Raw genomic sequence first — 263,296 nt, 5'->3', positions numbered from 1 at the left:
CAGGGGATTTCAGGTATGAGAAGCACTATTAGACACAAAGAGGAGTGTAAAATTAGATCTCTCACTACACCAAAGAACTGTTGGGGCTAATCTAGCCAGCGACGCCTGCCTCCCATGAACAAATGAATAAAAAAAGGTCAATTGAAAATTTCAAAAATGAAATACGTCAATTTTGTTCGGCAAAAGTGCTAAGGTTATGAAACAAAACAGATAAGTGGAATTATTATCCATGATCTAATTGAATGAGTAAACAAGCTTGAGTTCCTGAATCCTGTTCCTAGGTATCTAAAGTAACCTTGACAGGTTTAAAAACTGTGTGATGGGTTTATTTACTTAATACTCCAGGGTTAATCTTTAGGCTCTGGACACATGGATGTGGGCGCAGAACTTCATGCCACTGGCCAGTATACCGGAGATGAGCTCCTATCGGCAGACCAAGGGACCAACACTCCTAGCAGGCTTAGAGGCCCTCTCTATCTGCTTGCCTACATCTGCAGCAGTCGTGGCCCACCCCATGAAGGATTCCCACAGTGGTTGCCTGGCTGCAAATGAGTTTTTGATGTAAAAATTTAAAAAGTTAGAGAGAGGGCACCTCCCCATCTTGAGGAACACTCTCTTTCACTTACCTTAAAAAGCTTCCTGCTGTTCTGAGCTGGAAAGCCTCCTATTGGCCCTCCAGCTTTGAGAGAGTGTACACTGTCCTTGATAGGATGGCAAGCCTATACTGGGCACTAATTGGCCAATTCAGGGAAAATCACAGATGAGTGACTGTTTCCGCACAGTATGGGCTTCTGACCCTATTTGAGCCCAAGGGCAGGATCCTGAAGCCTGCAAGAAAAACTCTGCTCTCCAAATCTATGCCAATATACTTGGATTATTTCAAAGTTGCATAGAGTCCTCTAATTTGTTGGCCATTAAAAGGTGACACTAATCTCATTCATTCTGTACTAACTAGTTCTTTTGGATCATAAAAAGATTTTATCAATTGAAATCACAAGTGATAATTATATAGTAAATAAATGAAGTCAACAAAAATAAAAACTGAATCACTGAATTAAGACACCAGAAATACATGAACAAAATTCAAATTTTGTTGTATCCAAAGTAGAAATATTTTAACATTGACCACAATTAAATATATCAATTTATGAATCTCAATTTTCAGCAACTATTAAATATCTATTGCTTTGAATATCGATTTTGCACTACTTTGCTATTGTCTATTGTTCAGTACTATAAAGGGTATATTACACTCTAACTGTCCTCCTTGTGTGCTAACTTGTATCCTTTGTAAAAAAAAAGCTTTTTCAGGTAAGAAAAAGTATATATATATTAGAGCTACATCAATTATAGATTAAGTTTTATTATGAGTTTACAATAGTGGCTTCCAATGACCACCGATTTGACTCCTCATTATAGCTTTTATCATTGATTTAGCTGGGTAAGCTTCATTAGGTAAAATCCAGTTTTGTGAACATTTAAGCAGTCCTCATTAACGGTTACAACTGTAGTCATTACCTTCAGTATCAGCGCCAGTGTGTAGTGCTGGGCCTTGGTAACCTCATTAGAATACGTGCAACATAGTGAAAAACCTAGTATCACACCACTAATAATAATCTTGACACACTGGTGTCTGTCATACGACACCTGATTTTAACACCTGCGTCCATCAATAACAGGGAATGGAAGAATTCGAAAATGTTTGTAGTGACCAACTCACCTGATCCTTGCGACATTTTAACAGGCCAGCCATTCAGGCAGTTGCACCAGGCACAGCGAGAGCCTCACTGCAATTCAAAAGATGGGGTCTGATGATGTTTAACCTTCAGCTGCCATGTTTGGCGTTTGATGCCAGCCTTGCTGGGAGCACCTGGCATGGAGCAGTAGGCAGCCAAAAAGACAAATACATTTTCTGAATAGGCTGGGCTTCCCTTCCAACCATGACCAACTATCCCCAACCAAACCATTAATATTTATCTACATGCTGTTCCCAAGGGGCCCCAGCTTCTTATCATGTTCATTCGACATCGGCCCATTGGCCATCACTGATGCTGGGTTCAGTTGAGAGTCAGGCCTGCTATAATTAAGTTGTCCCTTGCCCACAATTACAAATTAAGGGCTTCTGTGTTTTGTCATTTTAGTTAGTTATCACTATTTACTGCTTCATTTTTAAAAATCACTTGTTCAGTTCCACAGCCGTACAATTCAGTTTATCACTTAAAAGTCACCCAAGGGAGTTAGCAAAATAACCACAAAACTCAGTGAAGTTAGGTTTAATAGCACTGTCTTGTCAGAAGACAAAAATTGGAAACACCATGACTTTGAAATTACACGATGTGATATTAGTATACCAATGTTTAATACACTCACATGAAATTCTTTAGTATTGTAACAGACAGCAACAGATTTGTTTCAACTTCTCAGTTAAAATAACAGAAACAAAAATTTTACATGTCCGTTTTAAGCATTCATAAAGCAATATTGCAAGTCTAGTTCCAGGCCAGAGATATATGAAGTGACCTATTGCATAGCTTCAAACTGGAAACTCAGTCTCTCATCAGAGATTCAAACACTATCTAGCAGTTCTTACTGGAAGTGCACTTGTGTGCACATTATGTGATCAAGCTTGACTCTGATGCTCCTACAGTTGAAGTTTGTTGACATTGGGCTGAATAATATGATTCATGGCAGTGGGCAGGAGTCAGACCCGAAAGTAGGTGGGTCACCCCTCCCTCCTGCCATTCCGGGATCATGCGGCAATCCTCCGATTATCACCCACCGGCCGATGGAAAGAGAAGACCTCCCAGCATGACCAGGGCAGCCTGGATGGAGGTGGCCGCAGAGGCCAGCAGTGTTGGGGTCATCCCTAGAACATGGGGGCAATGCTGAAAGAGGCTCAATGATCTTTTAAGATCTGCAAGGGTGATTAAGTCTCCACTGTGGACATGAGTGTCCATAGAAAGTCATGGAAAGGCTCCATCTGGGTAATTCCTTGTGTAATGCTCAGAAATCAGAGGCAACATGATGCACAAATGACACTGTTCATGACCTTGAGGCCTATGTAGGGGTGGTGTTGGGGGTTGGGGTGGTGGTGTTAGGCATGAGGTTCAGAAGGCACACAGGCTATTGGTTGCTAATCATTGTGCAGCCTGTGGAATTCTCACAGGGAATAAGTGTGAAGGAATGAGTGTGCCTGAGAATCCAAATCATCAAACTTTCATACTTTATTGCAGGAGAAGAGGGCCCATAATGCCAGGGAGAGGAGCAGGACAGTAGGCACTGTGGCCGACCTGGCCATTCTCACATCCATGGAGGAGAAGGTTCTGGAGCTTTCAGCGAGTGATTAGAAACGTTCATTTGGCAGAGGCAAGATAGGAGGAAGGTCTCAGTGTGGTGAGATTGGAAGGGGCATTATCATCAGTTGAAAAAGAGAGGTGTTCAAGAGGGCTAAGGGGAGGGTGCATGATGCCTGGTATGCTGGTATGAATGACCCATTGATGGTTTTTGTGTTCAAAGTCTCTCATGGATCAGGAAGGAAAGAGTGTCTGCATTGTAGAAGTTGATAAATGCTAACAAAGTAATATCTCATTCCGCCTGTAGCATCACTGTAGTTGAAGGTTGTGTCTTTGCACACGTCACAAACGTAGAGAATGGCCATAACCGCCCTTCATTTTTATCTCCAGCGCAGGTGAACTATCGACAACACTGACCCCAAGCCCCAAGGGACCCACACTAGCTTTCAAGGAGGAAGAGGAAACCTTGGAGGGTTCAGCATCATATCCTCCTGCTGCACCAAGCACCAGTACAGATATTGGCACCTCGGCAGGGTTTCGAGCATCGGAGAAGGGGAAGCACAACCTAATGAGGGCACATCACGGTCATACGTGCAGCTGTTGGGGAGTGTGGTGGGCCAGGCACATGCAGTCGAAGGAATCGTTGAGGTGATCCGGAGACTGAGTCCCAGTCAGATGATGAGCCTCTGGAGTCGGCTGTAAGGCGGCAGATGGCGCATGGAGATTTGGCGGAGATACCAGAGGGTTTGCGTGTTCTGGCACAGACTCTGGAGGTGTCCTTCCAGGTCATGTGCACTGTGATAACCTGCTGTTCAGAACGCCATGCTCCCTCGATGAACAGAGATGGCTACTGCCTTGGAGGGTGAGACCCAGCAGATTACAGAAGTAATCATGGGTATGTGCACTGACCTGTACCCTATCGGTCTGGCTCTGTGCTTAGGGGCTCAGGGCCAGGGCGACAGGAGGACTAGGAACTTGGACACTGAGCCAGCTCCTGGTCCCTCTCAGGAAGGGGATCCAATCGGTCCTCATGGCAGAAGTCGAGCAGCAGCTGCTGCCATCTGGGAGCACCTCCCAGGGTACTTCTGATTGGGGCACCCTCTCCTCCACCCCTCTGCCCCTCCACCATTGGCACCCTCGAGGGTCTGCTGCCGCTCTGCAGACTTTTAACGTGCTCGGGTCAAGGCCTCACCCGCACAGAGGACATCCGAGAAAGTCCAGGGCAAGAGGGCATATGGATCAGCAGCCTCTCTCCACTGCAGCTGAATGTGAGGGGTGAGCAACACACTGCAGCACATGGAAGAGATTGAGAAAGACTCAACAATCGGCACATATTGGTTCACTTAGAACCATAGAACACTACAGCACAGAAAACAGGCCATTCAGCCCTTCTAGTCTGTGCAGAAATATTATTCCGCTAGTCCCATTGACCTGCACCTAGTCCATAACCCTCCAGACCTCTCCCATCCATGTATCTATCTAATTTATTCTTAAAACTTAAGAGTGAGCCCGCATTTACCACGTCAGATGGTAGCTCATTCCACACTCTCACCACTCTCTGAGTGAAGAAGTTCCCCCTAATGTTCCCCCTAAACCTTTCCCCTTTCACCCTAAAGCCATGTCCTCTCGTGTTTATTTCTCCTAATCTAAATGGAAAGAGCCTACTCGCATTTACTCTGTCTATACCCCTCACAATTTTGTAAACTTCTATCAAATCTCCCCTCATTCTTCTACGCTCCAAGGAATAAAGTCCTAACCTGTTTGATCTTTCCCTGTAACTCAACTCCTTAAGACCCGGCAACATCCTGGTAAATCTTCTCTGCACTCTCTCAATCTTACTGATATCCTTCCTGTAGTTAGGCGACCAGAACTGCACACAATACTCCAAAGTTGGCCTCACCAATGTCTTATACAACCTCACCATAACATCCCAACTCCTATACTCAATACTTTGATTTATGAAGGCCAGTATGCCAAAAGCTTTCTTTACAACCTTGTCTACCTGTGACGCCACTTTCAGGGAATTATGTATCTGAACTCCCAGATCCCTTTGTTCCTCCGCACTCCTCAGTGCCCTACCATTTACTGTGTATGTCCTACCTTGGTTTGACCTTCCAAAATGTAACACCTCACACTTTTCCGCATTAAATTCCATCTGCCATTTTCTGGCCCATTTTTCCAGTTGGTCCAGATCTCTCTGCAAGCTTTGAAAGCCTTCCTCGCTGTCCACAACGCCTCCAATCTTAGTGTCATCGGCAAACTTACTGATCCAATTCACCACATTATCATCCAAATCATTGATATAGACAACAAACAACAATGGTCCCAGTAGAGATCCCTGAGGCACACCACTAGTCACAGACCTTCAGTCTGAGAAGCAATCATCCACTACCACTCTCTGTCTTCTCCCACATAGCCAATTTCGAATCCAGTTTACAATCTCTCCATGGATACCTAGTGTCTGAACCTTCTGAACTAACCTCCCATGTGGGACTTGGGGGCGTGTAGATTTTGTTTCCATGATAAGGGCCCATTTGCCGTACGTAAATTAACTATGTGTTTTATATGCATCATGCAGAGGTTGAATGGACTATGTCTGGTTTCAGAAAGTGGCAGATGTGGTCCATGCAGATTCTTATGTGAAGGTGTGTCAAGCTGCAACAAGAGTTAATGGATTGCTACGGTGATTGTACTGAAGTGACTTTTGGAATGATTTTTTTGTGGAGATGGGATGAAAGAGATGCACCTGGTGTTTCGGCAGCTCAGAGGCGTTGACTGCATGACCTACTGGAACCTCTGCATTATTAAAGCTTCGTTTGTGTCACGGCCATCCATGCACTCCTGTGCAAGACCTTTGCACTTCTTTGTCTGGTGGTGCCTCCATGTCCTCACCAATCTCATCCTCAGAAGAACTTCTGCTTTCTTATGGTTCCCCTTCCTCCAGGGCATCCCTCCCTGAAATGCTAGGTTGTGCAAAGCGCCGCGCACAATGACCATCAGCGGCACTCTGGATCAGAACCTCATCTTTAGGACCCTAATTGCCTGCTTTGTGATGGCTCTGGTTGTGCCATGGCTGCTGTTATACCTCCTCACTCCATCTGTCCTCACTGGTGGCAAGAGCCATTTCTTCATACAGTAGCTCTTGTCATCCAGCAGCCATCCATCCAGGTCATCAGGTCCAGTAAACATGTCTGGTACCTGGGAGTTCCTGAGAAAGTAGGAGTTGTGGCGGCTGCCCAGTTACCTAGCAGAGCCCTGCATAATTTTCCGATGGCGGTCACTTACTAATTGCCCATTTACAGAGTGATAGCCCTTCCTGTTTATAGATGTGCAGGGCTGGCCTGCTGGAGACTTTATGGCGACATGTGTGCAATCTATCACCCACTGAGCCCTGGGGAAACCTACCATTGTCGCGAAACCTCTGGCTTGTTCAAATTGACTGTGGCAGTCTATGGAGAATACAATATACTCACCTGCCCTTTGGAACATTGCATCAGTGAAGTCACTAATGCACTGTGGACAGCAGGCTGCATTATTCTGCTGGGATCTCCACATGCAGCCTGAAAAGGATCCAGTGGCAAAAAAATTCAGCGCCACAGTAACCTTCACAGCAACTGGCATTGGATGACCCCGCCTCACGCAGTTGGAAGTGATGTCCCCAGCCAGCATCTCACATAGAGAGGTTACCGTGGCTCTTGACAGTCTGAGTCTCCTCCAACGCTGTGTCTCAGACATTTGAAGGCAACTCATTCTCACCCTGTACACTCGAGTGGGAGGATAAGGCCTTGTTCCATGCCTCCGTGGTTGCAAATTCCTGCCCTCAGCAGCCCCTTGCTCCTGTACAGATCGGGCACCCTCATGCACTTCCTGTGCCTCATGTCCCTGGCCATTTAGCCTGGTCCCTCTCCTTCTCAATCTCCTCCTCACTGGAGGATGTGTCTCCCATGGAGACCACTATTCCCATGTTGCTCAAACCACACAGGCTGAAGTGCAGATGAGGCACTAAGTGCACAAGTCTGCAGGCAATTTTTGGGATTAAAACGCCTATATACACACCTTCCAAGAATAGTGACACACACAACTCTCTGCAGGCTGGACTTCCAAAATCAAACACTGAACCCAACTGCAGCCTTTAAACCCACCCTAACAAGCAACCATGGAGAAAAATGAGATACCCACCTGGCGTTTTTCCCACACTCTGAAGGTATTTTTTAAAAAAAACTTTTTATATGGAATGCTTCACAAATTTGCGTGTCATCCTTGCGCAGGGGCCATGCTAATCTTCTCTGTATCGTTCCAATTTTAGTATATCACGTTCAGCCCATGTTATTGCAGTCGATTGGACTGCTAATGAGCTCAAGTACCCATTAATTGACTACTTGAATATGATGGGCGGGCTACCAGTTCCTAGGGCCACCCGTTGACTGTATCATTGCTTTCTGGCACAATGACGTGGGGAATGCGACCCGACACCATTGTACTGGATATCATGTCACTGTGGGCGCTGGGCAGTCCAGTTTTCGGAGTGTATTATACAGCCGTTATCAGAGTACGCACATGATAATTCTCGTTTGTACAAGATACTGAGGGTGATCGGTTTTAACAGAACTGTGCCACAGACATGCTTCAATATTTTCAGAAGAGGGTAGGGGGAAAAATCGATTTGAAAAAAATCCAGTCAATATAAGCCACCTTATCCTAGCAATGTTTCAAGGCAGCAGCATGGACTTGAGTTCAGAAGACTGCTTAAACCACTCTAAATTGAGGATGTCTTAATCCATCACCATTATCGGCATGTAAAATATTATGTGGCATCTGTACACCTGAAAATTTGACTAGACTCCTCTTTATGCATTTTTCAAATCATAATAAACATATCATAGTGCAGTTCTAAATAGCTCTCTTCAACACTAATTTCTAGGTGTACCAACTATCTTCCATTGGGAACAAATAAACTGCACAGGCTTGGATTATTTCACTTCAGAAACCAGCTTTGAATGAATCTCAAATTAAGAGATGTCAGTACCCTGACCTGTTCTTATCAGCACTAAGTCATTCAACAGCTCTGGTGTTATGTCATACTGAACTCTTTTATCAGCTTGCGATTGATGGTATGTCACAGCCCGAGGAGTGTGGGATGTTTAGGGTTTGCGTAGAGGTCAAGCCCAGTTATACATCAGAAACTAAGGTAACTATTTGTTTTTTAAGGACGAGTGAGCTGCAGAGGAGCACATTTTCTTGTACAGAGTTAAAATCAGACTGACTGTTGAATAGAGGATGTGAGACAGTCCATTTTTAATGATGACAGTGCGCTTCCAAAATTAATTTAAACTTAGAATTAATAGAGCAGATACAGGATGACAATCCTAATCTGTCTGTTTGCCTGTGTGTGCTTAGGCTCATGAATAGCAGACACAGATGATAGGAACTTTCAAAATTACAGTATAGGAAGATTTATTCTAAATTAGATTAGCACAAAATTTTACTGCATTCTGCACTTACTTGGGATCTAGCTTTTTATCAGTCAGGCAGTTTCTGTAATGGGCAGTTGAAATGCTAAACTAGCTTTATGTCTAGGCACAAATTTGAAAACGTACTCTTCCAACTGATGAACAAATCGTCTACCTGATAATTCCTCTCTCTATGCTTTTGGTATACATGCATTTAACTCTAATTCAAAAATCTTGCATCTTTGTACATTTGTTGCCAACTTTTCCATTATAAATTTCCACATTTATAATGGAATCTGCCAAGTTGGCTGTCACACTGTAATTACACTCATATCCCAGTTGGAGCACTGCAGTGTTACCACTGGTTTGATGGTGCAATTACAGTGTGACAATTTACGTTATAGACTGGGCACAGGATTTATGATAGGAAACAAAATAAAAATAAAAATACGGTCAGAATGTATGGCTTTAAAATGGGGACTGAATTACATTTGGCTAAATTATCCTCATCTCCTGGCCCCACTTTATGTCATAGAATGATATAGCACAGATCATTTAGCTACACTTGGTTCCGGATTTTCACTCCTGAAGCAGAAAGCATGAGTCAGGAAATTTCCTGGCTTGCTGCACCCATCTGGGAGAACTCCCTTGAATGGGCATTGTTCTCGGGGAACGGGTGTGGGATGGATTTGGGCCTACCACCTCCAGACACAGATTAAAGTTGGCCACAGTGGCTGCCGAGTGCGGAAGTGGGTTGTTTAAAAGGCCTGCCTCAGTTATCTGGGACTTTGCCCAAGTTTTTCCGTTAAATTTTAGGCCCTCTAGCCCGCACCTCTCACACCCCATCACCACCCCACCCACTCCCATGCCACTTCCATGCCCCCATGCCAACTTAATGCCAACCCATGCCCCCACCCACCTTTTACCCTTACATGCTCCTTGCCAACTTACTTTGTATCCACCATTAGCAGAAGTCAGAAGCCATGTTGTGGTGAGATAAAGGTGTAAATATCTTTGACAGCCTTTACTATTGTTAAAAACACTCCCATTCATGAAAATCCATTCAAAGCTTTAAATCACCTCAAGTACTTAACCCCTTATCAAAACAGACTTGTATTCATAACCCCATATCAAAGAACCCCATATAATAATCTCATTGAACTGTCAATCAAACAGTGAATTTAGAACCCCTACTGAGATAATTATAAGTTGTGGAAAGTAGCCAAGCATTCATAATGACATAATGGCAACCCATGGGTAATGTCAACAAGCTATTGTAACTGCTAGAACAGATTATTTTCAACTCTCACTGAAACAGGGCAAACTGCTTTTTAATTTTTAAAGGGCTGAGAACTGAAATAACTTCATAGCTTGACAATGCTACAGACCTTATTCACCCTTTAAGAGCATTTATGACTACTCTAAACATTCCTAACTCCTGCATTATGGATTAAGACACTTGCTGTATTGAAAATGAGGTCTATTTGAACTCAGCAGTGAATTCAAATGGCCCTGATGAGTTTGGGTTTCCCTCATAGGTGAGTCACCGCCTGCTCCCTTTTCCCCTACCAGTGAAAATGGAATCTATTGGAAATGAGGGCAGGACTTCCAGATCTGGGTTTTTCCAGCTCTTCTTAAAAGTCTGTAGCATCTCCACAACTCTGTGAAAATCTGAGCTGTGGTCTCAGCTTTCTGTGTGTAATAGCATGGCATATTGCTTAAATTAGTACAATGGACACATGCAGAACACACATACCCAAATCATGATAATTCCTGGCTCCACAAACTCGATCCAGGGGAAAGTGGCCCAGATGGTCTGATTTTCGTTGTGGTGGCAGGTGAAATGGCAGTCAGGTTTGCTGACCCAGAAAGAGTTCAGAGGCAGCCAGAGGGGCTGTTGGGTGCAGAGGTGGGCTGTGGAAAAGGCCAACCTATGCACCTCTACCTACACCCCATGACCCTCATACCCTCCTTGCCAACCTATGCCTCTCTACCCATCCCCATGGCCCTTTATGCACTGCATGCCAACCTATGTCCCTCTCCCCACCCCCATGGCTCTTCATAGCCCCTATCCCAACTTAGTGCCAACTCATGCCACTAATCCCCAACACTCTTTGGCCTTACACCCTCCAATGCCAGATCACCCAGTATCCACCGTGGACATTCCTCAAGATCCATGTTGTGATTACATAAAGCTGTTAAATGTCTATTGATGAATTCACTATTTAAAAAAAAGCTCTCATTGGTTAAAAAAACATTCACTACATTTAATTTCCTCCAATGCCTTATGAAAACAAGCATTTGTATTCATACTCTCACTTTAAAGACCTGATTTTTAAATTCATTCATGGGATGTGGGCGTCGCTGGATAGACCAGCATTTATTTCCCATCCCTAATTGCCCTTGAGAAGGTGGTGAGCATCCTTCTTGAACTGCTGCAGTCCATGTGGTGTAGGTACACCCACAGTGCTGTTAGGGAGGGAGTCCCAGGATGTTGACCCAACGAAGGTGAAGGAACTGTGATATATTTCCAAGTCAGGATGGTGAGTGAGTTGGAGGGAAACGTTCAGGTGGTGGTGTTCCCATGTGTTTGCTGCTCTTGTCCTTCTAGATGGTAGTGGTCGTGGGTTTGGAAGGTGTTGTCTAAGGAGGCTTGGTGAGTTCCTGCACTCCATCTTGTAGATGGTACACACTGCTGCTACTGTGCGTTGGTGGTGGAAGGAGTGAATGTTTATTCTGATGGATGGGGTGCCAATCAAGCGAGCTGCTTTGTCCTGTATGGTGTCAAACGTCTTGAGTGTTGTCGGAGCTGAACTCATCCAGGCAAAAGCACACAAAGCACAGGACTCCAGTGATAACTTTTAAAATTTGAAAAATTAAATGTTTATTAAAAGATAAAACTTAAACATGCACAAGATAGAAGATACACAGTTAGAAAAATCTTACCAAAATAACCCCCAAAATGCTTTATTACAGGTACACAATAAAACTATCTTCTTGGCAACAGCCCTTATAGATTTTTAACCATAAAATCCAGGACATATTACCAAAACAGAGAAATTGCTTTCATTTCAAACAGAAGTACAATCCACAACTTCCTAGAACAGCTCTATGCTGATATGGTTTTTCCAAAGGATGATCGACGACTAGTCTCCTGGCCGAAAACTGAGTTGCTTTTTCAATTTAAATTTTACAGCTTTTTCAGCACATACCAAGCACACAAGAATTGGCCTTCAGTGGGACTTCCCCCTACCCACCCCACCCAGCAACTCAATGCAGCTGAAACCCTGTTTTCATAAATACCCTTTTCACCCCTTTCACCTTAGTTCTCCATTGTCTTCAATATCCCTTTGTAAACTTAGGTTCCCAAACATTCAAAGCTTTAATGTTCCGATTTCCTCTCTATTTTGGGTCAATAAAATTTAAAACGCCTGCTCCTGTATATTCACAAATCTCCTGTAAAATGCAAATTTTTTTTTTACCTCTGAGGTAACCTTTGAAATGCCCAGCTGCACATCAATTTCAACTCTTAGCCCCAAATGCAAATTTCAGATCTACTCTGTTTACTTGTAAGTTAAGACCCAGCATAAGGACTCATTACAAAATGCAAAAAGATAACACCTTTAATCTTTCATGCCTTAAGATTTCACAATCTGACGCCAACAACCTCTCCTTTGATTAACCCTGGACACACACAGACACAGCTTTCCCCTTACCTGCACAGAATATATACAGGAACACAGAAATATAAAAATATACACAAAGCATCACAGGCGCTGAGCTGCCTGTGGTGTGGGTACACCCAGTGTTGTTAGGGAGAGAGTTCCAAGATTTTCACCCAGCGACAGTGAAGGAAAGGCGTTATATTTCCAAGTCAGGATGGTGAGTGGCTTGGAGGGAAACTTCCAGGTGGTGGTGTTTCCATGCTTCTGTTAGCTTTGTCCTTCTAGACGGTAGTGGTTGTGGGTTTGGGAGGTGCTGTCTAGGGGGCCGTGGTGAGTTCCTGCAGTGTATGTTGTAGATTTTACACACTGTTGCTACTGTGCATTGGGTGTGGAGGAAGAGAATGTTTGTGGATAGGGTGTTAATCAAGCGGGCTGCTTTTTCCTGGATGGTGTCAAGCTTTTTGAGTGTTGTCAGGGCTGCACACATCCAGGCAAGTGGGGAGTATTCCATTACACTCTTGGCTTGTGCCTAGTAGGTGGTGGACAGGCTTTGGGAGCCAGGAGGTGAGTTACTCCCCGCAGGATTCCTAGCCTCTGACCTAGTTTTGTAGCCACAATATTTATGTGGCTAGTCCAGTTCTGTTTCTGGTCAATGGTAACCCTCAGGATGTTGATAGTGGGGGATTCAGCGATGGTACTGCCATTGAATGTCAAGGGGGCGATGGCCAGATTCTCTCCTGTTGGAGATGGTCATTGCCTGGCACTTGTGTGGCGTGAATGTTACTTGCCACTTGTCAGCCCAAGCCTGGATATTGTCTAGGTCTTGATGCATTTGGACGTGGACTGCTTTAGTATCCGAGGAGTCGCGAATTGTGCAATCATCAGCGAACATCCCCACTTCTGACCTTATGATGGAAGGCAGGTCATTGATAAAGCAGCTGAAGATGGTTGGGCCGAGGACACCACCCTGAGGAACTCCTGCAGTGATGCCCTGGAGCTGAGGTGATTGACCTTCAACAATCACAACCATTTCTCTTTGTGCGCCAACCAGATAGTTTTTTCCCCTGATTCCCATTGATCCCAGTTTTGCCAGAGCTCCTTGATGCCACACTCAGTCAAATGCTGCCTTGATGTCAAGGGCAGTCACTCGCACCTCACCTCTGGAGTTCAGCTCTTTTGTCCATGTTTGAACCAAAGCTGTAATGAGGTTAGAAGCTGAGTGACTCTGGCAGAACCAAAACTGAGCGTTAGTGAGCAGGTCATTGCTAAGCAAGTGCCACTTGATAGTACTGTTTATGACCCCTTCCATTACTTTACTGATGATTGAGAGTAAACTCATGGGGTGGCAATTTGCCAGGTTGGATTTGTTTTGCTTTTTGTGTACAGGGCATACCTGGGCAATTTTCCAGGTAGATGCCAGTGTTGTAGCTGTACTGGAACAGCTTTGCTAAGGGCGCGCGGCAAGTTCTGGAGCACAAGTCTTCAGTCCCATTGCTGGAATATTGTCAGGGCCCATAGCCTTTGCAGTATCCAGTGCCTTCAGCATTTCCTGATATCACGTGGGGTGAATTAAGTTGCCTGAAGACTGGCATCTGTGATGCTGGGGACCTTTGGAGGAGGCCAAGATGGACCATCCACTCGGCACTTCTGGCTGAAGATTGTTGAAAATGCTTCAGCCTTATCTTTTACACTGACGTGCTGGGCTACCCCCATCATTGAGGATGGGGATATTTTGGAGCCTCCTCCTCTAGTAAGTTGTTTAATTGTCCAACACCATTTACGACTGGATGCAGCCAACTGTAGAGCTTAGATCTGATCCATTGGCTGTGGAATCACTTAGCCCTGTCACTTGCTGCTAATGCTGTTTGGCACGCAACTGGTCCTGTGCTATAGCTTCACCAGGTTGACAGCTCATTTTTAGGTATGGCTAATGTTGCTCCTGGCATGCCCTCCTGCACTCTTCATTGAACTAGAGTTGACCCCCTGGCTTGGTGGTAATGGTAGAATGGGGGATATGCCAGACTATGAGGTTACAGGTTGTGGTTGAGTATAATTCTGCTGATGGCCCACAGCACCACATGGTTGCTCAGTCTTGAGTTGCTAGACCTGTTCGAAATCTGTCCCATTTAGCATGGTGGTAGTGCCACACAACACAATAGAGGGTATCCGCAAAAATTCATGCCAAAAAGTTTCAAGCACAATTTTAGAGCATGTGAGAGAAATGAAAATACAATCACTGATGACACTAGCTGTCTCACATACTGTCTATAGTGATACAGATAATTTGTTTATTTCTGGGAACAAAGAGAAAAATAGCTAGTGGATGTTTTACACTGTACCATACTGATGTATTCATACTGAGTCATCCTCTCAAATATTTTTCAATTAAAAGCAAGGCATATTAAGAATATTTTCTTTTTATTTCAAAATTGTACACCATTTGTACACCAAAAGTTTTAATCTGTTAGTAAAAATGATACAAAAGTTAAAATAGTGTCCTCAACAAAATTAACCAAAATTCTGCAGAACAGCTATGAGTAGAGGTATTTTGATCCTCTGCATCCTGCGCTACATCAGCCTTTTTGGTTCATCTTCAGTTTAATGCAATTAAACTCTGATTTTTTTTAAAAGTCTTCTTCAAATTAAATTTTCACTTATGTGTTGTCAGAATACATTTTTAAAATTTTTAGAATTCACTGCGTCACATGAGTGTGACAAGAGTTTAAATCTCAGAGTACAAGCAAATTTTCCTGAAATTCCAAAATATGTGTGTGTTTTAGTTGTGTTATGATTAAAAAAATAATTAAATTGTAAATGTAACTTCTTGCCTTGCATTTCTGTTTAGAATCCTACTGATATCAGACAGTTTGGGTGTAGCCTTACTTCTGCTTCTGTGATGTGAAGTTGTTTTGAATGTGCATCAATACAAACATCGCGGTATAATCAACTTGAATCTGGAGTGTACTAAAAGCCAAAAGGTGTACTAACCTTCGGTACACTTTAACTCTAAACAATAAAACTCCCGAGCATTTTCAAAGCTTATTTCTGAATCTTTTTAATGTTAGGAGGAAGTGGATGGTCTATATTTCTACAATAAAAACTAATTACTGCCTGTATTTCACTTTAAATAGCATCAAACATATGATTTAAATACTGTGCATGAACATTTAAAAATATATTCGTAATGTATATAAATCTAATGAAAGTTTACAAAATTGTTTACTGCTTTGCTAAATACAGTGTGTGGAAATTCTTATATAAATGAAATGGTATTCTAAGGGGCATAAATTTGTTTTGTGCGTAGTCCATGGGAGAAATCAGAGCAGAATCAAAGCCTTGCTAAAAAAAGACATTTTGTCAAAGCTTTTCATCTTGCGCTCATCAGGACAATCGCAAGAACACCAATATCAGGGGAAGCAACAACTTTATACTGTATGAGAAGAGAGTGCTGATTGATTGGCAAGTGGATTGGCAAAAGTATTGCCATGGAGAGTGCACCAGTTAATGGTGACTGTCAGCTAACTGCCAAGCATTGTTGTTTCCCCTGGCATTGGTATTCTTGCGATTGTCCTGATGAGTGCAAGAAGAAAAGCTTTGACAAAATGTCACTTTTCAGCAATACTCAAGTTCTGCACTACCAAATGACTATTTGTATACAATCAACGTATTTTACAGTGTATATTAACAGCAGCCAGTAGACATCGAAATATTCTTTCAAGTTATAATCAGTGTGCCAAGAGTTGACATCTGTGTACAAAACAAATTTTCCTGAAGTTTCACAATATGATGTATGCGTTTAATTTGCATTATGATAAAAAAGCACTAAATTGTAAATTTATCTTATTGCCTTGCATTTCTGTTTCTAACACAACAATGTTTAACCAAATCACTACCTAGAAATTATGTAAGATGCGTCCCTACTTTTAAATGTTAACAGCTATGATAAATTGTAACATATGTAATTTGAAGATAATGGCACCATACACATTGAAAAATCCAAATGCAAATAAAACTAAAATGATCACTAATTAAAGAAATAACTGAAAACAGACATAAAGATGACTTTGGAAAACAGAAACCTGCATGCTGACATACACATATAATCAATTCAGTAAAGGAAAAGGCATGAAAATCTTTGATTTAATTTTTATTTCAAAGCACCTTATTTAATTAGAAGTGATTGGAAAACATTGGTAGTGGGTGGGAAATGTGGTGGTGAGTGGGGATGGTGGTGGCAGTGGGGAGACATGGGAGTTGGAGAAACATGGGCCCAGGTTCAATTTGCAGGCTGTGTTGATAAAGGCTATTTGAGCAGGTGTTTATTGGCATCTGCTATGACCACACATAAATGTGTGTGTGCCAAAAGAGAAAATAAACACAGATAGAATAAAGGGCTTCTCAATACCCCATCTTGTAGAACATGGATCTAGCACCTTCTCTAACTCAAATAATTCTGGTGGCTGTTATATGAACCTTAAGCTGTATTGCTTCAGGTCTCAGTTATTACTAGGTATTGAATAATATCCATCAAGCATTCAACCCACGTATATACACATCTGTCGTGACCATATGTAAACAATATTATGTACACAATGCTTCAATTCAAAATCAATTGTGTTGTTCAAAATACTTATACTTTGTGATACAGTCCTGCAGATTTTTCCCCCCATCCATTGAAGCAAAACTCATATTTTCACTAACAGGTTTTTCCACATCCTCATGGTCAGGACAATAATAAGCCACAATGACCACTGAAGAAAAGGATGCATCCACTGAGCAAGAAGTACTAGTAGGGCCTAGGTATGCATGGAAGTATTAGGGATGTTACACAATTCATGTGGGGAATGATGTTCAGGAGCATGGTCAGACAGCAGAAAACTCTCTCTAGTATAGAGATATTCTCCACAATATCAAAATCGATAAGTTAGAGTTTGTAAGTATTGAGCATGTCCACTCCATCATAATCCCATTATTCACTGGAGGGGGAGGCTTTGGCCTCCATGTCACAGTCTGTGCTATTTTGTGTATTGTGCTACATGAATTTAACCATTGCGTAGGGATATTAGAACAGTGCAAAATGTTTTTCAATATCAAGGTTGTGAGGTTAGGGGAGGAATGATTTTAACTTTTCCCGTTCTATGAAAATGGAGCAGAACAGTTAAAATGCAGTTGTTCCATTTTCTGCTGTTCCCACCAATCTCTGATTTTAACGTCACTGATTATAATGATGAATGAGCTATCTGATGGATTCAAGCAAAAGTCTCACCCATAAATAGTAATCAGGGCCCCATAATGTCAGCAAGACCCTGATGGAATTTTATGGGGGGCCTGAGTGGGGAAGCAGTTTTCACAGTAAGTGGACAGCTCCAGAAGGAAAGTTGTGATCTCCACTGTTGCAGACTCTGCCCCTTTCTTTCCACGAGATCCTCCTGAAACCATCTCGTTGCCTCATGCTTGCAAGTTGGTCTGTGCCAGAGTGTGAACTAATCTTCCTGTGCTGCCAGATTTTAAAGGAGTCTTGGAGATAAAATACTCCGGGCCTGAAACTTAGGCCAGTAGAAAACACTTACTGCCTCAATTCTTGTGCTAACAGCCACACAGGGGGTTAGGGAGGGTAAGCATTGTTGAGCGGATATGTCCCTATCTTCCCTTCGCTGCACTTGTGAATTCTTTGTGTTCACTAGTGTTTCTCCAACTTACAGGACATAGTTCACTGCTATTGGGTCAATGAGCACATATTTAATTTTTAAAAAATTAAATGAGGAATTGATTAGCCCGACTATCAGGGTAAAACCTGTGGCATGTCTGAAATGTGCCTGAACAAGTCGGTCTAAAGATCTTGAGCCCTGGACTTCATTTAATTATTGTGCCAAGCTGCAAGTGTCTGACAAGCCTCCAGACACAGTAAACTGGTCACTGTGAGACAAATTTAGGTCTCTGAAAAGTCTTTGGAAGGGTAGAAGAAAATATATAAACGAATGTTTAAAAAGATTAGCTTAACTTTTTGCTGCTGGTCTCCAGCAGACCCTTTAGGTTCCACTGGTTAGGTTACATTATGATATAAAAAGGTGAGTGGAACAGGCCTAGCCTTTGATTTACTGAATGCCCGACAGATTTCATGGAAAGGTTCATGAAATAGTCGTTGGGTGCCTCACTAGAACAGTCAAGGGGGCCTAACACTTATTAGTCCAACCCAATATCTCTTGTTCTCTTAGGGCGTGGAATGTTGTGCCCTAAAATCAGTCTTCTTTGCCTTCAATTTCCACTTGGATAACAGGACAAATTTCTCAGTTGGTGTGGCATCAAAATAATGTTTACTGATATAGGTCCAGATTTTGCTGATTTGACACTGGGCAAATCCATGTCAGGCGTCTGAATATAGATGCAAAAGGGGGACCTTAAATTCACATTTCTCACCCGATTCCCAAAGAGATTTCAGGTTCAGCCTTTTAATTGCCTGCTCAATTGTGAATTTCCCAGAGATTGACATCATTAGTGAGATGGGTAGGTTCATGAAGCATGTATGAAACACGTCAGGTCAATCAGTTCATTAGGCTTGGGAGAAGCCTGAGTTGAGAAGCTTTTGACAGGTAAGTTTAAAAGCTCTTGCCAACTTCAAATATAAGATAATGCTTTATGATAATGTAAGTATGTTTATAATGCAGTGGTTGATCATATGGTTCTATCCCTAAAAGGTAAGAGACCATTAAGGTGATCAGCATTTTGTAAGTGCTCACATGCATTAGAGTACTTTATCCAGTGGATAATGTGCTACTCTGCATTCAACAGTGTTGAAAATCTAATTTTAGTGTGTCATCTGGCCACTGCCCCTTGTTTTTTTACATTGATTTAAAATCCAGACATTGGGTGAGCCTTTGAAATAGTTGACAATATGCCAGATTTATTTTATTGAAATTTCATCTGTACAGCCTTTGAAAAAAATGAGCAGATGGCTATCTGGTCAGGTAACTTTAAAGACTCAATTGCATTGAGCTCTGGGGGGTTTGTTCATTCAGTTATGCAGTGGAATTTCATAATGAATGTATGGCTGAGTTCCAATCCTCACTAATGGATTTAGCTCAGCAGGTGTTGTTTACACTGCTGTGAAGAGGACTGACAGCTTTATTTGATTGACAGTTTTATAAACAGCTAATAGGATTGAAGTGGTTTAAGAGGTTTTGAATGCTTGTTTGTTTATTTTGACAGATTTATGAGCATTTCAAAGCAAAGGGTTTTTTTGAGGGGACCGTCAATGCCTGTGTTTGACTAACAGTTTTTATAAGATTACAACAGGAGAAATTCTTTCACGTGGAGTTTGAATGTATGTTTTTTTATTTCATGAGCATTTCAAAGACTTCCCAGTGTTATTATAAAATTTATGAGGTTTGTCAACGGTGGAAATGGAGGGGGCATGAGAGATATGAGATGGTATAGGTGGGGATAGAAAATATGAAGGGGGCATGGGGAATGGATAGTGAGGGGTGAGGGCTAGGGGGCCCAACAATCATCCACAGAACTGAGTTGATGTGCCAGTAAGCGGAAGTGGGCCTTCTAAAATGCCGGCCTCAGCATCCACCCGCCTCTGTTCCCACCCCAGGTCTACAACGGGATGCAGCAGCCCCAACTTCAGCCGGCCCCTGATTTCACAGGCTGAAAATAACATGTGTGTGCAGGTTCACTCAGACCTCGGGAATGCAACATCAGGAGGTGGCCCGACTTTCAATTCCTGAGCCAATAGTGAAAATCTGGCCCAAACAGTCAGAAAAATGTGACCGCCAGCAAACCTATTATTAAACCTGATGAAAAGTACAATTACTCATTATATTCGCATCAAAGCTAATCAAAGTTTTATTAAAGGAAAGTACAAGTATTTGCAGATTTGTAGATGGGCATATGAATAACATCAGTACGTTCTTCTTTGATAAGCTCTATTATGGGGTGAGAGAATAAGTCACTGGCAAAGCCTTTGATTGCAATATAAAGTATTTGAAGCCATTGGGTTTGAGTAATAGATGAGCAGTTGAATGGAAAATAAAAGTGGGTTGTATCAAATAAAAACTATATCTTCCAGACAGCATAATGCAAAAGACTTATCTACCAGAGACACTGCCCATAAAACATGAAAATCATTCATATGTTTTTGAGTTACTTTACATTTACCACTTTTGGCATAGACAGATAAAATTACTCTCCCTCTTCCCAAGCAGGATGGAGGATAAATGTTGTACTTTGATCCATTATTCTGTTTTGCATTAATCTCAATAGGTGAAATACAAAAGATTTTACAATTACTTTAGTTATCAAAATTTACACAAGATATAAAGATATGTTATATTTGAATAATTTACTAATATAATGCAACAATCAGATTGTTGTGAAGCACAATGGTCGAAGAAAAGATTTTGAGAAGGAAGATACAGAATTTCATGCATCTACTAAGTTCAACAGGAGTAAAGCTCAAACAGTGCAAAATAAAAGTCCTGCAGCATCAAGTTTTGTGCCTGCAGTCGCATCAACAACTGGAAATCTTGTTTTCCCTTTTGGCCAATACTGCATTTAGTGAGCAAGACTCACAAGCCTCCTCCACTGCGGTGCACAGGAATAGCATTTCCTCTAATCAGATTCTCTTCCGCAGATTTCATCAAAATAGCCAATCTGCTTCCAGATACTGAACCTTTTCGGATTGCACTCATCAACTAGAAAGAAAAGCAATTGAAGGAAACCTTTTTAAAGAAATTTGTATTGATCATATTGTTTGTTAACTTATCAATGGATAAATTATGCAATGTGGTTCTATTGTACACACATCATCTTGGCAAGAATACAATATTTCAAGCTGTATTGTTACCCTGCCCAATTAGTTCATAAGTTCATAAGAAATAGCAGTAGGAGTAGGCCATTTTGCCTATCAAGCTTCCTCCACCATCCAATAAGATCATGGCTGATCTGATTTTGGCCTTAACTCCACTTTCCTGCCTGCCCCCCATAACATTCAACTCCCTTGTAGATTAAAAATCTGTAACTCAGCCATGAATATATTCAATGACCCAGCTTACAGTGCTCTCTCTGGAGGAGTGTTCCAAAGACTAATGACCACCTCAGAGAAGGAATTCCTCCTCATCTCCGACTTAAATGAGAGATGTCTTATTTTTAAACAATGCCCCCTAGTTCTAGGTTTCTCGAACAGGGGAAAGATCCTGTCAGCGTCTACCCTGGCAAGCCCCCTCAAAATCATATATGTTTCAATGAGATCACCTCTTATTCTGCTCAACTCCAATGAGTGCAGACCTAACATGCTTAACCTTTCTTCATAAGACAACTCTGTCATCCAAGCAATCAGCCTAATGAACCTTCTCTGAATTGCTTCCAATGCAAGTATATCCCTCCTTAGGTAAAGAGACCAAAACTTTACACACTACTCCAGGTGCAGTCTCACCAATGCTCTGTACAGTTTTTGCATGACTTCCCGACTTTTATATTCCATCCCGATTACAATAAAGGCCAGAAAGGGCATTTGCAGTTGTGAAACTGAAGATGGCATGAAAGACCCACATCAAAATCAGCAGCATCATATAACAGAACATGCTGCTCACTTTCAACGAGGCAGCATGTTCTGTAACATGGCAACCATTGATACTGGGGTAATTTCCACTTTCACCAGGTGGCCAGTAATCTGATTCAGTGCATCAAGCTGGGCATTCACTCCGCCAGAATACCACCCAGATGATGAAGGTGAATATTACCCTCATTTTTTCACTGTTGTATAAAGATCTGGGTTCGAACAAACAGTGGTGTTTTAGTAAGAGCATTTTACTCTGGTTAAAGGACATGGACATGATTTCTACTTGTATGTTTGTAAATCTCCTAAAAACTGTTGCTGAAATAGTTGTTTGATCTTTTTCACAGAGAAATTCCCTACTCATACTTGCTGTCCTACTGAATGAGTCTTCAATTTCAAAAGAGGAGTCAAACGCTACCAAATATGGATTTACACTGATATGGTCCATTTCTTCCTCAAACCACACCAGGCGAATTTTATTTTCTCCCAGCATTGTAGAGTATTCAGTATTAGTTTGTTTAATAGAGCTGTACATAAGCAATTTAAACAAGTCATTTTCCCCCCTCAGAGTAAAAGCTCTGAATCACCAAAAAAGCATTTAAAGTTGCTAAATACAGTGAAGTTCCACAATGGGCATATCACTACATGGAAATATCTAGTCTTAGATGGCTTTCTGCATTGTTAGGCATGGTTTGTAATCAGTAGTTTTCTCACTGTAACTAATTCATATATTTCCATTATTTGTATAGTTTCTCTGTTCTGAATGTGGTTGTAGTATTTTTGTACAAAACAAGTATGTATTAAAATGACTATAATCATGGCATCACACCTTTTGTATTGCTGGAGGACATTCATTTAGTGAAATTAAATATCAACCGCTAAATCTCATCATCGACAAGGAGATACAAAGTCAAATATTCTAATTCTGCACTCCTGGTGTTGAGCACATGATTTTTTTTGGCCATTAAAATTAAATTAGTATTGGAATTGGAGATATAATTAATGCCTAATGTTTACACTGAGCATTAAAATTCCTCTGATTTTAACACATGGATATCATCACATGGCTATACACATCAATTTCTATTTATTGAAACTACAGTTTAATTATTACATTCTACAATCTGTATTACTGCCTGGCAGAGTAAATAAATTAAAACAGTTTATTTACACATTTGAGATCACTGTCATTACATTCAAATAAACATTTATTAAACAATAGTCATGGCAGACAAAGAATGTAAAAAAAATCTGCAATCTGCTACCACAATGCAGTTATCTACAGCTCATCTCAGGAAGGACAATTACCATTTCCTTTGCCTTGATCTTGTTTGTTTAACTTGACACAGCGAAGAAAGACCTGACATTGACCAAAATCCCTAGCATTAATTTATCTCATGTTCTGCATTCATCACTGTCACCATAGAGGAAAGACCTGGCAGTTATTTGAAATACCTACCCAGGACAAGATCTACAAAAACAAACTCAACTTTCAGGGGAAAAATAAACTCAAACGCTCTTGGGGACAAAGTTAAATAAGCAGATCAAGAACCTCAATTTTATCTTACACACAAATTAAATTACTGCCAACAGACTGAACAGTCCTCTTTATTCAAAGAAGGAATCTTAGTGAATAATCTAAACAATTTAAATTATTTCCAAATTACACCATCATTCCCTTTAAAGCTGATGGAAAAGATAGATACCGACCTGCAAGAACTCAATTAGTTCTACCTGCCCATTCTTGTTTACATCAACTTCGTGTAACATTTCATGGAGAGTCTGTTCATCCACCTGATAACCAATGCTCTATATGAAAGACAAACAAAAATCAAATAGTTTAGGATTTAGAAATTCATTATTATTACACACTCATAAAAGCTACTTTGCAGTAAATATAAAGGGTATATCTCATTGTTGTTTGGGCTTTTCTGCCAGTGGTAAGTGTTTCCACTGTGGCTAAGTATTTATTACAAGAGGTCTGTAATAACAGTTTGAAGGTTCACATAATTTTGTTATTTAACAAATAGAAAACTAAAAACACAGCAGTTAAAATTGTGCTGAAACAAATAATTAAATATGGACTGCTTCTACAGTCTCCTGTAAATAATTCTGTTTTTAAATAGTCAGACGAACTAAGGACACCTGTAGCAGTAAAGAACTATTTTACCTCTAACACACGCTGAACATCAATCATTGTGATAAAACCCTTCTGATCCTCATCAAATTTCTGAAACCTTTTTGTGTACCTGGAAAAGCAATTTTACCAATTTGAAGCAATAAAGGATTTGAAAAAATCTGGAAGAGGTAAAGAGAGAGGGTGTGGAGGAAAAACGGAAAAAGTAAAGAAAATGATTTTTTTCACCTATCCACATCTGAAGGTAACAGATTTATTTCTGTGTTTGTTAGTTGATCAGATCGAGTCTTGTAGCCCATTTCGTGGTACAGAAACTGCTGAACAGCCTTCAATTCATCCTAAATATATGCAATAAGAATCAGGCTCAGAGAGTTAGGAATTAAATATATAATAATGTTAATAAGACTTAAATTATGGCAAAAAGTTAGAAGTTATATTTATTACTTTACATTATTAACAATTCTAATAAAAGCAATCTACACAATGCAATCAAGCATCTGTTTAAAATCCACAGTGCAATTTAATGCGTAGTTAACAGTGATAAAAGCAGAGTAGCTGTTTAAAAATTACAGATAGAGAATAAACTGAATGAACTTAAACAAGGCCTATTTGATGAGCAATATTATGTGAGAGAATAGAACTACAAATGGTCATTAATTCACCAAGACATCTATATTTCCTTGGTTTGTTTTCCAATAAAAATCCTCCGGCTACAGGGTAATTTGTAAAGACACAAATCTATTAAAAAAAGCTTCTTCCTGCAAATCATGGAATTGTTATTTCCATATAAAATAATTCCACTTCAAAGAAAAAAACCTAGTCAGTAAATTCCTAATTGCTGCATTCCATACCGAAATCCCACTCAGATCATCTGATTCAATGGATTAGACACATTTTGAATAAAATAAAAACTGTTATTAGAAGTATATTGATATAAGCTATCTCATTATAATTCATTCAATAAAACAGGGTCTCCTTTAAAGCAAATACTAAGAAGGGCAGATGTTTGGTCTGTGCAGATGCATTTATTATATTCAGCTCGCAGTAAATAATGAAGGAACAGTGCAAAGGAATCCTGCAGGGTGTCACCTGAAATTATCAAAATTTCATTTAGCTACAGAGAGTCATCTATTAAAATGGAATTTATTTTAAAAAAAACCCAAGTAGATTACCTGCATTCGCTTCTCACTCCAGTTCAATTCTGCGGCCATTATTTCCACAATACGTGGAAGTGCCTCTTCAGCAGCCTGCACATTCACGAATGCGAGACGTGTACGGCGGGCGATGATGTCAATAGCTGTACATGCGTACTCATTCACAGCATACCTCACCTACAGAAGATGCACAGAATTTTTAAAATATATTTCAGCGGTAATAAAACCAAAATGTTTTTTTCTCAGCTTCATCTGTCAATCAGCTGAAGACTTCAAAATCTGGTGGGCGGGAGCCCCTGCAGTGCATTGCTGGGTGGATTGGAGGAATTAGTGTACGGGCTGGAATTCAGCTGCAAGTAGGGGATGAGGAGAGGAGGATTGGAACACACCTAGAGTTGTGGGCTGGGGTTTGGGGTGGGGGGGCAGTAGGGGGGGGGGGGGGTGAGGGTGAAAAATTTTCACTTAGACCTGGTGCAGTAACAGGCTATAAAGAGACAGTGGCTGAAGGAAGAAAATAACTTGGGTGAAAAGGATGGCAGTCAGATTGAAGAATCCAGCATCGAACTTGACAGAACCGGACTTACATGTCCTCGCAATTGAGGAACAGAGGGGGCGATGGTCTGTTTGGACTCAAATCTGCAAACTTGCCAAGAAAATAAACATTTTGTTGAGGGAGGTGACTGAGACTGCCACCACTGTGAGCCTCCAGTGAAGCAGGATGTTTAGCAATTGCACCAGAACAGCCAAGGCACACCAGCTGCTCTTTAAGAACACAAGGAATAGGAGAGGGAGAAGACCATACAGCCCATCAAGCCTGCTCTGCCATTCAATAGGATCATAGCTGATCATGGGCTTCAGTTCCACTTTCCCACCTGCTCTCCATATCCCTTGATTCCCTGAGAGACCAAAAAATCTATCTCAACCTTAAATATATTGAAATATAGTGCATCCATAACCCTCTGAGTAAGAGAATTCCAAAGATTCAAAACCCTCTGGCTGAATAAATTTCTCCTCATGTCAGTCCTAAATGATCGGTCCCTTATCCTGGAACTGTCTTCTAGATTCCCCAGCCAGGGGAAACAATGTCTCTGTATCTACCCTATCAAGCTCTTCATAATTAAGAATGTTTCAATGAGATCACTTCTCATTCCTCTAAACTGCAGTGAATACAGGCCCATTTTACTCAGCCTCTCATAGGCAACCCTCTCATCCCAGGGACCAATCTAGTAAACCTTCGCTGTTCTGCCTCCAATAGAAGTATATCCTTCCTTAAATATGAAGACCAAAATTGTACACAGTATTTCAGGTGGGGTCTCACCAAAGCCCTGTATAATTTTAGCAAGACTTCTTTATTCTTGTGCTCCAATCCTCTTGCAATAAAGGCCAATATGCCATTTGCTTTCCTATACTACAGATGATGGTGTATAAGTCAGCTTTTGAAGCTTTGAAAAATCTGTCTAAAAATGAGGATCGACTTATACAACAAATATAAAAATGAACCACCGGCGAGGGTGGGGTGGTCACCATCTTTGTTGTTCGCCAGGCAGGGTCTGCTCTGTGACAGTGTGTCTTAAGCTCCCGTGCATCTTGGCAACACAGCCCATATCACCTGCTTGACCCCTTGCACCCAGTTATAAGGTACTGGTAAGTAAAACATCCATTTGTGAGGTGAAAAATTGAGGCTGACTACGAATGCTGGTATAGCATGTTGTAGCTCAAAAGGTGGGGTCAACTTATAGGCCGATTATTTGCAAAGATATGAATTTTGGGGCCAAAAAATGGGTTTGTCTTATATGTCAGGTCAACTTATGTGCCGAGATCTATGGTCGTGGTTTTCTACACCTGCACTCTAATCTTTTGGTGTTCCTTGTACGAGTCACCCATGTCTCTCCAAACATCAACATTTACTAGTTTCATGCCTTTCAAAAAATATTCTATTTTTCTATTCTTGAATCTTGTAAATAACTTCACACTTACCCACATTATACTCTATCGGCCACCTTGTTGCTCACTCACTTAACCTGTCTTTATCCCTTCCCCACATCTTTGTGTCCTCCTCACAGCCTGCATTCCCACCTAGTTTTGTATCATCAGCAAACTTAGATACATTATTCTCTGTCCCCTTGTCTAAGTCATTAATATAGACTGTAAATAGCTGAGGCCTCAGCACTGATGCATGTGGCACTCCACTAGTGCAGTCTGTCAACTTGAAAATGCCCTATTTATCCCTACTCTCTGCTACGCGCCCTCTATCCATGCTAATATATCACCCCCAACAACATGAGCTCTTATCTTATGTATTAACCCTTTGTGCAGCACCTTATCAAATGCCTTTTGGAATCCAAGCATACTACATCTACTGGTTCCCCTGTATCCACTCTAATCGTTACACCTCCTCCGTGGATCGGCAGCTTGAAATGGTAGAGAGGATCTAGCTCTCTGACAATCCCTTGTGTGATGCTGTCGGGAGCATCTTGCTCCTGACAGGGCCACTTCTGGCAGCAGGTTATGAGGCATGGGGGGCTCTCAGACAAAGTGCGGTTTAAAAAGTCCCCAATGGCAAAACAGGCAAAGGAAGCCTGTTCGTCTCGCCAGCTGCAAAGGTGGAAGAAGGGTGTAGCAAGTAGCAAGATGGTCAAGGTCATCATGGTTCAACATGTTACCGAAATCAGACCATCAACCCGTTAAGATCATATGGACAACGACATTGTCCCAGGTCCCCATGTTAAACAAATTCACGTTCAGGCATCTACCAAGGTCCATTTGCCAAGTTCTGTGGCGATGGAGAATTGGTGAGCAGGACAGGGCTGTGATCTCTAATCAAGAATCTGCACACAGACGACAGATCCATGAAGATTGTTGGACACTTGTGTTGGGACAGAAGGTTCTTTGGCAGCAGCATCTGTGATTGAGAAATCCTCTACAGGGTACACTCTGCTCACCTCAAATAGGGAGGGGGCTAGAAAAGGTGCCCTAAAAATAAACTGTCCCACTTTGCCTGCAGAACCACACCCTGCAGGATCACCATTTTTGTGGTCAAAGGTAGAAAACTTTAAATTTTGTACTTAGAACACTCATTAATAATCTCAAGAGTGACCAGCCGTCTCACTCTAGTTATCATTATATGTACTGCTACCCTGCACTATTGCCTTGTCCTTTCTCTGTAACTTTCCAAATCTTTCCTCAGGTGAACACCCCCACCCCCACCCAACCCCTAACTATTTAGTTTAAAGCCCTCTCTACAACCCTAGTTATAGAACTCACCAGGACACTGGTCCCACCACAGTTCAGGTGAAGTCCATTCCAACGTTATAGCTCCCTCCTTCCCCAGTACTGCTACCAGTGTCTCATGAATCAAAACCCATTTCTTTCACACCAATCTCTGAGCCACCCATTCAACTCTTTGATCTTATTATTACCTTTGTGTTTCTGTCTTTTAATTCAGCTCCTAGCTACTCTGAATCTCTCAGTAGAGCCTTTCTTAGTCATTTCTTTATCATTGGTACACACAATCACCATGACTACTGGATCCTTCCCCTCCCACACCAAGTTCCTCTTCAGCTCAGAGGAGATGTCCTTAAACCTCTACCTAGCAGGCAATACAGCCTTCTCATCCTTCCTTGTAATCTCTTTATGTGTGTGGCCCTCCTTCAGTTAGTTCCTCAGGTGCTAGAGATCACAGTGGGATCAGACAACAGTGTAACAGTGTACGAGTTCAGAGCAGTGTTTGTTATATGGAAACCGGATTCTCAATAAAAGGGAGGAGGAGAGAGTGAGTTCCTTGTAGATGGTGTGGTAGAGGGGGTGAATGTTTGTGGATGGGGCGCCAATCAAGCGGGCTGCTTTGTCCTGGATGGTGTCAAGCTTCTTGAGTGGTGTTGGAGCTACACTCGTCCAGGCAAGTGGAGAGTATTCCATCACACTCCTGATTTGTCCCTTGTATATTGTGGATAAGGTTTGGGGAGTCAGGAGGTGAGTTACTCGCCGCAGGATTCCTAACCTCAGACCTGCTCTTGTAGCCACAGTGTTTATATGGCTAATCCAGTTCAGTTTCTGGTCAATAGTAGCTCCCAGGGTGTTGGTAGTGGGGGATTCAGTGATGGTAATGCCATTGAATGTCAAGGGGTGATGCTTGGATTCTTTTCTGTTGGAGATGGTCATTACCTGGCACTTGTGTGACATGAATGTTACTTGCCACTTGTCAGCCCAAGCCTGGATGTTGTCCAGGTCTTGCTGCATTTGAAATGGACTGCTTCAGTATCTGAGCGGTCGCAAATGGTGCTGAACATTGTGTAATCATCAGCGGACATCCCCACTTCTGACCTTATGGTGAAAGGAATGTCATTGATGAAGCAGCTGAAGATATTGGGCCGAGGACACTACCCTGAGGAACTCCTGCAGTGATGTCCTGAAGCTGAGATGACTGACCTCCAACAACCACAACCATCTTCCTTTCTGGTCCCCTAACTTCAGAACATCGCCACTTCAATACCAAAACTAATCGAGATTTTCAGCATTTCGGAATATCACATGCTTTAAATAAGAACTCTCTCTTAATTATTGTAAAGTTGACAAAGATTATTTCAACTCTATTCATCAACCAATAACATTAGCAGAACAATAATGCTGTTTCATACCTCTGCTTCAATATATGGGAACTCAGCCACCAAACGTTTGCCAACTATGGGCCACCTCTTTCCAGTAACTTGAGCCAACTTCGCAACCTGAAGAGCTTTGTCTCCATAAGTAGAAGCAAGGTGGAGAGCAACCTAAAGAACAATAGCATCATTAAAAATCAGTTAAAATGCACAGCTATTATTTTTGCATTAACTGTGTTGTGTTAGTAAAATTCCTTCACATTCACACTGCAAGCATCTGGGACATTCTACCCAATGAGTTGTGGTTCTGGAATTTCCTCCTCACTGGATATTCAAATGGAGCTGAGTCTAGATAAGTATCAACATGCACACTTGTAACCCATGTACCCTCTTTTTTGGGAGCGTAGTGGAGATTATTTAAGTGCATGACCCTCTCAATTTTTTTTGCACATGTCAAGCATGTGGTAATTTAAAGAGGCCGACTTATGCATGGCCTGCATACCTCAACACTGTAGGGGTGATTTTCCTGACCTTTGCTCCAAAGGTAGGCTCATTTCCCAGAAGCAGAAGTCAAAGGAAAAAAAGATAAGGCAATCATTTTGCCAGGTATCTGCCCCTCCATGGAGTGTCAAACAGCCATGGCAGTGCTGTGATTGGCGGGGATGCATTCCCTGCTGACATTTTTGATGGTGGGGTGGGAAAACCCTGCCATTCAAAAAATCCTGTCCATGGAGGAGACTTTGGTGTAGTTACTTGAGCAGTTTAATGTGAGACAAAGGAAGGTCAGTGTATAGGCATCATGTAACCTGAAGAAAGTTGATGAATGTAGAATTGAATCACCAGCATAAAAAGGGAGGAGGCTTGAATACGATCTGGAGGAGGTCAATGGTATGAAGAAGGAACAAAGCCCTGAAGCACCTCAGAGTTAACAGAAAAAATGTCTGAGGATGAGATGTCGACCAGAGCATAGGTAGTACAATGGGAGGTAATTAAAAAGACATGAATATAGTTTTTGTGTATGAATATTTTAGGTCATAATGCTCATTTGGAGAGCCAGTGCAGACATGGTGGGCTGAATGGTCTCCTTCTATGCTGTTAAGATTCTGTGAATATAACTTTTGTGTTGGATAGCATTTGATGGCAACTTGGCTAAAAGTATGTAGTGCCAGAGATGTCTAAATCAGCTAAAATAGATGAATAATCAAATTATTCAAGAATTCCAAATTAAGCTACTTAAGGAAAGCTTCAGTGTTACATAAAGATACTATAATTTCAAAATCAATAGCCCACTTCAAAAATCAAAGCAATGGATTCACATGCTTCACCATTCCAAATGCGGCTCCTTTGTTTAGAACAAAATAATTGTTGCTCCATCAAACATTTGACATTGCTTACCTCAGTCCCCAGACCATAATACTGCACCAATGTAATGTAAAGAGTAGGTGTCCACTCATGGGATCCTTCTAGTTGAAGTCCAACTGTCCTGCACGGTTTTGCTAAATTCAGGTTACAAACTTCAACTGCAGCATTTATTGTTTCTTCTGCCATTTTACGATAAGTGGTCCACTTGCCACCTATAAAATACATTTGTACACTTGTAAACTCCATTTTATCACAGACAGCAGGATTACTACTTTTCTCACCATGCAGGCCATCAGGTATTATCAGGCAGCATCCTCCTCATCTTAAAACCCTTTCTCTTAAGATAATTAAAAATTCATGCACTCGCCAATATTCATTCTACTTCTAGCCACTCTTCCTCTCTTCTCCACCTTTGTGAAGAATCTCCCTGCCCATGCTCCCAAAAACTCTACACCTTACTAATTCATTTCGCAGATCTCCCACTTATCACTTTCATCTTTCCTCTCAGTCAGCACCTCTGCATATTTCAGCTGTTTTGCTTTCTAAGTTCCTCTAACTTTGTTTTCGATAGAACCATCAATACCACCCTGTGCATATTTACCCTTTCCCCCAGAATGTATCAAGATTAACTATTTTGAGTTGCTATACTCTCAGACCAATATATAGCTTGGCGAAATAGCAGATTCTATACACTAGAATTCTGCATTTGCATTGGGTTATCAGGAGCATTCCTTTTATCTATAACTTTAAACATGTTTCAATCTATAAAAGAAAAATAAAATTTCTTTGTCCATAAAAAGAATTAAGCTAAAACAAAGTAGCCAATAGAGCAAAAAAAAAAGACCAATATGCTACGCATTAGATCATTTAAGGAGAAGCTAGATAAGTACAGGAGGGAGAAAGGAATAGAGAGATATGCTGTGCAGTTCACCAATGTTAATACAAGAATTCATATTTATCGGCTTCAAAGAATAATACCTGCAATAGTCACCAGTCTGCTGTCAGTCACAGTCACAACATGATTTCGGGAAATCGACTTGGTTTCTTTTGAATTGGGATCAGACACCAGTGGTCGAATGCCACTCCAGGCTGCAAGAACATCTCCTCTTCTCACTATGCATAGCAACAGATCATGACCAAAGGTTAATTGCAAAGTCTCCACACCGCCAGCTATCAAGGTTGTCTACAGGTCGAGTATCCTTTATCAGAAACCCTTGGGGCTGATTGCGTTTTGGTATTCAAACATTTTTGGATTTCGGATGTGATATAGCTACCGTACATACAGTAGGTCTAGGCCTACTTACATTACAACAGCCTGAGCCTAGGCTAGCTATAGTCTACAAATACTAGGTTGTTTCTCCATTTACCAACTCTCACACATTCTACTTCTTACCTGTTAATACTTATTACACCTGTAATATAATATTACATTGCAGTTAATTTGGATGTTAATAAAGCAAAGTCATCTCGGGTCATAGGTTTCCCACGCAAAAGGTTGGTGAGGTTCATGTTGGCTCACATTCGGGCCCGTTCAAAAAAAACATTCAGTTTTTGGATGTGATCAGTTTTCAGATGTATGGCTAAAGGATACTCAACCGCAGTAAGAAAACTGCTAGAACATTCAAAGAAGATAGACTAAACCAGTATATGATAGAATTCCATAGCTTAGAATAAAAATGTTTCTAAATTGTTTGATTTCAAAGTTATAAAGATTCATAACGTAATTTAGGGTCAGTTTGATGCCACTTCAATTTAAGATACTGATTTGTGCTATCATATATTTTGTGCTGGGGAATGAAATATTTTGATGACCATGATCAACTTTAAAGGGCTCAAGAAGCCATAGGGCAGAATCTTCCCAGATTTGCACTAAGTGTGGTAGCAGGCGGGTAAAATGACATTTTACCCGCCGGCCGCGATGGCAGGTTTTCACGCTGTATCATCCCAAACCCGCCATATTACTTATGCATTCCCAGGAAACATGCTGTTTCAATGGTGGGCAGGCTCTGATTCGCCTGCCACACCGTCACCTCGCCACTTCATTACGCCAGGCACCACATTTAAAATACAGCTGTGCTCAGTGCTTCCAGCCTAGGACTGCAGCAAAGAAGACAGGGCCTCGAAAGGCAAGAACGCTGCAGTCCGCAAGCGCCTTTTCGTCGCCATGGAGGCCCGCTGTGATGTCCTCCATCCCCGTTCAGGCTGCAGGAGGGGCAGCTACATTCTCACTCTGGCTTGGTAGGTGATGGCAGTGGTGATCAATGCCAATGTTGCACAGAGGAAGTTGGTCATCCATTGCAGATAGAGGATGAATATTCTCATCCGCGCAGCCAGGGTAAGGCAACCATCTCATCACTCTAAACTAACATACTCAAGCCCATCACACATTCCCTGACATCTCACTCACTGCCAGCTCAAGGGACATCACCACCCATTCTCACACACTTACCCTCACGTGTCCTTCTGGCCTCATGTACTCTGGAGATTGCCTCCTCAGGCATCACCATCTTGAGGCCACTTGCACAGATCAACATGTGCCCCAACACACACCCTGGGTTACCCTCTGTCCCCAGTACAGCTCTCGTCCTGCAGCCTCTTCCCTTGCCTGAGGCCACTTCTCCCCCTTCCCTAGGCAAAACTTTGCCCTGCAGCCGTTGAAAAACCACCCATATATGGCTGATCTGGTAGGTAGAGACTTACCCGTGAACTGCTCTAAAATCAATGTGGTGCTCTCTGTGAAGCCTGGACCTGATGACTGTGAGTGGTAACCGAAGCAAGGTAGGCAAACAAACCTTGAAGTCCCGAGCAAAGTGCAACCTGTCAAGTGCACGCCTTATATATGCTGTTGTGAAACACGTTGTGTGTTTTCCCGTTGATGTGGGCGGATGATCTGGTGGGGGGGTGGGGGGAGTATATGCTCCCGACATCCAATGGCGGGGAATGCGGCTCGCAATCGGCAGGCTGAACGGACAATCGCAAACTGGTTTCACGATATTGTGAAACCGATTTTTGGCCTTCTCGCCATATTGTCCATTCACGCCACTGAGCACGCCCAACACTAGTGGGCATGGAAGATCCTGGCAATAATGAATTTCTGTAATATCAGCCAGGGTGCATATGGCATGGATAGTGGTATCCATGAGAACTTATAGTTATGGAACTAGATCACTGTTAGGGGGAAGAAAGTAAATGAGAATTTATGGTAAGGGAGAATGAATTACTTAAATTAGAATCTACAGGCAGGCCAGCACAAACTAGTGAATCAACAATTAAACAGTTAAACCAGATGAACCTTACACACTCTCAAACTTTATACACCCTCAGGGTTTGCAATCTTGAGCAAGGTCCTGGGAGTTAGACTGGAGACTTAGGTTCGAAAACAACCAAGATAGGGAAGGTCTCTGCCTGGGTGAAAAATAGGGACAAACGATGCATGTAGCTGTTACCAGAGATGTCTGTTTAATGTAAACCTATATGTTGATGAGATCGGAATCTGGAAACTGTTCTTGTAAGTGACCAATAATGTATAAATATGTTGAACACTTGTAGTTTAGCAGAGTGCTAACTCAAGCTGCACTGAGATGGTTCTCCCCTTGCAATTGCTCGAATAAACAATCGTGACCTGTACCTGAGACTCTTGTGGTCTGTTTGTCAAAGTGACCACAACAATCACCCTCCCAGATGACAAGTGCTCACAAGTTGTGAAACTGAATTCAATAAATCTGGTAATTTGAATTAAACTCTGGGGAAACTGAGGCCACTGGCTTTATACCCTGTCATAAACTCCATTCTGATTTCTGGCTGAACTGGTTTGCAACCTCTGTATCCTATTTGACCCAGAGCTGAGCGCTGAGCTTCTAACCTCATATCCTATTCAACACAAAGACTGCCTACTTCCATCCTAGCAACATCACCTGATTCCATACCTACCTCAACTTATTTTCTGCTAAACCTTTCACCCATGCTTGTCACCTTCTACTCTAATGTTCTCCTGCCCAGTTTCCTTTCTTTCACCCTTCCACAGAGCTCATCCAAAACTTTCTTACCCATTTGTTAACCCACACGAAGTCCCATTCACCCATCACTTCTGTGCTTGCTGGCCAACACTGTTTCCTGGTTCAGGAACATCTTTGATTTTAAAATCATCCTGGAGTTCAAATTCCTCCATGGCTTTTTCTCTCCCTCTCTCTGTAACTTCCTCCAGCCATACAAACCTCGAATAACTCTGCCTTCCTCCAACACTGGCTCTTATGCATTCCCCGCTTCCTTCATTCCACTTTTGGTGCCATGCTATTAGCCATCTAGGGCCTAAGCTCTGGAATACCCTCTCTAAACCACTCTGCCATGCTCTCCACCTCCTCTTTAAGACACTACTTAAAACTTAACTAATTTACCAAGCTTTTAGTTGCTCACCCTAATGTCTCCTTCTTTGGCTTTGTGTTAATTTTTGTCTGATTATACTCAGTGCGGTGGGGCAGTTGCCTATGTGGAAAGTTTTGGACTGGTTTACAAATGTCCTTCATAGCAGGAATGTATAAACCTTACTTGCACTGGCCTACATTTGACTCCAGGCCCACATTAAACGGTTGATTCTTACTCCCCTTGGTGCAACCAGGAACAGGGCAATAAATACTTCCTACATTCCAAGAACAATCCCTTTTTTTAAAACAAGCATTAGTTAGGTGACCAACACACCTTGCAGGAGCTCATCCAGTTTGGCATTGCAATAAGGCAGCAACAAGGAAGCATTTTACAGAGTTGCTGGATCTCCCAAGGTTCCAAGGGTACAGTAGATAACATTTATGCTGCTTTGCAAGCTCCTAAAGTCAATCCCTTCAATTTCCTGAAAAGAAAGGGTTTCTGCTTGCTGCATGTATAGATTGCAAAGAATTCTGCATGCCAATGTGAGATTTGCTGAAAATGATCATAATGAATTCAGTCTTCAGAATATGACCTTCTCTGACCTTTTCAAGAAAGGAAATGATGCCAATGGATGGTCTGTAGGCGATGACACTGACCATCATCTCACATGGAGAAAGACACATGGTGCAAAATATAGATGGTTAGCACCCATCTTTTGGGTGTTACGTGGGCCTTAAATGTCCAATGATCTCATCCATGCCGCCAGGGTAAATAAACCATCAATCTCAACTCACCCACTCACAAGCGCATCACATATTCACTGGCATCTCACTCACTGCCAGCTCAAGGGGCATCACCAATCACTGCCAGCTCAAGGGACATCACCGCTCACTCGCTCACATATGCCCTCACATTTTCATCTGGCCTCATCTCTTCTGGAGGTCGCCGCCTCAGCCCGCCCATGGCTCCACTCAGCACACACACACGCCTGGCATCCTTCTCATTTGGCTGGGCATCCTTCTCATTTGGCCGGGCATGCTCTTTACTCACACTATCTCCATCTGTCTTTATGCAGGACAAGATCACGCACAACAAAAGGGAGTCGTCAAGGTCCTCATTCCCTTTGAAGACCACACATTACAGCTGGCTGGAGAGGACCATTCCTAAAGCGACAGCGAGGTCGGCGCCAAGCATCCAAGTGAGGGTCATGCATCAGATCATTCCTCTGGCAACTCAACTTGAGTCCACTGTTCTGTGTACTGTGGCAGCTACGCACTAATAAGCTCCACTTTCTCTCATAGGCACATCTGCCATATCGTCTTCAGACAACCTTGGCCCCGACTCCAGCGCCAACAGCATCTCGGGTGAAGAACCTGAGGACAGTGCCCTTGAAGACCCGTCATGGCACTCACATATATTCTCCAACAGCACAGCAACACACACCTCGTTGGGACCTACATGTACAGCAGGCTCATGTTCACTATCTGATGAGCACAGCACACAATCTGTTCCACGGCAGGCGGCGGTAGGGACATCCAAGGTCGCCGGCACCGGAAGACTGCTGGAGGCAAGGGGTCTGCTGAATCCGAGTCAGATGAGCCTCTGGACCTCAATCAGTTGTCGGAGTTGCAGCGACAATCACGGGAACAGCAGGAAGGGATGACAGCTGCACTCCTCAGATTGCAAGGCACAATGGAGGAATCTGTCCGCCTTCAGTCCAAGGTGATCACACAGACACGCCAAAGCATCGAGGTCAACATTGGTAGGATGGTGGCCGCCATGGAAACCTTGGTCCAGGACATATGTTCTGCACTGCTACGTGGGCTGAACTCCATCGTTGACACCATAGTTTGCTTCCAACAGTCTGAGCGCAAGAGGGATGCAGGGCAGCTCAATCTCACTCCACCTTCCCCTTCTCCTCAAGGAGTCAGCCAGGGGTCATCAGCGACCCATAGGGAGGGAGATCAGCACCTCACCACCCTGGGCCATCCACCCAGGTGACTCTGGGAATGTCTGGTCGATCCAACTTACCTCTCCCTGAGACCCCATCAGCTGCAATTTCGCAGGTTGAGGGGGGTGCACCTGCCCCACAGCAGGAGACTGAAAGCAGGCCGGGGCCCCCCACGTCTTGGCCTTCCAGAGGACGCCCACCAAAGTCATTACAGGCAGGGCGTAGCAGTCAGCAGGCTGTCTCCGCCTCCGCTGTGGATGTTGGGAGACCACCAAGACGTAGCAGCAGGGTTAGGAAGCTTAAGAAGCTATAGTTTAATTACATGGGCACGGGCGTTAATCACTTGTACATAATCTTGACTATTGTAAATAAACTGCCAACAATGTCACCTGTCTATGGCTCCTTGTTATGATGAGCAGTGTTTGTATTAGTCAGATGTGAAACCTTGGTCCCTCCACAAGATAAAGGCAGGTGTCTCAGTCCAGGGTCTCCTCCCTATGCTTTGTGCAACCTCCCCAGCACACTGATGATGCACCTTCACTGTCACTGGTCACATCAGTCGTGCCTGCACCTCGATGGGGCTCGTCATCACTGCTAGACTATCCTGGGCTGGCGGCACAGAGTTCCGTCATTCTCTCTGTGTGCTCCCAGCACCTTTGTGGTGTGGCTGGCCCCCCATCCCATCAGCATCTGTATCCAGTGACAGTGTTGTCCTGAAGGGTTCAGCTCATGGAGAATGCTTTGGATCTGGAGAAGTGAAAGTTTCTCCGCTGCATCTCCATGATATGACCCATTGATGAAGCGCGGGGGAGGGGCCATCAGCCAGACAAGAGTCAAACATTCACATAAGCTATGTGAGGATCTATGGGGTTTCCCCCTGCATGTTGTCTTCATCATCTCCGGGAATATAGGGACTATGGGCATCCGCTGCATCTCCATGATAGGAGGCTTATCACAGAAGGTATGTGCGCTGCCATTAGCCAGACAGGAGTCAAATGTTCACAGATGCAATCTGAGGATCTATGGAGATTCCTCACTGTTTGTCGTCGTCATCCTCCACGAAACTAGCGGCTATGAGGGCCTTCCAAGCACGCCTTCATCGTCTGGACAACACAGTGGCCTCATCGCCGTCATCCTCACTTTTGAGGACCTCATCACCCTTATCACCATCGTTGTCCTCCTCATCAGAGGAGACGTGCAGCTCCTCCAACTCCTCCTCAGGCAGCTCCTCCCCCTGTTGCAGTGCCAGGTTAAGTAGGGCTCAGCGGGCAACAACGATGTGTGACACCCTCTGTGGACTATATTGCAGTGCTCCACCAGACCAGTTCAGGCACTGGAATCTCACTTTCAACATCCCAATGGTTTGTTCCACCAATGTGCGAGTTGCAGCATGAGCCTCTTTGCACCTTCTCTCTGCTGCAGTCTGAGGCAGCCACATGGGTGTCATCAGCCACGTTGTCTGTGGGTAGCCTTTGTCCCCAAGAAACCAACCCTACAGACTCTGTGGACCCTGGAAGACATCAGGGATCTGAGACCTGTTGAGGACCTAGGAGTTGTGCACACTCCCTGGGAATCGTGCGCAGACCTGCAGGATGTGTTTGTTGTGGTCGCACACCAGCTGAACATTCAGCAAGTGGAAGCCCTTGCGGTCCACATACCGCACTGCTTGTTGCCACGGAGATCTAAAAGCCACGTGAGTGCAGTTGAGTGCATTTTCCACCCTGTACATGTGGAAAACCAGAGATCTGCGCATGTCTCTGTGCTTTTGCTTCCTGGCTTGTCTGATCTTGAGCGAAATGCATAAATGTGCGTGCCTTTCTGAATATGGCATCCGTGACCTCCTGGATACACTTGTGGGTGGAGGCTTTCAAGATCCCGCAGAGATCACCTCTGGAGCCCTGGAAGGAAACACTGGCATAAAAAGTGAGCGCCACAGTCACTTTCACGGCTGCTGGCAGTGGATGCCCTCCATGTCCCCGTGGCACCAGGTCCTACAGCAAGTGGCATATGTGACTGACCAGTTTCCTGGACATGCGCAGTCTTCGATGACACAGGTTCTCAGTCATCTGCAGAAATGACAGGTGCTGTCTGTAGACTCAGGGTCTAGCTGAGTACTGAGTACTGACCCGCGATAGCTCGCTGTCGCTCTTCAGTGGTGTACGCAGGAGCCCCAGCCGCCCCTTCTTCTAGAGGGTGCTGCTCCTCCCTCTGCCCAGCCAAGTACCTCCATTGCTCTCTTCTCCTTTATCTCCGCTCCCTGTAAACCATGCAGCATATAACTAGGTTGCCAGGCTCCATGCTCCTGATGTACTCCACCTGCAGGATGAGAAACGCATGGGTTAGCATTGGTCTCCTAGCAACCTCTCATGGTTACATGTGCAGCTCTTAGCGCATGCTGGAGAGTACTGGTCACCACTTGGATGGCCAGAGTTTAGTGCGCTGCATGGCTGCCCGAAACCCCAGCCACATCCACCCCATTCCACCTGACCAAATGGCGGCAGCTTCGGCCACTGGACTGCATGCTGTGCTCTCAGCTCAGGCGCAGGCATTCTCCTAACCTGCACTGCAAGGCTGTGCTATTAGCTTGAACCATAATGGTTGCTGGTCCAAACCTGAATGAAGACATTGCAAGGGTCTGTGAGCGCTTCCACCAGTGACTGCTCCATGGCCACCTTTCACAAGGAGATTGTACAACGTGCCCAATTGTTCAATTGTTCTGCAGTCTACTAAAACGCTCATTAATTTGCAGTCTGTGCCTGAGGGGTGAAAGCTCTGGAGCTTTTGGTGGCACTTTCTTACCTCTGCGTTGCTTGATTGGGCAGAGAAGCTAGAGGCCCGACTCCAAGCAAATCAATGTAGCTGCGCCTGAACTGTCTCAGCTGCAGAAGAATATTCACTTTACAAAAGATTTCCCCAGTGTGTGGCTGCTTCCCTCCCCCATGCCCCCCCACATGTGTTTGTGCACTATCATCAGGCTGTACTGCCTTGCTCCACTATCCTCAACCCAACCGCAGTGCAGCCTTTGCCCCAGCACCACAATGTTAGCCAGCCAGGAAAAAGCAACTTGCCTGTGCCCTCGCCTGAATGTGCGGTGCCTCTTCCTTGAAGTTGAATGGGTGACCCTCATGAGCGCTGCGCAACGTTAGTGTGGACTCACCTCTGAGCTCCCCTCAAAGTTCACCTCACCAGGTGCAAGTCTTTTAAATGCTGTTGTGAATCACGTTGTTCTGAAGTCATGCCGATGTGGGAGGTAAATTTGACATGGGGGGATGATTCCGGTAGGCAGGCAAGGCGATGAGATGCAAATGCATTGAAATTACATTCCTGATGTTGGACAGTGGGAAAGGCGGCCTGCCATTAATGGGCGGAGCAGATGATGGCTAACTGGTTTCATGACGACATGAACTGATTTTTGGCCTTCCCACCATATAGTTCCCCCCGCCTGCCATACGCAAGCAGCTAAAGAGCATGAGGAGCAGAGCAGGAGCCAACCTATACAGTCGCTTTTTGGTTGAGTAGTCAATGAGCAATTTATCTGGCTGTGATACCAGTAAGTCAACCCCAAATTCCCATTCACCAACAGTTCCACATCTTCCCTTCCTTCTGTTACTGACCATCATAGTAGTTGCTTGGCCACAATGCAAAAATAAAGGCAACACAGAATCAACAATCCAAACCAGGTATATAAATCACATTGGGCTCTAAGCATAACATCAACTAATCACCCTTGTGCATTTGCTTAGTGCCTGTGTTGTGTATCTTTTTCCCAACCAGTGCTCCTCGAGCTGCTACCCCAGTGGCTGGAACATAGGTAGTGGAAAGCTGCTGACTTTCAGTGGAGGAGACTGCAAATGGCCTTGGAGGGCAATCTCAAGCAGCTCTGGGCATAAAAGGCCTAGCTTTGGACTGCACCACCTTGGTATGGGTGGCAGCAGTCTGGACTGGCTTGCTGGGAGGCAACAGCAAAGGCACTAACAGAATGGCAGTGGTGAGAGGATGAACGCAGTTAGGTTCATGCTCCAGAGAACTACTCACCCATGGCATTGCCTAGGCAATCCTAGTAATCTGTTGGAGCACATATTGCTGGACTGTTTCACCATCCTGCAAGCACATTCAAACACTGGTATCCGCAGCCATGATGTTAGCTGCCTGAACTTGCATGAGACCAGCGTGAGCGTGCATGGTAGCACCCAGACACTGGTTGGCTCTGCTTCTGCTGCAATGGAAATTGAGACATCAGCCATCATATGCTGCATCATAGTTAGCTCAGGAAGTGTGTAATGGAGTTGGCCAGTGCTTTCACGTTGAAAAGGATGGGCTTCAAGCTCTGTTCAAAGCCCTGTGCAAAGCTGGTGGCAACTCCTCCATGCTCCTTTGCATGCAGGCTTTCTGACAGAACTTCACCTTACAAAAAAGTTGGCATAAGGACATTTCACAGGAGGAGGCCTTGGCTGTTTGGACGGCAGGATTACATGGAGCGGAGTTCTGGATGACCATGACTCTTCAACTGACATCAGAGCAAAAGTGATCACTTAATTCTCAACTTTAATAAAACCCACCTTTGTTACCATTTCCATAGCCCTTTCTCTCCATTTTCAAATAAATGATAAATCTTTCAATCTAATCTTCATCTTGAAACAAAACAACACATCAAGCCTCGTATTCTCTAATTCAATAATAACCAAAAAAATCAGCGCACTCTTTTCTGAACTTCTCCAATTCCCATGGACAGCTGAGTATTACGCACATTTTCCAACAATACAAACTCCAAAATAAGTACAAGCTAACATATTCTTTTCTGACATTGCACTTTCCCAGAATGCATGGAGCTTTACCTAGGTGAAACCTGAGAATTAACACTGCCAGACTGGTTGTTCATTATACAAAAGGCTCATAGGACTGAGGTACCCTATTCTCATGGCAGTTTCTCTAGGAGGCAGCTGCTGCTAGCTGCACATAAGACACTCGTGTCCAGGTAGCTTAGTATCATCTCCAATGCATGATTTGGAGGGGAACTTGCAGGTAGCAGCATTCCCATATGTTTGCTGCCCTTGTTTTTCTTGAAAGTAGAGATCATGGGTTTGAGAGATGTTGTTGAAGGAACCTTGGTGAGTAGCTGCAATACATCTTGTATGTGGTACACATTGCTGCCACTGTGTGCTAGCGGTGGAGGGATTGAATGTTTAAGGGGGTGGATGGGGTGCTGATAAAGTGGGCTGCTTCGTCTTGGATGGTAGCGAGCTTCTGCAATGTTGTTAGAGCCATACTCATCCAGGCAAGTAGAGAGTAATCCATCACTCCTCACTCGTGCCTTGAAGATAGTAGACAGACTTTGGGGAGTCAAGAAGTGAGTTACTTACTATAGAATTTCCAGTCTCTGACCTGTTCTTGTAGCCACAATATATAAAAGGCTGATCCAGTTCACTTTCTTGTCAATGGTAAGCCCCAGGATGTTGAAAGTGGGGGATTCAGCGATGGTAATGCCATTGAATGTCAAGGAAAGATGGTTAGATTCTCTTTTGCTGGTTATTGCCTGGCACTTCTGTAGCAAGTAATATCTATGCCACAACTCAGCCCAAGCCTGACATTGTCTGGGTCTTGCTGCATTTGGGAACAGACAGCTTCAGTGTCTGAGGCGTTGCGAATGATACCGAAAACTGTGCAATCATCAGTGAACATACCCACTTCTGACCTCATGATGGAGGGAAGGTCATTGATAAAGCAGCTGAAAATGGTTGGACCTAGGAGACTATCCTGAGAAATTTCTGCAGTGATGTCCTGGGGCTGAGATGATTGGCCTCCACAACTATCATCTTTTGTGGTAAGTATGACTCCAACCAACCAGAGGAGTGTTTTCTCCCTAAATACCATTGGCTGCAATTTTACCAGGGCTCCCTGATGCTATACTTGGTCAAATGCTGCCTTGATGTCAAAGGTAATCACTCCTACCTCTGGAATTCAGCTCTTTTGTCCATGTTTGGACTAAGGCTGTAATTAAGTCTGGACCTGATTGGCCCTGGCAGAATCCAAACTGATCATCAGTTAGAGGTTATTGCTGAGAAAGTGCTGTTTGACAGTACTGTCAACGATACCTTTCATCATTTATCATGGGATGTGGGCGTCGCTGGCTGGGCCAGCATTTATTGCCCATCCTTAGTTGCCCTTGGGAAGGTAGTGGTGAGCTGTTTTCTTAAACCGCTGCAGTCCATGTGGTATAGGTACATCCACAGTGCTGTTAGAGAGGGTATTCCAGGATTTTAACCCAGCAACAGTGAAGGAACGGAGATATATTTCCAAGTCAGGATGGTGAGTGGCTTGGAGGGGTACTTGCAGGCGGTGGTGTTCCCATAAGACATAGGAGCAGAAGTAGTCCATTCAGACCATCAAGTCTGCTCCGCCATTCAATGAGATCATGGCTGATCTGACAATCCTCAACTCCACTTTCCTGCCTTTTCCCCATAACCCTTGATTCCCTTACTGATTAAAAATCTTTCTCTCTCAGCCTTGAATATACTTAACGACCTAGCCTCGACAGCGCTCTGAGGTAAAGAATTCCACAGATTAACAACCCTCTGAGAGAAGAAATTCCTCCTCATCTCTGTCTTAAATGGGAGACCTAACACTCTGAGATTATGCCATCTGGTACTGGATTCACCCACAACCTCTCAGCATCTACCCTGTCAAGCCCCTAATAATCTTATAAGGTCGTCTCTCATTCTTCTAAACTCCAATGAGTAGAGGCCCAACCTACTCAACCTCTCCTCATAAGAAAATCCCTCCATACCTGGGATCAACCCAGTGAACCTTCTCTAGGCTGCCTCCAATGCCAGTATATCTTTCCTTAGATAAGGGGACCAAAACTGTTCACAGTATTCTAGGTGTGATCTAACTAGTGCTTTGTATAGTTTTAGCAAGACTTCCTGATTTTTATACTCCATCCCCTTTGAAATAAAGGCCAACATTCTATTTGCCTTCCCTATTACCTGCTGAACTTCTACGCTAACTTATTGGGATTCATGCACAAGGACCCCCAAATCCCTCTGTGCTGCAGCTTTCTTCAGTCTTTCTCCATTTAAGTAATATTCAGCTCCTTTATTCTTCCTGCCAAAGTGCATAACCTCATATTTTCCCACATTACATTCAATCTGCCATGTTTTTGCCCACTCACTTTAACCTGAATATATCCCTCTATAGACTCTTTGTGTCATCCTCACCACTTGCTTTCCCACCTATTTTTGTGTCATCCGCAAACTTGGTGATAGTAGATTCACTTCCCTCATCCAAGTAATTAATATATATTGTAAGTAATTGCGGCCCCAGCACTGATCCCTGTGGCACTCCATTAGTTACAGGTTGCCATCTATCTGCAGCCCATGTCCTTCTAGGTGGTAGTGATCGTGGGTTTGGAAGGTGCTGTCTAAGGAGCCTTGGTGAATTCCTGGGGTGCATCTTGTAGATGGTACACACTGCTGCTACTGTGTGTTGGTGGTGGAGGGAGTGAATGTCTTTGGATGGGTTGCCAATCAAGCAGGCTGCTTTGTCCTGGATGGTGTCGAGCTTCTTGTGGGGGCTGCATGCATCCAGGTAAGTGGTGAGTATTCCATCCCACTCCTGGCTTGTGCCTTGTAGATGGTGGGCAGGCTTTGGGGAATCAAGAGGTGGGTTACTCATCACAGAACCCCTAGCCTCTGACCTGCTAGTGTAGCCGCAGTATTTATATGGCTAGTCCAGTTCAGTTTCTGGTCAATGGTCAATGATAGTGGGGGATTCAGTGATGGTAATTCCATTGAACGACAAGGGGTGGTGTTTAGGTTCACTCTTGTTGGAGATGGTCATTGCTTGGCACTTGTGTGGCGCGAATGTTACTTGCCATTTGTCAGCCCAAGCCTGGATATTGTCCAGACTTTGCTGCATTTGGACATGGACTGCGAATGGTGCTGGACATTGTGCAATCATCAGCGAACATCCCCATTTCTGACCTTATGATGGAAGGAAGGTCATTGATGAAGCAGCTGAAGATGGTTGCGCTGAGGACACTATCCTGTGGAACTCCTGCAGTGATGTCCTGGAATTGAGATGACTGATCTCCAACAACCACAACCAGCTTCCCTTGTGCTAGGTATGACTCCAATCAATGGAGAGTTTTCCCCCTGATTCCAATTGACTCCAGATTTGCTAGGGCTCCTTGATGCCATACTCGGTCAAATGCGACCTTGATGTCAAGGGCAGTCGCTCTCACCTCGTCTAGGGAGTTCAGCTCTTTTATCCATGTTTGAACCAAGGCTGTACTGAGGTCAGAAGCTGAGTGGCCCTGGCGGAGCCCAAACTGGGCATCAGTGAGCAGGCTATTGCTAAGCAAGTGCCACTTAATAGCACTGTTGATGACCTCTTCCATTACTTTACTAATGATCAAGAATAGACTGATGGAGCAGTAATTGGCTAGGTTGGATTTGTCCTGCTTTTTGTGTACAGGACATACCTGGGCAATTTTCCACATAGCCGAGTAGATGCCAGTGCTGTAGCTGTACTGGAACAGCTTGGCTAGGGGTGCGGCAAGTTCTGGAGCACAAATCTTCAGTACTATTGCTGGAATATTGTCAGGACCCATAGCCTTTGCACTATCCAGTGCCTTCAGGCGTTTCTTGATATCAAATGGAGTGAACTGAATTGGCTGAAGACTGGCATCTGTGATGCTGGGGATCTCCGGAGGAGTCTAAATGGATCATCCATTCGGCACTTCTGGCTGAAGACTGTTGCAAATGCTTCAGCCTTACCTTTTGTACTGATGTGCTGGGCGCCCCCATCATTGGTGAAGGGGATATTTGTGGACCCTCCTCCTTCAGTGAGTTGTTTAATTGCCCATCACCATTCACGGCTGGATATGGCAGGACTGCAGAGTTTAGATCTGATCCGTTAGTTGTGGGATTGCTTAGCTCTGTCTACCACTTGCTGCTTATGCTGTTTGGCACGCAAGTAGTCCTGAGTTACAGCTTCATTAGGTTGACACCTCATTTTAGATATGGCTGGTGCTGCTCCTGGCATGCCCTCCTGCATTCTTCATTGAACCAGGGTTGATACCCTAGCTTGATGGTAATGGTAGAGTGGGGGATATGCCGGGCCTTAAGGTTACATATTGCGTTCGTGTACAATTCTGCAGCTGTTGATGACGCACAGTGCCTCATGGATACTAGGTCTGTTTGAAATCTATCCCATTTAGCACAGTGGTAGAGCCACAGAACACGATGGAGGATATCCTCAATGTGAAGGCGGGAATTTGTCTCCACAAGGACTGTGCAATGGTCACTCCTACTGATATGGTCATGGACAGATGCATCTGCAGCAGGTAGGTTGGTGAGGATGAGGTCAAGTATTTTTTTCCATCTTGTTGGTTCCCTCACCACCTGCCGCAGACCGAGTCTAGAAGCTATGTCCTTTAGGTCTCGACCAGCACGGTCAGTAATGGTGTTACCGAGCCAGTCTTGGTGAGGGACATTGAAGTCCCACACCCAGAGTACATTCTGCACTATTGCCACCCTCAGTGCTTCCTCCAAGTGGTGTTCAGCATGGAGGAGTACTGATTCATCAGCTGAGGGAGGGCAATACGTGGTAATCAGCAGGAGGTTTCCTTACCCATGTTTGACCTGATGCTATGAGACTTCATGGGATCCTGAGTTGATGTTGAGGACTCCCAGGGCAACTCCTTCCCGACTGTATACCACTGTGCAGCCACCTCTGCTGGGTCTGTCCTGCCGGTGGGACAGAATGTACCCAGGGCTGGTGATGGTGGTGTGTGGGACATTATCTGTAAGGTATGATTCCGTGAGGATGGTTATGTCAGGCTGTTGTTTGACTAGTCTGTGAGGCAGCTCTCGCAATTTTGGCACTAGCCCCCAGATGTTAGTAAGGAGGACTTAGCAGGATTGACAGGGCTGAGTTTGCCGTTGTCGTTTCTGGTGCCTAGGTTGATGCTGAGTGGTCCGTCCGGTTTCATGCCTTTTTTGAGGCTTTGTAGTGGTTTGATACAACTGAATAGCTTGCTAGGCCATTTCAGAGGGCAGTTAAGAGTCAACCATATTGCTGTGAGTCTGGAGTCATATGTAGGCTGGACCAGGTAAGGACAGCAGATTTCCATCAGTGAACCAAATGGGTTTTTACAACAATTGACAATGGTTATCATTAGACTTTGAATTCCAGATTTTTATTGAATTCTGCTATGGTGGGATTTGAAACCAGGTCCCCAGAGTATTCCCCTGGGACTCTGGATTACTAATCCAGTGACAATACCATTATGTCATCGCCTCTCCCTGCATTGTTGCTTGTCCTTGGAGATCAACATCAGAGTACCCGTGAGATCCAAGTCCCACTGCTCAGAAGTCTTCTCCATGGCCTTTGACTGGGAAAGTGGCACATGATCACTCACATTCCTCCATCTTTTAATCTCAATGAATCATACAGTGTCACTTTCTCATTAACATTATCCAATTCCCACTCGGTGGGAGAATCTGAGTGTATGTATGCAGTGAAAAAGCAAATAATGCAGGGGGTGCCATAAGGGGAGTCTGGGAGGGGCACAGTAACAGCAGGCATATTAAGCAGGAGTTTGATCCCAAATGGGCTTAACCTTAGCTTCTTTGTCCTAGTTATCCTCCTCCTGCTTTTCATCAACTATTTGTCAATGACAAAGAATTTCTTCTATGCCTGCTCCTCCTCCTCATCATCATCTGACTCCTTTTGCTATAAATCGATCTGCAGTAAAGGAAAGTAAAAGCTAAGAATGGGATCGCTGCCTTACAATCAAAGACACTGAAAGATGTGGATGCTTTTGCCTGTGTGCTGCCTCACAGGGATGCCGATGAGACAACTGTACTAAGAAAAGGGTTCTGATTGGTTGCCAAGTGGACTCTGATTGCTAGAGGTGTTGTCATGAAATGCACCAGGGAACAGTTAAATGCCAAGCTTTTGTTTAAATTCAAACCAGGCAAGTTGATTCTGATTGGTCAAGACATTTCCATAGGGAATGAACCAGGGAACGGCTGTCCCCCAACTTTTGTTTAGTTGAAAAAGGTGCAATGTATGGACATGTTCTTTTTGTTTGCAAAGGACAGGTCCGTGTGTGTAAATATATGTATGTGTGTGTGTATAATGTATATATTCACACAAAGTTTAACCTACTCTCAACAGCAATATACCAGAACACCCAACTGTAGAAGAATTTCCTTATTGCATTAGGGTAGTGTTTTCGCTTGTTACATCAGCCACCACAATGTATTATGGTTTATCTCAGGAATGGTGGCAAATTGGTTCCAAAATCTCAGTTTTTATACCTTGCATTAGTATCTACTAATAGTTGCTAAAAAAAAGATCCACAATATTATATTATCCAATTGCTCATGCAAACATTTCCTTTGAAAATAAACACAATAAAAAGAGTTTTTCATGGTATTAACTAACATCATAAAGAGATTTTATTCATTTCTCTACAGTCTCTGTAGATTAACTATTGCCTACTGCCCAAAGCACTGAATGAGAGAATAGGCTGGATTTCAATGATGGCTTAAAAAGCAACAGTGTTTGAAATTAATTAAATATTTATAGCTGTTGAATCTTTGCATTCTAAATCTGTTCTATTGAACATCAGTGTGAGTAACCAAAGTTCCTGTTATATTCTGAAAGGGAAAAAGAGGATATTGAGAGAAACAGAAACAGGCAGAAGAAAAATAAACCAAAGAATAAAAACACAGTAAGATGTCAAAAGAGAAACAAAGGATTATGTAAAGTATTACAATTCTTAATACAAAAAATGAAAAATTCCACCAAATATTTTGTCGTGTCATCAAAATTTGAATGTCTGAGTAAATTAACTGATGCTGCTGACTTTTATAGTATCGCCAGCAATAGAATTTCAGAAAGTGCTGATCTTTAAGGCACATAAATGCTGCAAAGCCAGTTCAATAAGAGTTTGAAATGAAAATGCAGATCCAACGGCATCTAACAAAATAGACACACAAAATATATTAGGTTGCAATATTTCTGCAACAAAATTCTTAATGGAAAATAGAAAGCATAAATTATGCAAAACTGTTTATCAACTGAAAAAAAAATCACACCTCATTATGTAGTTGGCTAGGTTACTAAACTGCTTCTGCATTCCAAATCAAATTTTAAAAGCTTTCTTGAGCAGCCAATATTTATATTCAGTTATATAAAGCAACTACCTAAAACTGTCAAATGTTTTTGTAAGGCTAGATTATAAAAATTTTGAACATTCTAGACAAATTTAAAATTTCATCCAAAGTTTTAAATAATTTTGATTTTAAACCACTTGGTTTCATATCCACAATAATATGTAAAGTCAGCTACACTTTTTTCCACTGCAATGAATGAAGGCCTTGCAGTACATACAATAACTGACAGATCCCTGGTGCCCCCTTGTACTCCAGAAGCTATTATTCCATTTGCCCAGAAATAAAAGTAAAATTTCCAAATACTGTGCCTCCAAATACCTTACATGGTTTAACTGTGAAATAGAGTTAAGCATCATTACCTACACTGAAAGCTTGTACAGCTGGATAAAACCCAAATAAAAGTGAGGTGCCACTCAACAACTGGCATATACATAACACCTTGATACAAGATAATGATCAACGTGGTTTCACAGTTGAGACTGAGATGTGAGCACAAAAAGGATGGCGTAGTGTTTCCAAAAAGGTAGGTTTAAAGGAGGCTTTTGAAAACTAGAAGTAGGTGTAAGTAAGGTTTAGAATTTAAAGGAGGGAGTTCCAGACTGTTGAAGGGGGTTGGGAGGGGGGTGGGTGGACAAGAGATGGCTGAAGGCCCTGTCCTGCCCTATTAGAGTGGAAGGGAGGGGTAGTATACAAGGACCAGAGTTAGAAGACTGCAGAGTGTGGGGTGGGTGTCTGCACAGGTAGGAAGAATTGCAGAGCATTGAATGATTTGGAGGCTAGGAAATCAATGCTCAACGTGGGGAACAAAGAGAAATAGGCAAAATTGTGATAACAGGTGGACAGGAATCAGTGTTGGACAAGAGGTGGGTAGTGGAGCTTATAGAGAGTGGAGTTTGAGAGCTTGGAAAGGAGGACAAAGGCATGGATGTTTCCAAAACAGTAGAAGTGAGTTGGGAATGGAGAAGATAAAGGGATACAGGTGATGCTGCTATGGAAGTGAAAGAAGACAGACCTGCTAATGAGCTGGATAGGTGATTCAATGCTTAAGTTCAAAGCAAGCATGACATGAGCTTAGCTGGATGACTTCTGTTTTGGCACCGTTGAACTGCAAGTATTTCTGGCTCAACTACTGCTTGATATTGGTGAGACAGTCAGGCAGCATGGCAAAAGTTGTTGAATCAACAATATGTAAGTTGTTCCTTTGTTTGTCGATATGTCTTTGAGGGGAAACATATTGAGGGTGGCATCTTCAGGCACACTGCAGATGGTCATCTATGAGGGGCTGGAGGAGAGATTATTCCAGAAGATGTGGTAACTACATTTGGACAGAAAGGACTGGAAATACTGAGAGGGTAATACCATAACGATGTTGAAGGAGCATGGTTTGCCCAACTGTGTTGAAAGTCACAGGAAGGTCAAGAAGGGATAATGTACTGTAACAATATTCACAACAAATGTCATTGGTAACTTTGACTAGTGCAATCTCTGTGTTGTGGGTCGGACAGAAGCGAAACTAAAACCGTAGAAGTGGAGCAAGCTGCTGGGTGGCAACAAAACATTGCAGAACCTTTGAGGAAAGGGAGATGGGATGTTGTTGGTTAGAATGAAAGGAAAAAGTGTAGTTTTTTTTTAAAGGAGCAGGGTTGTTTACAGCAACTTTGAAAAAGGAGGAGGAACATCATATTGTCATTTAGAAGGCTAATGTTAGAAAGGCATTGGACATTAATCGTTCTGTTATTGTTTGGAAAGTGAGGTGATTAATCAAAAATCTGGACTATTTTTAAGCATTAACAGGGAGTTGAAACTGATGCTATACTGACAGCAGCAACAATGCTGGTGAAAAAAAAATCATGGTCAAAGTGATGTCATTTAGAATTAAGCATAAAATAAAAAGAAAAAGGCATTTATATTCAGTTCATTAATGATTCAGCAGGTCATATTTTGGGTAGAATAATGCAGTAACATCCTTGTACACCCCCAATGTTTTTTTTGGATAATGCGACACATCAGATTACGGTAAATTTAATGTGACATGAAATGATCAGTCATTTTAAAAAAAAATTACAGTGTGACAGATGTAAGCAGGGTTGTGTTGTGAGATAATGGGATAAGAGGATTAATTCCACATGGAATGACATATTAGGCAACATTGACACATTTGCAGTAACAAGGTCTACGTGAGTTATTAACATCGACTAAGAAAATGATTTGCATAGGTGCAAATAAAAGATACACAAAAAGTATTTATCTGAACCTTTACTAACTCTTCAATATTTTCAGTTGTTGTGATTTTTAAAAATTTAATAGGAAAGCATTGCTACTAACTTATTTATATCATGAATCACTGATTTAGTGCAAAGTCAATAAATTGGATTGGGTGACATAAAACACATCAATATGCTTTTATATAGTGCCTTATCACATTAAAACATTTCAAAGTGTTCTTCACAATGAATTACTTTTGACATTGTCATGTAAGCACGCTTGATCCAGGAAATAAAATTATACAAACTAAAAACTGTCAAGCTAAGTATAATTTGCAGGATTGCTATTTCATATCTGGAGTCAATTCAGATTGCTAACTAAAGCAAAAAATGTTGACTTTGATTCTGTGAAGTGTCTCAACAAAGAATTGTTATGGTGCAAAAGGAGGCCATTCAGCCCACTGTGTCTGCACTGGCTCCATTATGATTCAGTGCCATTCTCTTGCCTTTTCCCTGTAATCCTGCACATTGTTTCTATTAAACAATCATCTAATACCCCCTTGAATGCCTCGATTGAACCTGCCTCCACCACAATTCCAGGCAGTGCATTCTAGACCCGATCAACTCGCTGTGTGAAAAAGTTTTTACTCACATCGCATTTGCTTCTTTTGCAAATCACTTTAAACTTGTGCCCTCTCATTTTCGATCCTTTTATGAGCGGGAACAGTTTCTCCCTACTCTGTCCAGCTCCCTCATGATTTTGAACACCTCTATCAAATCTCCTCTTAGCCTTCTCCTCTCCAAGGAGAACAGTCCCAACCTCTCCAATCTATTTTCATAACTGAAGTTTCCCATCCCTGCACACGCTTTAGAGTTGTACCTCTTATTTTATATTGTCTCTACATGTTTTTCCTACCTAAATGAATCACCTCACACTTCTCTGCATTGAACTTCATCTGCCTCCTATCTGCCCACTCCAACAGCTTGTCCATGTCCTTTAGAAGTTCTATACTGTGCTCCTCACAGTTTACAATGTTTCCAAGTCTTTTATCATCTGCAAACTTTGAAATAGTCCCTTGCACACTAAGATCTAGTTCATTAATATATATCAGAAAAAGCAAGGGTCCCAATACCAACCCCTGGAGAGCTCCATCTCAAACTTTCCTCCAGCCAAAAAATATCCATTAAGTATTACTCACTGTTTCCTATTACTCAGCCAATTTTTTATCCACCTTGCTACTGTCCTTTTTATTCTACGAGCTATAACTTTTCTCACAAGTCTGCTGTGCAGCACTGTATTGAATGCCTTTTGGAAGGTCACGTACACCACATCAACTGCATTACCCTCATCAACCATCTCTGTTACCTCTTCAAAAAACTCCAGCAAGTTAGTTGAACATGATTTTCCCTGAAGGAATCCATGCTGGTTCTTCCTAATCAACCCATATTTTTCCATGCGACTATTAATTTTATCCCAAATAATCGTTTCCAGAAGCTTCCCCACCATCAAAGTTAAACTGGCTAGTCTGTAATTGTTGGGCTTATCCTTACAGCTTTTTGTTGAACAAGGGCATAACGTTTGCAATTCTCCAGTCCTTTGGCACCTCCTCTGAGTCTGGGAAAGACCAAAAGATTATGGTCAGTGCCCCTGCAATTTCCACTCTCACTTCCTTCAATATCCTTGGATGTATCTCATCCAGTCCCAGTGGCTTGTCAACTTTAAGTATCAACAATTTATCCAATACCTCCTCTTTATCAATTTTTGAACCCTTCTAGTGACAAAGTTTCCTCTTCTGTCACCATGACCTGGGTAGCATCTGCTTCCTTGGTAAAGACAGATGCAAAGTATTCATTTAACACCTCCACCATGCCTCCTGTCTCTATGTGTAAATCCCCCTTTTGGTCCCTAATTGGCCCTACACCTCCTTTTACAACCTTTTTACTATTTATGTGCCTAATGAAGACTTTGGGATTCCTCTTTATGTTGGCTGCCAGTCTTATCTCATAATCCCTCTTCATTTCTCCTATTTGCTTCTTCTTAAATGCATTAAAAGTAATTTCTAATTCGAGAAAATAAGAGGGATACAGATTGGATGCTAATAAAGGATGAATTGTATATCCTTTACAAAGACCAAAATAAAAGGGATATCTTCATGATCTGAATAGCCTTTATGCATGCATACTTTCTTGCATTTGATATTACCCTGCTGTTGATTAAACTGATGAGTCACAACTCGTACTGCTTGCAGGTTTTTGGGTAGTCTTCTATCAAAAAGCAACTTTTGGTAAAAACTTTGGGTTGTATTTGAACTTACGTCTTAAGATAGTGGGCGGGTATAAATCGAGTTTTCACAGCATTGCATGTTTCCTTTTCTCAGCACCATTCTCTGGTACAAGTATGATTACAAGTACAATTTCCCTGCATGTTAGTTATAAATTGTGTTTAAGAGCATGAGAAATAGGAGCAAGAGTATACTATATAGCCCTTTGAGCCTGCTCCTCCATTCAATACGATCATGGCTGATCATTTGCCTCAACTCCACTTTCCCACCCGTTCCCTATTTCCACTTAATTTCCTGAGAGATCAAAAATCCATCTATCCCAACCCTCAATAGGCAACAATGGAACATCCACAACCCTCTGGGGTAGAGAATTCCAAGGATCCACAATCCTCTGAGTGAAGAAATTTCTCCTCATCTAGTTTCTAAATGATCGATCGCTTATTCTGAGGCAGTCCCCATACTCTAGATCCCCAGCCAGGGGAAACAACTTCTCAATGTCTACCCTGTTAAGCCCCTTCAGAATCTTACAAGTTCATTGCAATCACCAATCATTCTTCTAAACACCAGAGAGTATAAACCCAAATTACTCAGCATCTCATCCTAGCAATCAGCATTTGCTGTACCGCATTCCTAATTCTTTGAATATCAACATTTAAAAGTTTCACACCTTTTAAAAAATATTCTGCTTTCCTACTCTTGCTACCAAAGTACATGCTACCCTACATTCTACTTCATTTGTGCCATTTGGGCCTTGTTGCCCACTCACTTAGCCTGCCGTTATTGTGGCAGCCATTTTGAAGCATTATACAAGTTCCACTGCTACAGGAGGAGAAGCAGAGTCCTGGCACCCTAGGCATACTTCACGGGTGCAGGCCTTCAGTTGCTGCTAGAGGCTGTTACAGAAAAAAGATCCTATTTCCAGAAGGTGACAGAAGGAGGCCACCCAGACAAACAAAACAGACCAGGCTGGAGGTGACTGAAACTGTCAGCAGCAGAAGTGTAGCATGGAGGGACTGGGTGCAGTGCCACAAGAGGTTTAATTACACTCTTTGCTCTGGCAAAGATAGTGCAACATGAGACCCTAATGATAGTCCTCTCAGTTTGCAAGCTCCAGCAGACACTTCACTAGAAAAGCCTGAGGGTGTATGCTGTTCTTGAACATGGGACAAAAGTAAGCCCAGGGTACCTACTGGTCTCTCAGCAATGCCCAAAGCTCTAGCACTGTTGAGGACTTGGCAACACTGATATATGCAACTTATGCTAATGAGCTGCTGGCATTGATCAGAAAAGTCAGCATCTCTCTCTGTTTCATCGTAACTCTTTAGACAGGGCTCATACTGGGGGATTCTGTCATGGAGAAGGCAGTGATGCTTCGCCAGGGTAGCCCTGCAAGACCAGGTAGGGGACAGAGAGATGGGAATGCCTAGAGGACAGGATGAAAAGATGGTGAAATCTGTAGGTGAAGGGGCTGGAGTGTACTCCTCTGCATCCAAAAGCATGACAAATATTCAGCTGCATTGAGAAGCCAACATACTATAGAAGCTGCTGCTGTCACAGGCTGGTTCCCATGATCTTGTGTCGTGTGTGCCCCACAGGGTCAGTCATTGAGGGTAAGTGACAAAACACTGTTGCAACACCGGAGGCAGCTCAACAGTCCAACAAGGAACTGTCACATCATAAAGCACACTCGCCACCAGTGTAGATAAATTTACATCTTTGGGGCCTCATGTAGGCTTAGAAAGGGTGGCACTGGGTGAAGGGCAAGGCACTAGTGAGCAGGAGGAGGCGAGAGAGGCAGAAGCAGCTGTGGGAAGTACCCTTTGGAGAATGGGAGACAGCCCTGCTCAGCTGGATGAAAATGCAGGGCCCAGGAGTCACAAGAAAGGTGGTTCTACTTTGACCAACAGTGACAGATGTGTACAATGACAATGACAGAGGTGCCTGAGGCAGTGGGGTCTTGGACTGAGAATGGAGGAGTCCATTCAACTCATGTGCGCCACCATGGTTCAGAGCTTTGAACGCATGAGTTCTTCCATTGACAGAGTGGCAACATCATGGAGACCCATATGTGGCAGCAATGAGTCAATACAGGAGCAGCGCACTGACATGCACAGAGCTCATAGTATGTTCTGTAGGATTGACTGGTCAGTGGTGCTGATGGCATTAAAATGCATGAAGTGGATGCCAATTGCGCTCCAGCTGTTGGTCCCCTCTGGCGATCGGGAGCGTCATCCAAGTGCTGAGGCAGTCACCGATGAGGATGAGGGAGCCTCCCCCTACCGAACCTCTTCCTTGGAACTATGCTTCGAACCTCTGACCAAGGGTCCATTTATTCAGCAGGGATTTGTGGCAGAGACTGGCCAGAATTTTCCCTTCGGCGATTTGGGGGCGGGGCCCGCTCGCCGACAGGAAAATAACGCGGGATGATGTTGGGCGGAACCCCCGACGTCATCCAAGTCCATTTAAATTTTTAGGAAGGCGAGCGGACAGCGAAATCAGCTGTCCGCCCGCCAACCTGTCGATGGCCAATTGAGGCCATTGACAGGATAATTAAGGTCATTAAAGACCCTGCCCGTCCAACCTTAAGGCTGGCGGGCAGGCCAGGAGCCCCAGCGGGCTTCTGATAAAACATGAAATCTCATCCACTGGCGGGATGAGGTTTCATGTTCGTGTTTAAAAACTTTAATAAAGTTTCAGTGCTTCTTATTAACATTTCCCATCTCGTGTGATGTTGTCACATGAGGGGGACATGTTAATAATGTTTTTATTTTTCTATTTTTAGAGTTTTTTTACCTGTCACTAATCTCTCTGAGACAGCACGCGCAAAAGAGCGCATTTTGACAGTTGGGGATTCCCCCTCCCCCCTACACAGGAAGCGCATAGCACTTCCCGTTGGGCAGGCCGCTGGGCAGGCCTTAATTGGCCCGCCCACTCAAAATGGCGGTGGGCCCCGTTTCGGCGGCAGGGGTCGGCTGCCCGCCTGCCGCCAAGCCAGTGGGGCCTGACCGCCCACCAAGGGCAAAATTCTGCCCAGTGTTCCTGCAGCAGCCTCTTGCAGTGCCCCCACTGGCACCTCCATGATCAGCACACCTGCCACAGACATTACAACCACAAGCAAACACAAGAGAGCAAGCTGAGCACTGCGTAGATGTGGCCAAGAGGGAGGCTACCTTGTCAGTCACAGCATCATGTGGTTCACTGGGAATTATTTCACTTATTAATGTGCACTTTGTTACCTTTGCTAACGCCGTACATCTTCACACATGATTCCAACATGCGAGCTTCCGTTGTTTAAAGGCAAAACTCGAAAAGAAAGGTGAAGTGGTGAAGAAAAGCAAAGGCCTTCGAAGGTGGTCAATGAGACTGCTGAACAGATGTGCATCTTTCACTGACAGTAAGAGTGGATCTAGTCAATGTTGCGTCTTCAATGGAAGTATTCTCACAGGCAGCTCAAAGTGAGTTCCCGAGAACGCAGTCCTGTGGGGATAGAAGGACTCAGATGAAACGTGCCTGGATCAGATGTTCTCTGACGTTGATACATCCTGATGAGATCTTCAAGTCCTGCACTGGCCCCAACCACTTACAGGCACAACCTAGACAGCTCTCTGTTCTACGTCTTCTCCTTGGTCCTTCCACTTCCTCTTCAACCTCTTGCTTCTCCTCTTCCTCCAATGAGCTGTGCTGTTCCAGGGCCTCACCCTCTTCAACACCTCACCTCTCTGAAGGGTATGGAAAGTGCAGGTGTGTGAGATCCTTGCAGGAGTCCATTACAGGGTGCGACCCGACCAGTCCAGGTACTGGAACTGCATCTTCAGAGGCCTGATGGCTTACTCAATGGTAGCCCTTTTGAAGAGATGGCTTTGTTTGTAGCATCTCCGTGAATGTCTCGGGTCACGTAAAGGAGTGAGCACCCATCTCTTCAAGGAATATCGCCTATCCCTTGGATGCATAAATTTCTTGTTGTCGCAAACCAGCTGAATATTGAGGAAGTGGAAGCTCTTCCAGTTGATGAACCTCACTGGCCACTCACTCAGTGCCTTGATGATCACATGGGTGCAACAGATGATGCTCTGCCCATGCAGAAATGCAGCAATGGAGGTGCTCCCACTGCCCTTCCTGCCTGTGAGGTCCCATTTGTGTGAAATTTTATGCATTGCTTAGTTTACACAAATAAGGCATCAGTGACCCACAGGATGCAATGGTGTACTGAATCTTGTGAGACACCACCAAGGTGTACATTGCTGATCCAAGGGAGGAACCAGAAGTGAAGACATTCAAGGTCACAGCAATTTTGACAGCTATTGGCAGGGCATAGCATACAGTCCTGAAAACTGTGAGGTCTTCCACTACAAGGGTACAAATCTCAGGATTCAGCCACTGCCTCTAAAGATGCTGATCCTCGTCGCTACTCGAACCAATCTCTCAAAAGCATAACCCCATGTCCAGCTGTTGCCTTGCTCACCCCTCCACTCTTATGCCTCACAATAACTGGAGGGTTACAACCCTTTCCACAATCCAAGCATGTACAGGTCACTCGCTCTGCTGCCTCTGCTCACTCAATGGCACCTACGTGTCAATGGCTGAGTGCACCTTTCAGCTATGGTTCCCTTTTACAAGCCCATCATGGCTGCTTCTCCGCTGTGTTGCCATCTCCTTGCACCAGGACTATCCCTAGTCCATCGTATAAAATTTTTTTTTTTTCGAGTTATCAACAGTCACAGATTGCAACTCTTTTGAGTACAATCACAGTTCTTGGTTTCCAGGAGTGGGACATGAACCCAGAACCTTCTGATTCAAAGGTGAGGGTGCTATGGACTGAGCCACAGCTGACACCTCAAGTCCATCGTATAACCCGTATGCTATTATCAACATTTCAAATTGAGCCTTGATGAGTTGACAAGGTCGTTAACAAGATCAACTGGCCACTTATCCAAATGAGGCATACCCACTGGGTTCTGCCTTCCCATCCTGAGCAAAATCAGCAGCAGCAGGAACAGCATGCCAAACCTGCACACCGCCTAATGGCACTCATTTTCCCAACCACCTACCTCCACCTGCCCTCATCAGGGCCTAAATGACTTGCCTATGGTGTTCACCAGGGACTTGTACTGGGGTTCCTCAGGGATTTATACTGGGTTCCCCAAGGATTTATACTGGGGTCTCAGCTTTTCACCATATATATTAAAGGTATGGGTGATGGAGAGAGTCTTAAGAGAGAGTTGTATATCAAATTTTGCAGGTGATACAAAGATAGGAAGCCCAGTCAGTCGTTCAGATGAGAACAGAAAGTTACAAAAGGACATAGATTGAGTGGGCAAAACAATGGCAGGTGGAGCTCTATGTGGATAAGTAAGTGGTCATCAACTTATGACCACGAAGGACAAATTGGAACATTTTCTTTATGGTAACAGGTTAGGAATTGTGCAGGATCAAAGGGATTTATGTGACAAGCTACACAAATCATTAATTCTGGTACAAATGTATACAAAAAGACTAATACAATGTTTGCCTCTACCTAAAGGCAGTAGGAATTCAAAAATAAGAATTTGAGTTCAGCTCCACTCTCAGAACTTCCTGTTCTGGTGTGCTGTCGATTACAAACTGGAATCATTTGATTTGTGCACTAATAAATTTAGGCTCCGTTATCCTGTTGGTTCTCTCTGTCACAGATGTTGCCTGACCTGCTGATTAGAGGCTTGAATCTGAAGTCAAAAACATCCTGAATTTCACATTTGCTCCGTTAAGCTATGAAATTGAGCTACAAATTCTAACTTGTACATCAGAGAAGTAGAACATTAACTGTATATGCTATAGATGCATTTTTAATTAAAACTATTCATATCACTCCACCTTATATGAAATGGTCGTACAAGAACGAGAGTAGTTCATTCAACAAGCATTTACAACATATTGATTTATGTTTTTAATGTCCTGTTCAAAATAAGCACCACAGCATATATTGTTAGAAGAACTTGAACTATATTTCAAAAGCAACTGTTGTTGCCATACTGGTCAATCTACCTAAAATGAGGCATTTATCATATTATGAGAGTACTGAACTGCATTTATAAACCATGCTACCAGAAATAGCAGCTCTTGTCAGACTATAATTAAACTGCTGGAACGTGTCCAAGTCTCTAGGAGTGGGTATGCCTGGCAGAAACGTTTGCAGGATAACATGGGTCTGTAGCAGATTGATATGGCCAGCACAGTTTGTTTAAATAATATAAGCCTATTTATAAATATTGTTAATTACTGAAATTTAAACACTATTGACTGTGTGAAAAGGCTCCTACAATGCAAAACCTTTGACTCCATTATAGCCATAGCAAATTTAGATACAACCTCAATAATGTTTAAACAGTTCAAGTAGACTTCAGGACTGAAAACTCTGAAAAGCACCTTTCAGCAACAAATGATTGGCATGTTGATGGGGTTTCCCATCACTTACAACATGCCGTATCCAGGATACACCACCAACTATTATAGCCGCCAATACTTGCAATGCTCTTTCTATTGTGATTACACGCCAATGAATAACAATCAGTCCAGGATCTCATGGTATATGTGAAAGAACGGCACCTTCTCCATCTTCGCAGGGCAACTAGAGATAAGCAATAAATGCTGGCTGCTGGTAACATCCACATAAATATAATACATTTTTAAAAATTCCTCACTCAGTCTTTAAACACAAGAGGACAGACTGTGATGTGCTTAATTCCCAGCAGTGTCGAAGAGGAAATGTGGAGGAGATCCACTCTATCAGGTCTTGTTCTCCACAATAGTGCCCCAAAGATCAAGGGATTCACCTTAAGGGTACAGTGAGGCTTGCGTCTACAGTAAGTGCAGACCCAGAGTAAGCATAAGGCAGAAGGGACCTTTCCAACTTCCCTCTTCACTTTCCTTTCTTCATTTGGGATGTCCCAGTGGGACCTGATAGTGGAGCTTATCCTGTGATGCTTTGCAAAGCTGATGATCAATAGAGGTCCTCTGTTGATGTGCTGGAATGTTAATCTAATGCATAGCAGCAATACCCAACATGTTGGTACAAAATAAAACAGTAAAAGTACCATCCACTGCTAGAAATCCGCATTCTAATCTCTCTACAAATTTAGCTTTCGAATACATTACTATTGCTTCTGTTCTAAATCAATACTTTTTGTGTTTGGTTTGGAGAGTTTAAGATTACTTAAAATTCACCAATTTACCTTCAACTTCAGGGGTCAGGTAATTCCGTATTTCCTTGAGAATGAAGTTAATCTCCTCCTCATGGGGTACGGGCTTAGATGTAACCTCTGTTGGAGTGTCAGTGGTTCCTGCAATGACCACTTTCGCCCACGGTAAGAAAAATATAACTCGGCCATCACTAGTTGCAGGGTCAAGCAGTCCCATGGCTTCAGGGCTGTAAGGACAAATGCTAAAGTTATTTTAAAAATCTATTCTCTGCTTCAAAGTTACCCAATCTTTGTACCGCGAAAAATACTGGGTCTAATCAGCTCTTAAAATGTGCTCACCACTCCTTGCACTGATTCAGATCACGAACAGCACGATAACTACAGAAAGTACAGCTACATGGCAAGTTTTACCAATGTGTTCAGAAAATAATTAAAATCCATGATTAGCTGCCTCATGTATGGGCATTATCATTTACCCAAATAATTCCTTAAGCAGAACAATTAACACTTTTCTAGAACACAGTTTTTCCCTTTTGTTCCCATTTACCATGAAAACAAAAGCCCAAGTACTACAATTTGCTGCAACTCAACTGATTTATGCTAACCTACATTAAATAGCAAGCTGCTTCGAGTTCCAGTACTAAGGGAAAACAATATCACCTCCCTATTACAGCATTCAGCTGGTTCTTAAATTAGTCCATTTTCCTGCCTTTAACTGCCCTTCCTGCCACCATTCCACTTGTTATTCGCCTTCTGTATAAAGAAATATTTTCTGATTGTTGTCCTAAACTTGTCCTTCTCAATCTTAAACCTGTGCCTTTAATATTGTTCTCCTGATGTATCTGAAATGGTTGCGGAGGATTTATTTCTTCTAACCCTTTACGTACCTCTATAAGGGCAGGAATGTCTTTGAGGTAGGAAAGGTGAGTTTATCAAGTCTTTTCTCATAGCTCTTCACTTTAAAACTAGCAATCAGCTTCACAAAGTGGGATTTTCCAACCCCTCCCACCTCCTACCAGCACCTATATGGTCCACTTATATTGTGACAACTAGAGCTATGCACAATGCTCCAGATGCAGTCATCAAGATGACTAGAGATTTGAACTCAATTCAGCAAAATAACCCAGGATCTTGCTTGCTTTGTTTATTGTTACCTCACCTATCTCTTTCTCCAAATGCATCCTACATTCCACTTGCAACAGTTTGATTTAAATTAATTAATAAAAATAATTTTCAATAATCTGCAGCGGATGTCTGGAGATCTGACATTCCCACAATTCCATGATTGTAATGGAGAATTTGCAGACATACTCAGAACATCAATTCTAAGCTATGATGGGATTTGATTTGAATCCAAAATTACTCACACTTGTTTTCCATTATCGTAGTATAAACACGTACAGCACTCTGTTGCACATCTTATTATAGAAACTGAATGCTTAGCTATAAATTCCTATTTAATGACTAATTTTGTACAGATTGTGCTTTTCTTAATCTTTATAACAGAAATTATTCAGTTTTGCCTTATGCATCTTTGTTAATGTCTGAAGTTAATACCCAAAATTAAAATTAAAATAGTGTGAAATAATTATTTTTAAAAATCAGTTACTTTCAACTGAGTGGTAACTTGAGGTTTTGTTACTAAACGCTTTGTGTACTTCTATGCAAATTCCTAAAGTGAAATGAAACAAAAATGAAAAAATAATAAGTTGACTGTTGTGATTTAGGAAAAACATTTTTAGGGGATTTGCCTTATAGATTAGACCTGGAAATAAATTGAAGTTATGTACCTAAAAAAAACAGAAGCTAAAGGATCCTTTTCAGCTATGCAATAATTATCTTTATCCACATTTCTTTTTACTACGTTAAACAGTTATCTACCTTATAATTTGATGGAGGATCTCTTCACATCAGGGCACACAAACAGATACAGATTTTCAGTTGTAGTGTAGAGTGTGCTTCACCATTGCGTTGGCAGACAGTCAACATTTGGGTAATAGAACCACAAGTGAGCAAGATTTGTTTTGGGTTTTGAGAACACGATTTTTCTCTAGTAATATATTTAGTTACCTATAATAATCAGGCAAGACAATGTGCACACCAGAACTAGGCTGACACATGTTTTCCACCTTCTCATCATCCATTTGACGCAGTGCGTCTACGAAAGGTCCTGTAGCATTGATAACACATTTGGCTTTCACATCAAAAAATTCATCTGTAAAAGAAAAGAACGCTAATCAGGCAACCATCTGTCCCTTCAGAATGTACATCTGTGCATTATAATTAATATTTTATTGATCCTCAAACTTTAGGCTAGCAACGTGTATGCAGGCAACTAGGCATTTCTAATTTATTTGTCAGGCAGAGTTGTTCTATTCTGGTAGCTGGGTAAATAGGTAGACCTTCAGGTGACTTTCCACTCAAAGGCAATCTTGAATTTAATAAGTAGCCTGAGAATTCTCACAGGAAAGTGAATAAGTCACCAACATGTTAATTCAGGAAATTCACTTTGTGTGGTGTTACAATCTCCATAGAGACCAATAACTTTTAAGGAGAAATTCGAACTTCCAGCTAAAGGCTGAAAGAATGAACTTCCTGACCAAACTTTCACCTTTAATCATTTTCTTCTTTGTTCTTAAGATGTAGTCAATGCTGTCAAGGCCATGTCGAATGTCAACCCTTAGTAGCCCTGAAAGGATGGCTAGCTTTCACTTTCAACCAATGCAGTGCTTGTATGATGGGGTTCCCACAGTGCTGTTAGGTAGGGAGAAAATTCCATGAATGTATAAGTCAGGGTAGCTTACAGCCCGTGTCCAGGCTGTGCAACTAATTCTCCTTAACTGTCCTAAGCCTGCTGCGACATCTTGGTGCTCCCCGGACATCCACAGTGGAGGTGGAGGCAGCCTGCTGACTGTGGCGCCCTGTTCGTGATGACTTTGGCAGGTGTCCTCTGGAGGGTCAAGACTTGGAGGGCCCCTGCCTGCTTTCAGGATCCTGCTGTGTGGCAGTGGCACCTTCCTCGGCTTGTGGGGCTAGAGCTGCTGAGTTCACAGGAAGAGGGGAGTCGGATGGGCTGGACACTCTGCGAGTCATCTGGATGGTTGGGCCCGGAGTGTGCACCTGCAGATCCTCCTCCCTGTAGGTGCCTGGGGGCCCCAAGCTGACTCCTTGAGGAGCAAGGGTAATCGAACTGCCCAGCACCCGTCCTGTGTACAGACTATTGGAGGCCAACTACGGCATCAGCGATGGAGTTGAGCACACACGGCAATGCAGGAGCGAAGTCCTGGACCAAGGTCTCCATGGCGGTCGCCATCCTACCAGGGTTGACCTCGATGCGTTGGCATGCCGGCGCTATCACCTCAGACTGAAGGTGGACAGATTCATCCATCGTGCCTTGCAACCTGAGCAGTGCAGTGGACATCCCTTCCTGATGTTCTCGAGCTTGCCTTTGCAGCTCCAGCAACTGTGACATGACCGAGTCCAGAGGCTCGTCATCTGACTTGGACTCAGCAATGTTCTGGCCTCCAGCAGTCCTCTGAGTACCGGGGTCCTGAGAAGTCCCTGCCGTCGCCTGCAGTGCGATGTGCTCGCCAAACTGTGATCCTGGGGCTACTCTAAAGCTAGGTCCCACCGAGGTGTGTGTCTCTGTGCTGGTGGTGGGTGTGGGTGAGCGCTGTGATGGGACTTCAGGGAGGGTGCCTCCAGATTCCTCTCCAGAGGTCTCTTCAGAGCTGGATTGGAGGCTTTGGGTCATGGACTCTGTTGGCTGTTTGGCAGATGTGCCTGCGAAAGCAAGGGGAGGTAATTAGTGCATGGCAGTGGCCTGAAAAAGAGGACACATCATTCACAGCATGGTTTTCTGCTGGATGTTGCACTGCTAGATGCTCAATTGGTAGAGCAGCGCCAACCTCACCATCAGCACAGGACCAGTCCAGATCCTCGCCGGCCAGCTGGATGGCTTTGATTTCAAAGTCCGTGAGGGCCTTGATTTCGGGCATTCCGCCACCAGTCTGCCACCTCTCTCTCTTGTTCTGTGCCAGCTTGTCCTGCATGGATAGAGATGGAGAAAGTGTAAGCAGGATGTCTACCAGGCCAGATGATAAGTATGCCTGGCCTGTGTGGGTGGTGAATGGTCCCATGGAATGGGATGAGGGCAATGACAGTGTGTGAGAGAGTGAATGGTAATGTCCCTTGCACTGTCAGTAAGTACGGGCCCTGTGGATGTGTGATGGGTTTGTGAGTGTGTGAGTTGAGTGATGAGAAGAGTGACTTACCTTGGCAGAACGGAGGAGATCATTCATCCTCTTGTGGCACTGGGTGCTATCCTCTTTTGCAGGGCGTTGGCACTGACCATTGCTGCCACCGCCTCCCAAACTGGGTTAGTGCTGTTGCTGCCCATCCTGCGACCAGAGCGGGGGTAGAGGACGCCCTGGCGGGCCTCCACGGCATCCAAATGTCACTCGAGAGAAGCATCGCTGAACCTGGGGGCTGTAGTCTTCTTTAGTTTCAGGGCCATGTCTTCCGTGTAGCAGTGATGAGCTGGAAGCACTGAGATGTGTGCTTGCAGCTGGAATTTAAACATGGCGTCCGGCGTGATGCAGCAGCGGGGTGATGGCGGGCTGGCGAATGGGAACTAGCCCGCCATGGAAACAGCATGTTTCCCGGGAGTGCATAAATAATGAGGCGGGTTCAGGACAATACAGCATGAAAACCCACCAACGTTTTTTTATCTGCCCGCTACCACACAGTGCAAATTTGGGAAAATTCCACCCACTGTGTGGCAAAGGTTGTAGCCTTGATATTTACAGGGAACCCGGAAATTTGGTTAACTTGGATGTTGCACCAAGAACAAAGGCTCAATAACTTCCATCTTTGATGTCTATGACACATTCTTGGCATCACATGGAATGACAAATTTACCAATGAAGCAGTCCTTTTTAGGGCAAATATGCCAAGCTTTCTCATGCTATTCAAGCAAAGAGAGCTTTGTTGGTTTGGGCATGTCCACAGGATGGAAAATGGCCACATCCTCAAGGATATGCAATGCAGAGAGATGTCCTGTTCCAAGGGACTAGCCAGGTGCTCAGGGCTCCAATTCAAGGATGCTGTCAAAAGGGACATGAAAGCCCTCAACATCAATCACGACAAGTGGATAACTCTAGCTGACGATTGAAGCAAATGGATGGTGACATCAACTGTGGGCAGGAGTTCGCTATCATGATGACATGTAGCTTCAGAAGCTCCAAAGCAGATGTCAGAGACCATCCAGCACCACTGGCAAGGGACAACTTCACACGTGGCACTTGTAACAGACTTTACCTTTCCAGAATTGGCTTGTTAAGCCATCAAAAGAAGTGCCCATGATCTCATCTGACTTCATCAAAGTTCTGATTCTGCATTCCTATCATCTCTCGCAGATGAAAGGATGTCAGCTTGCTGAATGTAATGGCTGCTTCCCATTTATTTTTTTTACTTACGTTACCCAACCAGCTAAATTGATCAAATGAAATCGGAAAAGCTCGGGGAGGGGTGGTGGGTTGAGGAGAGGATATTGAGTTGGGGGTGTGTTGGCTGATTGCAGGAAAGGATGCAGGTTAGCTTAAGGGGCTGTGGGGACAAGGGAGGAGAACTACTCCTGGACCACAAGCAGTGCTGGAAAGGCACTTGCCTACTGGATCCAGCTGTTCTTGCCTCCTTTCAACTGCTGGGTTCCCAAGAGCTCTGGGAAATCCGGCCTACAGGCGCTAAATTTAAAAGCCTACTAAGATTTGAGGCAGCAGCCTCATTTATGTATTTAAATTATGGGTCCAACTCTTGAGAGCCAGTTATTCACCTGCCCTAAGACACCTCCATTAAAACTGGAACAAGTCCATTGGGTGCAATTTAGGATTCTCCCATCACCCCAACCCTCACAATAGTGTTAGAATTTCTCACTTTGCTTATGTAGTTTTAAAAAAATACAGCTGTTCAAAATAGAAAGAAGACATAATGGGGTGGATGGGTCGAAGATGCTGGACAAGGGAAATGGGTGGAACAGAATAAGATTAGTTCCTTACAGCACTGCAGAATTTCTGAATGACACCTGAAATAGCAGATTTATGTTTTTGCTACGACCATTTCTTGAAACAGGATTTTATTCATTTTACGCTCGCAATGAGGAGTCATAATTAGTTTCTGCTGACATCCATGTAATTAAAGTTAGAGATTATTGCTTTATGCTACTAGATTTTCTTCCTCCCCATCTTTCTTGAACCATCGATTTCTGGGTTATTGTTCCACAGGTGCTATGAACCTTTGGGTAGTTTGCCCACGTGCCCACTCTTTCTTGTGGGTCAAGGCAAAAACTGACAGCAGACTATTGTGGGGAACTTCATTGTCAAGCTGGTTTCTCACCTCAGTCAACAACCACTCATGCATGCTATCCAGACAAGGGTAGCAATCAGAAGCAGGAGCCTGGGTACCTTTGCCATCACCAAGTGTACAAGTTGAAACACTTGGGCATGGCAAACTTTAAGTCTCCCCATGAGGCAGGGACAGATTGGACAAGCAGTGAAAATGGAACAGTTCCATTTCCCCCTTGCTGCTGCCACTTTCCCATTCTACCACAACCAGTTTTGGGGACAGATAAGGAACACATTGGATTCAGCTGATAGCCTCATTCATAAATCCTAATTAGGGTATCAAAAGGGCCCTAGTGACATTTTAATAGGGTCCCATGTGTGAAAGCCGCCATGGTTTTCCTACCAGGCTGAGACAGGTTAGCAGCCTTTGGGAAGGATATAATGAGCCTTCAGGTAAGTGAAATAAATTTCCTTTGCTGGGTCAGGAGGAACAGCAACGTAATAATTTCTTGGTTGCAAAACACTTTGGGGCATATGTTTTCATATATAGTTATGTTTATTGTGCAATCCAAATTTGGCAGTTATTTTCCAAGAAGTAAAATCACACCTGGGTACAGCTCCAAACTTCAAGCAAAAATTTATGTCAGGGCGAGTTCAAAATTTCAATTACAATTTGAATATCAACACCTGCTTAGTGTCATTTACACATGTACCTCAATGCCTTCATCTATGGGATGCATTTGTGTTAAATAGACTGAATAAAAATTGAGTTCAATGCCCTTAAAATGACCCATCTATTTCAAAAAGTAAAATAATGGCACCGGTATTGAGGCAGTTAACATTCTTTAAGGTGACATGTACATACCTGTTTCAACATTCCTGCATTTGGCACCACATACATATTCTTTACCGGTGTCCGGATCTTTGTTTTTCAGTAGGCTCACCGCTTCAACGTAATTGGCTATGGCAGCACCATACCTGGCAGCAGTCAGAGCGATACTAAGGTTCATTCGTGCATCGTTGTGTTGTCCTGCAGCAGGGGACAGATTCCGAGGGAGGACATGAGTCACCTCAAGCCACTGACTTGTGGTATGGAAGTGTGTCAGAACAGATCTGTCACATCTGTCCCTGTCAGATTTAATATATCTCATTTTCAGCCAAGACTTAGAATACTAATTCTAAGACTAATTTACAGCACTCACCACTTTAAAGGCCCCAACAGTGTTAATTAACATTCCCTGTAAGCTACACAACATGAAAGGATTTTGGTAAGAAATATCTTGGTGCTCTGATTCATGTATAAACTCTTCAACTGTTTTAGAAAACCAGTGGTGATCTATCTCCCAAGTCAAAGGTCATAAGTTCTTCAATTTAAAGCAAAGGTTTTAAAAAGGTGAAAAATGAACAAAGCCTGATTTCATTAGCAAGTCATTCTTATGTATATCATTAAAGATTTATTACAGAAAAATCCCTGGTAAAAGAGGACGGACAGTAGAGATGATTAATCACATTTAATGTTGGTGTCTTGGGGGATTTCTCTATTTATTATTGCGACTAAAGTTAAAATCATGAATGTTGTGCTGTGAGCAAAATTGTTCTGCATTGCAGGGGCACAGACTCTGTGTGCCCTGAATTTATAATAACTAGGGGCTAGGTAACTGGTAGTAAGGTTAATGCTACCACAAGCTAATAGTAATTTTACCAACCGTCTCAAGAAAGATGAGGGACAGTTTTTGCAATCAAGTGCCAGCAATACTAACTGCTGCCATATTTGGTTAGCATGCGGGGCATAAAATCATTTCCACAGTTACTAATTCAGAACAGAAATAAATGTTTAATTGGACTATACATATTTAGCTTGACCCAGTTTTTCTGTTAAACCAGTTGTGATTTGTTATATAGCTTTTTAAAATTCACTCAAGTTTATTCATAATCCTTGCTGCTATGTAGTACACAAGGTATGTATGTGAACTAGAATTAAGACAACATATGCAAGATGTGCATGCTGTTAAATCCTCTTAACATTTGCTCCACAAATACAATAAAACAATGACTACAAAATCATTTTATTCTTCAATGCTGAAATTGTGAGTTTGTTCAGTAACTCATAAACAATTATCATGTATAGATTCAAACTAAAATCACAACTATTTCTTTTGTATTTTACACTACTATCCAATTAAAATAATAAACCTTGTAACCTACGAGTTTTGTTCTTTTCCAGAAAATGCAAATTGTTAACCTCTGGTCATACTTCAAGTGGCAACTATTCGAACAAGTAATCTTGTTAAATAAATAAAACTGAGGATATTTAAAGGTTCAGTAAACTAGATAGCCAAGATTTCTCATGCAGCTCTCTAACAAAATATATAGTGCAGCTACACACACAACCATCAAGTCAGTGAGCATAGCCAATTTAATCTGTGGCTCCCCCTGAGGTAAGCATAGTTCAGTGTCCTGCCCCCACCCCAACCCCAGCCATAATCCCCATTTCCTAAAGGAAGAGTGTGCATTGAAGTGAAGAAAATTCTCCACTGGGATAAAACGATCTAAAATGACAGGGACAATAATGACAGTGAATTTCATGTCTCCAAGTCATGAGTTTGCAATGCTTGACTGGGCTGACTTGTCCAATTAAATTGTTGCAGGTACAGCGGGAGACACAGTTATCATCTGCATGCTTGTGGGGATGGCTCCTCTGGGCTAGTGAACTGTTGTGGAATGCAAAGTGCTCCTGTTTTCTTACAAGGAGACAACCTAAAGGCTCCAATGCACATATCTAAGCACAGGAATATACTTCCTGACAAACACAAGAAGACTGTCTTGTAAGATTGCTTAAGCCCCACATCATACAGTGAATAAACAACTGATCTACCAAGAAAAGCGCATCCAAATACCAAGAAGCCTTGCCATGGCTTCCAAGTAATGTGTCTTCTTCAATATTCCTTCAGTTGCATGAATGAATCTGACAGATCACTGCTCAGATTTCAGTCACATTCCATAAAAAAAAATATGTTGCCTTTTTGCCTTCCAAGAGAATCCAGATATCAACAAATGTTAAATGAAGTCTGACAAGTACCCCTAAGAAACAAAGTAGTGAGTTTGCGGCTACAAAGGAAACCTTGAATAAATAGGACATGCTGTATACACCCAGGCTAACAACTAACATATGGTTTGCTTTTCTTATGCCAACATAGAGCACATCTACCCTGCAGTAGATTCTTGCATTAGTCTCTGGCCTGTGAATATTGTGGCTTGAATGTGAAGTTTTCTGTGAAAGCTTGAATTAATCCAGGTGCAATGGATTAGGTATTGGTCCTTCACCCATGGTACCAGAGTACAAATCCAATTGAGACAAAAATGGAAAGATTTCCTTGCACCAGGCACACTGGATCGCATGGGCACATTAAATAACTGGGCCACTGACAGCACACATCTAAAAAGGCATCTACGCAATTGGCTTCCTTTATTTTTACCCACAGCCCACTTGACTTCCTGTCAGTCATTGCTCCTGTGAAATTTTAGAACCAAAGTTACGGCACAGAAAGAGGCCATTAAATCTTGCGTGTGCTAGTCTCCTCAGTCGTAAAATGAGTTTGGGTAGTCTTGTTCTAGTTCTTAATGGACATTAGCTTATAGAAAAATGCTAATTCAGCACTTGGTGGCTTTCTTAAGGCCGCTGGGTAGATGTTGAAAGAAAGAGGGAAGAAATCCACATTGATCCAACGGGGGAATGTTTCTCTGAGGTTGGAGCAGAATGGAAAAACAATTACTCTGCATTTAAATGTGTTATACCTGACCTAGGAGTGTAACTATCTGCAGGTTGGGCCTGAATTTTCATCACAATAAAGAAGGTCTCCAGCTGAGCCAAAATAGCTCGAAGAAGCCCGAACCCTGAGTCCCGCCCCAAAACCAACATTTTCACAAGGGGGGAATCGTAATTCGCACATCCATGGTTCACTGAGGCAGCTGCACATATAAAATGCAGCTGCCTTCAGTCAGATTTGATTTTCAAAAGAAAGGAGTGGGAAATACAATTTGTGCACTTCAGGCTTAACAGGGGAAGGTGTAAACTCTGTGAAGTTATTTGGAGAGATAGGGTACCTTTTGGAGAGTTAAGGTGCCCTTTTGGATAGGTCTAAGGACACCTTTGGGGAGGGTAAGGTGTCCTTTGGGGTAGGCAAGGTGCCCTTTGGGAGAGGTCAAGTGTCCTTTGGGATTGTTAAAAGCAGATACGAATGTGCATGAAAAAGTGGATAAACTCATTGAAACTGTGAAGCTCATTGGAACTGTCAAGTTGTCAAGGGAACTGTCAAAGCTGATAAAGCATTTAAATCTCCCAGCCTTTAAATTAAAAAAAACAGGCTGCAGTTTTTTTTTAAAAATCAGTGCTTGCTATTTCACTCTGTTTGTTGACATAAGCCTGAGGGCTCTCATTATAGGATTTGTGCTATGCATGACTGATTTCACAGCCTATCATTATCACAGTGGGATGCCTGTCAGTTCAAAATGCTTATAAAGCCTTTGATGTGAAGGCTATGAATACAAATGCTTCTTATAAGGGATTACATAGTTGAAAGGATATAAATGTATTGAATGGGTTTTTATCAATGAGAGTGCTTTCTTAAAATAGTGAATTCATCGATAGACACTTAGAATTTCCTTATTTCATCTCATCATGGGTCCTGAGGTCTTCTCATGGTGGATACTGGGTCTGTTGGCATGGGGGACATAAGGGCAAAGGGTGATGGGGGCATTGTTGGCACTAAGTTTGCCTAGGGGCTATAAAGGGCCATGGGGAAGGGGAGAGGGGCATAAGTTGGCATGGAGGGCATTAGGGTCATGGGGGTGGGTAGAGCAGCATAGGTTGGCATGGAGGGTTTGAGGGGCCACAGGAGTGGGTGGGGCATGCATGGCATGAGTTGGCATGGATGGGGCATGAAGAGTGTGTGGAGGGGGTGAGAGGGTTTGATGGGTGTTTGGCTGGCTAGAAGGCTGTTTTTTGGGTTTTTTTACAGCTGGAACAAAATGCCAGAGCACCGAGGCTGGCCTTTCGTATAGCTCGCCTCTGCACCTGGCAGCCTGTGTGGCTGCCTCTGAACTCTTTCCATGAGCGGCAAGCATGACTCCTGTTAACACCCACCCCCTGGAACGAACATACAACTATCCAGGGCACTTTCTCCCGTGTTGGGTTTGTGGAACCAGTAATTTTCCTGACTCTGCGTTCCTGACCCGGGAGGGAAAATTCAGGCCTTGATGTCAGCTTCCACCTATATGGTAATGGCATCCAAGTCTACACCCACCACTTCTTCCAACCCTTTCATTGCGCCTGTGCTATCAGAGTGCCTTATCCTACATCCAGTCTTGGATGAATCATAATTTGCTGCAGTTAAACACTGGGGAGAGCAAAGCTACTGTCTTAAGTCACAAAATCCGTGCTCTTGCCACCAACTTTATCTCTCTACACGACCACTGAATCAAACAGTTCCCAACCTCAGTGTCCTGTTAAACAGAGTTTCTAGCTCAAATCTTCTCCATCACAATTATGACATGGTTTCACCTGTAAAACATCATACACTTCCACCCTTCTCAATCAATCCACACTAAAACCCTCAATCACATCGTTGCCACCAAGAGATTTGATTATTTCAGTGCTCTTCTGGCTGGATTCCCATTGTCTACACACCACAGCTCCTCGAAAAATCAGTTCCAGATTTCCTATCCCACACTAACTTCCACTCACCCATCATCCCTGTCTTCACTGACATACATTTCCTCCTGATTTCCCAATGCCTCAAATCAATTCATGGCCGCACTCCTGTCTATTCAGTCCTTCAACATTTGATGCCGATCCCTTGTGCATTTTGTTGCTCCACTGTTTATAGCTGCAATTGTCAGACTGCTTATCTGACATCCAGTACTAGATCAGCAGCAATTTCCTCCAATTAAATAGCGGCAAGGTTGAAGCCAAGGGGCCAAATCTTCAGGTCTTTGGATTGTCGGAGACCGGACGTATGGCTGAAGATGCATGTCAGGACCCTGTGGAAGTCCTGATGTGCGGACCTACGTGGGAGTTGTCTGGGAAATTTAAACCTCCGATGGGCGTCCCTGTTCCCTGGGACCCTGAGCGAATGTTTCCAACTGAGCTAGGTCAGAGACTTCAGCCAGTTCTATGGTACTTACCTGGGTAATTATCCGCGAAATGATAGGCAGATTAAAACCTAGTTTAACATCTGAGTAACTACACAACTGATAACCCCCATCACACCCTGACTGCACTCCCCGGCACCATTACCCCTTCCGGCTACCTGACTAACACCCTGACCCGACTACCACCTGACCCTACCCAATTACACCCCCACAGCCCAACTAGACCTCTGTTCCTGACCACCCGACTACCCCTTCCAACCATCCAACTACCAGACCCCCAACCCGACCTACCACCTCACCCACCACAGCACCTCACCCACCTGCCCACTTACCCTCCTCACCCACCCAACCCTTCAATCACTCAGCCACTCACCAAAATTAAGAATGGACCCTTAAACTTACCATATGGTAGCTAGTGTTATAGAAAGAGGGCATGTCCTGCCTTTCCCTGTCTCGACTCCATTCCAAACAAGCTCCCCGAGGGAAACTGCACTGCTTTTTCTGTGAAAGCCGGGATCGGAAGATCCCGGAAGAAACAACAGCAGCATTGAGTCAGGGGAATTTTCAAGGGCAGTGGAAATCCGACAATCATTGTCGCTTCTCGGAAGATTGGGGCCATTGTCTTCGGTTCCTGCCCCAAATTCAGTTTCTCCGTGACAGACTCCATCCCTCTTACTTGCACATGGCTGAGACTGAACTAAACAATTCAAAACCTTGGTGTCATTTCTCACCCCAAGATAAGTAACCGACCACATATCTGCACCATCACTAAGACCACATCGTTCCATCTCTGTAACATCACCTGACTTTGTCCCAGCTTCAGTTCACCTCCTGCTGCTGAAGCCCTTTGTTACCTCTAGACTTAACTATTCCAGCACACATGTGGCTAGTCTTTCACATTCTACCCTCCATAAACTTGAGGTCATCCAAAACTCTGCTGCCTGTGAACTTACTCGAACCAAGTCTCGTTTTCCATCACTTCTGTGCTTACCTACACTGGCTCCCAATCAACTAACACCCTGATTTTAAAATTCTCATCCTTGTTTTCAATTCCCTCCATGTCCTTGCCCCTCCCTATCTCTGTAATTTCTTCAGCCTCACAACCCTCCACGATATCTGCACTCATCTAATTCTGGCCCCTTGAGCATCCTGATTTTAATCGCTCAACCGTGCTGTGTCCTTCGTTGCCGAGGCACTAAGTTCTGGACTTTCCACCCTACACCTTTCCACCTTGCTTTCATCCTTTAAGATACTCCTTAAAGCCTACCTCTTTGACCAAGCATTTGGTGATGTTACCTAATAGCTCCTTATGTGGCTAGGTGTCAAATTTTGTTTTATAATGCTCATGGGACATTTTATTATGTTAAAAGCACAACATAAATTTAAGTTGTTATTGTTCCTGTGCCTTCAGCTACCTCAGCTTCATGCTCTGGAAGTCCCTCTTTAAATCTCTCCACTTCCCTTCTTTTCCTTTAAAGCCCTCTTTAACTCTCACCTCTTTGACTAAGTTTGTCTTACCCATCCTAACCTTCCTTTTTATTTTGTTCAACACTGATTTTTTTCTCATCTTGTGGTGTTTTTTCTGTTAAAGGTGCTATGCAAGTTGCTGCTAATGTTGGCTTTGGGTGCCCAAATGGAGAGTGCTCCATTCCTTAATGACTTGACAGTACTAAAAAAAGATTTATTTTTATGTAGTTACTACAGATACTGCAATGACAACATTGTTTAATAAGTTCAGTATGAATCTTTATCAACACAAAACTCTTTAAAAAATGGCAACTTACAACTATATACAAATACGAAATGCAGGTTTATATGGGAAAGCGGTAATAGGTATTCTGTCTTGGTACCAAATGATCAAAAAGGGAATGGATTCAGGACTGCTTGTTACTCAAATATACAAAACAGTTCAATTAACTTTCAGCAGGCTAGGGCCAGGCTCCTGGAGGGCTGCCTTGCACTGTGTCCTTCAGGAAGATGAAATCCTGGGAATGGTTCACTCATCCTGCTGGAGGCCCACCTCCGATTAGTGTATTCTGCAACTGTCACTTATTTGGCAAAAGTCCCAGGCTTGGACAACCTCCTGTCATATGTTTTGATAGGCAATTTTTTTTAAAAATGGAGATAGAAGAAAATATGAGCAGACACAATGGTGTGCTGTATTTTATTTGTTTGAGTGTGCAAGTACTGTTAAATTTCTACCTTTATGTATCTATTCTTATTTCTACTCAATTTGAAAATTGTTTCCTTGGGTCCTGCAACACCATTTTCTGGCCTGTAAACAGTCTTAGGAATATTCTGGTGAGAATTTATCTACCCTACTGGGGTAATGGATATGCTTTTCAGCACAGCAATGTTTAGTATCATCAGTTCAATTTGTACTGGCAGATATGACACTGTAGCTCATTATTTAGAACTTGCGTTCTAAACAGATTATCCAATTTTTCAGTAATATTCTTGGAAGAAGAAGGCACTAAAACTATAATTAAGTTAATAATTCATAACCTGCATTTAAAACAGTTTGCTAGACAACAGAAATGGGTTTTTATTACCCAAAATACTTTATCCAAATGGTAACATTCTGAAATTTTGTTCACAGTTCTGTTTTCTTATACTAGCCCCGCCTCATGACTGATAAGCCCACAACTGCATTAAAAGCTCTTTAGGAATCTGCTAATTACCATGGCACTTTTGCTTATGTTTTTATAATAGACTGGTTCTTCTCAGCTGTAGAGCCTAAGGCCTGGATTTTGACCGGGGGAAGGCAGGGGGTGGGTGGCGTGGGGGTGAGCTGTTTTAAGGTAGGGAAACCCTGAAGGATGCATTTTCCAAACGTTCTGTGGTTTTTAAGAGGAAGGTGCTTTTAAACGTTTTTCCTGTCGGTTTCCCACCTGCAGCCAGTCTGCTGGAGGCCTGTTGGGCAAGGAAACCTACAGCACAAGGCTACAGTCAAGGATGGGAGAGGGTCTGATGGTGGTCGGGGAGAGGGGTTTTAATTGGGTCAAGCAGGAACATTCCTGTTGCTTCTGGCCCACATGCAGTGTTGTAAAGACTTAGGATTCAGCCCTTCTCACTTCCTTAGTTTCACGGGACTGGGGAAACATAGCTGACTGAGTTTAAAATAGAATGACTTAAAATGAAAGCAGATAGTCAAGCCACCTCCTTTGAGTCAACTAGTATCCACCCCTTATACATTAAAACGTGAAGTGGGTGGGTTGAGTGCAGGTTGGCTTCCTGTTTCAGGAGTTTTGAATTTTAACCTTTGATCCATCCCAAACCAAGCCGTTTTTGGGAACTGAGATCCAGCCCTAAAAGTTTACATGCTGTTGGGTGTTTGTCCCTTTCATTTTCTGTACATGACAGAATGATGTTTTCAAATACTTTTGAGAACCAACAGATTTTAACATGGATTAACTGTAACATCTGAAAATAGTAACCTCAAGCATTTGAAAATGAATGGATTTTTTAAAAATCCCAGCTAATGTTAAGAAAGTGCAAACAGCAAGATTACTTCGCTGATTCTACTTTTACAATTTTTAAAGCCCTTCAGACACAAGAAAATTAAAATGGTTACCATCATAGTAAACAATAGCTCCTACAAGCCGATCTTTTTTCAGCATGGGGAACAGTTCCAGAGCTCTTGACTTGGTAAGGACATAACTGCTCCTCAAACACTGACTTCCAGCCACAAAATCGTACATCTTTATCCCTGCCCAGTAATAAGGGAGCTGCCACCACCTAATGGATAAAAATAAAGGATAGCGTGATGAACTGGAGTGTAAATGCTTTACAAGCATATAAATCTTAATGCACTTTGTGAACTGCGGCATTGTTTCAAAGATTCTGTGCCTGCTAGAACAGAACATATCCTTATTATCAAAACCACCATAGAGGTGTTAAATAATTTCTTAAATAATTTCTTTGTATCATTAAAAATCTGGGATGTTGCTATCCGTCTTAAGAATAAAAGTCTTTTGTAAAGGCAGACCTTTGTCAGTTTTTTAAAAAACGTATGGTTGGCCACCCAACAGATTTTCTCACCTGCCAATTTACAATGTGCTATTGAATTGGGTCTCTATGTGACCTTGGTGCTGGTATACCATAAATTGACAAGTTTTAATATACATAAAGTAGAAGCAAATTGATTTAATCTATGTATACAGCATAACTTGAATTCTTCCCCGTGGCTAAAAAATCCAGTTATTCAATTCTTTTGTATATATTCCATTTATAATCATATAAGTATATTGCATTTTAAACTTAAAATACATCCATATGACAATCCCTGCATGACACATGAATTCATGTATGACCTGAAGGTATTTGACCTCATCATCATGACTTCCAAGGCCTCAAATGAAATAAACAATAGTTTCCCAAAATCCAAAATAATAAAATTGCGTAAATATGTTCTAGATTACCAAATATATTGTCACCTCCAATTCAAATCTTCCTCTTATTGGCAGAATTTACGTTAAAAAATCTACAATAGACTTTCCGTAGCCCTGACCCCACCTACACAGTAAAAACACAAGTGTGTTTAAACCCTGTAACTTATGCATCAGAGCTTTCGGAGAAAGGCGAGAAAACCAGTTTCTGCCCTCACCTTCGCTGGTGATACCACCAAATAAAACTATTGAAAGATAAAGAATTGGGTGGTGGATCAGTACATTGTCGCTGCATTTATCAGTTTTGCCAACTTAACGTTCCTCATACACAACAAAAGCAAAAATAAAAATACCTGGAAAAACTCAGCAGGTCTGACAGCATCTGCTGAGAAGAATACAGTTAGTGTTGCGAGTCCGTATGACTCTTCAACAGAACTAAGGAAAAATGAGAGTTGAAATATAAGCTGGTTTGGGGGCGGGGGGGAGGGGTTGGTGGGACAGGTAGAGCTGGATAGAGGGCCAGTGATAGGTGGAGATAGCCAAAAGATGTCATAGACAAAAGGACAAAGAGGTGTTGACGGTGGTGATATTATCTAAGGAATGTGCTAATAGGTGACATTAAGGGTAGAAAGCAGGACACGCAAGGTACAGATGGCCCTAGTGGGGGTGGGGTGGGGGGAAGGGATCGAAATAGGCTAAAAGGTAGAGATAAAACAATGCATGGAAATACATTTAAAAATAATGGAAATGGTGGGAAAAGGAAAATATATATAAATTATTGGAAAAAAGGGGGATCGGAAAGAGGGTGGGGATGGAGGAGAGAGTTCATGATCTAAAGTTGTTGAACTCAATATTAAGTCTGGAAGGCTGAAAAGTGCCTAATCAGAAGATGAGGTGCTGTTCCTCCAGTTTTCTGGTACATTGCAGCAGGCCAAGGACGGACATGTGGGCATGAGAGCAGGGTGGAGTGTTGAAATAGCAAGCGACAGGGAGGTCTGGGTCATGCTTGCGGACAGACCGAAGGCATGCAAAATGACATGCAGTGACGTCAGGCGTACGTCCCAACGTCACCACGCGTCATTCCGATCTTTTGTTCGGCGGGCGCGCAGCCGACACTGAACTGTCAAAGGCCAGTTAAGGCCATTAATGAACCAATTTAAGCAATCGACAGGGCTGCCCGTCCAACCTTAAGGTTGGCGGGTAGGCAAAGAGCCAAAGCGGCCTTTGCGTTTTGCATGAAACCTCATCCACGAGCGGGATGAGGTTTCATGAAGGTTTTATTTATTAAATACATTTTCTTTTGACAATTCATAAACATGTCCCAGCTCATGTGTCACTGTCACATGAAGAGACATGCCTGAATAATTTTATTCTTTCTTCTTTTCAAACTTTAAAACTGAACTTAATTTCCCTGAGACAGCTCCACTCCTCAAGGAGATTTCTGCCCTCTTTCACGCACATGCACAAAAGAGCGCAGGCCCCGATTCTTCCTCCTCCCCCCGCCCGCACAGGTAGCCAATAGCGCTACCAGCCGCACGTCACGCTGGGCGGGCCTTAATTGGCCTGCCCACATAAAATGGTGGCCCGCAGCCGATCGCGGGCTCCCGACCGGCCCACCTGACAGGCAGAAGATTCTGCCCATAGGGCAGAATTTTTCAGTCAGCGTGCGGGGGCGGGCCCGATTCACCAACATATAGAATGACGCGTGATGACGTCGGGCGTGCAACCCAATATCATTGCGCTGTCTCGCGATGTTTCGTTTGGCGGGTGATTGCTGGAGTTGGCTGTGCACCCACCGATATGTGAACGGCCTATTAAGGCCATTAAAGAACTGATTAAGATAATTGTTAATGCTGCCCGTCCAACCTTAAGGTTGGCGGCAGGCGAAAATGCCAAGCCACCTTCGCGTTTTTTTAGGAAACCTCATCCATGAGCAGGATGAAGTTTCCTAAAGCTTTTATTAATTAAATTAAAAATTTTTCATAAGTATAAAAACATGTCCCATCTCATGTGACACAGTCACATGAGGGGACATGTTTAAATATATTTTTAAACCTTTTATTCACTATTTACAATAGCGATTCAATCTTCCTGAGGCAGCGCCACACCTCAGGGAGACTGAAGCGCACTTTCGTGTGAATGCGCGAAAGAGCGCTGGCCCGGACTCTCCCTCCTCCCCCCGCCCACACAGGTAGTACTAGCTACCGCTCGAGTCTTACGCTGGGCAGTCTTAATTGGCCCGTCCACGTAAAATGGCGGCATGAAGTCGATCGCGCACGGTGATTGGCTCCGCGACCTCCCCCGCTGAGTTTGCCCGCCGCCTGAAAAATTCAGGCCATACACTATGGGCAGGATTTCCAACACGTAAAGTGATGCAGAATGACATCGGGCGGAACTCCCGGCGTCACCCAACGTCGTTTCAATTTTCAGGTCAGCGGGGGCTCAGCCGAATGAGATCTGCGCCCGCCGACCTGTCAATAGCCTATTGAGGCCACTGACAAAGTACTTAACCTAATTAATCGACCTGGGCTGGGTTGGGAGCCCCGGCGGGCTTCAGAGAAAGTATGAAGCCTCATCCACGGGCGGGATAGGGTTTCATGTAGGTTTTTTAAAATTTAATAAAAGTGTAACTAAAAGCGATGGACATATCCCAACTCATGTGACAGTGTCACATGAGGGGAACATGTCAGGGAAATTTTGTTTCTGTATTTTTAACATTTTTTTAATGTGGAGCCGATCTCCCTGAGGCAGCACTTAGATTTTGGGAGATGAATGCATTCTTTCGCTCGCGTGCGTGACAGAGCACACTCTTGGCTCAGGGAATCCCCCCCACTCCGCCCGCACAGGGAGCGCACAGCCCTTCCTGGTGGACGTCACGTTGGGTGGGCCTTAATTGGCCCGCCCACGTAAAATGGCGGCACGCCCCCGATTGGGGGTGCCGATCGGAGGCATGCCTCCACACGCCCGCTCCTGAACTTCCCCCCCAATGGGGGGAAAATTCTGCCCTATGGGTCTACAATTTTCACCAAGTCCCTAGCAGAAGGCACTCAGCGATCATTCCACACAGAAAGAAAAGATTCAGCTCATCCAACTCAAGTTGCTGTGCTCTTACTGATGACTGCTCACAGAGTTCTTATGGGACTGAATTTATGCAAATGACTCAGTTAGGCTGAGCTTTTTATCACACAACAATCAGGGATCTAGATTTTCTGATCAGCATTATGGTAAAGCTGGTGTTAATCAGTTTCAAATAATTGAATTAATGCAGCTGCAAAGACATTGTAAACTATAATTTTAATGTTCCACAGCCTACATAAGTCTACCTTTATTAAATATAAATATATAATATATTATATATACATATATATATATGTATAATATAATATATATATTATATATATATAGTACAAATTAGGAATCACCTATTCTCTCAGCATGAGGAAACAAAGCCTGAGGAGCAGGCTTCATCACAGAATGATTCTGGAGATGGTACAGTACAGTAACACATTTTGAGGCCACATAGTAATACAACCTGTGTTAGTGAAGCCAGCACAGACATCAGAAGTGGACATGCTCCACTGAAACGTACATCAAGGCCAAACCTACTGACATAAGCTTGGGGACATGTTTACTGAACAGATTGGGCACTGGAAGTAGGCAAATCTTCGATATACTGAGCCAAACTGAGTTCCCACCCAGGAAGAAAAATTTTGCAAATAAATCACGTTCTAGTTTGCTTGTGCTTTATTATTGAACTGAAAAGGCTCAGTCACTACCTTACCATGGAAATATGTTTAGATATGTTTTCAAATAACAAATTAGTTACCATACAAATAGAACACATTTATTTAAGACAAATATTGCCATTTCCTTTTGCCATACTGTATTATAAAGATCACGTTTGAAATATTAAGCAGATCTAGCAGCATCTGTGGAGAGAGAGAGAAACAGAGTTAACGTTTCAGGTCGTGGCATTTCATCCACACAGTTCTGATGAAAAGTCATCGGCCTGAAACATTAACTCTGTTTCTTTCTCGACAGATGCTACCAGACTTGCTGAGTACTGCCAGTATTTTCTGTTTTTATTTCAGATTTCCAGCATCCGCAGCATTTTGCTTTTGAAATGTTGGGCAGAATTTTACATTCGGCGTGTGGCTGCGCACCTGCCAATAATTGAAAAGCCTATTAAGGACATTAACTAGGTGATTAAGTTTAATTTTATGCTGCCCGTCCAACCTTACGGTTGACGGGCAGGCGAAAAGGCCAAGCGGCCTTTACGTTTTTTAGGAAACCTCAGCCACGAGTGGGATGAGGTTTCCTAAAACTAATACTGATGAAATAAAAACTTTATTTGGAAATAAAAACATGTCCCATCTCATGTGACACAGTCACAAGACGGGACATATTTCATTAAATTTTTAATGTCCTTATATTTTTTTTTCAAAAGCGCTTCAAACTCCTTGAGGCAGCTCTGTGCCTCAGGGGGATTGAAGTGCTCTTTCACGCGCATGCGTGAAAGGGCACTGGACCTGACTCTCTCTCCTCCCCCCGCCCACACAGGTAGCGCTCATCGCTCGCGATCCATGCAGGGCAGGCCGTAATTGGCCCGCCCGCATGGAATTGCGGTGCAGAGCCGATCACGGGTGGTGGTCGGTTCCGCAACCACCCCGGCTGCTCTCGCCGAGCCTGCCTGACGACTGGAAAATCCTGGCCATTAAGTTTTACTTTGTCATGTTGTCCCATCTTAAACTTTCCTCTGCTTCAAAAATGGAAATTTAAAATATCCTCTGAAGCAGACATAATGTTTACAGTGGCTCATCACTGTGTTCCACTCGATGTAGCTTTGAGTCTACATAGGATTATCCATCCAAATTCCTTAAAGTCTTAGAGGATACTAGTGCCTAAGACATTTTCCCCGAGGCAGCAGTCATCCTATGCCGACTTGAGCCAGCTTTGGTGTCATTATTGGTTTTGAAATCCCATCCGGGCCAAAATGAAGGACGAGTAATTTCTCTCTTTCCTTGCAAGAAATAAATGTCATTGCTATTGAAGTCAGTTTGGCGCAGCAGCTGCCTGTTGTCTCTGCGGGCACCTCTCGGGGCACTCCGGATAAGGACGGCAGCTCCTCTGCCCCTCTCCCAGTGACCATTATATCCAGTGAGGCTGAGATGGAAAAGCATCTTGAGAAGGCCGATGGTTCTCTCCACCACAGCCGTTGTGGAGGCATGGCTCCTTTTGTACCGCTGCTCAGCTTCTGTTCTTGGATGGCGGTGTGGCGTCATGAGCCACCTTCTAAGGGGATAGCCCTTGTCACCCAGCAGCCAACCATCCAGCCGAGCAGGAGCACTGAAGAGCCCCAGCACCTGGGAGTGTCTGAGGACGTAGGCGTCATGGGAGCTGCCTGGGTACCTTGCACAGACTTGCAGAATCAGCATCCTGTGATCACACACTATTTCTATGTTCATGGAGTGGAAGCCCTTCCTGTTGACAAAGGCATTGGGCTCACCTGTTGGTGCCTTGATGGCCACATGTGTGCAGTCTATTGCACCCTGGACACGGGGGAAGCCAGCAATCACCGCAAAACCTCTGGCTCGCTGTGTCTGGCTTGCCTGGTCCCAACGGAAGTGGATGAAGGTCAATGCACGGCTGAACAGAGTGTCTGTAACCTGCTTGACACAAGTGTGGACAGCTGATTGGGAGACACCGCAAAGATCACCCACTGGCCCCTGGAAGGGGCCAGAGGCATAGAAGTTGAGGGCAGCTGTGACCTTCAGAGCCACTGGCATGGGGTTTCCACCCACACAGTTAGCGGAGATCTTAGGCCCAATCATCTGGCAGATATAGTTGACTGTCTCCCTTGAGAGACGAAGCCTCCTTCGGCACTGCACCTCAGACATATTGAGGTAGCTGCTTCACCGCTTGTATACCCTGGCAGCAGGATAGTGGCGTCTTCTGCAGCCCCTTTCGCCTTGGTCTACCTCTTGGCCCTGCACCCCTTGTGCCTGCGCCTGTCATCCCAAAGGTGGCTCCCCTGAAGGCTGTATGTGCATTCTTGGCCTCCTCCCCCTTCTAGCCCCCCCTTTCTCCTCAGAGGAGCTGCCTCCAGTGGACAGTTCAGCTCCCATTCCCAGGCTAAGGGAAGGCTTCCTAAAACCTGCAGGCCCAGAAAAGATTCCTCACTGTAGAGTGCTGACCTGAAGGTGAAGAGTCCAGGCAAAGCGTCTGGAATGCGTTTTGAGGTACTGCAGATCACACAGGCAAGTTTCAATAACTTTGAAAAATAAATACTTGACAGTGCACACTCGCGGCCCCAGTGAGGGGTCCCGCCCGTGGATGAGGTTTATACGAATGTCTCCTACTCGCCTGCCTGTTGCGCCCGTGCTTCGATCCAAAGATTGCACTGGTGCTGAAAAATCAATGTCAATTGGTGAGTCAAGGGCCTTAAGTGGTCCATTAATTAATGGCGGGTGAGCATCAGGCATCATCGCACGCCCGCCCAAAGAAATATCGCGATGGTGCGCAGTGTCGTCAGGACGCTTGCCCGATGTCACCGCACATCATTTGGACATGGGGCCAGCCCCCACACGCCAAAGGGAAAATTCTGCCCATACAGAATGTAGAAAGACTTTTGGCGTGATTGTGCAAAGATATGAATAAATCCTGTTACAAACACGTTTCATATTATTATAACTAATGTGACAAGTGCTTTAAGACAATATGGAACTTTATTAAGGAAAACCACCAAAAAATAGATTACAGCAAATTGAAAATATACTGACCTAGGTCTGAGGTTCTGCTCAACTGTGCTGGTTTTATCAGCGCAATTGCCCCAATATCATCCTAACTGGCACACAAGATTGCAGAATTTTAAGCACAGATGCATTCAGCGCAACTCGAGATTCTGTGACGTTTTCTGCTAGTTTTAAAGACATCAAGTTAGAAGCAGGCCCCTTCCACAAAACTAATCACAGCCCTGGGTGAGTTAATCACCATAGGTAATTTCCACTAGCTGCAATCTTCGTTAGGCCTTCAAAGATGCTCTAAAAATTAAGCTGGAATTTTTGAGTGCAATGGCATTAATGCAATGACATTATGTATCTAACTTGATGACAAAATTGCCCCTTTAAAGCCATGGGCTTTTATTCTGCTAACAAGGCTATTATGTCGTACTTTATCAAACACCTTTTCAAATCCCTATACATAACATCAATCACACTACTATCATCAGTGCTATCCTGTTACTTCGTCAGAGAACTCTATCAAGTCAGTCAAACATGATTTGCCTTTAACAAAGCTGTGCTGCTTTTAGTTTTTGATCCATTTTTTTCCAAATACCAATTAATTTTGTCCCAGGACGTTGCCTCCAAAAGTTTCCCCACCACTGTCGATAGTCTCTCTGGTCTGTAATTGCTGGTTGTATCCCACTCTCCTTTTTTTTGGAAACAGGGGTGTAAAATTTAAATCCTTAAACAACAATACTATAAACATGCCCATAAAGACTCAGGACAAAAAGCTAACCAACAAATTTCCCTGTACTGTTTTTGACTCTTGTTCAGAAATTAACAAAAAGCTTTGATGATAAAAAGCAAATTACGGTTAAGCGGGAATAAATGGGAGATTTCAATTACAAAATAAACATGTGTGTGCTTGGAAGAAAAGCATGAACAAATTGTGCCATTGTAGCCTGCAACATCAAATTCTCCATTACAATAGCTAGTTGCATTGAGTTGCGGTAAGTTTATAGCACAGAAATAGGCTATTCAGCCCAACCAGTCTATCCTGGTGCTTATGCTCTGCACAAGCTTCGTACCCACCCCTTTTTCAACTTATCCTATCAGTATATCTTTTATTCCTTTAACCCACATAAATTTATCTAGCTTTCCTTTAAATATAGCCATGCTATTTGCTTAAACTACTCCTTGTGGAGAGGAGCTCCACATTCTTACCACTTTTTAGACAAAAAGTTTTTCTGAATTCCCTACTGGATTTATGAGTAAATACTTTATGTTTCTGGTCCCTAGTTTTGGTCTCCAACACAAGTGGGAACATCTTCTCAAGCTGCTGTACTATTTTTGCCTGCAGAGCATCAATGACCTTCATTTTCTTAGCATCTTCCAGAGTAAGGTACCTTTCAGGATGAGGTATCTTTGTGTTGGTATCTTTGAATCATGTTGCAAAGATAAACCTGCTTCGCCTATCCAAATAGTCCAAGCATCGAAGCAATGAGCAAACACCAGATATTTGTTTAACAAGTGGTCTGCTCTGGCAGCATATCACTCTGGCATGGTATGAGGACTATTCAGCCACAAGCTGGGGATGCACTAAGTAAATAAGGTCCCTTAGCATTCATAAACATGCCATGTGCACAAGGGGTAATCTTTCAAAACGATCAAAAGAGCTTCAATTTTAACTTTAGGGGCTAAATTTTCCCCCCGTTGGGGGGGTTGTGCAGGGACGGGCACAAACCCGGTCGGCGCCCCCAATCGGGGATGTGCCACCATTTTATGTGGGCGGGCCAATTAAGGCCAGCCCTGCGTGATGTTTGCCCGGAAGCGCTGAGCATTCCCTGTTCAGGCAGGGGAGCAGGATTCCCTGAGTCGTTCCCTATGCTCTTTCGTGCATGCATGCACAGGTACAACGTTTTTTTGCCCGCCCACTACAGCACTTAGTGCAAATCTGGGGCGATTCCACCCTCAACCATGTTGTTTCATGCCTCCTAAAACAGAGGGCAATACCACAATATCATCAGCTCTTACAATATGCTATGCTGCACAGTCTGAGGCAATCTTGAATAACTCAGTGATTTAAAGGGGAACGAAGGTTGACTTTGGTGGATGCATTCCAAAGCTTTGATGTGGTGCCTGTAGCAGACCCAGGGTTCGGTGCCATAGAGCAGGGTGGTTAGCAAAGTTCTCTCTAATTTTCCTTCACTGCGCATGGCCTGTTTCTTGCACATCGTAAAGGGACCGCTGGTTGTGTGCAGCCTCATTGTCCCCTGCACAGCTCACTCAATTGCTGTGCAGCCATGCACCCATGTGTCCACGCAGCTTAGAGGAAATGTTGGTGGTAAGGACAATAGCTTAGAAGAATTCGATTTTGATCTTCAGCTTAATGCCATGCTCCGTTCAGAAATGACCATGGGATCAGCCATCAGCTGAACTTGCTTTCTGGATGCAAGCACTGATGTTTTCATAAATAGTGGCATCCCTAGAGAGTGCACCATCAAGATATGCAAGCCTGAGACTAGTGCCATCAACGATTATGTATAACAAAACAAAAACAGAATTACCTGGAAAAACTCAGCAAGTCTGGCAGCATCGGCGGAGAAGAAATCAGTTAACGTTTCGAGCCTCCATGGCCCTTCGGCAGAACTGCAGCATAGTTTCAACAAGGGAGAAATATAAATAAAATAATAAATATAAATATAAATATAAATATAAATATGTATGGTACTTCATAGCGTGTGCCTGGTGCTGACTGAAACATAACCTCAGCCTTGGAGGCACTGATTTGGAGGTCAAAGTTTTTGGCAGCACTCGAGAATTTGTTTGCCATAGTCTGGAAGTCTTCCTTGCTATGGGCAGCTAGGGTATAGCCATCTGCTGAAAGAAACTCTCTTGTTATTTCCTCTGTGGCTTTGATGGAAGCATGCAGTTGGAGAGATTGAAGAGCTTCCCTGAACAGAACCTCGTGTTGATGCCTGCAGGCCTGTCTCTGGCGGCTTCCTTAAGCATTGCAGCAAAGAAGACGTTGAAGAGCTGGGGAGCCATGACACATCCTTGCTTCAAGCTGCTGGTTACCCCAAAGGAATTGGGCATCTCGCCACAGGCACAACCATGCCATCAGGCAGTAATTCCACCTTTCCATTACTGTTGCCTTATCAGTGATTAGTTCATTTCCATCAGCTGTTAGGATAGGAACAAAGGTTGTGTTGGGTGGTCTGTATACAGTCTTCAGCACATTGTAAAAACACGGATCATGCCTCTCAGCTAGATGTTGCAGCTCATCAGATTTTGCATTCCACCAGTCCCTTAAAGCATGGTCTCAAGTGTAACATACCTGGGTTCCCAAATAAATGGTGAAGGTATCCACCAACACAGGAGAAGGTTGAGAGGATTTTGGAAGCAAACAGACCAGAGAACTCAGGAAATTAATTGGAATTGTTTTGTATTATTCTAAGTTCATTCCTGACTTAGTTAACATGTATCAACTGCTGAAAGATGAAATAGATTGGGAGTGGTCTGCAGAGTGCCAGAAGGCATTTGAAGAAGTGAAGAAAGTACTGACTAATGATGCTGTTTTGGCCCACTATGATCCCAGGAAACAACCGGTTTTAACATACAAACATACAAATTAGGAAAAGGAGTAGGCCCCTTGAGCCTGCACCACCATTCAATAAGCTCATGGCTAATCTGATTTTAGTGCGTGATGCCTCACCATAATGGCTAGGTCTTATCTCATATAATGGAAGATGGTGTGGAGAAGCCTGTAGCATTTGCTTCACGTACCTTAACAAAGTCAGAGCAAAATTACTCGAGTTGACAAAGAGGTGTTGGCGATCATATATGGTAGTACTAAATTCCACAAATGTCTGTATAGTAGGAAATTCACTTCGTTAACTGACCACCAAGGCCTTTTGATCTTATTTGGCTCAGTGAAGGGGATACCATCCTTAGTGGTAGCACAGCTTCAGAGATGAGTATTGATTTTGACGGCCCATCAGTACAATATTAAATATCATAAGTCAGCAGATCATGGTAATACGGACTTTCTTTCAAGTGCTCCCATAAAGACTGATTCATTCTTAGCCACTGAGTTACCTGTGAATTACTTTAAATACACAAATGACATGCCAGTGTCTGCCAGGGAAATTAGTGAAGAAATTCACAGGGATGTGGTGCTCAGTAAATTGTGGCATGCATGGTTGACCTAAAGAGTGTGATGATGAGAAGTTGCAGGGGTATTTCACAAGTAGAAATGACTGAGTCTAGATCCTGTGGGGTTTCACCAGAGTTTAGAAGATGAGAGGGGATCTGATTGAAATGTATAAAATCCTAACAGGGCTAGACAGATTGGATGCAGGGAGGATGTTTCCCCTGGTTGAGAAGTCTAGTACTAGGGGCCAGAGTCTCAGGACACAGGACAGGCCACTTTAGGTCTGAGATAAGGAAAAATTTATTCACTCAGAGGCTGGTCAACCTGTGGAATTCTCTACCGTAGAAAGCTGTGGAGGCCGGGTCACTGAGTATATTCAAGAAAGAAATTGATAAATTTTTGGATATTAGGGACATCAAGGGCTATGGAGAGAAAGCAGGAATATGGCGTTGAGATAGAGGATCAGCCATAATCAAATTGAATGGCAGAGCAGGCTCGGAGGGCCGAATGGCCTATTCCTGCTCCTATTTTCTATGTTTATGAGTCATTATTCTGTCAAAGTTTGGAGAGAGATTGTTAGAATTTCATCAAGAACACACAGGGTTAGTCCACATGAAAGTAGTAGCAAGAAGCCATTTTTGGTGTTCAAAGGCAGACAGAGATCTTGAAGAACTGGTGAAAAATTGTGAAGTGTGTCTTAGAATTAGATATGGTCCACTCAAAGTTCCCTTCATTCCATGGAAAAAACATGTTGATTTCTTTGAAGTGGAAGAGAAAGAGTACCTTGTTTTGGTCAATAGCTATACCAAGTGGATAAATGTTGAGTCTTTGCACAATACCACATGTGCCAAAACTACTGAGGTTTTGAGAAGTTGATTTGCAATTTTTGGGTTGCCAGAGGTATTGGTGTCAGATAATGGTCCATGGTTTATGTCAGAGGTGTTTGAAATATTTCTGAGTAAGAATGGAGTCAAGCAGCCTCTAAAACCACCGTATCACCCAGCATCGAATGGTGCTACAGAGAGAAGTGCACAGATTGTAAAGAGGTCTTTGCAAAAGTGTAGGCAGTCATTTCCACGTTTCCTTTTGACATAGGCTAGACAATGTTCTGTTCTCTTACAGAATAACCCCACAGTCTACATCAAGTTGCTCACCTTAAAGTTATTTTTTAAACGTGCTTCTAGAACAAGGTTTAGTTTGCTTAAGTCTGATGTCAGTTGCAAAGTAAGAGAAAAGTAAAACAAAATGAAGATGATTCATGATACACAAGGCATGGAACTTAAAGAGTTCAGTGCTGATCAGAAGGTCATAGTGAAAAACATCTGTGGTGATAGGAGAAGTAATGTGATTGGAGTTATATATGACTAGGTGCATTCACATATCTGGTGAAGATTGGAGAGGGACTCAGTCAGTGACACCAATATCTCATTGGCTTGAAAGAGGAAATGTGATGAAAGGAGAGCATGATAGCCTTCCTATAGTCCTTCCACAGTTCAAAGTGAAAATCACAAAGAAACCTGAAAGTTTTCTGATATCACAGAATCCACTGTTAGAGCAAACTGAGTTAGAGTCTTCAAGGCTAATCAGTTAATGTCACAATCCCAGCCAGTAAGTAGAATTGGTAGTCAAAGTCAAAGTTCAGGGTTGACAGTCAGATATTGACAAAGCAGAATCAAGCTCTTGGAAATGGACATAGGAGAAGATACCCAGACAGGTTAATTGAAAGTATGTAGGAAGGAAGGAGCAAGAAGGTAAACAAGAATTGGAAAGTTGAAAGTATAAGCCTACTTTTCATTCCAAGATAGTTAAATTTTTTTTTATTATTTTGCTTTGTTGAGAAAAGGGCCATTAAACTAAATGGGGTTTTGAAACACTTAAAGTGCAGTTAAATACTGTTTGACTGAAAATGATACACAAAATATAAGATACATATATATTTCAGTCTGAAATAATCATCATTTCATCTGAAAATAATTAGTCGAATTAGCTTGCACATTGCAGTGTTTATTTCATTAATGAAGTTGTCAAATGATTTCTTGTCAAATGATAGTTTTGTTAAACACATACTGGTGATAATGAAAAACATTTTTTTTACATGTAAATTACTCTGGTAATATCAATCATACATGTATTGGTTGTGATTACAGTAAAAATAAATACGCAACCCAATCTGTTAAATTTCAGGTATTGTTAATTTTGATTAGTCATATTGTATTCTGGGAAATTATGTACATGTACCATTGTACATTTTAATGTATAAGTTAACTTGATAAAATAAAAAAAAATCTTGTAGCTTTGAAAGATAATCACTGTTTGATTTATTTTTAAGTGGGGAGAGTGTGTAGTATATCATAAGGGCTGATCATATTTTGATACTACCTTCTCTGTTGGGAGGTTTGAAAAAAGTGTGTGACATGACTACAGTAGAGTCTCTGGGCGGAATTTTCCAGCCCTGACACCAGCGGACATCATCCATGGCTGGATGGGAAAATTTGGACAGCCTGTCCCGTCCTGCCTGCAACCATGTTCGCCGGTGTTGGGGCCGGAAAATCCCGCCCTGTGTGTGTTATTTCCAGTCCAAAACACCACATATACACTGTCATTACTGCCAGGCTGATGACATGTATGATCTTCAAGCACTGGTTGCATTTATCTGGATATTTACTGGTTATAGCCATTCTTGTTCAGACAGCGGTATTGCGTACAAGTGCACAGAGAGCTATGCTGATAGCCTGGTGTCAAGGCTCATTATCATTTGGCCATTTTCCCAAGGCGAAGGCTTGAACAAAAATGATTTTAAAATGTGTTATGAGCAAAAGTTGCCAATAAGATGGCTTTCTGGTACATCCCCATGCTGAGTTGTGATTCTGTAAATAATTAATATATGAAATGAGAAGTGGATTCTATAACAATAGACAATTCATTAACAATTTCAGGCCATTCAGGAAGATCAAGCATCTTGGTATTCATTGCCCTTTTTGACAGTGGTAATGGGTATAGTAAGAAACAAAAGGTGTGAGCCGATGAGACATGAGTGGTTACATTGCAGCTGTCTGAATGCAAGAAAGAAGCAAAACAAGACTGAACCAGTAAAAAAAAACACATAAACAAGATAGCGGTTATGATCTAAAATTGTTGAACTCAATGTTCAGTCCAGAAGGCCATAGAGTGTTGAGTGGAAAGATGAGGTGCTGTTCCGTGAACTTACATTGAGCTTCATTGGAACACTGTAGCAGGTCGTGGACAGAAAGGCCAGTTTGGGAACAAGGTGGAGAATTAAAATGGCAAGCAACAGGAAACTTTAAGTCATGCTTGCGATTGAATGGAGGCGTTCCGCAAAGTGGTCACCCAGTCAGTCTCCCCGAAGTAGACACGATCACGTCATGAGCAGCGAATACAGTACACTAAATTGAAAGAAGCACAAGCAAATCGCTGGGGTTTTACTACAAGGAGGGATTGAGTGGATTAAGCCTATGTTCCCTGGAGTTTAGAAGAACGAGTGATGATCTGATTGAAACATATAAAATTCTTTAGGGGCTTGTGGATCCTGCAAAAATGGGATCGCAGTCTCAGAATAAGGGGTTGGCTTAGAACTGAGAAGAGAAGAAATTTGTTCATTGAAAAGGGGTGAATCTTTGGAATTCCCTTCCCCAGAAAGCTTACGGATGTCCAATCATCGTGTGCACTCAAGACAGAGACTGATAGACTTTTAGGTACCAAGGGAAATAAATGGTTATGCAGATCATACAGGGAGATTGAGTTGAGGTACAAGATCAGCCATGATCTTGCTGAATGGCAGAGGAGACTCAAAGGACCAAATGGCCTCCTCCAACTCCTATTTCTTAAGTTCTCATGCAATTTGGGAGATGCACTAAATGCAAACAAATGGTTAGCTTGATAACTGTAACACTCGGAGGAATTTCTACTCATCACCAAGATTAACCTGGATATAACACAAGTAAAGTTAACTGTCATAGAATATTTGACTGTTAGCTACTGCAATATTCTGAATTATTTCAACAGTAAAGCATAGACAGAATCATGACATGGCATTTCCATTATATTAAGAAATGCTTACTTGTAAAGAGGGAGCATTATCGGCAATTGTTTTGCAATATGTGGGGCAACATCAAGTAAGTTGGCACGTTCCGTGAGTGCTTCTTTCACTAGTTTATACTATAAAAGGAAAATAATTGGAAGTTACAATCACGTAATTTATTGACTATTTAACTGGTCTGGAAAGAATGTAGACAGATTAGTAGTCCATAGCTGTGTTTAAAAGCAAATGTATTCAATGCATATTCATTTCAGGATACCATTAGCAAGAAATAATACATATTCTTGTAGAACTAATAATGCTAGAAATGTTCATTCTAACACAAGAATATTTATTATTTATACCTGTTCATAATCTAAATTCATGAATGCTTTCTGTAGATATCGTACTCCTCCATGGATAAGCTTGGTACTTTTGCTACTGGTCCCAGAAGCGAAGTCCTCTCTCTCTATTAGTGCAGTTTTGAGACCTAGGCAGAAGAAAAATGATTCTCTGTAGCTTGTTCTAAGTTATGTACTCAAGCAATATTTCACATATCATTTAAAATTATAACAATGATTTTTCTTCACTTGAAGGCTGCCTTTGTTAAATAAGAAATTAGCTAATAGAGTTGATTTTCCCCTTCCATGCATAGTCAATGGGTGCAGCACAAAGATTGGGGATCAATCCTTTTATCTGGCCTGGACCATTTATATGGCCCAGGTGCATTCCGAACACAGCCCCAATCTTTACGCAAAAAGTTTGATATCATTTGTGTTCAATAGCATTCATTTGCACTCATTTGACATCAGCTGAACTCAAAAGCAAACATTTAGTCATCATTTGACATCAATTGTGCTCAAAAGCAATCATTTAGCTGTCATTTACCACTGCAAGCAGACTAACTGACATTATTGTCATCAATTTCCCCAAACCACAATACTGAAACATTTGTGTATCACTTACCTTAAGCATTTGGACAACAAAAACGATCATAGAGTTTATTTTTCATTTTTCTGAATTTTGATAGCTTCAAACATCCCAAAACTGAGCTAACTTTAGAAAAAGCAGACTCTGTTATGACATATGTTTTAATAAGCTTATTTTATGTTTTTCTTCATAACCTATAGTGCAGGGGGAGGGGAGAGAGAATTTAGCCCTGAGACTAGGAGATACGGGGGAGAGTTTAGACCCTGAGACTGCAGTGTGGGGTGGAGTGGGAGGGGGGAAGAGAGAATTTAGACCCTGAGACTGGAGGAAGTGGAGGAGAGTTTAGACCCTGCGACTGGGTGGGGGGTGAGATGGGGGCAGGGTGGAGAGAGTTTAGATCCTGAGACGGAGAGGGGGTGGGGGGGGAAGAGAGAGTTTGGACCCTGAGACTGGAGGGTGGGGTGAGAGAGAATTTAGCCTCTGAGACTTGGGGAAGAGAGAATTTATCCCGAGACTGGGAGAGGTGGGATAAAGTTTACACCCTGATACTGGGGGTGGGAGACAGAGTTTAACCCTGAGACTGGGGGTTTTGGGGGAGGGAGAGTTTAACCCTGAGACTAGGGGTTTTGAAGGAGAGAGAGTTTAGACCCTGAGACTGGGGGTGGGGGGAGGGGCGGGGGGTGGTGTGGGGGGAGAGAGAGAGATAGCAAGCAAGTTTAGACCCTGAGTCCAGGGGAAGGGAGAGAGTTTAGACCTTGAAACTGGGCGGGGTGGGTAAGAGAGTTTAGACTCTGAGCCTGGGCGGGGTGGGGGTGGAAAGTGTAGTCCCTGAGATTAAAATGAATTAAGAATTGATGTGGATCTGGTGGTGCTCTCAAGTATGTACTGTAGATCGTGAGGATTTATTGGATTAAGTGAAAAACTGAGAAAATTCAGATGTTATTTAAATAATTAATTTCCTTGTATTTTTCAATACAGGTTGCTGCATGCACTTGATAGCTTTGTGTGCATTGGATAGGCTCAAGTGCACTGGATAGTTTTGAGTGCGCTCGATACTATCGAGCACCTTTTGCCATTTGATCGCATTTGATGTCAAAGATGGAAAAACACTGATAACTTCATGCAAAACTCAGTCCAAATTAGAATATTTGATGTCAAATGATTGCTGGTCATTTTTGAGCGTATTTGAATGCAAAAATGACGTCAACATTTTCGGGTAGGGGTGGGATCAGAAATGGGAAAGAGATGGCATCAGGGTCATCTGTCTGCAGCTGCCACAACAACCCAAGGTACAAAGATCATCCTGTAGGGAAATGGGTAATCCTGCTAAAACTGTAAATACCTTCTTTCTGTATCCATCTTTGTGTTGCCCTGGGAACCCTTACAGGTTTATGAAGGGTCTCAGCACAAGTCACAATTACAGGTTTCTTCATATATTCCCCTCTATAGCAGCATTAAATGGTGAGACATACTGATTAGAAAGGGAACAGTTCCTCTTGCCTCATTACCATGGTACCAAACCATCTTTAGGCACAGGTACAGGCACAGTGATGTGCTTGGGGAATCTCAGGAGATCTGGGGGTGAACAGTATTGCAGGGATGCAGAATTTTTTTGTTGCATTTTGGAATTGAACGTTGCCCAGGTGTAGTGAAGAAGAAAGTCCCCCAATATGTTTATAGTATGATTGTTTGTGTGGAGCATGATTTTTTCCCCTAAGTTAGATGATCTTGATTTGAACAAAACAACTATTTATTTCATTCACTGGTGTAACATTTCCAAACTTGGCTTTTTTTTATAAATCCCTAATCCAACCGTACACTTTTAAACTTCGGATAGTTAATGGATAGGTGCCTTATTAAAATGGGCGGGTCTCTTATTAAGAATGTTCACTTTTTATAATTAATTTTAAACCTTTTACAGTTCTGCTGCAAACAACAAATAGCAGCAATATTCCCTAAACTGGGGAGCATTTTAAAAAATTTATTCTCAGGATGTGCAACGCTTCTCAAGGCCAGCAATTATTGCTTATTCTAAATTGCCCAGAGAAGATGGTGTTGCAATTTGATACAATGGAGTGATTTGCAGGGCCTCTTCAGAAGGAAGCTTCGAGTCAACTACCAGGGTTGGAATGGAGTCACACATTGACCAAAACAGGCTTACAAAATTTTATTTCCTGACTTATTTAAAAATTGAATTAAAATTCTCAAACTACAATGGCAGGATTGCAATTCTCATTCTTTGGATTATTAGTTCAGTAACATAACTCTTACACTATTATACCCCTGTAAACTGCATGACTGAGAATCAGCAACTGGAAGCAAACAACATAATTTTGACACTGAAATAAAATAGATATTTAAGTCTTTAAATTAAAATAGTTAATTTATTTATGTAAACATTTACCATAGTAATTTATTGGGAATTAACATCAATCCACAGCGATGTTTGCTAATATTTATTAAGAGCTATTAATCCAAGTTTTCTGTACGCAAGGTTTATTGTACAATAGATCTCTCATGATTAATTTTTACTTTTTTCTTTGCATTTGAATTAAGCTTAATGAGAATTAAATTTGACTAAACTGCTCTGTGGATTTCCTATAAGAGAATGAAGAAATTCTAGCACGAAATTCATCCTTTGCAACTCTACTCCTCTTGGTAAATCACTTCATTTAAAGATGGGTTGACTATTGTACCAATAGAGAGGTTTTTTTTTTAAACTTACAGCAGTTGTTTGGGAGACTATAAACACTACTTGTATGAGGCATTTTCACAAAAATATTTTGTCCTATGTACAGTTTTTAATGTTTGCTACAGATTTTTTACAGAGTTTTTTTCCTGATTAGTATCAGATATCCCTCTGCTGAAACATCCAATCGCCTGACATAGAGGTACAAGATCCAATGCAAAAGATGTTCTTATGTGCCCGAAACATTACTGGAATAATAATAATCACAATTGTAACCTGTCAGAAATGTAAAAGTGCTAAAACAAATCAATTAATGTATAACAAGATGCCTCTATGATGGCAACAGCTCTTCTCCATGTTTGCTCTTTCAATGATAAGCAATAGAGGTATAGAGAATTAAGGATTGATTTTCAAAATATTTGTGCATTGCCAAGTAAATGAGGATTTTTTTTGTAAATTGTTGCACATGGATTTTTATTTACCACACATATTAGGGTACCTTTGTAACCTGCACCAATTTCCTTGGGGCTTTAAACATCCAGCCACACAATGAGGCACTGGAGTCACATGCAGGAGGGAAGCAGATTCCCTTCCCGGAAGGAAGGTTATTAGTGAGCCTGTTGGTTTTCTACAATAACCTGGCAGTTTTGATGACCATCTTTTCTTTGTGCTAGACCAAATATTTGTTGAATTTAGTTGCACAACTGGCCATGGATCTACCTCATAATCTCTGGGTTGCTAGAATTGTATCATAACCACTACTTTACCAAGCCCCTAATTAAGCAATCACACCACCTTTAAATTATGGAAATCTTCTGATATATTGTTACTTATGATTATTCTTTCGTGGGATGTGCATGTTGCCTGCAAGGCCAACATTTTGTTGCCCATCCCTTGAGAAGGTGGTGGTGAACTTTGCTGAAAGGAATGAAGGTTGCATTTTCCCTCCAGGGGTGGGGAACAAAGGCTGAGACTATTTCTGGCTTGGGGGTGAGGTGCTACAGAGAGGAGCACTCGTCTGTGATTTTACCAAAGGAAGCTGATTAATGGTCAGAGGGCAGATTCGCCATCTAATTAAGGGTAGCAGCCGGGCTCCCTGAGCTGGAGGGCTAAACAGAGGCCTTCTAGCTTGAAAGGAGTTTCAGGCTGTAATGGAAGGGAATTAAGGGAAGGTAAGTAAGGAAGAGGGTGCTTCCAGGTGGTGTGCACTCTCTCCAACTTTTTTAAATCTTTAATTAAAATAGTTTCAGCACCCAAGCCACCACTGTGGAGGGATCCCCTCTACAGAGCAGCCTATGACTGCTCCTTCACTTATTCAGACAGTGGGGGCCTTTAGGCCTGCCTCCAAATGCCTGTCTCTAGGCATCTAAACCTGTCCCCATCATTTTTTTTATTCTTTCACAGGATGTGAACACCAAAATGCTAACATTTGTGGCCCATGCCAAATTGCCCTTGAGAAGGTAGTGGTGAGCCACCTTCTTGAACCATTCAACTCCATGAGGTGTCCACCTACAGTGCTGTTCACCTCTAGGAACCTGGAGGCCAATTGAAAAATTCATTTCATTGTAGCCTCATTGGCTACCTGCCCCATCTGGGCATGTTGCTCTGCCAGCTCATCCAATCTTGCCTCCACTGCCCAGAGGCAGGATGGAGCCAGGAAACAGGCACGCCCACCAACAGGGCTATCTTTAGCTCATCCTGACCTCTGATCTCAGCCCCAATGGTGGCTGAAAATCCCACCAAGTTTTCACTTCTTACACTTTGACTCAAACGTCTCAAAAATCATTGGACAAAATAAGTAAATTCTTTATATGCCGATTTGGTCAAATAACTCTCATCAAAGCAATGTCTGAATTTGACCTATTCCAAATTATTAACTAACTGCTTCAAAAGGGAATTCAGATTGAGCATGATGCTAGCAAGGCCATAATTATTGCCCATCGCTAGCTGCCCGGAGACGATGGTAGTGGGCCTTCTCCTTGAGCCACCCGCAGCCATTGTTCAGATGCAGTTAGATTGGAATTCTGGGACTTTGGCCCAATGACATTGCAGGATTGTGCCCAAGTCAGAATCATTTGTGAATTGGAGGTGACGGTCTTCCCATGAACTTGCTACTCTTGTGAAATCCCCAACTTGAATGACACACATTTCCCTTTAGGGGCTACATTCTCAGGTCTATGGAAGTAGTAATGTCACTCATAACAAAAACAGAATTACCTGGAAAAACTCAGCAGGTCTGGCCTATGTCACTCATAAGTCTAACAAACATTACACATATTGTCAATACAAATATAGACAGCACACGCATTATACTGAAAGCTTTTGAAAGTGCCTAAGAAGTACATTGTTAATGACAGTTACTTCGCATGGTGATTTGATGATAAGAACAACAGCTGATCTGAAGGAAAATCTAATCTAGAACTGAATGGAATATTTTGCATTTGTGAATGGTGCTCCACAATATCGTTTCATAATTCTCGCTTGCTTTATTTCTTTACATAACTGTTTGACATCCATTCAACACAAACATAGCAGTGAACCACTGGGTGATCTCAGATAGAATACTTTGTCCACAAGCACATCTGAACTACAGTTAACGTTTAGGACCTCTGGATAGCAAAAAAAAAAAAATGGTGTTACTTAGTGGGGGGTAATAAGAAATGTAATTACAAAAAGGTGTGGAATTTTAATCAAGCCAAAAAAGTAGTTTTATTTGATCATGGCCATAAACTTCCCCCCATTCATGGGGGTTGTGCGGGGGTGGGCGCGAACCTGATCGGGTCCGCACTGCCATTTTACGTGGGCGGGGCAATTAAGGCCGACCCATCGTGATGCGCGCCCGGAAGCGCTGAGCACTCCCTGTGCGGGTGGGGGGGAGAGCACAGAGATCTCCCTGAGGCACCTCTGTGCCTCAAGGAGATTTGTTTCAGTGTTAAACTTTTAAATAAAGGATTTTTAAACTTTTGAAACATGTCCCCTCATGTGACAGTGTCACATGAGCTGGGGTTATGTTATTGAAATTTTGGAAGAACTTTTACTGATTTTTTAAACACTTCATTAAACCTCATCCTACCTGTGGATGAGATTCCATGAAATATGCGAAGACCACTTGGGTACTTCGCCGGCTCGCCAACCTTAAGGTTGGATGGGCCACCCACTTAAATGCTTTAACTGATTTGTAAATGGCCTTAATAGGCCTTTGACAGTTCAGCAGGTGCGCAGCCCGCCGAACTGAAAATCTAAATGACATGCGGTGACGTCGGGATGCCCACCCGACGTCACCGTGTGTCATTTTATGTGTCGGCGAGCGGGCCCCGACCCCGGCTCGCTGACGGGAAAATGCTGCCCCATGACTCTGAATCAATGCAGTGTAATTCAGAGTTATTCATTTGAAGGAAAGCATGACGTAAAATACATACACAATACACTGGTAGATGGGAACAAACAAATAAGATGGTGGACAGAAGCAAATTAAATTATGCCCATGTGCTTGTACTTATGTAAAGCACTTTGAACAAAAATTCTGGAATAACACGATAATAGTGACAAAACTAATGGGCACTTTGTATCTTTATCAGTACTTTCAGAATGAATTAATCTCAACAATAAATTAACAGGAGATGTTGTGTGTATGGAAACTTCACCCCTTGGTAGGTAAACAAAGGTCCCTCTTGATCTTCAAATTGTTAAGAGAAAGAACTAAATACGAACAAGAAAATAAAAGAATGAGTCTGAGAGAGAACAATGAGAGAGTAGCAAGAGGATAAGAGTAATCTTAAGCAGGAGCAAAGCACGGGAAGTGGGAAATTCAAAAAGTAAAACTGAGAGGGAGCAAAGCAAGATTGCCGAGCTGATAAAAGAGTGAGCCTGACAGAGAACAGTGCGAGAGGATAAAAGAGCGAGCCTGAGAGAGAGAGCAGTGCGAGAGAATAAAAGAGCGAGCCTGAGAGAGAGCAGTGCGAGAGAATAAAAGAGCGAGCCTGAGAGAGAGAACAGTGCGAGAGAATAAAAGAGTGAGCCTGAGAGAGAGCAGTGTGAGAGGATAAAAGAGCGAGTCTGAGAGAGAGCAGTGCGAGAGAATAAAAGAGCGAGCCTGAGAGAGAGCAGTGCGAGAGAATAAAAGAGCGAGCCTGAGAGAGCGCAGTGCTAGTGGATAAAAGAGCGAGCCTGAGAGAGAGAGCAGTGCGAGAGAATAAAAGAGCGAGCCTGAGAGAGAGCAGGGCGAGAGAATAAAAGAGTGAGCCTGAGAGAGAGAGCAGTGAGAGAGAATAAAAGAGCGAGCCTGAGAGAAAGCAGTGCGAGAGGATAAAAGAGCGAGCCTGAGAGAGAGAGCAGTGCGAGAGAATAAAAGAGCGAGTCTGAGAGAGAGCAGTGCGAGAGAATAAAAGAGTGAGTCTGAGAGAGAGCAGTGCGAGAGAATAAAAGAGCGAGTCTGAGAGAGAGCAGTGCGAGAGAATAAAAGAGCGAGCCTGAGAGAGGGAGCAGTGCGAGAGAATAAAAGAGCGAGTCTGAGAGAGAGCAGTGCGAGAGAATAAAAGAGCGAGTCTGAGAGAGAGCAGTGCGAGAGAATAAAAGAGCGAGCCTGAGAGAGAGCAGTGCGAGAGAATAAAAGAGCGAGCCTGAGAGAGAGCAGTGTGAGAGGATAAAAGAGTGAGCCTGAGAGAGAACAGTGCGAGAGGATAAAAGAGTGAGCCTGAGAGAGAGCAGTGCGAGAGAATAAAAGAGTGAGCCTGAGAGAGAGCAGTGTGAGAGGATAAAAGAGCGAGTCTGAGAGAGAGCAGTGCGAGAAAATTAAAGAGCGAGCCTGAGAGAGAGAGCAGTGCGAGAGAATAAAAGAGTGAGCCTGAGAGAGAGCAGTGTGAGAGAATAAAAGAGCGAGTCTGAGAGAGAGCAGTGCGAGAAGATTAAAGAGCGAGCCTGAGAGAGAGAGCAGTGCGAGAGAATAAAAGAGCGAGTCTGAGAGAGAACAGTGCGAGAGAATAAAAGAGTGAGCCTGAGAGAGAGAGCAGTGCGAGAGGATAAAAGAGCGAGTCTGAGAGAGAGAGCAGTGCGAGAGAATAAAAGAGTGAGCCTGAGAGAGAGAGCAGTGCAAGAGAATAAAAGAGCGAGTCTGAGAGAGAGCAGTGCGAGAGAATAAAAGAGCGAGCCTGAGAGAGAGAGCAGTGCGAGAGGATAAAAGAGCGAGTCTGAGAGAGAGAGCAGTGCGAGAGAATAAAAGAGCGAGCCTGAGAGAGAGCAGTGCGAGAGAATAAAAGAGCGAGTCTGAGAGAGAGCAGTGCGAGAGAATAAAAGAGCGAGTCTGAGAGAGAGCAGTGCGAGAGAATAAAAGAGCGAGCCTGAGAGAGAGAGCAGTGAGAGAGGATAAAAGAGCGAGCCTGAGAGAGAACAGTGCTAGTGGATAAAAGAGCGAGCCTGAGAGGGAGCAGTGCGAGAGAATAAAAGAGCGAGTCTGAGAGAGAGCAGTGCGAGAGAATAAAAGAGCGAGCCTGAGAGAGAGCAGTGCGAGAGAATAAAAGAGCGAGTCTGAGAGAAAGCAGTGCAAGAAGGTAAGAGTAAGTCTGAGAGGGAGCAGTGCGAGAGAATAAAAGAGCGAGTCTGAGAGAGAGCAGTGCGAGAGAATAAAAGAGCGAGCCTGAGAGAGAGAGCAGTGCGAGAGAATAAAAGAGCGAGCCTGAGAGAAAGCAGTGCAAGAAGGTAAGAGTAAGTCTGAGAGGGAGCAGTGCGAGAGAATAAAAGAGCGAGTCTGAGAGAGAGCAGTGCGAGAGAATAAAAGAGCGAGCCTGAGAGAGAGAGCAGTGAGAGAGGATAAAAGAGCGAGCCTGAGAGAGAACAGTGCTAGTGGATAAAAGAGCGAGCCTGAGAGGGAGCAGTGCGAGAGAATAAAAGAGCGAGTCTGAGAGAGAGCAGTGCAAGAAGGTAAGAGTAAGTCTGAGAGGGAGCAGTGCGAGAGAATAAAAGAGCGAGCCTGAGAGAGAGCAGTGCGAGAGAATAAAAGAGCGAGCCTGAGAGAGAACAGTGCTAGTGGATAAAAGAGTGAGCCTGAGAGAGAACAGCGCTAGTGGATAAAAGAGCGAGCCTGAGAGTGAACAGTGCTAGTGGATAAAAGAGCGAGCCTGAGAGACAGCAGTGCGAGAGAATAAAAGAGTGAGCCTGAGAGAGAGCAGTGCTAGTGGATAAAAGAGCGAGCCTGAGAGAAAGCAGTGCAAGAAGGTAAGAGTAAGTCTGAGAGGGAGCAGTGCGAGAGATAAAAGAGTGAGCCTGAGGGGGAGCAGTGCCTCCATCTTGTTCTATTTGCTTGTTTTTGCTTTTTTTTTTCTAGCTCACTTCTTTCTTTATCCCCTTATATGCATTCAGATGGCTGCTATATAGCCATTTGGACACAATATTTGTTTCTTTACCAAAGTCATTACCACTCTCTGTGGCTTTTGCTTCATGAAATCTTTGTTAATTCTTCTCTCCTGCCCTCAACCCTATCACAGACCTTCCCTTTATTCCTTCCTGCCCCTCCCCACTTCTAGTGGCGTAAAACCTATTACATTTCATCAGATTCTTCAGTTCTGATGAAAGGTCATGACCTGAAACATTAACTCTGTTTCTCCCCACAGATGATGCCTGACCTGCTGAATATTTTCATCATTTTTTGGTTTTAATGAAGATGTAGACCTAAACATTAAAATTCATAGTTTAAACAGGGTACTAACTGGAAACAGAGGTTTTTTAACATCATGGAGGGGCATCTGAGACCCGTTGTGTGCAATTCCTTTGCTATGTGGGTACTTCAGGACACTTTGCATGTCTTAGTGACCACATGTGTAGGAAATGTCTCCAGCTAGCTTAAGGTCAAGATTTCAGGTTTGAGGGGCAGCTGCAGTCACTGTGGAGCATCAGGAAGGATGAGAGTTTCCTGGATCATATGTTGCAGGAGGTGGTCACCCCACAGGCAGTGAGCAGTCAGGATAGTAGGTGGGTGACCATCCAGAAGAATAGAAAGAGGCAGGTAGAACAGGAGTCTTCAAGCTGTGTACCATTCTCAAACAGGCACTTAATATCAGAGACTGATGGGGGTGATGATACCCTGAAGAAGTATCAAACTCCTTCAAATACCTCCTTCAAGTACCAAACTCATGGCACCAATGGGCAAAGGCTTGTACAGGAGGGAACAACAAAGCATAGAAATGCAGTTGTTGTATAATAGTTAGGGGGGGCAGACAGGCAATTATACAACTGTCATCATGAGTTCTGCATGGTGTATTGCCTCCATGATGCCAGGGTACAGGGCATCATGTAGAAGGTACAGGTTATGCTGCAGGGGGAAGGGAGTGAGCCAGAAGCTATGGTACATGTTTGTACCAACGCTATTGAGAGGGCAAGTACTGGGATCCTAAGGTCAGATTTTCAGGAGCTATAGGAAGCTAAAAAATAGAACCTTAAAGGTAGTAATCTCAGGATTACTCCCAGTGCCATCCACTGGGCAAAGTAGAAATAATAAGATAGGGAGGATCAATGTGTGGCTTGAAGCTTGAAGGAAGGAGAGCTTCAGAATCTTGGGACATTGAGACCAGTTCTGTGTCAGAAGGCACCGATTCAAAAGGGATGGGTTGCACCTCAACAGAACTGGAACCAATATCCTCACAGGGAGGTTCACCCGTGTAGATGGGGAAGGTTTAAACCAAATTGGCAGCAAAATGGGCAGCAGCATATAGAAATAGGAATGAGGAATAAGCTGCATAAAATGACAGTGTTGGATAGGACTACAGAAGGAAGTAGTACCATATTAGATAGGAGCGGACTAAGAAGGACACGAGGAAAGTAGAGATAGGATTACAATTTATGTACATAAACACACAAAATGTGGTGAATAAGTTTGGTGAGCTACAAGCGCAAATAGAGTGTGAAAAGATGATGTAGCGGCTATAATAGAAAGATGCCTCAAAAATGGTGAGGACTGGATGTTTAATATACAAGGGGCAGAATTTTTCTGTCGGCATGCAGGGGACAGGATGTGCACACCGACACATAAAATGACGCACGGTGACGTTGGGTGCGCGTCCCGACGTCACCACGCGCCATTGTGATATTTCGCTGGGCGGGCACGTGACGATGTCCATTGCGCAGCCACAAGTCATTACTGGGCCAATGAAGGTAGTTATGGCTCCAATTGTCCTGGATTTTAAGGCGTCCATGCGATATTCAGCTCGTCGCACGGGCGCAACGGGTAGGCGGCTATCCGAAACTTTAATGATCCTCATCCACGGGAGGGAAAGAGGGATCATTGTTTTTGCGAATCCAGACATTTAAAAGTTAGCGCTCAGAAGTTATTGAAAGTTGCGTGTGTGAGGTGGAGAAGTCTCAAACGTGTAGCAGCTGCTTGCACTGCACTCATTACCTTCAGGTCAGCACTTCTCAGTGAGGATTTGTTTTGGGGTCTGTAGGTTTTTTCAAGCTTCCCTGAGCCTGGGAATGGGAGGTGATCTCTCCACTGGAGGCACCTCATCTGAGGAGGAAAGGAGGGCTAGAAGGGGGAGGAGGCCAGGAGTGCACATTCAGCCACCAGGGGAGCCACCTTTGGGAGAACAGGCGCAGGCACATGGGGCGCAGGGCCAAGAGGTAGTCCAAGGCGCAAGGGGCCGCAGAAGACGCCACTATCCTGCTGCCAGCTTATACAGAGCGTGAACCACCTACCTCAATATGTCTGAGGTGCAGTGCCGAAGGAGGCTTCGTCTGTCAAGGGAGACAGTCAACACTATCTGTCAGATGATTGTCCAGGGATATCAGCTGTGTGAGTGGACACCCCATGCCCGTCTCTCGAAAGGTCACAGCTGCCCTCAACTTCTATGCCTCTGGCTCTTTCCAGGGCTCAGTGGGTGATGTCTACGGTGTCTCCCAATTGGCTGTCCACTCTTGTGTCAGCCTGTTCAGGTGTGCACTGACCTTCATCCATTACCACTGGGACAAGGCCAGCCAGACAGAGCGAGCCAGAGGCTTCACGGCCATTGCTGGCTTCCCCCGCATCCAGGGTGCAATAGATAGGGGACCCCTGATCCTATCCCTGGAGCTGCCTCTCCATAAGAGTCGCCAATCTCTCCATGGAGGAAGCTTGGCGCTCAGCCATGATGTTCAATGCATCGGCCACGGCCCGTGTAGACTCCTCCACCACTGACACCAAGCCAAGCAGAGCCTCATGTATCTCCATCAGATATTCCCGAACACCCGGCCTCATGTCAACACTTGGCTGCATCACCCACGACTCCAGAGGCTCATCATCTGCCACGGACTGGACATGTGCCTGGGCCCGTTCAGTCCTCCAACTGCAGGCAACATCTGCACGCTCTCTGTCTCCACCAACTGCTCCAGCGACTGTGAAGTGCCCTCACCGCTGTGACCCGGGATACTAGCTGAAGATATGATGCCCACCAAGGTGCCAGTATCTGCGCTGGTGCCTGCCTGGCAGAGATGGTATGACGCTTGTAATGGTGAAACTTCATGCCTCTCAGGTGTCAGAGGGGGCCCCTGCTGCTCCGGGTCCCGGCCGTGCGCCGATGATGCTGAAAGGAAGAGTAAGGAAATTCAATCAGTTAGCCTGTGGGCAATGTCAATGTACATAATGTACATGCCTGTCCCCCGGCTCACCAAGCACTCATCATTCCACACACACTGGGCATGCCAATGTTGGTAACGTCACTCACTGAACAATCAGCAATGGCACGGATGTTGGGAGACTACTGGTGACGTGAGTGCTGGCCATACATACCTGCCCATGGAACCCCAACCTCTCTGGCTCCAGTGGACCTGGGTGCGTGCCGCCTCTCCAGGTCCAGTGCCTCCTGCTCATAGCGGCTGAGCATCAATATCTGGGCAGGCCCACTGCCAGTCCTCAGCCGCTCAACGCTGTTATGAGAATTCTTCTCCTGAAAATGAAAAAATTACATTGATAAGTGATACTTGTACCATCAATCTCCTCGCGGCAAGCCCACCCCAAGCCCAGTTGGCCACTGCAGGTCTGCAGTGCATCCTTCCCCCGTTGGTGGCTGGCACTCACACTAATATGACTGGTGTGTCCTTTCCTCCACCCCCACCACCTCCCCCCCTCCCCCACATGCTGCCTTCATCACAGTTGGGAACACGCAGTTGTACCAGCCGCTGCAAGAGGCACAATGACGTGGAGGGCTGAGGACAGCACATCTATATGTGCCACAGGACCTTGAAGATCCCCTCAAACCATGTCATCACCCTGACTTCCACATGTCGTGGAGTTCAACCAGTGCACCTGGGTGTGGCTCCCCCAGGTTGAACCCACCACAGTCATGTGGGTGTCACTGCACCACATGCTGTGGGTGCAGAACCCATCTCATCTCAACCCTCTCATGCTGACGAACGCACAGGCAATCTCTGCTGGGCCGCCCAGCTAAGGACACATGCCGTCACCAACACACTGCACTCAGGCCACTCAGACATGGATGGTCCGCCAGCGGGGTAGGAGGTTACATAATGGGTGCAGTGAATGATGCCAACATGCTACACACCCTTCCCATGCGCAGCAGGTCGTTGAAGCGCTTGTGGCATTGTGTCTATGAGCGCCGCACAACGTCGTGGGAGCTCACGACCTCCTCCCACACACGCTTGGTCAAGTGGGGTGGCCTCCTCCTCCCGTCCTCGGGGACAAGCACATCCCGCCGTGCTGCCACCTCCTCGAGGAGGGCAGCAAGGCACTCATCGGAGAACCTGGGTGCAAACTGGCCACCCGCCCTACCCTCCTGCATGGCTCTTTCAGATTTGCCTTGCCCCCAATCTCTGGCCATATACAGCAGCCCTGGTGCGGCTGCAGCTTGGCCTTTAAACAGGCCGCCGGGTTGCCATTGGACTCGGCGGCGATTGCTGTTCTGCCTGCGCTCCCCCCACTCCCGCCGTCCCCGGGTATCGCCAAACACGCTGGGTGGGCCTTAATTGGCCTGCCCACGCAAAGTGGCAGCACGGTCCCAATCGCCAGTGACGATCGGGACCGTGCCTGCCAGCACCAGCACTCCCTGCCCAATATGGGAAAAATTCTCTCCAAGTGTATAAGTGTTCAGAAAGATAGAGAAGGAAAATAGGGAGGTTGAGCATGGTTACTGATTAAGGAAGAGATTGTAATGTTGAAAAAAGGAGATGATCTTGAGGGGGCAAGGGCAGTGTTCTTTTGGTTAGAGCTGAGAAGTAAAAAAGTTATGATCATATTATTGCAGGTATTCTACAGGTCGACAAATAATGAGTCAGAGAGAGATAGAGGAGCAATTCTGCAGGGAAATCACAGATGTGCAAGAATTATAGAGTATTGATACTCGGTGACTTTATTTACCTAAATATCGACTGGGATAATGTTAAAAGGTAAGGAGGGAGAGGAATTTATGTAATGTGTTCAGGAAAAATTTCTTGATCAATATACTCTCGGGCCAACTAGAAAGGAGGGATTGCTGGATCTGGTGCTGGGAAATGACCAAGAGACTGTGAGGGAGCATTGGGTAACAGTGATCATCATATCATAAGGTTTAGATTAGTAATGGAGAAGGGCAAGGGGCAATTTAATATATAACTTTTGAATTGGAAGAAGGCTAATTTCAATGTGCTGAAAAGGGGCCTAGCCAGAGTAAAATAGAACCAGAGAGTGACAGAAAAAACTGTAACAGAAAAATGAGTGATCTTTAAGAGGAAGGTTGTGTCCAGATGAAGTAATCCTATGCTTCAGGTGCAGGCTACGTTTTCCAACACGAGTGAAAGGTAAGGGAGCCAAAAGCAAAGTTCCTTGGATGACGAGAGAAATAGAGATTATGATGAAACAAAAAGGAGGGTGTATGATGCGTGTCAGGTGAATTCTTCAAGTGAAAACCAGGTCAAATACAGTAGGTTGAGAGAGGAGGTGAAGAGGAAAATAAGACTGACAAAGGGAGAGTATGAGAATAGAACTGCAGTCAACATAAAAGGGAACCCAAAGATCTTCGACCAGCATGTAAATGCTAAGTAGGTAGTAAGAGGTTGAGTGGGTCCTATTAGGGAGGAAGAGTGTGATATATGCTGAAAGGTGCAGGGCAAGGCTAGAATACTTGACGAGTTCTTTATCAGTATTTATTAAGAGGAGTCTGACAAAATATTTGTAGAAGCAGAGAAAGAGGAGGTAATGGATAACGTGAAAATTGAAAGGGAAGTGAAACCGGAAAGGCTGGCTACACTTAGCATAGATAAGTCACCTGGTCCAGATGGCTTGCATCCAAGGTTGCTAAAGGAAGTGAGAGTGGAGATAGTGGAAGGGCATGCCTTAATCATTCAACTTTCCCTAGATATGGAGAGCATGCCAGGGGATTGGCAAGTGCCAAGTGTGGAAATCTTATTCAAGAAAATAGGTAAGGACTGTCCTAGCAACTACAGGGCAGTTAGTTTAACCTTAGTGGTGGGCAAGGTTTTGGAATCCATAATCATGAAAAAAATCAACAAGCACTTGGATAGATTTGAGTTAATTAAGGATAGCCAACATGGAATTTTAAAAGGCAGGTCGTGCTTGACTAATCTAATTGAATTTTTTGATGAAGTAACAGAACACTTTGAGAACTTCCCAAAGACACTTGAAAATCAAGAGTTGAAAGGGAGGGAGTAACTTAAAACGCTCACCATCACCAGGGAAATAGTATTTGGAAACTATTAGACCTAAAGGTTGAGAAGTATCCAGGACCTGATGGCCTATGTTTCATGCTCAAAAAGAAGTGGCTGCAGAAAGAGTAGAAGCATTGGTTATAATCTTCCAAAATTCCTGGAAGGGTCCCAGCAGATTAGAAAATAGAAAATGTAACACCTTTATTCAAGAAGGGAAGGAGGCAGAAAGCAGGGAACTATAGGCCAGTTAGCCTAACATCTGTCATAGGGAAATTATTCAAAACCATTATTAAGGAGGTTGTAGTAGGATACTTAGAAAATCATAATGGGATCAGAGAGTCAATATGGTTTTGTGAAAGGTAAATCGTGTTTAACTAATTTATTAGAGTTCCTTGAGGTTGTAAAAATCAACATGGATAAAGGGGAACCTGTAGATGTAGTGTATTTGGATTTCCAAAAAGCATTTGATAAGGTGCCACTCAAAGGTTACAACACAAAATAAAAATTCATGGTGTAAGGGGTAACATACTAGCAAGGTCAGAGGACTGATTAACCACAGGACTTTCGGGTTGGCAAGTTGTAACTAGTGGAGTGCTGGGGAATCAGTGTTGGGGGCCTCAATTATTTACAATCTATATCAAAGACTTGGGTGAGGGGATTGAATGTATGGTAGTTAAATTTGCCAATGACACCAAGATATGTAGGAAATTCAGTTGTCAAGGGGGGGTAAAGAGTTTACAAAGGGATATAGATAGGTTAAGTGAAGGGGCAAAAATTTAGCAGATTGAGAATAATGTGACAAAATGTGACCTTGTCAGCTTTGGCAGGAAGAATAGAAAAGCAGTATATTATTCAAATCGAGAGGGATTGAACAGCCTGGTGGTACAGAGGCATCTGGGTGTCCTAATACATGAATCACAAAAAGTTAGTACACAGGTACAGCAAGCTATTAGGAAGGCAAAGGGGATATTAGTGTTTATTACAAGGGGAATAGAATACAAAAGTAGGGATGTTATGCTACAGTTGTACAGAGCCTTGGTGAGGCTGCATCTGGAATACTGTGTACAGTTCTGGTTTTCTTATTTGAAAAAGGATAAAAATGCATTAGAAGCAGTGCAGAGCAGATTCTCTCGATTCATTCCTGGGCTGAAGGGCTTATTTTATGAAGAACCGTTGAACAGGTTGGGACTCCACACAATGGAGTTCAGAAAAATGAGAGGTAATCTAATTGAAACACTTGAGATTCTGAGGGGATTGATAGAGAGGATACCAGGAGAATGTTTTCTCTTGTTGGGGAGACTAGATCTAGGGGACACAGTTTAAAAATAAGAGGTCTCCTAAGACAGAGATGAGGGGTTTTTTTTTCTCTCAGAGGGTCATTAGACTGTGGAATTCTCTTCCCCAGAAAGCAATGGAGGCTGGGTCATTGAATTTATTCAAGGCAGAGCTAGTTAGATTTGTGATAGCAAGGGAGTCAAGGGTTATGGGAGGGCAGATGGGAACATGGAGTTGGGGCCACAGTCAGACCAGCCATGATCTTATGAAATGGCAGAGCAGGCATGAAGGGCCGAATGGCCTACTCCTGCTTCTAAGTTCTCTCTTCCTCTGTTCCTAATGCATTGGATGTTGCCTATATGGACTTCAAGACGGAATGTTGAGTTTAGCATATGACTATGAAGATGAAGAGAAGCTTGAGTTACTTTACAGACCCATCCAGAAGGATGAACTCAGGATTTGGGTAAATCGGTTGAAAAAGCGGTTTCTGCAGAGCTGAATAAAAAAGCTGAAAAGCCTTCTCCAGTCCCCAAACCGAACCAAGCGCCAGACCAACTGCAGCGCAGGAGGTTACCACAGCACCCCCAGTGGAGGTGATGCCAGAGCCAGAATGCCTTCCAACCGAGCTTCTGCCTCCACCAGCGACCACAATGCAGTCGGTTGAGATGACAACCTACACAAGGCCCCAGCCAGTGTGATGAGACCACGGAGTCCACTGGAACCAGAGAGCAGCCTGACGCAAACACTATTCAACAAAGGTGAGTTGCCACTACACTCTTCTTCTATCCACAGGATGGCTCCCTCTCAACCCCAGAAGGCTTCCAGATGCTGGAAAAGGTGGAAGAGGAAGAAGAGATGCAACCAACAGCTAGACGGATACCATTCCTGTCCTCCCAGAAAGAAATGATCACCATTCTTGGTACCAAACCACCGCCACAGCAGCCGGACCGACCAGGCATATTGCAACACCTCGCAATGGAAAAATCGCATGAAACTAGCCCTGAACCCAGCTCCAACTAATGATCCACCACCAAGAACAACAGTCCCTAGATCCTACCACTCTCCTGACCACTCAGCAACTAAGACATGGCAGTGGTACAAGACCTCTAGACCGCCTCAAATCCTGATCTCAAAGACTTGAAGGGGGATGATGGGACAGTATAAGCTCTGTTAATGCATGCTGCTAATGTAATGTTAATCACAAAGTAGGTTAGAGTAGTTATAGTTCCAACACTCAAGTTGAATACACAAGCCTAATGACAATGCAAGACTTGAATCAAACTGTAATTAACTATTGTCAGTCTATATCCAGGCAATAAAGTCTTCAGAGGATGTGTAGTAGAAAGATCTGGTCAATTAAGGGTCAATCTGGGACTAAGTGCAGTACTGCCCACCAGTAAGATGGATAGCAACATGTAAGGACATGCCTTGGGGTCCTCTCCATACCTGTACCCTCTACTGAACTATGTACATATGTACATATTTACAGTAATGTTAAGATGTCTTGGTAACTTCTACAACATTATGGATCCAATAAAACAATCTGTACTAACAAAAAAAAAATGTTTTAAATAAAAGGCTGGTTAACAAAGTTGAGGCTTATGGAATAGGAGAGTCAGTTATTTATCTAACTGGATAAATAAATTGGCTTAAGGACAGAAAGCAGCAAGTCACGGTAGATGATTGTTTTTCAGACTGAAGGGTAATAGACAGTGGTGTTTCTCAAGGGTCAGTACTAGGACCATTGCCTTTTTCTCTATATATAAATGACTTGGATATTGGAATATGGAGTAAAATATCAAAATTTGCCAATGATTGCAAATTTGGAGGAGTGGCAAACAGTGAAAAATGATAAGAATTGCCTGAAACAGGACATAGATAGGCAAGCAGACAAGTGACAGATGGAATTTAATACAGGGAAGTGTGAGGTGATGCATTTTAGCAGAGAGGATAGGGAGAAACAATGGGAGGAATTTCATGGCCCAACACTGGCGTTTTTGCAGGTGGAGTGCCATGTAAAATAGGATGGGTGGCTAGCCCACCGCCTTCTCGCCCACCCCCAAACTGTCGTCCATAAGTAAGGCGTCAGCCAGCCCACCACCCTTAGGCCAATTGAGGTACTTAACTGGACAATTAATGGCCAGGATAGGGCCTGTTTCCACCTTGGCTACAATAATACGTGCGGCTGTGGAAGGTGGAATGAAGGAGGCCATCCTCTCTTTCATGACTTTGGGCTAAAAGGCCAGAATGGGGTAACTCCTTTGGGGGATACATTCTGCCCGTCATGGGCACCACCCCAAAGATGGTATCCCCCACTTTGTGCCTCGCCCCCTGGCCTCCTGAACCTGACCCTCCCAAATTCCTCCCCCAGCCAGGGTCCCTGAGCCCTCCCCAACCTGTAAGTCTGGCATTCGTGGATCTTCTCCTTACACTGCTTGTAGTCCCAGTAGCAGCCACGACTGAGTTCTGGTGCTGCTGGGACTGCTCAGTTGTCAGCCAATCAGATTAAGAATTTTGCGTTTAAATAATAAGGCTTTATGAAATATAGTGTTAAGGTAGTAGTACTTCCTTTGTTTAATTCTTGAACAATAAAGCTTTTTGCTTAAAATGTCAAATCCTGTGGCATAGTTCTTTCAGGTATTAACTGGGAGTTCAAATTTCTCTTGAAATCGTAACTGAGATCGTAACAATAGTGAAAGAAAAACACCCTGTTGCACGATTTTTGATACTGTTCACTGATGCCCTACTGGTTGAGGAGCTCCTTAATAGGCTAGATTTTACAGCCCATGCGAGGCATGTATTTGGCGTTGAGGGGGCACATAAAATATGTTGGGTGGCTAGCCAGCCCCCCACCTTCTTGTCCATCCCTAAGCTGACCCCCATAACAGGGTAGGTGGATGTGTGCTGAAATCAGCAGCTCATCTGCCATATTTAAATGAATAACTAAAGGTCAATTAGACTTGTTAGCAAGCCTATTGACCAGGATAATATTCTGAACACACCATAATATGCTTGGCCAGGCAGGTGGGACTGGGAAGGCCATTTTTTGTGGTCTAGGTGAAAAGCGGCAAGAAGGAAGCGGGAGCACCTCTTTCGGGGGAGGGGAGGGGGGGATACCCTGTGTGCATCAAGGGCAACTTCCCCCCGCAAGATGTCACCTCCACCTTCCTCCCTTGTTGCCTACCCTCCAAAACCCGACCCCTATACCCAACCCCTTCTCTCTCCTCCCTGGGCTTTCATATCCCTTCCTGCCCTAAATCTGGGACTTACTTTTCTGGGCAGCCATCTCGCTCCTTCATGCTTCTTCTTGTAGTCCCGGCAGCACCCACTACTGAGCAGCGGCGCAGCCGGGAATGCTGGAGCTGCTGGCCAATTAGATTAGCCAGAAGCTCTTGAGGGCGGGACCTCCTCTCACCTAGGGGCAGAAGTCCCGCTCTCAGCTAGTTTAGCCCATCCCCAGCATGTTATGGGTGCAAGGCGGGCTTCTTTCCGGCATGTTGGCTGCTGGTCGACTTTCCTTCAGTGGGGGAGGAGCAGTCCACCCCCCCCCCCCATAAAATCCAGCGCATGAGTGTGAACACCTCTACAGTTGGAAGAGGCAGGAAGGAGGAAGCAAAACTATAATGAACCTTCAAATATCCTTTAATGGGGTTAAGATGTTTTTACATTTTATGTTAAAGGAGAGAAGTACATAAACCTTTATACATCGTAATATATACAAAGTAGGTCCAGTTATATTTTATTTAAATTTATATCACTTTAGGAAGTTGCTTTATTTCAACTGATTCTAAAAATGCATGATCCTGAATTACCACAACACTTCAGTCTACTAGGCCCATGGGAATTCCCATGGCCATTTAAATAACATGTATAACTGTAGAACCCAATGATTGGAGGTGGATGACAGCGCGTAAATCAGACCGCCCACTGACCAGGGTGGTCCACCCGAAGAAGCAGTTGAAAAGAATTGGCTCTTTCCAAGGAGTCCAGTTTGCTGGGCCCCATTTCCATTACACACTGTGTACAGGGGTATAGTGTGCTGGGAGCACCAATGGTCGAACTGGTGGAAATTCTGCAAAACTGCTTTAACTTGCCTTTCCTGCCTTCTTTTTTGATGTTAGGGAGCTGGTGCAAGAATTAATCCTTTTCCCTAAAATAAATACCATCATAACAAGAATGAATCAAACTTAAATTTCTGCTCCCATTTGTCCAATAAACATTAAAATAAAAGCAAAATACTGTGAATGCTGAAGATCTGAAATAAAAACAGGAAGTGCTGGAAAAACTCACCTGGTCTGGCAACATCCATGGACAGAGAAACTGAGCCCAATACAACTCATTTCCAGAACCAAAGAGAGGTAGGGATATGATGGGTTTTATGCTGTTGACAAAAGAGGTTGGGTCAAGTGGAGCGAAAGAAAAAGTCAGGGGTGGGTTAGAGGGCGGGGGACATTAAATGACAAAGATGTCATGGAACACAATGTAATGATAGTATTAAAGACACAAAGCATTGGTCCAGAGTAGGTGTTAATAGCAGAATAAAGGTCAGCACTGTCTGAAAGCAAAATAGCAGAATGTGTTAATGGCAGAATAAAGATTAGCGCTGTCTGAAAGCAAAAACCTGAGAACAAGATTTGGGCTGGCACTTGGGGGAAGAGAATTCAAAATGGAAAACAGATTCATGGTCTGAAATTGTTGAACTCAATGTTGAGTCCAGAAGGCTGTAAACTGCCTAATGAGAAGATGAGTTGCTGTTCCTTCAGCTTAAATCTGGGAAGAGTGTCCTCTGCAGTCACCATCGCTGTGAAGCAGTCTGGGGAGAGTGTCCTCTGCAGTCACCGTCGCCGTGAAGCAGTCTGGGGAGAGTGTCCTCTGCAGTCACCGTCGCCGGGAAGCAGTCTGAGAAGAGTGTCCTCTGCAGTCACTGTCGCCGAGTAAAAAAAAGAACTTGTTGGTCTTCCAGCACAAAGAGTTGTCCCCGACCGATTGTTGCGGACTGGCACAATCCAAAGTCCAGGACTACGTGCTGAGGGACGCACTAAAGCTTGGGGCAGCTGCCGCAAAGGCGCAATGGGGAAGGGTCGCTGTCTAAGACCTTTCTACCACAGCGCACCGAGAGACTGGGAACTGTTTAGAGCCCCTCGGGCTGTACAGATCAAAATGAAAGGCTGTAAATGACTGTAATATTGTTTGTACTGATGCACCTGGTGATACATTTTGTAAAAGTTTAACCTGGATTGTACCCTTGTAATGTTGTTTTTGAAATGGTTTGGAATGTGATTGAAGATATTTTATGAATAAAGTATATTTTTACCAAAAAAAAAAAAAAATCTGTTCTTATCAGTTTAATCCGGAGGCCGCTTTATCTGGAGGTCGAAAATGGATCGTGTCCGCAGGGACGTGATGTACAAGCCTCTAGATAAAGGGGGAAAAAACGTGCCCAACATCGCCCTCATACTGATGGCCACCTTTGTGGGTGGCTGCATCAAGCGGTGCGTAGACCCTCAGTACGCAAACACCAAGTGTCACTACGTGCTGAGGTTCTACCTGTCCCCGGTGTTGCGAAGGATGGGTCTGGCCACGCTGCCGCGGAACGCTCCAAGTAGTTGGACCGTGCCGTACCACCTGTCCCTGGTGGAAAAATTTATGCAGAAAAACACCTTTGACCACAAGTCCATCAGGCAGTGGTCAGCACGTAACGTCCTAGAGGCCCTGAGGGATAAGGAGAGGGCGGACCCTGTGGGATGGTTCCCCGAGCAGACTGTCAAAGTCATTTGGCAGAATGCCTCATCGCCAGAACTCTCCAACAAGCACCAAGACGTAGCTTGGCTGGTGGTGAGAAAGGCCCTCCCCGTCAGATCCTTCCTACACGCCAGGAAGCTCACCCCCTCTGCACGTTGCCCTCGAGGTGGCTGCGGTGGGGAAGAGACCGTTGTTCACCTCCTTGTGGATTGTGCCTTTGCAAAGAAAGTCTGGAGAGAGATGCAGTGGTTGCTGTCGAGGTTCATCCCGAGCAGTTCTGTGACACAGGACTCTGTGCTCTACGGGCTGTTCCCAGGGACACACACCGAGACAAACATCAACTGCAGCTGGAGGATCATCAACTCGGTGAAAGAGGCGCTTTGGTCTGCCCGAAACTTGTTGGTCTTCCAGCACAAAGAGTTGTCCCCGACCGATTGTTGCGGACTGGCACAATCCAAAGTCCAGGACTACGTGCTGAGGGACGCACTAAAGCTTGGGGCAGCTGCCGCAAAGGCGCAATGGGGAAGGGTCGCTGTCTAAGACCTTTCTACCACAGCGCACCGAGAGACTGGGAACTGTTTAGAGCCCCTCGGGCTGTACAGATCAAAATGAAAGGCTGTAAATGATTGTAATATTGTTTGTACTGATGCACCTGGTGATACATTTTGTAAAAGTTTAACCTGGATTGTACCCTTGTAATGTTGTTTTTGAAATGGTTTGGAATGTGATTGAAGATATTTTATGAATAAAGTATATTTTTACAAAAAAAAAAGTGACATCACAGGCAAACCGTAAGTTATTGGTTGGTAAGTAACTGCTAGTTTGAACTACCTGTTCTAAGTTGATTTCAGATTAAAGGTGACTACTGGGGCCCAGGATCGGAGGCCTAACATTTCAGCTTCAACTCAGCAGAGAGAGCGAGTTCCAGTTGATTTTCAAAAGTGTATTTTGAATATCTATTCTAACTTGCTTTCAGATTAAAGGTAAATAGAAGAAATATTTTATAGATTGATAAACTAAAGACCATTAGGAAATTTAAAAACAAATTGAAAAGCTAATTAAATAAAATAGAGAGGTAGGGCCAGGCGATGTGTTGTGGGTGCATGATGTGGGAGCTGGTAGGCTCCATTGTGGTTCCTAGTGACCACATCTGTAGCAAATGTTGGTTGCTCGAGGAACTCCGGCTCAGAGTTGATGAGCTGGAGTCTGAGCTTCGGACACTGCGACACATCAGGGAGGGGGAGAGTTACCTGGATGCTGTGTTTCAGGAGTCAGTCACACCCTTTAGATTAACTACCTTAAATTCGGCCAGTGGTCAGGGACAGGAGGGTGTGACTATGAGTGGGGCAGGTAGAGGGATCCAGGAAGTAGCACTGCAGGAGCCTCAGCCCTTGCCCTTATCCAACAGGTTCGAGATTCTTGCTCCCTGTGAGGACGAGAATGGGGACTGTAGGAAGAATGAGCAAACTGACCATAGCACCGTGGTACAGGGAGCCATTCAAGTGGGGGGAGAAAAGAGAAATGTAGTTGTAATCGGGGATAGTATAGTTAGGGGAATAGATACTGTTCTCTGTAGCCAGGATCGAGAGTCCCGAAGGCTGTGTTGCCTTATTGGTGCCAGAATTAAGGATATCTCATCTGGGCTGCAGAGGAACTTGGAATGGGAGGGGAAAGATCCAGTTGTCATGGTCCACGTAGGTACCAACGATATAGGTAGAATGAGGAAAGAGGTTCTGCTGAGGGAATACGAGCAGCTAGGGGCTAAATTAAAAAGCTGAACCAAAAAGGTAATAATCTCCGGATTACAACCTGAGCCACGAGCTAATTGGCACAGGGTCAATAAGATTAAAGAGGTAAATTCATGGCTCAAAGATTGGTGTGGAAGAAATGGGCTCGAATTCATGGGACATTGGCACCAGTACTTGGGAAAGAGGGAGCTATTCCGTTTGGACGGGCTCCACTTGAATCATACTGGGACCTGGCGAATCGCATAACTAGCGTTGTAGATAGGGCTTTAAACTAAATAGTGGGGGGGGGAGAGTTCAGTTGCATGGATATACAAAAAAATCAAAGTTTAAGGAGAGGGTAAGAGTGCAGGTTAGTGATGAGGCTGATTGTTACCAAAAAGTGAAAGGAAGGGACAGAGTGTGTGAACGCCATATTGCACCAAAGAATCATATAGAAGTAGGGAAAATTGACAATCGGGCAAACTTAAAGGCTTTGTATCTGAATGCACATTCAGAATAAAACTAATGAGTTAACAGCGCAAATAGAGATAAATAGGTATGATTTGGTGGCGAATACTGAGACATGGTTACAAGAGGAACAGGTTTGGGAGTTGAATATGCAAGGGTACTTAGTGTTTCGGAAGAATAGGCAGGAAGGAAAAGGAAAAGCGGTGTAGCTTTGTTATTAAAGGGAGAGATCAGTGCTATAGTGAGGAATGATATAGGCACTGGAGAGCAAGACGTAGAGTCAGTCTGGCTAGAAATAAGAAATAGCAAGGGAAAGAAGTCCCTGGTGGCAGTAACCTATAGGTCCCCAAACAGTAGTTCAGCAGTAGGGCACAGTATAAACCAGGAAATACTGGGAGCATGTAAGAAAGGCACGGCAATAATCATGGGTGATTTTAATATGCATATAGACTGGACTAATCAAATTGGCAATGGTAGTCTCGAGGGAGAGTTCATAGAGTGTGTTAGAGATTGTTTATTGGAGCAATATGTTGTGGAACCAACCAGGGAGCAGGCTATTCAGGATTTGGTTTTGTGTAATGAGATGGGATTAATTAATGATCTCATAGTAAGGGATCCTCTAAGGAAGAGTGATCATAGCATGCTAGAATGTCAAGGTCAGTTTGAGAGTGAGAAACTTGAGTCTCACACTAGTGTTCTGGAGTTAAACAAAGGTAACTACATAGGCATGAAGGCAGATTTGGCCCTAGTGGACTGGGCAGGAAGACTACAAGGAAGGACAGTTGATGAACAGTGGCAAATATTTAAGGAGATATTCAATTCCTCCCAAGTAAAATATATTCCAAAGAGGAAGAAAGATGGTAAGAGAGGGAAAAAGCATCCATGGCTAAGCAAGGAAGTTAAAGCTAACATAAAGGCAAAAACTAAATTGCAAAGGTTAGTGGCAGGCTGGAAGATTGGGAAACTTTTAAAGATCAACAAAAGGTTACTAAAAAAATATAAAAAGAGCAAAGGTAAATTATTAAAGAAAACTAGCGCAAAATGTAAAAACTGATAGCAAAAGCTTCTACAAGTATATAAAAGGAAAAAGAGTAGCTAAAGTGAATGTTGGTCCTTTGGAGGATGAGACTGGGGAGTTAATAGTGGAGAACGCAGAAATGGCAGACGCTTAATCAATATTTTGCTTCAGTTTTCACAGTGGAGGACACTAGTACCACCCCAATAGTAACAGGTAGTGCAGAGGGTATAAAGAAGGAGGAAGTTAGAACAATCACTATCACTAGGGAAAAAGTACTGAGCAAACTATTGGGATTAAAGGGTGACAAGTCCCCAGGACCTGATGGCCTACATCCCAGGGTCTTAAAGGAAGTGGCAGTGGAGATAGTGGATGCATTGGCTATAATATTCCAAAATTCCCTGGATACTGGAAAGGTTCCAGTGGATTGGAAAAATGCTAATTTAACGCCCTTATTCAAAAAGGGGGAGGAGGCAGAAAGTAGGAAACTATCGACCAGTTAGTTTAACGTCTGTTGTTGGGAAACTGTTGGAATCCATTATTAAGGAAGTAGAAATGGGGCATTTGGAAAGTCAAAATGCAATCCATCAAAGTCAGCATGGTTTTATGAAGAGTAAAACAAGTTTGACTAATTTGCTAGAGTTCTTTGAAGATGTGACAAGCAAAGAGGATAATGGGGATCCTGTGCATGTAGTATATCTGGACTTCCAGAGGGCCTTTGATAAGGTGCCGCACAAAAGATTAATATACAAGATAAGATCACACGGAGTTGGGGTAATATATTAGCTTGGATAGAGGATTGGCTAACCAACAGAAAGCAGAGAGTCGGGATAAATGGGTCTTTTTCTGGATGGCAAGCTGTAACTAGTGGGACGGCACAGGGTTCGATCCTTGGGCCCCAACTATTTACAATCTATATTCATGACTTGGATTCAGGGATAACAGGTACTATAGCTAAATTTGCAGATGACACCAAAATAGGCGGGAAAGTAAGTTGCAATGAAGAAATAAGAAATTTACAAATGGATATGGACAGGTTAGGCGAATGGGCCAAAATTTGGCAGATGAAGTTTAACGTGGGTAAGTGTGAGGTTGTCCATATTGGTCGGAAGAATAAAAAGGTGACTTATTATTTAAATGGTGAGCAACTTCAGAATGCTTCAGTGCAGAGGGATCTGGGTGTCCTCGTGCATGAATCGCTGAAAGCTAGGATGTAGGTACAGCAGGTAATAAGGAAGGCAAATGGAATTTTGGCACTTATTGCTAAAGGAATAGAGTATAAAAATAGGGAAGTGTTGTTGCAACTGTACAAGGCATTGGTGAGACCGCACCAGGAGTACTGTGCACAATTTTGGTCCCCTTACTTGAGGAAGGATGTAGTCGCATTAGAGGCGGTTCAGAGGAGGTTCACTAGAATGGTTCCAGAGATGCGGGGCTTGTCTATGAGAAAAGATTGAGCAGCTTAGGCCTTTCCTCGCTAGAGTTTAGAAGGATGAGAGGAAATCTAATTGAGGTATATAAGATGCTAAAGGGGATAGACAAAGTAGACGTGGAGCAGATGTTTCCCCTTGTGGGGCATTCTAGAATGAGAGGCCATAGGTTTAGGCTAAGGGGTGGTAGATTTAATTCAGAGATGAGGAGGAATTACTTTTCTCAAAGGGTCGTGAATCTGTGGAATTCACTATCTCAGTGTGCAGTGGATGCCGGGACGCTGAATAAATTTAAGGGGGAGATAGACCGATTTTTAATTAGTAAGGGGTTAAAAGGTTATGGGGAGAGGGCGGGAAATTGGAGTTGAGGCCAAAATGAGATCAGCCATGATCGTATTGAATGGCGGAGCAGGCTCGAGGGGCTGAATTGCCTACTCCTGCTCCTAGTTCTTATGTTCTTATGTTCTTGCTTTCAGGTTGAGGTCAGAAATATGAGTATGAGACAAGATGGTGAACTGAAATGGCAAGTGACTGGAAAATTGGGGGTCATATGTGCAGACTGAGCGAGGATGTTTCACAAAGCGGTCACCCAGTCAGTGTTTGGCTCCCAATGTAGAGAATGTAGAGAAGACCACATTGTCAGCAGGAAATACAGTAGACTTAATTGAATGCAGTACAAGTAAAGTGCTTCTTTTCTTGGAAGAGGTATTTGAGGCCTTAGGTGGTGAGGAGGGAGGACATAGAGGAGCAGGTGTTATACCTCGTGTGATTGCATGGGAAGATGCCATGGGAAGGAAATGAGGTGTTGGGGGTGATAGAGGAGTGCACCTGGGTGGCGTGGACGGAACGGTCACTTCGGAATGCTGACAGGGGAGGGGAGGGGAAAATGTGCTTGGTGGTGGCATCATGCTGGAGTTGGTGGAAATGACAGAGGATAATCCTTTGAATACGGAGGCTGGTGAGGTGCAAAGTGAGGACAAGGGGAACCCTACTGTGATTCTAGGAGGGAAGGGAAAGGGTGAGGGCAGAAGTGCGAGAAATGGGTCAGACACGGTTGAGGGCCTTGTCAACCACAGTGAGGGAGAATCCTTGGCTGAGGGAAAAGGAAGACATGTCGGAAGCGCCGTTGTGGAAGGTAGCATCATCAGAACAGATGCAATGGAGACAGAGAAACTATCCCTACAGGAAGCAGGCTGTGAATAGATGTAGTCAAGGTAGCTGTGAGAGGCGGTGGGCTAGTAATGAATATTGGTAGACAGTCTATCCTCAGAAATAGAGAAGTCAAGGAAGGGACAGGAAGTACCGGAGATGGACCACATGAATGTGAGAGAATCGGTGGGCTTGTCTCTAGTTCACCAAAAACCTAGAGGGAAGTTCAGCGCAAATGGCTTAGAATTTAGATTGAGCTATGGATTGGGTAAAACAAGCTCCTATGAGTCCAATATAGCGGGCAGAGTCCATACATTCATTCTGCAACAGAAGTGAGTCATTTGCCATATTTTTTAGGATGATTCCGTACGGATCCAGGGTGTCCACTTGTAACAGGCAGCAAGCCCTCCACATATGCAAATAGGGCCTAATTCCTGATTGCGGACTCCTTTACAACATTTATGCTGTAGTCTTTATTTGGGTGGTTAATCAATAGCCAAATCAATGAAGCTTAAAGGTACAATTCAATTTCTAAGCTAATATATCCAATTAAGAATTAAGAAATGATTGAACAAACATATCTTACTGCTTGTGCTGATGAGGGTTTCTATGGGATGGAGCAGTTCAGCCATGATCTTATTGAATGGCAGGGTAGGCTTCAGGGGCTGAATGGCCAACTCCTGCTATTTCTTATGTTATGTTCAAACTGTACAACACATTTTTTTTAAGAGGGAGCTTTCCTGGCCTGATGAATGCTTCTGGCCTAACATCTTTCCACAAGCCATATTAAAACATTTCATTAACATATTTCAAATATAGTTTGTTCCTGTACTGAAAATATTTTGTCAAAATTATTTAAAATTAGATTCCATGAAAACCCTTTTTTATTCAATCATTACATGGAACTGCATGGCACAGTGTACAGGGGCAAGGACACACAAATGCAGTTTTTAAACTGATGGAGCAAAACTTTCATTTAAACACCCAACTGGCCTATTGTTGGTCTTCTGACAATTTTGTAATCAAAGTAAAAGCAAGAGCACAGAGCTGAAATGGGCAGAGTGGCATTTTTTAAAACAAAATATAATACATATATCATTGTCATTACGTGGCTCTAATCACAAGCACAAAGAAAGTACGCTGAACCCCAGAAGAGCCAACTCAGTAATAAAGATTACTTACTATTTTTAAAATGCTGTAAATTCATAGGAATGTAGTCAACAGTGACTACACATCAAATATGCTTAATTGGCTGTAAAATGCTTTTGGACATCCTGAGGTTATGAAAGGCACTTATAAATGCAAGTCTTTCTTTCTTTCAAGTTCAGATTTGACTATCTAGTTCATATCAGCGGTACAATTTTACAGCCAGTATCACTGAACAGTTGATTTTACATGCGGTCTGCAGTTAACACCATTACAAAAATCAGTGAGAAATGTATCAAAAATCCTGACAAAATTTTGAATACAAAAATAAAACCATACATTAACTACTAAGACAGCGTGGAAGGGAAAGGCAGCACATGGACACATGGTGTATATATTTTATATATATATGGTTTTCAAGTACACTCAAACTGCTAGTTTATAAGTCAATGTATGAGAGGGCATTATAGACACATTAACACACAAAATAATGCAAACTTTTAAAATTAGAAGTTACTTACCCCTAGTAACAGCATCTAGAGCACAGCCAGATCCTGTTGCCCCGCCCCCAACAATAAGGACATCAAATTCCTTAGTTGTCTGTAAGGCGTCCAGTTGATCTTTTCTTGATGGGAGTTTATTTTCATCATAATTTTGGTTCAGCTGTTCTGATGCTTGAACATAAGAAAGACGGGCCTATGCAATTAAAATGGAGCAACAATGAAGTAAGGCTTCAGTGAATTTTCTACTTATGCCCAATTAAAGATATTGAGATGAGAGCACACTTTTGACAAGATTCTTTCAGCAGATATGAAGCATGTTCATTAACAGAACTACAACTTTATATTCAATATTTATAGCTTTTATTAGCCACTTCATATTTTATTTTACAGCAGGTATTATTTTCAAAGTACCCAGCTGTACGTAACAATAAGGATAGGGTACCCAAGTAAATCAGCTAACTAAATGATATGCTCTCTGAAATTATCTCAAATCCCAAGTCAACATCATCCATAAGATAAATTATAGATCATTCAGAGAAGCACGCTGGTTCAATTGTTCTTTTGACCATAAACAAAATAATGGGCTGGAATTTGCCACAAAAAAGCATGCAAACGATGCACACCATTATCATGTTGCAAATTACCAGCAATTTATGAAGAAGAAGAAACACCCTGTGAGTTACAAATTGCCACAAGTAACTGGAAGATTTACATTGCTCTGCTGTTAGCCTTGTGAATACAGCATCTTTAATCTCCCCATGAGTATCATTAAGTTGCTGCATTTGCACATTAATTGCGCATTAAATTCGACACAAAGTTTACTCTAGCAATTAATGGGGTAAGTACTCTTTTACCAATGTGATCATTATTAATAACTGCTAATCAACCTCTCTAGCCCAGAAAGTGATCAATTAAAAATGAAGTCTTGTTCTTTCAGGTAGTGAATTGTAGTTGAAGATTTTAGAAATATCAAATTTTTAATTTAAATTTTTTTCTTACTTTTCCTTCCTGTCTCTTTTCTCTGTCCAAATCCAATCTTTTTCTCCCCATTTCTTCCCCTCTACCCAATTTTTGACATTGACTCCTCCAGCTCAATGCTTCTTCCAATTATTTCTCAATGCTTTAACTCAGTGGTTAAGGAGATAAACGGTTGATCCAGTCAACCCTCATGGTCCCTGCTGCCCTCTTGCCCTCACAGTGTCATTACTAGCTCACACTTCCAGAACAAAAAAAAGTCGAAGCTTAAGGGTGTGGGAAAAAAATCTAACTAGCCAGGCATGCCACGATATGCCCCAACCCAGCAAATTCCAAGCTAATGTAACATGGCACATGACTTTTAAAAGAGAACATCACTTCCAGCATGATCCTTTCTAATTTATAAATTTAGCAAAGTGCAGGGTGTAAAAAGTTAAATTTATATTACATCACATAAAATAAAAAAGGTTCCTATCCCTCCCCAACAATGTAATTAACACTTCAGCATTTTACCCTCATATACTGTAATGGTACACTGTAATGCTTGTAATGAAAGATTTTCTCACTAAGCTCATATTTGGGATAATGACACATTTTGAAATTCATCAAGGAATGATATCACAGAACAGGATGACCATCCATCCTGTATTTTACAGGATCGTCCCGTAATTTAGCCGCTTGAGCTGTGTCCCGTATTATGCCTTCCCAAGATGCCACCTGTACCGTAGGTTTACTGAATTTATTGGGCAGCGATGTGGGAGTCTGCCTGGAGTCTCCTCTTGCTGCTGACTGTGCCTTTGTTTCATGCACATGAGCTCCTGCCGTCGGCCACAAAGTGGAGAAGGAGCCATGGGACAGAAGCCGAACTGGAAGAGTTATGTATTCTACTTATGTCTTTTACTGATTAGGTTATCATTAAGAAAATCCACATTCTTAAGAGCACCCCAACCCTGCTCTTACCAGAACCTCCGTACCCTCCACGGTCCCTTATTTTATTTCCTAAGAGTTGGTCCCCCTGACTGGGGGTTTCCGGCCCAGCCCGTTGCCGGGATCTTCCAGTCCCACCAAAAGTCAATGTACTTTTATCTGGCGTGCTGCATCCCGCTCCCGCTACCCCAAAAAGCAGCCATTTGGCCCATTGTGCCAGTATTAGCTCCTTAGTACATCTGTTAAACGAATCCTACATGATTGTTCTTCCCCCTTGCCCTGAATATTTTCCCTATAAAGAGCAAATTGGATAAATATTTGAAGTAACAATTGAATCTGCTTCCACTACCCTTTCAAACAATGCACTCCAGATCACAGCAATTTGCAGAATGAAAAAAAGAATCCTCAAAATAGTTAATTATGTCACCTCTGGTTCTTTTGCCTATCATTTTAAATCTGTGTCCTCTGCTTACCAATCCTTCTGTCCATGGAAACAGTAAACTAAAAGGAACTATCAGAGCCATTCATTACTTTGAACATATTTATCAAATCTGCACTTAACCTTCTCCACAGAGAACATGCTAGCTTACCCAAATATGGCAACTCCATGCTTCACAATAAGATACTGATGCTTAGGTATTTTCTTTCCATGTTAAATCAGTCGCATTTTTAAAGCCAAATCACTGTCATTTACTTTTAAGTTTAACAATCATTTTAAATAATTTTTTCTTGATCAACAATTGGCATTGTATTACATTAAAGTAGTGATGATTAAAGAAAGCTAGAAAATGTAGGTGTGACTGAAAATTCCATGATTGTTTTGTATTTTCTACAGCAGGCTTGTTAATTCTCACATGTAGGTACATATAATTATTAAAAAAATAAGAGGGTTGGAAAGCCATATTAATGATCAGTTCACTTTGGTTAATTTCCTACACAAAATCTCTCACTCCAAGGGGAAAGAAATAAGTTTAATGATGACTAAATGTTTTATTCAAATCTGCACACACAACTCATACTGAATGATTATATCAATTTTGCTCCTGCTGGAACACAATTAGACTTGCAAATTCTTGAACGTACCGTATCAAGACATTTGCAATTTGGAGCTGAACAGCAAACGAGACCTATTAATTATCATCTACTTCCAAAAAAGTGCATATTTAAAGACTGCAGACAATTAACAGCCAGGTTGTCCTGTAATCACAGTTTCAGCTTAATGCAAGGCGTCATGTAAATTACTATATTAGACAGGGATTTCATTTGTTTTCTCATTGGGGTTACTTTCAAATCATATTCTCTTTTTAAAGTCTCCAGTACTTTAAAAATGCACCAGACTGCAATGAATTTAACGAAGAATAAACTCGTGCATACAAGTCGCTGTTGATTTGATAACCGTGCAGATGTATACATTCAAAATTTGAATATGATGAAAGAATGACAAGATTTACTTTCTTGTACAATAATGCAAGAACATTAAAATGAATTTAATGAAGTAATGGTAATCAATATTTCACTAACAGAGGCCCTGATTTTGATTTCCCACTGCCAACTGAAAAGCTGGCCAGATGTGGGGTGGGGGACAGACATGAGTTAAAATGAAGGTAACAATTTACCTATCTGATATTGCCACCTTCCCAATGTCAATCCGCTCTCTTGAGCTCACTGGAGTAGCTGGACACAGGCCCTAAGCCGGCAGCACCTTGTTTAAAAACAGACTGAGACCCACCGACATGAACAGGATCCGATCTGCAATATTAGTCGCAGGCCTGAGCAGGGGAGCAGTGAGGTCAGGTACCTAATGGGCCCCCACTAGGAAGCTCTGAGCCTCCCTTGTAATTGGCTCCTCCCACAATTGCATCGAGGAACGCACTTAGCAGGGTGCATGGACTGATCCCACAGGTGCCCATGAGATACTGATTTATCTGCTTGCTGGCCAGGTAATGGTTCTGGACATTATGGTGGAAAGAACGTATCTTTTTATTTCTGTTGGACAGTAGATAAAAATTACGATGGCTGCAGTTTGAAAGACATGTGAACTGGAACAGGATGAGAGATATATACAGTGTTGCAGTCCTGGAACAGAGTGTGGCATGAAAGACAGGAAAGGAGTCCTGGGCCAAGGGAGCTACCTGGCAACAACATTTTAATTGGCTCCTGACCAGGTGACCAGGGTTTGTGCGAGGGCAGTGCAGCAGAGTAGCTCCTAGCCTGAAAGGAAAAAGACTAAAACCTCTCTCTCCTATGTGTGTAAGATTCCAGTCATTCTACAGTAATAACTAGCTGGCTTTTTTCCTCCCCATATCTCTATAACCTGCTCTCTCTGAAAACCACTGTCAGGAGGCAAAGGGGAAAATCATCGTGAGAGACATTGAAAGGCAAGTGCTCAACCAGTGAGCTAAAGGAGGAAAATACTGGAAGACCACCTCGTGCCATCAACAAGAATTGAAAGGAATTTGGAAGGCATCGATCAAAAGCAACTCATCGAATCCTGTGCTCCAGAGCTGTTGCTATTGAACTGTTTTATCCTACCCTTAAAATCCATGTTTTTGCGTGTGTCTTGCATGTGTGTATATAGAGATTTAAGAAGGGGTAGAGTTTAGGTTATAGAGTTAGAAATTAGCAGTTCATATTTCTTTCTTTCGTCACTGGTTAACGACAGTTTGTTCAATAAACAGTTATTTACTTATTAAAGTTTATAACCTGGTGCTCGTATTCTGTTAACCTAAGTTAAACAGTTAGGTAGAATTGGGGCAATCTGGTGGTTTGGTCAAACGGCCTCAATTGGCCCGCCCATGTGAAATGGCGGCACGCCCCCAATCGGGGGCGCCAATCAGAGGCGCGCCCCTTGCGCGCCCGCACTTCAACATCGCCCCCCAACGGGGGGAAAATCCTGCCCCAGGGCTTGATATTACAGCGCACTATCCCCAGTGAGTCATGACAAAGGTAATGAGGCCCGACTGTTAAAATCGGCCTGGTTTGCACATCCGGGACTCCCCGAGTACACACTTCCAAGCTGACACTATAACCCCAACCAACCCCTCCTCCCCAAGGCCAGAGTCTCTAACTTGCCACTTTTGGCTTCATTACACCACATTTCATTCAGACACACAGAACAAAAAAAAGTAAAAAGCAAAATTGTTAGTGTGGGGGTAGGGGAGTGGGGGGGGGCGGGGGGGTGCAATTCAGGTACAATAATATAGTCATCTTCACCATTCCAGAATGTGGCAAAACAAGTTTTTATGGAATTAAAACACACAGAGAAAGGCAAATGTCCACAGTGTAAAACACTACCAAGGGCTAATAAGAGTAGAAAAGATCAGAAATAAGCATGTAGGTGTTTCATTGCTCTGCATTTTAAAACTTTAAATCAGATACCATGGGCTATTTTTTCACCGTGGAAGCAGGAAACAGGAGTCGGGTTTGTTTTTAGGCCTGGCTCTGGGGCAAATTGATTAAAGTTCATATTTTCACACTAGGAAGCCCTTGATTAGCTTGTAGGCAGGTTTCCTGAGCTCTTAGAGCCAGGAGGGTGAGTACCGAGGGCAGTCAGACAAAGCGTGGGACTCATTTAGATTCATACAACAGCCATCACTAAGGATGCTGGCTGTCCTGAGGGAGAGATATGGGGTGGAATTTTACAGCCCCGTCATGGTGGGGGCAGGGCCATAAAATGCGGCGAGCCATTCAAAAGTCCATTGACTTTGGCAGGACCATAAAATCACCCTGGCATAAAATTCCACCCCATGCAGTTTATGGCAAAGCCTTCCACTTTACTAGAGGGGAGTGAGATGTCACAGAGGAACTGGAGATCTGGCAACCAAGGCAGGGCAGACTTTTGTTTCAACGATGCTAACCAGGATCTAATGCTGGAAGCCATGAGGGAGAGGAGGGAGGTCCTCTTCCCAGAGGGTAGGAGGAGGAAGCCACCTTGATGTGCAGCAGGGCCTCCTCTCTGTTCAGTGTCATCTCCCTCCACCTCCTTTTCCTCTTCCTCTCACCTCCTGTTTCTTTCTCGATGAGTTTTCTCCTTCCAGGCCCTCGTTGTCCTCAAGGACCACACCTCTTGGAGAGCTTTGTAATGGAGGCCACAGAAGACCATCACAATGACTGAGGCCCTTGCCAGAAGGAATTGGAGGCCACCGTCCGACTGTTTCAGGCACCAACACCCCATCTTCAGAAATCTATTGGCCTGCTTGATGGTTGTCCTACTGAACAGGTGGCATTGGTTGTATCATCTCTGTCTGGGCTCCTGTAGAGGTGTCAGTGGCCATGTCTTCAAGGGATTTCCCTTATCCCCTCAGATCCATCCACCCGCTTTGGGTATTGGAGTGAAGATCTGAGGCAGACTGGACTGGCGGGGGATGAAGGAGTTGGGTAGTTGCGTAAGTACACATGGTGGAAACTTTTGTTGCAGTCTTGGTCACAGACCATTTGTACATTGAAGAAGTGAAAGCCCTTCTTGTTTTTGGTTCTCACTAACTGGTCATTAGTTGCCTTGATGACCACACAGGTGCAACTGAGGAAGCCCTGCACCTGGGGAAATCCAACAATGGAGGTGGAACCCAATGTCCTATGTCCCTGTGAGGCGGATCCATCATCAAATAAATATGGTGTCCAGCTCTAACAAAGAGGGCCTCACTGACCAGTGAGATGCAATCGTGTATAGCCATTTCCAAGATGTCGCCAACGTCTGCAGCTGATCGTTGGAAGGAGCCAGAAGCAAAAGGAGCTCAAGGCCACAATATGATTGCTACTGGCAGCGCATGGTGACCAATACTGCAAAATCTTCAGTGAAGAAAGCACAGAGGTCTGTGATCATCTTCCTGGAGAATCGCAGTCTCATAAGGCATGGATCTTAGTCTTCAGTGGTAGATTCATGTAGCTCTGTCTTCAGTGATAGATCCTCTGATGAGAGTATGTCCTTTGTTGCCTTCCTCCTCTCTATCCTCTCCCATGTCCTCCTGATGCTCATTGTTTTCCCCCTCCTGCAAAGATTGTTGCCCCTCATCACCACTCAGCCCAAAATCTGACATCATGTCCCCAAAGCCTGCGGCAGCCTTTCTTCTAAACAGGTGGCCATCCTACAGTGAATGGCAGCCTTGACTCCTGCTCTTCTGCCCCGTTCAGGAACTGACAGCCTCTAAAACCCATGTGTGCACCCCTTTAAATATTCCACCCTCCCCCTTCAACAAGCTCTGAACAAACTTCTGAATTAGTTCCAAGTGGCCTCAACAGGGAGGGGAGCAGGATTCCTGTTCCACCCTGGTACTTACTGCTGAGGCCGGGATCGGCACCTTGAAATTGACATGCCGCCTGGCGCCAGTCTTTTCGGGGGACAAACTCCCTGTCTCCGTCCCACCTTCATGGAGCCCCAAAAATTCAGCCCCATAATTTTTTCAGTAAATTTTAAAGCAATTCTTTCTTTAATTGAAAATTATCAGCAACGCCCTTGAGTGTGTTTGATCCTTTAAGAATTACAATGTATCATTTGGCATTGTTCCTACTTCACTCTTTTGTCCTGGGAACAGAATAAAGGTAATTTTGATGATGTACTAATTGAAATGCAGATTCTGAAAAAAAAATCATAATAGTGGCGTGTAGTAAATAAGGTAAGTATTTTGATGCAGTTAAACTTCTAAACTTCAAAAGCATGTATATTTCCCTCATCCAGAATTGCTCCACGTGGTGAACGCACAGCAAACGGTTCCTACAACAAATTGGACTTACTTAGCTCCTTCAAAGAAGCAAAGTTCCCAACGGCACTTCAGAAGGAGGTACTTGCAAAAGTAGAATGTATGGTGATGTTTTTGAAAGCAAGGAGGAGTAGCAAGGTTGAGGGCTTTGGGAAGAATATACATAGGGGAGGCTTATGATGGAGCACTGTGAGCTGGGTAACAGAACAGCAGGGAATGTGGGCTGAAGTATAAGGCTACTAGAGGTCACAGAGATAGGGTGATGCAAGGCGGCACATGGGTTTCCAAAATGAAGATGATATTCAAATCAATGTGCTGGAGTACTGGAGTGAATGGCGTTTCGCATATGCTAGATGAGTCTGAATTAGCATGAAATAGGATGCAAGCATCTGAGTTTTCAATGAGATTGGACTTCGTACATGATGGAACTTGTGAAGTTGCTGAGGACAGCATTGGAGAAGTCAATGTCAAAAGGTGTGAATAAGGTTTCAGCAGTGGAAAGAATGAGATATGGGCAATGTTAGAAATTAAATTAAGTGATCTCGATAAAGGAAAGGATGCAGAGTTTGAATCAACTTGGGGCAAAGCAGCACATGGAAATTGTGCATCATTAGGGTCCACTTGAGGGAACAGCTAGTGAGAAAATGGAATCAGGTATAAATATATGGGTCAGAATTTTACGCTCGCCACAGCGGGTTCTGAGGTGGAGAGGGGAGCGTGAAATTGCATGGACAGGGTTCCCTCCAGGCTCCTGCCTACCTCGACCTGGTCGTGATTTTACCCTGGGGCGTACAGAGCCTCACATGGGGGAGCCCACCCTTGCTACAGTAAAGGCCCTTAAGTGGCCACTTAAAGGCCTTTTCCCACCCAGCCTTAATTTTTAGGCTGGTGGGTGGATGATAGCCCAGGGTGGGAAGGTTGGGGGGGAAGCCCAACAAAAGCCCCCTTCTGACTGGGGGCGCCCTTCCCTTAGGGCCCAGTGATCTCCAGTCCTGCCTCCCTCCCCACCTATTCCCCGAGACCCCGATCACCACCCTCACGGCTGCCCAGACCTTTCCTACCAACCCAACCTCCCTTGACCCCTGCCACTTACCTCTCCCCCGGCACTTACTTCCAGGCAGCTAGCTGCAGTGCCTCTTCTGGCAATTGAAGCACTGTTCCTGGAATGACTGGAGAGCTACCGGCCAATCCATAGTGGGACTTCCTTCCAATGACGGGTGGAAGTCTGGCGTTCTGCCAGTCAACGCTCGTTAGAGCATGAAATGGCATCGACGATGCTGGAGTTAGTGGGCATGTGTTCCCTGCCGACGGTTCGGATGGCGGGCCTCGGCCATGGAGTTCTTGTTGGAGCCAAACACTTTGGCTTTGGTCTTACCAATGTGATGCTGGAGAAGACCCTGGCTCAAGGACAATTTGAAATTAGACAGGTACAATAACAGTCATGCAACTGAGCGGTTACCAATGTGGTTATGAAAAATGTCAACAACAGACAGCATGCCAATGAAGAAAGATGAAACCGTGGGTTTCAGAGATGACTATCCAGGCACCATTGCAGAATACTTCACATCTGTCTTCACCCAAGAGAATGAGGATGAAGGTATCGAACTCGCGGAGAGAGACTGCGAGGTTCTTAAGCAAATTGATATAGGCAGTGACAAGGTATTGGAGGTGTTGGCAGGCTTAAAAGTGGACAAATCTCCAGGTCCGGATGATTTGTGTCCCAGGCTGCTGAGGGAGGCAAGGGAGGAGATCGCAGAGGCTCTGATCCAAATTTTTAATTCCTATCTGGCAACGGGGGAGGTGCCAGAGGACTGGAGAACAGCTAATGTGGTTCTACTAATTAAGAAGGGTTGTGGAGATAAGCCAGGGAACTACAGGCCAGTGAGTCTCATGTCAGTGGTAGGGAAACTATTGGAGAAAGATCTGAAGGAGAGAATCTACCTCCACTTGGAGAGGCAAGATTTGATCAGGGATAGTCAGCATGATTTTGTCAGAGGGAGGTCATGCCCAACAAATTTGATTGAATTTTTTGAGGAGGTGACCAGGTGTGTAGATGAGGGTAGTGCAGTTGATGGATTTCAGCAAAGCCTTTGACAAGGTCCCACATGGGAGACTTATAAAGAAGGCAAATGCACATGGGATACAGGGTAATTTGATAAGGTTGATTCAAAATTGGCGTAGTTGTAGGAGAGAGGGTGATGACAGAAGGATGCTTTAGTGACTGGAAGCCAGTGGCCTACCACAGGGATCTGTGCTGGGTCCCCTATTATTTGTCATTTATATAAATGACATAGATGACTATGTGGGGGGTAGGATTAGTAAGTTTGCAGATGACACAAAGATTGGCCGGGTGGTTAACAGTGAGGTTGAGTGTCTTGGGCTACAGGAAGATATAGACGGGATGGTCAATTGGGCAGATAAGTGGCAGATGGAATTTAACCCTGAAAAGTGTGAGGTGATATACTTTAGTAGGAGTAATTTGACAGGAAGTATTCAATGAATGGCATGACACTAGGAAGTTCTGAGGAACAAAGGGACCTTGGCGTGTGTGTGCATAGATCTCTGAAGGCAGAGGGGCATGTTAGTAGGGTGGTGAAAAAGGCATATGGGACACTTGCCTTATCAATCGAGGCATAGATTACAAAAGTAGGGAGGTCATGTTGGAGTTGTATAGAACCTTAGTGAGGCCACAGCTGGAGTACTGTGTGCAGCTCTGGTCACCACGTTATGGGAAGGATGTGATTGCACTGGAGGGGATGCAGAGGAGATTCACCAGGATGTTGCCTGGGATGAAACATTTAAGTTATGAAGAGAGGGTTGGATAGACTTGGGTTGTTTTCATTGGAGCAGAGAAGGCTGAGAGGCGACCTGATCAAGGTGTACTAGATTATGAGGGGCATGGACAGGGTGGATAGGGAGCAGCTGTTCCCCTTAGTTGAAGGGTCAGTCACAAGGGGGCATAATTTCAAGGTGAGGGACAGGAGATTTAGGGGGGATGTGAGGAAAAACTTTTTTACCCAGAGGGCGGTGACGGTCTGGAATGCGCTGCCTGGGAGGGTGGCGGAGGCGGGTTGCCTCACATCCTTTAAAAAGTACCTGGATAAGCACGTGGCACGTCATAACATTCAAAGCTATGGGCCAAGTGCTGGTAAATGGGATTAGGTAGGTAAGTCAGGTGTTTCTCACGTGTCGGTGCAGACTTGATGGGCCGAAGGGCCTTTTCTGCACTGTGATTCTCTGATATGTGCTCGCTATATTGGTGGAGGTAAAAATAGAATCATGAAAGGAAATGAGGGCAGATTACAGAAGAAAGGAAGTGGAGGAAGGGAATGGTCAACCACTATGATAGAAACATTCTATACCATTTCTACTTGTCCTTCCATAAATATTGCTGGTACTTTTACTCATAGACTCAGACTACATTTACAGCACAGGAGGCCATTTGGCTCATCGTGTCCACACCAGTCAACAAAGATCTGACAACACTAATCACATTTTCCAGCGCTTGGCCCATAGCCCTGGAGGCTATGGCAATGCAAGTGAATATATAAGTACTCATTAAATGTTACGAGCGTTTCTGACTCAACCATCCTTTCAGGCAGTGAGTTCCAGGCTCCCACCACCCTCTGGGTGAAAATATTTCTCCTCAACTCCCACCTTATCCTTCTACCTCTTACCTTAAATCTATGCCCCTTGGTTATTGACATCTCTACTGATGGAAAAAGTGCCTTCCTGTCCATCCTATCTATGTCCCTCATAATCTTATACACCTCTGTCAGGTTCCCTCTCAAACTTCGCTTCTTCAAGGAAAACAATCTCAGCCTATCCAATCTTTCCTCATCGCTCAGACCCTCCAGCCCAGGCAGCATCCTGGTAAGAAGTCTCCTCTGCACCCTCTTCAATGCAATCACATCCTTTCTATAATGTGGTGACCAGGACTGCACACAGTACTCCAGTTGTGGCCTAACCAATGTTTATGCAGTTCCAGCATAAACTCCCTGCTCTTGTATTCTATGCCTCAGCTAATAAAGACAAGTATCCCATATGCCTTCTTAACCTTACCTACTTGCCCTGCTACCTTCAGGGATCTGTGGATATGCACACTAAGGTCCCTCTGATCTTCAATACTTTCCAGGGTCCTACCATTCATAGTGCAATCCCTTGCCTTGTTAGCCCCCCACCAAGTGCATTACCTCACACTTTTCTGGGTTAAGTTCCATTTGCCACTGCTCTGCCCACCTAACCAGTCCATTGATATCCTCCTGCAGTTTATGGCTATCCTGCTCACTATTTACCATCCTACCAATTTTCATGTCATCCGCAAACTTCTTGATCATAGCCCCTACACTTAAGTCCAAATTATTTAAGTCCAGCACAAACAGCAAGGGCCCCAGCACCAAGCCCTGCAAAACCCCAAAACAGACTTGCAGTCACAGAAACATCCCTCTGTAAGAAGTAAGCCCTCTGCTTCCTGCCTCCTCAGCCAATTTTGGATCCAATGTGCCACTTTCCCTTGGGTCCCATGGGCTCTTACTTTCTTGACCAGTCTGGTCAAAAGCCTTGCTCAAGTCCATTTAGGCACATCAAATGCATTACCTTCATGGTTACTCCCTCAAAAAATTCAAACAAATTTGTCAAACACAACCTTTCCTTAACAAATCCATGCTGACTATCGCAGATTAATCCATGTCTCTCCAAGTGTAGATATATTTTGTTCCTCAGAATTCTTTCTAGTAACTTCCTCACCATCGAGGTTAGACTGACTGGCCTGTAATTTCCTGTCTATCCCTTCCTCCTTTTTTAATACTGGGACAACATTAGCAGTTTTTAAAAAGCTCTTTTGGGTTTACCTTTGAATTGCTTACTGGCCTCATCTTTTAGGGTAAACAGTATAGACTACCCTACTCTAATGGCATGATTCTATCTGTTGCATTAACAGATATTAAGGGCTGAATTCTCACTCCGGGTTAGCACAGAAGTAGGTAGGTGCAGAAATTGGAGCCACCAGTTGGCATGCTGGCACCATCCCGTTCCCAGACCATTTTCCCGGAGGCAGGATGAGAGTCGGAAGGAGAATTAAAGACCTTAAAAAGGCCTGTTATCAGAGGCCAACTAGAATTTTCCAGTTAGCCTGCAGGTTCGCCACCACCTCCCAGCTATCCCACCTCCAAGGTGTCGGGGACTAGGCCAGCTGCCTGTAGTGGTGCAACAATGGTGGCCTATTTCCTGAGGCCTTTTCTTTAATTTATAAATTTAAAAAGTTGGCCCTCAAGTTTCAACAGCCTGCCTCTGACCAGTAATTGGTTAATTGGTGGAAAATCAATGCCAGGTGGCTGTTTCCCACTGTGTGGAGCCATGGCTCCCACTGTGTGGAGCCATGGCCCCCATTTGGCCCCGATGTCAGTATCACAACTCAAACCCTACTCTAAAAATCTAATGTATAGCATTTTCTTCATTTTTCAATTAACTTAATTGTCTGCTCTTGCTTGGTGAATGCTTTATTGTTCATGCTCAAGTCATGCATTTGACTGCATTCATAGTCCAAAGTATAATTCCTTTGTGCAAATTACAAATATTTTGAATGGTGGACTTTAATTCCCAGGTGGGAAACTGACCTAGTGAGCGGCGAACCTGTCTCACAGCAACAAACAGAGACCCAGCTAGTTTTAATGGCCAGATCTTATCTGGGTGCTGTTGGGCAAGTACCCGATCAAAAAGGCCTGAAAGTAAGCAGGAATTGGCTGCCCAGTCGTTAGATTTAGGCTGGGAACTGGGGGGTGGTTGTCCAGAATAATTTGGGAAGCTAGTAGGTAATTTCCCACATCCATTATAACTGCAACTCCTCTCCCACAACCTTTGCCAGATAGGAAGGAGGGTCAGAATTCCTCTTGAATTTCAAATTAAAGGGTTACTTTTCTTCAAAAAACTCCACCACAATTAAAATAACCTGAGTAGTCGTGTAATTAAAATTCTCACTATTGTTCTAGCATGAATTCAGGAGAATAATAAGAACTAATTGTAAGAATACAAAGCAAAGCAGTACATTTCAACCCGATTCTCCAAAGCGTTTGTGTCAGATGCCTTGCTTACAACAATATTGGCCGCTGAGTTCATTTGATTAATCCATCTGTTTCTGCTGGTTTTTGAAGCCATTCAGCTTATACTGGTTACAGAGCACAATAAATGGTCAAGGCAATGACATTTTCTTTCATACAAGCAAAATACTGCAGATGTTGGAAAACTGAAATAAAAACAGAAAATGCTGGTAAAACTCAGCATGTCTGGCAGCATCTGTGGAGGTACAGAGTTAACGTTTGAGTCCATATGACTCTTCTTCAGAGCTATGAAGAAGAGTCATATGGACTTGAAAGTTTAACTCTGTTTCTCTCTCCACAGATGCTGCTAGACCTGCTGAGTTTTACCAGCATTTTCTGTTGACATTTTCTTTCAGGCAATTACATCATCTTAAGAGAGTAAGAGTGGAATTTTCAGCTCCCTGGCAGGTCAGGGAACTAAATTTGGCATGATAGAAAAAGTCAGTTTTCCAATAGCAAAACATTGATTTGGAATTTCGTCCTCCCAACATTGATGGCCGGTTAAAGGAAGGTCGGGTTTCCTGCTGATCTATGTAGGTAACCACATTTGCATTCATTTCCAACTTGTGAAAGCTCATTAAAAGGCCAACTTGCTGGAATTATGTTCTCCTCCAAATTATTTGCCCCACCAGTGGATAATTAGGGCAGTTTATTTCGCGGTGTACGTAAGAGGCGTGCACCTGGCGAACTTCACGTTATGGCACAGCAGATGGTAAATGCTCAGCTGCTCAAATCCCAGAGGGAAACTTGAAACAACTGCCACAATTGTTTTGCAATTTGTATTTTTATTTCAAGATGCGTGCCTTGAATTCCGTAGTAATAAGTTCACTGAGTCTTAAAGGTTTTATTTACAAAAGTAAATTAAACATTTATCAATAAAATAAATAATTTTAAGCACATACATAGGTCTACAAATTACTACTATGATAACTCCTAGCTCCCCTAATTAATCTGATTCTCAGTTACACCCTCGTTAAAGCAACAGTAAAAACAAAATAGATTTTAACAGGCCCAGGCAAAGCACACGATACCTTGGATATTCACAGTGAATTCAGTTCCTATAGGCAGCAGCTTGGTACATAGAGGCTGGAGGCTTTTCACACTTGTTAGATCTTAGAATGCCTTCTCTTTATACATAACATCATCTTCTTTATACATGTTTCTCCCTTTTTATTGTAAATTCCATTGTTCCAATATATCTTTGGACTTCACCTTTCTAATAATAAAAATCTTTCATGGCTCCAATTTTATGAGTAAGCTTTGGGAAAAATAAACACACTGTTTGGCTTCTTCTGGCTAAGTGTAACATTTCACCCTCTCTTTTGAAATTCAAACTACTCTGGTTTATCTAAAAATGCAAATTTTCCTTAACACCTCACATTCTAAAACTTCAGCCATGTTTAGTTATCTGTCATTTCAAACCTAGCTTCTTCTGATACATCAAAGTCTTCAAACCAGCTGTCTTTAATTCAATTAAGGCACACACACACGCAGGTGAAGGTGTCATCGGGTGAGTCACAGAAGGGAAGACTGGAATATGGAAGTGGATGGTTACAGGATCCAGAGAAATGGGATGAGGTTCAAGGGTGACAGAAGGGAGCGGAATGGTGATACTGGGTGGGGTCTATGATGGGTGCAAGTTGTTGAGGGACAGGGGAAGAATAGAAGGTGGTGGAGTGTGTCTGAAAAATTATGTGCACCATTTTCTCACAGCTGCACTTGTTAACATAGTGAATGTCTGAATCCTCATAGTGGGAGAAGGGTCTTTTAGGGTGGGTGGAGTTCAAGGTCGGCACAAGTGGCTGACTAAAGGGACACCCTAATAATTATGAGAAACTGGATGTCAAAGATGCTCAGTTGTGTTCTCCTCTCTACGGCTAAGGCCACATTGCAGCAGGTCTGTTCCTGACTCATGGGTCTCATAACAACCTAGCAGGTTTTGAAGCTGCCAATCATTCTGTGCCATTTGCCATCAGATACAGTCAGAGGCCTGGGATGAAGAGAAGGAGGGAGGTGAATGCCTTCAACGGTCACAGCAGCCAATGCACGGCTCCAAACCTCCATACTCCTGGATGAATGGTCATGGCTGACAAAGGATCAATAGCCTTTTATGCTGCCGAGGCAATGGTCTCAAGTTTTGAAGGTGGTGGAGACAAGCGGAAAAGCGTCTCCATGAGGCTTCTTGCACATGGCCCTCGTCACCTTGGTCAAAGAACAATATCTCCACATGCATTCATGTATGAACGGTAGGAACATCATCTCCGATCCTCCAGGATGTCCTTTACCTAGAAGGGGTGGGGTGGGGATGCCATGTCAAGACAGAGGCTAGGTGAAGGGCACTTTCCTGTTGGCTTGGAGATGGAGGGAAGCATGTAAAGGACATGCTTACTTAATGTATCTCTTCAATTCGTTCACACATCCCTGAGATGTTGACGATGCAGGCTGCAGGCTACTCTGCCTTGATGATGGCTGTCATCCAGATGAGGAGACGGAGGGGTTGTCACCAGTTGGCACAAGGCCATGAAGAGCAAGGGCCTGAACAGCAAGAGGCAATGGGGACTCTATAAGGTCAAGAAGGAGGCAAACATGGACCACTGCAGCAGCGAGCATTGGTCTGACCACGGGTGTATCACCAGCTGTGTTCTTGTCTCAGGATGAGCAAAACGCAATGCCTGAGGCACCCTCAAACATCCTAAGATATGGTTGCTCACATCTGAGAGTTTCTCCAGTATGAGCTGCAGACACAAGGGCACAGAAGAAGCAATGCGGAGCTCCTGGCCTGCAGAGAGTAAATGTCTGTCTGGATGCCTTTTAAATATGGTGCCAGAACCTTCGAACTCTTGAGGTAACTTCCTGCCAACCCCGCCACAAAATTTGCCAAGTTCCTCGCTGAAATATAATTAATGAGCTGAAAAGCAGAATATCGCACATGTTCACCTACCCCATCACCCAGAGAGAATCAGGCTGACTATGCTGCCCGCCACTGCACTTAGTCTCCAGAACAGAAAGTTCCACCCACAGTCTGTGCTGACATAGCTGATCTCATCTGAGGTGAATTGCACAGCACCAAGGAACAGAAATGTCTCTCTCCATACAGATATTTTTCTTCCTCCTCTTTCTCTGAATTCTCTACCTTTCTCCTCATCAAGGACCCAAAGGACTTTTTGATGGGTATGGTTCCAAGCGTTCCAGGTGAGTGTCACACCTGGTACTGCACCTAAATATCTATTCTTCAAATCCAGTTGAGTGTAAACAGGTTATTAAACTATTCAGGACATCAGAACCAAGCTCAATTTTGTTCTCACCTCACTTCCATCTGTGCATATTTCCAGCAGAGATCACTGAACCGCCATTAAGAGCGGGCACCCTAGTCAATCTTCCCGTCTCTAACCCAGGGTACTGAGATCAATCTTAATACAGTATCCGTACTGATACCTCAGCTGAGATCAGCTATATCAGCACGGACTGAGGATTGTATCTGATGCTTTCCTGGTCTATATGGATCACCTAGTCACTGTGTGAAGTATCAGGCAGCAGACACATGTTTTTCACATGAATACAATTTTATCTTGGGATTTTTGGTATTTGAGACATGTCATCTATGCCTGTGGCCCTGAAATATAAAAACAGATCTTCCAAATACCAGTACTAGGAGTACACTGCAGCAGTTTCATTCTGGATACCAGTACTAATGAAGTTTTAGTCTCAGAAACTGAATGGTTTGACATTGTCAAGTCAGGAAGAGTGCATCTTGGAAAATAATGTCAACCTCTGTGCCATGTTCTCATAATAAGAAAGCCCTTTCTAGATCGCAATTAATACTAGCATTTTTGGATTATGTCCAAGCTTACCGAAAGGTCAACATTTCTCATTTCATTTAGAAAGTATGCTGTTAAAGATGCAATATCCCCCAGGCTATTTATATTCTAGTCACAGAACAAAATATTAGAAAATCTTCTTTTACCCATTTTAATGTTCTTAGAAATGTAATATTTTTTCATGAAATTGTACTTGGAATGCAAAAGCAGCTTTTAAATAATATTAACCGTACATTAAATTCCACTATCAATATTTTGTTCAAATATGTGGGTTAAAAAATGCATACTTTACTTTTATGATATCGAAGAATAAAAAGGTAGATTACCTACATGGTCAAGTTGCCACTCGTTGAACAATGTACATCCTCTGCACACTGTAGGGGTATTGCCTTGTTTGATAGTAATTGGTTCCCCAGAACCTGAGTGCACACAAGATGTCACCCAGATGTTACAGTTAGGCAAACAATTTCTGTTGTTGCAAAACCTCCAGGATCTGTGCTAGTACTAAACTTCAACTAACAGCTTAGCATCAACTTCCCAAAAATAATACCCCTACCAAGCTTTTGGGATTGGTAGAATGCAAAACATTAAGAATGGAAGATTCTATCTGTTAAGAAATCTATCTTGCTTCTTTATGTCACATCTCCACACACCATGGAAACATGCCAAAACGGTACAAATCTAGGAGAGCGTGCATGCATAGAATAGCAGCCATAACGCCAGATGTCAGAAATAATCTAACACTGGCCTTGTACACTGCTGTTAAATTTGTTTGGTTTGGTAATAAATGTGTGCTAGGCAATATTTCAGTGCTTCTAAAAATGTGTTCAATGCAAACTGGATCATGATTTTGAGTAAGCTTTCAGCTAAACTTTTAAATAAAAGCTTGCAATTTAATTGTTTTATACAGTAAGCTCATAATGCTTAGAGAGAGGAGAGAAAAAGAAAGATAGAGATAGAGACTATCCTACTATTTACATTTCATCATTATTTGCTATGATTAGTTTGTACAGCTGCCGTAGGTGTGTCAAATTCTAATTATTTGCCGTTGTGTGCAAAATACTCGCTTAATCCTCGAACTCTACCCTCTGTAAACTTGTGGTTCAAAATGCTGCTGCTCGTGTCTTAACTCGCACCAAGTCCCATTCCCCTATCACGTCTGTGATCGCTGACCTACATTGGCTCCCAGTCAAGCTACATCTTGACTAAAATTCTCAACCTTGTTTTCAAATCCCTCTATGGCCTCATCCTCTCCCTGGGATGTTTGTCATTCAGGGGTCGGGAACCTCACATGGGGGATGGTTGCAGGTCTCGACCACCCATGGCATATAATAGACACACTCACCAATATTTTGATATGAGGAAAAACTTAAAGGCCAGGAAGCAGGTTCCCAATGCTTGAAGGCCAATGGGAGGCCCTCCAGCATTCACAGATTGGCAGCCCCACTATCTGAGGTTGGAGTTGTTGATCTGAAGACGTAGATAGCAAAGGAGATTTTATTGATTTTTAAAATGGCCAAGGCTGGCTAGCCATGATTCTGAAGCGGCAATCACTCAAGGGGACAGCCAGCGGCCGCAGCTGTGACGCAGCAACCATTACAGATGAAGTAGGGTTTGACGAGCGAACCATCATGGCCCCTACACCCTTCCTGGCCTGAATCCATTGTGTGGTGCATGGAAACCCAAGAGAAGTGGTGTAAAGGCTGTTTACACAAATTCTCTGAGGTTCCTGCATGAAATTTCAGCGAATGATCAGGCGAGCCCCTGTAGAAAGATTCATGTAAGGTACAGAATAAACATTAAATGCACAAGTAAATGAACAAATATATATTGGGCAGGATTTTATGGACCTCCATCAACAGGTTTGCAGGCCGGGGCCCCTGTTAAATTCCCTGGGTGGCCTTCCTGCCACCCACCCCTCACCCTTGTCCATCCCCGACCTGTCCGCAATTTGACATGGGGCAGGCAAGGGGCACAGCCCCTTGAAGCACAGCAGGTCATCCTGCTTAGGCCTCAGGCAGGAGGGGTGGGGTGCCTCCCCCAAAGGTCCCCTTTCCACATCAGCCACCATCCCCATCCTCAAGGTCAGTCCCCAACCCGGCCCCGGTGGGTGCTCCCACCCCTACCCTGGCTTCTCTATCAAGACCTACCCTCCCCACCACACCTACCTGGTCCTGGACTCCAGGTCTTAGAATCCGTGGACGGCTTCTAGTCCCAGTCCTGACCACTGCTCGGACTACAGAGCTGCCAGCCAATCTGATTAGCTGGCAACTCTTTGAGGTGGGACTTCTGCCCAATTGAGAGGTGAAAGTTCCAACTCCAGCTCCTCAGAGCATTAAACAGCTGCAGGGCTGCCATGATCGGCAGGGATGCATTCCCTGTCAACTCTTTGAGTGGCAGAGAGGGAAATCCCACCATCCAAAAAATCCTGCCCATCACGTTTAGAAAGAAAATAACGGCCAAAGGTTATTCAAGGCCACTTTACAGTTGCAAACTTCATAGAGAAATGAAACTATGGAATTCAAACCACAAGCACAGATAAATACTTAATAAAGTCACATAATAAGAACACAATTTAACTTACTCATTCATCATAAATCAGTGTCCCTGATTAAACATGATTATGCTATGTAATGCACAAATTGTTTCCTTTGATGCAATGTGAGCAATATCATGGGAGATCTGCCAGTACATCTCCCATAGATGTCATCTCAGATGGGGATCAACTCTGAATGTAATGGGGGTGGGGAACAGTGGTGACAATTCAAAAATAGCAACAGGAACAGGAAATGCTGGTAAAACTCAGCAGGTCTAACAGCATCTATGGAGAGAAAAACAGAGTTAATGTTTCGAGTCCATATGACTCTTCTTCAGAGCTAAAGATAAGTAAAAATGTGATGGAATTTATACTGGTTAGGAGTGGGGTGGGGGGGTAGACAGATTGCCAAAGATGTCTGAAGGACAAAGGGGTGTTAACGATAGTGACACTGGATAAAGGAAGTGCTGATGGTGGCATTAAGGTCAGAAAGCAGGATGTGAAAATGACATGATAAGCGTAAGCACTTTGGAAAGAACAACATGAACAAGTGACAGATGGCCCTAGTGGGGGTGGGGTGGGGGGAGGGGGACGGTGGTGGGAAAAAGATTGAAAATAGGATAAAACATGGGGATAAAGCAATGTATAAAAATGAAAATAAGTAAATATTAAAGTAAGTGGATAAATAATAAAAATTAAAAACTGAAAATGAATATTGAAAAAAGGGGATAAAAAGGAGTGAGGATGGAGGAGCGAGATCACAGTCTAAAGTTGTTGAACTCAATGTTAAGTTCGGAAGGCTGTAAAGTGCCCAGTCGGAAGATGAGGTGCTGTTCCTCCAGTTTGCATTGGGCTTCACTGGAACATTGCAGCAGGCCAAGGGAGGACATGTGGGCATGAGAGCAGGGTGGTGTGTTGAAATGGCAAATAACAGGAAGGTCTGGCTCATGCTTGCGGAGAGACCGAAGGTGTTCCGCAAAGCGGTCACCAAGTCTGTATTTGGTCTCTCCAAAGTAGAGGAGACCACATTGGGACCATCGAATGCAGGAGACCAAATTGAAGGAGGTGCAAGTGAAGTACTGCTTCACCTGAAAGGAGTGTTTGGGCCCTTGGATGGTGAGGAGGGAGGAGGTAAAGGGGCAGGTGTTGCACCTTCTGCGATTGCATGGGGAGGTGCTGTGGGAGGGAGATCAGGCTAGTGTCCTGGCGAATTAAATAGATCGGACTGTAGATAGGGCTTGAAACTAAATAGTGGGAGGGGAGGGGCAGGAAGGTGGTTTCAAGTGAGGGAAATTTAGAAAGTTAAGGAGAAAAGACAAGGCAATAGTGCAGGGTAATGATATGGTTAATGATAATCGGAGTGTGACTGGAAGGGACAGAGCATGGAAACATAAGTGTGCACCAATAAACCGGGGCAGAATAAGGAAAAATGGTAGAAAGATAAAATTAAAGGCACCTTATCTGAATGCATACAACATTAGTAACAAGAGAGATGAATTGACGGCATAATTGGAATAAATGGGTATGATCTGATAGCCATTTCAAGACGTCGGCAGAGATTTTCTGCTCCCAATCGTGGTGGGCGTCATGGCGGGCCCGAGAGCTAAATCTCACGAGGAGACCCAAAACCGGTTTTACGACGATGTAAAATGAGGAAATGTTTATGCCCTTCAGCCGTCAATGGCAGGCCATGTTTCCTGACGCCGAATGTTGCAAATGTAGTTAGCATAAATCAGCATCTCATTATGATGCCTGCTTGCCGACATCATCTCTCCATGTTGGATTAAGAGCCCAAGTCGGTCTGCAAGGATTTAAATGATGTGCAGCTGGCGTCCTGTGCTTCACTTGAAGCTCTGAGGTTATTTCGCATACCTTGCATCATGCAGCGCTCGCGGGGGTCAGTGCCAGGCTTCGCAGGCTGCACTGCATCTGTTTCAGGGGATCACACAGGCAAGTCTTTAGAGCTACCACACTAGGGTTAAGGCAGGGGTGGCTTTTACTGTGCTGCAGGGCAATGGCTTCATTGGGGAAAGGGCCAGACAGGACTGAGGGAAGGGTATGGGCTGTAGGGCAAGGCTTTATTGGGGAAGGGGCCAGTCAGGCCTGAAGGAAGGGAAGGGGCTGCAGGGCAATGGCACCATTGGGGAAGGGGCTGCAGAGCAAAGTCTCCACTGGGGAAGGGGCCAGACAGGACTGAGGGAAGGGAAGGGACTGCAGAGCAATGGCTCCACTGGGAAAAGCCAGCAGGGAAGGTTGCACTGAGACACATGACGCATGACTTAAGGGCCACCCAACTGAAATGATAGTTTGGCACCACAGGGACTTGGAGGGCATCCATTGCTAGTCGCTGTGAATGTAATTGATGTACTTGACTTCTACCCCAGTGGGCCCTTCCATGGCTCCACTGGGGACCTCTGTGGCATCTCCTACGCATCCACCCACACATGCACCCAGGAGGTCACAGATACCCTTTTTGCAAAGGCCCACAATTCTGTCGACTTCAACAGAGATCAAGCAAGCCAGGACGCAAGAGCACTGGGCTTTGCTGAGATTTCCGGTCTCCCATATGTGCAGGGTGCCATCGATTGCACTCACATGGCTATAAAATCTCCCTGGCAATGGGCAGCCCAGTACATCATTCAGAAAAGCTACCACTCACTCAATGTGCAGCTGGTGTGCGACCATAATAAACCTATCATGTAGGTTTGTGCCAGACACCCAGGATGCGTCCACGATTCATACATCCTGAGTAGGGTCTCAGATCCCCGACATCTTCGAGGGACACCCAGGATGCAGGGATGGCTCCTCAGGGATAAGGAATACCCACAAAGGATGTTGCTGATGATGCCCATGTGACGACCTCAGCCTCCTGCAGAGAGAAGGTACAACAAGGCTCGTGCTGCAATCCAGACATTGGTGGAACACACCATAGGGATCCTGAAAATGTGATTCCAATGCCTGGACAGATTTGGTGGAGGTCTCCAGTACACTCCCCAGAGGGTCTCCCGAATTATTGTGGCTTGCTGAGCACTACGTAACCTGGTGCTGGAAAGGGGGAGGACTTGGCAGATGGTGAGATGGAAGAGCTGTACGTCTCCCCTGATAAGGAGGAACTTGAAAGGGATGATGGTGATGAGGCCTTGGAAGCTGAGGATGCAGACAAAGAGGCCATTGCATGGGCCAGATGAAGACGGGTGTGTTTGTGAGGCCCTCATTGCCAGCAGATTCTAGAAGGAGGATGACGAGGTGCACTGAGGATCCCCCTGGACAACTCTCCTCCATCATGGGCTGGCATGACCACCAGCATAGCTACTCTAATTTCACCAATGAACTTCCAAATGACAGTGCATTGTGGCACAGCATGCTCACATTGCCCTGATGCTGTGAAGGATGAGCAAGTCTTGAGGACATATGTCCGTGCTGAGATGAGGTGATACTTGGAGGAGGGCATTCCGGCATCAGACATCAGAAAGTGCTGCCTCTTCACATGTCGCAACAGCACCCTACAAGATGCAGGGGCACTATCCTCTGGGCTAGTGGCTGAATGCCTTCAATCTGGCAAGGCTCAAGGCTCCTCAAGAAGTTCCATTGGAACTAATGCAGCCATGTATGAAGTGTTACATTGATAGTGAAACAGAAACATAACACTTGGGACAAGGCAGCCAATCAAAAACCGCTGCTGTGACTGCATTTAGAGATGGCTCAGTAGGCTGTGGTACACCCCACAAAATGACACTGACATCTGGTAGTTCAAGTTATGGATCCTGAACTGCATTTATCCTCACCCTAATATAGAGGTGGAGCACCTGAGCATTTGAGGTCAGATATTTGGCTGAAAGACGCTTAAAGCTAGTAGTTTCAGCGCCTGCACACAAATATGCCTTTGCTTTGTCACCTTAAGGTGGCAAGGGGCTCCCACTTTTTACTGAGATCAGCAAATTAAAACTGGGAACATCAGAAACCTGTTTGGCTGAGGGCAGCGCTCATAAGCTCTGAGTATCGATTCATATAATCAAAACCCTGCCGAAGACATCGGGTACATGGAGTTGGACGGTACATGAGCCTTCTGCATGTGTGAGCACATCTCTCCTTAAACATCACGCCTTCACTTGTCAAACATGCAGATAATATAGGGGCACACCTCTGCCTCAATCACTCAGAGCCAAGAATGCACATGATGGGATTCGATGTGGCGTGGGGATGAAGTTCGTTCCACAAGCACACTTAACATGAAGGTGCAGGCATTACTGATGTGGAGAATTATATTGAAACGGGCCACTCACTGTGGTGAGATGATAGCTCACTGCACAGAAGAATGGCCCAGGATAGAGACCATTGCCATAAGTGGGTGCAAGAACCAAAGTATCACACTTGATTGACGGTAACACAGCTCATCATAAGAAGGAGGCATAGACAAGAGCAGAAATGAAATGGTTGCGAGTCTATTTACATTTGTTAACATTATATACATGTGGTTAACACTCGTGCCAATGTTGTGTAATTACATCATCTTCACTTTCCTTACCCTGGCACTACGTCTTGATGCTCCCCATGCACAGTGGAGGTTCATCCTCTTCCTGCACTGGATGGCTGACTTCTTCTGTAGAGCGTTTGCACTGACCATTGCTGCGACCGCCTCCCAGGCCAGACTGGTCACCTTGGTGGAAGTCCTGCGGCCAGAGTGGGGGCAGAGAACATGGCGGCGGGCCTTGACTACATCCAACAGGCGCACCAACGAGGCATCACTGAGTTTGGGCGCAGCATGCTTTCTGCCTTGTCTTCACTGGAGGTGTCCTAGGCTGCAGAGAGTGTGAACGCTGTGCAGGGGTGCCGTTTAACTATGGCATCTGGAGTTAGGGAGCGCTGAGGTCACTGCAGGGTGGGTGAATTGCAGCCGGCGGGTGGAATGCCAGTCTTTACGCCCACTAACGCACTTAGTGCGTTTCATGGAAAATCCCGGCCGTGGTTGTAAAGTGACACTAATGCAGTGAGTCATGATTTTAATACACCAAAAATGTAAAATGAAGGGAAATATTGTAAGACATACATTTGAACCTTAGGAAACACAGTAGGATGTACAGCAGCCTTGGCAGTATGGCAGTCTTCAATTTACTACCTGTGAGTGGCATGAAAGTACCATTCTACTGTGCAGAAATGCTTAAATAAAATCTTAGAGTGAATCCTTAGTTTTCCTCCTTTTATTGTTTCCCGGTTTCTTGACAAGAAAGAAATGGCTCCCTTTAAATTTGCAGTGCTACATGAAACCTCTTCCTCCCTTATAATGTATGATTGGCGAGGCATTTTGGAAATATATCTAGACAGTGTATTATTTTGGCAGCCAATGATAATTAAGTGATAAGCCACAGCAAAGGTGCATGATTGGACTATACAGCAGGTGGCATACTCCTGGCTCATGAGTATTTGCTTCCTGTCCACCATATTGGAGACTTAGGAAGTGTTAGGTGCCCAAAGCATGTTACTAAGCATGTAAATTTGAACTCAACCATGGAAAATTGTGAAACAATTTAATAAATCTGGTAATTTAGGGGTGAACCCCAGCAAAAATAACTATCAAATCTGCGGAGTTATTGAAAAAACCATCATTCCAGCTGCAAGCCATTTATTAATAAACCATTGTTACATAACCCAATCGTAAAAATAAGAACTGTAGTGGTTCAAAGTAAAGGTTCACACCTCTCCAGGGCTACTAGAGTAGCCAATAAAAATACAGCTTTGTCAGCATTTTTCACATCTTGAAAATAGAAAAATGAAGAGGTGTCCCTGAATAATTTTCCACTCCTGCCTGATGGAAATATGTTACAATATGAGAGGACACCTGCCCCTAGTGCACCAATATCCTTTTTGTTTCTGCAAATGAACTGTTATTCACTGAATTCAACTTGGAGGACAGTGATGTGGCACAGAACACTGGGTCTTCAGTCAAGGAGAATTAAAGCCAGAGCCACCAGAGATTTGCCACCCAGAGGTTATGGGAAATCTCAGACTCAAGAAGTTCATTTTACCAAAGACTTTATGGCTGATTTTAACCCGGACATCTCAAGAGAATGGGGCATGTTGGGTGTTTAAATAGGAACAACGTCCTTCCCTCCATTGCACTCACACACATTAGCTTATCTGGAATGTTTTGGGTAACAGGCAAGCAAAAGCCTCAAATATGCAAACAAAAAAGTCAGTCTAATGATGGAAATAGAACTTGGATACAATTTTAATACATTGTACCAGGATTCACTAGTGCTCATTTGCCAGAGTGAGTAAGGTCAAGGAGAGTGTCAAGAAGCTTTTTTTTAAAATGTATTGTTTCCTTGTGGGCCAGAAGGAACAGGAGTTTAAATAGTTCACTGGGGCACAAAAGGCTTGCCCAGAGAGTTTACCCTTGCTGAGAGCATAAAATCTAGCAATGGATGAGTGGCACAAGACCTGTTCATGGCAGAACAAGTTTAATTCAGACAGGTGTAAACTGTTGCATATAGGAAGGAAAATAGACACCTTGGGCAGAATTTTGCTGTCAGCGAGCAGAGGGTGGGGCCCGCTCCCCGACACGTAAAATGACGCGGGATGATGTCTGGGGGAACCCCCAACGTCATCCCGCGTCATTTAAATTTTCAGGAAGGCGGGAGCACAGCCAAATCAGCTGCGGAACCGCCGACCTGTCAATGGCCAATTGAGGCCATTGACAGGATCATTGAAACAATTAAAGGACCTGCCCGTCCAACCTTAAGGTTGGCGGGCAGGCCAGGAGCCCCAGCGGGGAATAGAAAAAGCATGAAACCTCATCCACCGGCGGGATGAGGTTTCATGTAGGGATTTAAAAAGTTTAATAAAGTTTTTGTGAAATTTATGAACATGTCCCACATGAGGGGGACATGTTATGGATTTTTTTTTTCTATTTTTAATGTTTTTAAAAGTGTCAGCAATCTCCCTGAGGCAGCACTTTGCCTCAGGGAGATGTGCGCTCTTTCATGTGCATGCGCGAAAGAGCGCACTCTTGCTTTTGAGGAATTCCCTCCCCGCCCGCACAGGAAGCGCATAGCGCTTCCCACCGGGCGTCACACTGGGCGGGCCTTAATTGGCCCACCCATGTAAAATGGCGGCGGGGCCCACTTCTCCAGCAGGAATCGGCTCCCCATCCGCCGGAGATTGGGTTGGGCCCGCCCGCCCGGCAGGCAGAAAATTCTGCCCCTTGTGTGCACCATAAAACATATATATATAGCTAAAGATGGAGCTAAAAGAAATCTAAGAGGCTTAGCCCTATAATTACCCCAGCTGGAAAAACGGAGGGGGCCAGGCTAGATGCAATTTTACACCCCATTCTATTTTACACTCCATTATCATCATGGGCAGGATTTTGCCCTTGGCGGGGGTGCTCAGTGGAGGCGGGTGGGGTTGGGCAGGCAACATACCACCACCCGCAATTGGCTCCACTCCGCGGTTTCACGTGGGCGGGCTAATTAAGGCCTGCCCTGCGTGGATCGCAAGCAGTAGCTGCCTGTGCAGGCGAGGGGAGGAGGGAGAGCCTGGCCTAGTGCGCAGTTCACGCATGGAGCTGCCTCAGGGAGACTGAAGCGCTTTTAAAAAAAATTAATAAACCCAGTAAAAATTTAATGCAACGGGTCCCCTCATATGACTCTGTCACATGAGATGGGACATGTTTTTAATTCTAAAATGAAGTTTTTATTTAATGTTTATTTGCTTTAGGAAACCTCATCCCTCTCGTGGATGAGGCTTCCGAAAAAAGGTAAAGGCCACTTGGCTTTTTCGCCTGCCCACCCACTGTAAGGTTGGACGGGCAGCGTAAATTTGAATTTAATTTGCTTGTTAATGGCCTTAATAGGCCTTTTAATTATCAGCGGGTGTGCAGCCGACTCCGGCGTGCGCCCGCCGAATGAAATATCACACAAGTGCGCGATGACATCGGGATGCACGCCCGACGTCATTGCGCATCATTTTACGCTCAGGCATGTTGGGCGCATGCCCACACACCGAGCGTAAAATTCTGCCCCATGTGCCACACCGTATCTGCCTGTTAGTACCTACATTGAGCAGCCTAACCAATAGCTCTTAAAAAGACTGCTACTCAAAAGCAGGCAAGTTACACATATGGGGGTATGTGTGCGTGTGTGTGATATACACATACATTTATTAGAATTTATTGTACATGCACACACACACACATAGACACACACACACATGCGTAAATAAACAAGGCCCAAGCTTATGAGCTTTTGAGTATTTGTAGAACACATAAAGGAAAGCTTACCCGATTTGACCAGTAGTCTACTATCTGGGAGAGGCCTAAAATCGTCAGGGTACTACCTCCAAGAACAATTGTTCCGCCGACAATCTTTCGAAATGCCATCTCCTTTTCTGTAATACAAGATTACAAAAAGAAGTTTCACCAGAATTCTTTTTCAAACAAATTTCACATAAGTTGCTGCAACTGTGATGCATAGATAGAAAAATCATGAGGCAGAATAAGCCTGTATTGAAAATTATTACATTGTAGCATTAGGATACAAGTTACCGACCTTTCATGCATAGGAAATAAACCAAGTAATGAAAATCCACTGCTGAATATTTTTGTACATATGCAACTAGTAACTGAGGTCTATAAGTCAATGCCTTGTATCATAAGAAATAACTATCTCAAGAGTAAAAATATATATCAGATAGTAGTTGTTTTTTCCTTTTGCATAGTATAGTACATTCATATGAATGTATTATTATGCAGCCCTGTTCGTGTATGAGACACATACTAAGTTTCATCCAATTACTAACCATTCACCTAGGAGGACATGTTATTTTCAAACGAATACAAACAGCAAGATCCTGTATTCTGGAGGACATTTAAGACCACTGACACATTCAATTGTACTATATGAAGTTTTCAAAGGTCACTCCTACAAAGATTAATATATATTTACACAATTTGATTGACTTGTGATATTTGTAAAGTTGTACTTTATGGACTAGTACACTATATATGTATAATCCACTTTTATATTACCTTAACAACAACTTTAGTAACCATAGATGCTTGGAGTATAATAGGATTAAAAATAACATTATATGCAACATTCATGAGAATTTACTTACCTAGCTGCAAAATACAGAGCAAGGAATCAGGATATAGCAAGCTCTATCAAACAGAACCTACCCAACTGTAGAAACACTGTACCTGCTTCTCATTTTAACATCTTAAACTCCATCCACCAGAAATTAAATTCTAAATGTTTTGGAGTAATATCAAAGCTTCACCTGGGCTGCTGCTGAAACAATCTTCAATGTGAATGTAACTTTCAAAATTACTGAAGATTAACCAAAGCAAGTATATTTTTACAAAACATTAATTACACTGATTGTGGAAAATGATGCATCACAACAGCTCAAACCACATTTCAAAGCTCATTTGAGAATAGGGGGCTTACAGAGATTTAAATTACTGAATGAGGATCTTGTACAATTTGTTTGATTAGAAGGTGGGAAAAGATGATAGAAACAGGTAAATGAAAGAATTTTTCATTCTCATCTGAGCAAGTATGATTGGATATTAATAATGCATTCATATGTGCTCTATGGCCCGGAATTGAAAACAGTCCTGTTAATTGATGGTCCCAGCACGTAGTCTCCCTTTCAGATTTCCCAACTCATCCTCAATTCCGACTCATCCTCAATTCCTTGGCAAAATACATTTACTGCGTGAACAGCATTCTTATAGTCAGTTCAGTGAAGAAAGCAAAATTAGGCGTACTATAATACTGTAGTTTATTTTGGTCAACAGAAGGGACAAAAATGTATCTTCTTGATAGATATCATAACTGGTATCAGGTTTAATTGGTATCAGGTTTATCAATGACATAGAAATCCTTAAAAGGGTTAAGCTCACCAGCATCCTATTTGGGGAAACAAGACAAAACTAGATTTTATACAAACTCTAAAATACAAAATGCCTATCAAGCAAAGCAGACAAGCAGTAAGTTTGGTTTCTGATCTTGCTTCTCAGTGGTGTAAATCTTCCCTCATATTACCTGGCAAACAATGGCTGTTAGTCAATTGTCACCTGCTTTACGCCCCATTGAAGTTATTGAAATGAAAATCGGACAGGTTGTAAAAATGAAAATTCATCCATGACTTAATTTCTTTTCAAAAAGTCTGTAATAAAGAGCAGTGATTTAAAATGGTGTACTGAATTATTAAAGCTCCATGTGTTATAATTGAATCGTTAAACTTTCCTTTTATGTATATTAAAAACATATTTAAGTCATGTATGTGTTTAGATAAAAAAGAGGCAATTGTTTATATGAAGAGCTAAATTAGTAGCGGCCAAAAATTCTACTCCCTTGTCAGTAATTCTATTGGCCATTTTCTCAGGCTGAACCAAACCCCCCATTATCTTGCCATTCTCTTTGATCCTGGGTTGAACTTTAAACCCTACATCCATCCGTCAGCCAGACCATTAACCTCCACCTTTGTTCCACTGCCCACATCAGACTTTTCTCTGCCCCTTCATTACTGGAATTCTTATCCTTGTCTTTCTAACCTCCGGAATCTTATAGGTCTCCCATCTTCCATTCCCCTGTTACAACTGTGAAGCTTGTAAGATTGTTATGTTTTGGGACTGTCTCTTTAACTTAGAGTAAAATGGAGGAATGAAGAAGGTCATGTCACCTGTTCTGAATTCTGCCTGACAACAAGCTTTGGTAGCTTGGTTGTTAAAGGCTAAAGGAGGGCCCAGGTTGTTTTACCGGGAAGAAGGTGCAAGATGTTCACAACTTTGGACAATGGCAAGGGCAGTTGTGATGACTGCGGGTAGACTGTTAGCCTCCAGGGCTAACAGAACTGGATTTTAATAGAGTCGGGGAGACTCCGTTGAGGGGTGAAAATGGTGGTGGGGACCTATTTCTGGGATTCCTGACCCCATCCTTGGGGTTTCTGATTTTCAGGAGTGCCTTTTAATGGTGCAGGCTGGTTCAGGTCAAAAGCCTGCACCCTGCACTCCCGACCTGGCCGACTCCATTGCAGGGATAGGCATGTCCTGGTCCTCTGCAATTTTCATGGAATCCAGTCAGCTTTTCAAAGAGTCATGGTTCACTGCATTTCAGAGGTATCGTGAACCATGATAAGCATGAGGGAACTTTTTGAAAGGTAAGCTCAAAAGGTCCTCCTCATGCCCCCCATGCCAAGCTATGCCACTTCCATGCCCATTCACCCTCTATACGCTGTATAGAACCAATGAACCCTATAGAATCATAGAATTGTTACAATGCAGGAGGAGGCTATTCAGTCCGTTGTGTCTGCACCAGCTGTCTGAATAAGCAATTCACTTGGTGCCATTCTCCCACCTTCTTCCCATAACCCTGCACATTCTTCCTTTTCAAATAACAGCCCAATTCCCTTTTGAGTACCTCGATTGAACCTGCCTCCATCACACTCTCAGGTAGTGCACGCCAGGCCTTAACCAATTGCTGAATTAAAAAGCTTTTTCTTATATCGCTTTTGCTTCTTTTGCATATTACTTTAAATCTGTGCCCTCTCATTCTCGATCATTTCACAACTGGGAACAGTTTCTCCCAATCTGTTCTGTCCAGACCCTGCCATAATTTTGAATACCTCTATCAAATCTGCTCTCAGCCTTCTGTTCTCCGAGGAAAACAGTCCTAATTCGGGAAAAGTGACCATAATTCAGTAAGTTTCAAGGTACTGGCGGATAAGGATAACAGGAGTCCTCGGATTAAGGTGCTTAATTGGGGGAAGGCTAATTATAACAATATTAGGCAGGAACTGAGGAATCTAGACTGGAGGCGGATGTTTGAGGGCAAATCAACAACTGACATGTGGGGGGGGCTTTCAAACGTCAGTTGATAAGAATTCAGGACCGGCATGATCCTGCTAGGATGAAGGATAAGCATGGCAAGTTTCAGGAACCTTGGATAATGAAGGATATTGTGAGATTAGTCAAAAAGAAAAGGGAAGCATTCGTAAGGGCTAGAAGGCTGGGAACAGATGAAGCCCATGGAGAATACAAAGAAAGTAGGAAGAAACTTAAGCAAGGAGTCAGGAGGGCTAAAAGGGGTCATGAAAAGTCACTGGCAACCAGGATTAAGGAAAATCCCAAGGCCTTTTATATATATGTAAAAAGCAAGAGGGTAGCCAGGAAAAGGGCAGGCCCACTCAGGGATAGAGGTGGGAATCTGTGTGTGGAGCCAGAGGAAATGGGAGAGGTATTAAATGAATACTTCTCATCAGTATTCACCAAAGAGAAGGACTTAGTGGTCGATTTGTCTAGGGAAGAGTGTGTAGATAGCCTGGGTCATGTTGAGATCAAAAAAGAGGAGTTGTTAGGCATCTTGAAGAATATTAAGGTGGATAAATCCCCAGGGCCAGATGGGATCTATCCCAGAGTACTGAGGGAGGCAAAGGAGGAGATTGCTGGGGCCTTGACAGAAATCTTTGTATCCTCACTGGCTACGGGTGAGGTCCCAGAGGACTGGAGAATAGCCAATGTTGTTCCATTGTTTAAGAAGGGTAGCAGGGATAATCCAGGAAATTATAGGCCGGAGAGCCTTACGTCAGTGGTAGGGAAATTATTGGAGAAGATTTTTCATGACAGGATTTACTACCATTTGGAAGCAAATGGGCGTATTAGTGAGAGGCACCATGGTTTTGTGAAGGGGAGGTCGTGTCTCACTAACTTGATCGAGTTTTTCGAGGAAGTGACAAAGATGATCGACGATGGAAGGGCAGTGGATGTTATATACATGGATTTCAGTAAGGCCTTTGACAAGGTCCCTCATGGCAGACTGGTACAGAAGGTAAAGGCGCACGGGATCAGAGGTGAGCTGGCAGGATGGATACAGAATTGGCTTGGTCATAGAAGACAGAGGGTAGCAGTAGAAGGGTGCTTTTCTGAATGGAGAGCTGTGACTAGTGGAGTTCTGTAGGGATCAGTGCTGGGACCTTTGCTGTTTGTGGTATACATAAATGATTTGGAGGAAAATGTAACTGGGCTAATTAGTAAGTTTGTAGACGACACTAAGGTTGGAGGAGTTGCAGATAGTGAAGAGGATTGTCAAAGGATACAACGGGATATAGATCGGTTGGAGACTTGGGCGGAGAAATGGCAGATGGAGTTTAATCCGGACAAATGCAAGGTAATGCATTTTGGAAGGTCTAATAGAGGCAGGAATTATACAGTAGATGGCAGAACCCTTAAGTGCAATGACGGGCAGAGGGATCCGGGTGTACAGGTCCACAGGTCACTGAAAGTGGCAACGCAGGTGGATAAGGTAGTCAGGAAGGCATATGGCATGGTTGCCTTCATTGGCAGTGGTATTGAGTATAAAAGCTGGGAAGTCATGCTGCAGCTGTATAGAACCTTGGTTAGGCCACTCTTGGAATATTGCGTGCAATTCTGGTCGCCACAGTACCAGAAGGATATGGAGGCGTTGGAGAGGGTGCAGAGGAGCTTTACCAAGATGCTGCCTGGTCTGGAGGTTATTAGCTATGAGGAGAGGTTGGAGAAACTCGGACTGTTCTCACTAGAGCAACGGAGATTGAGGGGCGACTTGATAGAAGTTTACAAAATTATGAGTGGCATGGACAGAGTAGATAGTCAGAAGTTTTTTCCCAGAGTGGAAGGGTCAATTACTAGGGGACACAGATTTAAGGTGAGAGGAGAAAACTATAAAGGTGATGGGCGGGGCAAATTTTTTACGCAGAGGGTAGTGAGTGTCTGGAATTCGCTGCCAGAGGAGGCGGTGGAAGCAGGTACAATAGTGGTGTTTAAGAGGCAGCTTGACAAATACATGAATAGGATGGGAATAGAGGGATACGAACCCCGGAAGCGCAAAATGTTTTAGTTGACGGGCAATATGATCGGCGCAGGCTTGGAGGGCCGAAGGGCCTGTTCCTGTGCTGTACTTTTCTTTGTTCTAACTTCTCCAATCTATCTTCGTAACTGAAGTTTTTTATCCCTGCAACCAGTCTTATGAATCTTTCCTGTACTCTCTCCAAGGTCTTCACATTCTTCCTAAAGTTCAGTGCCAAGAACTGGACGCAATACTCTAGCTGAGGCTGAACTAGTGTCTTACACAAGTTCTACATAACCACAACAAAAACAGAAAATGCTGGAAAAACTCAGCAGGTCTAACAGCATTTGTGGAGAGAAAAAAAAAGTTAGCATTTCGAGTCTGTATGACTCGTCTTCAGAGCTCTGAAGAAGTTATACGGACTCGAAACCTTAACTCTGTTTTTTTTCTCTCCACAGATGCTGTTAGACCTGCAGAATTTTTCCAGCATTTTCTGTTTTTGTTTCAGGTTTCCAGTGTCCGCAGTATTTTGCTTTTATTCTTTATAACCACCTTGCTCTTGTACTGTATGCCCAAATTAATAAAGCCTACAGTGATATTGTATGCATTGTTAACCGCTCTCTCGATCTGTCCTGCCACCTTGAATGACATATGCACAAATACATCCAGCTCCCTCTGTTCCTACATCCCTTTTAGAGTTGTACCCTTCATTTTATATTTCCTCTCCACATTCTTACTACCAAAATGAATCACTTCACATTTCTCTGCATTGAACTTCATCTGCCAGCTGTTCTCCCATTCCGCCAACTTGTCTGAAGTTCTACACTATCATCCTTACAGTTCACAATGCTTACAAGTTTTGTATCATCCACAAATTTTGAAATTGTGCCCTGTACACCAAGCTCTAGGTCATTCATATTTTCTCCCTGTCAGGCGAGTTGAACGGGAGTGGGCGCAGGCGGGCGTGCAGACAATCGTCGCCCCCGATCGGCTGTGCGCTGCCATTTTAGGTGAGCGGGCCAATTAAGGACCGCCCAGCATGACACACACTTGGAAGCGCTCAGCGCTACCTGCGCGGGCAGGGGGAGGAGGGAGAGTCGGGGCCTGCACTCTTTCGTGCATGTGCGCGAAAGAGCGCAAGAATCTCCCTGAGGCACGGAGCTGCCTCAGGGAGATTAAAAGTCATGAAGATGTGAAAAATAAAAAATAAAAATTATTCAGACATGTCCCCTCATTGAGCTGGGTCATATTTATTATTTTCATTCAACATTTTATTAAATTAATAAACCCTTCATGAAACCTCATCCTGCCCGTGGATGAGGTTCCATGAAAAATACGAAGGCCGTCTGGGCTCTTCGCCTGCCCGGCCACCTTAAGGTTGGACAGGCAGCCTTGACAAGCACTTTAATTAGTTTATTAATGGCCTTAACAGGCCTTTGACAGTTCGGCGGGTGCATAACCGACTCAGGTGCACGCCCGCCGAACTGAAGGTTGGAATGACGCACGGTGATATCGGGACGGGCCCACCCCTGCATGCCGACCAGAAGATTCTGCCCCAAGAAAAGGGTCCAAACACTAACCCCCCGGGGAACTCCCCGAAAACTCTCCTCCAGCCCAAAAAACGTCCATTAACTACTACTCGCTGTTTCCTGTCACTCAACCAATTTTGTATCCCTGTTGCTACTTCATCTTTTTTTCCATGAGCCATAGCTTTGCTCACATGTCTGTGTGCAGCACTGTATCAAATAATGACAATAGGATGTATAAAAAAGCTTTAAAAAAGACATTCTTGATAACTTTTCACTTTCTTGAAAATAACTTTTTACTACAGCCCAATAAAAGTGTCAATCATCCAGACCTCTTAAAGTACCAATAGCTGAAACTGCAAGCACTTAAAACTGCATTATCATGTGCAAATACACATTGTGCAATTAACAGAAGAGATCAGTGTGCCACAGTTGTCAATCAATGTTTTCCCTGGGGTTCAGGTGTTTCAGTACTCTAATGGATGTCTACGCCCAGAAATTCATTTGAGTACTGAAACAGCTATGAAATTTTCCCAACTCCTGCTACCCACCTCAAGAATGAAAATCTAGCCCACAGGAGATTTTTAGAATGTCAGGTTTTATAAAGGATTATACTTTAAACTGTCTGTTTATTTTCAAGATACAAGACTGAATTTGGGGGTTTAGAAGACAGTTAATCAGCATTTCTACCTGGATACAAGGTCCATGTTTTGCCTTGGAGATGGGCTTTCAGAGGGGAAGTGTCCATATCAAGTCATTGTAGTATTGGTTTATAGATTTCTTAAGATATCCCTGAACCTCACATACAGGTCAGCCTGCAAGAATCTGACAGAGACATAAAGGCAGCCAGTCTCTATCGTTCATCAAGCAGAATGCGGGTGGAAGTTCGAGCTCAGATGGAAGAAACCAAGTTCCTGAGGATTTAATCAAAGCTGGAAGATTGGCCTAGCTTTAGCTAGAGGGAGGGATCATCAATGTAACCCTCACCGTGAAAGTTAGCTCGGGGATTAGAAGTTACCCAGTTAGAAATGAAGAAGGGAATAAGCCATCGGAAGCTGAGAATAGCTTTGGGCTGGTTCCTGGAAAATGAAGTTCCACTTAAGGGACAGAGTAAAGTATAACCATGGACAAGGATTCTCAGTCATTTTAAAAGTTAAACTGGGAAACTTTTTTGTAGTTCAGAGCATAAATTGAATGCTGAATTATTGTTTTTTTCAATGTTGCTTTTAGTTTGTTACAGTAAAAGTCTTAAAACTTGAAATCTTATCGTGTGATTCTTTCAGTCAGCCGCTAGAAGATATCTTTTTGAAGGTTATCAGTCTTTACGGGAATTGTAACAATCCATAAATTTAAACATATCTAAAACTCTGCTCCAATATCCTCGTCCTGATCCTCTAATACATAACATTTAAAATGCCCATCATCTAAAATTTCTCATGGCTTTCCCTCAGTTAAACTCTACAATTTCCTCCAGCTTCATCATTGGTTGCTGATCACTCCCTTTTGGCTTGCCTCTGTCTTATGAAAGGTCACCGGCGTGAAATATTTGGCAGAATTTTATGGTTCCCCCATTGACGAGTTTGCAGGTGGAGGTGCACCTAAAATTCCCCAGGTGGCCTTCACGCTGCCTTCCTGCCTGTCCGCAATTTTACAGGGAGGAGGTGAAGCAGCCCGCTGGCCCACCCTCACCCTAACTGGGCCCTTAAGTGGCCACTTAAGTGCAGCTTTCCCCCCAGCCACAATTTGAGGCTGCCGGAAGGAGTTCAGGGTGGGGTGGGGTGGGGTGTGGAAGCCCGGCAAATCACCCTGCTCAGGAATAAGGGTGGGTTTGGCTGGGGAGGCGGGGGGGACGCCTGCATCTCCATCACTGGCCCCTTTTCCAGGTCGAGCACCTCCACCCCTCCTCCGTGTCATATAAGAATCTGGCACATATCAGGTTCATGTGAGATGGAGTATCACCCACACAGGGATGTAAGAGAACACATAACCTGTACCCAGGGTCAGCCAAGTGTTGGACAGAGCCTGATGTACCAGCAAGTATGGAGACAGCTCCTAGCTGTATGCTTACTGTATGTTTGTAAAAAGCTCTAAGAGTCAGTAAAGGCTTACAGTTAACCGATGTGTGACTACGAAGACTTCTTCAGGCTTACCAAACTGTAACCAAAACTCTACAACACGCCCCAGGTCTGTTCCCTCGTCCATCTGGCCTCACTATCACAACATCCCACCCTCCTCTCGCTACCACCAGGGACCTTCCCCGCCCCGTCCTCCCACCCCACCATGAGACCCCATACCTACCTGGTCCTGTGTGCTCTGGCACTTAGGCAGATGGGACTGCTTGTAGTCCCAGCAATGGCCCCTGCTCCCGGTGGTGATCCTGGGACGACAGAGCTGCCAGTCAATCAGATAGCCAGCAGCTCTCAGAGACAGAACTTCCTCTGCAGATGGGGGCAGAAATCCTGCTTCCAGCCAATGGCTGCAGGGCTGTTTTGATCGGAGGGGATGCATTCCCTGCCGACTCTTCAGGTGACAGGACAAGAAACCCTGCCATCCAAAAAATCCTGCCCATTAACTCTGCCTCTGTCTCTCTTCACAGGTGCTGCCTAACACGCTGAGTATTTCCAGCATTTTCTTTTTTTTAAGATTTCCAGCATTCACATTATTTTATCTTTTGCCAGCATCTGTTTCATAAGATAAGCACCAGCAATTCATAGATAACCCATATATGTGTGATAAACAGAAATTTCTAACTTCAAAATGTCACTGTACATTATTTTATGACTGTGTAAATGTTGTGAAAGCTCTTCATTCAATGATGAAAAAGATACTGCCAATGTGAGAATAATGGAGTCAGCCAATGCCCATTCATCGTTGAAAGTGTTTTAAAAGATGAACATAGTAGCTTATCAATGATAAGTCTTTGGAATTATACATGAATATTTTAATCTGTCTAGTGATTGAGATCGCATGGGAATGCTGTAATTAAAGACATTTGTGTGCATAATTAGTTGTTTATTGTTCTGAACTTGAAATTTTATGCAAATAAGCAACAGGCGTTACACATTGGAAAGTTTTTGAATTTAACCCACAACTGCAAGGACCTAATTAACTCACAAGTGCTATAAGTACAACTGAACCGTATCGAGTCTAACTCACCAGTGGAAATAAAATTCTGAATTTGCAGTTTACTTTTTACTCAACAGTGCCAAAATTCTAGGTGCCCAGTATTCTGGAGTAAGCCCTAGGATGTCCTTTTCAGTGATCACTAGCTCAGATCCTGCATTCTCCAGTAAGTCACCTCATTATACACCATCATTAGGGGTGCACCTTGGGCACACACCAGTCAGGGAACACCAGGAATGAAAACAGTAGTGCAAGCCTCTCACCACTCCTTTCAAGTATGTTTACTTTACAGTAATTTGCCAATATTCATTAATTCACCATTTGAAATGCCAAATCAAATTCTGGATGTCACATTTTGCAATACCATCACCCACAGTGTCAACGTACCTTAGTATTTCTATATAACACAACTGAAAACTTAACTCAAAAATAAAATACTGCGGATGCTGGAAATCTGAGATTGCCTCTACCTATCGCTGGCCTTCTATCCAGCTTCACCTGTCCCACCCGCCTTAAACAGTATATATTTCACCACATTTCTACTTCTCTTTAGTTCTGAAGAGTCATACGGACTCGAAACGTTAACTCTGTCTTTCTCTCCACAGATGCTGCCAGACCTGTTGCATTTTTCCAGCAATTTTTGTTTTTGTGTGTGAAAACTTAACTTCATTTATTTTACGCAAAATCGATCTCTCACACTTAACAGAATTCCAAAGGTATTCCTTAAATGTTGTTTAGACAATGATTCGCTAAATTGTCTTATAAATTAAATTGTTAGCAAAAGCTTTAAGTAATTGCTATATCCTTCTCCAGTTACCGCTTTGTTATTTAATACTACTATAGTGGGCTAGATTTTCATCCTCTAGGCACACAGCGGGAGTCAGGAAAATTTCCAGCTCGGCCTGCCACCTCGGGGGAAAGTGCCTGCAGCACAGGGTTTTCATTTTGGAGGTTGGATGCAGGCTGCAATCGAGCCAGCTGAAATGGGAAACAAATTAGGAGGCAGCCACAGGGGCTGTCAGATGCTGAAGCGGGCTGTTTAAAAGGCCTGCCTTGGTACTGTGGGACTTTGGCCCAGTTAAAATAAAAACACATGGCCCACCAACGCTTACTCTACCCCGCAAACACTCCCCATACCCCATCCATGCCACCTCATGCACACCACCTGCCCTCCTATAGCCCCTCATGACAAGCTATGGCTCTTCCATGCCCAATCACTATACATTATATAGAAGCCAGGAACCCTATAGTAACAGTAGGGTATGCAAAAGAAAGCTTTTAAAAAAAAATCTAAGAACCAAACAGTCTCTTTGAATGGTTGCAGTGGCAGATATCAGTTATTTCCTATCTCTAAAACAGAGATATAAAACACATATTTGTGTATTCATCAATGGATACAATTTCTGTACTGTAAAGTCATATGGAAGTACACTGGACTGGATTTTCGCGAAGTCGGGTTGACGCGGGAGCCCTTTAAAAATGGCGGCTGGGACCCCATTCCTGGGATTTCCGATTTTCAGGAGTGCCTTTTAAGGGTGGGGGTTGGTTCAGGTCAAAAGCCCACACCCTGCACTCCCAACCTGGCCAGCTCCATTGTGGCATGTCCTGGTCCCCTGCAATTTTCATGCAGTTTGGCCATTTTTTAAAAAGGGCAAGATTTTCACTTTGATGTGCGGGCGTGGTGGGCAGGCCCGGGAACAGCCACAAAACGGACCGCCGCCCGCGGTCGGACCCCGACCGCAATTTCACATTGGCTGCCCAAAAGGTGTGCTGAAATGCTCAGCATTGCCAGGGTGGGGGCAGGAAGAGGACAAGTGCGGAAGTCTGTGCATGCGCGGGGAAGTGTGCACTGACAGCTCCCTGACGGCACAGAGCTGCCTCAGGAAGTTGAAAATTTGGACAGAGGAAAATAAAGATTTAATAAATGATATAAACATGTCCCCACATGTGACTCAGTCACATGAAGAGAGGCATGTTTAAAATGAAGAGGAAATTTTTTTTAACGTTTTTTTACTTATTGTTGGAAACCTCATCCTGCCCTTGGATGTGGTTTCATAAAAAATGCAAAGACCGCCTGGCCTATTTGTCCACCCGCCAACCGAATGGTTGAGCAAGCAGCGAAAAATACAACTTAATTAATTGCTTAAGGGCTTTAGTAGGCCTCTTAATTGCTGGCGGGTGCGCTGCCGACTCTCGCGCATGCCTGCCAACTGAAAGATCACAAGAGTGCACGATGATGTCAGGGCGCTCGCCCGACGTCATCGCGTGTGATTTTACGCCCAATTGGGTCAGGTGCGTGCCCGCCTGAAGAATGTAAAATCCTGCCCAAAGAGTTGTGGTTCACAGCACCTCAGAGGTGTCATGAACCATAGTCAGTATGGGGGGACCTTTTGAAAAATAAGTTCAAACGGTCCTCTTCATGCCCCCATGCCATGCAATGCTTCACAAACATCAGCTACTGCCCTTATGCCTCCTTTGCCAAGTTATTCCCCCAAACAACTCCTGGTGCACCTCATGCCCTCCATTCCATGCTATGGCACTACCATGCCCATTCACCCACTGTACACTATTTAGAATCAACAAACACAATAGAGACAGCAGAAAGCTTTTAAAAAAGTCATTCATTGATAACTTTCCAATTCCTTAAACAAAAAAACAAGCAATGTTTTCTCTCGGGCTCAGGTGTTTCAGTTCTCTAATGGATGTCTGAGATCTGAACCAAGAATAGATAATGAGGCTTGGCTGAGAGCCCAGAAATCCCTTAGCCTGTAAAAACACCCAAGCCCCAGATTGTTTGATTGACAGTTCTGGCTCTTTGATCTCTTCTGTCAATTTCACAATGGGGAGGATTTTCTCTTCATCGGGGGAGTTGGATGGGAGCGGGCGTGAAGCCGTTCCCGGGCCCGCCTGTCACGCCCGCCCATCAAAGTGAAAATCTTGCCCTTTTTACAAAATGGCCAAACTGCATGAAAATTGCAGGGGACCAGGACATGCCACAATGGAGCTGGCCAGGTCGGGAGTGCAGGGTGTGGGCTTTTGACCTGAACCAACCCCCACTCTTAAAAGGCACTCCTGAAAATCAGAAATCCCAGGAATGGGGTCCCAGCCGCCATTTTTTAAATGCTCCCACAATCGGCCGCACGCCGCCATTTTACATGGATGGGCCAATTAAGGCCCGTCCAGCATGACATGCACCCGGAAGCGCTGTGTGCTCCCTGTGCGGGTAGGGTAGTAGGCTGCGTCGGGGCCTGCGCTCTTTCACGCGCATGCGCGTGAAAGAGCGCAGAAATCTCAGAGGCACAGAGCTGCCTCAGGGAGATTAGTTTGATATTTGAAAATTTTATTAAAGAAAAAAAATTTTTTAAGACACGTCCCCTCATGTGACAGTGTCACATGAGCTGGGACATGTCAATGAATTTTATTAAAAATTTGTATTAAACTTTAAAAGCCTTCATGAAACCTCATCCCGCCCATGGATGCGGTTTCATGATAAATGCGAAGGCTGCCTGGGCTCTTCGCCTGCCGGCCAACCTTAAGGCTGGACAGGGAGCTCAGTTAATTAGCTTAATTGGTGTTTAAATGGCCTGTATAGGCCTTTGACGGTTCAACAGGTGTGTAGCCAGCTCCAATGTGCGCCCGCCGAACTTAAGGTCTGAATGACGCGCGGTGACATCGGGACACACACTCAACGTCACCGCGCATCATTTTACGCGCCAGCGAGCGGGCCCCGCCACCGCTCACTGACCCGAAAATCCTGGCCAATGTTTATTTACACAAGATAGAGCTTGTATTTTCTGCTTTTGATACTTTATAGGGTTTGGAATGATGAACACTTTTATTGGGCTGTAGTAAAAACAAATTTTAAATTTAGGCCCTCTAGCCCTTACATCTCACATGACCGTTCATATCTCCCTGGCGGGTTGTTAAGTGCTCAAGGCAGGCTTTCTGCTCCCATTTGGGGAGGAAATCCCGACTCTAAAATCTGCTGGCTCATCAAATGGGAGCAGGAATGGTGGCCACTGCTGGGACTGCATCCAGTCTCCAATGGAACTGGAGCTGTACCCCAATGTAACGGGGGGGCTAGACCAGGGGGCAGAGGGCCCATAAAGGAGGTACACACCCTTCGTCGTGAGAAAAATGTCAGCTGGGGTTGGAAGAGGTCCTGAAGTGGCCATTAATTAGCCACTTAAGGACCTAATTGGCCCACAGATGGGCACATGCCTCCCACACCATGCATAAAATTGCAGCAGGGCAAATGGGTAGACACCAGAATGGTGCCTATGGCATTGCACCTAATTTTACACCCCAACATCCCTAGCAGGAGTAAAATTCAGCCCAGAGAGTGTCTATTGACACCACTGTGTCAGCCAGCGAGTTGGCGGCAAAGCAGGGCTTACCACTGTACTGGTAAGTAGATACAATTTGTGATGTTTGCTATTGTACTTCTCAACATTCAAAATTTAAAGAACAATAATGCAGAGTTATGGAAAATATATTTATATAAAGCATATACACATCGCCGTTGAGTAAACTAACTAAAGATCTATACGTGACGACGGATGTTAACTTTTTACTCATCTGATACTCATCCAGTAGTTTAGATAATGAATTGGACAGAGTTTCCACTTTAGGTGCGATCAAAAGACTGGACACAAATTGCGCTGTAATTCGTAAGTGCAGTTTCAAGTTTCAGGTGGCACTGTGGTTAGCGCTGCTATCTCATAGATCCAGAGAGCTGGGTTCGATGCTGACCTCGGGTGTTTGTGCGGAGTTTACATGTTCTCCCTGTGTCTGTGTGGCTTTCCTCCAGGTGCTGTGGTTTCTTCTCACTGTCCAAAGATGTGCTGGTTAGGTGCATTGGCTACAGTAAATTGTCCCCCAGTGTTTGTGAATGTGTGCCCTGTGATGGGTTGGTGTACTCAGCCTCATGCCCATTGCCCGTAATCCTAAATTGGATGAAGCGGTTCTGGAAAAGGTGAGTTTCAAGTTTCCACCCAAACTCATTTGTATATTCAAAAGTAAAATCTTCCAAGAACCAGAACAATCAGGCAGCATAATAGAGCATGTTTGTTTTATTTCCTTCTGCATTAAAAAATATTCACTGATGTATTAATAAGTGGTAACCTAGTACAATTTTATAGGTTTATCACAAATGACTATTTTTAATAAATCTCATCATCCACCTGCAAGTAACCTCATTTTAAAATCACTGAAAATGATTTTTTTAAAAGTCTATACTAAACCTTTTGCTTGTTTCATTGGTGTACACCAGTCAGTTTCTTAGCAAATAAAACATATTTTAATATTTAAAAACTTTTAAAACATCCCTACGAGTGCCCGTATGCAAAAGGAAATCAACTCAAAAGCCATTCTCAAACAGCCGCAATCGTCAAAAACACCCCATCCTCATTATTTTGATCCGGTGGCATTGGCACTTTCATGTGAAGGGCCAGATTCCAGCACAATCAGCACAATGGTTTTTTTTTAAACCATGTTAAAGTTTGTCAAAATGCAAAATACTGTGACTGCTGGAAATCTCAATGTAGTAAATTGAGACGTAATATACCTTTAAAACAAGTATTGTAATGTAAGGTCACATGATCTTATTGTCCAATAGCAGAGTAGCGTGAGCTACCTCTATGTGAGAGTGTCTTGAGTTAGTCACTGAGGAGTGAAGACAGAGTTTTTATGTTGTGAACACATAAGTACAGTTGTAGAGTTAGATTATAAATAAACAGCATGTGCTTATTCTAACAACCTCCTGATGTTCTCTGTCTCTATGCCGATGCAGTCGCCTCGAACAAAGCATGCAACCCGGATCCTTTAGCCCCAGCAAACCAAGGACACTGGATCCAATACTCAAATACAAACAGAAAATACTGGGAATGCTCAGCAGGTCTGGCAACATCTGTGCAGAGAGAAACAGAGTTAATGGGCTGGATTTTATGGGCGGGTGGGGTGGTCGTGCCAGAAAGATGCGCGCCCCTCAGATAGGACATGCTCGGGGCTAGCTAAACAAAATAAGAGCGGGACTTCAGTCCCTCAGTGGGAGGAAGTCCCACACTCGAGAGCAGCCAGCCATTTTGATTGGCCAGAAGCTCCAGCAGTCTCAACAGCACCCATCATGGGAAAAATGTCAGCGGGGGGCTGGAAGAGACCCTGAAATGGCCATTAATTGGCCACTTAAGGGCCTAATTGGCCCACAGATGGGCGAGCCACACATGCCTCCCACACCATGGATAATACTGCAGCAGGGCAAAACGGACAGACACCAGAACGGTGCCTGTTGCATTGTGCCTAATTTTACACCTCACCACCTTAGTGGGTATAAAATTCAGCCCAGAGTGTCTATTGACACCATTGTGTCAGTCAGTGATTTGGAAGCGAAGTAGGGCTTAATGCATGACTCATAGCCAATGGTCCATTTTATTTATTTATTCAGCAAGCTAACAGCAGATTAAATAAAGACCCAGATTTTCACCAGGATGGACAGCCTCTCCATCATTGTGAAAATCCCAGAAACGGGCGAAAATTCTGTCTCACCCCCAAACCCGGCATTTCTGATCTTTGCGGGGGCGGGACTGGAGTCGGGCCAGAATTCATATATATGTGATTCGCAAGGGCAGCTGGCCATTTAAATCACCAGCTGCCTCCACTGACTTGCGATTTTTGAACCCTAGGTGCGTGAATCCCAGAGTGCACAGAGCAGACCAGGTAAGAGGAGGTTTGAACTTCATGGATTCTTTGGATAGCTAGGGTACCCCTTTGGAGAGGTAATGTACCCCTTTGGATAGGGTCCTCAGACAGCTTTGGGAGAGGTAACACACCCTTCAGGAGAGGTAACGCACCCTTTGAGATTTTTAGAATTAAACATGATTATGCACTTTTTACGCACAAACACGTTAGAACTGTCACGCTGTCCAGGAACGGTCAAACTGGCAAAGAACTGTCAAGCTCTCTAGGAAGTGCCAAAGGTTTCAAAGGTCTCTGGAGCTGACATGGAAGGGGTAAGGACAAAGGGTGGTGAGTTGGCACTAAGTTGGCATGGGGGTATGAAGAGCCATGGGGGGGTGGGTAGAGGGTATGGACTGGCAGGGGGGTATGAGGGGCTGTGGGGGCTGGGTAGAGGGACGTGGGCTGGCATAGTGGGAGAGGGGCCATGGGGTATGGGTGGAGGGTAAAGGCTGGCATAGGCAGTATGAGGGGTCATGGCGGCAGGTAGGAGGTATGGGTTGGCATAGGTTGGCATGGATGGGGCATAGGGAATGTGTGAGGGGTGAGGGGGTGGTGAGGGGTGAGGGCTGGAGGGGTATTTTTAGTTTTTTTTTTAAACACAGCGCTGGAGCACAGAGGTAGGCCTTGTGCCCAGCCCGTCTCTGCACCTGGCAGCCTCCACATTCATTCCAGGGTCACCCGCCCCAACTCCTGTCTCAGTTCACCTTCCCCGACTGAAAATCCGACCTGCAGGTGACCACTTTTAAATGCCAGGTTCACCGAGCCAGGACATCTCCCGACTCGGCACACCTGACCCAGGGACAAAAATCTGGGCCAAAGTCTCCAGACATTTTGCTATAAAGAGCCTCTACAAACTACAACATTCAGAACTCATGACAAAAGCGGTAACAATGTGTCAATTAAAGCACAATTATCTGTCTTGCAAAATATGGGAGTTACGCAGTATAAAATATGTGCATAAAATCAACCCCAGTCATCTACAGGAATGTGGGCTCCAGGCGTGGTTGACAGGGGAATTACGCAATCATTTCAATTCTACTCAGTACTGGTGTTGTCATTACATGCATCCATTTAGCAAAGCGGCCTAGAGATATTCAGGTAAATTAAGTTAGTCAGTATTCCCAATCTTGAGCCCTGCAGTATCTTTAACTTTTTAAAAATCATTCACGGTATGTGGGCATCACTGACAAGACCAATATTTACTGTCCATCACTAATTGCCCTCGAGAAGGTAGTAGTGAGCTGCCTCATTGAACACCTGGAAGCCGTGTGGTGGAGGTACACCTACAGTGCTGACAGGAACAGAGTTTCAGGGTTTTGACCCAGTGACAATGAGGTAACAACAATATAGCTTGAAGTCATCACTGTGTGTGACTTTGAGGACAACTTGCACATTGTGATGTTCTCATGCCTTATTTTTGTTCTTCAAAGTGGTAGAGCTCATAGGTTTTGGAGGTGCTATCAAAGGAAGCCTTGGAGAGTTGCTGAAGTGAATCATGCAGATGGTACACACTTCTGCCACTTGGCGACAGTGGTAGAGGAAGTACCAATCAAGCTTTGTCCTAGATGGTAATAAAACCTGAAAATGCTGGAAATACTTAGCAGATTTCATATGACCCGAAATGTTAACTGTTTCTCTCTCTCCACAGATGTTGCCAGGCAGCTGAGTATGTCCAGCAGTTTCTGTTTTTATTCAGATTTCTAGTATTTACTTCAACAATTTTCCACTTTGTCAGGTAGATGCTAGTGCTGTAGCTGTACTGGAACAGCTTGGCTAGAGGCACAGCTAATTCTGGAACACAAGTCTTCAATATAACAGCCAGGGTGTTGTTGGGGCCCACAGCCTTTGCCACATTCAGTGTCCTCAGCTGTTTTCCTGATCTCATGTGGAGTGTATCAAAGTGGCTGAAGACTGGCAAGTGTTTTCTTGGAGGTGGGACTACCTCCCCAAATGGGGGTGAAGGCCCACCTTGAAACACTTAACAGCTCGCCAGGGAGATATGAATGGAGCATAGGAGATATGAGGGGCATGGGGGATTTATTTTTAATTCATTCACAGGATGTCGATGATGCTGGCTAAGCCAGCATTTATTGTCCATCCCTAATTGCCCTTGAGAAGGTGGTGGTGGCCGATCTTCTTGAACCGCTGCAGTCCATGTGATGTAGGTACACCCACAGTGCTATTTGGGAGGGAGTTCCAGGATTTTAACCCAGTGACAGTGAAGGAACAGCTATATAATTCCATGTCAGGATGGTATGTGGCTTGGAGAGGAACTTCACCACTTCCAAGGTGGTGGTGTTGCCATGCATCTGTTGCCCTTGTCCTTCCAGATGGTAGAGGGTTCGGGTTTGGAAGGTGTTGCCAAAGGAGTCTTGGTGAGTTGCTGCAGTGCATCTTGTAGATAGTACACACTGCTGCCACTGTGCGTCAGTGGTGGAGGGAGTCAATGTTGAAGGTGGTGGATGGTGTGCCAATCAATCAGACTGCTTTGTCCTGGATGGTGTCGAGCTTCTTGAGTATTGTTGGATTTGCACTCATCCACACAAGTGGAGAGTATTCCATCACACTCCTGACTTGTGCATTGTAGATGGTAGACAGGCTTTGGGGAGTCAGGAGGTGAGTTACTTGTTGCAGAATTCCCAACCTCTGATCTGCTCTTATAGCCACAGTATTTATATGGCTGGTCTAGTTCAGTTTCTGGCCAATGGTAACCCCCAGAATGTAGATAGTGGGGGGATTCAGCGGTGGTAATGCCATTGAATGTCAAGGGGGGGCGGTTAGATTCTTGGGGCGGGATTTTCTGCACCCGCCTGCCAACTCAATCTTCCGATTCCGCCGCAAGTCAATGGGCTTCTGGCTGGGACGCTGCCTCACCCACGGTGGGTCCCGCCCGCGACGGTGCCTGAAAATCCCATCCTTGTTGGAAATGGTCATTGCCTGGCACTTGTGCGGTGCGAATGTAACTTGTAACTTATCAGCCCAAGCCTGAATGTTGTCCAGGTCTTCCTGCATTTGGACATAGACTGCTTCAGTATCTGAGGAGTTGCAAATGGTGCTGAACATCATGCAATCATCAGCGAACATCCCCACTTCTGACCTTATGATGGAAGGAAGGTCATTGTTGTAGCAGCTGAAGATGGCTGGGCCTAGGACACTACCCTGAGGAACTCAGGAGATCTGAGGATTAGAGGGCCTAACAACCATGAACACAACTAAGCCACTGTCCCAGTAAATAGAGGCAGGCCTTCTAACCAGCTGGTCAGAAGAGGCAGAGATGGATCATTCATTCATTACTTCTAGCTGAAGTGGGCTGAAAATACAGAGATAAAACAAAAAGCTAAAAGCTACTGCGGATGCTGGAAATCCAAAACAAAAACAGAAAATACTTCAGCCTTGTCTTTTATATTCACATGACAAGCTACCCCATCATTTAGGATGGGATGCTCGTTCAGCCTCCTCCTCCCATTAGTTGTACGTTTGCTTGCTACCTTTCACTGCTCAATGTGGCTAGACTGCAGAGCCCTGATCTGGTCGGCTGGATGTAGGATCGCTTAGCTCTGTCTATAGCATGAGCTTTCTGCTGTTTAACATGCATGTAGTCCTGCATTGTTGCTTCATGAGGTTGGCACCTCATTTTTAGGTACACCTGGATTCTCCTGGCACACCTTTCTATACTCCTTATTGAACCAGGGTTTCTCAACTGGTTTGATTGTAATGGTAGAATGAGGGATACATCAAGCAATGAAGTTACAAATTGTGGTGGAATACAGATCTGCTGTATTCCTTGGCTTGCGCTGTGTGCCAATGCTGGAAACACAGGTTTGCTGAAGTTATCCTACTGAGTACTATAGTGAAAGTCAGCTATAATGACAAAATCTGGTTAGGTCCCTAAGTAATCCCGACAGCTTAACAATCATGACATCTGAAGGTGGCAGCTGAGCAGTTCTAGCAGCAAAGTGATTATTTAAACTGCTGATCAGTGAACATTTCTTGTACCACTAAAACTGTCGACATAGCATCCAAGGTGCTCCCCCGTGGGATGGGTCAACTTCATTGATACTGATAAAAAAGTAGGTCTTAAAATGTTACAGAATGTTGAAAACTTAAATTCAAATGTATAATTGCCAGCACTTAGCACTGTTCAACTGAAGTGCTAGTGCACGGCACTGAAGCAAGCAATTCCATTATATTTGCATTCTTCCTTCTCCCCCTTAACAAATGATTTTTCCTGCCTCCCAACAAGCACTAAGCAACCACACACCACAAATTTAGCGGAAGTGAGAAGCCAAAACAGTTTTCCACTGACACTAAGCATGCAGTGTGAATTAAGTGCAAAGCACCAAAATGACTCCAAATCAGATTCAACCTGACATCTGAATGAAGTTAAGACTCCTCCAGGGAGTCTTACTCAGCTTTGTTCTGATGTCAGATTGAAGTTGCTTCACACTGAAGCAATGGCTGTAGCGTAAATTGATGGAATAAAAGTATGCTAAACATGAATGGTTTTGGCTAAGAATTTAATCCATAAATCTGGCTGATCACTATGAGCAGTGACTAGTAACACACTAAACAAACGGAAAAAATTACTTCATCACAGGTATCACAATACTTCAAAGCAATACACATGGTCAAAACTAAACTACTGTATAACTAGGGAATGAAGTGCTAACCCCACAGGACGTCAGTTTAGTCCAGCAATGAGAGGACTTTTCTGCAAGATTCATATTTTGTAAACCCACTTTCCCAACTTATTTTCCCCACTTTGTTTAATAGGATAGTGATTTTGGAATACAAATGTAAAATATTTTATACAACGTATATTATTTTTGATCAACATTCCTTTTCTCTCCTCGGGCCTTTGTTCAATGGGTGATACAGTTCTAATCTATAGCAATTGTTTTGTTGGGTTGTCGCTACCCGTGGTTGTACTGCTTAAACACCATTAAGCAGTCTTGTAGAAGTTATCAAGAAGCCTCTATTACCATTACTGAAATATGTATGTATTTACAGTAGAGGGTACAGGTATGGAGGAGACTCCATGACATGTCCTTACATGTTGCTACCTAGCTCCAGACTGCTGACCTAAGCTCTAGGTCAGGTGCCTCCTTACATCGCTGGTGGGCAGTACTGTACTCAGTCCCAGGTTAATTCTTAATGTACCGGATATTTAATGTACATCTTCCCCTAAGTCTTTATCCCCTAGATATAGACTGAGAATAGTTACTTACAATTTGAATCAAGTCTTGTGTTGTCATAAGGCTTGTTACTTAACTTCAGTGTTGGAACTATAACTATAACTCTAAACTACTTTGTGATTAATATTACAACATTAACAGCATGCATTAACAGAGTTCATGCTACCCCATCTCCTCCTTTCAAGTCTTTGAAATCAGGGTTTGAGATGGTCCGGAACCCTGCCACGTCTCATTTGCCATCTGGTCAGGAGAGTGGTAGGATCTAGGGGCTGTTGATCTTGGTGAAGGATCGTTGGGTGGAGCCCAGTGCAGGCATGGCTTCATGTACTTTATCCATTAGCGAGTATTGCGCCACACTTGGTCGGTCGGAGTGCTGAGGCGGTGGTCTGGTACCTTGAATGGTGGTCATTTCTTTCTGGAAGAACAAGAGTGGTATCTGTCCGGCGGCTGTCAGTTGTGTCCCTTCTTCTTCTTTCATCTTTTCCAGTGTCTGCAAGGCTTCTGGGATTGAGGGGGAGCTGTCTTGTGGATGGAAGATTGTAGAGGCAGCTCACCTTTGTTTAGTAGTGTTTGCATCCGGCTGCTACCTGGTTCCAGTGGACTTTGTGTTTTCATCACACTGGCTAGAAGTTGCTGGGGCCGTGTGTAGATTATCATCTCAACCAACAGCACTGTGGTTGTTGGTGGAGACAGGGGCTCTTCTGGAAGTCGTTTTGGCTCTGGCGCCACCTCCGCTGGGGGTGCTGTGGTAACCTTCTACGCTGTGGGTTGGTCTGGCCCTTGGTTCGGTTCAGGGATATGAAAAAGAGAAGAACAGACCTGCACTGCAAAAAGGGAACAGAGGTTATAAACAAAGTCAACACTGGGTTGATGCTTTGTAGTTGGGTTTTCGGGAGGACATGTCAATGGCTGCATGGGACCGTGGTTATCTTCACATCTTCTGCCTGTTGAAGCATGTCGAGAGCTATGCAGGTGTCTCTACTGAGGAATGAAAAGGGCAGGGCTGATGTTGCACAACATAGCTAACTTCAGTGATCTGTTTGCTGCTGTACTTTAATGGCTCCTGAATCATTTCAATGACTGGGATTTGGACTACCCCCTGCACTGGAGATTAGGGCGTGTTTGGTTTGGATTCAGGGGCCTTGGAGCCACGGGTCTTCATCTGTTAAGACGGTCACTCCGGCGCCGGAATCTAACTTAAAATTGGTTAGAAGGCCGTTTACTGAGATGTCCATGTTCCAGAAGGAAGAGCCGCATAATCTGATGTCACTCAGGAAGAAGAGCTGTGTATCTTCTGGGTCGGTGGCCCCGATTTCGTGGATGGCTCTCGGATTGTCTGCACGGTGCGGGAGGTAGGACTGGCATGGCCTGAAGTGTTTCCGTTTGTGACAGTGGAAGTATTTAGCAGCACTGGCCAGACACTGGTCCTCCCTGTGGGTGCACTTTTCCCTGCAGCACTGGCACAGTCATTTGGCAGGGCGATTGCAGGTTGGCTTACCCTGGCTCAGACAGTCTCTAAGCTGCTGTGGCCAGATGTGGTGGACCAAGGTGTGGCTTCTCCCCCATGAAGCACTCTCACCTCTAAGAATGGTCCGATGTTTGTCTCACGGCTCGGGCAGCCTGACTAGCAGGACAGCCTTGTTGATAGGTGGTCTTCCTTGGCATGGAGAAGGTCAGAGAGTGATTCATCCATGGCATCCACCACGATTCTGTCTCAGATGAGTTCTGATTTCAGTTCTCCGTATTTGCATCCTTTTGCCATGCGATAGAGGTAATTGATAAAGGAATAGACAAGCTCCCCAGGCTGCTGGACTCTCCTGTTAAATTTGACGTGTTCCAAGATCTTGTTGGATCACAGGTTGAAAAAGTGGTCAAAAGATTTTAAAGCATCTTCAAACTTAACAGATGATTCATCTATGGCTTGCCTGGCAATGATATCATCTGCAATCGGCTCAACTGAATAAAGCAGTGTTCTGCCCCTGACTTTTTGTTTACTCCTCCAGCTGTGCTATATCTGAGGAGCCTTTTTCTCCAATAACTCCAATTGTGAGATTGGTCCGGGTCATAGGTAACGTACGTTGGGGATGGCAATGATCCATGGTTGAAAAATTTTAAAGTGTGGGTGTCCCTTTAAGAGATCGGAGGATTTCAAAATGGCGCTGCCAGTATTGCTGAGGGGAAGATTTTTGCACACTTTGGACTTTTGGCGCTTCTTTTAAAATGGCAGCAACGGGCCGGGAGGAGAAAGATACTGCAAAATAGCTGCGGTCAGGTCGTGATTGTGGGTCAGTTGAATGGCGGTGGCCTGCTGCGGGTTGGATCCAGGTCAGGAGGGAAGAAGTCTGCTAGTCAGGAGGACAAAAATTTTGTGAGGTACTTTGGCTTTCGCTTAAATGGGGGTTTCTGTGTGTTCAATGTTTTCTTTTCTTTTGCTGTGTTCCGGACTCAGGGGCCATATGGAGGCGGCGCCGAGTCGGAGGTCAGGCTAGCAATGAACGTGCAACTGAGGTTTCTGTCTGACTGATTTTTAAAAGAAATAGTTCACCAGCCTGGCTTTCCTGGAATTTTAAAAAGGTTGTATCTCACCCTGCAGGCTGCCTTCTGCTAGCTCTGCTTTATTGAAGCTGCTTCCACAGGGATCCAGTGGAGACTTTAACTTGAGCTTAACTTCTGCCTTTCTTTCTGATGTAAGGATCATCTTGTCTTTGGAGAATTTTTTGGTGAATTTTCTCAGCTTCCTGCTTCTTGAGTGAGGTTTTTTACCTGAGCAGAAATCGTTGCTGGTATCATTTTCTTAATTTCTTCAGTCTTTTTACAGAGGATGTGGATTTTGATCTCCAGCTACTGCTATGTTTTGTTGGGTTGTCGCTACTCAGGGTTTGTACTGCTTAGGCACCATTAAGCAGTCTTGTAGAAGTTACCAAGAAGTCTTTATTAACATTACTGAATTATGTACATATTTACAGTTGAGGGTACGGGAATGGAGAGGTCTCCGTGGCATGTCCTTACATGTTGCTACCTAGCTCTAGACTGCTGACTTAAGCTCTAGGACAGGTGGCTTCTTACATCATCGATAAGCAGTACTGTACTTAGTGCCAGGTTAACCTTTAATGTACTGGATCCTTCTACTATAGCTATCTCAGCAAACTATGGCATAAACTGGACAGCTGACCAAGAGATATATTTAACTTGAATGGTGCAGAAAGAGTTTGCTTCATCCTCCTATTTCCCCCCTACCCCGCCCCTCCACCCAGATAATGCAAGAAAGCAAAACTTATCTTCATGAGGAAGCTTGGCTACAAAATCCATTTGCCATTTGGACCTAAGATCAGTTCTATTAGTCAAAAGTCAATTTCTTGCATTACAAAAAGAAGCAGAGGCATTAAAAGGTCATTCATCCTGCACCCCTGTACAGACCACATATAACTTGCCCCATCGTGTATTCTACCTTGCTCACTTGAAATTGTGAGGGTGGTCACCAAGCACAAGTAAACATGCAAGATGAAACTTTTGTGAAATTTCTTCAAATCTAAAACTTCTCTAAATTTGAAGGGACATATTTTGCCATTATCGAACCTGATAGCCCACTTTTACAACTGGGGAAGCTGCAATCCATATGCTACTGAGCTCATCAAACTAAGAGAGAGTCACAACTTATAAGAATGCAACGTTAGATGTGTGTTTCACATTTCCTCCTTGAGCAAAATGCCACGCCTCCCTGAAACATCCAGGAAACATTCACAGTCAACATCCTTTTTCCTGTTGTTCACTCAGTTTAAAATGTAGGAAAGCATTTCAAGAGACATAAGTACATGTTTGTTTTCTGTTCTCACCCCATTTTAGAATGCTTTCACACAAATGGATTGAAACGCATATGACGACAAGCAAAGGGCTTTCACAATCTACTTTCTTCTGTTGCAAAGACATGCTTTATAAAAAAATGACTTTTATGTAATCACTGGCTGAAGATTGCTGACTAACGTTTAAAAGGGCTAAAACAGCAAGCAATATTACCCAGTGTACCCTTGCTCCAATTGGGACTCTTAAGTGGCTAATTAATGACCCCTAAAGGGCAGTTTCACAGCCAGCCTCAATTTTCAGGCTAGCAGGAGGAGTTCCGGGGCAGAGGAGAAGCCTGGAAAATGACCCTGCTCAGGTCTCAACAGGGGTGAGGGGATGGCCTTCCACTACCCCGCCCCTTCTCATTTGATGCTATAAAGCTCGTTAGGAAAGTAAGTTGTGAAAAAGGCATCAGGAGTCTGCAAATAAGGGATATGGATAGGTTAAGTGAATGGACAAAAATCTGGCAGATGGAGTATAATGTGAGGAAGGGTGAACTTGTTCACTTTGGCAGGAAAAATAGAAAAGCAGAATATGTTTAAACGGAGTGAGATTGCAGAACTCGGAGGTACAGAGGGATCTGGGTGTCTTGATACATGAATCACAAGAAGTTAGTATGCAGGTACAGCAAGTGATTAGGAAGGCAAATGGAACGTTGTTGTTTATTGCCTGGGGAATGGAATGTAAAAGTAGAGATGTTTTGCTACAGTTGTATAGGGCATTGGTGAGACCACATCTGGAGTACTGTGTACAGTTTTGGTTCTAATTAAGAAAGGATATAAATGCATTAGAAGCAATTCAGCTCCTGGGACCTAGGCCAGAATTTTCAGCTCGGCGAGTGGGGGCGGGGCCCGCTTGCCGAGGTGTAAAATGGCGCGGGGTGATGTCAGCCGTGCGTCCTGATGTCACCATGTGTCATTTAAATTGTCAAAGGCCTATTAAGGCCATTTAAAAACTAATTAAACTAATAAACTAAGACAAAGAGCCCACACGGCCTTTACATTTTTCATTGCACCTCAGCCATGGGCGGGATGAGGTTTCTTAAAGTGTTTATAAATTGAATAAAAATTTTTATAAAATATGTCATTGACATGTCCCAGCTCATGTGACACTGTCAAATGAGGGGACATGTCTTCAAATTTTTTCTTCTCTTTACTTAAGTTTTTAAAACTTAAACTAATCTGGGTGCCTCAGGGAGGTTCCTGCATTCTTTTGCGGGCAGGCCCCGACTCAGGGAACCACCACCACCACCACCCCCCGCCCGCACAGGGAGCGCACAACGCTTCCGGGCATGTGTCACGCTGGGCTGGCCTTAATTGGCCCGCCCATGTAAAAAGGCGGTGCAACCCCATCCGGGGCGCCGATCGGGTCCGCGCCCGCCCCCACTCGTCCCCGTACAACCTCCCCCAACACGGGGAACTTTCTCCCCCTAGTCTCTGGGAACTGCTTGCAGTTCCAGTCCTGTCCACTGCAGCTTCTGGTGCTGCTGGTACTAGAGTGCTGCCAGCCAATCTGATTGGCTGGCAGCTCTCTGAGGCAGGACTTCCTCTTAACTGAGGAGAAGAAGTCCCATCTCCACGCAATTAAATGGCTGCAGGGCAGCCAGTTTCGGCAGTGATGCGTTGGCCACTGACTCGCCGGGGTGGCAGGAAGAGAAACCCCACCATCCTAAAAATCCTAGCTCATTTGTGGAAGTCACATCTCCTATTGTCTTTGCACTTAGCAAAACTCAAAGTCCAGACCCCATGGGCAGGATTTTCGGGTCATTGGTTGGGTGCGGTGGGTGGGCCCGGGAGCAGCTAGGAAACGGTCCACCGCCTACGATCAGCCTCCAACTGCGATTTCACGCAGGCTGGCCAATTAATGGCATGAAATGCATACTGATAAGCTCAATGCTGTCAGGGTGGGGGCAGGTGGAGTGCAGGCGCAGAAGTCTGCGCATGCGCAGGGGAGCACGCACTGAAAATCCCTGGAGGCAGGAAGCTGCCTCAGGGAGCTGAACATTATTAGAAACAAAATAACGAATTTTAAAATCTGAAAAAAAATGTCCCAACATGGCAGTCACTCACAATGACATTAACAGAATAAAAATTCTGCCCAAAAATTTATATTTACTTATTATTTAATTGTTGGAACCTCATCTCGCCGGTGGATGAGGTTTGCTAAAAAATCAAAAGGACACCTGGCTGATTCGCCAGCCTGTTAACCGTAAGGTTGGATGGGCAGTGATAAATAGGTTTTAATTAATTGATTAATGGCCTCTTAATTGTCGGTGGGAGCGCTGCTGACTCTCACGTGCACCCGCCGACCGAAATATCACCTGAGTGCGTGATGATATCAAGATGGTTGCCCGACATCAAGATGCAGAATTTTATGCCCGATCAGATCAGGCGCGCGCCCGCCCACGGGACATAAAATCCTACCCCATGTCTCTGAGTTTGACACTTAACAAAAGAGAGCTGCAAAGAAACCAGTTCTTCGTAAGTAGGTGTGAGCAGCCACCATGCATTAAGTATTATGTAGTATCATGAAAATGCAGTTGTGATACTACAGCTTTTATGAAAAAAAAAATCTTCCTTTTTAAAGAGACTCAAAATGCCTTAATGGTGGCTGCTAAAAGTCACCTGACATTTATTTTGACTACAATGTTGTCAAGATTCCAGAAGGCTCCGAGTGGATTACAAAAAGACTTACCCAGACATTAAAATGTCTTTTGAAATTCAATGAGTCCTCAAACAGACAATGGCTTTCCCTGAAGGTGTGAAAATTTCAGCACCTTTTGAACACTGCAGTTGATAAGGGGACTTCAGATTGCTAAATGGAATTATCACTTGCCTTATTTGGAAGATGATTTGGCATGTTGTGCAGGTCACATCATAGCAGCCATTTTAAGTTTTTGAACTATATAAAGACAGGCTGCGAACAGCCATTTTGTGTGCAGAACCCCAGGAAGAACTCTGAGAAATAACATCAGAGAGGGTACTTGGCCAAGGGAAGACAAAGAGGAAGGTTTTAAGAAATCAACCGCTGTTTCTGCTGAAAAAGTCCAGGCAACTTGCAAGTGCCGTAACTGCAGATCAGTGAGAAATAAGAAACCTTTCTCTCCCAAAAACCTGCTGACCTGCTGAATCCATCTGAGAGAGACAAACACTGATGGTGAACTGCAGAAGCCACTGCAGCTACTAACCGAGCCTCAAGTTCCAACCCCTTCTCTTCAGAAAGGAAGGAACTCAAGCCAAAGGCCCGCAACGATATTTCACAAAGACTGATTTGAAATCTCATCTTTAAGTATCTTGTTCCTTTATCTGCATTTGAATCTTTGTATCTATATTTTTACTTAATAACTTTATCACTTTTTACTTGCAACCTTAGTTTTGTAATAAGCTAACACATGTTGTTTAAGAATAAAGCTTGTCTGCTGGATTATTTTTAAATTGAATCATTCATAAATTAAAAGGGGGGCAACATACATACACACAAATTCTTAGCTCAAGGACCACTTTAAGGAAATGCCTTTCATATCGTTGTGACAATTGAGGTCAAATTTGTATGAAAATCCATTGTAAAAGAGCCAAATTTTGAACTTCAAAGAAATTGGAAGTACAAGGGAAGTTAACGGAGTCCAAATTGTTTGAAACTAGAGGCTACAGCAACAAGCTTTGTTTTATAAGATGTACTAACCGTGCATTAGGATGGCAAATTTTGATGCACAAGAATTTATCAGTCAAGGGAGTTTGAATTGGTAGAAGTTAGCAACCTTAAACATGGAGCAACTAAAAGCCATGGCTAGGCAGGTAGGATTTAAGATCCCCAGTAAGGCAAATAGACAGGAATTCCTGAAAATGCTTGCTGACCACTTTGAATTCAGTTCACAGAATCACAGTGCAGAAAAGGCCCTTCGACCCATCGAGTCTGCACCAACACGTGAGAAACACCTGACCTACCTACCTAATCCCATTTACCAGCACTTGGCCCATAGCCTTGAATGTTATGACGAGTCAGAGTCAGAACAGGCAGCAGAAGCTGGTTCAAAACCAGACAGGGTTATTCTAGGCAAAATAGAGCTGTAAAAGATGAAGATTGAACTGCAGTTTAAAGCCCAGAAAGAAAAAGAAGAAAGACAAACCATAAAGAAAGGGAAGAAAGACTAGCCCGAGAAAAGGAGCTGGAATTTCAGGAAAAAGAGAAAAATGAGAAGCTCAGAAATAGAGGGAAAGGGAAGAGTGTGACTTTCAGCTACAGAAATTGGAATTGGAGCTGCAAGCGCAGAGAGTTAGAGATCTAAGGCAGCTTGAAGCTGCTAAGGGAAATCCTACTCTGCCTAATGACAGCCAAAATCGCCATAACAAGCCTCAAAGCCATAAAGTTCTCCAAATTCCTTCCCAAATTCAAAAAGAGAGATGTGGAATCCTTCTTTACTGCAGATCAGCTACATTTACCCCTGAAAGTGTAGATACTAATGATCCAGGGGCCGTTAACAGGAAAAGCCCAAGAGATCTTCTCCACACTGGCCTCTGAAATGACAGCTGATTACAAACAGACTAAGGATGCAATCCTGAATGCTTATGAACTCGTGCCAGAGACATATCGTCAGCAATTACGAAATTCCTGTAGAACACCCACGCAAACTTATCTGGAATTTGAGACAATCAAACAGATCACATTCGACCGATCGGGTGCACACTTCAAAGATACAGTGCACTTACAATCGAATAAGAGATGTTGTTAGAGAAGTTCAAAAATTGTTTCCCGTACAATATTATAATGCACCTTGAGGAACAAAAGGTTACCGCAGCAAGGGCAGCTGCCATGGAGGCTGAGGTTTATGAACTGACTCACAGGCTTTCAAATAACAGCAGGCCTGGGTCAAATGGTTTGTATCAGCACGGAAAAGATGGGGAAGACAGAGAGGAAGGAAAAATATTCCTAGGGAAAAGAGAATGGGGAAAAATGGGAAAAGCCCTCTCCAACCTTGAAAAGAAGAAACGTGGAAGGCAGCTCCACGCTCTGTCTGTTTTAATTGTGGAAAACCGGGCTACATCAAAGAACACTGCTGACATGCAAAGAAAGCCACAGGCAGTATTCCACCGCAGCCGGTAGCTCTGGTCACTAAAATCGTAACCCTTTGTACGAATACAAAGGAAGGCATAGAAATCTGTCAGGATTTCGTCTGTAAAGGGCAAATAGTCCCTAGTGGTTCCAAAGAATCAGGAAAGAAGATTAACATTCTGCGGGATATGGGTTCTCTACGACACTGATTGCAGGAACAATTGAAGATTGCAGAAGCAGGACAATTTCCAAAGTGATAGTTAAAGGAATACTAGAAAAGGTATTGAGGTACTGTTAGTGAAAATACACTTAAAGTGTGAGCTTGTTGCTAGATTAGTGATGGGGGTGTAATCTCAAGCATGCCATGCAAAGGGTCGACCTTTTGCTCGGGAATGACCTCACAGGCTGGAAGGTGTTACCCCACAAAACTCAAAAACAGTCCAGAGAGGCTGAGCAAACTAAACAATTTCAGTAGCAGGAATCTGTAAAACTGCAGACAGCTGAAAAGTTTCAGAAGCCTGACAGGGGGCAACTCAACCCATGAAAGTTGAACTAGCTGGCCAAAAACCCACAGAATTAAACAGGAGCCAGGGAGGTCCCCAGTGAAGAAGATGACCCACTTAGTTAAAGAGCCTGGGGGATGTCACTTGGCATTTAAAAGGGCTGGAGCTAAGCCCAGTGAGTGGAAAGAGGCAGGAAAGGGGTCTACAGAATTCCCAAATCAAAATGCACCCCAGAAAGGATTGAAATCTCAGAGTGATCCTAAAGGGTTAATGGCAGCTAGCACTGAATTGAATAGCTCTGCCTGTGCTGAAACTCTTTCGAGTTATCAACAGTCACAGATTGCAACTCTTTCGAGTACAATCACAGTTCTTGGTTTCCAGGAGTGGGACATGAACCCACAACCCTCTGATGCAAAGGCGAGGGTGCTATGAACAGAGCCACAGCTGACACCTCAGAGCACAAGGAGTAGCCACACCCATCAGGGTTGCGTCACAAGATACAGCTGATAAACAAAGATACATTGAACCCAGTTCAAACCATGATCTTCATAAACTAATTTGTGAGATAAAGGATAATCGTAAGGTTTTAGAGAAAGAAGTAAAAACTCAAAACGCAGAAGCTATCCATCTAGCTCAAAAATAAATAAGATCCAATCTGAGTGGAAAAAGGAAATACTGAGAGATTTTAAACTGCTCAGACAGGAATATCAAACATTCTTGCCAGAACATAAGAAGCATCCTAATGACATTCTTGTATCAGCAAAAAGAAACTTTGACCAAAGAAAGCATGAATTATTGGCATAGAAAGAGGCCATTACTAACTTGCTCATTCGAAGAGAGAATTTAAAAGTTTAAGTTTGGGAAGTGAACAGAAAACACGTCCAGGTGAAGCAGAAATTAATTGAGCCTTAGATTTGTCTGGCATGTTCTTTGAAAGCCTCGATAATGAAATGGGTAAAGATAGCTCCAAAGTTAAAATCTGTGCAAACTGTTGTAAAAATCAGGAAAAGGAGAAGGAAGAAAATCCAAGATAAAAAAACCTAACAGGAAAATATAAATATGAAACTATTCCATCAGTCATCCGTCTGGGTGCAGAAAAATGTGTGTGTATTTCTTTATCTTTTGTTTCCTCAATTTAATTCTGTAAAAAATGAAAATATTTCATTTCTTCCTATAAGGCTGGTGGTATGTCACGAAGATAAGGCCTGGAAGGACTCCATCCCATTCTCTCAGTTCCTTCGCCTCCGTCGCATCTGCTCTGATGATGCTACCTTCAAAAACAATTCCTCTGACATGTCCTCCTTCTTCCTTAACCGAGGTTTTCCATCCAGGGTAGTTGACAGGGCCCTCAACCGTGTCCGGCCCATCTCCCGCGCATCCGCCCTCACAGCTTCTACTCCCTCCCAGAAACATGATAGGGTCCCCCTTGTCCTCACTTATCACCCCACCAGCCTCCGCATTCAAAGGATCATCCTCCGCCATTTCCGCCAACTCCAGCATGATGCCACCACCAAACACATCTTCCCTTCACCCCCCCGGCGGCATTCCGTAGGGATCATTCCCTCCGTGACACCCTGGTCCACTCCTCCATCATCCCCTACTCCTCAACCCCCACCTACGGCACCTCCCCATGCAAACGCAAAATATGCAACAGCTCCCCTTCACTTCCTCTCTCCTCACCGTCCAAGGGCCCAAACACTCCTTTCAAGTGAAGCAGCATTTCACTTGCATTTCCCCCAACTTAGTCTACTGCATTCGTTGCTCCCAATGCGGTTTCCTCTACATTGGAAAGACCAAACGCAGACTGGGCGACCGCTTTGCAGAACACCTGCGGTCTGTCCGCAAGAATGACCCAGACCTCCCTGTCACTTGCCATTTTAACACTCCACCCTGCTCTCTTGCCCACATGTCCGTCCTTGGCCTGCTGCATTGTTCCAGTGAAGCTCAATGCAAACTGGAGGAACAGCACCTCATCTTCCGACTAGGCACTTTACAGCCTCCCGGATTGAATATTGAGTTCAACAACGTTAGATCTTGAACTCCCTCCTCCATCCCCACCCCCTTTCCGTTTCTTCCCCCTCCCTTTTGTTAGTTCCAATAATTTATATAGATTTTTCTTTTCCCACCTATTTCCATTATTTGTAAATGCATTCCACCCATGCTTTATTTCACCCCACCCCCCACTAGAGCAACCTTGCTCGTCCTGCTCTCCAATCTTAATTAGCACATTCTTATAGATAATATCACCACCTTCACCACCTCTTTGCTCTTTTGTCTGTGACATCTTTTGTTATCTCCTCCTATCACTGCTTACTTGTCCCAACAACTCCCCTCCATTCTCCCCCCCACCCCCCCCCCAGCTTATATTTCACCCCTTTCCTATTTCTACTTAGTTCGGTTGAAGAGTCATGAGGACTCAAAGTGTCAACTTTGTTCTTCTCCGCCGATGCTGCCAGACCTGCTGAGTTTTTCCAGGTATTTCTGTTTTTGGTATGTCACGAATGTGTAGTTGTGACATTATATATTTTCAAAAAAAAAGCTAACCTTCCTTTTTAAATAGACACAAGAAATCTCAATGATGGCTGCCAAAAGTCACCTGGCATTTTCTTCGAGTGCAATGTTGTCAAACTTCCGGAAGGCTCTGAGTGGATTACAAGAAGACATATGGAGACAGGAAGAGGCTTTTGAAGTTCAATGACTCCTCAAACAGACAATGGCTTTCCCTAAAGGTGTGAAAACCTTGGCCCCTTCTGAACATTGCAGCTGATAAGGGGACTTCAGATTGCTAAATGGGATTACTGCTTGCTTTATTTGGAAGATGACTTGGCATTTTGTCCAGGTCACATCATAGCAGCCATTTTAAGTTTTTGAACAGGCTGCAAACAGCAGAACCCCAGGAAGAACTCTGAGAAACAACATCAGAGAGGGTACTTGGCCAAGGATGAAGAAGAGGGTTTTAAGAAATCAATTGCTGTTTCTGCCGAAGAAGTCCAGGCAACCTGCAAGTGTCATAACCACAGAATTTATGAGGAATAAGAAACATTCTCTCTCTCCCATAAACCTGCTGAATCCACCCGAGAGAGGCAAACACCTACTCGTCAACTGCTGAAGCCATTGCAGTTGCTAACCATATCTCAAGTTTCAACCCCTTCGCTTTAGAAAGAAAGGAAATCAAGCAACGGGCCCGCAACAGTATCTTACAGAGACTGATTTGAAATCGCATCTTTAAGTATCTTTTTCTTTTATCTGCATCTGAATCTTTGTATCTGTATTTTTACTTAAATTAAATTCATTATTGCTGAAAAAAGAGACATGTCTAAACTTTTCGTCTTGCACTCATCAGGGCACTTCACAAGAATACCAATATAAAGGGGAAAACCACAGCATATATAGTATACAAGGAAAGTGCTGATTGGTTGGCAAGTGGTGTTACTGTGGAGAATGCACCTCTGATGGTGATTGACAATTAACTGCCAAGCATTGTTTGAAATTTAAACCAGGCAGCTTGAACATGATTGGTCAATGCATTGACCTGAGGAATGAGTCAGCAAATGGCTGTTACTTATTTTGTTTAGCTGAAACAGGCACAATGTATGTATATGTTCTGTCTACAAAGAAGAGCCCTGTGTACTAAAGTATGTAGATTCTAGTACACGCAAATGTGCCACACTATGAGCCCGACTGACAATCTTAAATTGGTTGTCAGTGTAATTTTTACCTCACTAAAGATTATTTAGCAAATGTTGTCCAATCGCAGAATCACATCTAATGTTCGACACTGATTTGAGTTTTGTAAGCATGGGCTAGTTGGGTACGGTCTGTACCCTGCCCGTTGCGAACAGTGGCTGGGTTGTGCTGTTTGATACGATCCCCAGCCTTTGAGACGTACAGCCTACATACCTAGCATCACACTGGCACTGAAATTCATATATCACATTAGCCATTTGTGTGATAGGCAGAACATCTTTTTGGCTTGACGGCAGCATCCTGTTAGTGGTGAATACCACTCATGTTGCTACTGCATTGTAGCAGTGTGAAACAGCTAGCATCATCTGTTGTTAAACTTTTTGAGATACCTTGCCCACCCAGGGTAACCTGAGGTAGACTGGGCACTTTTCAGGGCCAAAAGTGACAGCTTTAGTCCCGTTCGTGAGTTTGTGTGATATACAGCACGAAATGATCTGATCAGAGTAGCTATTATCTGCAGGATGCCTTTCATGTGCCCTATTTCAGCATCAAGCTTGCATGGTGGACAAATGGCTCGGGGCCTATTGACAAGGTTGCCGATAAGATTAATCTTATAGCGTGTGGAACTGTAAGTATCCCAACGCAAATATTGACCAGTGAAGGTAGGCTTGTAGTAGACCGTGGTAGAGAACCCCCTGGCAGATTTCTCAACTTTTATGTCAAGGAAGGGGAGTTCATTTGACTACTTAATTTCATAAGTGATAGTCATTCGCTGTCTCATTCCTCAAGGCAATACCTTGACTAATCAGGGTCAAGCTGCCTGGTTTAAATTTCAAACAATGCTTGGCAGTTAACTGTCAGTCACCAGCAGTGGTACATTCTCAATGACAACACCACTTGCCAACCAATCAGCACTCTGTTCACATATAGTATATATTGTTGTTTTCCCCCTTTTATTGGTATACTTGTGAGTGTCCTGATGAGTGCAACACGAAAAGCTTAGACATGTCTCTTTTTTCAGCAATGCTGGGTGGAACTCCCGACGTCACCCCGCGTCATTTCCATTTTCAGGATGGTGGGGGCGCAGCCGAGTCGGATGCGCGCCCACCAACCTGTCAACGCCCTATTAAGGCCATTAGAAAACCAACTCAGCTCATTAATGGATCAGCCCATCCAACCTAAAGGTTGGCGGGCAGGCCGGGAGCCCAGGCAGGCTGGTGAAAAAACATGAAACCTCATCCACTGGTGGGATGAGGTTTCATGAGGGTATTTAAATTGTAATAAACGGTTTAAATAAAAGTTATGGACATGTCCCAAAAGTGTCACATGAGGGGGCACAGCAGGGAAAGTTTTTAAATTCCTTTATTAAAAGTTGAAAATCTGAGCCGATCTCTCTGAGGCAGCACTTAGCCTCAAGGAGATCTGTGTGCTATTTCGCACACATGCAAGAGAGAGTGCACTCCCAGCTGAGGGAATATCCACCCCCCTCTGCCCACACACAGAGCGCATAGCGCTTCCTGGCAGACATCACGCTGAATGGGCCAATTCCACATAAAATGGCGGCGCACCCCCGACCAGGGGGGGGGGGATTTTGCCCCTGGTTTCAGAAGAAAAACGTTTGGAAAATGTTGCACCCATGTGCAGTATCTGCAGACAGTCTGAGAGAAATCCACGTTAGCATGTGTTTCACACTAAAAGATGTATTCAGAGCATTGCAGAACATCCTCAAGTATGAGGGAGCTTCAAGGTGACCTGCAGATGTTGGTCCTACACCAGAGGGTCATGAGGCAGGAATATGTTGTTGTCCACAGGCCACCGAGATGAGAGGGCTGTCTTTAAAGGATGTGACTGAAACTTGTGCTTGAAGTCAACCACTGGCTATGCTTTGCTGACCTATAAAGGAACATTCTCATTGTGCTCCTGCAGGTCACTGGCCTTGCAGAAGCAGCAAACAGGTCAAATAATGGTAGTATTTTCCAGCATTTGTTCTAGCATTTTCAGATTTCAAATAATGGTATGTCTCTCAGGATAAAAAGGAAAGCAAGCCAGTTTTTTCAGATCACTATGCATGTCAGGAATAAGTCAGAAATAGGTGTCCCAGGTGCCTGCAGGTGCAGCCTGTAACTAGTCTTTTTAGAAAGTAGTTGACCAGAGACGAAAGCCATATTAGTCCCAAGAGGCTCTTACAGATGTTAACCAGCATCTGGAGGATTGAACAGATACTCCAAACCCTCAGGTAGTACTTATACGAAGCACTAGACAAAAGCTGATAGAGGGGCACTTAAAACCACCAGAAGAGAGAACTGTGGTGATAAAAATTGACTACTGAACAAAACTGTACAATAGTTTATGATTTGCCACAAACTGTTTTAGGTGCAAGCCTCATTTGAACATGGCGAGTGAGATGCGGCCATCAAGCGGGCACTATGCTGCAACTCACCAGTTGCTTGTTGATGTAAAATTGGCCTGCTCCTACACTGAACCAGTTGACAGGTCAGGCCTGTTCCTTCTGGCCCCACATAAATAGAAACAAATAAAGTTTGAGACCCTTTACAGTGGCTTCTGTGATCCCTTTACAAACTGTTGGCTGGGCTGCTCATCATATTCTTAAAAACTTGCATAATTTGAACTGTTTCCTGCTCGAAACAGCCACATTTAAAGACCAATCTGAAAATTGTGTCAGCTGGGCCTTGGGCATTCTGGCTGCTCATTTTTCATACAAATAATGAATGACCAATTAATTGAAAACCACCTCCTATGTATCCCAAGTCACTGAGGGGAACTGTTTATTCAGAAGGGACTGTTGAGTCAAGAGGTAATGGTAATTTATACAAAGAGGCAGTATGTATGTGCAACATCAGTCGGTGTTTCGCAGGCTACAGTGAATGCAGTCAAAGCAAATTCTACTTATTTAACTTAATTCCATTTCTCTCCTCAAAAATGCAATAAATCATGTGCCATGCCACTCATTTCATGAACTAATTTATTTGTTTCTGTAATCACATTTTATTCAAACTACTTCATCTCAAAACATGACCGCTCGCATTTTAGTTTCCAGCTCCAGACCTTAGGCTTATAACTTGGTCCTTCTTGATTTCAAAATTTTATTTATGGGAGTCTTGCAAATTGGCTTGGCTTACTGATAAGGCTTGTTCCATTGCATTCTAGTTGTTTGATAATAATTAACTTGTGTTAATTAATCTGGTTAAGTATAATTGGTTTTAGTTTGGTAGTGTATTCAGCATTTGAAAATAAATTAACTCATTTTGTTCCAATTGTATGCACTTGTTGAAGTGTGTAGGCAAAACTACTAATAGTTATTTGATACAGGTACGGTATCTCAAATCCAGCTCCCTTGGGGTTGAAGCCTTGCCAGATTTTGGATATTTCCGGATTTTGGGTTGGGCACTTCAAGCCGTGGGCGGTTCAGGTCAAGCCAGGTCCGGTGAGATCAAAGGTTGCTTGGAGCACAGGGCAGAGCAGCATGCAAAGCTGGGAAGTAGTCTGGAGCCACATCACGCCATTGCAGCACCTAACTGAATTGCCAATGTAAGTTTTTTGTTCTTTTACTCAATTAAAATCAATGTACAGAAGATTATAAAAATGCCCTAGTTTTCAGACACCGCCGGTTTTCAGGTAGCCAGATTTGAGGTAGTCTTCCTGTACGAGAACAAGCATGACCACCAGATTCAAGGTGATCACCAGCAGCAACCTTGGTTCCTAAATTCCAACACATTTATTAATCCCCATCAACAATGTGCAGGTTTAAATGTCCTGAACTGTGTGTAATATTACTCTATGGTAATAAATAACAAATGGGTTACCTACTTACAATGTTATATACAAGTACAATTACCATTCAACATATGACATATAAACCAGCACTGAACTATTTCTCAAAGCGGGCACTGGATCTTCATAGATAAATGTAGTTCATCTAGATGAAGTTAATGCCAGAATTTGTTTCTTTATTTCCAATGTATTCCAATAATTTATATTCATCATTCCTTGGGATCAATTAGCCATTTGTCAGCCAGTTTCAAAGGCAATGGGGACTCTGAGCTGTACCATCTCTCGGCACAGGTAGCTTGCATTTATCTCACATTTCATAAGCATAACCAGCTTTTTCAGTCAGGTGATTAAAGAGGTGGTAATTTACTGATACTTTCTCCAGGGGACTTGGTGATAATGTTTGCCTTTTCCTTCATTACTTATCCAACTCTTTCTTATTCCCATTCTTCATTTCCCAAAGCAGACACTAGAATTCTCTCATATATGCTTTTCTATCCTCATCTTCCTCCATCATTTCCCTTAGCAACTCAAAAATAAAATATTTATATACAAAATGGGATGGTGTATAGAATAAACTGTATATTAACACTCTATAGGATAGAATAAATTTAATAAAAAGTATACACCAACGGACCTTTATAGTTTCAATAAAAACTATGATAACCAGAAACAACTTCTATTAAAGTTTAATACTAAATTAATGGGCAAGATTTTTAGATGGCATGTGGACCCGTGACAATCGGCGAGCCCGGGCGTGACCGGGGAATAGACTGTCGACCACGATTGGCCCCCGACCGCGATTTCACGCTGGCTGGTCAATTAACAGCCAACCAGCAGGAAGTGCATGCTGAAGTGCTCAGTGTTGCTGAGGTGGGGGGGGCGGGTGCTGACGTAAGTGCAGCTGAGCACTGAACAAAAGCTCCCTGAAGGCACACAGCTGCCTCAGGCAGCTGAAGGCTTTAAAACCAATAAATAAAGTTTTTAGAATCCTGAATAAAATGTCCACGCATCACAATCAGTCAATGAACATATTCAGGATAAAAATTCTGTCCATATGTTTTTTTTTAATTTAATAACGGAAACCTCATCCTGCCCTGGGATGAGGTTTCATGAAAAATGCGAAGTCCACCTGGCCGATTCGCCCATCCGCCAATCCTAAGGTTGGACAGACCACAAAAAATCAGAGACAATTACAACTTTAATTGCACTAATTGGCCTCTTAATTGCCGGTGGGCGCGCTTCGACTTTTGCACGCTCCCATTGACTGAATTATCGTGCAAGCGCAGGGTGACATCGGGACGCTCGCCCAACATCATCTTGCCTGATTTCACCCCCACCCCTCATCGGGTTGGGCGTGCACCCGCACTCCAACCTAAAAATTCTGCCCAATATGATTTTATCTTCAAAATTTATTCAGGAAATGGACTGCAACTGAGCTAACTGAGTGAAGACTTGGAGTTTGGTTAGAAGGGGAGTTCGGTGAAGGGGGGAAGGAGGTGTTTCTTTCCTTTTTCTATATTTCTCACCCCATAGGAATTGGTTCTTGCTCTACTACAGGGAAAGGAGCTAGCTGTTTTGTGAGTATCTGTTACGTGGGTAAGTTGTATTCTATTCCTAATGTTTAAAATTGTACACAAATTGGTGGTAAAGTTAATAAAATATTTAAGAAAGCAATATAATAAGTGATTAATATAATTAAATAATTATTTAAATCACTTTATGGATGGCAGGACAGGTGATGTGTCAAGGTTGCTGCATGTGGGAGCTCCTGGATAACATTGTGATCCAGGGCAAACACACCGCAGTAAGTGTTTGCAGCTTGAGGAACTTTGGCTCAGAGTCATTGAGCTGGGGGCTGAGCTGCAGACTCTGTGACACATCAGGGAGGTAAAAGTTACCTGAATGTTTCACAACAGGAGGCAGCCACACCACTTAGGATGGGGTCTTCTCATTTGGTCAGTGGTCAGGGACAGAGCGTGTGACTGCGAGTGAGACAGGTAAGGGAATCCAGAGGACAGGAGAGTGGGAGTGTGAGCCTCTGCACTAGCCCAATAGGTTTAAGGTTCTCTCAGCTTGTTTGGATGAGAGCAGGGGCTGAAGGGTGGATGAGCAAACTGACTATGGCACAGTGGTACAGGAAGCCATTCAAGTGGGGGGAGCAAAAAGGAATGTAGTGGTAGTAGGAGCCAGTACAGTACAGTACAAGATTAACACTGTTCTCTGTAGCAAAGAGCGAAAGTCCAGGCAGCTGTGTTTCCTGCCTGGCGCCAGGGTTCGGGACATCTGCTCAGGGCTGGATGGAACTTGCAGTGGTGGGGAGGAGTGGGGGGAGGATACAGTGGTCGTGGTCCATGTAGGTACCGACTACATAGGCAGGATGAGGAAGGAGGCTCCGCATAGTCAGTATGATGGGCTAGGCACCAATTAGGAAGCAGGCCCTCAAAGGTAATAATTTCTGGATTATTACCTGAGCCACATGCAAATTGTCATAGGATAAACATGATTAGAGAAATGAGTGAGTGTGTGGCTCAAAAACTAGTGTGGGAGAAGTGGGTTCCAGTTTGTGAGGCACTGATACCAGTATTGGGGAAAGTGGGATCTGTACCATTGGGACAGTCTACACCTCATGTTCTCAAGAGCCACATAACTAGGGAAGTAGAGTGGGTTTCAAACTGAATAGTGGGGCAAGGGATCAAATTTGGGAAGATGTGGTAAACCAAAGAGTAGAGACAAGGCAAGAGAGACAGGTATTAATATGGGAAATGATAAACAGACCGTGACAGGAAGGGACAAAGAGTAATTGTTACTACATGGTAGAAGAGAGTGTAAAAGAAGAAATAATGGGAGCCCGTCAGAAAGGTACAGCAATAATATATTTGGGGGATTTTAATCTACATATAGACTGGAAAAATCAGATGGGCAAAGGTAGCATTGGTGAGGAGTTCATAGAATGTTTTCAGGATAGTTTCTCAGAACAGCATGTTCAGGAGCCAACCAGAGGGTAAACTAAACAAGACCTGGTACTGAGCAACGAGATAGGATTAACTGATAAGCTCATAGTGAAGACACCGCTAGGTAGCAGTGACCAAAATATGATTGAATTTTACATTTGTTTTGAGGGAGAAACGAGCGCATCCAAGACTAGTATTTTAAACTTAAATAAGGGCAATTATGAGGGCATGAAAGCGAAGCTAGCTAAAGTGAACTGGCAAATGCGGTTAAGGGATAGGTCCATAGAGGTTCAGTGGCAGACAGGTAAAAGGATATTTCAGAATATACAGAATACATACATTCCAATGAGAAAGAAAAATTCCAAGGAGGGGACCCACCATCTGTGGTTAACTAAAGCTAAAGACAGTATCAAACTTAAAGAAAAAACATATAATTACACAAAGATGGATGGCAGGTCAGAAGATTGTAAAGAATATAAAGAACAGCAAAGAATGACAAAAAGATTAATAAGGAGGGAAATGTTAGAGAACGAGAGAAAGCCAGCTAGTAATCTAAAGATGGATAGTAAGAGTTTCTATAGATACTTAAATAAGAAAGGAGTTAACAAAATGACCATTGGTCGTATAGAAAGTACGTCTGGGGAATTGATAATGGAAAGTAGGGAGATGGCGGATGAATTAAACAGGTATTTTGCTTTGGTATTCACTATAGAGGACACAAACAACATCCCAGAAATAGCTGTAAATCAGGAAATGGAAGGGAGGGAGGAACTCAGGAAAATTACAATCACCAGGGAAGTCGTATTGAGCAAATTGTTGGGGCTGCGGGCTGACAAATCCCCAGGTCTGAATGGACTTCATCCTAAGGTCTTCAAAGAAGTGGCTAGTGAGACAGCTGATGCAATGGTTTTAATTTTCCAAAATTCCTCAGATTCAGGGAAGGTTCCATTTGATTGGAAAATAGCAAATGTAACTCCTTTATTCAAAAAGGAAAGGAGACAAAAAGCAGGAAATTAAAGACCAGTTAGCCTAACATATGTCAGAGGGAAAATGTTAGCAACTATTTTTAAAGATGCTGTTGTAGGGCGCTTAGAAAAATTCAAGGCAATCAGGCAGAGTCAACAGAGTTTGTGAAAGGGAAATCATGTTTAACCAATTTATTGGAGTTCTTTGAAGGAGTCACATGTGCTGTGGATAAAGGGGAACCAGTGGATGTACTGTATTTAGATTTCCAGAAGGCATTTGATAAAATGCCACATCAAATGTTATTGCAGAAAATAAAAGCTCATAGTGTAGGGGGTAACATATTGGCATGGATAGAGGATTGGCTAGCTAACAGGAAGCAGAGAGATGACATAAATGGGTCTTTTTCTGGTTGGCAGGATGTGACGAGTGGTGTGCCACAGGGATCAGTGCTGGGGCCTCAGCTTTTTACAATTTATATAAATGACTTGGATTAAGGGACCGGAGGAATGGTTGCTAAATTTATTGATGACACAAATATAGGTAGCAAAGTAAATCGTGAAGAGGACACAAGGAGGCTACAAAGGGATATATCGGTTAAGTGAGTGGACCAAGATCTGGCAAATGGAGTATAAGGTGGGCAAATGTGAAATCGTTCATTTTGGCAGGAAAAATAAAAAAGCTTATTATCTAAATGGTGAGAGATTGCAGAGCTCTGAGATTCAGAGGGATCTGGGTGTCCTAGTGCGTGAATTACAAAAGCCTAATATGCAGGTACAGCAAGTAATTAGGAAAGCTAATAGAATGTTATAATTTATTGTGAAGGGAATTGATTACTAAAGTAAAGAGGTTATGCTTCAGTTGTACAGGGCACTGGTGGGACCACATCTGGAGTATTGTGCACAGTAATGGTCTCCTTATTTGAGGAAAGATGGAAATGTGTTAGAAGCAGTTCAGAGAAGGTTTACTAGACTATTACCAGGAATGAGCAGGTTGTCTTATGAGAATATGTTGGACAGGTTAGGCTTGTATCCACTAGAGCTTAGAAGAGTAAGACGTGACTTGATTGGAACTTTTAAGATCCTGAGGGGTGTTGGCAGGCTGGATGTGGAGAGGATGTTTCCTCTTGCGGGAGGTTTTGGAACTAGGGGTCTCTGTTTAACAATAAGGGGTCGCCCGTTTAAGACAAAGATGTGAATTTTTGTCTCTCAGAGGGTAGTGAGTCTTTGGAACTCTCTTCCTCAAAAGGCAGTGGAAGCACAATCTTTGAATATTTTTAAGACAGAGCTAGATAGATTATTGATTAATAAAGGGGGTGAAAGGTCATAGGGTGTGGCATTGAGGTTACAATCAGATCGGCCATGATCTTATTGAGTGGCAGAGCAGGCTCAAGGGCCGAGTGGCCTACCCCTGCTCCTCATTCTTATGTTCATAGGAGAGCTTTTTACAGATTAATTTAGTTTACAAATGGAACTTGTTCCACTGCAGTATTGTTGGTAAAATTGAATGTGCGGCAATTACATTGATTGTTACGTAAAATCGTCTTTGCAAATATATTCATAATTTGAAAACATAATCAAGTCAAGCACTTACTTTGAACTCAAGTATGTTATGGGACAGTTGTAATATATTCACACGGCTGTTTCTTTTTCCAGTTGTGATTTTACCTTGTTCACTGTTCAGTTGAACCAGAATGTTGTGGGTTCATGTCCTACTCTTGGATAACAGCATATAATCAACTTGACACTGTCAGTGCAGTAACCAAAGGACTTTATACAGTGGGAGGTGCCTTTTCATGGTTAGATGTTAGAATGAGTCAACATTAAATATGTCATGATACTATTCAAAACAGAATAGAGTTTGATGTGTTTTCCAACACTTTCCACTCAACCAACACCACCAAAAGCAGAGTAATTGTTCCTTCATGTGTTTGCCTTTTGCGGGAATTTCTGTGTGCCAAATGACAAACACGTGCATTTTCTTAACAAAGAACTGCATTTCAAAGCTATTCATTGTTCTGAGATATCAGAGGGAGCTGCACATAAGCAAGTTCTTCCTTCCTCTGCAATTTCTATTTACTAAGGCTTTTTTTAAAAATCATAACAACTTTAGTATTAGTAGGATCTTGTATTACCGTGCTAGCATAAGCATCCACTGTACTGTAATATCCACCGAAAACTAACACAGAAACATTACACATCGTAGCCTGGACTTATCTCCGTGAGTGCAGTCTGAAAGTTATATACCAGTCACACTCATTTTGTTGATGTCAAATTACAGTCAAGTATCCTCCCAACCTTATTTGAGATGGGTGTAGATGGGGGTAAATCAGAAATTATTATCCTAATAAAAAGGAAGGCCCAAGGAAAGGACTGAATCCACATTGTATAGTTCTTCCAAAAGTATTGTTGAAAAAAAGACACATGTCAAAGCTTTTCATCTTGCACTCATAAGGGCACTTTGCAAGAATACCAATATAAGGGGAAAACCACAGTTTAGACTGTGTGACAAGAGAGTGCTGACTAGTTGGCAAGTGGACTCTGACTGGTAGAGGCATTGCCATGGAGAATGCACCAATTGATGGTTAACTTCCAAGCATTGTTTAGTCTTCAGAAAACCCAATTCACACCATGTGATATCAAGAAATGGCTAAGGCACTGGGTACTGCAAAGGCAATGGGCCCTGACAACATTCCAGCAATAGTACTGAAGACTTGCAACCCTAGCCAAGCTGCTCTTGTACACCTACAACACTGACATCTATCCGGCAATGTGGAAAATTGCTCAGGTATGTCCTGTTCACAAAAAGCAGGACAAATCCATCCCGGCCAATTACTGCCCCATCAGTCTGCTCTCGATCATCAGCAAAGTGATGGAAGGGGTCGTTGACAGTGCTATAAAGTGGCACTTACACAGCAATAATCTGCTCACTGATACTCAGTCTGTTTTTCACCGGAGCCACACAGCTCCTGATCTCATTACAGCCTTGGTCCAAACATGGACAAAGGTGAGGTGAGGTGAGGGTGGCTGCTTTTGACATCAAAGCAGCACTTGACCGAGTGAAGCATCAAGGAGCCCTAGCAAAACTGAAGTTAATGGGTATTAGGGGGAAATCTCTCAAAGGAAGATGGTGATGGTTGTTGGAAGTCAATTACCTCAGTTCCAAGACATAGCTGCAGGAGTTTGTCAGGACAGTGCCCTAGACCAACCATCTTCAGCTGCTTCATTAATGACCTTCCCTCCATCATAAGGTCAGAAGTGGGGATGTTTGCTAATTAACGCACAATATTCAGTACTATTTGCGACTCCTCAGATACTAAAGCAGCCCATGTCCATATGCAGCAAGATCCGAACAACATTTAACCTTGGGCTGATAAATGGCAAGTAACATTCACGCCACGCAAGTGCCACACAAGAACATCTCAACAAGCAAGAAGCTAACCGTCTTCCCTTGACATTCAATGGCATTACAGTAGCTGAATCCCCCACTATCAACATACTGGGGGTTAGTATTGACCAGAAACTGAACTGGACCAGCCATGTAACTACCGTGGCTGCAACAGTAGGTCAGAGGCTGGGAATTCTGTGGAGAATAACTCACCTCCTGACTCTCCAAACCCTGTCCACCATCTACAAGGCACAAGTCAGGAGTGTGATGGAATACTCTCCACTTGCCTGGATGAATGTAGCTCCAAACAACATTCAAGAAATTTGACACCATCCAGGACAAAGCAGTCTGCTTGATTGGCAACCCATCCACAAACATTCACTCCTTCCACCATCGATGAACAGTGGCAGCAGTGTGTAGTATCTACAAGATGCATTGCAGAAATTTACCAAGGCTCCTTAGGCAGCACCTTCCAAACCTACCACCGCTACCCTCTAGAAGGACAAGGGCAGAAGATACATGGGAACACCACCACCTGGAAGTTCTCCTCAAGCCACTCACCAATGTGACTTTGAACTATATCACCATTCCTTCACTGGCACTGGGTCAAAATCCTGGAACTCCTTTCCTAACAGCACTGTGGGTGTACCTACACCACATGGACTGCAGTGGTTAAAGAAGGCAGCTCACCACCACCTTCTCAATTGTTGAAGTAAATGCTTGAAATCTGAATAAAAACAGAACTGCTGAAAATATGCAGCTGCCTGGCAACATTTGTGGAGAGAGAGGAATAGAGTTAACATTTCAGGTCGATGAAAGGCTGTCGAACTGAAATGTTGAGTAGAATTTTCCTAGCCCCATGATGACGGGTTTGGAGGCTGGGGATCTGGTAAAGGGGGGGTGGCGGGAGCAGGGTTGGGATGGTGACCCAACACATTCCAACTGCTGGGGAACTTTCCCAGGCTGGGCTGGGAATAGGATTGACTGCCTGCTGCATGGAGGCATGCAGCCAACTAAGATGGCTAAGGCCCCAATTAGGGGAGAATTTGAAATCTCACAAGCATTTTTCTGAAGTGGAGCAGCCCCTTGCTGCATGCAAAGCTAGCCAGCTTAATGGAGGCAGATACCCTGCACCAGACCACGAGGACACTGGAACCAGAGGCTCCATGTCCCAATGCCACAAGGGCGGCAGCGGTTCAAGAAGATGACTCATCAGCATCTTCTCAAGGTCAACTAGGGATGGGCAACCAAATCCTAGCCTAGCCAGGAATGCCCACAACCCATGAAAGAATAAAAAAATCTGTGCAATTCACTTACTCCAAAATTTCCACAATCTTTTAAGACACTTAATTTGCTTGCATCCAGATTATATGCATCTTTGGGTGCAAATGTGAGGAAATTCCAAACCTGCAAAATTCACGCACATATACCAGTAACGACAACTTTTATTCATATAGCATTGCTAGTGTAATGTAACTTCCCAAGGCACTTCACAGCAGCATTATAAAACAAAATATGACACTGAGCCACATAGGCTGGCATTCAGTTAGATGACTATAAGTTTGGTCAAACAGGCAGGCTTTAAAGAGAAGCTTCAAGGTAGACAGCGAGGTCAAGAAGCAGAGAGGTTTAGGCAGGGAATTCCAGAATTTAAGGCCATGGCAACTGAAAGTGCTTCCACCAATGATGGCAGCAATTAAAATCAGGGATGCTGAAGAGGCCAGAATTAGCTGAGCACAGATATCTCAGAGGGTTGTGGGACTGGATGAGATTACAGAGATAGGGAGGGGTGAAGCCATGGAGGGTTTTGAAAAGGATGAGAATTTGCAAGTATTAAATAGCACGGCGCTAATACAGAGGGCAAAAAGAGCTGGGATTACTCTGCCATAGCAAATAATCAAACCCTTCTCCCTCCAAAAGGTATTCTAAATCAATACTTGTCCGTGGCTACACATTTTATTGTGACTCTTTCAGAACCTGCAAACCACCTGCTCAGTTTCTGCGACGTGATGGTGTTGTCACCCCAGACTGACACCGCTTTTAGCCACTCAAAACTGAGATTGCCAGGGCCCCAATCATAGGCAGCGGGAAACGGGCGGGATTTGCACTCCTTTCAACAACGAAAGGCGGAGAAAAAAGAGAAGTAGATGAGAGTGGTCTTTACACAACTTCTGTATCTTCACTGAAAGAAAAAAAAATCCCCAAATAATTGCACGTACCAAACGGGCAGCATTGCAGAAGGGGCATGAGGCATGCAAAAGCTTGGTATGCTGATAACATCCCTCCACTTCACCGGTCTTACCTGTAGAGAGATGCCCATTACCGCTCTCCCGGACGCTATGTCTAGGAAGCGGGATGTAAAACTGATCTGTACATTTACCTCACCACCCAGCTTAACTGTCCATTATTAACAATTCAGGGCACTCACCAAATCCCAGCGCCGGTAACCTTCAACATTGCTTGAACATTGCACGATCTCCACCCCAATAACACATTCTTCCCTTTGCACAACGTTTCCAATCGCTTATGTGATGACGACATTATTCCGAGATTGACAGCTCAAGTAGCCCAACAGGACTGCGGCGCTGCTGTCAACACAGACGCGCCTTCGCATTTACTGCACCAATCAGAGCCGGATAGGGAGTTTGCTTTCATTACACGTTATCTTCCGCCCTGCCCTGTGAGTAATTCCTTACTGTAAGAAGCCAAAGTGTTGCTGCCTGTCACGGCATAATCATTGCTTTTATAGCTTCTTTAAAACCAGTGCCCTAATGACTAATTTCTTGTGATGTTGGAATATAATTATGTGGGGTGTGGAATCAGAATGTAGGAATGATGATCTCCGATCTGTTTTGGCCCTTCAGTATCCTGCCACACATGGAAACCCACTGCCATGTATGAGACCCTCCAAATCAAATTACTGAAACATCAATAGAATTACACTTTCTCCAGGCTCAAATTGGGTGCATACTCTGCCAAAAAGGTATCGGGGCCTTAACAATCTTACCTAAAACCTAAGATAAGCAATTTATTACCCTCCGCCCCCGCGCCCAACATACAAATTACAAAGAAATACTTCGAGTCGTTAACCAGTTAAAATCTATGATATTGGCATGCTTCCTGTTGCTTATCCAACTAGAAAACTCATATTTTTACCTGGAGCCGACTGGAAGAAACAATCTCTGGCTGTTTTCCTTCATGTTTCATCAATGAGCCAGACTGGCTAGAGAATCATCAACAAAATAAAAATACCTGGAAAAACTCAGCAGGTCTGGCAGCATCTGCTGAGAGGAACACAGTTAACGTTTCGAGTCCGTATGACTTTTCAACAGAACTAAGTAAAAATAGAAAAGAGGTAAAATATAAGCTGGTTTAGGTGCGGGGAGGGGGGGGGGGTAGAGCTGGATAGAGGGCCAGTGATAGGTGGAGATAGCCAGAAGATGTCATAAACAAGAGGACAAGGAGGTGTTGAAGGTGGTGATATTATCTAAGGAATGTGCTAATTAAGGGTAGAAAGCAGGACAAGCAAGGTACAGATAGCCCTAGTGGGGAGGGGGTGGGGTGAAGGGAATGGATCAAAATAGGCTAAAAGGTAGAGATAAAACAATGGATGGAAATACATTTAAAAATAATGGAAATAGGTGGGTAAAGAAAAATTATATAAATTATTGGGAAAAAAGGGGGGAGCGGAAAGGGGGTGGGGATGGAGGAGAGAGTTCATGATCTAAAATTGTTGAACTCAATATTCAGTCCGGAAGGCTGTAAAGTGCCTAGTTGGAAGATGAGGTGCTGTTCCTCCAGTTTGCGTTGAGCTTCACTGGAACAATGCAGCAGGTCAAGGACGGACATGTGGGCATGAGAGCAGGGTGGAGTGTTGAAATGACAAGCGACAGGGAGGTCTGGGTCATGCTTGCAGACAGACTGAAGGTGTTCTGCAAAGCGGTCACCCAGTCTGCGTTTGGTCTCTCCAATGTAGAGGAAACCACATTGGGAGCAACGACTGCAGTAGACTAACTTGAAGGAAGTGCAAATGAAATGCTGCTTCACTTGAAAGGAGTGTTTGGGCCCTTGGATGGTGAGGAGAGGGGAAGTAAAGGGGCAGCTGTTGCAGAGAATCATCAACAATGTGGATCCCTGGTTCAACTCCGTTTTAACATCCCATTATCAGGTATTGCCTTGGAGCCAACACAATTTTAATTGTTACCAAGTCAAAAAAAATGTAAAGAAGCAAAATATATATATAGGCACTGATTTTTATTCAGAGTAAGACTGAGGCAGTTAAATTTGACACCACTGAGCAGCTGAACTGTTCTTTTTATTGAGAAATGGAAGAACCAGGAATCATTAGAACTTGTAGCGCTGAAGATATTTCCTGGAAGTAAGGTGGAGCTGGTGACAAGAGTGTCGAGTTTCTGATGGAGGGGCGAAGACCATGGCTCTAGTTTTTTCAGGATTAAATGAGGAAATTGCTGCTCACCCAACATAAAATATACAGTTCAGCTGGTGCACATTTGTAAAACATCAATATGTGAAATCCCATGTGAACACAATGGAAAACAATTGCCCCTATTTTCAAAACCAGGATAACAATTGACACTTCTTTTCTTCTGCCGTACTTCAGGACCGAGGATGACTTTGTTCCACTCCTGGGTTATGGATTCTGAGGTGACTAAAAAGTCCAATGCTGGAGCCACACATTCTGCCACAGGTGGGGCAGGTAGTGTTTGATGAAACGGGTGGGTGAGATGCTTGGATTTTGGTACGCTCCTTCCGCTGTTTGTGCTTAGTCTCCACCTGGGTCTGTCGGAGATGTTTGAAATGGTTGGCACCTTCGCAGATGCTTCTCCGGCTTGGGTGATCTCGAGCTAAAGATTCCCACAAATCAGTGGGAGTGTTGCATTTCTCAGGGAGGCTTTGAAGATGTCCCTGAAAGGTTTCCTCTGCCCTCCTGGTAATCACTCGCCGTGATGAAGCTCGGAGTAGAGAGCTTATTTTGGGAGTCGAGTGTCTTGATACAGGGGATGTTGGCCTAGAGAGTACACTGATATCAGAGCACATATCCTGCCATTGAATTTGCAGGATTTTGCAGGTGTACCGCTGGTGATGTTTCTCCAGGGATTGAAGGTATCTGCTGTGTGTTGCCCATGTCTCTGATGCATACAGGAGGGCAAATAGCACTGCTGCTGGGTTTGAGCTCTTAATCATCAAACACTCTTTTCCTCAGACAGCTGAATGCTGCATTGGCACACTGGAGGCGATGTTGAGTTTCATTGCCGATGTCTGCCCTTGCTGAGAGGAGGCTCCCAAGCTATGAGAAATGATCAACGTTGCCCAATGGTTTGCTGTGGATCTTGATAGTTGGGCGCAGTGTTGTCTAGCAGGACGAGGCTGGTAGAGGACCTCTGTCTTCCGGATGTTTACCCTAAGGCCCATTCTTTCATATGCCTCTGTGAATATGTCGATAATAATTTGGAGCTTGGCCTCTGAGTGTACGCGTACACAAGCATCGTCAGTGTACTGCAGTTTGATGTCAGAGGTTGGGGTGATCTTGGGTCTGGAATGGTGGTGTTGTAGGGTGAATAGTTTCCCGCTCATCCTGTAGAGGAGCTCCACTCCGGCAGGGAGCTTCATGGAGATGGGGTGTAGCGTTGCTGTGAGGAAGATGGAAAAAAGCGTTGGCGCAATGACACAGCCTTGCTTGGCGCCAGTTTGCACTTATATTGGGTGATATTGGCAAACCTGTTGATGAGGATCATGGCTTGTATGTCATCATGCAGCAGGCAGAGGATGGTGACAAATTTCTGCCGGCAGCCAGATTTGAGGAGGATGCTCCACAGTCCGTCCCAGTTGATTGAGTCAAAGGCCTTTGTGGGATCAAAGAAGGCCATGAATGGAGGTGGCTGCTGCTCTCTGCACTTTTCTTGGACTTATCTTACTGTGAAAGTCATGTCCACTGTGCCTTTTGATAGACGGAATCTGCACTGGGACTCTGGTAGGAGCTCTTCAGCCACAGGGAGAAGGCGATTGAGAAGGGCTCTTGCAATGACCTTCCCTGTGGTGGACAGCAGAGATACACCTCTATAGTTACCGCAGTTTGTCTTGTCTCCGTTTCTGTAGGTGATAACAATTACGGCATCTCAGATATCCCCTGACATGCTCTCCTCCTTCCAGATGAGGGAAATGAGGTCAGGTATTCGTGTCACGAGTACTTCTCCACCATATTTTAGCATTTTGGTGGAGATTCTGCCTGCATGGCAGCCTTGTAGGTTCTTAGCTATTGAATGGCCTTTTCAACCACGTGTTGAGCTAGGATTGTGCTGAGACGGTGGCGGTTAACATGCCGTGGGATGTAGTCGAGAGAGCTCATGTTGAGGACTGAGTCTCGGTTAAGGAGATCCTCAAAGTGCTCCTTCCAACGAGCGCTGACTACCTCTCTGTCCTTGATGAGTGCCACTCCATTCTTAGCTCGCAATGGGGTCGGTCTTTGAGTATTTGGGCTGTAAATGGTCTTGACTGCACTGAAGAATCCATGCAGGTCATGGTTGTCGGCAAGTTGCTGTATTTCCTGCATACTTTCCACCCACCATCTGTTCTTTAGGTCACAGGTTTTTAGTTGGACCTCGGCCTTCATTTGTCTGTAGACCTGCTTTCTTTCCCTCGAATTTTGGCTTCTAGTTCAGGAACGCCTTGCATCTCCTCGTCGTTCTCGTCGAGCCAGTCTTGATGTTTCATGGTGGAGAAACCAAGAGTATCCTTGCTGATTATGGTAGATTGAATGGCAGACCAGGCACTGTGGACATTCTGTGGTTCCTTTTTGTTGAGCATGGCCAGGTTGCTTGTCAGGCACTGTCTGAGTAAGTCTTTCTTCGCAGAGTCCTTTAGTCCATTGACATCGATTTTCCTGCGGCAGCACTTCTGCTGTTGCAGCTGTTTTTGGGCCAGGCTGATGGAGATAGTAGCCCGGATTGGGTGATAGTCAGTCCAGCAGTCGTCAGCTCCTGTCATGGCACAGGTAGTGCGAATATTCTTGTGGTCTCTTGCTCAGATGATGACAGTTTGTACACCATGCTGATGAGGCATTCTGCATCCATGGTGTTGACCTGCATGTTTCTACATCAAGGTTCCTAGCTACTAGAGTCTGCATAGCTTTACCAGGCTTCGTGGTTTCATCTATACCTGCTTTACCAACATCCACTTCCCCACCTACACCGCCCATCTCACCCAGTCACCTGAGCTATTCACACATTCTCTGTGACTACTATGCCTCCTATTGTCTCACAGAAATATCACTTCTTCCGCGTAATCACTTGCTGTTTTCCACTAGTCACTTTATAGGTCATTCAATTACATCACTCAATTATGTGTGTATGTGTGCTTTTCCCATTTTCCTTCATTTGCTCTCTCTTCCTATTTAAGTACTGGTCATCTGTAACATCCTCCAATTCTGATGAAGGGTCCACACCTGAAACACTAGTGTATTTCTGTTTTAGTTTTGGATTTCCAGTACCCACAGTTTTTTGTTTTTATCTCTGTGTTTAATTGACTGCCACTCTCTTCAAGAAATACCTACCTTGAAGAAGTTTTGTTCTACTCTCCGTCAGGATTTTCGAATCTCTCTCTTGCCTTGTTCACCTTCATTGCTTTCCATTTCTCTCCTGGTGTTTGACAAGGTGTTTACTAAAACCCGCTTTCACAGCCATATTTCCTTTCTCAGTGACTGTCTCCGTCTCCAGCTTACCCCATGTGGATTTCAACTGAAATTCCATCCCTCATGTTTTGAACCCACCCAGGATTATAGGTATCTCCAGGACATAAAACGTTTCTCGGACTGCTGTTCCCATCGCATTCTGAGATCCACACTCAGTGCTATGCGCCGCCATATGAACACACTCGACCTCTCCCTCCAGCAGCACCGCCGCACCCTTTTTCAAAGCTGCGCGTGCCCCCAGTTTCATTTTATTCTTCGTCTCATCCGACGCCTCAACAAGAAACTTTTTCTCTTTCTCTCAAGTGCTAAGGAACTCAAGCTCCAACAATTCATCGACACCAACACCCATCTAGGACCCTCCACCTCTGCCTGTCCCTCCGTCCCCACCCCATCTTCCAATCCCAGCCCCGGCCGTGTATTCACTATACCCCCTGACCTTCCTCTCTCCGACGCTGAACGTTCAGTGCTCAGCAAAGGACTTAGTTTCATACCCTTACGCCCTCATCTCAATGAATTTCGGGCTTGGCACGATGCTGAACTCTTCTTCCGCCGCCTTCGTCTCCGTACTCACTTCTTTGGGTAGGAGTCCTCTCCCCGTACAATGGATCCTTTTACCCACCTCCAATATTCTCCCTCCACCTTGACCCCTCCCTCTGGATTCTTACCTTCTCTTGATCTTTTCATTGAGAACTGTCGGTGTGTTATTAGTCGTCTCAATTTCTCAGCTCCTGTCACCAATTCTAACCTGTCTCTCTCTGAACTTACTGCACTCCGTTCTCTCAGGTCCAACCCTAACATTGTCATCAAACCCGCTGACAAGGGTGGTGCTGTTGTTGTCTGGCGCACTGACCTCTACCTCGCGGAGGCTGAGCGTCAACTCGCAGACACTTCATCCTGCCTCTCCCTGGACCAGGACCCCACCACTAAGCATCAAGCCATTGTTTCCAGGACTGTCACTGACCTCATCTCCTCTGGAGATCTTCCTCCCACAGCTTCCAACCTGATAGTCGCCCAACCTCGGACGGCCCGCTTCTACCTCCTACCCAAAATCCACAAACAGGACTGTCCCGGCAGACCAATTGTGTCAGCCTGTTCCTGCCCCACGGAACTCATTTCTCGTTATCCTGACTCCCTTCTCTCTCTCCTTGTCCAGCCCCTTCCCACTTACATCCGTGATTCCTCTGACACCTTACGTCACATCAACAATTTCCAGTTCCCTGGCCCCAACCGCCTCCTCTTCACCATGGACGTCCAATCCCTCTACACCTCCATCCCCCACCAGGATGGTCTGAGGGGTCTCAGCTTCTTCCTCGAACAGAGGCCCGAACAATCCCTATCCACCACTACTCTCTTTCATCTGGCTGAACTTGTTCTCACACTGAACAATTTCTCCTTTAACTCCTCTCATTTCCTCCAAATAAAAGGTGTGGCTATGGGTACCCACATGGGCCCCAGCTATACATGTCTCTTTATGGGGTATGTGGAACATTCCTTGTTCCAGTCTTACTCCAGCCCCCTCCCACAATTCTTTCTCTGGTACATCGATGATTACTTCGGTGCTGCTTCATGCTCTCGTCGGGACCTGGAAAAATTTATCAATTTTGCTTCCAATCTCCACCCCTCCATCATTTTCACATGGTTCATCTCTGACACTTCCCTTCCCTTCCTTGACCTCTCTGTCTCAATTTCTGGTGATAGACTGTCCACCAATATCCATTACAAGCCTACTGACTCCCACAGCTACCTCGACTACAGCTCCTCACACCCCGCTTCCTGTAAGGACTCCATCCCATTCTCTCAGTTCCTTCGCCTCCACCGTATCTGTTCTGAGGATTCTACCTTCAAAAACAGTTCCTCTGACATGTCCTCCTTCTTCCTTAACCGAGGTTTTCCACCCACGGTCGTTGACAGGGCCCTCAACCGTGTCCGGCCCATCTCCCGCGCATCCGCCCTCACGCCTTCTCCTCCCTCCCAGAAACATGATAGGGTCCCCCTTGTCCTCACTTATCACCCCACCAGCCTCCGCATTCAAAGGATCATCCTCCGCCATTTCCGCCAACTCCAGCATGATGCCACCACCAAACACATCTTCCCTTCACCCCCCCGGCGGCATTCCATAGGGATCGTTCCCTCCATGACACCCTGGTCCACTCTTCCAGCACCTCCTACTCCTCAACCCCCACCTACAGCACCTCCCCATGCATACGCAAAATATGCAACACCTGCCCCTTCACTTCCTCTCTCCTCACCGTCCAAGGGCCCAAACACTCCTTTCAAGTGAAGCAGCATTTCACTTGCATTTCCCCCAACTTAGTCTACTGCATTCGTTGCTCCCAATGCGGTCTCCTCTACATTGGAGAGACCAAACGCAGACTGGGCGACCGCTTTGCAGAACACCTTTGGTCTGTCCGCAAGAATGACCCAGACCTCCCTGTCGCTTGCCATTTTAACACTCCACCCTGCTCTCTTGCCCACATGTCCGTCCTTGGCTTGCTGCATTGTTCCAGTGGAGCTCAATGCAAACTGAAGGAACAGCACCTCATCTTCTGACTAGGCACTTTACAGCCTTCCGGACTGAATATTGAGTTCAACAACGTTAGATCTTGAACTCCCTCCTCCATCCCCACCCCCTTTCCGTTTCTTCCCCCTCCCTTTCGTTTTTTCCAATAATTTATATAGATTTTTCTTTTCCCACCTATTTCCATTATTTTTAAATCTATACCTTTTATGCCCTTTTAGTCTTATTTCACCCCATCCCCACTACAGCCATCTGTACCTTGCATGTCCTGCTATCCATTCTTAATTAACACATTCTTTTAGATAATATCACCACCTTCAACACCTCTTTGTTCTTTTGTCTTTGACATCTTTTGGTTATCCGTTCCTATCACTGCTTGCTTGTCTCTACAACCACCACCCAACCCCCCCACTTCTCCCCCCCCACCCCCCCACCTTAAACCAGCTTATATTTCACCCCTCTCCTATTTTTACTTAGTTCTGTTGAAGGGTCATGAGGACTTGAAACATCAACTTTGTTCTTCTCCGCCGATGCTGCCAGACCTGCTGAGTTTTTCCAGGTATTTCTGTTTTTGTTTTTAACACTAGTGTGTTTGTTGTCTCTATAAATGCCACGTGCCTTGCTGAGCAACTCATTTTTTTCAAGTATTTGAAGAAGTGATTGGATTTTTTTATTTGTTCAAGTGATGTGAGCATCTCTGGCAAGGCCAACATTTATAGCCCATCCCTAACTTCCTTTGAGAAGGTGGTGGTGAGCTGCCTTCTTGAACCGTTGCAGTCCATCTGGTTAGCGTAGGTACGGCCACAGTGTTGGTAGGGAGGAAGTTCCAGGATATTGACCCAGTGACAGTGAAGGAGCAATGATATGGTTCCAAGTCAGGATGGTGTGTGACTTGGAGAGAACTTACAGGTGATGGTGTTCCCATGCATCTGCTGCCCTTGTCCTTCAAGGTGGTAGAGGTCGCAGGTTTGTAAGGTGCTTTGATAAGTTGCTGCAGTGCATCTTGTACAGGGTGTATGGTACACATTGCTGTCATTGTGCATTGATGGTGGAATGTTTAATGTGGTGGATGGGATACTGATCAAGTGGGCTGCTTTGTCTTGGATTGTATCAAGCTTCTTGAGTGCTGTTGGAACTGCACTCATCCAGGCAAGTATTCTGACACACTCCTGACTTGTACCTTGTAGATGGTGGACAGGCTTTGGGAAGTCAGGGGTGAGTTATTCTCCACAGAATTTCCAGTTCTGACTTGCCCTTGTGGCCATAGTATTTATATGGCTCAACCAGTTAAATTTATGTTCAATGGTACCCCCAGAATGTTAATGGTGGGAGATTCAGCAATGGTAATGCCAGTGAACATCAATGGAGATGGTTAGATTCTGCCTTGTTGGAAATTGTCATTGCCTGGTAGTTGTGTGGCAAGAATGTTACTTGTCAGTTATCAGCCCAGGATGTTGTCCAGCCCTTGCTGCAGGCAAGAGGGAGTTTAGTACTCAGTATCTGAGGAGTTGCAAATGATGCTGAACACCTTACCATCAGCAAACATCCCCACTTCTGACCTTATGTTCAATGACAGCAGCTGAAGATCATTGGGCCTTAGACACTAGCCTGAAGGAATCCTGCAGAGATGTCCTACGGCTCAAATGATTGGCCTCCAACAACCACAACCATATTCCTTTGTGCTAGGAATGGCTCCATTCAGTGAAGAGTTTCCCTCTTGATTCCATTGACTTCAATTTTGCTCAGTCAAATGCTGCTTTGATGTCAATGGCATTCGTTCTCATTTCACCTCTGAAATTCAGCTCTTTTGTCCATGTTTAGACCATGGCTGAAATGAGGTCTGGAGCTAAGTACCCTGGCAGAACCCAAACTAAGAATTGGTAAGTAGGCTATTGCTGAACAAGTGTCACTTGATAGCACTGTGGATGACACCTTCGATCACTTTGCTGGTGATTGAGAATAGACTGATGGATTGGCAATTCGACAGATTGGATTTGTCCTTCTTTTTGGGCCTGGGCAATTTTCCATATTGTCAGATGGATGTCAGTGTTGTAGTTGTAGTGGAACAACCTGGCAAGGGCATAGCTAGTTCTGGAGCACAAGTCTTCAGTGCTACAGATGGGATGTTATCAGGTCTTATTAAGCCATTTTTTGATATCATGTGCAATTAATTAAGTTGGCCGAAGACTGCCAGGGACTTTAGGAGCTGTTATAGATCATTCACTAGCACTTTGGCTGTAGTTGGTTGAAAATGCTTCAGTGTTGTCTTTCACACTGATGTGCTGCGCCCCCCTGCGCCACCCCCCACCACCCCCCATGCCACCCCATCATTGAGGATAAAGATATTTTTGGATCCTTCGCCTCTCATCCACAAATGGATGTGGCAGGGCTGTAGAGCTTTGATCTGATGGATTGGCTGTGGGATAATGTGCCTATAATATGCTGCTTCCGCTGTTCAGCATGCATGTATTGCATGCATCCTGTGTTGTAGCTTTACCAGGTTGGCGCCCCATTTGTAGTAAGCTTGGTGCTGTTCTTGCTATGCTCTCCTAAGCTCTTACTAAAACATGGTCAGTCTCCTAGCTTGATGGTAATGATAGAGTGAGGGATAGGCCATGAGGATACAGATTGTTATGGATTACAGTTCTGCTGCTGATGTCCAGTTTTGAGCTCTTAGACCTGTCCTGAATCTGTCACATTTAGCACAATGGTAGTGCCACACAACATGATGTTGGATATTGTCAGTGTGAAGACATGGCTTCATCCCCAGCATGACTGTGCTAAGGTCACTGTTATCAATACTGCCATGAACAGATGCATCTGTGACAGGTAGATTGATGAGGATGAGATCAAAAAGGTTTTTCCCCTCATTGTTCTCTCACTATCCGCAGCAGGCACAGTTTGGCAGCTATGACCTTCAGCCAGCTCGGTCAGCAGTGGTGCTACCAAGCCACTGTTGCTGATAGACATTGAAGTCCCTTATCCAGAATACATTCTATGCCTTTGCAATACTCAATGCTTCTTCCACGTGGTGCTCAACATGGACGAGTATTGATTCATTACAGATTTCCAAATACCAATGACATAAAGGGATATGGGGGTAGTGTGGGAAAAAAGCATTGAAGTGGATGATTAGCCATGATCACACTGAATGGTGGAGCAGGCTCAATGGGCTGAATAGCCTACTCCTGCTCCTATGTTCCTATGAGTTGAGAGAGGGCAGTAGATTGTAAGTCAGCAGGAGGCTTCCTTGCCCATGTTTTACATGATATCATGAGACTTCATGGCGTCCGGAATCAATGTTGAGGACTCCCAGGGCATCTCCCACCTGACTGTTTACCAATATGTTGCCACCTCTGGTGGTTCTGTCCTGCCAGCGAACAGGACATACCCAGGAATGGTGATGGCTTCAAGGTATGATTTGATGAATGTGATTATGTCAGGCTGTTGCTTGACTAGTCAGTGGGACAGCTCTCCCAATTTTGGCATAAGTCCTCAGATGTTAGTAAGGAGGACTTTGCAGGGTTGACTGGGCAAGGTGTGCCAATGTTGTCGCTGATGCCTAGGTTGATGCCAGGTGGTCAGTCTGGTTTTATTCTTATTCAGCTTTGCTGTAGCGGTTTGATACATTGGGTGGCTTGCTAGGCTATTTCAGAGGGTAGTTAAGAGTCAACCACATTGCTGTGGATCTAGACAAATAAAGGGAATATAGTGCAAATTAATTTTCAGAAGGTATCTGCTAAAGTGTCTCTCGAGGCACATAATGCCAAAAGTCAAGCATCTGGTATAAGGTGAAATGTAGCAGCATGGATAGAAATTTAGTTGAAGGACAAGAGACGGGGTTTGGGAAAATAGATATCACTTAGATGTGAGAAGGTTTTGGAAGTGTTGTGCCCCAGAATCAGTCCTCAATCAGCTTTGGTACTTCCTATATAGATGATCTGTACATGAGTATAGAGTGCACAATTTAGGGATTCATTGATATAATTTTCCTGGAAATGTGAGTGTGGGTAGATGAAGTCATCACGGATGGAAAGTGTATTTTGGGATTTACAAATAAAAGCACAGGAGTAAAGAAATACTGTAATCACAAATGTGTATGCAACCTTTCTTAGAATATTGTGTGATGTTTTAGATTCATGAGGATGATTCCAAGGATGGGAAACTACAGACATTAGGAGAGATTTGAGATTTTGGGATTATTTTCATCAGGACAGGGAACTTTGAGAAGAAATGTCATATAGATTGTTAAAAATTAAGAGTCTTGGTAGAGTGGAAGGGAAAAAAAACTATTTCCTTTTTTTTGGAAAGTCAACAATGTGGATTGTTGACTTCCCAACAATATAGTTGTGCTGAAAAATATCACGGAACTTCAAAGATGAAAAGTAGTTGGGATCAAAGAGAGCTAATTAGCATTTCTATCTAGATACAAGGTTTCATGTTTCATGTTGCCATAGATGGCAGAGGAAGCCATTTTTGAGATCAGGTTACAGGCTTCCTATAAATCCATGCATATCACAGACAGACAGCAGTTTGTTTTCATGTGGTCTGCAGCCATCTGAGAAGCAGAGAACAAGAGATGGAGGCAGCCAATCCTGCACCTGAAGTGGAGAAAATGTCGACTCAATTGTTCACCACGCAAAACATGGGTAGGGGCTCAGGCTCAGATTGAGGTGATTAAGTTTGTGAGGATATAAAGGAGGCTGGACAATTCATCTTGTTTGGGCTAATGGAAACAAATCTGCAATGCATCCCTCAAAATGAAAGTCCATTTTGGGATTAGAGGTTATCCAGTTGGGAAAGTAAAAAGGATGCAACCCACTGGAAGCTGGGAGCAACTGTAGTCTGTTTGCTATAAGGACTGTAATTCCATGGCGAGTGTGATGTGTGGTAAAGGAGAATGGGCCAGATTCTCGCTCCTGAGGTGGATTACACGAGTTAGAAAATTTCCCAGCTTGCCACACCTGCATTGAGAAAAAAGTGCCCCTTCAGATGCCATTTTTGTTTCAGGGGTTTAGGTATGGGATGGAGTTGGGCCCACCGCCCCTGGGCCCGCTGCCCCTGGACACAAATCAGAGGTGGCCATGGGGACTGCCGAGTACCAAAGTAGGCTATTTAAAAGGCTCACCTCGGTTTTCTGGGATCTCTTTCCAGTTGTTTTCTTAAATATTAGGCCCTCTATCCCTTAACCCTCACACCCAATCACCACCACCCACTCCCATACCCCATCCATGACAACTCATGCTCCCAACCCCCATTTTTAAAGGTCCTTAGAGTCTTCCCAACTCCAAAAAAATCTGGCCCAAATTGCCTTTCTGTAATTTAAAGTATAAGCTGCCAACAAAAGGAAAATAGAATTTAGTCAATATTGTTTTCCTGGTCATTTGCTACATGAAAAGTTTTAAAACGTGAAACCTTTCAACTAATAACTGGAAGTTTGACTCTCTTTTTAAAAGTTATCAGTCTCTATGGAGATTGTAACACTTTAAAATGAGAATTGTTAGAACATGACATTGGTGTTTGAGGCAGAGACCATTACATTTTCCAGAGGAGGATTGGATACTATTTGAAATAGAGGAAGAGAGCTGGACAGCAGGATTATTTTTGGATTGCTCTAGCAAAAACAAGCAGAGACATGAGTCATATAACCTCCTTCTATGCTGTGAACTCTTATAGATGGTAGACAATTTCAGGATGATCTTGGAGTACTATACGTTTTGGCAGAGGTGACTGAGGCCTCCTAATGCTTGATGTGGCCCAGTCAGATGTGATGGAGGAAAATTAACCCAGGTACATGCTAGAAAAGCTTAGATCTGTGTCACTCCAACTTGAAGAAACAAAGTTGTTGACTATACAGAGGAAGTGACCAAAGATGCTGGGGGTGGGGACCAGTTGGACAAATCAACAACAGAAATATGGTGGTTAATGGAAGGTCACAGGTTCAGCTGTAAGGAACTTGACAATGCAGTTGTAAGTGACTCATGAGAGAGTTCTTTCCAAGGACAAACACATACGTTAATGGGGTTGGAAGGGGGTAAATGGATGTGGGTGGATGTGGGTGTCGAGAGATTCAAGGAATTGGTTGGTCTTGTCATTGATCAAGGTGTTGGGAGTAGAGAGAGTGTGGAAGATGATAAAGTTGAGGGATGGCTAAAAATAAGGAGGGGTTTATATGGAGGGAGAGGTTTAACAAGGACAAGAGAGCATTGAATTCAAACAAGAGTGACAAGATGAGTTGAAATTAAGATTAAAGTCACAATGCAAAGGCTGAAGCAGTAAAGGAAGGAAAAACTCAGGGTAGCACTTGGAGGCCAGTAAACATTGAAGAGTTGAAAGGAGAGGTAAGAGTGGTGGAACAAGTTGGGGTTATCAAAGGAGGAGGAGACGTGTTGAAGAAATAGAAGGAAATACCAAGATGTGATTGGGTGATGAGAGCCACATTGGCATTGCAGGGCTTCGGTAGTACAGATTTGGGACATTGTACCTGTTCAGTATTGCACTGAGTAAGATTAACACACGCTCAGCTGCAGGCGGCCGTTATTGAACCAACTTTATTTACACCTCCCCAAAAGAAAGGACGGCAGAGAGGCAATAAAACAAAATGCTCAGGTCTTGCAATATGTCTAATACGGTAGCAATGAAAGGTGGTATTACTCATAAGAAATGGACAAGGCTGGAGGGAAAGGACTGAAAGAGGCCTGAAAAAAAAAGGACCACAGACACAGAGGGAATTCAAGTTTCATAGGTATCACAGATCAGAAAGACAAGCAGACCTTGACCCTTACCCTACATCTTGCCTTATGTCAGATAAATTCAAAACCTATTGCACACAGTAGACTTAGTACTTTAATGTTACAATAAAATGTTACAATATCTAATCAACTGTCAGTCTACAGGTGTAAAAGTCACCAGATTAAAAATTTCAGCAAACAAGGAAGCATTCAAAGTAACTCTCACAAATTCAAAAGAAGTTGTCATTTTTGAGTGAGTCTCCCTGTATAGGTTTGGTGGGTAAAAGTACTAATCCCTGGTCTGTCCTCGAAGCATATTCAAATTTTTTAAGAACGTGGACAACCCAAATTATGCTCTTGAAAATATTTATAGCCAGAAATGGTGCAGCCAATTTGTGATTATTACAAGTCTGATATAGCTTCAGTATAGCAGCCTTACATACAAACACATTCACATCCTCACACAGTTGTCACATCCAGCAGTTTAATCAAGTCTCCTGGCCTTTAGGTAAGAAACTTTTCATTGCACCTTGTCACAACTGCAGATTATATTTTAATCCTGGCTGAAGTCAACCTACTTCAGGGAGGAGCGGGAAAGGTTCAGGGTTCCCCCGAAAAGAAAACTCACCACTAATTGAAGTAAGTCTACGTATTAAAAAGCTTCAGGGATCCGGATCACATTCCAACCCTGGACCTTCCAAGAGGAGGTCCCACAATTGCCGTTCCTCCAGCAGGGCTTGACTTCCTCTTAGATAAACATGGCTTCCCTCTGTGCCTCCTCACATCCTCCAAAAGGCCTATCAAGGCAGTCAGTGCTAGCTCATTCTGAGCAGCAACCCCAACTGCCCCATTCTCTTTAAAATGTATTCATTCATGGGATGTAGGCATCATTGGCAAGGCCAGAATTTATTGCCGATCCCTAATTGCCATTGTTCAGAGGGCATTTAAGAGTCAACCACATTCCTGTGGGCCTGGGGTCACATATAGGCCAGACCAGGTAAGGAAAGCAGATTTCCTTCCCTAAAGGATGCTTGCAAACCAGATGGACTTTTACAACAATTGGCAATGATTTCATTGTCATCATCAGACTTTTAATTCCAGATTTTTATTGAATTCAAATTCAAATGGTGGGTTTCAAACCCGGGTCCCCAGGGCATTACCCTGGGTCTCTGGAATATTAGTCCAGTGGCAATACCACTATACCACTGCCTTCCCATGATCACTCACTGACCTTCCCACCCAGTGCTCCCACTGGAAGCTAATTTTGCCAATCTTCTTCCTGTCCAATTCACCCCCACACCCCACCTCCACCTTCACTGCTGATCCTGTGGACTCTGCTCTCACCGCCCCTCTCCAGAATGTCCATTCACTTGTGAACAAAGCCCTTGCCATCCATTAACTTACTGAGGATGATTTTATCAACGTCATAGCCTTAATGAAAACCTGGCTGAGGGGTGATGACACCTTTTCTCTTAAGCTTCCCCGCCTGGCTATATCTTTCACTGTTTGCCCCATCCAGACCATCATGGAGGCAGTGTGGCACTTATCACCAGATCATACCTTAGGGTGACTCCCTACTTGCCTGGCACTTTATCCTCACTTGAGCATCTCCTCATGTTCCACCTCTCACTTCACATTCAAAATCATTGTTCTCTACTGCCCTACCAAGTACAATAAAAATGTTCTTATCAAAATATCTTCACTGCTTTCCTCCCTCAGCCTCTGCATTGATCGACTTCTCACCCTCAGTAATTTCAACATCAAGCTCAAATCATCATGCTCTTTCTCCTCTAAGATCACTGCCCTCTTATCCTCCCTAAATCTCTCCCTCCCCAACCCATATTAACAGCCATCCCTTTGACCTTGCCAATTCATGTGGTCTTTCTAGTTCCATCATATCAATTACATATAAGGCCATCTATGATCACTTCCTTGTATCACTCCCCACCCACAACCCCCTGCTATCTCCCAACCCTAGCTCCAACTGTCTAGCCTTTGGTCATCATTCACTACAACATTTCTGCAGCTACTGATTTTCTCAATCGCACCCCCACCTCCACCTTTGATGCCCCAGTCCCCCAATAAAACTATTACTCTCTCTCACTCTGGTCATTCCCTGGTATGGCCCTCAAATCCACTCCCTTAAGTTCATGGGGTACAAACTTGAATGGATATAGCAAGCAACTGGTTCAGTCATCCATCACCGGATCTGACTGGACCACATAAAAGACTATCTGGTCCTCCTAAAATTGCTCACTGCTCCTGGAACATCCTGAAATGCAAAGATAACCCCAGCTTCTTTTCTCTATTCAAACCAACTTCTTAAACCCTCTTCCCCATCCTCTCCACCCTCACCTCCAAAAATAAGTGCAAGGAGCTCAGGGACCTTCCTTGTCACTAAGATTAGACCATCCTATCAGCTGCCTTTGCCACATCCTCCATTCCACTGGCCCATTGGGCCTAACTTCCTCTCAAGCTCCTCCCTTCCCTAGCCCTGAATGACTCACATCTTTCTCTACTTTCTCCTCACATGTGTTATTTAAGCTCTTCTTGTCCATGAAACTTACCTCCTGCACCCTCAACCCTACTCTAAATGAACTGCTGATCACCCAACTTCTCCTTCTGGTCCCTACTTTAGCCAATATTGTTAATGGTTCTCTCTCCTCAGGTGTTGTCCCTCTCTCCTTTTTTCTGCCGTCACCGCCCCTGTCCTCAAAAAAACCTTTGACCCCATCATTCTTGCAAACTACCACCCCATCTCCAACCGCTCCTTCCTCTCCAATAGTGCTTGAATGGCTTGTCACTTCCCAAATCCATGCCCATCTTTCCTGGAACTTCATGTTTCAATCCCTCCAATCAGATTTCCACCCCTGCCACAGTACAGAAATAGCTCTTATCAAAGTCACATATGACATTTTATGCGACTGTGACATAGGTAAATTTTCCCTCCTTGCCTTTTTTCACCAGTCTGCAGCCTTTGACACATCATCCTGGTCCAATGCCTCTCTTCTGTCATTCAGCTGGGTGGGACTACTTTTACCTGATCCCATTATTACCTTTCTAATCATGTCCAGCGTATCACTTTCAATGGCTTCTCTTCCCACTTTTGGATCATTATCTCTGGTGGTCCTAAGGATCTATCCTTGGCCCCCCCCTACTTCCCATCTACATGCTGCTCCTCCAAAAGCACAATGCCAGTTTTCACTGTACGCTGACAACACTCAGCTCTATCTCACCGTCCCCTCCCCTGTGACTAAACAATCCAGCTGCTTATCCAACATCCAATATTGGATGAACAGATACTTCCTCCAATTAAATACTATTGGGGAGACAGAAGCCATTGTTTTCGGTCCGCTCCAAACTCTGTTCCCTAGCTACCAACTCCATCCCTCTCCCTTGCAACAGTCTGAAAGTAAACCAAACCAATCATACTTAACCCCTAGATGAGCTTCCAACTACGTTCTCATCATCACTAAGAACACCTATTTCCATCTCCGTAACATTGCTTACTTCACCCCATTACAGCTCATGAACTGCTGAAACCCTCATTCTTGCCTTTGTCATCTCTAGACTTGACTATTCCAACACACTCCTGGCTGGCCTCCCACATTCTACCTTCTGTAAACTTGAAGTCAGCCAAAAATCTGCTTCCCATGTCTTAATTTGCACCACATCTCATTCGCCTATAATCCTTGTGCTTGTTGACTTACATTGGCTCCTGATCATGCAGTGTTAAATTTAATTTAAAATTCTCATTCATGTTTTCAAATCTCTCCTTGGCCTCACCCCTCCCTATCTCTGTAATTCCCTCCATCCCCACAACCCTCTGAGGTATCTGCGCCCATCTAATCTAATCTTGAGCATCCCCAATTTTAACTGTTCCATCATTGGTGGCTGTGTCACCAGTTGCCTAGACCCTAAGTTCAGGAATTCCCTTCCTACACCTCTCCGCCTCTCTATCTTGCTTTCCTCTTTTAAGACACTCCTTAAGCTATTAGTCATCTGACCTAATATCTCCTTGTGTGGCTTGGTGTCATATTTAGTATTAAAATGCTCCTGTAAAGCACCTTAGGACATTTTATTACTTTAAGAGTTGTTGTTGGTGGTGGTAATGATTTGCCTCCTCCTACTGAGAATACCAGATGATCCCCAAGTCAACACTTCCCAGAGCAGGGACAAGGGAACTCCTAGTGTTGGGAGTCCCTGGTCCCAGATCTGCTGCTTCTTATGTCACTAGTCTCATGAAGGACAGGCTATCCCTCTTACAAGACCTGGAGAGAATTCCTTCAGAAGGCCTGGATTCAGCAAATCTGGATTCTGGCCTAAATTTTGAACCTTCTAGTATACTTCTGCTAGAGTTGTAGTGAGAATTCACCAAAAGGGAAAAATATTTTCAGTCTTATTCTGTTTTTTATGAACCAGCGCAAACATACTTGGTATTAATGTGATATCAAGAAATAGTTGAGCACACTGGATACAATACAGGCTATGGGCCTCAAAACCATCCTGGCTGCAACACTCAAGATTTGAGCTCCATAATTAGCTGCTAGCCAAGCTACTCCATTATAGCTATAACACTGGCAATAAAGTGGAAAATTGCCCAGGTATGCCTTGTCTGCAAGAAGCAGGACAAATACAATCCATCCAATTACTGCTTCATTACCCCGCTCTCAAACATCAACAAAGTTATGGAAGGGGCCATTAACAGTGCTATCAAACGGCACTTACTCACCAGTGCTCAGTTTGGGCTCTGCCAGGGTTTCTCAGCTCCAGACTTCACTACAATCTTGGTTTGAGCATGGAGAAAAGAGCTGAATTTCAGAGGTGAGGTGACAGTGACTGCCCTTGATATCAAGGATCAAGTGAGGAATATGGTGGAAGACTCTCCACTTGCCTGGATGAGTGCAACTCCAACAAAACTAATGAAGCTTGACAGTATCCAGGACAAATCAACCCGCTTGATTGGCACCTCATCTACCACCTTGATCAATCACTCCCTCCAACACCAGAACACCACAGCAACAGTGTGTACCATGTACAAGATGCATTGCTGCAACTCACTAAGCTTTGTCAAAAGCATCTCCCAGACTCACAACCTCTACCGCCGGTACGCCAAGGGCAAGAGGTGCTTGGGAACACCACCACCTGCAAATCCCACTCCAAGTCACACACCATTCTGACTTGAAAATATGTCACTGTTCCTTCAGCATTGGCTCAAAATCCTGGAACTCCCTCACCAACAACCCTGTGGACTACGTTCATCAGACAGAGCGCAGTGGTTCAGGAAGGCAGCTCGCTACCACCTTCTCAAGGGAAGCAAATAATAAGCTATAAATCCTTCCCTTCAGATCCTGTAAATAAATTAAAAAATTCTATGATTTTTTTAAAAAGGAGGAATTGTAGCATCCAACCATAAGTAAGTAGATAGACAGCGTCCAATACATGTCAAATATTGTTGCCAAGGCTGATTTCTGCCTATTTCCATTGTTAAACATCACTGGCTAATTCTTAGACCAACAAAGGTATTGGATTATAAGATATTGTCAGTAGTTTTAGGACAAACATGACCTTTTATCAAATAAATAATGGAGATTAAATGCTAGATTCTCCTCTCAGATGGAATTGCCACAGTAGGAACATAGGAACATAGAACTTGGGAGTAGGAGTAGGCTATTCAGTCTTCAAGCCTGCTCTGCCATTCGATAAGATCATGATTAATCTGGTTGTGGTCTCAACTCAACTTTCCTCTTTGCCCCGCCCCCCCCATAACCCTTGATTCCCTTGTCTATCAAAAATCTATCTAACTCTACCTTGAATAAATTCAATGACCCAGCTTCCATTGCTTTCTGGGGAAGAGAATTCCACATACTAACGACACTCTGAGAAAAAAAATTCTCATCCCCATCTAAATGGTAAATCTCATATTCTCATGTTCCCTAGTTCTAGTCTCCCTGTCTAGAGGACAGATTTTCCTGGTATCCACCCTATCAAATATCCGCAGGATTTTATATGTTTCAATAAGATCACCTCATTCTTTTAAACTCCAATGGATGTAGGCTCAACCTATTCAACCGTTCTTCGTAAAATAATCCCTTCATCTCAGGAATGAATCGAGTGAACCTTCTCTGAACTGCTTCTGACACAATTATATCTTTTTTGCAAATAAGGAGACCAAAACTGTACACAGTACTCCAAATGTGGTCTCACCAAGGCCCTGTACAGCTGCAGTAAAACATCCCAACTTTTGTATTCCATTCCTCTTGCAATAAATGCTAACATTCCATTTGCCTTCCTAATCAATTGCTGTACCTGCAAACTAACTTTTTATGATCATGTACCAGGACACCCAGATCCCTCTGTACCACTGAGTTCTGCAAGCTCTCTCCATTTAAATAGTATACTGCACCAGAAGTGCACCAGGAATGTCCTTCTTTCCGCAAGGTGATCATACCCCATTATCCCTGGAGACCTGAATAAAATGTCTGGGGCAGATATAGAGAGGGGCACTTCAACCAGATTTTCCACTGTTGATCACTATCCAGTGACCGTTGCTGGAAGTGCACATGTATCAATCAAGTAAAGACTGGATTGGGTTCGGTTTGTCAACCCTCGGCCCATTTGGATAAGATACTGAAAAATACTGGAAAAGTACCCAAACAAAAGGCCTGAATTTAATAGGGATGGCTGAAGTTGTGCCACCCATGCTAAAAGTAGGAGGCAATCCTGCTTCAGTCAGTGGCGAAACCCGAGCAGACATATTCCTGGTGGTGGCCAATTAAGTGGCTGCCATTGGGGCTGACATCCCTATTGATTATAGCAGCTGCCTCCAAAAGGTGCTGATCCAATCTCAGGGTCAGGAGCCCAGCAGCCTCAGCAGCACCACCTCTAGTAATGGCCAGTGCTGAGGCTGCAGCTGCAGAGAGAGGGTGCCTCAATGGTTGAGGCCCCTTAGAGAGGGATAAGTGGGGTTGGGTCACTGGGGCCAGGCAGGCCCAACGTTCAGGGTAGGGGGCTTGCAGTACACAAGTGGTGCTGTTACCACAGAGCCCCTCTGTGGGCCTTGGATTGCCTTGATTAACTGGACGGAATCCCCACACAGTGGTAGCCCCCCTGCCACCACCAGTCAACCACCCCCCCCAACCCGACACAGGAAAAATGCTCACAGAAGTGGAAGGAGCCCTTAGTAGGGCACTTAGGTGGTTCAATTAGGCTCTGGGCATATGACAGTTCTGCCAGATTTCCCACCACAAGCAAAATGGCATGATGGCGGGATAACACCAGGCAGCTCCCGACAGCTTCCCGCACCATTTTGCCAGCCTTCCCACCTCCCTCCCAACATCAAAGGACTAGTAAAATTCTATTCAAAGAGACAACAGAAGAGGGGAAGAGGGAAAACTGTTCAGAAAATGAAAAATAACACATGATAGCACATTGGCATTAGAATTAAACAAACTGTGAAATGTCACCTCATAGGAACATTTATGTCTGAATTCAGTGATTTTATTTACTTGATCCAAAGCAGGAAATGCATTTATGATGGTATGTGGGGAAAGCTGATAAATAATTTAAATAAACACCAACACAGTCAAAAAAAATCACAAATATTCCAATCGGCAAATATTGCTCTGGTTATTCTAAAAGAATCCTTTGATGTCATAATCACCATGTTGAGAGAATGTTTTGACAATTGCTGTGTCATTTTGTTTTTCCAGCTGTTTCAACTACCATCCCAAGGTCACAGATCTGTAACAGGGGATTTGCTCTTGATACTTACTTGATTTAGATTTTGATTCAAATTCTGCAATCTTCCAACTTTTATTATAGAATTTAGATTATTCCAGGAACCATTTCAAAACATACTTGGACCAGAAAATCTGTCGGAGCACTATCGTGTCAGTCACATCCAACTGCTGGACTATGTCACTAACCATGCGGTCGTAAGGAGGGGTCTCAAGGAGCAGACCTGTGGGAGTGTGAGGAGTAAATCTGGAACAACTCCTATAAAAGATGCCAGAAACACTGATGGAAGCTAGCTGGCACTGTGGAGGTGCTAGCTTTCCCCTTCCCCTCCAAAAGATGATCCCATGTCAGGCTCCACGTCTTTCAGTTTGTACAAAGCATAGTTGTTGAGGTCAGGCATATCTGCTGGTGCTACACCAGGACTTAACAGAAGGCCAAGATGTGGGAGCTTCTAACTTAAAGACTCCTCACCCTGCCATAACCCCATTACATTATTAGCCTTATAGGGGGTGCGCACAGCTTCAGCCCCACAAGGCAAACCCAAAGCTTAGACCACTGGCCAGGACCTGGGGTATCCAGGTTCCAGACAAGCTTGCAGCTGTTTGAATGGACTTCTTCCAAAACTCAGAAAGGCTGAGAAATTTTGGGGCCTCTCTGTTGCTCTACTGTTGATACAATAGTCAGTTAATTTATTATTACAACCCACTGTGAGAAGTAATAAAATGTTTCTAATGTGATATCTTTAATAATATACATATTAAACTTGTAGATTATGCTGGATGGTTTATGCTTTCTACAACACTGTAATATATAGCTGCTAAACATATCAAAAAATATAACTGATGTAAACCATATGGGAATGGGAATACCATTCACAAGGTTTACAATGTGTAAATATGAATAAAGAAATTGAGAAAAGAGATGCAGTTACCACTACTGAAAACATTAAGGTAACAGGCAAACTCTATGAATGGAAAATTCAAATAATATAATTCACAAGCATTAATTAACACAATCTGTCAACAGGCTGGCAACATGTTCTAGGAAAAACCAGCTAGGGAAACAGACTACGGAAGCATGTGCTTCATCTGCCATGTGTACAACTAGGGACGGGAGAGAACCAAAGAAGGAAGGAATTAACACAATGGCCCAGTTCTTCAGGTCTCCAGATCATCAGAAACTGAATGTATCCCCCAAGATGCAGTTTGGGACCCCGTGGGAGTCGTGATGCAAAGGCTCCATGGCAATTGCTTGGGAAGTCTGAACTCCCAATGGGCAAATCCCCTGCTGCCCAGGAACCTGAGTTAGACAGAGACTTTGGACAGTTCCGACTTATTTATCTGGATAGTCACCCAAAAAATGTTAGACAGAAAAATTCCAGTGTAATACCTGGGTAACTTTACAACTGACATTCCCGCCTCCCCCAACACCCCCATTCCCCTCTGACCCTCTGATTCCACCCCAACCCGACCTGATTAACCCCCACCACCTGACTCCCCCCAACATGGATCTGACTAGCCCCCACTGCCTCACTACCCCCAACTCAACCTGATTAGCCCCGATCTGACAACCCCTCCCGACCCCACTAGATACCCCCAACCCACCTACCCACTCACCCACCTTTAACGCCTCACCCACTTACCATCCTACTCAGCTGCCACCCTACCCATCTACCACCCTACCCAGCTGCATCCTACCCAGCTGCACCCTACCAACCTACCCAGCTGCCATCCTACCTACACACTCACCCATTCACTCATACACTCATTCATTAACACACTGGGAAGCTCTTCGCAGAATAGGGCAGCTAGAGGGGGGCTGCTGCTTTTGCGCTGATTGTCTTCGCTGCTCTCTGCGAGGATTCCTCCACTGAGGAAGTTCTGCATTGTGGATCAGAAGTTGGAGCCTTTTCAACATTTGTGGGTAAGTGGTTAGTTTTCTTTCTGATCAGGAGTCGACACAGGGGTCACGACTCTGATCGGAAGTTTGGGGCCAATATGGCCTCACTAGCATCAAACAACAGAGCCGCAGACTTTAACTTCAGACTTTCATATTGTCATCTCCATGTACTCTATTTCCGGTTAAGATCTATCTTCTCTAATCTCTGACAAGCACATGTAACCCCAGTTTCCTTTGTGCTTACTCACTTCCACATTTTGGCTGCTGCTCTGGACCTATGCCCAATATTTCTATCTTTCTCACTTTTCATTGGTCCCTCTTGGCCCTTCTTCCTACCCTTCTTTCCTACCCTTTCTGTCACCTAGTCATGCTATCTTTCATTTCTCCCATCTCAGGCACCGTGTGACTCCCTTTTTAAAGGTGCCAGTTCAGTGGAGAAGATGAATGATTTCAAAAGGACTTTTGATGGGCACCTGACGGAAATAAACCTGCAGAGTAACACTGCATCGAAAAGTGGTGTGGGACTGACTGGATTGCTTTGCAGAGAGCCAGGATTAACTCAATAGGCTGAATGGCCTCTTTCTTTATCCATAAATGATTCTGTGGCCCCATGTACAGTCATGGTTGAGGCATCAGGGTAAGAAAATAAAAACTCAACATGAACTCTGAGGGAGATAGATTGCTCACTGCTGAAAGTTGAGAGTACCGTTTGAATTATGAGGAGTGTGCGGCCCACAGCCCCTAAATGAATGATTCATTTCTTTGTTCTCCATCTACAATACCCTATGTTACATGCATTAAAATCAGGTTGATTGTTAATCAGATTATCATGGCATTCACTTTTAAATGACATAGGTAAACAAAATATTTTGTAAGATCAACAATTCACATTTATTTATATAATTAGTTAAAAGCTTTGCTCATGGATTTCCTGTGTTATAATTTTTGAGCAATGCTTTCATGTCAACATTTATAATAAGAAACTCCTATGTTAACATTTATGAAAAACACATTTATTTGGTTCACTTTTTCTATTTTAGAATGTCCCTCTCATTAAGTTACTGTTACTTCTTCCATAACAAAATAAAATTCACATTAATGCCTTTAGTAAGGACCAAAGCTCTGCTAGTTTAATAGTTTATATTTTACACTGCACAAGTAGTTCTCCTGTGGTGGTTTTGTTTACTGTCAGTCAGCAGGTTTACAGACTTCTTGGAACATGATAAGGTTATTTCTTCATTATTCCTTCAATTGAGGAATTGGATCTGTACAGTAATGAATCGATGAAATTAAATCGATCAATAAATTAATTGATTAAATAAATGCAGACTTGTGGGAAAGCAATAAATTAAAAGAGAAGCAGAAATCACATTTCCACAATAATATGAATGAATAAAGAAATACAGCTTTTGGCAAGTAACCTTAGAAAAGAAAGAATTAGGGTAATCAGTTAAATATACTCAAGCTTGTTACATTTTTTAGGCAGTGAGATTGATTGAAGTTGGTGTGAAATTAATGTAACTTGAGCTTTTTCCTTTTTTGTCATGAGCAGAATCTACTGAACTTTGGGTGAAATTAATTACATATAAACTCAGGCTTTTGGCCTGCAGCAGTCTTTTAAATGAATATGAATGATAAATTAATTAAATAAAACTAGGCTTGTTGCCTTTTTGCCGTAAGTGAATTCCAACAATAAATTAATTACACAAATATAGGCATCATGAATTAAGAGAGGTATTAGAGAGAATCGGGTGGAATAAATTAAATAAACAGGGCCATACAAGAAGGCAATAGATAAAAACCAGCCATAGAGAAGAGATTAAGGAAATTGGCAATGAGGTAATAATTAAATAAACTCAGCAATGGCGTGAGCGTCTCAGGAATTAATTAAATAAAAAACAGTCTTTTGGACAGCTGCGAATAAATGAATATAAAGGAAAAGCGCAAAAAAGTTACATTAACTTACATTAAAACAGTGCAAGCTTTGATGCCCAAGGACACTCCCAGACTGGAAAGCAGAGTTAGATGCGGAGGTACAACATAAAACTGACAGCATGAGTGAGCATGAGTAGCAAGAAGAGGTTAGCTAATAAACCAGCTGGAGGCAACACGCAGATCCTTAATTTCAGCATTGGTGGCATTCAGGAATTCTGCTTTCTGAGCATCAGCTCTGAGACTTTTGAGAATGTGTGAAGCCCTTTGCAAGATTCATACATGCCAACCATCAACTTTTTTAAGCTGACATCAGTTTAAATGTGTCAGCTTGTCAGTAATTTATAATAGTCAGTCTTTCTAGCTGAAAGATTGTCATTATTTTCACCCTCTGGGCAGAATTGTCCCACATTTGCACCAAGTGCAGTAGCGGGCAGGTAAAATGATGTTTTACCCGCCGGCCACAATAGTGGGTTTTCATGCCATATTGTCCCAAACCCGCCACATTAGTTATGCATTCCCAGGAAACACGTTGTATCGATGGCGGGTGGGCTCTCATTTGCCTGCCACGCCAACAACTCGCCGATTCATCACTCCAGGCACCATATTTAAAGTCCTGATGCACGCACACATTCCAGTGCTTACAGCCCAGGACTACTGCAGGGAAGATGTCCACGAAAGGCAAAAAAGACTGCAGCCCTGAGGTTTAGTGACGCATCACTGGAACACCTTTTGGACGCCGTGGAGGCCCGCCACGATGTCCTCTACCCCGCTCTGGCCGCAGGACGGGCAGCAACGTGACCAACCAGGCTTAGGAGGTCGTGGCAGTGGTGATCAGTGCCAATGTTGCACAGAAGAGGTTGGCCATCCTATGCAGATAGAGGATAAATGATCTCATCCATGCCACCCAGGTAAGGCAACCATCTCATCACTCTAAACTCACACACTCAAGCCCATCACACATTCACTGGCAACTCACTCACTGTCAGCTCAAGGGACATCACCACCTATTCTCACACACATGCCCTCACATGTCCATCTGGCCTCACTTCCTCTGGAGACTGCCTCCTCAGCCCTCACCACCTTGGGGCCACTTGCACAGATCAACATGTGCCCCACACACAACCTGGGTTACCCTCCTTCCCCAGTGCAGCTCTCGTCCCGCAGCCTCTTCCCTTACCTGAGGCCACTTCTCCCCCTTTCGCCAAGCAAGCCCTAGCCCTGCAGCCATTGAAAAGCTGCCATCATATGGCTGATCTGGTAGGTGGCGATCTGCCATGAGCCCCCCTAAAAGTGATGTGGTGCTGCCTGTGAAGCCTGGCGCTGATGACTGTGAGCACTGACCAAAGCAAGGTAGGCAAACAAACCTTGAAGTCCCGAGCAAAGTGCAGCCTGCCAGGTGCACATCACTTATGTGCTGTTCTGAAACACACTGGCGTGTTTTCCCACCGAAGCGGGTGGACGATTCCGGCAGGCTGGCCTAATAATGATATGTAGATGTATTACAAAGAGGTTCCCGACATCCGATGGCTAGAAACACAGCCCGCCATCAGCAGGCTGAGCGGACGATCGCAAACTGGTTTCATGTCATCGTGAAACTGATCGCGCCATATTCTCTGCTCATGCCACCAAACACACCCAACACCAACTGGCATGGAAAATCCCAGCCTCTTGTCTCTGGGCATTCTTCAGCCCATCTACTGCTCCAGACTTGACTATTCCAATGCTCTCCTGGCTGGCCTCATACTTTCCACATTCATCAAACTTGAGCTCATCTAAAACTCTGCTGCACGTATCTTAACTTGCACCAAGTCCTGTTTACCCATCATTACTGTACTCACTAACCTGCATTGGCTCCTGATCCAACATGTTCGGATTCTTCCATGGCCTTGTCCCTTCCCATATCGCAACCTCCTCTACCCCTATAGCCTTCAGGAACACTACAATCCTCCAATTTTGACCTCGTGTGCAATCTCAATTTCCTTCCCAGTCCAGTCAGCAGTGCCTTCAGCTGTCTAGGCCCTAGGCTCTGGAATTTCCTCCCTAAACTCTTCACCTCTTTACCTCTCACTCCTCCTTTAAGACACTCCTTGCCTTTTTGCCCAAGGTTTTGGTCACCTGTTTGAATATCTCCTTATGTTGCTTGGTGTCAAATGTTGGTTGATAATGGTCCTAAGACGATTAGGATCATTGGGACGTTTTGCCATATTAAAGGTGCTTTATAAATGCAAGCTATTATTGATATTACTTTCATATGAACTTGAGGCAAAAGTGATTTCAGATGAGCTGATGAGCTGATGAGAGTTGCAATCAGTATGTGCATTTAGTGTTTCAAGTTGAGCCAAACCTCATCTTTCTAAAATTTGCTCCTCGGCCCCTTGAGGGGGAAAAAAAATGGCAATGTGGCCCCCTTAAGCGAAAAGCTTGGACAAGCCTGTTTTAAACGGAGTTCTTGTAATCCACGCTGAGGAACCAGAGCTGAGGAACTGACAGACCGGCTTAAAAAACCTTGAAACTTTCAGGCTGTGTTCGGGTTTTGTGAAGCCAGTCTGTCTGGTCAATTTCACTTGTTGCTGCGCTGCTGCTGGGGATGTAGTGTGGGTTGCGAGTTTGGGACTGGGGAGGAGGGTGTTGGGGGCAGGGGTGCATTGCTGCGGCACCTCCTATTTAAAGGCTTTAATATTCACCACTGGATGATAAACTCTCCTTTGTTGATTGGTCATCCGTTATTCACCCGACTTGATTTTTCTTTCCACTTATCTCAATGTAATCCACTCCATTAATTGTCTGACTGGATTTTAATCCTCATTGCCTCCAATATTGAATTTTGTTTCCAGGAGTAACACATGCAGGGGGATTTGTCCCATTGATAGCAGCAATCAGAACTGGAGGGAAATCCTCTCGCAACCACATGGGGCTGCTTGACTTGTGATGTAGGTTAAGAGGTGACGGAGGGAAGGCTGGGCCCAAGGCCCTGGGCCTCATGCTGCTGGTGCTGAATGACTCTGTGTCACTGTCTAGTAGCAGCAACAGCAGTAACCCTCCTGTACAGCTCCCTGACTGTAAAAAACTACAGACCTTACAACTCCCTGCACACAGCTTTCTCACAAATAGACATTCCAGGGTCTTTAAAGCTTAAGGTTCTTGGAATCTAAAGCAGCATCAATATTCCCAAACACCCTGTTGTGTTTACCTAATTCCTTGGCTGTGATGGGCTGCAGGTGTGAAATGTAATACAAGTAGAGCTGGATAGCCCTCTATCCAGCTCTACTAGTCCCACCCCCACTTAAACCAGCTTATATTTCACCTCTTTTCTATTTTTCCTTAGTTCTTTTGAAGAGTCATACGGACTCAAAATGTTAACTGTGTTCCTCTCCGCAGATGCTGTCAGATCTGCTGAATTTTTCCAGGTATTTTTGTTTTTGTTTTGAAGTTTAGAAACATACGTGTTAAGGGAACATTTGCATTCTTAAATAAACCAGACTAGATTGTTTTCAAAGGAGGGGTGAAATGTGTCACCTAGCAAGGTAAAGTTTAGAAACAGTGCATTTATTTTTCCCAAAGATTTACTGGTAAAACTTAGTGCCATGAGAGGTTTTTATTATCAGGAAGATAAAAGTCCAAGACATAATGGAACAATGGGTATTTGCATTCAAAGAGGGAAATATGTATAAAGGAGCAAGGGCTGTGTGTAAGGGTAGGCATTTTTTCAAGATCTTACAAGTGTGAAAAAGCCTTCAGCATCTATGCCTCAAGCTGCTGTCTCTAGGTACTGAAGTGAAGAGAACTCACTTTGTATTCAACTTGTTCAGGGTATTATGTTTCTTTGCCTGGATCTTTTAAAATCCGTGTGTCTTACTGTTGCCTTAATGAAAGTGTAACTGGGAGTTAGATTGATTGGGTGATTTGGAAGTTATCATAGTAGTAATTTGTAGATCTATGTATATATTTAAAAACCATTTCTCTTATTAATGGCTATTATTATTTAATCTAGTTTTGTAAAAACCTATAAGACTTGGTGGTCTTATTACTACTGAATTCAAGGCACACATCTCAGCTTTTATACCAATTGAAAATTAGCTGTGACAGTTGTTTCAAGTTTCTCTCTGGGATTTGAACAACTCAACATTTACCATCTGCTGTGTATTAACAATGTTCCATACAAACCTCTGCCTACCCTTTTTGATCACAATGATCACACTACACTATGAGGGTAACCTTCAGCTTCTTTCTTCCTCATGTGTTTATCAAATTCCTTGAATATACCTATACTTGAATCATAGAATGGTTACAACACAGGAGGCCATTCAGCACATTGTCTCTGTGCCAGGTCTCTGCAATGGCAACTCAGCTAGTCCCAGTCCACCACCTTTTCCCTGCAGCTTTATAAAATCTTTTCTCTTCAGATAATTATCCAGTTCCCTTTTGAAAACCACAATTGAATCTGTCTCCACCACATGCCCAGGCAGATCCACATCACCTGTTGCATACAGAAGCTTTTCCTCATGTCGCCTCCGGTTCTTTTCTTAATCACCTTCGGGTTCTCGGCTTTCTGCCAATAGGAACTGTTTCTCTCCATTTAATCTATCCAACCCCCTCATGATTTTGAACACGTCTAACAAATCTCCTCTCAACCTTCTCTTGTCCAAGGAGAACAGCCCCAGCTTTGCCAATCTATCCGCATAACTGAAGTCTCTCGTCCTCAGAGCAATTCTCATAAATCTTTTCTCCTCCCTTTCTAAAACCTTCATATCCTTCCTGTGGAGGCTGAAAAGTGTTTTATGAAGGTTCTTGGCTTACTTGCTTTTGTACTGTGGGCCCCCTTTTATAAAATCCAGGATTCAGTATAATTTATTAACTGCTTTCTCAACCTGCATTGTCACTTCTACGATTTATGCACATACACACACAGGTCCCTCTGCTCCTGAATTTATTATGAATGTACCCTTCATTATATGTCACCTTTCCTCCTTCTTCTGACTAAAATGTATCACTTCACACTTTTCTATATCAAATTTCATCTGCCATGTGTCTACCTTTTCCACCAGCCGGTCTATATCCTCTTGAAGTCTATCACCATCCTCCTCACAGTTCACAATACTTGTAAGTCTTGCATCATCTTCAAATTTTGAAATTGTGCCCTGTACACCAAGGTCTAGGTTATTAATATAAATCAAGAAAAGCAGTGGCCCCTCTATATACCATCCCCCAGTCAGAAGTAAGTAAAATTTTCTGTAATTTATGTTTTCAATAGGCTTGAATTAAATAATTAAACTGTTGCATAATGAAATTCTAGCTATGCTGAAGACTAATGATTCAAAATACCGCATAGTTCGAAACAAAGTGCCTACTGATGTTTGGGGACTTAAATGATTAACACATAGGAAAACAACATAATAGTAGATTTAGAAATTATATGGCCAAGACATTTTCCTATAACTCCTGCACCTCAAAATTTGGCACTACACCCCTGATCAAGATCAAAACTGATGGGGCACTGTAGAATCAGAGGACACTGCTTCCAGTGCCAGGTGCAGTCAGGTGGCATCCTGCAATAACTTCCTGCAAGGGTCTCAGTCATTGTGGTGTTCTCCTGTGTTCTCCATAACATGGCCCTCCAGAGACATGTGGACCTTGAAAACGGTAAGGCCCTGGAAGGGACAGTTCATCACGGGAGGCACAGGTAGTAAGAGACGAGGAGGAATTAGAGACAGAGGGAGATGACACTGAACAGAAAGGTACCCCTGCTGCATGCTAAAATGGCCTCATCCAGCCACCCTCTGGGAAAAGGACCTCCTTCATCTCCGTGATGGATGCCAGTCCTCTGGTTCCCCTGTGCCACCTCGGGTCCCTGTGGTGCTGTGGCAGGCTTTGGTACAAACTCCCTCAGAACAAGTAGCAGCTTCAGTGATGGCTGTCTTGGGTGTCTGAAACCCGCCTCCATTCCTGCTCCACTAACTTCAACTGGGCAGGAAACCCATCTCCGTATCGATTAAGGACTCAAGCTCACCCCTCTGAAAATCCAAAACTCAGTTAGTATCCCACTGGAGTCAGGTTTCTGACACAAAAACAAACCCAGCTCCTGTTTCTCATCTCCAAGGGGAAAACCGCAAGCCCTATGTCTCTCCTCCTCCCCATCTGCTCTAAAAAAGCCTCCAGTGCAGTTATGGAAAATCATAGTGCCTGCACCCTGCCAAAATGTGCCATTATTCAGAGTTTCCATGTCAAAATCACTTTCATAATGACTTCCAGCACCTGCTCCAGCCTCAGTATAGCTCCCTTGAGGCTAGCTTTAACTTATACTATTATCTCATGTTTTTGCACCCACTACTCAGGTGTACAGCCACTCCAATAGCATGCTGAGCACTGGCTAAAAATGCTGCAATCATTTAAATTAGCAGGCAGCACTAAGTTTGCACGCTGCCTACATTGGAAGCAATGGGTGCAGGGTGATCCTGCATCAAAATCCTTGCATTTGTTTTCAGGCTCTTTCAATTCTGCAACCAACATATTTATTTTTCCTGAAAGAAACCATGACTATTGTCTTATGTGGTTTATCTTCATAAAGACTGATTGCAGGAATCTTTTTGAGAATGAAAGATCAAGCTCGAGGGTCCAAACAGTCGACTGCTGCCCCTATTTCTTATGTTCTTATGGTGGTTCACATCCAACTGTGTATGCATTAAACTTTATTTAAGAATTCCTGAAAATGGATTTGCAAAATTGTTAGGGTGAATAAATAAAATAGGGACAGGTCTTGGAATAGTAAATGGTTTTACTTCATTTAAAGAAGCCTGGGGCAGAATTTTTCACTCGGCGTGCAGGTGCACGCCCAACACGCTTGAGCATAAAATAGCGTGTGATGATGTCAGGTGAGTGTTCTGACATCATCGCGCACTCGCAAAATACTTTGCTCAATGGGCGCGTACGGGTGCCGGAGCCCCGCCCGCCATTGATTAAGAGGCTAGCTAAAGCCATTAAAAAGTCAATTAACGCCGATTTTTTGTTGCCCATGCGATTTCGCACTCATTGCATGGGCAAAATGGGCAGGCAGCCAGCCGACAAGTTCAAAAACCTCATCCACAGGCGGGATAAAAAAGGTCAGCAGCATTGCCAGTGTGAGTAGTGAGGAGTTTGGTAGGTAGTTTGCTGCTGGTAACTTATTGGTATATGGCAGCATCATCTCTGTTTGGGGCTTCATTTTTAGCATTTTCAGGCTTTCTTTCAGGCTTTTCAGGCTTTCTGTCTCCAAGGACCCCGGAGAATTCAGACCTTGTGGACCCTTCCAGGTATCAGACAGCCTTTGGTTACAATGATAATGGGGATTGTGGTCACTGCTGGAAGCACCTTCTCTGAGGAGGAAGAGAGGGGCAAAAGTGGGAGGAGGCCAGATGTCCCTATGCAGCTTTCAGGGAAGCGATCTGTGGGAGAAGAGGTGCAGGCACAAGGGGTGCAAGGCCGGCTGGCAGTCCAAGGGGCCATGGAGGATGCCACTATCCTGCTGCCAGGGTTTACAGGTGGCGATGCAGCTACCTCAATATGTCTGAGGTGCCATGCCGAAGGAGGCTCCGCCTCTCAAGGGGGACAGTGACCTCCATCTGTTAGATGATTAGGCTTGAGATCACCTCCAACTGTGTGGGTGGACACCCCATGCCAGTGGCTCTGAAGGTCACAGTGGCCCTCAACTTCTATGCCTCTGGCTCTTTCCAGGGGTCAGCGGGGGATCTTTTTGAAGTCTCCCAATCAGCTGTCCATAGTTGCGTCAAGCTGGTGATAGACGCTCTGTTCAGGCATGAACTGACTTTCATTCACTACCGTACGGACGAGGCCAGCCAGGCTGAGTGAGCCAGAGGCTTTGCAGCAATTGCTGGCTTCCCCCACGTCCAGGGTGCAATAGACTGAACACATGTGGCCATCAAGGTGCCAGCAGGTGAGCCCGGTGCCTTCGTCAACAGGAAGGGCTTCCACTCCATGAACGTGCAGATAGTGTATGATCACAGGATGCTGATTCTACAAGTCTGTGCAAGGTACCCAGGCAGCTCCCATGATGCTTACATCCTGAGACACTCCCAGGTGCCGGGGCTCTTCAGAGCTCCAGCCCAACTGGATGGACGGCTGCTGGGTGACAAGGGCTATCTCTTGAAAAGGTGGCATATGACACCTCGCTGCCATCCAAGAACAGAGGCAGAGCAGCGGTATAACAGGAGTCATGCTTCTAAAAGGGCAGTGAAAGACAGGACCATAGGTCTTCTGGAGACTCGCTTCCAATGCCTGGACCATTCAGGGGATGCGCTACTATATCCCCCAGAGCGGGTGTCACTGATAGTGGTCGCATGCAGCGCCCTTCACAATCTGGCATTGGCAAGGGGGGCACCCACTGGAGGAAGAGGAAGTTGACGCAGCTGCACAGGCCACAGATGATGAATGAGTAGTGAGTCAGAAGGGGAGCCCGGTGAGGAGAACGCTGAGTCCGTGGAGGCAGGGACACCAGGGATGCCTTGATCCAATGCTCCTTCAGCTAGGCTGCCAAATAAGCGCTACCACCTCATGTCAGGGCTGCCGCCTCCATTCCAGATGTCTGAAATGGCCCATTCCTTTGACCCCAAAGTCCATCCAGTGCCTGTGCAATAAAGCTTCCAGCCACCCACGTCCAGCATTATATACTGGTGTACCCTGCGCCACATTAAATAAAAAAGGCGAAGCATACTCAGACCATTCCGATAAAAGAAAATTTATATCATGTTGACAGTCAAAACAAATTAACAGAACCTTCTCTGGTCTTCAATCCCAGGCCAGTTAAAATAAACAAAACATTGCACAACAGAAGATCACCCGTGAACAGTCCCTCTTGTGCCCAAGGTGCCTTAAACTTATGCTTGCAAGTGCTATGTCTTGGTGCTCCTCCTTCGCTGGCACCGGCATTGCAGACAGCCTGCTGACTATGCTGTCTTGTTGGCCTTGATGACCTTGGCGGTCGTCCCCTTGCCAGTGAAGCATGTGCTGGCCCAGCCTGGGAGGGATTGAGCAACCAGTTCCACAGCTGGCATCTCCCCAGTTGCTGCAGCCTCATCAGATGCCATGATCACTAGCAGAGGGGCGGACGAGCTGCTGCCGTCATCCAGAGCACCCTGAGAGGAGCCTGCAGAGAAAACAGGCAGCTCGTGCACCAACATGAGGTCGCTCTGGACCTCCCTGCTTATCATTGATGAACGGGCATCTAGCTGGAATACTGGGTACCTCATCCATCTCCCACATGGATACTGACCATCTTAGGTCAGCGCCTGTGTGAGGGCTTGCACCTGATTCTGTCACTGGAGATGCTTCTCCATGAGACTCGCCATTCTCTCAATGGAATAGACAGTGCGCTCGACCATGAGGGTCAACACAGTGCTGATGCTCCACATAGACTCCTCCTTAACTGAGACCATGGCACGCATACCCTCATGGGTCTCCACCAGGTCCTCCCACACATCTCACTGGACATCCAGCATCTGCCGCCTAATGGACGACTCCAGGCCCTCATCATCTGAACATCATCCTGGTCTCCAGTAGTCCTCCAACTGCCGGTGCCCTGGGCACTCTCTGCCTCCCCCTGCACCTCAAGCGAGTGCAAAGTGCTTTCACCATTGTGGACCAACATTCTTGCCGAAGATCTAATGCCCACTGAGGTGCTGGTATCTGCGCTGGTGCCTGGTTCAGAGAGCAGGTGTGACATAGGTGCATCTGGAGCCTGGCGGTTCTCTGGCGTCAGGGTTGGGTCTTCAGGGTCCTGCAATTGGGTGCATGGCAGCAAAAGTAAGGGAGAACAACGACATGTCATTAGTTTAAGTCATCACACTGCCACTGTGCATGCCCTGGAGAGACCATGGTGATCTGCATCATGATGCCATCATCTTTCAATATTCAATGGGGAATCCAGTTTAGAGGCTCCCATCAATGATGAGACTACACAAGAATATTTGCACCATCTGAAACGCTCACCTCTGTGCACTGCACTCTTATCTTTGTCTGACAACCCAGTCTCTCCGCGCCTGGCTGACCGAGGTGCATGGCGCCTCTCCAGATCCAAGGTGTCCTGCTCATATCTGGTTAGAATTAGGAGGTTAGCAGGGCGTCCGCTGCTCTGTGACCTTTCAATGTTGTTATAGGCCATCTTCTCCTGAAAGAACAGAAGAGTATCTACCTGCAGTGGTATTGCAGCCTGGCCAACCCTACCTGAGGAGCATCTTGCAGGGCACATCCGAGTCATGGCCCTCGAGCCGCAAGGCACTCAGTCTAAGCAGCCAGGGCTCACTCCCTTGGCCAACTCCGGTGTCATTGACAATTGGCACCCAGACTTTAACACCCCTGAGCTCCACGGGGGATGACCAGCCCTTCACACTTCAACATACTGATACATGCCAAAAGGGTACTCACCTTTCCTGAGCGCAGTAGGTTGTTAAACCTCTTGCGGCACTGGACCCAGGTGCACTGCAGAACATCCCATCCCTGCGATGATGTCCTGGAGCTGAGATGACTGACCTCCAACAACCACAACCATCTTCCTTTGTGCTAAGTATAACTCCAACCAGTGGAGAGTTTTCCCCATGGTTCCAATTAACTCCAGTTTTTCTAGGGTTCCTTGATGCCATGCTCTATCAAATGCCGCCTTGATGTCATGGGCAGTCACTCTCACCTCACCTCTGGAGTTCAGCTGTTTTGTTCAAGTTTGAACCAAAGCTGTAATGAGGTCAGAAGCTGAGTGGCCCTGGTGGAACCCAAACTAAGTGTCAGCGAGCAGGTTATTGCGAAGCAAATGCCACTTGATAGCACTGCTGATGACACCTTCCATCATTTTACGGATGATCGAGAGTAGATTGATGGGGCAGTAATTGGCCAGGTTGGATGTATCCTGCTTTTTGTGTACAGGACATACCTGGGCAATTTTCCACATAGTTGGATAGATGCCAGTGTTGTAGCGGTACTGGAACAGCTTGGCTAGGGGCACTGCAAGTTCTGGAGCACAAGTCTTCAGTACTATTGCCGGAATATTGTCTGGGTCCATAGCCTTTGCACTATCCAGTGCCTTTAGCCATTTCTTGATATCACGTGGAGTGAATCGAATTGGCTAAAGACTAGCATCTATGATGCTGGGGACCTCCACTTGGATGGATCATCCATTTGGCACTTCTGGCTGAAGATTGTAGCAAATGCTTCAGCCTTATCTTTTGCACTGATGTGCTGGGCTCCTCCGTCATTGAGAATGGGGATATTTGCGAAGCCTCCTCCTCCAGTGAGTTGTTTAACTGTCCACCACCATTCACGACTGGATGTGGCAGGACTGCAGAGCTTAGATCTGATCCCTTGGTCGTGGGATCACTTAGCCTTGTCTATCACTTGCTGCTTATGCTGTTTGGCATGCAAGTAGTCCTGTGTTATAGCTTCACCAGGTTGACACCTCGTTTTTAGGTATGCCTGGTGCTGCTCCGGACATACCCTCCTGCACTCTTCATTGAACCAGGGTTGATCCCCTGGCTTGATGGTAAATGTAGAGTGGGTGATATGCCGGGCCATTAGGTCACAGATTGTGTTTGAGTACAATTCTGCTGCTGATGGCCCACAGCACCTCATGGATGCCCAGTCTTGAGTTGCTAGATCTATTCAAAATCTATTCCATTTAGTATGATGGTAGTGCCAAACAACATGATGGAGGGTATCCTCAATGTGAAGGTGGGACTTCGTCTCCACAATGATTGTGCGGTGGTCACTCCTATCGATACTGTCATGGACAGATGCATGTGCGGCATGCAGGTTGGTGCGGATGAGGTCAAGTATATTTTCACTCTTGTTGGTTCCCTCACCACCTGCTGCAGACCCAGTCTAGCAGCTATGTCGTTTAGGACTCGACCAGCTTGGTCAGTAGTGGTCCTACTGAGCCACTCTTGGTGATAGACATTGAAGTCCCCCACCCAGAGTACATTCTGTGCCCTTGCCACCCTCAGTGCTTCCTCCAAGTGGTGTTCAACATGGAGGAGCACTGATTCATCAGCTGAGGGAGGGCAGTACGTGGTAATCAGCAGGAGGTTTCCTTGCCAATGTTTGACCTGATGCCACAAGACTTCATGGGGTCCAGAGTCGAAGTTGAGGATTTCCAGGGCAACTCCCTCCAGACTGTATGCCACTGTGCTGCCACCTCTGCTGGACCTGTACTGCCGGTGGGACAGGACATACCCAGGGATGGTGATGATGGTGGTTTCTGGGACATTATCTGTAAGGTATGATTCCATAAGGATGACTATGTCAGGCTGTTGCTTGACCAGTCTGTGAGACAACTCTCCCAATTTTGGCACTAGCCCCCAGATATTGGTAAGGAGGACTTTGCGGGGTTGACAGGGATGAGATTGCCGTTGTCGTTTCTGGTGCCCAGTTTGATGTCAGATGGTCTGTCCGGTTTCATTCCTTTTTTGTGACTTTGTAGTGGTTGGTTACAACTGAGTGGCTTGCTAGATCATTTCAGAGGGCATGTAAGAGTCAACCACATTGCTGTGGGTCTAGAGTCACATGTATTCCAGACTAGGTAAGGATGACAGATTTCCTTCCCTAAAAGGCATTAGTGAACCAGATGGGTTTTTACAACAATTGACAACTGTTCTATGGTCATCGTTAGACTTTTAATTCCAGATTTTTATTGAATTCAAATTTCACCATCCGCTGTGGTGGGATTCGAACCTATGTCCTCAGAGCATTACCCTGGGTCTCTGGATTACTAGTCCAGCGACAGCCTGTTTATGGGCTGTTGCACCCAGCTATGTTCTGAAACTTTGAAAGCAGTTTATTTACACAGTTCTGGCAAAGCTCCCTTTGCTATCATGCGATAGTCAGGAAAAAATTCAAAACATCTGTAATAGAGAAGTCAACATCCATGGAGAAATATGAGGAGTGACATTAACAATCAATATGCAATCGGGTCCACCTGAAAACACAAAATCTAAGTTCCATTCCTCTAAACCATGTTTTTGTGCATCTGAGTTTGTTTCCGTGATTGCAGTGTACAGTCATATTTACTTCCATCGCAAGAAAATAAACCTTTTTGATTGATTCAGAAGAACAATATAGGCCAGAAATTACTTCTTGTAGTCATAGCAGATGAAAGCTTATTCGAATTGCTTTCGTCTGTCTGCTAGCTTAATGAAAGAGAAAAAGAGAGAAAGAGAAAAGGAAAGAAATACAGAGATAAAGCAAAAAAAAAGGAAGGAAGGTAGGAAGGAAAAAAGGAAGGAAGGATCACAGAATTTTTACAGCTCAGAAGGAGGCCATTCAGTCCATCATGTCTGCACCAGCTTTCCTAATGAGCAATTCAGTTAGTGCCATTCTCCCTTCTCCTCAGAACCCTGCGCATTCTTCCTTTTCAAATAACAGCCTAATTCCCCTTTGAGTGCCTCAATTGAACCTGCCTCCATCACACTCTCAGGCTGTGCATTAGACTTTAACCAATTGCTGCATTAAAAAGTTTTTTCTCCAATCGATTTTGAGGGGGGAGGACCAAGGAAGGAAGGGAGGAAGGGAAGGAAGGAAAGAAGGAAGATGGACAAGATAGATAAAATCACAAAATAGATCAATAGCTACAGGCACATAGAACAAGAATAAATATTAAATGATAAATTTAGATAAAACAGACTTTTATTCACAGTTAGAGTACTATTTATCTTGTTCATGGACCAGGTTTGAAAGTCTTCCTACAAGAGGCAACACAGTTGTGAAAGAGCCTCCTTGGTCAAGCATAAACATCAAAGATATACTCATGTCACTGAGTGTCATCCATACATTTGCCTCTCTGGGTAAACATGAATTTAAGGAAATATAGAAGTTTACAGCACAGAAAGGGGTCAATGAGCTCATTGAAAGGTCACAGGCTCTTTGCTAGAACAATCCAGAAGTAATTACACTGCTCCAGGCTTTTTCCAAAGCCATGCATTTCCTTTGCACCAATTATTTATCCAACCTTCTGTGTAAAGAAATTTCTTCTAACCAGTCTCTTCACTGTCTTAGGGACAATTCTAAATTGATGATCCCTCCTCAAGGACTCTCCAAGCAGTGGAAATAATTGATTTGTTATTGACTCTTTCAAAGCTAAAAACCCATATTAAATCTCTTCTTAGCCTTCCCTTATCCAATGGAAGTAGTTCCAATATCTCAGGCTCTTCACATTGCTTCTCATCTTTCTCATCCTGGTGAATATATGTCCTAAGCTTTCCATGGCCTAAACGTTCTTTTTATAAAGAATAGTCCAACACTGTACATGGTACTCTAACTGTAATAAACGTTTTGAAAAAAAAAATACCTCTTTATTCTTGTACACTTATCCCCAAATTATTGACCAGTTTTATGGGTTTATCTACATCCATTGGCACTTTCAGGTAATTATGTATTTAAATGTCAGTCTGCCAATTCCATTTAACCTATGTTTTCCTGTTCTTTTACAGTCTTCCAACTTGTATGTTGTCAGTGAACTTCAAGATTGTGTTCCTTTTACCCAAATCCAAATCATCTATATATATGCTGAGAGTAAAAGTGGACTGAATGCAGATAAGGCGTCAACCTACTCGCAATGACTGTCACTGCATCTTTGGTCATTTCATCATTTACAAGCCCACGTGACCCTCTTGGTTGCAGTGCTGAACTTCTAAAAGCCAGCAATGGTTCACTCTGTGATCTACCTCAACACATTTAAAATAATCAAATTCATTCTCTTCCAATCTCTGACTTGAGCTTGGTTAACCACCTATAATTTCATCCTGGGCAGTTGAGCAGCTAGCACACTAAGCAATTCATTTATGGGATGGCAGGATATGTCTGGTCTCCCATGATGTGATGGTTTAACTTGTGCTACTCATGAGGCCATAAAATGAGCACTAAAAATGCCTAGCTGCTCACAGTATTTTACACCTCGTTCACCTAACCAGTTTCTTAAATTGTCTGGAACGATTTAAATAAACACATGACTAATCTTCCATGCATTATACTAGTTTTTCTTTCAGAACATATTCCTTTTCAACAGTTAATTCTATCAAATGTTCCATATCCTCCTCTCGGACATCTCCCCCAACCCTTCAACCTTTCCAATTAGATTTCCTCTTTCATTACTGAGCAATCACATTCTCTCTTAACTATTCTTTTACTTTTTATATGTTCATAAAAACTCTTTTTATTTTCTTTATGTTAACTGCTAGTTGTTCTTTCATATTCCCTTTTAAGTCCTTCTTAGTCTTTTTTCACTTTTATATTTTACTTTTAAAATTCTTTACGATTATCGTTAGTCATGTTAGCCCTAACTTTAAAGTGTCTCTTTTTTAAGCTTTAGGTAGCAATGGTGGCATAGTGGTTATGTCACTGGAACTAGTAATCTAGAGGCCCAGGCTAATGCTCTGAGGACGTGGGTTCAAATGGCAGCTGGTGGAATTTAAATTCAATTAATAAATCTGGAATATAAAGCTGGTTTCAGTAATGGTGACCATGAAACTAACATTGATTGCCATAACCATCTGGTTCACTAATGTCCTTTAGGTGGAGAAATCTGCCTTACTTACCTGGTCTGGCCTACATGTGACTCCAGACCACACAGCAATGTGGTTGACTCTGAACTTCTCTCTGAAATGTTCAGTTCAAAGGCAATTAGGGATGGGCAATAAATGCTGACTTTGCCAGTGACGCCCACATCCTGTGAAAGAATAAAATAAATGCATTTCTGTGAAGGATGGTAATTTTGGCAAAAGTTTTTGTGGGGCCATGAAGAACAGGAATGCTCTTCAACAAGGAAAGTAAAAGGAAATCTTTGAATCCCCTTCTTGCTGTCTTCCTTTTCCCACTAGGTTGGCCTGTCTCCATTGCTATTTGTAATACCGCCTATGACAAATTTCACCAGCAGGTTGTTTGAGCATTATGGTAAACTTATGCCAATCATCAGTAGGGTTGATTCTTGTCTGACAAAGCAACAGCGTATTTCGTGCTGTAAAATTTTGATGTTTGCCTTTTCTACATTTTTTTGTGTACTAAATGCCTTTAATAACTTTTTGAAAGCAAGCTAAACTGTATTTTATAATTTTTATCAAGTCGGAACTGTTCAGTATTCATAACTTGTGTCAGCAGAAGGTTCACCCCTGTGGTTCCCCACAGTGATTCATTGTTGCCAACTGTACAATTTTCACATTAGCTATCAGTTTTTCCAGCTCCTTGTCATGCGAGGTGATAATCAGCAGACTTTGTTAAATTGAATTTAGCAACTTCCACTTACCAATGATGTTGGGCTTCTAATCCTCTCACAAACCCCCCAGCCACACCAAAGCATTCTAGTTGCTAAGTTACATTGTTGTTATTGATGATCATCAACATTTTACTGATTGAATAAAAACTGTTAAGTATGGTTGTATCTGACCAATCTCCACTCTCACAATTTGCCAGGCTGATGTTGTTAAAGATCTAACTGAAGAAAGACGGTGCATAGTTGCCAGTTCTCCACTTTTTATGAGGACAGTGTGCACTTTCCAGTCCTTGTTTGAATTGCTGGCACAGGAGCTAATAAAACAGCTGATGTGGGAACAGCTTGATCTTCCGGAGAAACCAGCATGTTTGATTCCAGGAGTAAAAGCTGAGGAAAGATCACAATTAAGGAAAAGGGACTGGGAAAACTAGCAACAGATAGACAATTGCCTCTTCAAATGAAGAGCAGCCAAGCATTTGGGGTTATTATGTCATGAGAAGAAGATGACTGACTGATTGATTTTAGGATTAGCCTTACCCATCTCCAACTGGCTGCTGATTCAGCATTGTTTAAATCATTTCCTAACCTTGCAATAGCTACCTTCCTTTCGAAGTATTCTCCGATAGGTCAGCAATTAAACTAACTGTGAGCATATTAGAAAGATTTAGTAAATCACTGGAAGATATTATCCAGTAAAGCAATGTCCAGAGGAACCTGAATACATGAACTAAGCAGGACTGGAGGACTGGGCAAGGTACAGAGTTGCCGATTCCATATGAGCTGCGATATAGAAACTGCAGCACAGCTTGAGCCCACATGGTTATTTTACCCTGAGAAAACCTTTTAGCTCTTTGGAATGCCCAGTGTGGCATTCCAAACATTTGTAAAAGCAATGCAACTTTTTAAATTAACATCTCAGGGTCCTGAGGGAAGAAATAAATCTGCCTATATTTTTCCAAACATCTGTGAAAACTAAAATTGTGGCAGTGGACTGAAGGATGCAACTGTGACTCCCCTCTTCAAAAAAGGAGGCAGCAATACATCAGAAAACTTTAGGCCACTGGTTTGATTTCAGATGTTGGTAACGAACCACGTGGAGAGCCAAAAGCTAATTAAGGCCAGTTCACACAGGTTTCTATATGGCAGGTTGTTCTCAATCAACTATGCAGAATTTTTTGAAGGAATAACAGATAAAGGAAATGCAGTGAGTTGTCAGGTTCAGTTGGATTTTCAAAAATGAGCTGTTAAGGTGTCATGTAAAATATTTATGGCAAAGAAAATGTTACATGGAATTAAGGAATGTAACAATGCAGAGAAATGGTTGAAGGGAAGAAAACTAAGGCTACCGATGAATGAAAATCTCCTGAAATGGAAAGAGGGGACTAGTAGTGTTCTGCAAAGGCAACTGTCGGGGCAGTTTTGATTTAGTATTTACTATATATCAACAATAATCTGGACTCTGAAATTGAAGGAACAATATTGAAATTTGACATTGAAATTCTTTATATAGAAGGCGGATAGAATCCCAGAAGGAAAAAACAGTTCAGACTGGTACTCTTAATTCCCAGTTTTTATTGGTGCTCTATTTTAAGGTATATAAGACCAGTTTGGACCAGTATTCTTATTTCCCTGTTTTTGCTGTTTCTTCATTCTAGGAGGTGAAATTCTCACCACAAAGCATTGCTGAAGCAAAGTCCATTATTCTTTTAATAGGGAATTGGATAGTTGCTTGGAAAAGATGAATATTAATAGCTGTGGGGAAAGAGCAGGAAAGAAATGGGGCAATGATACATTTGGAGGTTATTTCAGCAAAGGTATTAGGCAGTCCTGTGTGCTCATACTAAATGGGAAAAAAGGATGAACTGCATCATTCCTGGACAGTGAAGACCTTTCAACCATACACCACCAGATTTACCACTGGTGAATAAAGTATCTGTCATGTCTTTGATGTGTCTGTACAGATCAAATGGTCTGATGAAGCAGATTTTCCCTGTGTTAGGCTGCAAGGAAATAGAGGCATAAAAGTTGAAGACTGTGGTTACGTCGACTGCACTTGCAATGGTGTTAATTGGCTGTAAGTCTACCTTAAACAGACAATACAGCTTTGTATCCTACTGATCCAGAGCCTAAACAGGCTTTACTGTTTCATTACAGGCAGAATGGAAAAGGAGGATGAAGAGGAGTGATAGTGAAGGATGACATAATGACAGTGGTGAAAAAGGATCTTGCTTTAGAAGATCAGGAAGTAGATCAAGATGGGTGGAGATTAGGAATAACAAGCTTCAGAAGATATTGGTGGGAGTAGTTTATAGGCTCTTAAATAGTAGTTATGCCATTGGACGGGGCACTAAGCAATAAATAATTTGTTGCCAAATCTTTTCATCTTGCACTCATCTAGACAAACGCAAGAATGTCAAATTTCACATGATCACAACAATTTATACAACAGGAGCAAAGGGTGTGGATTGATTGGCAAGTTGGCTGTGATTGGCCAAGGCATTGCAATAGAGAAAGCAACCAGGAACAACCCAAGCACCTGGGTAATTCAAAAAGTGCACATTTTCCTTTTGTTTGCAGAGAACAGGTCCCTGCATATGAATGTAAGTTGTTATTTGCAAGAATAAATGAGCCACATTGTGAGCTTGACTGGTTATCTTAAATTGGTTGCCCATGGCAATGCCTCAGCCAATCAGAGTCAACCTTTCAACCAATCAGCACCTTTTTTGCTTGTAGCATAAATCATCGTGAATTGTTTGAAATTTGGCATTCTTGAATTTGTCCTGATAAGTGCAAGACAAAAAGCTTCAGTAACATGACTCTCCTTTCAGCAATATTTAAGCAATAATTAGAGCTTGTGACAAAGCTGACATAATAACTGTGGGGGACTTTAATCTTCATATAGACTGGACCAGTCAAATTGGCAAATGTGGTCTGGAAGATGAGTTTGTAGTTCATTTATGTGAAACCAGCGAGGGATAAAGCTACTTTAGATCTTGTGTTATCCAATGAGGCAGAGTTAATTAGTAATGTCAAAGTAAAAGATCCGCTGAGAAAAAGTGATGATAATATAATTCAATTCCATATTAAGTTTGAAAGCAACATATTTGAGTCCCAAACAAAAATGTTTAACTTTAACAAAGCCAATTACATAAGCATGAAGAGAGAGTTGGCTAAGGCTGATTGGGTAAATAAGCTAAAAGGTATAGTTATAAACAGTGGGAAACATTTAAAGAAACAATCCAAAATGTTCAACAAAAATATATCCCATTAGAAACAAAAGCTCCACAAGTCAGATCTATCTATGGCTTACTAGGGAATTTAAGGATTGTATTAGATTAAAAGAAGAGGTTTATAATGTTGCAGATAATAGTGATAAGCATGAGGACTGGGAGTGTTTCAGAAACCAGCAAAGAGCCACCAAAAAGTCGATAAAAAGAGAAAAAATAGAACATGAGAGTAAACCAGCCAGGAATATAAAAACAGATTGCAAGAGCTTTTACAAGAATATAGGGTGGAAATATCCACTCCAGAGACTAAGTGCAGTGGCGGGCTAGTTAAGTGGCACGTTTCTTGCCGGCCATCGTGGTGAGTTTCCATGCCAAATTGTCCACTTTCCAGCTCATTATATACGCATAAACGTGACACACATTGCATGTAATGGCAGGTTGCGCTGGGATTCTTCTGCCCCAACGTTGCCCCATCGGCTCATATTTCCTGGCGCTATATTTACACTGCACCCACGCACGCATCACTCTCTGCGGCCCAGAAGTGATCCCGGCAAGCAACCAAATGTTCCCCAGGGGAAAGAGGTCAACTGCCCTGAAGTTCAGTGACAATGCACTGCGGACACTTCTTGGCGCAATATAGGAACGGCAAAACATACTTTTCCCCCGTGATGGGAGTAGGAAGTCCATCAACCTCACAACACCAGCTTGGGAACAGGTCATCAGGGCAGTCAGCACCAACACTCTTCAGAAAAGGACTGCCATTCAGTGCAGAAAGAGGATGAACGATCTCATCTGCTCCGCCAGGGTAAGTCCATCTTCCCCTCACTCTCAACTCACACTCTCACAGGTCCATCATGCATTCGCAGGGTTACAGTCCACAGGGATCTCACACACTACCATTACAAGGGACATCACCACTGACTCTCACACACACTTTGACATCTTCATCTCTTCTCACATCCTGTACAGCTCACGTCCTCAGCCCTTACAGAGGTTCACTTAGCACCCACAGAAGGCAGGCATCCTTATCATCTACACTGCCATCCGTCCTGCTCACAGTCTGTCCATACCTCTTCATGCAGGAGAAGATTGCCCATAACAGAAAGAGAGCCCAGGCCAGAGGGGGGATGCCTGAGCTCAGGCCACTCACAATATAGGAAGAGTGGGCAGCAGAGCTGACCATTGAGGATCAGGGCTGTGCATGCGCCGAAGATGAGATCAGTGCCTCCCAAGCCAGTGAAGTCCCATTAATAGCTCATCGGACACCCATTGAAACTGTGAGTGCTTTGTAATGTTGGTGACTATGCAGCAAGTCATTAGTTGTCTCATCTCTCTTTAAGAGGCACCAACAGGAAAAGGAAGAGGGCCACCGGCAGCCAGTCATCAGCCCCAGCCCCCACACTACTTCAGGTGAGGGCCCTGAGGACCCACTGAATGTAGAGCTGGCACAGCGCTCACCTGCACCCTCCACCAGCACAGAGACACACCTCGGTGGGACCACGTTCTACAGCAGGCTCGGGATCACCATCTGGTGAGCACAGCACAAATTTGGGTCCACAGCAGGTGGAGGCAGGGGCATCCAAGGTCACCGTCACACAAGGTTGCTGGAGGCCAGGCTTCTGCTGTGTCCAAGTCATAGGACGAGCCTCTGGACTCGGCCCCAACAGAGATGTTGGAGCTGCAAAGACAGACATGGGAACATTAGGCAGGGTTGTCAAATGCCATCAACAGATTGCAATGAATGATGGAAGAGTCCATTTGCATTCAGCCTGATGTTTTACACCGACATGTCAGCGCACTGAAGTCAACACTGGTAGGATGGCAACCGCTAAGGAGACCTTAATTGAGGACTTAGCACCTGATCTATGCCAGGACCTGCATTCCATCGCTCAAGGCATAGGTGGGATCCATCAATTGCTAGGTGGGAGGGGGGGTCGAGGCACCCAAACTTCACTCCAGGTGCACCTTCTCCTCAAGGAGTCAGGCATGGGCCCTCAGGCACCCATAGAGAAGAGGATCTTCAGCAGGTCACCCCGGGGTGACTCCGTGAGTGTGCAGCCGCAACCAATCCCCTCTGCCTGTGACCCCATCAGCTCCAGCTCCACAGGCCTAGGAGGGTGCACATGCCCCACAGCAGGAGACTCAAAGCAGGCAGGGGCCCGCCAGGTCTCGGCCTCCAGGGGACATCCGCCTAGGTCATCATAGACAACAGGGCGTAGCGGTCCACAGGCTGCCTCCATCTCTGCTGTGGATGTCAGCGAGGCACCAAGATGTAGCGGTAGGGTAAGAAAAATTAAGAAATACTAAGAGCACAAAGGTAGCATGGGCGTTCACAATCTGTATATCATTTGCACACATGTAAATAGAACTTGTTTCAGTCAACTTCTATCTGATGATATGCTCCGTGGTCAGCCAAGTGTCGCAGATGTCCCCCCTCATCGCAGATGTTGCATCATCTGCCTCAGGTCTATGGTGTCTCGCACTATCCCATTACAGTGCCTGACTGTTCTCTGTGCAGTCTTGATAAGAGTGAAGCCTCTGGCTCTAAGAGCTTGGTGGTTGGCCTAGGCACCTTTGAAATCTGCTTCAGAGGTTCACATAATGTTGCCTCATGAGTTTAGAAGCTGGAGGCTGCTTTCATTTCCTGATACTTCTATACTTGAAGAGTGCTCGATGTGGATCTTAGAGGATTGAATGTCAACGTGCATTGCAGTCTATCTCAGTTGTTGCATCTTTCATTGGCCTAGATGTAATGTCCGTCAGCCTTGAGTGTGCTTTGCATATGCACCAAAGCCCAGGGCTCTTATGTGTTCCTGGCGGCCTGCAGCGCTATCTCATGTCCATATGTACATCTAAACATCACCCCAATATTAGTTCCCACCTTCCCACCTCCATGATGCAGAGCTATGGACCTCGTTGACACATGTTGAGCCATGCGGTTCCTGCTAGATGGTTAAAACTATGCAAGACCAGAGGTGTATGCAAAGGCCCAAGACGCTGGAGTTTGACATGGAGGATGTTGTGCTGGTCCATGAGGTCTGGCTAGCGACTCTTGACATTACCCTTGTGCCAGCTCTCAGATGGCAGTCAACATGGCTATGTGCTAGTTACAATGGCTTCCATGTGCCTGGTTTCCTTGTGGGCATGTCAGATTGGTGGAATGAAAACATGGAGATCTTGAATAGAATCAAAGCGAAGCTCCAATACATCTGATGTGTTCTCTTTATTATCAAATATTAAAGTATTTCATGCTGAGACAGAGTGCCAGCATTTTCAGGCCCACAGATGCCAATGCTAGGCTGTACAGGAATTTGGGAGACTCCAAATGGAATCATGGTTATGAGTGCTTGACAGAGATCAGACTATGCTGCTGCTGATGCTTTCATGGCCCACTGAAGTGCAGGCTTGCATCCATTACCAAGAGTTGCAGATTACTGTGTCCTGAAGATAAATCTTATGCTGGGTGTTCAATATGATAATGAGGCCTGAACACTTGTCTAGCACGAACGATTGCCTGTGTGGAATACCACAGTGTGGATTCAGATTAGGCCTCAGACATCAAGGCGAGAACCACTGAGTGATGATGATTGTCCTCCAAGATGTGCCTTGCTACACTGCAGGCATACTGCCCCAAGTGTACTGAGGATTGCAGTGCTGCTCCTGCCTCTTGAAGGCTGCATTAGGTAGTGGAATGTTGGCGAGATTCTTGAAGAGGCTGCACTATCTGAACTTGGCTCACAAAACGCCCTATTGCAGTTATCATCCCATAATAGAAAAGCCACATGCTCCAGAGGCTGCCTTACCTTCCAAGGATGAGGACATTGTGATGTGAGAGTGTAACTACTCATACGGAGATTGAGATGATGAGGATCACAACAAAGCATTTCGAAGATGTGTTTTCGATGTCTGGACAGGTCAGGTAGCAAGTTCCAGCACTCTTCCCAAAGGGTCTCATGCATCATCATGGCTTGCTGCGCTCTACACAACCTGGTGCTCCAAAGTGGGGATGACTTGGCAGAATGAGAGGTGGAGGAGCTGCACATCTCCCCCAAAGATGAGGACATTGAGAAGGCTGAGCTCGATAAGGGCGAGAAAGCATGGAGGGCGCTGGTGAAAGAGGCTCGTATGAGCTAGTCGCCTTCATCCCCCTGGAACCTGGTGGCTATAAGCATTTTACATGCATACCTACCTTGTCTGGCCCATGCTATGGCCTCTTCCTCTGGGGCCTCAGCTTTCTCACCCTTATCGAGCTCAGCCCTCTCAACGAGGGGGAGATGTGCAGCTCCTCCATCTCTCATTCATGAGACCCTCTGAGGAGAGTACTGGAACTTGCTACCTGACCTGCCCAGACATCGAAAACACATCTTCAAAATGCCAATGGTCTGCTCAATCAGTGAGTGTGTTACAGAATGAGCAGTTTTGTACCTCTCCTATGAGGCACTTTGTGGCCGCTGAACATGCACCATCAGCCTCGTCTTTTGCGGGTAACCTTTGTCACTGAAGACCCAACCCTGGATGCACTGAGGGCCCTCAAAGATCTGTGGCAACTGCAGGTGACTCAAGGTGTACAAGTTGTGGGAGCTCCTAGGGTATCTTGCACATACCTGCACAATTTGCTTCTGGTGGTTGTACCATTGAGAGAGTGGAAGACTTTCCTGTTGATGAACTGTAGTGGCTGCTGCCAGGGAGCTCTTATTATCACATGTGTGCAGTCGATGGCACCCTACACCTTTGGGAATCCAGAGATCGCTGCAAGTCCAACTGCTCTGGCAGCCTGGCTGACTTCATCTAGGGAAAACTGAATGTAATTGTGCGCCTTGCTAAATTGGGCATCAGTAACCTCTCACATGCATTTGTGAGCAGATGCTTGATAAATCCTGCAGAGGTCCCCAGTGCAGCCCGGAACAAGCCACTTGCAAAGGAGTTCAGAGCAGCGGTCACTTTGAGAGCCACTGTCAATGGATGGCTTCCCAGTCCCTGCTGCATCAACTCCTCCCAGAGAATGTGGCAGATGTGAGTCACCACATCCCTTTACATGCAAAAGCAGCTACAGCACTGTCTTTTGCTCATCTGGAGGTATGAAAAGTGTCTTCTGTACACCCTTGGTCACGCCAAACGCCCCCGCTCAATGGATTTGTCAGCCTCAGCTTCAGGGTCTTGAGGGCCTCATTGGTGCTTAATCATCAAGGCAAGGCTCTTCCCTTTGCCCAGCCTCGCAGCGATGGGCCCTTCTTCTCCTCTTTCTTAGTTGCCTTATTGCCAGGATAAACACTACATTGTCTGCTCCATCCATGATGCACTCCTGCTCATCTCTGCAGAAATAACTGAACAGAAGCCTGCCATGTTCACCGTCCAGTCACAAACTAGGGAGTCATTGTGAAGCCCATGGCTTGCTTTCGTCACAGCCATTCCATCCCCACTTAATCCCTTGGAGTGCTAGTACTGCCTTAAGGATCACCGGTATGGATGCCACAAGTCATCTGACATCTGGTAATGCCAGTCACCGGTTTCTGGAAAGTTTCAATGTGGAATACAATCAGGCATGCCACGACATCATTCTCTGGAATTTCTGTCAAGAGCTACTTCAAAAGGATTTGCTGAAAAATGTACTGGACCTACTTTTACATTTCTATAAGACTACCTCTCCAGTGGAAACAGAAAATCTGCTAGATCAATAGCTATATGACAAATGTTTTCCTATCTCATCAAGATGGATTATTATGGCACAGCAGATGATAAATGCTGAGCTGCTCAAATCACAGAGGGAAACTTGAAACAGCTGTCACAACTATTACTGCAATTTGTATTTTATCTCACAATGTGTGGCTGAATTCAGTGGTAATAAGTCCGCCGAGTCTTAGAGGTTTTTTTTACAAAAATAAATTAAACATTTATTAATAGAAGAAAAGATTTTAAGCACATGCATAGGTCTACAGATTATTACTATGATAACTCCTAGCTCCCCTAATTAATCTGACTCACAGTTACACCTCCGTTAGCACAACAGTAAAACATAACAGATTTCAACAGACCCAGGCAAAGCACACAATGCCTTGGACAGTGATAATCACAGTGAGTTTTCTTAGCTTTGGTTCTTGTAGACAGCAACTTGATGCATAGAGGCTGGAAGCTTTTCACACTTGTGTTAGATCTAAGAATTCCTTCTCCTTATACATAACCTCAACTCCTTTATACATGTTTCTCCTTCTTCAATGAAAATTCTATTGTTCCAATATGTCTTTGCAATTTTACTTTATTCATAATATAAATCTTTCATAGTACCCATATTATCAGTAACCTTTGGGATAATAAACATATTGTTTGGCTTGGCCTCTTATGGCTAGGTGTAACACCTTAACATTTCTTTCAAATTCACTACTCTGGTTTATCTAAAAATGCAAATGTTCCTCACATCTCACATTCTAAAACTTCAGCCATGCTTACATATTTAGCATTTCAAAATTAGCTTCCCTTTTTCACTCTAAAGCTCCAGGCTAGCTGTCTCTAATTCAATTAACCCCCCCACACACATCCACACAGAGAAACTAATCCAAACCTCACTATTAACCTACTTTTACAATAAATCTCAATAATATTATGAAAATTATTACATTTTCATGACAGGATAATGACTCATTCAGGGGGTTTATGGATAGAACATTACAGAATTTACTCACCCCTCCCCCAGCCCCCACGACCATGAAACAAAAGCACTATCAGTTCAGACGTTAGATAAACAAATACCTTCTGAAATCATATGGGGAGAGTCGTCGTCGGCAGTCCCTCGGAATCGAGGATGGCGTCCATTAGGCTTGGTGAGACTTCAGATGACTGAGGAGCCCAATTTTGGATCCATATGTTCTTCCGCAGTGGGGGCACGTTGTTGTGCAGGGGAGTGGAAATCGCAGCCCTGGGTTGGCTTCCCTCTCCTTCCTCTGACGCCGCTGTTCTACCTCACTGTCGAGTCATTGAGCCTTGAAGTGGCTTGCACCTTGATGGACCAGGTGGTGCCATGCTAAGTGATCGGTAGCATTCTCCTCCCAGTTAGTGGTGTTAACGCCTCGGTACTTTAGGGCGGCCTTGAGCTTATCCTTATACCTTTTCCTTTGGCCGCCCTTTGAGCATTGGTAGAGACATGTGTGAAGAGAACCTGCCAAGGGAGGCGGTTTTTGGGTGTCATGTGACCTGAGTAACCATTTTGAAATATCTTTAATACAGCATGCAGCTGCAGTTTTCAGTCATCTGAAAAAGCTGCTTGTGAAGCAGTAATGAGCTTCCTTCTCTCCTCTCCCAAATTAAGACCCTATCTCTTAAAGTTTAAAAATCCAGCACAGACATAGTGAATTTTCCATTGAAAGGAACCTCAGGTGCAAAGCTCATCAACTTCTTTAAGAGCCAGATTACAGGTTAAAAAGAAATTGTCTCCAGCAATTGCAGTTACATGGGCTTCAACTCCACTCCTGGGATCTAAAGGAGCTTGGAAAAATGTTTGCCACAGCCACAATGACCAACCAAGGACGAACAGTCAACTCACAGGTTTCTTATTTTTCAGCATTGAACTTTAATTTTGCTAAGAAAGTAACTACCTATGGTATAACTTGTAAATTTGTGTGTGTGAATGTGGGTCATGAAAGGTCAAGACGCAGGTTTACCTTTTCAAATATTTTGCTATCGTTACCTTGGTGGGTTTTTAACTGAATAAAAACTAACCCCATTTTGTTTTAAACCTCAAGAAAGCCTGTCAGCCTCGATTCTTTGCAATCGGAACATAAATGGTTAAACTCACACATTGAGCAAAATTCCTTCATCCTTCTAAATCCTTCAACAAAACCTGTTACGGTCAGACTTGGAGTAGTAGGACAGGGAAGTTGTTTTTACCCCTCCTCACATGGCCGTATCAGTAGCATATTGTTGATCTAGACAAACCTCATCTGATGCCATCTATCATCCTTGGCATTGCTTCTTTGTTCCTCTTCAATTTACAGATATTTGACTAAATTAAGTGAGAAGTCATGAAAAGCAATCCCTCTGATTTACAAGATTGAGACAGTTGAAAAAAAGCACATCAGCACTCTATATATGCAGGACACAAGAACAGGAAATTTGTACGCTTCCTACTTAAATGCCCTGTATTCAGTAGCAGATTAGCACATCTAGTAGAGGTATTGTACTTCTGTTATAGGGAGTGTTCAGTGCCAGCAGGAAAGCAGCGGGAGGATTTTAAGTGTGACACTGAATGGATGGCAAGGAAGCAAATTTAGAGACTTTTCTGGCCCCTGCGCACACTCAACACTGACAGAAATTGGCAGGCTGTATTCACCTAGTGTAGGAGATAAATCATGTAATTTTTTTAAACTTCAGAAACAAAAACTAATAAGATTTAAAATAAGCAAGCTGAAAGAAGCATGGAGAGAACATATAAAAGGCACAGTGGAAAGGAACAGTAATAGTTTTAAATCCAAAATAATGGGGACTTAAATATCATAAAGGTTAATGTTCTGTCAGTTAAATTAGGTTTGGCAACCATGCCATTAACACATTCAGTTCACTCTTGTGTCCAGCAGCAGTAACCATGATTGGTAAAAGGAAAAAGATATGGTTTTCAAACTGATGAAGTAGGCAGTAAAAGATATAGAAAATCACTTTGTTATTGCTTGAATTGATATGACTGACAATAACACTTTAAAAGTAGTGAAGCATTACTGTGAAATTGGATCTTGCTACAGTTTCTTCCTTGCTCACTAGCAATAAACTGTTAAATGTAAATACAATGTAAGCAGAGTATCCAAACTGGCCTATGCAGTTTATCAGTTGTGCGATCACAAGAACCCTGAGCAAAATAGAGCCAATATTCTCAAGTGAATTGAGCAGACATAATAACTGCAACACTGATGAAAACAGTTACACATTAAAGTGTAATTTAAAAAAAAAGATTCAAAGGATGCCACACGATGCTGGTTAACACATACCATTTCCCGCTTGAGTAGTTTGGACCTCAGGCACAACTTTGGGAGTGGTCCAAAGCAAATGCTAAGTGCGTCCTCCCAGATAGTGGGAAAACAAAGAGTAGATATTTGTAAATTATTATGATTATTCCATGAGTGGACAATACAATAACAATGCTATCAAGCCTACAACATCTCTTATCTGATGCCTAGTCTTTCAGTCTGAGAATAGCACATGGCAAAGAGTGGCTTAATGTTAGGAAATAAAAGCTGCCATTTTAGTTCTCTACCTTGTTCCCACTCTCACCTTTCAGTCCTTGGCCCACTACAGTGCTCCAATGAACCTCAATGAAAGCTCAAGCAACAGCACCTCATCTTTCGACAGGACACTGTACAGCATTCTGAACTCAACAATTTTAGATCATAACCTTTGCCCCATTTTGTTTCGTGTATTTTTGCTGGTTTGGTATTTCCTTTCATTTCTTAATTTCTTTCCTCTGCATTCTGACAGCTGTTAATCTGCCATTCACACCTCCTCTAGACACATCTTTTATTTCTTTACTACTTTTACCACTCCCTTTGCCTTTGCACCATGAAACATTTTATCATTGAATCTCTTCTGCCCTCCACCAGATCACAGACCTCCCTTTTGTTCTTCTTCCCAAACCACCCCACCACACTCCCATCATTTGCTCGAAGTCTATTATATTTCTGACATTTCTTAGCTCCAATAAGAGGTCATAGACCTGAAATGTTTACTCTATCTCTCTCTCCACAGATGCTGCCCAATCTGCCAAATTTATCTAATATTTTATGTTTTTATCATAGACTCATAGAATGTTTTTTTTATTCATTCATGGGATATGGGCATGACTGGTTAAGGAAGCATTTATTGCCCATCCCTAATTGCCCTTGAGAAGGTGGTGGTGAGCTGACTTCTTGAACCGCTGCAGTCCATGTGGTGTAGGTACACCCACAGTGCTATTAGGAAGGGAATTCCAGAATTTGGCCCAGCGACAGTGAAGGAACAGCGATACATTTCCAAGTCAGGATGGTGAGGGGCTTGGAATTTCCAGGTGGTGGTATTCCCATGTATCTGCTGCCCTTGTCCTTTTAAATGGTAGGGGTCATAGGTTTGGAAGGTGCTGTCTAAGGAGCCTTGTGAGTTACTGCAGTGCATTTTGTAGATGGTACAAACTACTGCCACTATGTGTCAATGGTGGAGGGAGCGAATGTTTGTGGATGGGGTGCCAATTAAGCAGACTGCATTATCCTGGATGATGTCAAGCTTCTTGCGTGGTGTTGGAGCTGCACTCATTGAAGCAAGTGGGGAGTATTCCATCACACTCCTGACTTGTGCCTTGTAGGTGGTGGACAGGCTTTGGGGACTCAGGAGGTGAGTTACTCATTGTAGGATTCCTAGTCTCTGACCTGCTCTTGTAGCCACATTATTTATATGGCTGGTCCAGTTCAGTTTCTGGTCAATAGAAACCTCCTCAGGATGTTGATGCTGGGGGGTTCAGCAATGTTAATGCCATTGAATGTCAAGGGGTGATGGTTAGATTCTCTCTTGCTGGGGATGGTATTCCCTGGCACTTGTGTGGTGCGAATGTTACTTGCCATTTGTCAGCCCAGAATGTTACTTGCCACTTGTCAGCCAAAGCATGGATATTGTCCAGGTCTTGCTGCATTTGGACATAGACTGCTTCAGTATCTGAGGAGTCACAAATGGTGCTGAACATTGGGCAATCATCAGCGAACATCCCCACTTCTGACCTTATGATGGAAAGAATATAATTGATGAAGCAGCTGAAGATGGTTGAACTGAGGACACTACCCTGAGGAACTCCTGCAGCGATGGCCTGGAACTGTCCTGAACTGACCTCCAACAACCATAATCAGCTTCCTTTGTGCTAGGTATGATTCCAACCAGTGGAGAGTTTTCCCCCTGATTCCCACTGACTGCAGTTTTGCTAGGGCTCCTTGATGCCACACTCAGTCAAATGCTGCCTTGATCTCAAGGGCAGTCACTCTCACCTCACCTCTGGAGTTCAGCTCTTTTGTCCACGTTTGAACCAAGGCTGTAATGAGTTTAGGAGCTGAGTAACCCTGCCAGAACACAAACTGAGCATCAGTGAGCAGGTTGTTGCTGAGCAAGTGCCGCTTAATAGCACTGTTGATGACCCCTTCCATCACTTTACTGATGATTGAGAGTAGACTGATGGGGTGGTAATTGGCCAAGTAAGATTTGTCCTGCTTTCTGTGTACAGGACATACCTGGGCAATTTTCCACATTGTCAGGTAGATGCCAGTGCTGTAGCTGTACTGGAACAGTTTGACTAGACTCGCAGCAAGTTCTGGGGCACAAGTCTTCAGTTCTACTGCCGGAATATTGTCAGGACCCATAGCCTTTGCAGTATCCAGTGTCATCATATCATGTGGGATGAATCAAATTGGCTGAAGACTGGCATCTGTGATGCTGGGCACCTCTGGGGGAGGCCGCAATGGATGATCCACTCGGCACTTCGAGCTGAAGATTATTGTTATCTTTTGCACTGTTGTGCTGGGCTCCCCCATTCTTGAGGATGGGGATATTTGTTACAACACAGGAGGCCATTTAGTCTGTTGCAGCCCTATCAGCTCTCTCCAAGAGTGATTCACCTCGTCCCACTTTAGCCTTTATCCCGTAGCCTTGCAAATTTATTTTTCAGATTATTATCCAATTTCCTTTCAAAAGCCACGACTGAATCTGCCTCCACAACACTCTCAGGCAGCGCATTCCAGATCCTAACCAATTACTGCATAAAAATGGTTTTCCTCATGTCACGTTACTTCTTTTGCCAATTACCTTAATTCAGTGTCCTCTGGTTCTCGATCCTTCGACCAACAGGAACAGTTTCTCCTCATCTATTCATCTAGCCCTCTCATTTTGAACACCTTTATCAAATGTCCTCTTAATCTTCACTTCTCCAAGGAGAATAGCCCCAACTTCTCCAATCTATCACATAATGAAGTTCCCCATCCCTAGAACTATTCCTGTGAATCTTTTCTGCACTCTAATACCTTCACATCCTTTCTAAAATGTTGACACAATACTCCAGTTGAGGCCAAAATGGTGCTTTATACAGGTTCAGCATAACTTCTTTGCTTTTGTACTCAGTGCTTTTATTTATAAAGCTGGCGATTTCCTATGCCTTTTAACCACTTTCCCAACCTGCCCTGCCACCTTCAATAATTTGTGCATATGTACCCCAGTCCCTCTGTCTTTCATCCTCTTTAGAATCATACCCTTTATTTTATATTGCGTCCCCTCATCTTTCCTAGCAAAATGAATAATTTCACACTTCTCTGCATTAAATTTCATCTGCATGTGTCCGCCCATTCCACCAGCCTCTCTGTGTCCTTTTGAAGTTTACCACTATCCTCCTCACAGTTCACAATCTGTCCAAGTTTTGTGTTATCTGCAAATTTTGAACTATGTTGATAAAGGTGAACTATGTTCTGTGCGCCTTAGTCTAGTTCGTTAATATGTATCAGGAAAAGCACGGGTCCTAATACTGATCCTTGGGGAGCTTCACTATACACCTTCCTCCAGTCCGATAAACAGCTGTTCACTACTACTTTCTGCTTCCTGTCACTCAGCCAATTTTGTATCCATGCTGCTACTGTCCCTTTTATTCCATGGGCTTGAACTTTGCCCGTTACTTGGCCCTTTATCAGATGCCTTTTGGAAGTCTATGTATGCTACATAAAGCGCATTAACGTCATCAACCGTCTCTGTCTTTTATTTTAGATTTCCAGCATCCACAGTATTTTGCTCTTGTAAAAAGAATTCTAATGCATTACTGCTGAATTTAACAGCATTTAATTCTGTCTTCCCAATATTTCTGTGTTTTCTGGCTGCTGACACATGGCGACCTTCCAGTAAATATCAGGCCTTTATGCCTGACATATCTCTGTACCACAATAGACTCAGAATTGTGATGAAAGTATTGGCAAATTTAATGCCCAAGTCGATATTTAGTATGTAACTCATGCAGCAATTTTTGCCAAGGAAGAGATACTTTGTGAATTTCAAGGGCAATTTGCACCTCTCCTCCGTTAGCTGTGTAAAAATGCAAGCTTATCGTCAAACTCCCCATGAATTTCACAAAATTGCTGCATTTATGTCCTTAAAACAAATTAAACTCACTACAGAAAGTTAGGGCTGGTACATAACATCAAAAGAGCCCTTAAAATGATGAGAATTATGCTTGTGCAATGGCACTCAACCATTTCAGCCCAGAAAGGGAACAATTGAAACTATGGAGTCACGTTCCCACAGGAAATTGTTTCTGGAGGTTTATAAAATATTTATTTTTTAATTTTTTTTTTCTTTTCCTTTCTCTTTTCTCTCTTAACTCAATCTTTCTTTCCCTCTCATTATTTCTCTTTTCTATCTAACTTGACTCTAATTTACCCCATTTCGTCTCTGTTGTTTCCTCGTTCTTTATCAATCCTTAAATCTCATTGGTTAAGGAGGTAGACTGTTTGTCCCATTGTTCACTAAATGCCCCATTTACCCTGTTATCAGTTTGTACTTGCAGCAATTTGTGACTCAAAGTTTTCAAGCTGAATGACCAAGAAAAAAATCTAATAAACAGGGCACACCACCAAATACTCACTTTCCACAAATTCTGTGTCATTTATATGTCCATAGACCATGAACAAATGTCCAGTTGATGTTTATGTCTATAGAGTGTATAGCATGCTGGTTTGTTTAAATTTTACATTACTAAAAATAACCAATTCCTAAACAATTATTTCATTATTGCATGGCGATTGAACCAAATTTCATACACGCCATGCTGATTCATCCAAACGTATTCACAAAAAAGCAATCATTCAAGCGTTCAAATATTTAACTGCCCCTCAAAAAAAATTCACTTACAAAACATGGAACTAAGTCCTCTTAATGGCCATGTTGGTTCTTCATTTAGGCACTATATCAAAAATAAACTTAAATTTGAAGCAAAATAAACATAATGCAATCAACAATTCTGAAATGAATAGCAGTATTTATCTATAAAATTATCTATTCCTTCTTCTAATATCTACAATATATTTTCCTTTCTCTCTCTCTCTCTCCAGCCTCAACCTTGCCTTTTGCTACATTTCTAAAGTTTCAATTCTTAAGCTGGACTACAATTCTTAAAAGCTATTGTCCAGCCCAGCAAACATGACAGTGTATGAGCAGTAGAATGCATACACACAGGTCCACCTCACACTGCACAGAGGCACTATATCTTGAACTACGAGTTCCCTATCAGGTTGGCTGCTTGCTGAACATTGCTAAACTCCAGGCACCCCTTTAAGTACTGTCAGACCCCAGCATATTTGAGTACTGCGAAGCCCTTCATTCCCAAGCGCTGCCAGATTTCAGTTACCCAAGTTCTGTTTGACCCAGTCCACCTCCCATCAGTGATGACAGACCACAGGCTGCTGAGTGGTGTCACAGAATACACTTTCTCCGAATGCTGCCATACTCCAATTGCCCAGTCCTGCCTGACCCAGCTCTTCTCCCCAAGTCTAGGGAGCCTAAAGAAGTGGGAGGCCAGGAGGAGCGTTGAAAAACAATCTGGGCATCAAAAATGAAATCGGAACAAATTTGAAGATTAGGATATGGCTTAAACTGGAAGTTACTAACTGAAGCTTTTGATTTCCCTAACTATTTACACAGTCTTTGGGGGAGCAATTGGTCCTTGTTAAGCCCATCCATTGGGTGTATTATTCACATGGGGAAGTTGGGGGGGTGGTGGTGGGGTGGGGGGGGGTCGCGGTGGAGAGTGGAAATGTGCACAATTCCAGACACAATCTCTTGTGCCCAATGCCCTCCTTTCCACCAAATGTGTGCTGGCTGCCAAATTTGGCAGTGTGTAATAGCTAGGTGCCTGACCTGTTCTTCCAAGAGAAACCTGATTAAAACTGTGGTCTGTCCACATGCACCAATTGAATGGAATTATTGAAATTTGATACGAGCCTCTCAACTTTTATCAGGCAGCAAGGGGTGAAATGGATACACCTGGTAATATTTGGATATGTAAACTTAACTGTCTCCAACTGGAGGCGGATGTTTGAGGGCAAATCAACAACTGACATGTGGGGGGCTTTCAAACGTCAGTTGATAAGAATTCAGGACCGGCATGTTCCTGCTAGGATGAAGGATAAGCATGGCAAGTTTCAGGAACCTTGGATAACGAAGGATATTGTGAGATTAGTCAAAAAGAAAAGGGAAGCATTCGTAAGGGCTAGAAGGCTGGGAACAGATGAAGCCTGTGGAGAATATAAAGAAAGTAGGAAGAAACTTAAGCAAGGAGTCAGGAGGGCTAAAAGGGGTCATGAAAAGTCACTGGCAACCAGGATTAAGGAAAATCCCAAGGCCTTTTATACATATGTAAAAAGCAAGAAGGTAGCCAGGAAAAGGGTAGGTCCACTCAGGGACAGAGGTGGGAATCTGTGTGTGGAGCCAGAAGAAATGGGAGAGATACTAAATGAATACTTCTTATCAGTATTCACCAAAGAGAAGGACTTAGCGGTCGATTTGTCTAGGGAAGAGTGTGTAGATAGCCTGGATCATGTCGAGATCAAAAAAGAGGAGTTGTTAGGCGTCTTGAAGAATATTAAGGTGGATAAGTCCCCAGGGCCAGATGGGATCTATCCCAGAGTACTGAGGGAGGCAAGGGAGGAGATTGCTGGGGCCTTGACAGAAATCTTTGTATCCTCACTGGCTGCGGGTGAGGTCCCAGAGGACTGGAGGATGGCCAATGTTGTTCCATTGTTTAAGAAGGGTAGCAGGGATAATCCAGGAAATTACAGGCCGGTGAGCCTTACGTCAGTGGTAGGGAAATTATTGGAGAAGATTCTTTGTGACAGGATTTACTACCATTTGGAAGCAAATGGGCGTATTAGTGAGAGGCAGAATGGTTTTGTGAAGGGGAGGTCGTGTCCCACTAACTTGATCGAGTTTTTCGAGGAAGTGACAAAGATGATCAATAATGTATCTACATGGATTTCAGTAAGGCCTTTGACAAGGTCCCTCATGGCAGACTGGTACAGAAGGTAAAGTCGCATGGGATCAGAGGTGAGCTGGCAGGATGGATACAGAATTGGCTTGGTCATAGAAGACAGAGGGTAGCGGTGGAAGGGTGCTTTTCTGAATGGAGAGCTGTGACTAGTGGAGTACCGCAGGGATCAGTGCTGGGACCTTTGCTGTTTGTGGTATACATAAATGATTTGGAGGAAAATGTAACTGGGCTAATTAGTAAGTTTGCAGACGTCACTAAGGTTGGAGGAGTTGCAGATAGTGAAGAGGATTGTCAAAGGATACAACGGGATATAGATCGCTTGGAGGCTTGGGCGGAGAAATGGCAGATGGAGTTTAATCCGGACAAATGCGAGGTAATGCATTTTGGAAGGTCTAATACAGGCAGGAATTATACAGTAAATGGCAGAACCCTTAAGTGCATTGACGGGCAGAGGGATCTGGGTGTACAGGTCCACAGGTCACTGAAAGTGGCAACGCAGGTGGATAAGGTAGTCAGGAAGGCATAGGGCATGCTTGCCTTCATTGGCAGGGGTATTGAGTATAAAAGCTGGGAAGTCATGCTGCAGCTGTATAGAACTTTGGTTAGGCCACACTTGGAATATTGTGTGCAATTCTGGTCACCAGAAGGATAGGGAGGCATTGGAGAGGGTGCAGAGGAGGTTTACCAGGATGCTGCCTGGTCTGGAGGTTATTAGCTATGAGGAGAGGTTGGAGAAACTCGGATTGTTCTCACTAGAGCAACGGAGATTGAGGGGCGACTTGATAGAAGTTTACAAAATTATGAGTGGC

At 43.9% G+C, this 263,296-nt stretch overlaps 1 protein-coding gene and 1 non-coding gene across 2 annotated transcripts; both read right to left on the bottom strand.

Annotated features, from left to right (window-relative positions):
- Positions 1-7,516: 7,516 nt before the first annotated feature.
- Positions 7,517-7,619, bottom strand: LOC144687005 (U6 spliceosomal RNA). The gene has a single exon (XR_013578042.1). It is a non-coding gene; the product is annotated as a U6 spliceosomal RNA (small nuclear RNA).
- Positions 7,620-20,227: 12,608 nt separating this feature from the next.
- Positions 20,228-201,025, bottom strand: gpd2 (glycerol-3-phosphate dehydrogenase 2 (mitochondrial)). The gene is made up of 17 exons (XM_078552201.1): positions 200,915-201,025; positions 152,188-152,294; positions 123,881-124,055; positions 93,533-93,657; positions 93,210-93,307; positions 77,443-77,606; positions 68,584-68,748; positions 63,448-63,592; positions 61,411-61,604; positions 32,197-32,331; positions 31,252-31,430; positions 29,896-30,027; positions 25,277-25,435; positions 24,333-24,442; positions 24,138-24,216; positions 23,678-23,776; positions 20,228-21,104 (listed from the first exon to the last, which is right to left on the bottom strand). The coding sequence occupies exons 2-17, from the start codon at positions 152,284-152,286 to the stop codon at positions 20,979-20,981; spliced, it is 2,184 nt and encodes a 727-aa protein (XP_078408327.1). The 5' UTR covers positions 152,287-152,294; positions 200,915-201,025; the 3' UTR covers positions 20,228-20,978.
- Between the last annotated feature and the right edge of the window lie 62,271 nt (positions 201,026-263,296).

Source organism: Cetorhinus maximus, chromosome 11 (assembly GCF_964194155.1).
Source record: "Cetorhinus maximus chromosome 11, sCetMax3.hap1.1, whole genome shotgun sequence".
In the NCBI taxonomy this organism is placed as follows: domain Eukaryota; kingdom Metazoa; phylum Chordata; class Chondrichthyes; order Lamniformes; family Cetorhinidae; genus Cetorhinus; species Cetorhinus maximus.
Note: the sequence above shows the minus strand (reverse complement) of the source record. Positions and strands in the feature narration are given on the sequence as shown.

Bases quoted from the DNA above. Each gene is read 5' to 3' on its own strand.
- gpd2 (XM_078552201.1), bottom strand. From the start codon at position 152,286: ATGGCATTTCGAAAGATTGTCGGCGGAACAATTGTTCTTGGAGGTAGT. The intron at 93,308-93,532 runs GTATAAATAATA...TTCCTTTTATAG, and splicing joins TGAATTTAGATTATGAACAG to TATAAACTAGTGAAAGAAGC. The intron at 68,749-77,442 runs GTAACCATTTTA...CCCCTGCTGCAG, and splicing joins AGCTATTGTTTACTATGATG to GACAACACAACGATGCACGA.